Source organism: Gallinula chloropus (assembly GCF_964237585.1).
Source record: "Gallinula chloropus genome assembly, chromosome: 5".
Classification (NCBI taxonomy): Eukaryota; Metazoa; Chordata; class Aves; order Gruiformes; family Rallidae; genus Gallinula; species Gallinula chloropus.
In genome coordinates this window covers 58,604,431-58,848,223 of record NC_140090.1, presented here as the reverse complement: position 1 = coordinate 58,848,223, position 243,793 = coordinate 58,604,431, and the positions used below count along the sequence as shown (strand labels likewise).

The following is a 243,793-nucleotide window of genomic DNA, read 5'->3' as shown; positions in this document are numbered from 1 at the left end:
GTATCACCGCCAATGAATTCTTTCTACCTTTACATAAGGGTGAAGAAATTGGAAGCTTCAGTCAGCAGATACTTCCCTGACTGAAAGACTCCTCAGGATGGATATTTTTGAGATGCATCCAAGCAGTGTGTGGAATCCTTTTATTTGTGTTTGAGGTGTGAACAACATCTGAAAGATCTGCTAAAAGGATAAGGAGGAACCTCTATGGGTAACCCTTGGCTGGAAACAATTACTGGTCAACCATGGTAAAACTTGCCAACCCTCTTTATACCGAGTGGATTCTTGAAGCTATACAAAAAGTTAAAAAGCAAAAGCAAAGGCCTTCTGAAGAGAGAATATGTCATGCTGTTTGTGCTTCCCATGGATTAGATAAGAAGACTGTTTCAGAACAGTTGGAACTTAGTGTTCAAGATGGCTCTATTCTTAAAGTTACCAACAAAGGCCTTGCATCCTACAAGGACCCAGATAATCCTGGGCGGTTTTCATCTGTTAAACCTGGCACTATTTCTAAATCTGTTAAGGGATCTAGGGGAGCCTGTAGTGAACTTCGTAATGTGGATTGGAATAAACTCTTGAGAAGAGCAATTGAAGGGCTTCAAGAACCAAATGGCTCCTCCCTCAAAAACATAGAGAAGTATTTGAGAAGTCAAAATGACCTAGCAAATATTTGCAACAATCCTGCCTTTCAGCAGAGGTTGCGCCTGGGGGCCAAACGTGCTGTGAACAATGGGAGATTATTGAAGGATGGACCTCAGTATAGAGTGAATTATGGCAGTTTGGAAAGCAAAGGAGCACCAAAATACTCCAGCACTTTCCCAGCTTCTCTTCCACCTGTCAGCCTTCTACCCCATGAAAAGGACCAGGTGAGTGGAAAATGAGGGGAAATGTAGTAATGAAAAAAATATTAGTATTGTTCTCTGTTTACCTAATGCAAAAATAAGGATTCTTCTTGTTCTTCATTTATCTGTCTAAATATATGTAAGGGAGGATGCATGTCAAAGGTCCATGCAGAATCAGTTCTGGTAGAGGAAGTTTACTTAGCTCCCTGTCTCCTGCCATTCTGGGTTGGATAGCTTGCTGTTTTCAGTAGATAAACAGAGCAGCAGGGAAGAGTACAGCTGTATATTCCCTTCTAGGCGTGAGACTGTTGTCTTGCCTGGTGTTGCTGAAATCTGCAGTGTGATTTGATTGCGGCCTTTTACCTTAAATTCATGTCTGGACATACTGATTTTCTTGTAGCTTGAACACCACCTGAAATGCTACCCGTGGAACTCTTGATATTTAAGACTGTTAGAATGATTGTTTTTAAAGCTACTTGTATGCAGATATTTAGCTTTAAAACTACAGTTAGTAAGAGCTGGAGTTAATGTAAATGTTCTAGCAATCTAAGTGAATGTGTCAGAGTGACAAATTGACTAAACTGCAGAATCCTCCTCCTGTTTCAGTTTTGTTGGACTTCCTACATGGATTTATTTTTGTTATTACTTGGCCTTGTTTTCAGGTTAATTATTCACAGGGTTTAAGCCTTGAGGGAGAAGGGGGTGTCAGTGTTCCGCTTATGAAAGGATAGCGTCGAAGACATGTCTGTAGGCATTCTTTGATCATTTCCTATTTAGTATGGTGAAGTGTTTTGAATTTTCAGTGTTCTCAGAAAAAAGCTACCTATTCTACTTGAATTGGTATTTTGTTTGTGTGGGTTTTCTTTTTTTTTCTTTCCCTTTCTCAGTGGTAAAATTTCATGGCAGTTCTTTTTAGCATGGAATACCCCAGAACTTTGCCATTGTAGAGGTGCCATTCGTATCTCCTAGAAACTGTGTGGTTTTCACTTTTTTCTTCAACTGATTGTAAGGCACTGGAGGATGCAGAATAGAAAATGCTTGTATTAGAAACACTTAGTGAAGTTTACTAGAATACAGTTTGTGGAACTGTCAAGAGGTGATAGCTGTAGGTTGATTTTTGTGAGCTTTTCTGAATATGTGCAAAATTATTGCTTTTATATGTGAATATTTCTGTCAAGTTGGGCTTCTCGGGTATTTGAAAGATGCATGGAGCTTCATGCTCAATAATCAGAATGGAAATTCAGAAGTGTTGCTTACTGTGCAATTACTGCTGTAGCCATACACTATAAAGATTTAATTAGTTGTAGTGATAGAGCTGTCTGTTTAAGTACTTTCACAGATTCTTCTCTAATTCTGATACTCTAGTGGCATGAAAAATTTGAAAGCTGGAGTACTGAGCAATCAAAATAGTTTAATGCTATGATGTGAATTTTGTGGAAACAAAAATCTCCCTTGTTTGGCTACCTACTGGGTCTGGCATCCATTGCAAGAAATGTTAGTTGGGTCATGATGCTGAAGAAGCCGTTACTGTCATACTAAAATACTGGTATAAGGATAAATCTGTCTTTTTAGAAGGTAGCCAAACAAATGTGTTCTCTAGCAAGTTTTTTGGCAAGAAATAAACTTTCATTTGGGTGCCACAAATTAGCAGTGTGACTTCTATGTTTAAAAACTGTTCAGCATACTTTGTCCTGACAGAAGTAGTTTTAAGGCGAGGTTGGTGAAATCAGGAGTTGCCTATCAGTGTAGTAGTGCTTTGTTGTGCTAGTTGTGTTACTGGTTACTGGGCAAATAATATATTTACTTGGTTTAAATAAGTTTGGGGTTTTTTTTTACTTATCTCCAAGCTGCATGGCTTTAAGTACACTTAAAGGGCATTTCTGAAAGTAACTGTAAATGATTTCTTTATTACTGGGATGTGACTGCATGCTCATTTGAAACTGATCGTAATTCATGAATGAGCAGAATGACACAGTGGGTAAACTGTTAGGCTGGTTTTATTGGAAGTATTTAAATGGCAGTATAGGCATGTCAAGATTATTTACTGAATTGAATACAGTAAAATGTAGTCATCTGGCATCTCAGGAATGACTAGTCTTTGAAGAGGTTAGTGTATTTTGAAGTTTCTTTGGCTGTTTGTATAGCTAGCACAAGAGTTGCATGTTTGTTTGGGATTTTTGTTTTTAAATACTAGAGGTGGAGTTCAAGGATCTCTTTTGTTGATGGTCCTTGAAAAGAAGAATAAACAGGAGGATGCACAGAGATCTGTTTAGATGATAGTGAAAATTTAATTTTTACTTTTATAATTCATAATTAATATCTCATTAGGATGAGATTGTTAGAAGATTTAGTCTGTTAGAAGTGCATCAGAGGTCTCTGGCAATCTGAACTTTCACACTAATAGGACCAACTGCAGACTCTGAACTTTTTTTCCTGAGTAAAAGGTGATCAGAAGAGATACAGTACTACCTATGTGTGTTTGGTTTGTGTTTTTTGTTTTGGTGTAGGGTGTTTGTAATTTATCCTTCTCTACACTCCCCATCTGCCCCACATTCCCAAGAACTGAAACATCTAGTGCACTGAGAAGGTAGATGCTGGTGCAGTGCAGTGCCACTGAAGTTAGTTTTGCAGACCTGGAGCCTTGACTATGGTATGGGGGTGTTAAGTGTTTTGCATTCAGTGAATACTGATGTGGAACAGGGAGCTGGAAGAGCTGAAATGTCGTACTAGTGGTGGTGATATAGAGCCACTTTCCTTGTCTTCGTATTAACTGGGTGTTCTGATGCTGCTAGATACAGTTTTCTTATTAGATGTAGAAATAGCTGCAGCTAGTTAAAGCAATATAGCTTGTATTGCCACATTATGTCCTGTAATCCATAGGCCTATGCTTTTTTGTGTAAAAGTGGTATGTTTCCTTCAAGTGCAACTTCAAGTTGAAGGACATATGTAGCGTAGCTGTTTGAATCTTCTCTTCCTCCATCCCTTTGCATTCCCTACCATGTATCGTGTTTTTCATTTCTGTATGAAGAGGCAAGTGCAGAGCTCATAGAAAGGACAGATCTAGAAGTTTAGGTGTAATGAGTAGTATAAATTACATTTCTAAGGACATCAGTTATCTTAAATATTCTAGTGGTTACATTAAGATAGATACTTACTTGAAATAGGCAGATAACTTGAATCAATGCTCTTCAAAAGGTGCCTGGTTTAAAGTGGTGTGTTAAAGGCCTGACCAACCTCCAGCTAGAGGTCGAACTGCCTTAACAATGAAGGGAAACTAGAAACAGTGGTGTCCTTTTAATGTGTATGAGCTGCTTTATTTCCTTTCCTGAAAATAAAACCTCAAAACCACACACACAAGAAAGCAGAAAAACAAGGAAATTTGTTGCTGGTTAGTTTGATCCTGTGCCTTTCACTAGCAATGCATAGTTAGTTTTAACAATTTAACTGCTCTTACGTGTTCTCCCTTATGTTCAGAGTATCTTGTGTGGATATCTTCCTTCTTGGTGCTTCGCACCTGCTCTCACCCAGCATCTTCTGAGAAGGGTTTTATGAGTATGTTAAACAGAATAGGAAGTGTAAGACGTGGTAATGTAGTAGGAAAGGGTGTGAACAGAGAGAAAAATCAACCTGTACATGTTGAGTGGCACCCTTAACCCTTTAATGCATTAAAACACACTTCTGGAAATGCAGCAGTAAAGTAGTACTTAAAAGTTACAGTTAGTTTTTAAATAGGTGTTTAATTTATCATTAATGCTGTCAGCTGTAGAATGGCAATACTGCTCATGTTTTCTGTGCACGTGCACTGTGTTCCTTGTTTTCCTTGTCACTTGAACAAGTTCTGTCATTTTGGAGCTGCACCCTAGGAGTTAGCTGTCTTCTGACCTCAAATGGTGTGTGACTATAGACCTGTGGAAGTAGGTGTTTATAGGCTGTAGACAGCTCTTTATTTACTTGTTTTAAAACAGCATAATTTAAAAGGATAAGTTCACCTTCTAAAGGTGAAGAGGCAATGGCTTTTGCAACATTTTCAGAAGGTTGTGGGAATGTATTGTGTATCTCAGTAGTTATAACCTTGCTATGTTCAGAATAACCACGACTTTTAAAGTACACTGAAAGATGCAGTGCAAATGGAGATGACTTATTTCATGCTGTATTTTCTTGGTTCTCCTGAAAACTGTCTTGAACAGCTCAGCAACTGTATTAACAGTTGTTTCCATCTGATTCTTGGCATGAAAATTCATTAACACCCCTCCCCTTTCACTTTCAGTTTGTCTTTCTAAGCTGACTTTCATGCAGAACCAAACTTGTTTTATTAATTTTTCATACTCTGAACTCTTAGCTAATTTTGTTTTCACTGGCCTACGTACATTTAGCTTTTCAAAGTGTAACTTGGCATTGGTTGAATTTCAGTTTTCTGGTATGTAGTTTGTGCCAGTGCAGACACTGGGTGTTCCTCCTTCTGTCTTTCAGGCAAAGGGCCAATCTATAGAGAATTGCTTTTTTGGCATCAAGGCTCCTCCCTGCTTAGTTTTTCAGCCTCCTGCCTTCCTGTGGTTAGGCAACAAGAGACTGTTGGCTGAGATTTCTTTGCATGTTCTACCTTGTTCCCTCTGGTCTCTAGACTTTCCACTGAGCAGGAACAGAAAAAATAGAAGTGCTGCGCTATGTATGTTACCAACTTACACGTAAGGATATGTTCCTAATGCCTAACTTTGGAGTTGGGTTTACATGGAGTCTGTGCTGCTGAGGATGTGTGTGAGCACCAAAAATGTAGTGATAGGTTTCTGTAGGACAGTGTTTGCAGTGCTACAATTGAGGAGACTATAGACAAGGGTATTGGAAAAGAAATCTAGGTTTGAACCATTCAATCTGTGAATACTATTGTCTTTAGAGACAACCTGTGTTTCTCCCCTTACAACATCTTCATGATGTCTGAGGAGTGTTAGTGTTACTTGACGCTCACTAGATTCTATCACCGTTCCCAAGATAGTTCAGTTTCTTGGAAGGGTGGGCTGCACCTCAGTGCCTGTAGCTCTTGTTCTTGATGTTCTGGGATGATTGTTGGGGACTGCTGTGTTCCCTCACTTCTCTGCTGCTGTCCCTGGAGCTCCTAAAATACTAAAATTGCAAAATCCATCCATAAGCCAAGTCAACATTTGCAAATGTATCCTCTTTGCACTTGAGATACTGTAGTTTATTGGAATTTGAAGAATGACTTACCTTATCTTTTGAGCACTTAAAACTGAAGTGGAAAAGTCTTGTTATCCAGTATTGTGGAGAAACAGCTCATACTGCTGTAGATACTGAACTTTGGGGGTTTTTTTCTGTTTTATGATGTGGCACATTTGTATTGAGGAAGCAGGCTGGTAAAAGTTTTCTTGAATCATATGGTGGGAGGGGAATTAAAGAAACAGCTAGATTGGTGTCCGCTTCTTCATAAGGCAGGTTGAGTGCAGGTTGGGTTTCAATTCTGGTGTTAGTGATTTCATTTCTGCAAACAGGTAATCTGTTTGGAGTTGGGGAAGACCCCACTCATCCTCTTTTCCCAAAGCTGGATATTTAGTTCTGCATGGTGTGCTCATGGTTCATATTTAGTGGAAGAAGTGATTCTAAGCCTTATACTACAAGCTGTTTAATTCTAAAGCCTGGTAAAATTTTATTCTCTTGGTAGTTTCTCTTCAACATTAATTGTTGTGATGCACTGCAGTGATCCCTGTATTGAAACTGACAGCAGTGAGTTAAAGAAGTCCTGTGTAGTTCCAGGAGTTCTATTTGTGTTTGTTCATTTGTGTTTTTTCCCCTAAATTCTTGTCTGAACTGGGAGTGCACTTGATTCCTAAACTACAGTTAGAGGTTTTATTCTCTGCGTGTTCCCTCTAAAATTAGTTTTTCTTCAAGTACTAGGTACACGGATATCTCCTTTGTATTCTGGAAGAAATCTTAGAAACAGCAGAAGTCTGCCTTAGACATAGAGAGAACTACCTTGCATGTTTTGTCAGTGCTGTATCCTTACTGATCTTAAATGTCTTTCCTCTCCTGTGTTCAATAATAGTGATAATATTGACTCTGTTTTTTCTGTGGCAGTTGAAATATGATAACAAGTTTGTATTGTTTCTTGGTGTTTCAGGAACTTTGTTATAAAACAGGTGATAGCAGACACTGTCAACTGTAAAGTATTTTTTTGACAGATGATTAGTGGTTTGTTTTTTTTTTTTTTTCTTGAGAAAGATTCCTAAGTATTGATCAACTGTTAATCAACCATAGTTTTCCATTTTGGTCATTGAAAATGGCAAACGATTGCCCCCTTAGAAAGAACTTTAAGCTAGCATTGAGAAAAGAATGGCTCAATTGGTGTAAAACATCTTTTTTACAACTTTGAATCCAACTTTTAATAGGGACCTGTTAGCATCTTTACACGGGACATCTCTCTTCTGTGTATTCAGGACTGTATTTGCTTGGGTATAAGGACAGAGCCATAGTTCCTATGATTTTGAGGGACTGTTTCAAGTCAGGACCCTAATAATTTGTGGAACTGAAGGGAGGGAGTTGCTGTTGTGTATGGGAGCAACACTATTAGGGCTTAAAATGTGGGTGTAGAATTTCTGGATGCACATCAAATCAGGTAACACTTAGCTGATAGATCCACTGTCATCCTGTGTGGTTACTGGATAAGAGACTAACGTTTAAGCTAGTATGATTTCCTTTGGCCCCCAAACCACTTGTGCTTATATCCCTCCTTTTTGAGCAAAGTTTTAACTGGTGTCACTTAGATTTTTTTGCATGGCTTATTTGGGTTTTCTGCATTGTGTTTTTTGTGTGTTGGCTCCTTTCCATGTACTTGCAGAAAATCTTTACTGAGGCAGTCTTCTTACAGTATGAATTGTGTGACCTGCTAAAGGCTTCTCTGTGTAGGAAACTTCAGGGCTGCTTCATTTAGTTCTAGGTGAGTCATTTTGTTTCTGTGCATTATTGTCACTTTAGGTTGCACTGTGGAGAAAATTGTACATAAGGAAAAAAGATCCTTGGGAAAGGGGAACTTGATGCTAGTAAATTGTCAACTTTTGTGTGTCTCTGCAGTAATAGTAGCAATTTCTGTGCATGTGTTTCTTCCTCAAGTATTTTGGCTCTATAGGGACAGAGAGTCTCATCTATCTGCCCCTGTGGTTGTGGTGATACAGTCCATCAGTTAGCGTCTAATGCAGTACTAGGTGGAGTAGGCCTGAGACTTCTGTGTCTAATTACAAGCAGTACTCTGGCACAGGAGAAAAGCTGTGTATGATCTCAGCAAAGTTGTCTGGGAGGCATGGCTGATGTTTGTTCATCTAAAAAGAATCCTTAATAGAATCGGGGGCTAGCATAAACTGTGATGTTTGCCGCACGTTTTCCACGTGCCCTTTAGCATTTTATTTCATCGCTAGTGGTGTTTTTCAAGTTGGCTTCAATTTCAGAATTCTTGTTTTGTACAAAATGGGGAACATGACTGAGTGTAGTTTTGGGAATTAATTTTTCTTATGTCCATGTACCCATAACATTAACTAGCAGTTTTTGTAGTTGGGTCAGTAAGAGAAAATGTCAATAGAAACCACGTTTCAGACATTGAGTAGATGTAGTTCTTTAACAAACGAATAAGCAGTTAAAAGTAACAGTTGGAAGGAGTAAATATAATTTTATCATAGTTGTGTAGAATTTTCTTGTCTTTGTGTGGGAGTGTTGTATTATAGCACATCTTTTGGCACTATATACTGGGTGATTATAGAGAAGATTGAGATGGCTATTTGTCAGATGGCAAAAGGATTAAAGGTAACCAAAACAAGCTGGAGCAAGGGAAATTCCAGGTAAATGAAGGAGAAAATCCTTTATAATGAAGATGGAGAGACACAGAACAGGGGCTGAGATTTGGCTGTGGAATCTCCATCCTCAGAGGTGGTCAGAACTTGACTAGGCGAAGTCCTGAGCAACCAGAGGAAACATTTGAGTTTGGTCATGTTTTGAATGGTAGGTTTGGGTACATGCTCAAGAGGTCTCTCTGTCTAGAGTATTCTATTTAAACTTGAATTGAGTATGCTTCTCCGAACTGTGGGCTAATAAGACAAAAAGCATAGCTTCTATATGCAAGACTATGATGATGAAGATTTGCAGACCAGCTGCATTGAATAACCACTGTTTTAAGCTAAAGAAGCTTAAAGGGAGGTGGAAGCTTCACCTGGGAAAACCATCACGGGAGAATTCAGAGTGTTTATTTTTGTGTTCTGTTATAAAATGAATGCTTCTTGTATTGGTTGGTTTAAGAATAGTGAACATCTTGATTTCCGTTTTCTTGGAGCTTTTTCTGAAATCAGGAAAAGTAGAAGTTGAAGTCACTGAACTTTTAGCTTTATATACCGAACCCAGGAGGCTGGGTCTGAAGCCTGCTAGATTTCATTTAAATTCCATGATTGTTATGTGGAGATCTCACCTGCCTCTGCTTAAAGAACTGTTGTTCCTTATGTTGATCTGTAAGAATGTGAGTAATGCCTAAATTGCAAATACTGTGGAATTCTCTAAAGTGCTTAGGATTAGTGGATAATAAGCAGTAGCTAGTAAAAGGGGTTATAGAAAAATACAGTTAAAGGGTTATAAAAAAAGGCAGTGTTTTTTAAGTCTAACAAAATTCTCAAGAACAAAGCGATCTCCATTATAATCACTCAACATGAGTTAGTTAACAAGTTCTATGCTTATGAAGGCTGCTGTATCCCTCTCCTGTTCCAGACTTGAAAAATAGTCAACTTTCATTTCCTACTTTTTTCTTCTTTTGCCCTCTTTACACTAGTATACCTTCCATAGGAGTCAAATGAACAAGAATATGTTAGTGGGAGAGGACAGTGTATTGACTTTTGCAAGCAAGTGTTTGTAGTTTTCAGTCAGTTTATACACATGGAGGTTTATGTAATAAACAATGGGATTATATATAAACATGGTATTTTCTGAAGTGAGCTTTTTTTTTCTGACTTGAACTGTCCAGATCTTTCCTCTTTATCCAGTTATGAAAACTGAATGTCACTGAAAACTTTTTAAAAATGTTTCACTAATACTGGAAAGTAGTAAATAGGAATTCTTTCTGCCATACAGTCAGTGTGTGTTTGACACATGTTCTACTGACACAGCAAAGTCAGGTTTCATTCAGATGCTTCAGGTGTTGCAGATGTTTTGTGAAGGTCTAAAAATTATATAGATAAATCATTCAAGAAATGGCTAAATAAAACCAATCACAGGGTAGAATCTGAAGTTAGCAGCACATGCTATGTGAATACAGAGTGGTCTGTTACTATGCTTATATATACGTATGTATAAATGAAAATGTGTTGGAGCTCAAGCTGTCTTAGAAGCCAGTGACTTCTTCTGTGGCCACTCTAAAGAATTCCTCTTGTTGAGTCACTTGACTACTCTGAGGAAGGAAGTTGTTGGTACTTACGTGTCTTAATGGTTCTAAATGCCATTAAACCAAATTTTAAATGAATACATTTCTGAAAGGGATCTGTAGTTAAGCAATTCCTCCTGTTCATATCTATGGGTTTAACTTTTTCATATCTTGTGATTAAAATTCAAGGAGATTTTATCCTGGATAAAACACAGAATGCAGTAAGTGGTTAAAAATAATAAAATAAAAAAACCTGGTTTTAGCTATTCCTGCTTTACATTTATTGAAAACTATTTAAGAACTAGGGTGAAAACATGAGTTCTGTTCTGGGCTTTGCCACTTGGAATTTCTGTGGTGATGGGTAGTAGTTTTGATTTTATGCATTTGTGCACTGTGTTTAAAAAACGATGAGTAGCTGCTTATCTTGCAGACATGTTTTCAGCTTTGCAGGATGGTAGGAGTCTTTTATTTGGGATACTAAACCACTGGAGGAATCTTCCCCTGTGTTCCCAACTTCCTATAATGCTCTGAATTCAAGATGGTACCTCAATTCTGTGTATGAACATTTTTTTAAATTAATGTTTTTTATTATGTCTCCTAGATGATACTAGTGGTGGGAAAAGGTTGTACTAGGATTTTGTTTGGTGTCTCTTATTGAGATACCTGCTGCCTGAAGCAACACTTTCAACATGTTTTTTAGGCACCTTCAGCCTGCTAATAGAAAAAGTATTGATAAAAACAGATAGACCAGTTTTATTTCTAGTCTATTTCTAAAAGTTATGTTGTTAAAGCCACCGTAGTTGATTCTAGTCAAGGAAAAATGACTTTGACAGCTGGCAGCTCTATTCTGCTTAAGAAAGCAAAAAATCCGAAACACCTGGATGTTCAGGCTTCATTGTGTGAACATGCCGTGTTTAATTTTCAGTATGTAGTTCTGAACAGAACTGCCCATAATCTGTTAATGTAAATCATTAAGATTCAGTTTTATATTGTTTACATTTGATTTGTTTTGAAGAAACCTCTGACAGATTTGATTTTTGGAGAAGAGCTACTAATGTAGTTGAAGACAAGCTTTTTCCCTTCTACTGATCTGTCTGGTGGTAAAATTCTGGATTGCTTGACATTTTGCTATTACATGTGACTTTCCCTAAAACAAGTGATTTTTAATTATTCTTAGAAGTTTAGTATGCAGTTTACATTTAAAGCTTGATGCCTTAAAATTTTGTATTTTAACTTAGAGCGAGTTAAGAGACAATTAGCTTGGTGTTCTTAATTGGAGAAGAGAACAAATGCAACTTTCTCACCCCTTGGTAGCAGGGGAAGGAATCCTAAAATAGTTTTGGTAGCTAAAGCGATTTTAACTTTGAGTCTCTTATTTTACTTTTCATCTGAAAAATATTTATTTTAGTTTTTAGTGGACTTGTCTCATCTTTCAATTTCTGACAGCATAACAATTAATAACAATTTTTGTCTTCCCCCTGCAACACATGCATTTTGTTTACTTCACTGTTACTGATATCATTGCAAGGCCAGCAGCTTTAAATTAGGTTAGCTTTTTGTCTTTTATGTGCATAGCTATAATGACTCCTGTTGTTACTGCGTTTTTTGTAAGCCATGACAACTTGACTCTTTCTTAAGTGTGTATTTAATAGAGTTTACCAATTAGAGTAGACATCTGTTTGGAGATCAGTGGCAATCAAAATAACTTACAAAGAAGTTGTTGGCTCATGATGCATCTAATATATTTCTGGAAGTTCAGCTTCTTTTTAGCTGTTGCTAAGAGATAAATTTTCATTGACATGAGGGATGTGAGGACATGTCAGCATGCTACCAGTTGTTTTATAGGCAGTTAGCTCTGCCGCCTTGCAGATGGTTGGAAAACTCTTGGTAGTGGGTAAGTGTGTGCTGATTATCTCATTGAATTAAGGTAATCTTTTGTTTTCAATGAATTCTGCGGACCAGGCACTGAGCAGCTGCTCTACTGTTGGATTCTGGATTTAGTGAATACAAAGATTATGCTAACGGATATTTAGTTCTGTTCCAGGTACTGAGTATTAGGCCACTATAAGAATTTTTTTTTATTTAATACTACCTTCAATATGTTAGTAATCAGGGCAACACCATAAGACATTTTTGTCAACATTTTGACTAAAATGTATTTTCCACCTCTGTTGTCACCACATGCTCATTGACAGTTTAAAACTTTGAAAGTAGGTCAGAAAAAGAGATTGCAAAGAATCATTGTTTTTTCCTCCCTCCTACTTTTCTCCCCCGTCTTGCTTAAGTGGTGCAAAGGGAAGCAATTCTTGTTTCTGCTTGCATTTTGTACTATTAAAGTTGGCTGAGTTGTTTTTTGCTGGCTTGTGTTGTTGTTTGGGTGGTGTTTTTTTTTTTGTTAGGTGTGGTTTTTTGGGTTTTTTTTCCCCTCTTCCCCAGGAAGTCTGATTTTTTTTTTTTTTTTTTATGCTAGCTAATGTGGCAAATATCACTTAAAACTAGTTTGTGATTTATTAATGACCCTTGCTTCAAAAACAGTTTAAGGAATCCGATTTATAAACTTTATAAATACATCTGTTTATTTTAGATTACAGTTGTGAGTTTACCTTCTGTATAGGGGCATATATTTAAAGGTGATAGTTCACAGTCGTGCTAAAACTTGCTTGTAGACTTGTTTCCTCGCCCTTTTAAAAACAAATTAGTGGGGAGTATTGGGTTTTTAATTAGATTGCTTTTATTATAGACTGCTTTCAAGATTTTAATAAAATAATTAGTTTCTAGAATGAATTTGCAAAGAGTTTGGACAAGTAATCTGAGCATTCCCCAGGTAAAGCTTAAATTATTTGGATTGCAGAAAGTAAAAACAAGTCTGGATTTTTAGACAGTGTTTACAGACTCTCAATAAGCAGTTATTGTCTTTAGATCAGTGTAGTTTTGTCCAGGAAAATTTTATTTTGTAAGGATCTGAAAAGTATTTTTTCTTTTATATTAATTCTATTGCTTCAGAAATACAATGTATAAAATATAACTAGAATAAGATATTATTATAACAATTTATTTATAAAGGGGCATACTTGGTTTACTGTGCTTTATAGAAATGGGTAATACACTCTCTTCTGTAACATCATAATGGATTAAGGACTTAAGTGATGTTAGAGAGAGCTGCTTTCTCTAAGGCATTTTGGTTTCTCAACTGGATTTAGAAATAGATTTGAAATAAGTGTGTTTTGTTATTGCAGTACTTCTTTTCCAGGGCAAGAGGTAACAAAGAGTATGAGTTTAAAGGTCTGTGTTGAAGGGTCACTATATAATGTTTTAACAGGTTCTTCCATCTCCTCCCAACTCTTAATCCAAACTGTATGTTCTGATCAGACTTCTGCCTGTAAATAGTTGCTCATCTTCCAAGCCGTTTCAAGAAGTATTGTTGGCCTGTTTGTGTTGAAACTTCATTGTTCAAAAAATAAAAAGCCTACTTTGATGTCAGAATTCTAGTAAAAGAAGATGATTAAAAATCAGTATTTGAAATATGAAGTTTAGAAATTGATCTGTTCCTAAGTTGAATGAATTTTATTTGATACATAAAACCTATAGTAAGATGGGGATGTGATATTCTGAAGAAATTTTGCAGGAAGCTTGGAAGCTAAAATGTTTTTTCCTGCTGTAAAAATACTGTAGTCAAATGCTACATCTTTCGAATTATGGAAAAAAGGAACCAGCTTCATATTTGATTACCCTCAACATATTTTTGCCCTAATAATCAAATTGGTTTTGATTTCTAAATAAAGCGTTAACACTTAGGTGGAATACATTCAAATGTAAATGATTGCTTGAAATAGCTTCTCAGACTGAAGAAATCCCTCTTCTCTTGTAGCTAGTGGATGTTTTAATAGATTTATTTCCCTCCAACCACTTCTAGTTCACTGAAATGCTGCCATCTAACTCTAAGTACACTTCCAAGAATTACTTCTGTTAGGTACCTAACAGGCTTTTTTTGTGACCTGGTTCATTCTTTGAAAAGTAATAATGTTCATAGGGTACAAAAAGGCTGAGATACTGTCATAGAGAAAAAGCTTTAAAAATGGTCTGCTTAGTATCTGTGTGATTGTCCCAGTGTTAAAACTAACTATAACATAATAGTATGTAAGAAAATCAAGTCTTTTCGTCTGTTAGCAGCCTTTCTTAGAATATATTGGGTAGCTAAGGTAAAGTGATTATTAGTCCTTTCTGCAGGCAAACCACACCACACCAAAACAGAATAGCTCACACAGTGGTATCTTTCAGTAGCGATGGACTGTGGCCTCATTGGAGACCAGGATGAAGATATATGCAGGCTGCATTGCAACTTCAAAAGTATCAGCTTCTACTGTGAGAGGTCAAAATGACCATGGCACAGTCTTGGTCACAGCATTGTTTGCTCTTGGTGGCGCTATAATGTGGCCAAAACGAGCATAGATAAGCATTGGGCATACTTGTTAGGATTTTGGAAGTTTTAGTGGTGTGATCTAGCAAACCCATTCACCTCAGGTCTTTTTAAGTCCTATAGTAAAGGGCGCCTGCTTTTGGGTAGCTTTTCATAAAAATACTGCAAAACGCTATAGTTTGAGGGAAAAAAAAGACCTGACATTTTAAATTAAAGTTAAACAGTTTTCTTGGAAGGGAGTTTAACCAAGAGGTTCTGCAGGGAATATTATATATTAACTTATTATATTACTCCCTTGAAAATGGATGATAAGACTATAAAGCTAGCAAGAGAGGCTAATCAAAATCTTAATTACAGCTCATATTAGCAGAGGTACAAAGACAAATGTTTTGACACAAGCAAAGCAGCAACAGGGAAGCATGACTTTTAACAGCATTTCAAACTAAAGTGGCAGCTATTGCTTGTAAAGCACTACATGAATGTGTTTGGTCTCCTGTAGTCTGTTGATATATTTACTTTCATACAGAAGTAAAAATACCAGTTTTGCTAAGAAGTTTTTTAGTACTGCAAGAAAGTAATGTTTGTATTTTGTTTGTAGTTTTAGCTCATTTATATTCACATTATAGTAAATAGTCTACAAAATATTTTTCTTAATAGTTCTATTAAATTCTGTCACAAGTCTATTTGATACAGTTTATACTTACTGTCAGCAGCTATTCCCTCTGTGGTTATTACATCAAAAGACAGGTTCGGTATTTATACTGTATGCCTGGCTTTCTGTTTGCTAAGTGGGGGGCGGGGGGGGGGAGGGTTCCAATTGCTTTTCTAAGAGCAGCATAATCTAGAAGAGATAACCTGCTTAGTGAGAACAATAGTAAAACAAATTTTTTGGTTGTTTTTTTTTTTTTAAAAAAAAACTTTCTATGCTAGTATGAGTAAATTGAAGACTCTTTTTGAGATTCATGAGATGGTAATCAACAAGCACCAATGTAAAGCTTGAGAGAAAAGCTACAGTAAATACTTGATTAGCAGCTGCCGTGGAGGTACTGAGAAGTGTCCTGTTATTGGAAGTGGAAGGCAGTAACCTGTAATCTGTATAAAACCTGTTCATACTATGTACAATTTAGGTAAATCCTTAGGGCTCTTTTGCTGAAGTTAACAGTTTGCGTTCAGACTGTACTTCTGAAGTGCTTTTTTTTTGTTACTTGTGGAATCACTTTCAGTGGTTCTCCAGAGTCCTAATTAGGAAGTCACTAATAAGAATAGCACAAGTGATAGATGAGGCCCAAATATTGTGCCAAGATGGACAGACTTCCTTCTTTCTTTTTTAAATTTGTGGCTACTACAGAAACTTCAAGCTGAGCAGCGTTCATTTCCCTCTACAGCTATTCCTGAATTTTTCCCATGAGGGGACCTTAGCTGATAAGATCTTAACTTGGTTTTGTGGTTTTACTGCTCATAATTAGGGGAAGGAAAAAGCCAACTATGATGTGAGTTTACCATTGTGGTATGGGACACAATATAGTTCATGTTGCTTCCTGTCATGTCATAATCTTTATTAGGCTATTTTGCAGAGTTAAGTGGTTTAGTATTTAGCTTAAAATAATTTGTTGAAGTGGAAACATACATGGCAAGTGTTGAACTGCTCATCTGGTAGAGGAGGAAAATCTTTTTCTCACCTTTCTTTTTACTAGCAAAAAAAAAAAAGCCAGCTTGAGGCCCTGACTAAATTAGATATATTTCCTGACTAGAGTAGAATTGAGTAGAAAATGCAGGCTTAAGGCAGTGTTTAAGCCTTCAAAGCCTTAGGAAGGGACTGATGAGTTGTCCCCCCAGCTCCTTGTGCTGTAGGGTCTTAGTGGTAGTAGCATGGCTGAAGCTTTGGAATAGAGCTGTCTCCTCTGTTAACTTCAGAGCTCAAGCTTTTATTGCTGGATTAAAATAATCTTTCTTTGACTGTACATTGGAACACTGGTTTAAATCATGACTGAGTCAAATAGATAATCCATTAGAGTAGAATAAAAACCCAAATGAATGCAAGGAAGTTTTTGGATTCTGTCTTGGAGGTGCCATGCAGATGTTTTATTTGAGGATGGAAAGCCTTTTACCTAACTTATAGGAGAGTGCTGTTATGCAAAAAATAAAAAAAAAAAAGATGGAATTTTGTTAATAGAATATTACTCAGAATTGTGTAGCCTAATTTATCCTGCAGAAGCATTTATGTAGTACTTCTGTTTTCCCTTTCCCCAGAGTTTATATAGCTTAATTGGACCGATTCTTCAGATAATGTAACCATACCAGCACCTGATCAAGATGCCTTTTCAACTGTTATTAGTACTGATGGGCATCTTCCTGTGAAAACTTCTGGAAACAGTTGGCTAGTGTGTTAGCCTCAATAAAATACATCTTCTCTGGAGGACAGTGTCCTGAGTGCGTGCTAGCAGGTTTTCCTGTGCTTTCAGGGTTCACAGGTGGCATATAATGCAAGTGTAACAACTAAAAGGCAATATTCTTTTGTGACTTTGTGCTTTGTTTTTATTTGTTGCCCTATTAATACAAAGTTGAAATACTTTAAATTGTCTGTAATTCCAATACCTAATATGAAAACAGTATGAACAAAGCCCTCAAACTCTGCAATGGAAATCTGTATTCTGCAGTTAATAGATGTTGTCCTTTAAATTCCAAGCAAAATGCAAAGAAACCATAAGAGGACTGTTATTTACCTTCAGCTTATAAAGGATAGAAGCGAGGGGGGAGTAATGCTATTTTCTTATGAAAGTTATCTTCTGTTTGTGCATGTGACAGTATACAAACTGATTTTGAAAAAAACATGCTTTCCTTATTGCTTTGTACTATACAGTACAGTTGCAGGGTGTTCAATCCTGTCTACTGCTGCTTTCTCTGATTTGTTGAAGCACTTCCATGGCCTTTATTGGGGCCAGTAAGAAAGGGCTTTTTGGCATTCAGACTTGGAGAACTTTTCATGCTAAACAAGATCCAGCTATTTTCTCATATCAGGTGTGGTTGTTCTTGGAGATAACGTAGTAGGTGAAAACATTTTAGGATCTGTCATGGCTACTTGAAAATAAAAATACTTACAGTTGTTCGTTATCTTCCATGTCTACGCTTCAGGGGTTGTTATTTCAAGCTGTTAGGGTAGAAGAAATTCTAAGAACATGTATTCCCAGAAGGATTTAGAAGGATTTAGCATGTTGGACACTAAGTAAGATTTGAGGCAGCTAGGACACTTCCTGATCTCTGTTAGTCTAGGACAGTGTCTGGCATGGCTGGACCTGCAGAACTTCAATTTGCATGTCTCATTCACTGTTGTAATCAGAAGTAAATGTATTAATTTCTCGTAACAGTGGTAAATGAATCTTGAGCTGCTTTTCAGACTTTAAATAATGAATCTAATCTACTGCAGTAAAAGCTCTACCAGTCAATGAGTGTGGTACTTTAAGTAATTCTGTGGTTTAAATCTAATTACTGTACAGTGCTTTTTAAATCAAACTTTTACTGGCTGCAGGGCAAAGAATCTTAAGCTTTGTCAAACTTAAACTGTACATTATGTGGAATTATCTTAAGAGTGATAACTACGATCCTGTCTTGCGCAATGTGTTCTGTATTTACAAGAGAAGAATTGCAGCTGTTTAAGTTGGTCAATTATATAGGAAATAATGGGATTGACTGTACCAAGATGCCAGGAAATAATTGAGTGTGTAAATGAGAGCCAAACTCATTAGTCTATGACCATCATACAGTGAATGCAAGGTTTTAATGATAAACTAGGTATTAATGATGGAGCTTTTCTATGCTACAAATGAGCTAATTTATAAACTGCCAGCACCTGAAGAAGGAAGTCTCCTAGGGCCAGGGGCTTGTGTATTATAACATATTTATTGGTTTTATAAAATCTGTATTGCATTATCTGTCCAATTTAACCAGGAAGTATTTTTCTTATAATTTAACTGTAAATCTCAAGAGGAGAAAACTGTGGGAGCATGATTTTACATTCTAATGCCACTTAGCAGTAGTGATTCAGGAATTGATGCAAATAACTGTTTTAAACAGCTTCCAGGGAAGAAAATTAGGTTGGGTTTTTTTTCTTCCAAGAAGTGATTTCTGTGTGCCTTGGGGTACTCTATTTTTACACATATTTTACATTCACACACAAGTGTGTGTGTGTGTGTGTATTTATATATATATATAAAGGTTTTATCTGCATCACCCTACTTTATATTTAAGGATTTTTGAGGGTTTACTAACCTTGTCATTCTGTGAAGACTGACGGATTCTGACTTTTAAGAAAATATAAAAATATGGTGCAAGATTCAGTGAAGATGGAAGGGGAAAACAAGACTGTAAGGGAACAGAGGAGGAAATTACTCTGTGTACTGTTAACTTTGCAATGGTGGTACTTGTAATTTAGAGAAGCTTCCTTTCTCCAGGTACTGGCAGCCATTCAGCAGTGTTGATGTTTTCTGTTTGAAAAGACAAGTTAATCAAGTAACTTGGTGATAGCTGCAGCCAGCTGCAGGTGTTGGACCAGAAAGTGCAGGTATTACTATAGGGTTGCTATAACAAATAGCAAGGATCGGGGTGTGCTTTTAAGGGAATTCTGCCCACTGGCATGTTTTCTAGCTCCCCTCTCTTACTTGTGGTGTCTTGTGTCTTGTTCTGTATTTTCTTATGCAGAGTAGTTTCATTGCCTGCATGTAGTATTAACTGGGACTGTTTTATAAGTAGCATGATGAAATAGCTTCCAATGATAATAGTTAGTTGTTTTGCAGAATAGAAAAACCTTTTCTATAAGGGCTCAGTATGAGTGTGGATTTCTAACTGTTCATAGATAAGAATACTGTTGTATTTCATGCTAGGTTATCCCACTCTTCCTTCCAACCCCAGTTGATTGCTATTTGTATCTTGGTTGTGGCATGTAAGTATTGCACTGGATCTTGTAGTAAGGTCTGAAATTACATGGGTGCATGTTTCTGTTTCCAAAACAGATGCGGAGGCGTAAGCTCTGTGTAGTAAAAGCATGGAGGATGGGACAGGATATAGCAAGATAACTTCTGAACTTCTCCCATATTGAAATCACTTCTCCCATGTTGAAATCACATCAGATTTGTTCTATCTGAAGTAAATGTGTGTGCACATTGAGAAAATATAAATCTTCACTGGGCATAGCAGTTTACTCTCATGTAGGGTTTTGCTTGGGTACCTGTCTGAGAGCAAGCAGTCCCATTGCATAAAGTGTACTGCCTCTCTTGTCTCTTAAACTAGAACAAAGTAGAAAGTTAAATGTGTATGGAAGTCATTAATGTTATGCTCTTGAGTCACTGCACGTGTTTTTAACCACAGTTTTAGTATAGCTATCTCTGTTTTGCCAGTGATTTTCATACTGCATTATGCTGGCATCAGGACTTGTGATAATATACAGTGACCATCATGCCTTGTCCTGGAAGAGACTGGGGTAAAGGCATCGAGCTGGATACATGCCCAGACTGCTGAACTGTTCATTGTGTTCTGGCAGCTACATATGGAGCTGTGATTGCTGCCACCTTTTGCAGAGTTGTTGCTGCTTTTGAATTCATGTGGAGAGGAGTGTTGGTATAGTTCTCTTTGCTGGATCTGTTGCTTCTGTGCAGTCGAGTGATTCTGCACAAGATTCCCCAGCCTGTGGATGTCATGTCTCCAAAACTGGCTTTGCACAAACCACCTATTGCTGTCACTGGTTTCCAAGACAACTAAATCTGGGAGCCATAATGTTGAGCCACATGTGTGTTAGAAAGATTAACCAAAGCTCTTACAACTGGGAGGCTGTCATAATAGCCCAGGCTTCCAGGTACTTTATTTTGGTGGTCTTCCTGCTATTTGTCAGTGTGAGTTTCTGTGGTCACCATGAAATTACTATCTCTGTGCCTCAAGAAAATGTATTGAAAGCAAGTAGATCATTAATGTTGACTTCTTTCAGATCAAATGTAAATGCCTTTATTATATTATGAATTAATGGTCTTGGTCTGTTTGGGTTACTTGATAATGTGCAGTTGTTTTAAAGGAAATGAATCTTCTTTGACTTTGTTCAAATACACCAAGCTTAATGAAAGGCAGTTCGAACTGCATCTGGTTTAATGAGGCTCGCTTCCATCAAATTTACTGCTTTAAACCCGACTACAAATAAAGTAAATTAAAGACCAAATTATTTCAATATAGATGTGCATTGAGCCAGTGTTATAATGATTAATTTCCTCAAGTGTTTAATTCCCAGTAGGTTTTTGTGTCAACAGCCAAAAAGGAATTTATTGACTTTACATTAAGCATAGTTTGGTCTACTTGATTATATTATTCAAGTCTGAATTAGTGGGTGGTAGGAGACTGTGTTGTATTGGAATTTTATTTTGTCTTAAGCAAACTGTCTCATGCCTTATTAACTACTAGCACTTAAAGTACGTAGTTCTGACTCTTGGAATAGACGCTAGGGCATTCAGAAGTATTGTTAGTGAGTTTCTCCTATTTGTTATGTAAGAACATCTGTACTCAAGCAGTGTTTTCTCACTCTCCTGCCTGAAGAGAGTGATGTGAAGACTGTGCAGTAAGGTTGTAAGTTTCATGGAAAATTCACTAGTTAGGGTGTTCTGTTTGGTTTTGTTTCACAAGTGATAATATATCAGCTGATCGGCTGAGGGAGCTGGGGCTGTTTAGCTTGGAGAAGAGGAGGCTGAGGGTAGACTTCATCACCACCTACAACTACCTGAAGGGAGGTTGTAGAGCAGTGGGCGATGGTCTCTTCAGCCAGGTGACAGGAGATAGAACAAGGGGAAATGGCATGAAGCTGTGCCAGGGCAGGTTTAGATTGGATATTAGAAAAAAAATTTTTTACTGGAAGAGTTGTTAGGGCTTGGAACAGGCTGCCCAGGGAGATGGTTGAGTCACCTTCCCTGAATGTGTTTAAAAAAAGGGTAGATGAGGTACTTTGGGATATGGTTTAGCATAGGATGGGAATGGTTGGACTTGATGATCTTAAAGGTCTCTTCCAACCTTGTGATTCTGTGATATTTGGGTTCAGTTTTGGTGTACACACATTTACAGACTGTTTTCTCATCTGGGGTAAGCATAGTTTAGATACACAGTGCTTCCCACTGCTTCCCTTCAGAGTCTTAACACATCTGTTGCTCTAAATAGATGACTTTCATTTGTCTCTGCATATTATAGATTGCAGTGAGGAACATAATTTGACTGATGTCTCCTGTCTCATGCAAAGATAATGCTAGAGGAGTGGGTTTTTTTGTTTGTTTTGTTTTAAAGGGCAGCAGATGCCACGTGGAATAGTTAATACAGTGTGTGTGTCATTGTCAAAGGAGTCATATCCTCAAATGCATTCTTTTCTCCCCTACCATAATATGGCATCAAAGTATCATATCAGAAATTATAGGTGTTGAAATAGATGATCCTGATAGACCTTTTTATGTTTCAATTAAAAATTGTGTTGTGCAAATGTAAAAAAAAAAAAAAGGTAGATTTCTAGTTGGACATGACAGCCCTCCAGTTTGAAAAATAATTACCATTGGATCTAACTTTCTGTTCCATGTCTGTTATCAAGTTATCTATCAAAGAAAATGAGATGAGTGATTAAAAGGTTCAGATCAAAGGCAACTGATTTAGCTTCACTGGAGGCTCCCATCTTTTAATTTAAAATGTATCTATGTCTAACTGATTACCTCTCACATTTATAAAGAAATATTGACATCCTGCTAAAGTGTGCAATGACCTCACTTCTAGCTGAGTTGTGTAGATTTCACTGCAGGCACTCTGGAAGCATTGATATTCCTGTAACCTTTTGAGGCAAGATATGTGTTTAGTGTATTAATGAGCTGGTTGAAGTGATGTACAGTAATTTCATCCTTGGGTAAAAACAGATGTGAAAGATTCCGTTTTAATATTTAATCAAGCTCAAAGCCTCTGTTGGCTTGTTTAAGTTGACCTGACAGCATTATACCTGGAAACACTTTGAATTAAACCCTGAGTGCTTGACCTTGTTCAAACAGTTGTAATTTAATAAGGCTGCTGTCTTTGTGGAGATAGTGAGACTAATGGGCAAATCCTTTCTTGTCCAGGATTGCTTTTTATTGCAGTGGAAAAACTTCCTATCTGTTCTTAAAAACATTTTAATCACATGAAGTAATAAAAATGAAATAAATAGCAAAAGGAGTTTTATGTGATAGTTGCTAGTCCTAGATTATAGTTAAAGAAGGCATTCTAGAAAATACAGGCTTTCTTCAAATGTCTTCCAACGTTCTCTTGTGATGCTGTGCTGTAGCTCATCTCTTACCAGAACTTTTCTTAGGAAGTTAGGAAGCTATTTCTTAGAGGGTTAGGAAGTTATTTCTTAAGTGGTATATACTGGTTGCCCTCAGTAAAGTCAGTAGAGCTTGCATCACCCTCACCCACCCCCTGGGCTTGTTACTGCAGAAAAGTTTTTAAACTTTGTTGTGCTTCTCTAAACAAGGGGAGCCAGGAAACAGATGCTCAAATGTTTGTGAACAAGTGTTGCTGTATTAGTCAACTTTGTGTGAAAAGAGGTGGTGATGAGGTAGGGGAAAGTTAACCATTGAGCCTCAAATTAGGTTTTAGCATGATATCTGTGGTCTCTGTGAAGCAGGCTGTGTAATACTGAGAGGTCCTGAGACACAGGATGACTTCTTGCTCATTAAATTTAATCACCAAGCTAGGAATGAGAGATTAAAATTGTCCATCTTTGTTCTTACTTGCATACAGAACAAAAATGGTCGTTTTTTTTCTGGTCTCGTTTTTCCAAAGGAATTGCTCTGTATGTCAGTTCAAACTCTACAGTAATATTTAGGTCCAACACAGAGAAACACTCTGTAGTGTGCATGTATGTGTGTACTCCCACTGTGTTTTATACTTATACTCCCACGGAATTCTACTTGTTTATTTTTACAGTAGACCTAATAATGTTCTTAAATCACTTAAAAAGTGTCTTGGCAGTCTGAGGAAAACTGGAGATAGCTTATAGTTACAGGTTGAGCATTACCTGGGGTAGATTTAAGTGTTGGATAGAGAAGGAAGAACAGGAGATCAATGACAAGGAACTGACAGTTAACAAGAAAAAATGGAAGAAGTACAAAATTTAGATGGTCATGTAATAAGGATCAATGTCTTTATAATTCTCTGTATATGATCAAAGATTCAAAATTGTCAGATGTCTTAAAGACTGACTGGGCAAAACTGTACCATTTGCTATCAGACCTGCTATTTGGCAGTTTGTCTTGTTTCCCTAAGTTTTAGTAATTCTAGAGGCTACATAATTTAAATAACAATGGTAAAATAAGAACTAATTTGAAATAACTTACATTCTGAAATATAGCATCATTTAACTATGCTACAGTGTTGTTATAAAACATCATCTGGTTGTTGCTAAAGACTATTAATATAATTTGAAAGTACGTGCTGGCAAGAACTGCCTATACTTGCAGAAAACTACCACATGTTGTAACAAACGTGCTTCACAATGCCAAACAAAATAATCATTCATTAAAACCCCTTTTTCTCACTGTAGAAAGCATGACATTTATTCCCAAATTCAGGAAGACAATTCCAGTTTTGATGTAATGGAATTTATGTTGATGTGTGATGTCCCAGCAGTTGATAAGCATGGCACATATGGATGCATGCATTCAACACTTGTAGAATCAAGCAATGGATCAGTGTAAGCTTGACTGAGCATTATAAAGAATTATACTGACATGCTCCAGAGTGGATCCAGCACGTTGTGATTTCTTCAATCATGAATTTTTTTAAAGGCTTTAAAAGGAAATAGCTGTTCAGAGTTCTGCTAAACCTCACTGAAACATAGCTAGTTGTGGGTGCCCTTGACTTATGTGGGGGAAGAAAGGAAAACAAATTCTAAAATAAGTGTTCTTTCATCTAATAGTTACTTTATTGACACCTTGTGTTTAAGGATTTTAACTGCTTCTGTAGCTTGATAATGATTTGTCAGTCTTAAATTTGCTTCTATGATCTGTCAATGCTATTTTGTGCAGCAGCCTGCTTCTTCTAAAGCTTGTCTTTCTACTAAAAGTGTCATGGGTGTGAGGATACTAGCAGTAGGAAGCTGCTGTGACAGGAGTGTCAGTCCAGTTCTTTGTGAATAGATGACCATTTTAGGCTTAATCAGGGTAAATTTAGTTTTGCAAGTTACAGCAGAGAGTCTGGGCTTTTGGTTTCCGGTAGCATAGGAAATCTGTGAAAGTATTGCCTCCTTAATGCAGTTATCCTTGTTTTGATTTCTTAGAACGTGTCTGAAGCCATCTGATAAATGCATCTGAGGAAACTTCATGTGCTGTACTTGCTTTATGTGCTAAAAGATAGTCCTCTTCCCACGGCCGTTACATAGTGGTACTGTAGCAAGTGGACAGGTTTCCTCTGTGGTCTCATTTTCTTGGCAGTAACTTGCAGGTGGCTGCCTGTTAATTGCTGTGTGACTCATGGGGACTGGTGTGGCTGCTGCTTAGACCCAGATCTAGAGTGTTGCAGTTTTGTGAGGCTGTGCTTCTGAGACAGTTTTTGTAAGCAGCAGTTAGAGTTTTCTGCCAGCCTAAACTATAAAAAACGAGTAATTCAAGGCCAAAGTTGCGGCCCGAGAGATAGTCGAATGCTTCTGAGAATCACGTGTAGGAGAAAACAACCCAGAAGCAGCTGCACTGGAGAAGGGAGTGAGAAGATGTAACGAGCTGTGCAGACACCAAGGCTGGGAAAGGGCGGGGGAGGAGGCAGCCCAGGTACTGGAGAGAAAGATGCCCCTGCAGCCCCTGGAGAAACCCATGGAAAAGTCCGAGACCTCAGCTGCAGCCCGTGGAGGGGCTCCACGCTAGGTGGAGACATAGAGAAGATGCTGTGATCCTACATTGGGATAAGTCCCTGCCATCACTTGCAGCCATGAGGAGAATCAGACACACGGAGATGAGAGAGAGTTTTGCATCGGAACAGGTTTGCTTGGGGGAGGCTTATAACCCTGTGGAGGACTGGGACTGAGACACATTGTGGTAAAGCGATAAAGCCCTGTGGGAAAGGACTCACGTTGGAGAAGTTTGTGGAGGACTGTCTCCTGTGGGTGAGACCCCACGGTGCGGCAGGGGGAGGGTGTGGAATGAATTTTCCACCCCCACCCTCGGCCGAGAGGGAAACCAACTTGCAAGGGACTGACCGAAGCCCCCATCTCCCAGTCCCTGCCCCCCTGTACTGCGATCGGGGGGAAGAAGGGAGTGAAATCATGACTAGAGTGAAGTCTGCTAAGAAGGGAGTGGGAGGGGAGGTTAGAGGTGTTTTAAGATCTGGAAAACAGCTCATGAAGAAGTAACTGAGAACCCCATTTTTTCCCAGTCCTTGCCCCCCCTGTACTGCAAGCAGGGGGAAGAAGGGAGCAAGATCATGGCTAAAGGAAAGTCTGCTTAGAATGGAGGGGTGGGGGGAAGGTGCTACTGAGAACCCCATTTTCTCCAGTCCCTGCCCCCCATACTGCGAACAAGGGGGAGGAAGGGAGCAAAATCCTGACTGAAGTCTGCTAAGAAGGGAGTGGTGGGGGGAAAGTGTTTTAAGATCTGGTTACATTTGTTTTAAGATCTGTTTGCGCTCCCAACTGTGGTTTTCACTGTTCTTTGTAGTGTAATAAATTAGGTAGTTTCTTCTTCACTTGGTGTTGAGTATGTTTTGCCCATGTCATTGCTGACAGAATGATCTCTCCCTGTCCTTATTTTGTCTCCTGAGCCTCTTAATATATATTTTCTCCCGTGTCGACTAAGGGGAGTAATAGACGGACTTTGGGTGTCTGGCCTCCAGCCAGGGCTAAACCACTACACAGAGGTAGGATGTGCTTTTGCAGTTGCATTCTGAAGCAACTTGTTTTGCTAATTGAAAGAAAGAGCCTTGAATTTAGGCTTGGTTAGTGTGTGATTGAACCACCGCTCTATGCAGCCCCAATCCCAAACCAACCGAAAAGACTAGTCTCATATTTGGTTTTTGTTTTTTTAATGAATGTTCTTTGAGTTTTTAGGCTACTTGTTACTAGCTATATTTTTAAGACAACAAATGGGGAACACGGGCTTCATTGTCAGTAAACAGGCTCAGGGTTTATGAAGATATGACGCTATTCAAGGTACTAAATGTTTCTTTTGAGGGTTAAGTGTGTGGGCAGACTGTGTTCCTGTAAACTTGAAGAAGCTTCCAGGCCACATCTTTATGTGCCTTTGTTTGTATTGTATGAACACTGCTCTTAGCATGAATTTTCACTATGTACTTCCTTAATCTAGCTCTTAATAACCACAGGATAAACTATATTTAAAAATTGTCAGTTTGTTAAAGCTGGGTGTACTTGGGTTTGAGGACAAAGTGTCCAAGTTTGACCTTGTGCAAGGTTGTTTTAAGATGTAGTCCAGTAAAACTAGGCAGGGAAAAAAAAAAAAAACTATTCTAGTATCGTAGCAGATTGTTAGCTTCTGTTTGAATGGGAAATCTCTAGTTTCTCAACATTTTTCCACAGTGCTAGTTAGTTCTGATATACATCCATTTTGGATACACACTGCTGGAATCAGTAGAGATGCTTAAAGTGAGGCTGGCTCAATATAGAGGAGAAGAAAAAGTGTATTGCAGCAAAAATTTTCATGAGTTGCAGTTAGTTTGTGGCTGCCATCAGTGTCAGTCAGATTAAGGGCCTGGAGCATCTCCCCTACGAGGAGAGGCTGAATAAGCTGGGGCTGTTCAGTCTTGAGAAGAGAAGACCAAGGGGGGATCTAATTAATGTCTATAAGTATCTTAAGCATGGAATGCAGGGGGAATTAGCCAGCCCCTTTTCAGTGGTCTGCGGAGACAGGACAAGGGGCAATGGCTGCAAGCTGGGGCACAGGAAGTTCCGCACCAACATATGGAAGAACTTTTTCACAGTGAGGGTGACAGAGCCCTGGGACAGGCTGCCCAGGGAGGGGGTGGAGTCTCCATCTCTGGAGATATTCAAGACCTGTCTGGACGCCTACCTGTGCAATATGTGCTAGGGAGCTGCTTTGGCAGGGGGGTTGGACCCGATGATCTCTCAAGGTCCCTTCCAACCCCTACAATTCTGTGATTCTGTACTTCACCTATCTTCCTTCAATAAAGTGTAACTTAACTGGCCAATTTCTAATAGTTAGCATGTAGTCAACCAAAAATGACAAGTACTTTTTATAGAAATTGAGTGTGCCAAGAAGATGCCTTTGGAAGGATTATCACTGAAGGAAAAGAAAGGACAGCTTGATCTACATCTTTCTTGGTGATATTTAAGATAAGGGTAGAGGTGTTAGTCAGCTGAACAGTTTGTATATGATACTGAATTAGATGTGGCATGTGTTGCCTCTTAGTAAGCTAGAGAACCAAGGTAAGTAGGGGGGCGGAGAAGGAATGTTGGGGATGTGAGCGTAAGCATGATGTAGTGATGAGATGAGGTGGGGAAGAAAAAACAAGATGGGTAATCCAGTGAGAAGCCCCATTTCACTTGATGTGATGCTCTAGGAAACGAACTGATCATAAAGGTCCAAGCCTAGGTTAAGATGACTTTGCTGTTATGAAATTAAATAAGCTCAAAATCTCATGGGTTTGATGGATATTTCATAGCCCAAAATAAAAAGGGAAATCTGTGAGCGTTGCTTTTCTTTATGAAATCTGCATCTGTTGCTGCTAATCGTGTTTAAACAAAGGGTTTGCATGTTCTACCCCTTTAGCATAGGCTGTGGAATCAGCCAGCTAGGATGGCCAGACATAGTAAGAAAAATGCTTTCATCTCTTTGTTGTGATGTCTCTACTCTGTCTGCCCTCTCCCATCCTGTTCTCATCACGCAAATTTTGTTTCAATAAACACACTTTTCCATTTCTGTACCTTAATGGAACAAAACTAGGAATTGCTTAACTTGATTTAATAAGACGATCGGGGAGTGAAATGTAAGTCTTTCTGGTTGTTTTCTTTTGGGGTTTTTTTGTGGGTTGTTCTTATTTGGTTTGTGGGTTTGGTTGGGGGGGGGGGTGTTTGATGTTTTAGGTGCCTATAGACAAACTGAATACAAAACAGGCAGCCCGGTGAGTGGATTTTGCTTTAGTTACACTGTTAGGCATGTATTCTTAAGGGATTACCCCTGGAATCCCTTGTATATACAACTCCACCCATCCTCTTAGAACTTGTGTAATATAAGTACAAAACATGATTCTGGCCTGAGAAGTGTACAGTGATATCTTTTATATGTACAGATCTCTCCAGAAGTTGGTAAGTTGCAAAAAGAGCAGTATACTTTTCTGTGGTTGGGATGAAAAAATGGAAAACTTATTTGAGTAGTACAGACTAGTGAAACACACTTCCTGCTTTTTGTGTGTGTATGTGTGCACTTCCCCATGTGCTTTGCCTTCCTGAAAAATAAATCCATAGGTGTGTAATTAAAGCAGGAATCAGGCTAGGCTAGTTTCCTCAGTAAGAGGTGGAAATAATTTTACAACTTGTTTGTCATGACTGTGGCTTTATTTTCTGAAGGCGCAAGCAATTAGCCGCGTTGATTTAGCTGTATACTTGGTATCAATACTGTGCCTACAGAGTGATCAGTGTCACATCGAATGCTGCATGGTAGGATCTAGCTAACGTGGTTCTGCAACACCAAGCCCAGGGGGGACTAGCAGCATGAGCAGCAGTTTGCTTTTGACAGCAGAATGTCCTTGTTGCTATTGATTGGGTTGTTCAGTGAAGTGAAAAAACATTGATCCAGCTTTAAACTGGTAGTTATATGATAATCCTGGAGATGAATGAGTATCAAGTGAAGTATTGCTGGGGGGAGGTGGCATGGAGGAATCCAATACTGTTCTTTCATGTAGCTAATAATAGGCTAACGATACTTTAAAGAGAGATGTTTTATTGTACAGATCTGCATTAAATTAAATGCAACTAATAAATATGAAACAGATCTTCTCCACAACAGATGTAAATAGTGGTGAAAGGACATATGTCTCCTCTAATTCCCAAAATATCTGTTTTCTGTCTGTGTATCTCTAGTCTGAGGCACTTTTAAGTAATGCTGATAGCTTCACCAGTGATGGAGGGTGGGGTGTTACTCTTCCAGTGTTTTGGTGTCTGGTGGTTATATTTGGCACTGATGTGCTCTGAATAACCATGTATGTGTTTTGCAGCCACTGTGGGTTAATTAACTTTTAAGTACCATCTCTCTGTCCCCATCTCACCCCCCTGTTAGTTCTACTATCCAAAGCATGTAGCTTTTTCTTTGTAAAGCCTTTTCTTGTTTGTATTTTTTGTTGTTTTTGTTTTGTTTTGTTTTTTTGAGAATGAAATATTTGAAATTTTGATTTATTTTTCTTAGATTAAAAATCTTAGGATATTGGGGGTGGAATATTAACTTTGCATTAACTCTTCCAACACTTGATCTCCTGATTCTCAGATATTATCAGGCTAAAATGGATGAATGAAATGGAATTGCTGGTGTTAAGTTTCTGGGATTTCAGTCTGCAATTTACACTAAGAGATTGTATTGGCAGAACAAACTGCAGGTCAGACTTTTAGAAATGTTGAAAAGCATCCTGCTTTTTGTTTACTTTTGCCTTTACCATCCCCCTAAATACTATTCTCTGAAATGCTTGAATTGTCTATGTTTGAGCTTTAGAGCTGGTGAAGTACCTTTGAAGAAAACAGATTTATAATTGATTTGTAAAAAAGAAAACCAACCAAAAAGCCCACATCTCACATGTTCTTTAAACAAATTAGATGGCTAGCGGTAGATTTTTGTTGTTGATTTGGGGGTGGGGGTTGCTTCAAAATATAACAATTCTGAACTCTTTCAGCACAGTAGCTTACTTTGGGTACGTCATGTTAGAGATAAACCTACACAACTGGTGAGGAAGCCTTTGTCCAAATTGTATCTAAGTTCTTAAAAAATTCAAATTGTCTTTAATGCAGGAGATCTGGTAGCTATTACAGTGCAGCTAAAGGGAAGCTGTCACAACACTCAGTGAACAAACTAAAAGTTGGGGAAGAGGTTTTTGATCAGAGCAGTTGAAAGTGGTTTGATTATGGTCTACATTTTGTTTCAATGGCTTATGTGCAGAGCAGATGACTTTAATGTGTGCTCCTGCACATCTTGTCAGAAAGCAGTTACTGTTCTCTGATAAACACAGCAAAACTGGGGAAAAAATGGAGTTGGTAAAACTGAGTGGAAATCAAAACCCTCCTAGAGACAGAAGGGGGATGGAGGGAAGAAGAGGGGGAGAAAAAGGGGGTCCACAAACTGCAGCATGCAAAGTTTTGTAGCCCAGTGTAGTGTAGGCTAGTGAAACAGATGCTTGGTCGTATCTGTTTCTGTTGGCAGCTGGAGAAGGGAATTTGAATTTCATCAGCTGGATCACACCAGGAACTTACGGCATCGACTTAATCACTTGTCAGAATTTAGCAGTACAGATATGAGCGCCCAACTGGTTTAGTTGCATAATGATTGCGCCCTGTATCTCCATTACTCCTCTTACCCTATTGCATGTAGCTACCAGTAGGGATGACCAGATGAAAGAATTTTTTCAACTTTGTACTGCATAATAGGACTTTAATTTTCATGTTTTAATTTAAACTTTTTAAATCTTTCCTTTACAAAAGCCAAAAGGAACTTGGTTTTGACAGTGAAGTAAAACGTGTGGGAAATAGGTCTAGAAAGGAGCTGATTGCAAATAATGTCTAATAGTATCGTGCATTTCTTGGGTACTTGAAACATGTTTTTTCATAAAAAACTTCTTTACATTTACTCTTGCATTCAATTTTATGACACTTGATTATAAATATGAAGGTCATAGGTTTTACTACAGTGCTTGTATCCAGTGTTAGGGTAGATATTAACTAGGTTTCATATTTTCATACTTTCCATCATCAGTTTCTTTGTCATACAAAGACTATCTGTTCACAAAAGTATCATCTCCCCATAATAATGCAACTTTGTATTAGAATTTACCTTTACTTTTGGTCTTGCATTGCTTCTTGACCAATGTGCCTTTTAGATATCATAGGTAATAAAGGGAACAAAAGACAGTGATACCTAATAAGCAGTAACACCCAGTAGACAATTTGAAATATTTTTACTGCTTCCAGGAAGGTGTTGTAATAACGAAGGGTAAGAACTTTTCCAACAAGGGATGCTACTTATAAACATAGGTGTTGAACATGGCTCATACTATCATTTAAGCTTTTTTGGCTACACTTGTGAGGGGATCACATGTTATTTTAAGAGTTTATTCAGTTTTTAAACTGTTCTTTAAATATGCAATTCTAAGAGATGCATCTTGTGATTTCTATTAGTGGCTTGTTTTGGGAGAGAGAGATTTGTGTTAAACTTAATCCTCCTTACTTTTGCAAAATGCTTTAGTAGCTTCATATAAGAAATAATGTTAATAAGCTCTGAAGAGGTGAAAGTGATGTTAGTATTATTCCTGCTCCACAACACTTTCTCTCAGTAGTTTGTCTTGGTGTGTTTCTATACAGTTCTTTTGTTTTAACTGTCAGATCTAACAGTCTTCCAGAAAAGTTGATGGGGAAACTCTTCCGTCTTTTCTTCCTCACCATTAATTATTCTCAAACTTAACTTCTAAAGCATGATCGTTCGTCTTTTATTTACTTTACAGTCTTGATTTATAAGCTTCTTGTGATCAGATGATTATGTACTTAAACTGATTTGCCACTTGGAGCTTCTCAATTAACTGCTTGGCTGTAGTTGTTCTCTTCAGTATCAAAACTGATGGCACTGCAACAGAACCTGGTTGCATCGGTTACCTCTTTGTTTGTTTTGCATGCAGAATTTAAGTGTATGCGCCTGTGTGCACATCTCCCATCTCTCTACCGAATTTGGATGTAAAAAAGTTTTGTTGCCCATTTTGTCTATCTTCCTGCTAAAACACAATTTATTATGTAGTTGGGGGATTTAGAGTAACATTACATTAGACTGATTTGGTATAAGTTAAACCTGCACATGCACAGAGTTTGTTCAGCTGTGTTGTTTCTAGTATTAAGTATTGTAGCTTTTGCTTTGTGATTAGGTTACTGGTGCTTACACAGTAGCGGTAAGAGTTTGCAGCTCTGGCTTGCTTTTGCTTTTGCAAGGCTACAAGTGAGGAACTATTGGGAAAGGTGTAGACTCAAAAGCTAGGAGGCAAAGCAATGTGAGTTTGATAGCAAATGTATGTTCAAAAACATGTATAATGGGCTTAAGTGTGTCGTGCTACACAAAAATGCACTTTCTAGCACTAGTTACTTCACCTGATGAAGTAACTAATGCTAGTTATGCTAGAAGCATAAGCTAAACTCAAGTACTTCTGTCCACACAAAATATGTATTCTGAAATGATGTATCACTGCAGGTAGACAAATACTGGATTCTGGGGACACTGAGAAATTCCCTTTCCCTAGTACAAGTGAAATTTCAGATTTCTGGTGTCCCGTCCCCATCCGTCCCCCCTTGCCCCCCAATCACATGACTAAATATTTTTATTTACTTTTCTTTATGGACTGCACTGTCGATAAAATTGTGATGCTTACCTAATAGACATCTGCTCTTACAAATAAATGCAAAGGTTTAGTTGTCAGACGATTGTTTTTCAAACTGAAATCTCCCCTAATTTCTCCTGATATGTCTGAATGAGTAGAAAGGTCAGTTTAAGAGAGTTGTTACACTTTTTTTTTTTTTTCTTTAAACCAAGGTGGCATAGTCTAAAACTATTGCTATCTTACTAGCTTGTGGGTATGTTAAGAGAATTGCTTTAAAATACTAGACTGATGTGTAGGGCAAACAATGACATTTTTTCAGAGAAATTATGCTTGCTTTGATCTCTGAACAGATTGAGTTCAGATGAATGCACATTCACTAACTCTACTAAATTTGATCATTGAATGAAAACTGACAGTCACTTCCAAACTGCTTTATATTGCTGGTGGCTCAGAAACTCTTCACTTTGACAGTTATCACAGAGTCTCCTCACTTGTCTTCTGTGTACTTGAGTGCTTGGAGTGTGGAGTAGATTTCCTCTGTCTCTGTAAACTTACCTTGAAACAGAAAAGTTCTTGTTATAGCTAGTGCTGAGAATGAATAAACACTCATTTCTTCTGTTACTTTCTCAGAATTAATTGACACCTCTTGACTAGCTGTGCTGTAGGCTTCTCTCTCTTTTTTTTTTTTTTTTTTTTTTTTAGATGTATCACTTAGGTGATGTGTCTCTGCTGACTATGACGTGTTGACCTTATATATGCAGAACTATAGTCCAGCTGTATATTCAGCCCCAGCTCAAGGGGTAGGGTCAGAGCTCCTATATGCTGGATTCTTCCTGTAAGCGTTGCTAGAAAAGGAAAGAACAGTCCTTAAGTTACGTAAACAATGTGCTCTTCTAGTCTATTTTTCTTTTTTTAAACAGTGATACTATTATCAGCAACCCAAAGACAGTGTGAAGGTAGTCAAATCACTGGTCCGAAACAGAATCTCTTAATTGAATTAGCAGCTGTTTCTAGCTTAATTCAGATGTTTCAATTAAATGGGACTCTGCAAAAGCTATAAAAATGCCCTGTTACATGTTTGGTATTGTAGTGGAGATTCAATTAGGTGGAGGAATGGGTAATTAACTAATGCAGTAATATATTTATGCCTCTGTATAAAGAAAAGTTACAACTCTGTCTCTGACATCTTATGTAACTTTATCAGGTGGTAGTGTTGTGGTCTGTTTACTGATAGGTTGTATTTGGTTCTTATTTCTGTTTGAAGTCATGTATTCCAAGCTTTTAGAGAATGTGCTTGTGCTATTAGAAAGATTTTTCCTGAAAAAGTCAGGAGGCTGCTCAGAGAGATTGTTTAACCTCCGTCTTTGGCTGTGTTTAGGACCTGGTATTTGTTTGTCATGTTTCTGGGTTGTCTGACTTGACGTAAATTTATTTTTTTTACTGTGAATTTGCTTCCTCCAGAGACACCACAGAGGTCCTTTGTGCTTCATTACTGTGATGATTGAACATAGTTTTTTCAGGGGAAAAAGACAGTGAACTTAAGAGATAATAGTTTCAGGAGGCTGTATAGATTTGTATGGGGAATACCTTTTGCCTAGTAGGATGGCATCAGCATTACAATCTACTTCTACTACTCCACCTTTCTTCAAGCAGTGTAGATGCTCTAGAGGACACTGTGTCAGCAGATTATGATAAGGAGGGCAGATGTCTTAGTGGAGGTCTTGCTTTTTCCTAGAAAGTACTGCTGGTGTAGTAACCATACTGTGTCGTTAGCTATGATTATGGGAAGGAGAATCACATTTTCTCTCAGGAAAAAGATGTCTCAGAATATAGAGAAAGACTCTTGCAATATCTTTTCTCCTTTACTTGTAATGAAGAAGATGCAAGAAAAGTAACAAATATGAATTTGCCAGATGTCCTAATTATTTCTGGTTCCTTCTGTACCTGTGGGCATTATCTGTAGTTGTTAGAAAGAGGTGGGTGGTGTTTTCTTCATTTATGGTGCATGGTAGTTCTTTGTAGTTGTTTGGCTTAGTATTTTTAAGAGATGCAGATCTTTAAAGTAGAAACACTATAATTTAGATTTTCAAGGCCTTAATTGTTTTTGTCTTTACATTTGAAACTTTAGGAAAACATACCTCGTTGTATCTATTCTTCTTTTTCCCTGTTATCCACAAGAAGACATTTGATATTGTGAATGCATGAAAGATCTCATCATTAATATTGGTATGTTTTAGGATGTTACAGTGCAGTGTCTTTCTCCTGAGCTTCTGGGAGAGAGACAATGTTAGGGAACACTTAAGGGATCATGATTGATATTAAGAGCAAATTTGGCTTACAGCTGATGCTTTCTCTGCTGGTGGCTTCTGGAACGAAAATGTTCTTTGCCTTATTTTTAATGTGGCAAGGGGTACAGAGTGTAATATGTAAACAATTATTGGTTCTCATCAAGTCTTTTCAGCACACTTAGAACAATAAACTTGAGTAAATAACTGTCAAACTTACCATTGTGCTTATATGAACACAGACTCATATATTTGAAATTATATAGTTCAAAAGGTATATAAAGCTGTAGGTTGTACATGCTGTCACTGGCATGGGATTTGGAGAGACCTTTTGAGAGCCACTTTTTTCTAACAGTAGAAAATCCTGACTCTTTCAGGGCGAGGTGAGTTTTTGTACTCTGCCATCACCAGAAGAGGGACTGAGGCCACCCACTATGACAGTGGTAGCTAGAGAGGCTGTAGTCATTGTGTTCTTCCCAAGTGCATCTTAACTGTATTGCTATTGATTCATTGATCCACAGGAGGAGGAGGGAAGAGAGGAGAGTTGTGTTTAACAGGTAGCAGCAGCAGAACTACAACCCTTGAATTTCCCCAGTAGAGGGAAAGGGATCACTGGTACTAAGATTTAGTATGTAGCAGACAAAATTGTGAAGAAACTTCTGTTACCACAAGCTTGTTAATTTTGTCAAAGAGCAGCAGCAAGATAGCTCACAGGTATCTTAAAAGTGAAAGTTTTATTTTCTTGTATATAATGAAACTTTAAAAGCATTTAAGGGGAATACACTGTGTAAATCAGTGTCATAAAGCACTCACAACTTGACTTCTCATTCAAGGAAAATCCTCTTCAGAATGCATTACTTTGTTCTTTACCATGCACTTCATAGTCTTGCTAAACAAACTCAGTCAGAATTAACTGAAATCTGTACTGAGTAGTTCTGTCTGTAAGGAAAATAGTATTTGTTGTGATGCAAATGTACTTGTCCTTTCTGCCGGCTCTCAACTGACTGGGTGAACAAATTGTGGAATTCCTGCTACAGTTCATCAGAATCTGTCAGATGATGTCTGCAGCTTTCGGTTCTCCCAGCCAGCACCAAATGTCACTGTTTTCTCTTTGTAATTGAAGATCCTGAATATAAGAGTAGCAGAAGTATAACACTTCTGTGGATGTCCTAAATGACATGGAAATAAGCCTTCTTCCAGCATCCACCTCTACCCTTTTTAAAGGAAGAAAGCAACCTGGTCACTGTATAAATGTATCTCTTAATAGATGCACATTGTGGACTTGTGTGTGGTAGTGTGTCCTGTGTCTGCATGTATGTGTTGTGGCTTGGGTAAGTAGGTAGCTTTTATAAACCTTTGGAGGAGTTGAAATTAATGCTTCTGGAATATCAGATTAATGACACACTCATACCCTCCCTTTTTTCTTTTTATAAATTTCCTAAATCAGCTCCTCTGCTCCTCTGGTTGTCTTCATAGTCATTATTTTACTGGAGTGCCTTGGCCATTTGGGGTTTGAGTGTGTTTTTAGAGGACCTACAATGGGGATTAGAAATATGGTACCAGGAAAAAAAAGACGGTTTTTAACTTTCTTTTTATCTGGCTTTCATTGGAAAAGTGTTGTACATATAATTGGAATTAATTGCATATTAATCTACTCACAGGTTAGAAATGTAAATGTGTGACTGTTTTGCTGAAATGTAAAAGTGATCTGTGCTTGATCTGAGTACTATTCCAAGTGAGAAATAACTCCATTGTAATTATAAGGAGATGCATAATCTCAGATGTTACAGAATAAGTTGTGTGATTTAAGTTTGTGTTTCTGAAGTTATATCAAACTTCATTTAAAGAAATAGTCTGTTTTTTAAAAAAAATAGAGTGAAAAGATGTTTTCAGTTGCTGGGTTCAGTTTTTCTTTTATTCTTCAAACTTTGATATGCTTTGGTTAATAGAATGATACTGGGGATTTTGTGCAATATTATTACTTTCCCCTTCTTCTCCCCCCTCCCTTTCTTCCTCTCATCATGTTTTGTCACTGTCATCTCTCTTCAAGATTTATTTCTCATACAAACTGATGGTTTTTTTGGCAGGAGCTACAACGGAGTCTGTGTGAAATTATGTAATGTCTGAAAAGTTATGTTCATGATTAATTAGCCTATCAAGAGACTGCTTTGGTGTGTGTGGAATAACTAGATCATGCTTTTTATTTGTTTGGCAGTGGTAGATCTGGTCAGATCAAGTAACTTCAGAGTGCTTTCTATTAACTATTAATATATTACCCAATTGCATTTGCAACATTAAATATATGCTTTTTTTATTGGTCAGTTAATGTGAACCTCGTGTTTCAAAATGGAAACCATTCAAATAAACTTTACAGGAAACTAACTTGGGCTGCAAATGTGTCTTATTTCCCATATAGTAAAATTAATAGTTTTTTGCTTAAAGTTGAGCGCCCTCTAAATGGCCCATTCAGAGAAAATTTTGTAAGAAATTTAAACACTGAGGGAATGATATCTTGTATTTCAAACCGCTTTGACGTCAGCGGCACAACTCCGACAGCAGTGGAGTATGTATCTCAAGCAGAATTTTAAGCCTCCACAGGACTTTCTGTACAATTTATACTGCCCATCCTAAATTTTATTACTCATTTGAAGTACTTTGCTGTTAAAGAACACGTGTATTTTTTTCATTTTTGCAAAAGTGATAGATGTTTAGTTGTAAGCATTTTAAATGCTAGAGAATTAATCCACCACAGGACAAGAGCTCTATACAATACTTGAATTTGGACTGTATAGAAATAGTGTAGCTGATCTCCTTACTTCTGCCTTGATATCCAGTGGAGACTTGCTACTGCTGACTGGGTAAGAGTTATTTTTCTCACACTAGCATATAGGAGAGCCTAAAATATGTAGAATCTGAGGCATCAGAATTGCAGGTTTCCTTGCAAGAGATTAAGGTCAGAACTGCTAGTGCTAGAACAGCTGAACAGTGAATACGTGAAGTGAAAAATTGACCTACTTGTTTGCTTGTCCCTTGGCCTTACGGGTTAATCCGGTCCAAAAGGCAGTTCAGTGAGTTATATACTGAAACCTCTTCTCCATTATTAGGATATCACATTTTCTCCTGCATTGAAGGAAGAGACAAAGGAAAAATCCCTGCACAGTAAACTTTCTCATGAAGTGGATTCCTGCAGTATGTTTTACATGCAGTATGTTTACATCTGTGTGTCTTGTCCCAGATGTGCTCTGCACTCATTTGGAATTAGATCAAAGACAGTGCTTTCATGGTACAAAAAATCTGTAATAATGAAACTACCACCAGTCCTAGCTAAGACTTCTGTTTTAATGGGTAGTGGCCCTTAACAGGGAATGATGCTGTAGGTACAGGTTATTTCATTACTTTGTTCTGTTACTGAATGGAAGTGAACAGGAACAGCTTCCTATTATATTAAATAACTCCTGCCAATGTTGGAGGAAAGCAGATGCTAGAAGACTTCAGTTTCAAACTTGGACATGATCCAATAGCTTTGTTAGATTTATTTGCTAAGTGATGATTTTTTTTAAATATTTTTTTCCTTCAGTTATGCCTTTTTGTTGGAGTGGAGGTTTCTTACCATCTTCTGTAGGCTATCAGCAATATAGTTGCCCCATTTTTTGTGGCACAGCACTGACCATAGTCACCTTGAAGCACTGGTCAACAATCCCTCAAAAAATTGCAGTAACCAACCTGCTGGCTGACTGAACTTTGTGACCTTTCTCATGTCTCTCTCTCTTTTTTTTTTTTATTTTTTTTTATTGCATGAATTCTTGCTTGTACACTTTTCTTGAGTAGCATGGCAATTTAATATTATTGGTGGGACAGACAATGGCTTTTGGACTTCACAGGTCTTTGAAATATGGGTCTCTAATACTATGGACTTTGAAATAATGTAGAAGATAAGCTCTGCAACACTGGTTTTGGTCTGACTAGATTTGTTTCCAGAAGCTATGCCATACAAATTGCTGCAATACTTTTTTTCCCCTCCTGTTGTAATAGTTGAACGTAAATGTCAAGCTTGTTTCCTTTAAGACTCTTTCATTTAACTTTATTTAATAGGCCTACTTGGAAACTTTCCTAAGAGGAGCTGGTCTTCTGTGAAATATTTACTGTTTTTGTTCTGAGCCGTTGGAGCTCTGGTTTACATACCATGACTAGTTATCAATGCATCGTTATATTCTAACGCAGAGATAATTTTACTGTATTTGTAAAATGAACTACAGTGACCTGGGTTTTTAATAAAATCACATTTTGATTTTGAGTGTGTGTTTCAATTTCTTCACAGAATACCACTTTTGAACAATACCTATAGGTATGAAGAAGCAAAGACTAACAGAGGAATCTCTTTCATTTGTTCAAAATGCCGATGTCTTAAGTATCTCCTTGGGGTATAGAGCTGCTTTGCCTATTCACCTTTATTATCCTTCTGCCATGGGTTTCAGCACTTGGTCAAGTGAAAAACTGCTATTCTGGTAGCTCATGTGTAAAGTACACTGTATGTATTTTACTAATCTGGCAGATTTTCAGTGGCATTGTGTCTTGATCGATGGCTTGTGAAAGTAAACTCCTGCAAGTGTTTTTAGTGTCTTGGATGTTAAATAAACTGATTTTCTGCTCTCGAGTAAAGTTCAGTTCCTGTTTGGAGGTGGGAGAAGCTGTTGGCATTTAATCAGCTATTTGTTCAGCTTTTTTCCTGTTCAGAAATGAAACCAGGAGTTACTTTAATTTAAAATAATGAGAAATATATTTTTATTACTTGTATTGCTCTGTAGCTCACCTGGTGGAGCAGCACCTTAGTGCTGGTGTTTTTACCAAATACAAAACAGTGAGTCAGCAACAGAAAGGTTAGTGGCCTAATTACTGGTTATATATTGCCCTTAGGAATATAGATATTTAGACATCGTAATTTTCTATTACTCGGGTCTAAATAAAAGAAGCTATTACATTATTTACAGTGATATTATTTTTATTATGAAATAATTGTTCAAGTAGAGAGGATGTCAACCAACCAACCAACCAAAAAAAACCCCAAACAAAAAACCCACCTCCACAACGAATCCAAATTATAGCTCTCTTTCTTAATTTTTCCATTTCATAATTTCATCAGTGAAAGGCATCTAACTAAATAGTTCTATTATCCCATATCCTGATGTAGAATTAGCAGCCATAATAATTTTGCTTTGTTCCTAATATTTTTCCCTTCAGATATGTGAGGCAGCTGGGCAGGATATTTCTTGAATTTGTGCACAAATTCAGCTGCTTCACCTTGAGGTAAAACGGGACTCTCTTTTATTGAAAACCCCATTTCAAACGTCAACCCAGTCTCATGAAGCTCTACTTCTGTTTATCTTACGGTGTTACTCAAATCTATATAGTGCTGACAGTAAACTTGCCCCAAAGAGTAAACTAAATAAAATATGCATATGATCAATTTAATATGCAATTAAACATTTTCACTGAGCAATTAGCATCAAGACAACTAATAATTATCCTGTGCCACACTGCAAACATTTATACACATTTATGTAGGATGACTTTGGTAATAAGTTATGAATAAAAATATGCATATATACAAACATCTGAGTAAACATAATATTATGGCAATGAAGTCTGTGCTTCTCCTGTTGGAGTTTACTTAATCTGCTTAAAAGCAATACTTTCCCTAAAGAATGTAAAAATAGATATGTCAATGGGATCATTGACGTACCTGTTCCGTTAATTGCACCACTGCTTACCCACTTGTGGTTACTTGTGAAAGTAGAATTTGGGGTTAAGAAATGCAATTCCATTCAAAGAACTGTGTGACAAAATCCAGATATATTCCATGACAAAAAGTTTGGAAGAAACTGAGATACCTGAAGAAAAGGTGGAAATAAACAAGTGATGAGCAGGATCATAGAAAGCTAGATACATATGTAATTACCATCTGAATGAATACCTAGAAGTGTTCCTAAAGGTGAGATTCTTGGAAAGGTTACATACCAGTCGTGTGGATACTGTTTGGTTTTAACTACATATTGTAAACAAAAATAGGTTGTGTTGTGGTTGATGGTATAGTAGATATTGTGATGAGGATGATAATGATGGGCCATTGTTTTGGGGCTGAAGTGCATTGTTTCTGTGACAGTGATGGAGTGTGTGTGGTGAGAGGAATGTGTAATGCTCTTAAGACATCTAGATAGATTTAAAGGATTGAGTTTTGGGGAAGGCATGAAGAGTGAAAAGTCTTAATGCTTTGGAAAAACAAAAATTTGGGCCAGATAAAAAGCAAGGGTATCACTTGGAAGGTGAACTCATACTTAAACTGATGATTGCTATGTAAGGAGAAATGCAACTTTAGGTATAATCTGCTTGGTTGGATCTGCAGTAATGGTTTCATATGGGTGCATGGGAGTCCACAGCCTACTGCAGAGTGGGAATGAAGAAAAGCAAGGCTTTTGTTAGTACACTTGAAGTTGTGTGCTAGGTTGAAGAGGTTGATATAAAAAAATACTACTCGAACTAAATTCTGAACTAGTTGTTGGTCTCATAGTAGGTAAGCAAGGGAACAGAAAAGACACTGTTTGGAGTTGGAAAGATTTTTAGCCCTTCTAATTTCAACTGTTATTGAAATATCCTTTTGGATGTGTCTGAAGACATCAGTTTCTTACATCTCGAATAGGAAACCCTAATCGCCCAGGAATTGTGGAAGTGATCACAGACTGTCCTGAAAGCAAAGATTTTGGGATGTCACCAAAGGATGAGGAGGTAACACGGGCTGAAGAAGCCCCCCCACCTTACAACAAACTGCCAGAGAATGAGAAGCAATATGCCCTTTTCACTGATGGCTCCTGTCGCCTTGTGGGAAAGCATTGAAGATGGAAAGCTGCTGTATGGAGTCCTACAAGACGAGTAGCAGAAGCCACTGAAGGAAAAGGTGAATCAAGCCAGTTCACTGAGGTGAAAGCCATCCAGTTAGCCCTGGACATTGCTGAGAGAGAAAAGTGGCCGATGCTCTACCTTTATACTGATTCATGGATGGTAGTCAATGCTGTGTGGGGTTGGTTGCAAAAGTGGAAAAAGAACAACTGGCATCGTAGAGGCAAACCCATATGGACTGCTGACTTATGGCAAGATATTGCTGCCCGGTTAGAGAAGCTTGTTGTAAAGGTATGTCATGTCGATGCCCATGTACCTAAGAGTCGGGCCATGGAGGAACATCAAAACAACCATCAGGTAGATAAGGCTGCTAGGATTGAAGTGGCTCAGGTAGATCTAGACTGGCAACGTAAAGGTGAATTATTCCTAGCTTGATGGGCTCATGATTCCTCAGGTCATCAAGGGAGAGATGCAACATATAGATGGGCTCGAGATCGAGGGGTGGACTTAACCATGGATGCTATGGCACAAGTTATCCATGAATGTGAGACGTGTGCCACAATCAAGCAAGCGAAGCGGTTGAAGCCCCTTTGGTATGGAGGACGGTGGATGAAATACAGATATGGGGAGGCCTGGCAGATTGATTACATCACCCTCCCACGCACCAGCATGGTAAGCGTTATGTGCTTACAATGGTGGAGGCAACTACCGGCTGGCTAGAAACATATCCTGTACCCCATGCCACTGCCCAGAATACAATCCTGGGCCTTGAAAGGCAAGTTCTATGGCGACACGGCACCCCAGAAAGAATCGAGTCAGACAACAGGACTCATTTCCGAAATGCTCTCATAGACACCTGGGCCAAAGAGCATGGCATTGAGTGGGTGTACCACATTCCTTATCATGCACCAGCCTCTGGGAAAATTGAACGATATAATGGGCTCTTAAAGACTACCCTGAAAGCGATGGGTGGTGGAACATTCAAACATTGGGATACACATTTAGCCAAAGCCACGTGGTTAGTTAACCCTAGGGGATCCACCAATCAAGCTGGTCCTGACCAGTCAAAATTTCCATGTACTGTAGAAGGAGACAGAGTCCCAGTGGTGCATATGAAGATGTCCTGGTTTTGGTATTAGGGAAGACGGTTTGGGTCATCCCTGCTTCGGGCAAAGGTAAACCCATGTCTGGGATTGTTTTTGCTCAAGGACCTAGTTGTACTTGGTGGGTAATGCAGAAGGATGGAGAAGTTCGATGTGTACCTCAAAGGGATTTGATTTTAGGTGAGAATAGCCAATATAATTAATGAGGTAGAGATTGTATTATAATAATTGCTAAATAACCCATTACTGTACATTCATTATTGCTATTATTGCTGTATGTTGTTGTATGTTGTACCAATGGAGTTACAGCCGGAGTCATACAAGTCAATGAAGGAAGAGTGCCATGATGACGGGACCAAGACCTGGTGTTTCAAGAACTTTTTCCTCCTTCCCTTTGAAAGTGAACATCTTTGATTCACAGACTATGAACATGGACCATGTCAGGTGTATTGGTTGAGAGCCCGAGATGCAGCATGCAACGATCCAATGGTGCATACTGACACCATGAGAGACTGTTACGACAAATGAAGCCTGAAAATCGTCATGGACTAAATGTTCATTCACTCAACAAATTCAGAGGAATGGTCCATAGACTAAGGGAATAATACCTGTATGCACATGTGTGCGTATACATGTGTACATACATATATGTGTGTCTGAAACAAAAAATTGGTTATACCCAAAAGAAATGGTTGGATTTGGTGATGACGTAAATGGCATGGAATAAAGGGTGGATAATGTCCTGGTTTTGGTCAGGATGGAGTTAAATTCATTTGTAACAGTGGATGGAATGCTGTGTTTGGGAGTTAAAATGGGAGTAGTGCTGATAACACCCTGATGTTGTTAATTGCTGTCAGACAGTCAAGGACTTTCTCAGCTCTTCATGAGAAAGGAGGGGCGAAGCCAGGACAGGTGACCGAGCTGACCAAAGAGAGTATTCCACACCAATTACGTCCTGCCCAGGATATCAGGGGCTGACGGGAGGAAGGCTGGGGGCGGCTCCGGGACGCGCAGTTCTTGGGGGACGGTCGGGTTCTGGGACTGCTCTGGATGGCACGACCTGAGTTGTGTGGTTTGGTGAGAAACTGCATTGTGTATCAACAGCTTCATATATTCTTGCTCTAAAGTCCTGTTAGCATTGTTATATTGTATCTTTCTGTTATCTTAGTAACCTATCCTTATCCCAACCCACGGGCCTCTTATTTCTTGGTTTTGGGGTTATTTGCCCCTTCCTTTTCCCTTCCCTTACCTCTTCCCCCCCCACCCCTTCCCTCTTCCCCTGCTCTTTTCCTTTAAGGAGCAGGCAGCTGCCTGGATCTTGGCCCTCAGCCAGGGTGAAACCACGACAAAACTCTAACTTAGAAATACATTTTGAATTAATTCCTCATGGATATGTTGCAGAAGGTAAAAGAAAGGAGCAAAATACATAGTAGTTAAATGTGGAATTGGAAAACATTGCCTACATGCAGTACTGATGATAGATACATGGTCTTTTCAGTCTCTTGTTTGATAGATAAAGTTTATAAATGTGTTCTCTTGAAGAGAATATATTACCACGGGTACCATTGTAGCTGAAATTACTAAACTAACTTCCTGAAAACCATGGAAAGAGACAGTTTCAGGAAGTTTGAAGACTGCTTGGCCCATGGTTAGATTTGCACAATGTAGATAATGGTCTTCAGAATTACAGGAAGATGCAGCTAGGAAACCGTAGTGTACATAGGATGCATTTTTTCTTGAGTTAGTTATAGCCTGGCTGGTAGGCATATACCTATGTAAGTACTTGCTCTAGTGGTGGGGTCTGTGGTTGGACTGTAATCTCACAGGGAAGAATGCAGGAGGGCTTATGGATAACCCTCTTTATAGCCCAGTTATATTGACAGTCTTGGTTACAGAACTTCTATTATTATCATTAACCTATTATGATGAGTATAATGGAAAGGTAAATATTTTTTTACTTGTTTAGTCCCAGGTGCCAGGACCAAAGCAGGAAACCTATATGGGAAATAACAAATTCCCTACTATTCAGGGGGAGAAGCCTTTTTTTCTCCTGAAGTGCTGCTACAGGATTTGACAAAAGTCACAGAAGGGGTACAATTTAAATAAGTATCCTAGTTCATTAACTTCTGAAATGATAGCAGGGCCTACACAAACCCAAGCTGGGGTGTTTAGGCTGTATGCAGTAGTCTTGTGTGTCTATTAAACCAGGATTGTTGTTTGAAAGCCTCCCTTCTGTAAGTGTTGAGGCTTTAGATTGATTCTGTTCAGAATTAATGTTGAGCCTCCAGAGGGGTAGAAAATTCTTATGTACTTTGAGCTGCTGCTTCGCACCCTTCTCCAGATGTATCCTGTGCTATTGGGGGTGGTTTTTCAACAGAAAATGGATTTTAAATTTTCAGTGGATCTGAACTGCAAAGAAAACACAAATGCATTTGGGGTTATATGGAGTTTAAGAGGACTGGGGCAAATGAAAAAAAAATCCTTTCTAGAAAAAGTATGTGTGTGTTTTTTTGAGGTTTTTGTGGCTTATTTGATCTGAGTTTCTTCTTCCCTGCATATTGAGTAATATTCACTATGCAGAACACCAATCTTAGCTGATTTCTTGAATACAGATGAAGCAACTTTAATAAATTGAAATTAGGTTTTGGTTTTGGTTCTAATACCTTGTACTATTATATGAAACAACAAAAGTCTTATTTGAGATAAAATTTTACTTTTACTGTTGTTTTTCAAGTTGTAAGGAAAAGAGACTTTTGGAAGCTGAAGTTGCATTCCGTTTTTTAAGTAGTAATTGTTGCAAGCTCCCCTGTTCTGCATTGTGTTGTTTCCCTGTTGGGAATAGGGAGCAGGAATGCTTCTTTCACTAACTTAAAAATAGAAACTATGTTTATAAAACTGTCCAATAGTGTATGCAGTTTTATGGATGCCTTCCTTGTGACGGTGCTTGTTCATGAAGATGCAGGTTAGCTTTTTGTCTGTTCAGTTCCATCAGCTGTAGTGATAATGCTTGGCTGATGAGGTTAATACTAAGGCACGCAAAGTGATGTGGGGAGCTGTGTTCAAGTGGGATACATTGTGGATACACTGTGTTCAGGGAGGTTGATGATATATTTTTGTGTAAGAGAGAGTTAAAACACTCTGGGAGAGAAATTTCTAAACATACAAGTTGGCATTGTAGGCTTAGCCATATTTTTCATTGCCCCCTCATGATCTTCACCAGTGTTCTGGTATTCTTCACCAGATTGCTCAGTGTGTGCGCACAAAGGGGAGGTCAGGGACCTGCAAGAATGTGATTCAAACTCTGAAATCTAGTATTGTTGTTGCAGTTAGATGCCTTTGGGGTATGTGAATCTAGGAGGACATAAAGGGTTTTAATCTTCTCAGTTTTGGATAATTTATGTATCTCTGACAAGTTGTATATCATAATTTCCCTACAGACATACCCTTTAAAAGTACAGCACCAGGGTGTGAGCAGAGGCCACTCTGGAGTAAGGGTCCCAGTTTTACAGAGCAAAAGAGATGATAAACCCGTATTACAGCGAGATGATTTACTTTTTGAAAGAAGAGAAGCTTCTTTCTCAGCACACACTGTTTATACAATTTATATATAAATATATTTTTATATATTTGACTTAAAGTTGTGATGAAATTTGGCACCCTGGACTGCCCTCTTTTCTTGGAACTGCCCTTAAACTGACTTCAGCTTTGTGCTCTCTGAATGTATAGGACCTACATTAAGGTTTGTAGCAAGTCTGATGTTTTCACACTTCTGCAGTAATAGCCTGTCAGCATGTTTTTACCATCATTTGAGTTATTGTGTACCGTGTGATATCTGTGAGGTACTGTAGAGCTAACGTGGGATCTACTGGACAGCTATCATTGAGAAATTGCTTATGAAAAAAAGCCAACTAAACAAACACTTAGCTTACCTTATAATAACTAGTTCCTGAAACATGAAGGACTTTTTTCATATCTGGAAAGTAAGCTTATTTATTTATCATTTTTTAACTCACAGAATGGGTGCAATAAGGGGATTGCAGCAGACAGTATTCAAATACCTTGCTTTACTGGTGATCCAGAACAACTGCTTCAGCAGCTGAGACTAGAAATCAGTACCTGTGGCTCATTCAGGGTTTTTTTTTTTTTCAGTATTAACTTTTTAAAAAATAATATTTTCGGGTGGTAGTGGTGGTATTTCTTAGTCAGAAACTACATTTTTTTTTTTTCCCAAATTATGATGTGATGGGAAAAACATAACCACCAAACAAACCGACCAACCCAGATCGCCCTGAAGGTCCTTTGTTAAAGTACAGGTATTCTGACAAAACAAGTTTGTTGATTCTGGCCTTCCTAAGGCTGTAAATAGTTAAGTAATTGAGGTAAGGTGAAGACTGGGACCAGAACAACCTAGGGAAGGTTGTCAAAGTTTCAGTTTTCAGTAAAACTTGCCTTTTTATTCTCTTAACCATGAAAGTACTTGTCTTCTGTTTCTATTAATAGGGTAAGAGAGGTCTAAGCTTGTGCACTGGGCATAAGATTGTGTCTTCCAGCATATTGTCAGAAGACATTGAGGTGTTTCTGAAAAGCCAGTTCCAAATGCGAACAGAGGTTTTTGGTTTACTGTTCCAATTTAAATTTCTTGGGAATTTGAGTGAAACTTTTCATTTCTTTTAATGTGTATAGAACATTTAATGAGACTAGCACTTAAAACCATAATTGTGTGTGCACAACTAGTGCCTAACAGTTTTTAGACAATCTATTTAAAGCCTCGGAGTGCTATATCAATACTTTAAGTAAGATTTATAGCTGTGAGTAACTTTGCGTGCTCCAAAATTAAACTTTCCAGGATTTAATGTGACTTTTTGGGAGTGGGATATTAGAACATGCTAAGTGCTTTTAAGAAGTTCATGGGAATTACAACTATAGTCAGATGTGTACATAAATTCCGCAAGCACAGAAGTTGCAGTAGGAAAAAATCTGGGGTTTTGGGGTAGAGTTTTGAGACAAATTTTGGCAACAGGTATAGAAGTGCAGTGGAGTTTTTATCAAGGATTCATTTTATCCAGGGCAAAGCCTGTTAGTTTCTCGAAATAGATAGCTGTGATTTTTTTAAATAAATAAAATCATTTCCTGTTTGCATAAATTACTTTTAAGTGTTTGCTTAAATGTGGAAACTATACGAGTATAACTAAATGCTAATACTAAGTGGTTATTTCTAAAATATTATGACATTTATGTAGACCAATCTTGGGGGTTGCAGCATATGTGAAGACTCAGAAAGCAGTAAGGATAGTAGGTCCTTAATGTTGCAGAATCTCTAAACTATGCTAAATTGTTGAAATGCATGTTTCTCTTTTTAAATCAATTACAGAACACTTAAGTTACTAAATCCAGTATTTTTGTTATCTTTAATATTAATTTTTAGCACAACCTTACTAAGCATGGTTTTTCTGTTGTTTTCTGAAGTGACTGAATACATAATAAAATTTAGTATACAAACTTTTGTAAATTTTTTAGTGAAAACAGTCTTAAGCATTAGGATAATCACAAATCTTGTCTAAAATGGGTTTAAACTTATAAATGTTATGAAATTACATTTTGGGAATGTTGACTAATCCAAAATAAAGATTTGGGGTAGTGGGTTGGAGGAACCTGAACTTAGTAAAGGTAGGGTTGCTGTAGTATCCAGTGCTCCACTGATACCTGGGGCACTTTGAGTCCTTCCCAGCCTGTGGACATGGGGCTAGTATCCTCCTTCCACTTGAAGACCTCACAGTATTCCTTGAGTAGCCCACGTTTTTTTCTAATTACTGCAGTAATCTGGAAACAGCAATTTCTGCTTTTTAAGTCACTGTTCCTTCTGCTCTGTCAGATGCTAAAGCTGGATGATATTTTAGATTATTTAATGTGAATGTTGTCAGTTGTGCATTTCCTCTTTGTTATGTGGGTGGTTGCTCTTCCATCCTTTTTTACTATATATTAGATGCATGCAAGAGGATGAACTGTGATGCTGCCTTTCTGCATCTTACTTGCTGTGCCAACTCGCAGTCTCCCCTTGCCCTCTCCAGCATCCTCAGATCCCCATGATTTGTTTTGCTGTGGATGCATTCCTGCTTTGCATGATGGGTGAACAGTTCAGAAATCTTTCTCCCATCACTTGGGTTGACTATATGTGGACGCAGTAAGGTGAAATGATTAATGGGTTTGCATTATCCTCTTGATGCAAGGCAGTGGATTTCAAATGTGGCTATCTGATGGTGTTCAGCATTTCCCTTTTAGTTAATGGCAAGCACTTGGATATAATACTTGTTCTGATAGTTTTGGTTTGTTTGTGGGGTCTTTTATGTAGCACAAAGAAAAGTGTGTATGGTATACCAGGTTTCTGTTGCAAGTAACTGAGATGCAGACCTTACTACTACTTTCATCTTGTTAGTGCCCTCTTTAGGAAGATGGTGCATTTATAGGATCAGAGCAAGGATTTATATAATGCCTAAAGCAGAGACACTGACTAAGGCCACCTAAATAGTCTGTGATACTCTTTTTAATAAGTCGGTCTTTTGAAAACAGAGCCTGCAATAGCTGTTCAGGTTCACACTGCTTTTATGATGGTGTTCTGATCAGCTGCAGTCACTGGTTGTTTATAATTTTGTCTCTGCATTTTTGCCTGAAGGGAATGGGGGTGTGTGTGGCTGTGTGGGTGTGTACATTTGAGACTCCCATTGAGAACGTTTTTAAAAAAAAAAAACCAACCCAAAACCCAAACAAAGCCTGGCTTAACTTTTGTACTATATATGTAGCAGGATTAAATAGGTATCTCCTACCAAACTCTAATTGATTTGTCAGTGTGAAGCAATGGCATCTGTTAAAAACTTGTATACATTCGAGAAATTTAAATACTGCATTTTATAACGTAATCCTTTTTTTCCTGTAGGGAAACTAAGAATATAAATTTGGAGAGGTGATCATAGTGCATGCATCACAAGGGTTTCTAAGCCAAAAGGATTGCTGACAGTAAAAATATAATGATGTGATATTTGGTTTTAATGCTATTTAGAGGATTGATGGACTATGGTGGTTGGATGTATGATGCCTGGGTATCATTCAATTTCTAATTAGAAAGTAAAATAGCCTGTTTACAGGTGCAGAGTTGATGGCATGTTGTTGCTCTATGGGCTGTGTGTATACATACACAAGCTTTTTTTCTTTTTTTTAAATTGTATTGCCTGACCATTTTTATTGAGACTTCAGTTCCTGGATGCAACTGCATGTTGGCATAGTATATGCATTTTCTGCAAATTTACCCATACTGCAATTGGAAACACAGTTATTTGAGCATGGCAGCTTTTTACATTTGGATGTACAATTTCTAGTGACCCAGAAAACAAAACCCTTTTGAAAGTTATAATTTACCTTCTTCCTACAATTAAAGGAATGAAGAATTCTTCTCAGCTTATTAACTTTGCTGAAGAAATAATATGTTTATGGGTTAAGCATTATTCAGACCTATCTTCAGTGACAGAGCAGGCACCATACTGTGAAAGTTTTTTGTAATACAATTAATATTGTGGTTCTTAAATATTACATAAAAAAGTTATTTTCCTTTTAAACTGAGATTGAAAAACCAAGAAAAATATCACTGGTTCACCTAGTATTAGGTATTGCAGCATTGAATAGCTGTCCATGCTAGTTCCTCTAGGACATGAAATGGAATTAAACTTTCTGGTGACTAATTACTGGTTTTCAGAAGATAATGATACTTTAGAAACTAATTATTATGAAAAGAGATACAGGTAAGAGATGCTTCTGTTTTGGATTATGTTCTGACCCAGTCAAAAAACCAAACCAAAAAAAAAAAAATTCAAACAAAAAATGCAACCCGAAGCTCAGTTTGTCCTAATTGAGGTAGCTGTGAGCTAGAAATAATACTACCAGTATGAATGCAGGATTTGCTTTGAATGTCCAGGCTAAAGCAGTTTGAAACTACGTTTTGTTTACTGGGCTTGAATGTGTGTATTCTTAACTTTGAGTAGCTCAGAGCTCAGACCTAGTAATACAGTTATTAATGGAAATGGCTTCAAAATATGTACTGGAGCCCTGTAAGTTTCTTAAACTTGTGTGTGAAGTGATAGGATTTGCAAGCTCTCTATTATTAGGTTTGCTATGGGAACATCAGTCTTTGTAGCCTGAACTGCCAACAACCTTTGTCCTTTATTTTACCTTCAGTTAAAAAAAAAAGGGGGGGGGGGAGTGGGGTGAAATAGGGAAGTAAATGAATGTTGGCTAATGGCCATGTCTTTTCCTAGAGCAAGTAAAAAAATCTAGGAAAGATAAATGAGATTGTGGACCAGGATTTGTTTCATTACATGAATGATATGAGATGTTTTGTAAATTATTTATCAGAGCGAGGCTTTCTGAAATGGCTAAAGCACTGTTATGTCAAAGGGAAAGAGAATGGTGTGGGTGCCAAGAGGAGATTTTTCTTGGATTCTGGTGAAAGAATAATGTTTCTTTTAAAATTGTCTGTATTAAAGTTTAAGTAACAGTTAAGCACTGTGCTGCTGCAAATGAACAGTTGTGTTGGATAGCTCTGGACCGTTTTTCTGGTGATAGTTATTGGTGTAGTTTATGGGGGGGGTGGTTGTTATAATTTTGTTCAAAATACAAGTCTTTTTTATAATGATGAGGTGGATCTATTGAATTATAGAATATCAATAATTAAAAAAAATTAAAGCATGACTAAATAGGAAAACTGACAGTTTTATAATTTGGACAATTATTTTTTTACAGGTAGCAATTTAATTTGTTCCTATTAGTTTTACTGCACTTCTATGTTGTAGCTTATGGAATAGCCATTGCTGTAATTAGAAGTTTTTTGGTTCTGGCTGTCTTCAGTGTATGTTGTTTGGGATATACAAGTATGTCAGTATTCCAGTAATTGGACTGTGAGCAGATGAACAGCAACCAAACCTTCTGACGATTAAGCTTTAAAAAAAAAATTTTCTACAAAAGTGTCTTGGCTAGGGTAAGGATGTGTGGACTCCTCTTGGCTGGGTAGGGCACCTTCACATTGCTGGTGTCAGTGTTCTTTGGAATCTGCTGCTTGATTTAAGTGATCCTAAAGCCTAACCCTACTTGGAGTATTTCTGTATTATGTTGTGTTGCGATTTAAGGTATACCTGCATGGAAATGATGCCTTCTCAAGAATGCCCTTAAAAACAATCGCTCACCACTCCCCAGAACTGTAGTGGAATACAGATTTGTAGGCCAAAAATTGTCACCTTTTGAAGTATTCTGGCATAGAGTGGAAATGTGAAAATTGAAGGTTAAAACAACAAATTAATTTGATATATAAACCTTAAAGTGTTGGTTAGCTAAGTCAGGAAACTATGAATTTGCAAAAGAAATTTTTTATTTTTGAGCAGCTTTGATAGTAGCTGGTAGAAGCCAGTCAGGGAAGGTACTCTATTGTTTGAGTACCCTGCTTGAAGAATGTTGCACATAATTTTATTTATTATGTATCTGTTTATAGATACGTTGATGTAGGCATTAATACATTAATATTTTGAATGGTGCAGGTAAGAAGCTTCATTAAAGCTCTAAAATTTACTGCAGAAACTATTTTGGGATGTTTAATCTCTGATAGTTTGTTGTTTAGCAAATTAGAAAGATTTGATACAAATTTATTTCCTGTTCTTAAGACTTTCTCTGTTTATTGCTTCCAGACATTGGGAGATTTGCATGTTGTTTGGGCTTTTTTGGGGGAGTTGTGTAGTTTTGGGGTTTTGTAATTCTGTATCATGGCTGATGAGATGCATCAGACTAGAATGGATAACTGTTCTGTCTAATCTAGTGTTTTCATCCTGAAGTGGTAGTTTGAGGAAGGTATGAGTTACATTGGGTGGAAGAGGAATAAACTGTCTTAAATTTGAGATTTTTTTTTTTTTTAAAAGTTATCATGTTTCTTGTGGAAAGGTGCTATATTTATCTCCAATATAAAGCCATTTTGCATTTTAATCTTTGAGCATTATTAATCTGAAAAACAAGTAATTGTGTACTGGGGTTGAAATTGTGTATTGAAGAATACACTGGTCTTGTATTGGATAGGTTTACATGGATTACTACACAAGGTTGCTTTTTATAGGCAAAACTAACATTTATGAAATCCATTTATGTTAAAATTCCTTATTCCAAAATTAGTAAAATAGATGTTTGTCTTAATAATTAATGTTTTACAACAAATTACAGGAATTTAATGTGAAAGTGAAAAAGACCAGGGACTGGCTTTTGATGGTGGGTGGTAGATGTTTTTGTTGGGGGTTTTGGGGGAGTGATTTTTGGTGCCAGCTAATTATGTCTCTCTATTTTTAAATCTAGCCACGAGCTGATCCCATCCCAATATGTAGCTTTTGTTTGGGAACGAAAGAATCAAATCGTGAAAAAAAACCAGAAGAGCTGTTGTCTTGTGCGGACTGTGGCAGCAGTGGTAAGTTGGCTGAATTTACAAATAAAGTGTTGATGTTTAACTCTGCTTTGAAGGTATTAAAAATATTTTCTGAATGTCATAATCTTGTTGGAAATAGATTGGGAATTGAAACAAGGAGGGGGGTGGAAGAGACTTTTTTGAAAACAATACTGTTGTAATCTGGATAATTGTGAGTGAAGGTGTGAATTCATCTTTATGCCATAAGTATAGATCAGCTGAATAAATTAATAGTAAAACCGCACTGGTAAAGTACAGGAGTTCTGTTATTGTTTGGGATCTGTTTGGTCTGAAAACTCAGGTTTACATTGTGACATCAGATGATCAAGAATTTGACTTGCAGAGATCAACATTTCAGATGCAGTCTTTTCCCTTATGTATCCATTTATATTTTTTTCCAAAATTTTGTTATTCAAGTTGGAATTCAATAGTTCAAATAACATACTGAAGTTCTTGGGCAGCTGTTGCTTGTCAGACACAAGTGACTCTACTGATCATATGTACCTTGCTTCTGTCTGTTGCAGCAGCTCTTGCAGACACTGTGTGGCTGTTACGAATGCAGGTGCTTCTCTTAAATTGAGCAGCTAGGTTAATTTTGAAAATTAAATACCGTGGCACTTTGTTGTTTTGTGCAGAGCTCGTACATGGATGATACCAAACACGTTGGCCTAGGTTATTCCTGATTCACAGAGGCAGCTGGCTAAAACCTGGGCAGATCTCTTTAGCAACCCTATGCCATAAAGCTTTTCCTGGCATGACTGTACAGTTCTGGATGTGAAAATCCTCTGATCATTTTAGCTATTCTGAAAAAATCCCCCTTAGAAAGTTGTTTTATGCAGGAAAAGGACTTGCTTTGCCAGTAGAGTTTATCAGTTGACTGGACTGCTTTTGTCAGCTGTGCCATTTAAAAAACCTTTCTTTGCTCCCTTAAGTTTACAGCTGCTTACAGTACGAGGAAGCACTTCTGGTAAAGCTTTGTAGACCGTTCCAGCTCAAAGACAAAATAGCAGTGTAACGTCACAGGTTACAACATCCAACTGCCTCGTGCTACACCTGGTTGAATATAAACTGGATTGAGAAAGAAATGTAGTTGCAGAATGTCTGATTGGTTCCCTGGTTAAGTTCACTGCAAAGTCGTGCTAACTTCTATGCCAGAATGAAGAAGAGAGAAGTGCTTGGGAGGGAATTGAGTAGAGAAGTGGTAGGATCTTTGTAAGCCAGTACTGCTTTTGAGAAGGCTGGAAGTGAAAGTATTCTTTTGGAGTCTTTAAATTCAGAGTACATGCATGTCATTGTTTTGCAGGTGTGCTGAATACCTCGTATTTAAGCCAGTTTTGTGTCTGTGTTGTTCTAGTGTATTTAAACAAATGACTAAACAATGAAGTAAGGAAGTGTGGTTTTCACCCCGTATGCAAATGCAAACCCAATAGGTTTTAAACCATCTTCCTTTAATGGTTTACAGGTTTCCTGTCTTTTCTAATCTGTATTCTAATATTTGGAAATTTAATAGGATTTGTACTTGCTTACCCTCTGGTATGCAGAGTTTACATTAATCAGGTGAGTTTAGATATCAACTACTCTTCTGTTGTGTAATAATCCCCTGGTAGGTCTAAGATGTTTTAGAACTGGAAGTCCTGACTTTCATGGATCAGCTTCCATTTGAATTAACACTGATACATTCTCTCTGCCTCATTAAGACTAAATTATGTTTAATTAGTTCCTCAGATGTATTAGATATAAAGAATGAAATGTTGAGACTGCCGATCAGATTGCTGGATGGTTAAACTTTAGCTACTGATGCCTAACTAAAGTAAAAACCAATCTCAGTGCAATTTATAAATAACAAAACTTCACTCAAGTGGAGGTTTATTGTAATTAGATTTGTGATTTTGCACATTGCAGTGTATCTCAAAGCTGGTCTTGCTGCCTAACAAACATAAAAGAAATTGCATAGTATGCAAAGCAAGCGAATTGTTCAGTTGATCGGAGATAAAATTGCAGTGCCCACTACTGGCACATCTGCTTTCCTTTATGCTTTTGTGTCAGTTGCTTGTGTCTCTTCAGGTAATGCTTCTGCATTCTGAAAGCAGAAACTGTGGGATATTTGCACATTTCATTGACATTACTCTTATTTTGTGGTACTGGGGAGAGTAATGTATTTGGGCAGAGGAAGTGAAATGAGCTGCTATGTCACTTCGCATATGGCATTTTCTCAAGGAGTAAGATGAGGGAAGTCATACATGAGAAAACAAATTGTATTCTGAGACCAAACATTCCCCCCATGCACTATTTTTTCCCCTTATCTTTTGATTTTTTGAAAAATCAAGACTTGAGAACTGGAATTGAACTCTATTTCCATTTTCCCCTTTCAGAGGTGCAGAAGCAATTAAAGAGCTGCTGCTGGCAGACTTTAAAAAGGAGTTGAAGCTTTAGACAGACAAGGGAAAGCAAGTTGTGTTACTGAGGGACTATAGTAAAGATGTAAAAAATGTGGGGAAAAAAGTTGTTAAAACTGGAATACTTGTGGTTACTGTCCTTGCAAGCTAATAGTACATTAGTCTGAGAAGGCAAGAGTTAATGATCCCTCAAAGATGGGTAGGGAAGGTTGGAAAGCAGAGCAAGAAAGTCATCAGAGTTGGATCAAGAGGAATAGGGACAGAATTGTTTGGAAACGACTGTGCAAAAAAAGCTTTATAAAGGAGATTTGGGCTGTGCTTGAAAAATAAGGAAATATGGGGATTGTCTTGATTATTGCAATCTGTAGGGAGATGTTGACTGGATGGATAAAATGAACATGCAGGTAGAAAAACCTACCACATGCATGAGATTGGTGCACTTACCCATAGCTGAAGTCACCATAAATAATAATGCTTTCTATCTAAAATGTTATCAAATACAAGGGATTTTTTTGTGAATTATCTTATATAATCGTTACCAACACTTCTATCAGTGCTAAAAGCAACTGGAGATATTAGCAATCTAATTTAGCACTGTACATAATTTTCGTTACTGATAGAAAGCTTGTTCTTTTAAGACCAGCTGATTTTTCAAATCCTTTGAAGAATAAACATGGCCCAAATTTGCAATGAAAGTCATAAAGAGCACATCTGCCACAGCAATGCAGCATTTTTCTAACTATGAGGGATAGTAATGAATTTTAAAGCATTTAAGTTTTAATAGCTTTATTTTTAAAATAAATCTATATGTATTTCTGGTGTAATTGCCAGCTTTCAAAAGTCTAAATTTCTAGTAATCTGTTAAACTTGGGTGCTTCGTTAATGTATTGATGCTGCGGAGATTTAAAAGAAAATCAAGTGGTTGAGCTAGGAGAAATTGCCATCTGAAATGCTTTAAAGTAGTGATTGATCAAGTGTTGAAAACCTTTTGGCTTCTGGATATGGAGAAGATGGTGTTTTCTCTATTTCAGTTTATATCAGTTAGAGCTGAAATACAGCAAACCCTTAATTCAAAACCATTCTTTTCCTCTCCAGCTCTTCAAATCCAAAGAAACTAGCTGTAAAATCATGGCAGGTGTTAGTGACTCATTTTAACTGACTACAGAAATTTGTTAAACTATGACAGTAGTTAAAGATTGTCCCTTCTAAAAGTGAAACTTGTGTTAATAACCAGTTTATGTCTGGTTGGTGTTACCATTTATTGCTAGTTATTATATGTACTATGCTAATTTGTGTCCCAAATAAAGAATGTAGGTATTATCAGCTATTAAAGAACAATAGCATATGGTATTTTGAAGTCTGAAAGTTTCTGCTAGGGCATACCTAGATAAAGACAGTAAAACAACATGGCATTGCATAGTGATTATTCCTAATTGCTGTTTTCCAGTCCCTAGTTTTTTGTGGCTTAAGAACTTGGAGTTAAAAGAAGAATCGTCCTATTTAATACCAATAGGTTTTTTTCTTGAATTTTTGTCTGATGATAAAACCTAATGCTTAAGGATATTAACAAATGTATAAAGCTGTGTAATTTCTTGAATAAGAAACATTATATTAGTAGATAACAGAGCAATAAAGTAACCCTGTTTCACCTAATCTGTGCATAGTTAGTAACAGTTATACTTCTCGGTTATTTACTTATGGCAAAGTTAAAATCAACAATTTAAACCACAACTTAGTTGCTCCTTGAAGTAAATCACTTCTGTGCAGGATAGATAACTGGAATTCAATGTACTTATATGGAAATAATTAGTTTATGATTACACTGTAATGTGTGTTAATATAGTTGTTAAGTCATGGTTGATGAAATAAGTCCTTCTGTAATATTGATTATTAATAAGCCACTCTAGGGAGCTTTTTTCTTATCAGATTCTTAAAATAAAGCCTTTATTAAGTTCTATTGAAGGGAACAGTGTAGCATCAAATTCAACTGTGCAGTTACAAGGTGTATTTGTTTCTTTCAAGGAAAAAAAAGTCACTTTTAAGTGCATATTGGGTTTTAGCCATGAAAATCTATTAATGTGTCTTAACCGATATACTAGGAATAAAAAGGCAATGTTTTTTCCAGTGTCTTGTGGTTTTGAAACTAATCTATGAACTTATTATTGTCTCTTCCTTACCAATATATTATATTCCTGCATTATGTTGTGATAATATGCTTTAAAAACACATGTTAAATTGTCTTTTAAAGTTTAACAAAGAGTGGATGAAGCCTTGGGTACATACAATAAAAGGAAATAAAATCTGAAATTTGCACTTCCTAAAGTGACTTTTGCACTCCATCAGTCATCTTTGCCATTCCTCCCTCAGTCCATAAAAAGACAAAAATAGGAAATGCCCATGGATTATTAGCCTCACTTCTTGTTTGTGGTGGTTTAGCTCAGTCTTGGACTGAGAAACAGTGGATGGAGAAAGTCTGAATCACCATGACTAGACCATTACCTGAAAGAAAGCATGTATCCCGAATTTGACAGTGAGAAGAAAGCATCTTTCATGTGCATCATATCACTGCAGCCATCTATATGTGCAGCATGGCACCAGGGATTTTTTATCTCTGACAATTTGTGGCTTGACAACTTTTGTTCTTGATAATCTCTGAATATAGTACTAGCAAAAAGTCTTTCCTTGGAGGATTTTCCCTTCCTATTTAGCACTGCTTTTATCTTTTCTGGATTAAGGGTATGCTCTGTTGAGGTTGTTGAAGACAGGAAAAATCACTCCCAGTATTGCCTAAGGTGGTGTATGTGTTCAGTTGTCTGGTGTCACGTATTAATTGGAAAAGCCATGTAGGCCTTGTAGGCTACCATGAAAAGATGATAATCCCACCAGGGAATAAAATAGTTTTATGGGACGTAGTAGTTCAGCTACTTTTTGCACCCTCTACCGTTTTAAATCTTCCTTTGCAATAAGCACTTCTGCCAATTGCCTGCTTCATTTTTTTTTCCTTCTTATTGCTGGGAAATAGTTCTTTGTATATGATTAAGTAAAAAGTTAAAATGAAAAATGCATTAGTTTGACTTTTAAGTTTCTCTGGTAAATGATTGCTATACTTAGAAATATAACTGATATGGTTTTATCTACAGATTTCCTCTGTTTATATTGCAGTGCTGTGAATGGGAAGTAAAAAATGCTTTTCAGAACCAGCTGCAGATGAATATGCTGTGGAAATAGCCTAGTGATAAGAAAAAAATTATTTCAGGTGCTTGTGTCAGTTGCAGGAGACGTCAACTTTAAACCTTTCTTCATAAAGTAATCTTCTGGTAGTTACTCTCTGTCTTTATAGAAAATAGATGAGTTAAATAGTATGTTGCAAAGTTCTGAAAACAGATGGTGCTGGCTGGGTTCAGATGTGCTGACTACATCCTGTTGAATTTAAGAATCAATCAGTCTTGCTAATCTTAAATCTCAAGTTCTAATTTTTATTTTTGGGGTTTTTTAGGACATCCATCATGTTTGAAATTCTGTCCTGAGTTAACAACAAATGTGAAGGCCTTAAGATGGCAGTGTATTGAATGCAAGACATGCAGTGCATGTAGGATCCAGGGCAAAAATGCAGTAAGTTACTATTGAACGTTAACTGCCTTTGCTTTGCTTGCCATAGCCCTATACTTAGTGCATGTGCAAATACAAATCACAGATGTACAACTTCAAGTAATGCTGGATTAAGTCTTTTTTTCCTCTTCCTCTCCCTGCCACCCCTCAGGATAACATGCTTTTTTGTGACTCCTGTGACAGAGGGTTCCACATGGAGTGCTGTGACCCACCACTTTCCCGAATGCCAAAAGGTGAGAATATAAATCCTTTCAATGAAAATACATTCATTCACAGTCTTCTTTCATATTAAGTGACCAAAAAATCTTTAACATGCTTATTTTTTGCACTTGTAAATAGTATGATTTCAGTAATGTCAAAGCAAATACTTTGTGTCTTTACTTGGGATTTTTTTTCTCAGGAAAATAGTAAAGATCCATGATCAGATTCACTGTGTATTGAGTTGTTGGCCAGTATATTGAAGGTGAAGTTTTATAAAGGCTGCTAAAGTGTTTTGAGCATATACACTGACAAAGAAATCCTTAGAGCAGTTGAAAAGAGACTGCTGCTTCTTGCCCTTTTGTAAGAGTAATTTAAACAGACAAAGTGTGAATCTGGTATTTTCTTTCACACAGTCTAGCCTAGATTGCTTTGAAACGCAAATGTAAATTTTTCTCTTGTCTTAATTGTTTATAAAGAAAGATGTAGGTAGTATAAGGAGAGGCAAGCTAGAACAGAAACTCTAGCCCATTATATCTCACAATACATTCTGTGATCCTTGTTGTTTCTTCCCCCCACGCCATTCCTAGAGCATTTTGTTTTCATAAATTTCGAAGTGTGGGTAGAAGTGGATCACTTTCTCTGTCCACTTGTGCATCCCTATGTCCTATTCATAAGATAACTTGACCTTGTGTACTTGGCATGTGTCTTAGTAGGCATCTGCAGTACAGATGAAATAAGCTGTGTATGATTGAATTTTTTTCTTTCATGTAGGGATGTGGATTTGCCAGGTCTGTAGACCAAAGAAGAAAGGGAGAAAGCTACTTCATGAGAAAGCTGCCCAAATAAGGCGACGATATGCAAAACCTATTGGACGACCGAAAAATAAACTAAAGCAACGAATGTTGTAGGTTTCTCTTGTAATTTTTTTTAAATGTTTCTCAGAATGTAGTTGCATAAGAGTTGTTGCAGGTTCAATTACAGTTTCTAACTGTATTTCAAGTTAGGGAAAGTAGGTGGTGAGTGTTCTAGTATATGCCTCTCAGCCCACTGGCCAATAATTTCTTAATTGTAGTGGATGCTATTTCTGTCATGTCAGAAGGAGATTAAAAACCTTCCTGTGGCTTTTTGTACCTACAGCAGATGCCTGTAAATGTCTGTGTATAACATATGCCACAGCTGTCTTTTAAGTGTAATTTAAATAATTGAACCTGCTTTGGCTGGGGGGTTGGACTCGATGATCTCTTGAGGTTCCCTCCAACCCCTACAATTCTATGATTCTGTGAAGTACGCACAGAATCTGGTGGTTAATAGAGAGTTACTGATAACTAACTTCTTTTTTTTTTCAGTGCAAATTTTCTGGAAAAAATTATTACTTGAATTCTGCTGTTAAGCTGCTACTGGTTACTAGGGGAAGAGGTTGCAATTTCTCCTGCTCCTCAGGAATGTGTATCTAAAACAAGATAGTATTGTAATTCTTCTGGTATCTATCTGTTCAAGGAACACTGTAGTTGAGTATTTTAAGGCTTGGTTGTAGGATTGGTTTAAGTCACGTTCAAATGCTGAGTTGACATTACACTGAGTGTGAAGCAAGAATAGATTCTGTGTTAACTCCAGTAGATAATGCCCTCTATCACATGTTCCTATACACATATGCTATTCTTTTCCTCCTCTTTAACTATCTGTTTGGTCATGTCAACTCAGCAGCTGAAAAGCCTTCAGGCTTTGTCTAGTACTCATTCTATCGTGTGCCATTTTTTTCTATAACCAAAACACTTGCATTTTGCAAAGTAAAGATTTCTGGAGCCAGTGGAGCCACCATTTAAAAATAGAGGGGGTGGGGTGGAGGTGGGGTGGAAGACTATGGCACGCTAGTCAAGTTGATCCATTTGGTGCTATGTAGCTTGCAGTGTTCTGCATCTCTCTGTTACCAGGATCACCTGTCTTGCTTTTTTGGTCCTTGGCATTAAATTCTCAGCATGTGTTGCTCTCTCTAGGAAAGTAGTACAGGACGAGGATGGAGTGTGACACTATGTGAGAGAGAGAGTTGTAGTGTCTCATGAGAGCATGTTGTTAACAGTGGGTGAAACATTCCTTTTACTTCTCCATTCTCCTCCTAAGTAACCTAGGAATTTGAACATACAACTGAAATTCCTATTTATCATTGTATGCACATAATAAAAATATTCCCTAGATCTCTAGCTAACACCTCTGTTGAGGTGTTAACACCTTTGAAAACCTCTAAGACTTCAGCTGGAGTTCTAATGCAGTACCACCACATTCGTGATTTGGGTTCCCACAGTGGATTTAGCAGGAATGTCTGTCTGATGCAGTAATGCTGCTTCTCCTCCTTCTTTGTACTGTAAATGAAAAGTTGGAAATGTTGTGAGGGTTTTACTGTTACATTTTACTAATGGGATTCTGAGCTACAACTTTCGAAATAAATGTCATGCAGAAGTTCTCTTGGCATTATGGATATTTTAATAAAGATTTTTCTCTATAGCACTTGCTTGCACCACATGAGAATGTGCTCCTAAGGGTAGTACTTGGAGGAGTTCTTTGTATAATATTTGCAATACTGTGGGTGCATTTTTGTTACTTCAGTGGGGGTTTTTTAATCATATATAAAAATAAAAACCAAAGCAATATGGTTTTGGAAAAACAGTGGTTAGGAGATGGAGTATCAGATGAGAGATTTCCCCATGGAATCCTATTTAAAAATGATCATGGGGTACGGAACATGACAGTGTCATACATAAAAGTATATGGTCACGTGAAATACAGGAAGATTAGGTAATGCCACCTTAGTTCCATTTGTGTAGTACAAAGAATATTTGTCCAGTAGTACTAGAATAATTTTTTGCCTGTTGACCATCTGTAGGAAGCTCTTCACAGGCTGATTACTGTGTAGGATTAACTAAAACCAGGTGTGTGTCAGCCTGTGGCACTGATGATGATTACTACATCTGGTAGTTAGAATAGGTCTTCTGATGGACATAAGCTTATGACACCAAAGGATGCAGAAGACTTAGAAGCTTGGGGTTTTGTTGCTTCTGAAGCTAACCAAATTGAAGGATGTGTGAGTCGAAAAGGGGCCAGTTCTTAAACTGGTGGGTACTTCGAATTCAGTAAACCAGATGGTTGCCCCAGGCTGTTCAATCTCTAATTAGAAGAGACCTGTTGGAATTAATTACTTCAGCATCTCAATTAAGAAGGCAAAATCTGCAGAAGAAAACTTTCTGCTGCAAAGTAAATAAGCTAATTTGAAAGAGGAGGCTGGATAAGGGAAAGGAAGCATTTGATGCAACTATAGAGCTTTCTTTGGATTTGCAATTTGATCATGCCTCTCCTGATACTTGTTCTTTTATTGTAAATATTTTTAAAGATTCTGCTTCTATATACATACAATATACTATGTTTCAGAATATCCCTCAGTGTTGTTCCTCTCTTGAGTCATTCGTGACCAGCTAAAACCTGTACTTCTGTCACAAATGTTGACTTTCAGCGTGCCTTTTTTCTTCCTAACATTTAAATAGCATTCACCACTCTTCCTTTTTAAGACCTTCCATGGTAGGCCTGATAGATTTACAGCTTTTCTACAAACACCACTTGGTCTTACAGTTTTGCTTTTTCATTTCCTTTGTTGTTTTTGTTTTGGTATTGTTACTAAAGAAAACAGGGTCTATTTCTTTTGTTTTTGTTGTAATGTTCTTAAACTACCTCATTTTGCTTTTACGTCTTTTTTGTAATTTTGCTACTAGTGGTGATACATATAATCCAATGAGAGTGTGGGGAAAAAAGGTTTCTTGAAAACTGACTCTCCAGTATTTTAAAGAACTAATAGACTTTCTCCACATTTTAAGCAAATGTAGTCTGGAGTTAAGTGTTTTAATATGCAGTAATTTATTAATGCTGAACATATGCATCTCCTTTTTGTGTACGGTAAACTCTATGGGGATGGAGTAGCTACTGTACTTAGGCACAGTGCACTGTTCTTCTCCAAAGAAGCATGCTTTTGCCACCTACTTTCTTAGGCATGGGGAGGGAGGCTGTATACTTGGTAGAGCTTGGTGTCCCAGCTGCTTCTATTTATATATACTGTGGACTATATTTTAGGGAAGGGGATGTGTGCGGAGGGAGGGGGGGGAATACACACCAAAAGAAAAAGTGGAGGGGGAAGTAGATAGTCATAGTGGGAAATGTATTTCTGAAGTGTGTATGTCTTTAAATTTCTGTAAGGATTTTCAAGTACAGTGGCACAAGTAACTTACATAAACTGCAGTACTATTTGGCAGTAGTTACAGATTTTTAATGCTGATTTTTATTTTCCAAATTTTTGCATAGGTCTGTAACCAGTGATGAAGGATCCGTGAATGCATTCACAGGAAGGGGGTCACCTGGTAGGGGTCAAAAGACTAAAGTCTGTACCACACCTTCATCTGGTCATGCTGCATCTGTGAAGGATTCAAGCAGCAGATTGCCTGTTACAGACCCCCCTCGGCCTGGTGCCACCACCAAAATCACCACCACCTCCACCTACATATCTGCCTCTACACTTAAAGTTAACAAGAAAACCAAAGGGCTCATTGATGGCCTTACTAAGTTCTTTACACCATCACCTGATGGTCGCAGATCACGAGGTGAAATAATAGACTTTTCAAAGCACTATCGTCCAAGGAAAAAGGTCTCTCAGAAACAGTCATGCACTTCTCTTGTGTTGGCTACAGGTACCACACAAAAGCTAAAACCTCCACCTTCTTCACTTCTACCCCCAACCCCCATTTCTGGTCAGAGCCCCGGTTGGCAAAAATCCAGCACTTCCACTTCTTCTAACTCTCCCCACAGTTCTTCCAGTCAGTCAAGCATACCCTCCTTTAGTAGCCTTCCTAATAACAGTCAGCTGAAGGGACTCTTTGATGGACTCTCTCATATCTATACCACTCAGGGACAGTCTCGAAAAAAGGGACGCCCAAGCTATGCACCACCCAACCGTTTGCATCGTAAACCAGAATTGTCTTCCACATCAAAATGTAGTAGCCATTTCTATGGAAAGAAAGAGGTTAGGAGTAGGTTTATTTCTCGTGCCTGTACCTCTGGATGGGGTGTGTCTAGAGGACATGCTTTTAAAGCAATTGCTCACCTCAAGAGAACAACTTTACTTAAAAAGTCCAGGATTCTAGGCAGATTAAAGTATAAAGTGACCCCTCAGATGGGGACCCCCTCACCAGGGAAGGGGAGCTTGGCAGACGGAAGGATTAAACCTGATCAGGATGATGGTAAGCAAAGGTCAAAGCGCCAACCAAACCTGCGTCCCGTCCAAAACCAAAATTCTTATATTGTCACATAGGTCTTAGCTACTTCTCTTGTTCTGACTTCACTTTCATACAAAAGCAACAAAACTTTGACCTTTTATCTAATGCTGACTAAATCTCCAAAACGTTTTTTCTGACTAATACCACACCACCTCTTTATTATTTTTTGCATCTGTAGTGACACTAGGAGCCCCAGATACCTTCATGATGTTGCTTATGGCTGTGTAGTACCGCATGAGTAGCCACTTTCCATGCTACTTCCTTGTTCTTCCCCTGCCCTTTCTGTGGCAGTAGTGCTGTCATCATGGTTGTGTGCTGTCAGTGCTTATAATGGTGGGCATTTCAATTCATTTCCCTCTGCTCCATTGCTTTTTCATGAACAATTCCATCCTGCTACAGTCTCCACAACACTTGATCTGTACTGCTGTGAACTATCTTTTTTTATAATTACTTTTATTTAAGAAAGAAAATACAGTGTTTGAATGTAGACTTAGCTTAGCACTGGTCTCCAACTTCTAAGGGCAACTTTTTTCTCTTTTTTTTTATTTTTACCTTATAGAGTATACTGGAATTTATCAAGTGGCGTAGTTCTAGTGATAGAATTTATTCCATTTCACGAGCTTCAAAACTAATGTAGTAGAACTGGACTGCAAAGGCTTATACAGACGGACAAGCAAGTACCAAAAATAGCTCATGCAACAGCAAAATACAATGCCGGGGGTGGGGGGAAGATTTCTTTTCTGCTACTTAGTAATCACGACTTTAACTACAATGGGGAGTCATAACAGCCATAGTTACTACAATCCTATTTAGGAGTATCACTTTGGTGAGGCACATGTCACCTTCATGTCTGTGAATAAACTCTTTGCTGGTTTTAAATAACAGATACTGAAATCAAACTAAGCATCAAACAAGAAAATACGGATGTATTTCTGGTGGGAAGCAAGGACACTGTTACACAGGAGGATTTGGAAGTATTTAAACAGGCTCGAGAACTTTCCCTGGAGGTAAGAATCACGTTATGTAAAATGTAGCTATTTCTGTAAATAAGAACTCTGTTCACTTTCTTATGTGTATTGGCTTTCATTTTTAATATATTGATTTAGATATAATATGTTCTACTTACTGTGAATTTAATTTGGGAGACACTGTATATGCAGTTACATTCTCCTAGATAGGAAACAAGGCATCACGTTGGAATGGGTCAGCTAAGTGTCACTTGGAATAGGTATTGAAATACAAACTTGAGCATTTTGGACACAGGACTACCACTGATTAAGCATAGAGATTAATCATAGCTGACACCCTAGTCAGGATTGAGAGGATGTTGGTTGGTAAGACTATGTCTGATGATTTTCTTCTGTGGATAAATTAGCTATTGTGGAAAGTTAAGTCTGTCCTGGGAAATACTGCCTGGTAGGAAACTGGGTTATTGAGTTCATAACTTCATTTTACCCAATGATTTATCATGCTTTGAGTTTAAATACTACAGACATTTTTTTAGCAGTGAAAATATTTGAGCTGATTTTAACACCAGCTGGTATAAACAGGCTTAGACAGCGCTCTGTAAGGTGTGTAGTGGTCATCTAAAGTTTGTGGACACTGAGCTGGGGGTTTTTTGTGGGTTTTTTATTTGTTTAGTTGGGGTGTTTTGTGCCAAGGAAGGTGGACGTGGCAACTTAATATTCCTGTAGTAAAACAGACTACTTCATTTTTCAGTGTCTATGAAATGAGCAACCAGGGTGTTGGGGAACCCAAGTCTGAAGAGAGGTGCTTCAGCTGCTGATTTCCTTATAATTGTATTCTAAATAAGCATGTCCTGTGCTTTTTTCAGTAACAGAAGTCACTTTTTTGAGTTCTGAGTACAAGAACTGACATTACGTGGTCAATGCAGTGACCTTTTTATAGTTTTCATGGTACATTAACTGAGAAACTCAAGCTGAACTTGAACCTTTAACTTCATTATTAGTTTGTAATTCCATTTGTTTGTGGAAATGGTTCTCACCTCCTCCTTTCTATGTCTTTCATATGCAGTCCAAAAATGTTAGGTGATAAGATTTCTAAAATTTGTGGCATTGAAATGACTTCCCCTGCCCCTAGTTTCTTCCCTTTTTTTTTTTAAATTTCATCAGCCTGTTAGAGTCTAGCAGTGATTTTCTGATCAGCTACCTTCAGTATGATAGCAGCAATTTGTATGCTAGCGTACTAAACTATACTAGTGTCTTAGTATACTGTTTGCTGTTACGAGGTAAATTCAAAAGGTTCTAGAAAAGTTCTGCTGATGCTTTCTCTCCCACAAAAGGAACTGTAGAGAAGTCTTTGTGCTATATACTGTAAGAGAACTGATGAGTTTGTGCCTCTTATTTGGCTGGGCCATGCTCCATCATTTTATGCTCGCTCTTTTAAATGCTGCTCACTTCAGCTGTAGTTGTTTGACACCTTGATACAAATTTTCACTATTTATCTTTGGCTGTTTGCTAACTCTGTTTTCTGTCCAGGTTGGAAGAACTTAAGCAATTGATTTGAATACTTAAGGTTTCTCACACCATCTCTGTGTGAAACTCATTAAAGGTTAACTTTCCTTATATTTTTTTCTGTAACAAATATTCTGTTTTTATTGCATCTGACAGAAAATTGGGTGTAAAAACACTGGTGAAACAAGTGGGCGATACCCTTCAGTGATTGAGTTTGGAAAATACGAGATCCAGACCTGGTACTCTTCACCTTACCCACAGGAATATGCAAGGTAGCAAGTTGACAAGATAGTCAGACATTGTTACAATTTTTATTAGAACGATTGTTGTAACTTATTTGCTTACTCTTTTGTAATTGTTTATCATTTACAACCTTTAAAAGTAAATATCCTTTCATAATTGTGAGAGCAAGGATTTGTCTTGTCATTTTTTCTTTTACTAGTTCTTATCAAAGATGCCTTAAAGACTGATTTACGTAGTCCTGTGTAAACACAGTCTTGCAGTGGGTATGGGTGTGGTTTTGTTTAATTCTTTTTGTGGGGATTTTGTTTGGGGTTTTTTGTGGGGTGTGATTTGTTTGGTTGGTATGGGGGTTTTTTTGTTTGGCTTTGGATTTGGTTTTTTTTTTGTTGTTTTTTTTTTTTTAACCATTGTAACCAGCTATATCCAACTTCTGAGGCATTAATCTTGTTTGTCATTCAGAATTTGTTAACCTCCTTTTCTAGGAACTGGGGAGAAGTCTGAACATGATAGATAAATAAAATCAAAGTGAGCAAGTTGTGGCAACAGCATCTTATTTCTGGCCTTCTTTGCCAGGGCGCACCCTGGAGTCAGGCAGGGAGTGTGAGCTAGTGTGCATACTCAGCAGATCTCTGCTGATTTTTTGCATGTACTGATTCATAAAACATTTATTTTCTATTGGATCTATGTCTCACATGGAGACTTTCAGAACTGTGGAAGTGTGTTTATCAAGCTCTACTGTAAGAGCAAGCAACCAAGTTGTGTGGTCTATTCTAAAATGCCTTTGCATAGCATTGCTGTAAGCTGCCTTTTCTCTACATCCCTCTCATAACTAGATGTCATCTTCTTTGCATGGTGGGAATGAGAGAGATATTGTGAACTGGTAATATAAAAATCAAGGGCTAAAAAATGTGCTGAGAGCACTTTTCTTTCTGCTTGCTAGTCTTTTAGTGCTAATGTTTTATTTCAGTTACTTTTTTTTATTCCTTCAATTTGTATCATATTACGAAAGAGAATGTTGCCTGTTAAATTAATCCCAGATAGAGGCATAATAATGGATAACTATTAGTATGAGGCAACAGTAGGATGGCAGCTGTAGGAGGCAGTGTGGTTCTTGATACTGGAGTAGTATAAACCATGGCTATGATCCTTACGTGATCCCAGGATGTGTCAGTAGCTTCAGAGCAGATAAAAATTGTCCTCTGCTCTAAAACTTTGTAGACTAATTAATTTTTGCAGCAATCTTCCACTGTTTCATAATTTAAAAACAAAGGTAAATAGCCATAAAATTCACTGAAAGGAGCCGTTTTGGGTATGTAGAACACTTGTCAGTGTTGTCTTACACAGGGCATGTGGGTTACTTGCACATAGACTGAACAAAATGCTTCCTGGAGGAGTACAATTGTCTATGTTGCCAGTGTTGTGGAGATGTGTGGAAGGGAGACTTTTTGCCTATTTGCAAACTTTTTGGATGGGCTTCTCTGTTCAAGTGATGATTTTTGGGTATGTGTACTATCCTAGTACTTTGCTGTCCTACCCAAGTATTTCAAAGACATTGCAAAGAAAAACTATGTCCTAGCCTTCCTCATGTACAAGATAAAGAAAATTAAAGGGAAGGAGATTGTCGGTATCCTGGTGTGTGCATCCTTTGTCTTTTTTGGAAGAAGAGGGGTGAAACAAGGTATGACTCCAGTCATGCTCTGATTGAGACCACAGCAAAAGCTTAGGTGGGAAAGGGAAGTACCTGGAAACTACCAGAGGCTGGACCACAAAGCAGCTGACCACAGTCCAACTCTACTGTGATTGAATCTGATCTTATTTTCCATTTCTAATGGTTGATGTGTATCTTTACTTGTTTGCTTTAATATGATTTTTTGGCGGTGTCATGTTTGGTGGTTGTTTTTGTTTTTAGCTTAAACAGTATTTACTTGTGGTACCTGATATTTAAATGGGGAGGGCGTTTCAGTATGTGGTAACTGTTTTGTTTACAGAATTTAACTATCTTTGAAAATAAAATAATAAAATATAAAAAAATAAAATAAAATATTTTATTAAAAATAATAAAATATCTTTTTAACTTTCATACAGGTTACCAAAGCTTTACCTGTGTGAATTCTGTCTTAAATACATGAAAAGCAAAAACATTTTGTTAAGGCACTCAAAGAAATGTGGCTGGTTTCATCCTCCAGCCAATGAAATCTACAGAAGAAATGACCTTTCAGTATTTGAGGTAGGTATATCAAAATCTAAATTTCTGAGGTTTGTAGACATTACAGACCAGCTGTAGAACTATTGAAAACATTAACAAAAAAATATTTCCTGGAAGATTCTCCTTGTACTGCAAAACCAAAGCCATCTTCACTTTCCTGTTTTACCCTACCATGTTCTTTCACAGTTTTTACTTTCTTGACCTGTAGTTCATGCATTACCCAATTGCTTAAGATAATTGTATAGCATGCATCTTAGAGGTGAACTGCAGTGGAAGCTCTTTGACTGGATTGTCTTTCTCTTGCAACCATTCTTTTTTGGCTATTTGAGTATCTTGGGCATAGGGAGAATACTAATCATAATGTAAATGCTTCTAATGTACAAAAGCAAGCGAAGTAGTTTCTTGTGTATTGTTCTAAAAATACAAATGTTGCCACTAAGTGTTTTTGTGTTCCTTTTGGATGTTTGAGAAATTTTCCTTGAAATGTCCTCGTTGGGCAATGAGGTTCAGTCCAACTTTGGTCAGAACACACTGCCTTTAACTTCAAAGTCCAGAGTTGAGTTTGTGGATATGTAGTCTTATCTAAATTAGTTTCTTCAGAGATGACTTCTGTTGAAGTTTGAGGCTTAAGTATATCCTGGGCAATGGAACTGTCTTTCAAATAGCATGCCCACACTTACTAAAGCTATGCATTTGTTTCCATATTGCTGTATCTCAAGAGTTGTTATGGGTTGTATTAACAGAAAAGACTGCTGGGGTTACTAGGACTTCTTTTGAGGCTGTTGCCAAATAATGGTATTTAGATAGAAGTAGTTATCAATATATCTAATTGCAGGGATCATAGATTCTACATTTATTTTGATATCGTATAAATATCTGTTGTGCTTGGTCATTGCCGTTATCTGTTCAAACAATGATAGATGCAGTCTTGAAGTCCTTACTTAAGTTAGAATAAGATTTAGTTCACTTCTTAGCTTTTTATTTTTTAATAGCACAAATCTTTCCTGATTTGGGCAGTTTTTATAAAGATTGCAGAGCAATCTTCTACCAGCAGAAGACTTAAGTTGTAAACAGTCTTAACTCTGTCCCTGTCAAGAAACAAAATTGTCCTAGTCAGTCCAAAGTAACTTAGATTTTCTTCTTGGGCAGGGGTTAAGAGATGGAAAATATACAGCAGGCAAATCCTGTTTCCACCTTTACTGTCAATAAATAAAAAACTTCTCTAAAAAAACCAACCAAAGTAAAATGCAGCTCTGAGAAAAGGGGTGGAAGTGGTTGGGGGATCAACACAAAACACGCATAGAAAACAAGATGCATGTGAAAGCCATGTCCCAACTTCTTCCACTGTTTCTATTTCCTTGCTTTATTTTAGATGCTTTGGTAAGCATTTACACATATAGTTATTAAATCTTTTTTTAATTCAAAAGTTAAGGTCAGTGTCATTTGTTACTCTGATACCTGTAGAAATTTACTCATCAGTTAATGGCCTTCCTCAGAGATACTTTCAGGAATATTGCGTACCCGTTTTCTGTTTGACAGAATGAAGGGTTTGTGGTTTCCTTCATTCTTTAAATTTTTGAGAGAAACAGAAATGAGTTTGGCATTTAAGACTTACGTGCCTCAGCCCAGAGCATGACTTTGACAGATTTGAGGGAAGACTTTGACATAGTTGACTACTACTTGCTATGCTATATGCAAGAAACTTTTGACATTAAAATTTTGACATTAAAATTAAAATTAATTTAGGATTAAAAAGCATCTGGACAAATGGAGTGAGTTTTATAAGAGTGAAATGTATTTGATAGGTTCTCGAGTGCTGTATGCAAGTTTATTCTGATGCTTTTAGGAGCAGTAGCTGGGCATAAATGTTTTTCCTTTTAATCCAGATTATACAACTATACTACTGAAGTCACTTTGAAATCCCTAAATATATCCAAAAGTTGAGTTTTACTCATGTTTGTAGCTAAAATTTTTACTAAAAGCAAATTAGAATAAAATATGGCTTCTTTCTTAGCACAGCATGTGTACTATTTGGCCGTCTCTATGAATGAAAAGCTAGTGATTTTATCAAAGAATATCAGTACAAGCAAACCTTTCCATTAAGAAGATTATTTAAGAAATGCTGTTGCCTTTGACTGAGTCTTTACTTTCAAGGAGAAACTAATTGATCTAGGAAATTTGCATCTGTGTCTGGCTTTTCTGTAGCTGTCTCAGTCACAGCTTGACTCTTTACACTCATAACATACCTAGACTAATTGTAGTACTTAGCCTGAAAATTTACTTCCCTTGCTTAACAGTGTTGAAGTCTAGCATAGAAATTTTGTCTTGTCTAATTTATCAGAAATATTGCTGTGATTGATACGCAATTGGCAACTCATTCATTTGCCTTACACCTTAAGTATTCAACATAATGCACTTCATTGTTTAGGTTGTGTGTTTTTTCTTATTTTTGTACACCACTGCTTTCTAGCAAACTAAATTTAATGCAGTACTGGTACACTTTTGTTGTCTGCCAGTCATTGGTTTTCATTCCAGGAATGAAGTGAAAGAGGTAAGTCTCACTTGAGCAATTAAAAGCTGAATTTACTTTGTTTAATAAATCCAACTCCTCACAGGATAGTTATAAGGTAATTATATTAACTGGAGGATTCTAATTTAACAACCTGGGGCATTTCTCTTCTCAACTTTTATTGTGCTTGGGTTTTTTTTTTGTTTCTTTTCTGTAGCACCATCTTGTTCAAGTTTCCTTCTAGGATATGAGTGATTCAAATAGTTGTTTTGTCCTAACGTCTTGGTGGCATTGAAAATAACTGTGTCTGTCTTGCTTTCTAGGTTGATGGAAATGTGAGCAAAATTTATTGTCAGAATCTTTGTTTGCTAGCTAAGCTCTTTCTGGACCACAAAACCTTGTATTATGATGTTGAACCATTCCTCTTCTATGTCCTTACAAAAAATGATGAGAAAGGATGCCACTTAGTTGGATATTTCTCTAAGGTAAAAAATTGTGGTTTGTTCCTTTTTTTTTTTTTCTTAAATATTTGTGACTTACCTCTCTTTGTGCCAGCAGTGAAGAAAAACAATTCAGAAGTCTGAAATCTCCATACATGCAAAATACAATGTCTGCTGTCTCAAATACTCATACTTTCCTGTTTTGAAGACTGATGCAAATTGTGAAATTATGCGCATTCAGCCACATGCATTGAGGGGTTTTTTGTTGTTTAAGTTGGGGGTTTTTCGGTGTTAATTTTGGTTTTGTTGTTTGTGGGTTATGTTTTGTTCTGTTTTTTCAGAATGTGTTGTGGTTTCAATTGAAAAATTAATCTTTCTCCTCTCCCTATCATTTTTGCAAGTCTAACTTGTAAAAGTGCTAGGTATTTGAAATCCTGATGTGTTTTCATGGTTTTACTGCTAGCACTTCAAGCTGGCTATTTAGCCATAAATGGCCAGCTGCATTCATCTCTTATGCACGGACACATCTAATGCAGTTTCTCATTGCCCTGAGTGTAAGAATACAGTGCCTAACTTTATGGTGGATGCCTTCTTTAGAGTGTATGTCTTTTATTGCTGGTGGTTTTGCTTTGAATTTAAAAGCAATGTTTGGCTGCTATATAGAAAAAAACTTATGTGGACTGTTGTGACAAAGATGGCCAAAAATAATAGTGAGGTATAATTAGATGTGTCTGCAACAGGAAGAGCTTCCATTTGCGAGGAACTGATGCAATTACTTAGAAATTCAGTACTATGTTCCCCTAGTATCACAACCTCTCTCCATATATAAATTCCTTTCTATAGGAAGTGATTTGTGTGAATATATTACTTTGAGGGATTTAAAAAAAAAAAAAGTCGTGTAGAGTACACACACATTATAGTGGTCTCCTGGGGTCTGACCAGTTCCTTGTGAGATGTGGGTACTGCTGGAATTAAAGTAACAGTGAGATGCATAGGCACAATTTGCATTGTGTCTTGTAAGTCAGATGTTCTTGTGACATATAAACATGTCAACTCAGATACAGGCAAGTATTTCTGGTAGATATATTCATGATACTGCAGGTGGTAAGATGAGTCTCTCTTAATATTTCTTCCTTCTTTCAGGATGCATTTTTTTCCCTTTGCTTTACCCCTGTTGCTTTTGGCCAGTCTGTCACATATGATGATCATGAATGTTTTAGCTAACAAAATCTAGAAAAAAACCTTAATCTTAAATTCTACTGGTTCTAAAATTATACACTGAATTGTATGTGTGCTGTCCCCACCCACCCCTGAAAAAAAAAAAACAAAACAACAAACCCACAGCACACATATGTGTGCATGGGTGTGCTTCCTGGCACAGATGCTCTGGCTTTTCTTCTCCAAATACAAATACATTGACAGGAGGTGAAATGTGTACTAGCAGCAGTCTTGAGAGCTGGAGATGCCCATACAGAGAAAATACTGCACCACACCATAGAAAGTAAGAAACGTTACAGAATACAGTGTGCATATCTGATCTCACAGCTGCAGAATTGTTGGGAATCCAGGATTACTGGCATGTGATTGTGTCAGTGTCATTGCTGGTCTCGTGTCATCTTGTTTGGAGGCTGAAATGATAGGTGGTCTCTTAAACTATCCATGTGCTTGCCACAGCTTCTTGCCAGTTATGCTGGCATGGATATATTCAGTTGATTTATTTGATCTTCAAAACTACTTAGTGCTAATTTTTTGTGATTTTTTTTTTTAAATGTATGTATAGTGTGTTAAAGGTGAAAAGGCTTCAAGGCTCTTCCTTTTTATCAATAAATCTGAAACCTATAACCTTACATTGTTAAACCCCTTCCTAGTTTGATTCTTCCTTGTGTTGTCGTAATCAGTGTAATATTTGCCTCCGTTGCCTGTATATGACTTCATTCTCTCAGAAAGAGCTCTGGTTTCTGAGCATTAATTTGGATTCAGGTGAGAAGCATTCAGTTTTGAAACAGTTAGTATGCTTCAAATAAGACTGCTTAGCTCTCAGGGTATGATGTTACTTCCTTCCACCCCAACCCTGTATTTATTCAGAGAAAGAAGACAAAGATGGAAACCAGCAGGTACTTATTGTAGTACTTGCACAAATTACAACTTGACCATGTGTATGGATATTATTTTCCACTTTTATATCCTTGAAAAGACTGGCCAATGAAGCATGAAAATTATTTCCCTCTTCCTCCTGTTCTTCTCCTTTACATCACTTATACTTCATTATGCTGTTTAGACAATGTATTTGATTTTTAAGATGCTGAGTAGTTGAGTAATAAAAGAGTATGTTTGATACATTCATCTTGTAATTAAATATTAACAGGGAATTATTTGACTTTGGTACTGACCCTGTGCATCTGTTCAACTTATTGGGATATTTTACAAGGACAGCAGCAGGTGCAGGCAATTGCCCACTTCAGCAGTGCTTTGACATACTTGATCTGTTTCTCCTTCCCACAGGAAAAGCTTTGCCAGCAGAAATACAATGTCTCCTGCATAATGATCATGCCCCAATACCAAAGGCAAGGATTTGGAAGGTTTCTCATTGATTTCAGTAAGTGAAGTGTTTTACTTACACTTGTGATCCAGGGAGCTGATGGCTGTTACAAGAAATTGTAACATATGAAACTTTATTTAACTTGCTTTGGTTTTTTTATCAATAGATAATAGGATTTCTGTTTATATTTACATAGGATAGAAAAGCTCCCTGAAGTGAAAAACTTACTGCTGCTCTGTTATTGTACTCGAGGAAATTGAGAATGAATCTCTCAGCAGTAATATTAGCTCACAAAGCTATTACCCTGAATTAATTGTCTAAATTACTTTCCATTTTGCCTTGCTCATTAGTATAAGAAGAAGCAATTATTTGTGATTAAAGCTAAGAAGGTGTTAGTCCAAGGCATTCTCTACATTCTAACATTTCTAACATACATCATATTTTAGCTAAAGAACTGGTTTAGCTGAAGAATTGCTGCATAGAAGGAATGTGTTTCTTTAGTGGAAACTGTTACCCAAAAAAGTGTAGGTGCCCATGGTTGTGTATGTACTTGCTGCTTTATTTTGCTGAGTTGTCAGACCTGTTAGAAAGCTTTGGGTACACTTGTTTAAATACAGATATGTTATTCCCCAAATATTTAACCTGCAATGAAACTCCAAATAAAATTGTCTAAACAAACTTCTTGGCTAAGTGTCCTCAGACCTACTGAATCTGAATTTCTATAGTAATTTAGAGAGCGTGTGATAAGGAATCAGTGTGTATTGTATACATTTAGTTTTCACTACTACTTTTTAAAGCACTGTAGAGTTACATGACAGTATAGTTAAGATAATAGGATTCCTGCCCTGAGGGTGTATGGAAGAACATTAAAATGCAAATAAAAATACATGGCAGTATAACAGCAGGACAAAGACAATAATTTGTAACTGTAGAGTTTAAAGTTCTGTGTCTTGTAGTTTTCTACCCAGCATGACTATATTGGCATTCATAAAGATACTTAGTGTGCCTCATCATTGTATGGCTTTATAAACAGTCTTCACTATACCCCTGTGAGTTAGGTAAGGATGGTTCTGGACGAATTAATACACCATTGAAATGTAGCCATCACTGGAGCGGAACACAACATCTGTTCCATTGTGTGCCTTCTGCAACCTTTTAGGAAAGGCAGTGAGAAATGCTGCTTATTTCTGAAACTGTGGAGTGAACTTTAAACTTACCTAGGTAGAAATTACCCCTGGTTTAGGATTAGGATATCTTCTTGCAAAAGGAGATGGGGAACTCTTAATGGGCACAAATGGTAAGTACTTCCAGGCTTTTTCTTTGGTTTATATTCTATTGTGTCTTTCAAAAAAAAAACACTTGACAAACATTACGTTGTTTGAGTTTCTGACAGTTATGTCTGCAAAACTGATGACACAATAATGAAACCTGTGGATTCCACAGAAGGTCTGGATGTGGATATGCTGTGTCTCTCTGGATTAGTGCTCTGTTACTTTGCCGTATGCTGCTTAATCTGGGAAAAAGTCAGTAGGGCTTTCCATCCCTCTTACCCTTCTGGAAAAATCTGGAAACACATGAAATGGCTTGAATCATTAGGATTTCTGTGGTAACGTGCAACATGACGTAATGGTATCCTTAACTTGAAGGCTATCTGGTGTTATTCTTAGGCCTTTCCTCTTTGTAGATGTGCTCGTATCACAGGTGTAGGCTGCAGGTCTGTACATCCTGGGCATAGTTCAGAGACTAGCTTTAGCTTCTGCTGTAGTTAACAGGCTGCCCACTTTGAGAGCATGCAGTCCGTCCTTCAGAACTTTTCCAAGGGGTCTTCCCTTTGTTTTATGGACATAGTTTCCCTTAATTGGGAATGAGACACTCTGTTTCCAGCTGAATGAAGTACCAAGAGATCACTGAGAAAGTCTGGCTCTCTAGCAAGAGTGAGTTCCCAATTAAATTAAAGGTAGGGAGAGTAGCTTGTGACTGGTTTTGCCTACTTGTAGAAAGGAAGGTAAAGCAAGCTTCAAGGTTAGTTTTCCTTGGTTGAGACTCCAAAATCTGTCCTCACATTAAAAAACAGTAAAAATTACTTAATTTTTTTTTCTTGAAATTCTATTTGTGTTTCTACCTCATATACTACTGTAGTTGACTGACTACCATCATCTTTGTACTTTACCCTTTCTGTTCACTTGTGGTTTCCTGAGAATAAGTTGGCTAACTAGCCTGAGAAATGAGATGTAGTAAAACCCAAGTTGTTACTCTAAACTTGAACAGGGCAAGTTTATCACAGTTTAAACCATCTCCCCCCCAACACACACCTCCTCCCCTATCTAGATTGTCATAGTCTCATAAAGCTATTGGAAGATACATTTTATACTCTGAATGTTAGGACTTAATTTTTCATGCAAGTAATGCATCTAAACTGCTCTGTTCTGGGAAGCAGTCACTGGTACTTGTTTTTTATAACAGTAACCAGAACAAGTTTTAGACTAAAATAATAAAAATGTAACAGAGCAAGTAACTTTCAGAAAGTGATAGCTACAAACCACAAAAGTGGAGGTCTCAAGAACCATATGCAGACAGTTGGCTGCTCACATTACTTTGTGTATATGGAGACACTTCACAATTAGAAAGGCTGGAAAGAATGCAGCCTTAATCCACTAAGCAACTTCTGCTTTATCAGCAGTCGTGTGAAAATGTAGTTTGTGGTAAAGATTTTGCTGCTTTTTTGGTAAGTGAAATGCATTTCTTGATTGTGATGCATTCTTTTATCTTGAACTAATTTAATCTGTACAGGATGAGTCTGTGGTTGTCTTATAACCTGTAAGGAAAAATGAAATATTTTATTTTGTGACACAAAAAACAGGTACGTTTTCTGACCATTGATAATTTTTTTTTTTACTTTTTGCTAACTACAGTTAAACTTATATGTATTTCAAATATAATCTGATAATACTGTTATATCTTACTCTGTAGACACCAACACAAAGCTTTGTGTAAGGCATGTTTGTATCTCACGTGGAAAACCAAGCATTTTTAGGAAGAGTACCTTAACTTCCATGAGAAGAAAACATGTTGTAAAATGGCTGGTCATCTTCAGCAAAAATTTTGTGTGTAGATTTCTGCATGTCACTGGTCATTTAAGTAGAACTGTTTTTAAAAACACGATATATGTCTCTGTATCTGTTCTGTATTTTGAAGCCTGTTAAGATGATTTTTTTTCCTTGTTTTGGGGAGAGGGGGAGGTGGGTTTATTAACTTTGGGCTGTTAGAAACAGGGAAAAAAAGTTTAATTTTAAATGTTTATTCAACAGCGAAATAGTTCATTTGTAAATTTGCACCCAGTAATTCACTTTAAGATAAAATCAGTTTAACCTTTTTTATTTTCTAGAAACATGTTATACTGAAGACAGAGTGGTTTAGATGAAGTTTTCATTTTGTTTACACTGAGTATACTTTAAGTATTGTTTTTTAACAGTCTGTTGACTTTTCATATGGGGAACCTATTATTACTCATGAGTGTATCTATATATACAAAAGCAGTTCCTGCAGATGAATAGGGGTCTCTGTTTGCTTGATACATTTATTCCTTCCTGCCTTTTACAGGACTGATAACTCTTGACAGAATTCTTGGGTTTGGACCTTTTGGTTTGCGTTAATTTCTTTGTTCTTGTATTCTGTGAGTCTGACTGGATTGTGATTGAAGGGTTGTACTAGAGGTAGAATAATTAACTTCTGCATGCATCTTTTGTATTGGCTGTAAAGTAAACTTTCAGCAAGTGGACTCCAAGTTAAAACGATCCAGAAATAAACCAGAGAACAGGCTTTTACTGCATAACATCCCATTCTATTTTTTCTCATTTTGTGTCCACGTGTAAGCACATGTGTGGTGATGCACAGCTACAATTCCTCTGACTAGGATTATACAAATCTTTATACATTTGCTGTCGGTTCAGCCTGCGTTGCTGCTGCTGTTTTGACAGTGGGACCCCTGAAGCTACAGTGTTGTATTTGCTCCTCTCCGTGCAGTTCTATTTTATAAACTTGAGCAGCTTCTCTTTACAAGAAGTTGTTCTTGTTCTTGATTTGAGCTCTCAAAACCTAGAATCTTCATGTGCTTTCTGTTTCTATTCATAAGGCTGCTGTGCACAAAAAACCCTAGTGTTTCTTTATTTGGTGTATCTAACACAGGGTTCAATATTACTAGAATGGATTACTGCAGTATTTTCTATTTGGGCTACATATGTTCTTTGTGTGGTTTTTATGTTTCGCTTGCCTGTATGCTTAGGAAAGTCAGTGCTGACTTTTTGACCTGTTGTATCATTTACTGTGTGCAATTTTTAATGGCTTCTCTTTGGTTTTCCATGAGCTTGAACTAAGCCCAGATTGCTTATTGGGATGCATAGCTCAGGTTTTTTGTGAGGAGGTCATGAGTAGAGGCAGACAATTATGGTATGGCAGTGGAAGAAACAATTTTTATCACTTGAATTGTATTCTGGTGTACAAAAAGTGGCTCTGTTAACTGTCCTTGTTTATTCATTTGCCAAAATCTGTTACTTGTTTCTTGGTCAAGTATTTTTATTTTCTTGTTCCAATTGAACAAGTGGCTAAATCTTCAAGTTCGGATTTGCAGAAGCAGAAGAGTACCAGCACCGGTGCAAAAGCTAAAGTGTAACGCTAGGGAAGCAAGGTTCTAAAGGATGAAAGGAACAGAAAAAGGCCCTACAAGTAAAGGGAAAATAAGTTGTTAATGGAAAGTTATGTCTTTTCTCCTAAATACTTTTCATGAGTAAGCATCAGAGCAATTGACAAAGGAGGTCAGTACCCTTACCGATGTTTCTAAATTGCTGAGTGTGCCACTTTTGCTGGAAGTCAATTAGGTTAGTGGCAACATTAGTAGCCTACATTGCTTCTCAGTAGGAAATGGCTCATCGAAGGCCAGGATTTGGTTGGTGTTTACAGCGTGACTAAAGATCTGGAACTACAGCGTCTTTCATTGATCTCCGTTCTAGTCCTGTCTTCTCTACTGCACATTCCTGCAATTGCTTGTTCCCGTGCAACTGTTTAGGGACTTTGTTTGCAAAGCTGAATTATGTTCTGGTCTAAATGGTGGGGAACGAGGACAGATGTCCTCAAGGCGTTTGTAATGATAGTATATACATCTTCACTGAGAAGAAAGGAATCAGGATGGGGCAGTGAATAGGCACAAAAAGGATGGATACCTTTTGTAATGTTCGATCATAAATTCTTTTCAGTTTGCACTTGTTTCAGATCTTCCACACTATGGAAATGTAGATCATTGCTTAGGGCTCAGTCATGCAGAAGTGGTAAGCTTTGTGGATTCCTTTAGGCAGAAATGTTGTCCCACAAGCATTGACAAGTAACTAAGTAATGTAAACTTGTGTTGATGAGAGTGGGGACAATGATTTTATTCCTTATTGTGAGCAGTTCTGAGACCATTTGGAAATTATAAAAAAAACTCCTTGCAATAAAGTAGGATAATCTTCAAACACAGTTTAAGATGACTGTAAAGAGAATGAGATTTTTCTTCTGGTCTTTAGGGCAATTTTGTTCTCCCTACAAGTTTGGTGAAGAGCTGGTCTAGCCTGTAAAATATTTTTTTTTCTGTGAAAAGCAAGAGGTTTGGTTTCTGCTAAGCCTGAAGGATAAACATGAATATAGTTCAAAAATAAAACTGCTTACTTCTGAATGTGCTCAATTCACGCAGCATCTCTTCTAGGCTCAACTAGATATTTCTAACTTCCTCATGGCTCCAATACTTTAAAAGCTGTGTCTTGTGATACAAACGAGTATTTTTGTTTGAAAATAAGAAATTGTATTTTAGATGCTTTTTGGACTAGTTTTCTCAATTGTGTCCATTACCATGTGTTGAGTTTTTGCAGTATCTTCAGACGGAGTCAGAGTTGAGCTTTCCTTGGCTAGTTGCAGTTTGGACAGCAAGCTTTTCTAGCTCACCTTCCTCACTGGCTTTGTGGTGCTTTAGTATATTAAGGAAGTTGGGAAAAGTTGCTGTGCCAAAAGATTGATTTCATAATACTGATCTCTGGTTCCTGCTGTAACGCTTGTAGATTTTCTGCTTTAACAGCAAATTAGGTTACTCCTCCAGAAACCTGAAGAGCAATGGCTGATTGTGAGGCACCATATTGTGCAGTCATCCAAAAAAAAATCAAGTTGAACAGAACTTGAAACTAGTAATGGACTAAAGCATGGCCTGTCATTAGGGCAACATATGGCTGATATATGATGCTGACATTTTCTCAAATGTCATCCCTGTTTTGAAGATGCAGTTTTTTAAAATGCGATAAAAGTATTGGAATTAAATGGTGGGATTGGGTAAAAATGCAGACTGAGAGGTTTTTTAATGCTGGGTCTGAGAAATTATGTCAGTAAAGGAAAAGCTTTGGAAAAAGTGACAAATTTTCTTTACTTGAAGGTTTTTCATTTTTTCGGGATGAAGCTAGAATGAGGCAAATAAGCAAGGCTGTTACAGTATGGAAATGGTGTTCCTTCTTTTAAGAATATTTGGACACAGAAACAATGACTATTAACAGAAGCACTAAAAGGGTAAAGAGGGCAGAAGTAATAAAAGGATGTGCCATTTTCTTTCTTATGATGAATTCACATGATTTCCTTGCTGTGTAGCCATAGCTTGTATTGTGGTAAGTAGCTGTGCCAGACCTGCCTTGTAGTAACAGGTTGGAGGGAAGTAACTGATGTGAGACTGTATTCAGCTGAAAACAAGACACAGATATTGACCTGACTACTTAATTTATTAAGTTCTGGAAAACAAAGCAGACTGTCAAAAGGAAAAGGTAAAGGTGGGTGGTGTAATGGAGGACATCTATTTTGAGAGATCAGAGTAAGTGTGTTCACATGTGTGGCATGTAAATTTTGGCATGCTCGTGGAACTGCTGGAAGCCACTTCTGATACTCTTTCACACCTGGGTCCAAGACAGAGTGGGCTGTGGGTGGTTGGCTCTACTTCTTTAGTATATGTTTATATAGAATTGATAGTCTAAGTTCCTTAATCTGATCATGGATAATAATGTGTTAGCCGGAATTTTTTTTAAAAAAAACACTGCAAGAATTTTTTTTTTTTAATGTGTAAGTACTTTAATCAAATGTGGATATGAAGTACAGATACAATTTGAAAATTTAGGGTGTTTGTGGAATGCTGAACTTTCTGTACGTACCCATTACACTGTTCTTTTCCGAAGTCTGGTGCTAGGATGCTTTACCGTTTGCTGTAACAAATACTGAAATATAGCAGAAATACTATCTAGGAATAGACACACCTTTAAAAAAAAAAAAAAAAAAAAATTGTTTACAGTTAAACTCTGCTGTGCTCTGTAAACAGAATTGAGATGGGGTTGAAGTGGGACCAAGAGCGTGTCAGCATTATCTTTCTCACTTTACAATCCTGGAAGAACTGGTTTTTACTGCTGTGAGTGTTGTGAACAATGGAGGATGAGAATGAACGACTGAGGGTGGAGAGGAACAGGATTTTTTTTTTTTTTCAATGGGATTTATTGGAAAATATATTCTCAAACTATACTCTGAAGTCAACACCGCAGATTTAAGGATCTGTATAAAATAGGCCTGTGTCATTTATTACCTGCGGTGGCCCATACGTAATCATTCTGTTGTTTGGGGGGAGGGTTTATTATTGACTGACTTACTTGTGTACTCCAATACAGAACACTGTGGCAATCTTCAGTTCATTTTTGTTGGTGTGTTTACAGAAGTATTGTGTCCAAATGAAAGGTTGAATTACCTGCCTTTTTTTTGCCTTTTTTCTTTTTTTTCCCCCCTCTTTAAAATGTGGTTGAAGGTGCCTGTGTGACTTGTGAAGGAGCTCCCTAGTGAGGGAGCTCGAATGCTGCTGCTTATTTTATATTCTTTTCTTGATGATTGATTATGTTGGTGACCTGAAGGCATGAGTTTGGCCTCTCCTAAATAACTAATAAGGAACATTCTGTCAAGCTGAGATTTAGATGAGGGGGGAATAAAGATGGATTCTGAATCAAGCTTTGTTGACTTAAGATTATTCCAAGAAAATCAGCCTCTTGGGGTTTCTTGGCATTGCTTTTATATAGCTTCAAGACACTGTGCATTTATCAGAACTGCAAAAGAAGTCGGGCATGTCACTTCAGATACAGAAGCTAAGACTGTTTTAACTGAAGAGCATCTTTATTTCAGATAGCATTGAAAACAGCTAAAAGGCAAGACCAAAGATGGTAACAATGAAAACAAATGTTTGTTGGACAAAGCTGTCTTTATAGGGCATTAGTGAACAGTGGAAGCCATCTGCTGAAGCCTGGTGGCTGAAAACAGAGTTTAATTAAGTAGTGCATCTTTAATGACCAGGAAATTCTACCTTTGATTGCAGAGTATAGTTCTGCTGCAACAAGTCAGAGGACAAAGTGGGTATTTAGTAGCTTGTTGCCCTGTTGTTGAGGTACAGTTTGACACCTCAATGAAATTACTTATTTTCGCTTGTTTAGTGCTGTTTTGAGTAACAGTAGATATTTAGTAGATCGACATGTCTTAGACTTAGCTCTTTGCAGTGTGTTATAATAGGTGGAATTTTGTATTCAGTGCTTGGTAGATAATGTGCATTTTTAATCACACCGTTTCTGTATCTTCTGGCTAATCAGATATCATCATGAGATTCCCTTATAGCCTCCTTAATTTGTGGTTATTTCTTAAATATTACTTGGTTAATTCCTTGTTCTACAGCATGCCTTAGTAGAGCAAATGAAGGGCAATGGCATTTTGCTGCTCACATAAGACAAACGTGGTTTGCATCTTGTATCTTGTCTTATGGAGAATGTATGTTGTAACCACTTACCTGAGCAAATAGAGCATTTGCAGTGATTTCCTAGATGTGCCTTTTGACTTCTCGGAACTCCCCATTTTGCTTGTGTTCATATTCTTTTGTAGTATTTTGTACACACTATCTTGTGGCTCTCTTCTGTAGGTATGAATAAAACAATTATAGGAAAAGCTCTTGGGCTCTGGAACTTGGGGATCTACTCTAAAACTGCTAAAACCATCCCCGATACAGTTCTGATCCAGGGCATCTGTCACTTTCCCAGTGTGATAATTTTCCTGAGCTATGAATCTGGTAGAATTATGTTAATGGTATGGATGCCATCTGGTTGGCCTCAGTGCCATGTAAATGTTCTGGTCACATTCAGTTTACTTGTTATATTAGGCACAGCCTCCTAACTCCATCTCCCTGTCTTGTCAGTTGAGTCTTGTAGGATTATGTTGAGCCCGTAAAAAGGCAAGAAAAACATTTTCTAATAAGCACGTTTGATATATTTTTAAAAAAACAGTTTTCAAGTGCTGTCAGGCTTTAACACCAGAAAGTAATGGCAGTTCCTACATGAAATTAATTCAACAGTTAACAGCTGAATGGACAATTTACTGTTCGGTGTCATTTAATAATTAAAAATGTAAATATAAATAACTTACAACATTGCTTATAAAATCAAGAATAATCCAACCCTGTTAACAGGTTAAGTAGTTTACAGTATCATTATGTTTATTCAACCAATTGGTAGTCAGGACTGCCTTCTGTACATGCAAGTCTTGCTTTGAAGGGTACTTCAATACCTTTTCTATTGCTTATGCTTTCACTCCACTTATAAGTAGTCCACTTAGTACACAGAACCTCCACTCAAGAGGTTTACTGGCAACTGGCACAGGTAAAATAAGTGTTAGCCAATTAATTCACTCAAAGGGTGCCTTTTGTAGGTCTGACTGTAATGCAGTCATCTTTACCTTTCCTTCCCTTCTTGAAGGGCATTTGTTTAGCCCTAACCTCTTCTGTGAAGCTTTCTATAAAGGAACTAAAGGTTTTGGGCCCCCTGTGTTGAGTTTACTTGAGGATGTGGAGAGGAATAAGAGCTGGCATTATTTCTTGTAACAATAATGAGAGAATCTTTGGCTTACACTGTTCATCAGGAAGAAAGCTTTTCTTTAACCAGACAAAGAAGAAAAGAGAATGTAGCAGGTTGTTCACTGATCTAAGCATCTCAAGTTACAGCTAGTCTGTCTCTCTTTTTTTTTTTTTTTTTTCTTCTTACTGTTTGTGTGGATCTTGGCATTGGGGTCCTTTTGAAGCTGCCTCAAAAGTGCTTTCAAAGAGGGTACTAACACCTATTTAAGGTCCTCTATCTTTGACCTTCCTCCCATGTACATAGATAAGAACAGTTCAGAGGCACACAGAACAGTTTTATGGAAAAAACTGTGACATGAATTGCAGTTTTAGGAATCCTAAGTCTTAATAAGCTCATGCTTTCACCTTACCTATTTCTGCCTTCCACTCATGGTCATACCTCTGAACTTGGAATGCTGAGCTGACCTGACTGCATTGACCTATCCTGTCTGTTCGGCCGTTTTGATTTTTTGCAACTACTCTTCTGAACCCATGTCTTAACTATTTGTTCATATAATTTCAAAATAAAGTATTTGGTATTTTCAAAGACAAAAGAGGTGACTTTTGAGGGAAATCTTCACTTTATATACAGGTTCATTATAAAAACACTTATTAATACTGCCCTTTCAGATATCTGGTTTGATACAGAACGTTGTATGAAAAGTTATATGTTCTTCTTTTTTATATTAAGGGACTTATTTTATTTGTTTATGTTTTAAACAAAATGAAGTTTAATGGAGATGTTCTTGATTCCATCTGTCCGAGTCTGGTAATTCATTTGTGGGGATGAGTCTTTAAAGAAACTGAGAACTCAGAACATCCAAGGACAAGTAGTACACTAGTTTCTTCTTTTGTTCTAGATGGGTTTTAATGAGTATCTTTTCTTCTGACTTAAATATTAACAAAATAAAACCAGGAGTTGAACAGTGCTGATAATATAATGGCAATCTTGTCTGCTACAGGATGAGTGATAGACCTGTCAAGTCTGAATGCCTTAGAGTCAAGAGAATAGGACAGCAACTATGAACACTGTGGTCATTTGTTATAGACAGGCTGATCAGAAAGAGAAGAGGATGGACCTTCCAAGCAACTGGATGGCAACTAGATGCTAGTGATGGCCTTTATTCTTAAAGGACTACTTCAAATACTGCTGGAAGAACAGCACAGTGGGATACAAGCAATCTAGCAGAGGGTGTTTGGGACAATATTTTGACACAGATTTTTGGAAGGACCAAGGCTTAGCTGAACCTGCTATTTGCAAATAAAGAGGAACTGATCAGGGAGGTAATAGTCAGAGGCAGCCCAAGCTGTAGTGGCTGTGAGGTGGCAGGGTTTCAGATCCTGATGGAAGAGAGGACAACTAGCAGACTGAGGGCCAGAATTTTACCTTGTACAGAGAACTGGTAAGTGGTTTCCTGTAAGAGGCTGCTGTGAAGGGCAAAGGAGCACAGCACGTGTTAATCTCCAGAGGCAGTTTCCTCAAACTGCAAAAATACTCATTCTAATGTTCATGAAAATAGCAGACATGACATTAAGCCTGCTAAGCTCCAGGGAGACCTCCTGACCTGAGCAAAAACTAAGTCTACCAAAGGTGCCGGTATTGCTTGCGTGTTCAGGAACGGGCTTAAGCCAAAGCTTGGTCAGGTTCAAATTGACAGATGTAGAGAGAAACAGGAGAGCTCTTAGAAGTGTGTGGACAGCGAAAGGAAGAGTAAGCAGAACGTGGCCCTGCTGCTGAATGGAGTAGACATTGTGTGACAACATGGGGGTGCGGTGGGGATCTGGGAAAGGGATCTGAGGTACTCAGTACTTTCTTTGCCTTGGCTTTCACTGACAGGGCCTGTTCTCAGGTGTGGCAGAATTTAAGAAGCAGAGAGATGTCATCCATGGTAGAGGAAGACCAAGTTACAGAGTACTTAAGTAAAATGGACATATACAGACTCATAGGACCAGGTGAGAAGATTCACCCAGGGCAACTGACTGATGTGATTGTGAGACCTCTCCCTATCATCTTTGAGAAGTCATGACGATTGGGGAACATCCTCAGTAACCGAAAGCTGGCAAATGTTACATGCATCTTCAAAAAAGACAAGGAAGAGTGAACAACTACAGCAATGAGTGAAATAAATGGATTTGTATCATGATATTACAAAGATGCTAGAACATTTGTCTTGGTATAAGTCATGTAACAAATACTAAAATGCTTCTGAATCTGTATAAATTCTCTCTGTAGGGATTTCTACGTTTGCTGCATTCTGAAACTTATGCTTTTACCATTAGATTAACTCATGGTAGGAGAACTTTGAAAGTGAACTTCGGGAAGTTTGGAAGCAAAGTGCTGTCAGTAGGTGCCTTTTGAACTGGATTTGATGTGGTACTCAACACTGGCAACTTTCTTCAAGCCTATCTACAGAATCAGTAATGTATTACTATTGTTAGTATAGCTGAACAGGTCTGGAAAGATAAAATGCTGTGCATTGACAGCAGTTCTGTGTAGCTGTTGAAATTAATTTGATTATGGTGGCCTTAGCACACAGCTGGAGAGCAATCATGTCTGTTAGACTGGCAACAGTGCTTCTGTCCTTGCTGCCTGTCTTGTCCTTCATTCACAGGCAGTTAAGCCGTTTACAATTTAGCTGCTGAATACCAGTACATACAGATGATGTCTCATAGGCAAACTGCAGCTGGTGACAGTTTACCTTACTGTGACATGCTATATGTTGTATCAGCTCAGTAGCTGTTTCATGATACTGTGAGGGCTGTGACAACCTGACAGTTGTTCTAAGCTATGTCATTCCTGTTTGTGAGTTGAAACTTGTTTTCAAAATGGGCTTTCTTTGCAGGCAGGGCTTGAGCAAGTTTGCTTTTGTATTTTGTGAGGCTAATTTACAGTGGCAAATAGATTTATTTTTGGAAGCCAAGGTTAATAGATTTTAATTTGGTTTTTCATATGGTTTATTCCCTACACTGATTCCAAGTCATTGTCTATTATCAGAATACCATCTGACTTGTGGGTTTAAAAGCCATTAAAAAACTATTCAGATTTTATACTATAGTGTCATCTGTTTTGTGTGGATTTTAAGACATAAGCAATAAATCAATGCTTTTGCAATTATACTTCTTAAATTTTGATCCTTTGTACTTTAAAAGGTGGAGATGTTCAGTAGAAATTTCTTCTTTGTAGCAAGTTACCATTATGATAATCAAGAAATTTTACTAGGAAGCATGGAATGTAGTAACCTAAAAAGCATGAGAGGAAGCCATCTTGACGAAACTCTGCTGAATAGAATAAAGACTTCCTGTTTGCCAAATCCACCACCGTTCCATGTCTAAAAGGTTATAGTGGCAGAATTACAGCTGAAAGACTCTTGGGAGTTATTCTAATCTAGGAACTTTGGTTGCATTGCGTTTTCTATATTGATCTTGTACTCTGTAAGAGTTACTCCTACTGGAGAGCTTTGAGTGTTATGTTTATTAATAATCCTGTGAATGTGGAGGGATGAAACAGGATGTAAACATTTGTCTGTAATGAGTGTTTACAATGAAGAAAAGCTCTGCTGCTTTTCTTGCATTAAACTCCTATCAGTACAATTCTGTCTTAGAAAGAAGTGCTGCACTTTGCCGTCAAGAAAAGCTACAGTCAAAGCTGCTCTAATTTGCAGATGATTCCCCCCCAAAAAGTGATCTAATTTTGAATTAGAAAATGTTAAGTGTTCTCTGTTTCATTTTTTTGGGTTGGTTTTTTTTTTTGTAAACTGAGTTCTGTGTCTGTTACAAGAACATAATAGACTTTCTTTACTAATATTTGTAATGTTTTTATTCAAACAATGCTATTACTAATTTCATAGAAAGCAATACTGAACATGACTTCTTAACTGACCAGGACTGTGGTTTGTCTCCAGTGTGTTATGTGATTGATACATAAGATTGTTTCCTAGATAACAGACTCAAAGATAAATTGGTGTAAAATATTATTAAGCCACAAAAGGCTGGAATAATAGTTTCTATCCTTGCTGAAGTATAGGACCCATGAATAATTGTCCGTGGTGTCTACTTTCAAGACCCTCTTTAATTTTTAACCAGCATAAGTGGAAAAAATGAAACATGAGTTTTGTAGCTAGTAGCATAGAGGAAAGCAACTGCAACTTGTAAGTATTTGTCCATGTGTAGAGAATGAGATTCAGTACTCTGCCATTCAAGCATGGTTTTGTTCATTCTGTTTCTGCTGAAGACCACGCAGCGCATTGCAATGTGACACAATGAGGTGAAAGGTATTTTCAGAGCAGTAGTTACACATCATCCATGATGTCCTCACAAGACCGAAATGCTGCTTTGTGGCACTGTTCTCAACGAACCTGCATGCCTCTAAGCAGTGAAGTTTCAGGAGTGGAGGAGTTGTGTTATATCAGCACAGTGTCTATTGCATGTGGTGAAATTGCTCTGTCAGATGCTCTGTTAAGGGAGCACAGGGATAGTAGAACACAGGAAATGATACGAGAGATCCAGCTGGAGGAATCTTCTGGACTAGATAGAGACTGCATCAGGATGCTCTGGGTGGATTTTATTCTGGCTATGTTGAATAGCCAATAAAATCTATAATTGTATTGCCCATTGCAGATTGCAAGAGATGTTGTGAAACTTTAATTAAAAAGAGGACTAATATACTTTACAAGCCAAATACAGTCCTCTATTTCACCTTCCTAGAATCTACTGAGCTACAGTTCTTTATTTTCCAAAGCGGGGATGCTAACCAAATGACTATTGCTTACTCTTAAGCTAGTAAGCTAAACAAAGTAATTTTCATATTTAATATAAAATACAGCATTGCTAGGAATCTTCTAGCATATAGTTGTTTGGGTTTTTTTAAATACAAATAGTAAATATAGTTACATGAAAAATACTTGTTCAAAACAAATTCATTTTAGCTAAGTTCTCTTATTTCTCGGATGAATAAGAAGCCAATAATGCAGTGTACATTCAGTCCTGTGCAATAATGCATTGTAGAGTTTAACTACACGGCCATGCTCTCTGGCATGCACACAAAGACATGTATTTCAAACACCTACATCCAGGTACAAGTGGCCTGGAAGGGAGACCGATTTTTGGGTTTGTTATTTACTTCAAACAAGTTAAATTATTTGGTTTACTTGAAAACCTAATAGGTCTATAGTGACAGTGGTCAATCTTAAATGCTCTCAAAGAAACTAACCTTTTTTTAGCTAGATCTCTTTGAACATTCATCAGAAATTAAATAAGTTGATTTGTTCATATGAGTATGTATGAATATAAAGCATGTATAGAGAGCACATAGATTGCAGGAGAGTCCTTGAAAAACATCTTCAAACTTATTTGACTTCCTTCTGTCAATAATAGCTTGTTGACTTGGTCTTTTTCAGTATATGGGTTCAGTTGCTTAGTGTTTCTGCTGCTTCTACCCATGCCACTGGCTTTTATGTAACCTGCATGCCGCCTTACACCTTTGAAGGCTAGCCCGCCTTTGCCACCATGCGAAAAGCAAAGGGACGTCTGTATTTCTGCAATAGATAGTAAAGTTCAATTCAGCTGTCTCAAGCTAAATTGTCTCCACATTATTTAAAACCATAAAGTCTTTTATGCTTAATATTAGAAAGCTAAAGTAGTGAAGTTTGGAATTGTATGTGGCAGGAAAAGAAGGATGTGTCTTGGGTACTTGGAGATAAAACAGACTTAGAAATTAAATAGGTGTTTATGATAGTTTGTAACAGGCGGGAGCTAGGGAGATACAAGTCAGTTCACCTCGTGTTAGTAGCAGGCATACTAGTGGACAGGACAATGAAAACTAGTACTAGTGAAAACTTAAGTACATGTGGTGAATGGAGGACAAAGATGGATTCTGTGCTGCTTGCAAAAGATAGGGATACCTAACAAATTTTACCAAACTTTTAGAAAATGCTAGTAAGTGTGGGGACAATACAAATGGAACCCACCAGATGTCAGACAGAGTCAGACTAATTCTGCTTGCATGTTTGACAAGATGGTAGCCTGCTTTAGGTCTCAGATTTTTTCTGTTGGGCACTGTCAGAACAGGATGCTATCAATCTTTCTGATCTCACACTGGTTAGTTTGTTTTAAGAGACAGAACTGACCATAACAAGATCAGTAGTTCACTAATTGAAGGTTTCTGGAGACCGACAGAGATGTATTAAAGTTACTGTTCATGTAAGCATGTTGTAGACTGTTGTAGCTATTTCCAGGGAATTCTATTGAAGAGATTGAAATTATAATGTAGTGTCCAAGTTAATTTTTTCAAAATGTATATTTTAATGTCTGATTAGCTCCTAAATCTGCGCTGAAGGCATAAATTATGTCTTGGACTAACTTTCCCTTTCTCAGATTAAATTTCTTATGTAAGATTTAAAACAGAAAATCTTAGTGATTCTGGGGAGGTTTGCATGAAGTCAAAGGCTCTCAATTGCATGTGGCAAGTTGCTTCACTATGGACGCTGGAGATAAGGACAAAAATAAAAATCAGTGGTAGTTTTGCTGTTTGATTTTTGTGATACATTTGTTCATATGTTTAGAAGATAGGACAGTCAACACTTTCTTCTAGATTGGGTCTTTTTTTTTTTAACTTTTTTTCCACGTAACACACAGTCTGACTTGTTTATACTTGGAGGTGGCTGGGAAGGTGCTGTATTTTGTCCTCTGAATGTTGCTGCTGTTCATAGTCTTGTATTGGATTATATTTTAAGAAAGTTCTTTCAGGTTTCCAATTTGAGGCTATCTGTTATTAAGATTAGGTAGACACAGTGACACCTGGGGTATCTGTTTAACAGGGGCATATTGTACTCATTTCAGATGCTTCAGGATAGATACACGAGCTACCAAGATCAGTGTTTTTTATTTACCTGCATCTTAGATCAATTATTTGTCGTCTCTTTGGTAAGTTTAATTTAAAAGATGTCATTCAAATCACAGAATTTAAGAGAAACTTTCCATTCAGTGCTCACTACATGTAACTGAGTCTTACCTCTGATTTATATTTTTGATCCTTTATAATGTGAGTATCTTGCATAGGCGTAGATTATCTTGTAGAATGGTAGGAGAATAGAACTGACAGATGCAGGTGAAGTTTCCCTGCTTTAATGTAGAGTAAAAATACCTGAAAATGACCACTAAGAACTAGTCTCAAAGTCTCCAGGATCTGATGAGCAAGGATATACTAGTAAAACTCTAAAACTGCTTGTGGTTGCTTAACTAATGATTCCAAACTCTTGACCGTGGTTTCCTATTAAGCCCCATAAGGTGGTTAACAAGAAAGTAGAGTTACACCCCTGTTATGTGTGAGCAAAATGGAAGTAGAGGAAGAAAGTTCTTGTCAAAATAATCTTAAATTACAGTGAAATACAAGAATGAAGTTCTGGGGCTTAGAAACAGCTAACAAACACTTTCCATTAGTGCACAAGTTTTATTGTGGAATGGGTAGATTAAACCATAAAGCTACTTGAAACAACTAATTCACTAAAAATCTAGGTTTTCTCCTCTTCTCCTCTATGGAGACTTGTATCATTACTTGTACTGCTGCAGTTTTGCATGTTTTTCTACATGCAATGATGTCTTAGTTTAAAACTTGTCTTTATATGTTGTAAAAAAGCTGATCCGAAATTCTTTGTCGGTGCGAGTGAAGTTTTGTCTAAAATTATGCAGAATAGGCTATGCGGTATGTGTCGCCTCTTGTGCAGTTGAAGGTAGAACAATTCTTTACCTTCAAACTTCAGTATGCAATGTGGTTTTGAGTGTTAATGTTGGCTTTTCCTGTCAACAGTAGTTACAGGTAGTATTAAGATGTATCATCTAGTTATAGAAAACATAATACGCTGCAAGTTCAAATGTTGAAATGCCTGAATTTCCCATAGTTTTAAGGTAATGTTTCTTCTGTAAAACAGGAGAAATTCACTTGCTGAGCTTTCAGTGGTACCATGCAGATCTAGATAGGCTTTATGTAGGTGTCTGTGGTATACAGAAGTGGGCAGATGCGGGATGGTATTCCACCTGAATCTCTGGCATTCTCATAAATCATGCTAATAGGTATGAAGGGTCCACTACTTATTTAAGTATCTGTGTTGTTACTGATCACTTGGAATGTGGTAGGATGTCTGCTTTTCTGTGTAAACATTTTTATGCAAACTGGATGCTAGAATATGATGACCAATGCCTTTGTCTTTTCTAAATTCTGTTGTGGATTTATTGTATCACCCCTGAAAAAATGAAGACTGTTGTTTTGGGCTGAGTAAATATATATGTATGTCTGTGTACATTTCATATTTATATATATATTTATATATTAAAAAGTAGATGTGTGTGTATACAGTTTGTGTGTGGTAGAGCATACAATAAAATGAAACAAACACTGCTTCACTCAAAACTGGATGCTAATTTGGAGCAACTATGAAAAAACAGAATTTTTTTGCCAAATGTGACATGACTGCACTAAACATGTTTTAAAGCAATCTTTGAAAAATAAAAATAATGATTCCAACTTCTTTTAAAAAAGGGTATTTTTAGGAAAACAAAAGAACTATAGTTATTGGTGGATTACAAATGATTTTGAGTGATGTAATTCCATAAGCATGATATCAATACTTATGGTTGAACAAACATTTTGTAAGTTTAGCATTTATGGCCCATGTTCTGCTAGTTTGTAAAGATACAGGGCAGCATATGTATCATGGAGGGATGAATTACTGTGAAAGGATACATTTCATTAATTGTGTTGTTTTTTCTTTCTCCTGAATTAGTTTTAATTGTGGCAAATACCAGACTACTTCTGTTATCTCGAAGCAGGTGTGTTCTACTTCAAATTGTAAAAGATTCTTAAAGCTGAAAAGAGCTAAAAAGGACTTACAGCATACATAGAATATAAAATGAAGGTGGTGTATTGTATGATAGCTGATCAATTACTGTCTTGAAGACTGCAAACTGCAGTTATGTGAATTAAGGGAGATTATTTTTTAATTATTTCTCCTAAGTAATTCTCCTAGCAATTCAAATTGTGAATTATGTCACCTCTGAAATACAACTAACTGCTTAATCAAAAACTTACATCACCTGGGGCATCTGAAGAAAACTGACTTAAGTGATATTACCCATGACACTTCTTGAGATCCTTCTGAAAATTCTTGGTTTCAGTGATGTAACCTGGATGTAAAAGTTTGTCGGAAGGCCAGACAGTTGTAGTTCTAAATCTGATCGTGTATTGATGAGACCTGTTCTGAAACATGTTGGCTTTTTCTTTCCTCCTTGCCTTATGATTGGTGGGCGGGAGGGTGTTGACTAATGTTTGATTTTCATAACATAAGATCTGAGTCTCTTACAAGGATTTAATCTTTTCCTATGTCACTATGATGATGAAAACCAATCTCTTTTGTGGGTAGGACTTCTTTAATTGCAGGAGTTCCCAATAATGTAATCCGTCATGCTGATTTTTCTATTAATACTAACTTAACAAAACTAAATATAACCTACCCCATATCTCAATAAGGTATTCTGTTTCTTTCCCTTCTAGGCTATTTACTTTCTAGAAAAGAGGGTCAAGCAGGATCCCCTGAAAAGCCATTGTCTGATCTGGGCCGCCTCTCATACTTGGCTTATTGGAAAAGTGTCATATTAGAATACCTTAACTGCCACCATGAAAAACAAATCAGCATCAAAGGAATGAGTCGAGCTACTGGAATGTGTCCACATGATATTGCCACAACCCTTCAGCAACATAGCATGATAGACAAAAGAGAAGACAGGTCAGTGAATCGAGGAGGGGGTTGGGATGGGGGATGGGGGGGACAGGAACACAAAACATTTACTTGATTTACTTAGGAAATAGTAGATGTGAAAAATGTTTGTGTAAAGTTCTGAGTTTAAAATGGATGATAACCATCTTAGCAAAGTCAGTCCAGCTGGGGTCTTGGTAATGGGGTCTTACATAAAGAGGTTTTGTCCCTAAACAAATGGTGGTGTTTGGATCCTCTCTTATGTTAATAGTTATTAAAAGGGTGTGGCCAGCTTGAAATATTTTCAGGGAAGATTTTTGTTTCATTCAGTATCATCTTCTTCTGTAAGTACAATTCCTGATTCTTGCTTTGCAAATATCTTGCTTTGATTATCAGTGAGGGGAAGAATACAGGTTTGTGGGTGACAATCTCTCTCTCTGCACCCTGTTTTTAATTCATTACTGAATTCACAACAGCCATGGGATTGGACCAGCTCTATGTGAAGTCTTTTTAAAGTTTCTATTTAATGTTTTGATTGATCTTGAAAAATAGAGCATTGGGAAGGTGTGTTCCTGTTTTGTAAATGAATTCCTCCTTAATGGTCATGATTGATACTTTTGGTTTTAATGGGTTGGTTTTGTTGTTTGGGCTCTCTTTTTCATTACATGACTTTCAATGGTATTTGTGTTCCTGAAGCTGAAGAGCTTCTTAATTTTCTGGATATTTCAATCATAGAAACTTTATAGTCAGGCCAAACTGCTCTACAAGCAGTAGGTTGCCAAAAAACTAAAACTAAGATCAGGAATAGCTCAGCCTCAGGAACTTTTGAACCAGTAAGAATGCAAGCCTTCAAAAAGGAAATGGGCTTACAGGATGATGTTATGACAGTAAGCAGAGTGCTGTCATTGCATTAAAACCTTAACTATCTGGGGTACTTATTTATGGACAACCTGATGGGACAAAGGTATTTTAATGGAGAATCAGATATGTATCCATTACTTGCATGCAGCTTCTGCTCTGTCACAAATTATTATAGGCCCTCAATACTGACACCCAGTTAGAAAATAATTTTCATTTATAGAATTCAAAATACTTTATGCACAAGGTCAGATAGTCTTTTTTCTCAGGCGGTAAAGCTAAGACAGGAATGAACTGACCTGCTTAAAGGTATCCAGAAAGTCAGTGGCTGAGCAAGGAAAAGAAATCACATCTTGGAAATTCCTGCCAGTCACCTTGAGTGTGGCTTCTTATGATTTCCTCCATTTGGTTAATTTTTCTTTCATGAAGTGAAATAGAAGTTTGTCACAATTCTGTGAAAAAGGTTTGCCTGGATCTGATTTTTAATTTTTTTAAAGCATTCTTTCAGTGAAAAGTAGTGTTATCACTTAACCTACCTGAGCTTTACAGCATGTGCAATCTTCACAAAAAACAACGTTTTCTTGTTGTTTGAAATTTGTATAGTTATTTGTAATGGGGCTTAGGGATGTATGCTGGTATATTATCATACTGTGCTATTATCACATAATTATTGATATGATACTTCATAGTAATTAGAAAGTTGTGTTCTACTGCATCAATGTAGGACTAAGGTACACTTTTATGCTTTGGTAGAAAAACTATGTTTCTAACTGCCTTCTTGTCCAGTTAGCTGCCACTTCCAGTTGTGATATTAACAGCTTTCTCACTTCTGTGACATGACAGTGTATCACATGATCCACAGTGTTTTCTATGTATGCTTGTATGTCATACTATAATTGCAAATTCTCTGGCAACACTTGTGCCAACACTAAATCTCTTGCATGGATTTAGAGTAGTCAAATATAAAACCTTAACTTTGTTCTCTGTTGCTTTATTGATGTTCGGTTTTGAGCTTTTTTTCACTTCATAAACTGTTGCTTCCTCGCTGCCTTTAGGTAAAGAGTTGGCAGCGTGTTATCTGTATGTCAGATGATATTTCTAGTTTGGTATATCCATTTATTTACCCTTTTCTTTTCACAAGTTATTGTGCAAAGGGATTTAAACTGTAGGAAGGTTGCTTTAGGTGATCACTTTCTTAAATTGCTGTTTATTGGATTGTAGATTTGTAATTATTAGAAGGGAGAAGCTGATTTCAAGTCACATGGAAAAACTGAAAGCAAATCCACGTATCAATGAAGTAGATCCAGAAAGTTTGAGATGGACTCCTTTGTTAGTTTCTAATGCTGCAGTTTCTGAAGAGGAGAGAGAAGCAGAAAAGGAGGTAATAGCAGAAACTTCTTTTTCTGAAATTCCCTTCCTTTGGATTTCATCACTCGGAATATTCGATATTAGGTTGTCGTAAATAGACCAGTTTTAACTTTGACTGCTACTTAATGATTGTGGATACTGGTATTATTGTAGTAGACAAGTTGTGGAAGCTGTGCTGTAAGACATGTTAACTTTGGGGGGATAAATATGAAAACTTAAAACATGGATCACTTGTCATGGAACTGTATTTATCACTCTTGAGGTAGTCGAAGAGCATGTAATCAGATCAAATTCGGTGCAGAGCTCAGGGGCTGCAGTGTCAATCGATTCTTTGTGTTATGAACTTGCTCAAAGTGATCCATGTCAGTGGGCATGTAATGTAGTGCTAAAGGACTTAAATCAATTCGCTGCATCATTAATAGTGCTAAATATCCCATGAAATGCAATCTTCTTTGGTTTGTTATCCTAACTGTTGTAAAGGAGCTACTAGGTGATTCAGCTGAAATGTTATTGCTAGGTTTGCCAGCAGTGCTAATCAACGTTGACTTCTTGTAACTCTTTAGATGAACATAAAGGATATGGCTAAGTAACTGCTGTTTCAGTGACCCATTATTTTAACCTCAACCCTTCAGGCTGAGCGTCTGATGGAACAAGCTAGCTGCTGGGAAAAGGAAGAGCAAGAAATATTCTCCACAAGAACTAATAGTAGGCAATCACCTGCAAAAGTACAATCTAAAAATAAATATTTGCGATCTCCAGAAAGTGTGGCAGTGGTGGGGGAGCGAGGGCAATCCACAGAGCAATCTAAGGAAAGCAGCGAGGAGGATGGCGGGGATGAGAATCAACAGAGTTCGCCACCCCGGCTGACAAAGCCACAGTCGCTGGCCATAAAAAGAAAGGTGTGTTATTTCAATGGTTTGGTAAAAGTCATTCATCTTTCAATCGAAAATAGTTATCATCACAATAACAATCTAGCTTTTTACAAACATTTGTTAGACCGTACTAAACCTTTCTGTATTATTTAGACGCTGAACAACACCAGTCATCTCTTTTTTTCCCCTCTATCCAATTTTTTTATCCTCTGGCTTTTTCAGAGAACTATGAAATACTAGTGTCATAAAATCAGAATTTCCTGTTAATTTTTAAACTAGTGATTGCCCTCTGCTGTTTGGCATTGGTATCAGTTCAATATATTAATGGTTCTTCATTTTTTCATTTTAACATGGAGTCCAGTTTGTGGGGCTTGTCTTGTTATTGATTTTAAAATAAGAACTCTTTAAAGGGAAGAATACTGTTTTTCATAAGGACTTGCTGTTAAAACAAAAGGCGCATTTACCCATATTCTTGTCACTTCCAAGAGATTTAAATGTTAAATTCTGTTTACTGCAGTGTTTGCGTAATTCTTAATTTAAAAATTAACCATTTGAATGGTTTAAAATAGTAAACTAAACATCGCAAAATTTTGAAGCACTCACTTTACCATATGTATTTAGGTATGTCTGGGAATTAGTAACTGTAAATCTGTGAAAAATAAAAACTGTTGAACAGGGTTTTTTCTTTATAGCAGCCAGTTGTAGGGTTCTTGTAATGTATGGTTGAGACCTTTCCAAAGCTTGAGGTGCACTTCCTTTGCTATTTTTCTATATATGTATTTATTTCTTAAACAACAGAAACCACAAAGGTAGAAGATTAAGCTTTAATACTTGTTAAGGTTATTGGGAAACTATAAATTTACAGAGGAAAAGTGCGTAAGGACCATTTATGTAATATTGCTATGCACATTATTTGACAGAAGAAGGTAAAAGTCACCACAACGCAAAGAAAATTCTAGCCTTAATTTTCACCTGCAGAAAGGTTTGTATGCATCTATAGGATACATGCCTATTTTAACTGTTTAGACATTTTACTTGTAGATTCTGTCTGCTTTTGGATTTGATGCATTGTAAGGTACTATTTTGAATGGGTAAATAGATCATTTTTAACTCACTTGACAATTTTTTTTTATTATTTTATGTCCAAAGTAAGCTAGGAATGTAGGAAGAGTTATATTTCTGGAATTATTTTTCAGAGACCTTTCATACTGAAAAAGAAAAGAGGCCGTAAACGCAGAAGGATTAATAGTAGCGTTACAACAGAGACGATTTCTGAAACAACAGAAGTGTTGAATGAGCCATTTGATAACTCTGATGAAGAGCGTCCCATGCCGCAGCTGGAACCTACTTGTGAGGTGGATGGGGAGGATGACGACTTGAAGCCTGTGATTAGAAAAGCCTTTGAATATCAACCTGGGCAGCAGAAACAGGAGAAGGAAGAGGAGGAAGAACATAACAAGGAGGAGAAAGATACTCATTCTTACAGGAGCGATGATAATTGTACAAGTAAGTTGAAATAGTTCTTTCATATTCATGAAAGATGGCCTTTAAAGGAAGTGTTTATTTTGTCATAAATCTGGAAATTTTTAACATGATATTTTTAACAAGCAATTTTGATCTTAAAAATCTTACGATCTTAATATGCTTTCTGCTTAGAGGTGCTACTAGAACAATTAAGAATTCAGTGGTGGCTTCAGACTTTTGTTGGTTTGTTTCTGTTGGGCTAAGTACTTTTGTTACTCCTGACCCATTAATATTATAATCTGGTTTCTGTGTTCAGAAAACCAGTCTGAAGCACTGCAGTCCTTGTTATGTTGCCAAAAATAACTTTCATGTTTCTACAGCAGGGCATTTTGTCCTCAACAGGTATCACTGGAATACTATCTAGTATTGGATTTGTATCCTTAGTAAAGGATACAAGCAAAACAACAGCTTTGACTTACACAAATACCTTTCTATTCAGCATTTTTAGTAATTCAGTGAAATGCTTGTTACTTCTAGGGCACAATATGTCCTAAACACTGGGATCCCTATTTTTTTTCCCCATGAAAGAGAATATAGTTTTAACTGTGTTCTTTAAAAACTGCTTATCTAGTTTGATTTCAAGGATGTTTCCTGGCAAAAAAGCAGCCAGGATGAAATAGTGAAATGGTTACTGAGCTATTCAGAACATGTACTGATGCCTTGACCTCCTGGCTGTCAAATTACAGTTTAAAGTTTTAATTCCAAAGTGAATGACTGGATTCTCAGGTTTATATATTTTATCTAAGAAGCCAGTGGGTGCTACTTCAGTATTTCCATAATTGTAGAAGTTTAGTCTTTGTGATCCTTAGTTGAGGGACCATGTGCTGCAAATTTCCTTTTTTTAAACAGCTTTTGTGTGGCTAGAGTAGCCATGCATATGGATGCTGGTGCTGTTGCAAACCAGTGCACAGATACGTTAGAGTATTACTACTTTTTCATGCTTTTCAGCAGAAATTAATTAAACTATAGTAGTAGCAAATTTGGAGTGTTCCAGATATGTCCTGGTAGTCAGGTTTGCACTGCAAAATTAACTAAAGGTGATACTGTGTATTTGTGTGTGGACTATGTCATCACATTAATGGACTGGAGGAGACTTAGAACACTTAAAGTGAGAGGCAGAACTTGGCAAAGGGGTATCCCTGAAGCCATTACACTCCCAAGTGTAGCATGTTATATCCTGAGAATTTCCCCTTTTTCTAGTAAATAGGTAAGTGGTATCTGAGAAGAGGAGTGAATGTGTGTTTGCAGTTTTTTATAGTCATTGGATTGTTGTGGTGCTCTGATGCACTCTGTTTAATTTCAAGTATCTTTTTTACTTTTGTCATGTACTGTGAGCTGTGCCATGACGGTGCTGCCAGTGAGAAGATACTAGAATGAAACAAGAATGAACAGCTTTTTCTTTTTTTCTCTTCCCCAGTGTTGGTAGTAAAGCATTGATTATATGCTTACTGTGGCTTGTCCTCCAGAATGGTCACACAGGAAATTCCGGACTCTCATGTTATTACTTTCAAAAAAGATGAATATGCATTCGATTAATATCTACATAAAGTAATGGCATATCTCTTCCAAAAAAACAGAGATTGATAATAAAATATTTGGATAAAATTTTTGCTTTAGTTTACATGTATTGTGATTTAAATGTCTGGGATTCTTTTAGTGTCTAAATGGTGCTTCTGATGTTCACTGTTAAAATGCCATCAACCAAGGTCTACTTTACATGTCTGTGTGTTTGAGCTGTAGATATTACGTCATTCTGTTATGGTATGAGATCTGTTTATAACTCTTGTTAGAGATTCATAATATCTTTCGAGTTTATTCATTACATTTGGGTTTATGTTTGAAAATATTGATTAGTTTGTGCAATCTAAGACTTTTCTTTTGTCTCTCTTTATTGCCTCCCAAAGATAATACAGAAGATGTAGCTGTGTTGGAAGAAAGCACTAAAGACAATCTTGAACCTTTGAAGAGCAAGCAGGGTTGGCCCAAAGGAGTTAAGCGAGGTACATCTAAATGGAGGCAAAGCAAAGAAAGAAAACCTGGTTTTAAGCTTAATTTATATACTCCACCCGAGACTCCTATGGAGCCTGACTATCAGGTGCTGGTGGAGGAGCAAAAGGAAGTAGCTGAAGACAAGCCCTGCTCAGTTCCTGCTGTTACAGAGGAAGCAATTAAAGAGCCTGTTGAAGTATTACCACCGCCAGATGATGAGGTAAAAGAGATAGAACCTGAACCTCTGCATCCACCCAATGAACCCTTTGAAAAACAAGAAAACGATGCCATGAAAGCTGGGGAAGAAGAAAGGAGTGGGGAAGAAGGTGGAATCAGTTCAAAAGATCAAGAAAAAGACAAAGAAGAAGTTGTCTTTCTGCAAAAAGAAGAGTCCATGCATTTGGATGATCAAGAGGAGGAGGAGGAGGAGGAGGAGGATGAAGAGCCTTCTCACAATGAGGATCACGATGCAGATGATGAAGATGATAGCCACATGGGTTCAACAGAAGTGGAGAAAGAGGAATTGCCTGGCGAAGCTTTTAAAGAAATGCTGGAAACACAACAGTCTTTTTTAGACGCAAATGTTCAAACTGGTAATTCAAATCAAGAGGATTTAATGGATTGTGGTGTGGACCTCGCAGCTGATGAGTGTGAAAGTGACCAGAAAGAACTTGCCACGGATTCAGACCCAGTGCCTGAATCCGATGATGATCATACAGATAACAGCCAGGACCAAAAAGCTGGTGAAGAATTACATTCCGATTTTAAAGGGGAGAGTACTGAGACCATGGAGATTGATTCAGAGACTGTTCAAGCAGTACAGTCTCTAACCCAAGAGGCAAGTGAACATGAAGATACGTTTCAGGACTGTGCAGAGACTCAAGAGGCCTGTAGAAGTTTGCAAAACTATGCTCATAATGACCAAAGTCCCCAAATGACCACACTGGATGACTGTCAGCAGTCTGATCACAGTAGCCCTGTTTCATCTGTGCACTCTCACCCCAGCCAGTCAGTTCGTTCTGTTAATAGTCCAAATGTTGCTCCTTTAGAGAACAGTTATGCTCAGATCAGCCCAGATCAAAGTGCCATTTCTGTCCCGTCTCTACAGAATATGGAGACCAGCCCAATGATGGATGTTCCCTCAGTTTCTGATCATTCGCAACAAGTTGTGGATAGTGGGTTTAGTGACTTAGGGAGCATTGAGAGCACAACAGAAAACTATGAGAACCCAAGCAGTTACGATTCTACGATGGGTAGTAGTATCTGTGGAAACAATTCTTCTCAAAACAGTTGCTCATACAGTAGCCTTACGTCCAGTAACCTAACACAGAGTAGCTGTGCAGTGACACAGCAGATGTCTAACATTAATGGAAGCTGCAGTATGATGCAACAAACAAACATCAGCTCTCCTCCCACTTGTAATGTAAAATCTCCCCAAGGTTGTGTTGTTGAAAGGCCTCCAAGCAGCAACCAACAGTTATCCCAGTGCAGCATGGCTGCTAATTTTACACCACCTATGCAGTTAACTGAAATCCCTGAGACTGGCAATGCCAACATTGGGTTGTATGAAAGAATGGGGCAGAGTGAATTTGGAGCGGGGCATTACTCACAGCCATCTGCCACCTTCAGCCTTGCCAAACTTCAACAGTTAACTAACACGCTTATGGATCATTCTTTGCCTTACAGCCATTCAGCTGCTGTAACTTCCTATGCAAACAGTGCCTCTTTGTCCACCCCCTTAAGTAATACAGGGCTTGTTCAGCTTTCTCAGTCTCCACATGCTGTTCCTGGAGGACCCCAAGCACAGGCTACCATGACCCCTCCCCCCAACCTTACTCCTCCTCCCATGAACTTGCCACCTCCCCTTTTGCAGCGTAATATGACTTCATCAAATATTGGAATATCCCACACCCAAAGACTGCAGACTCAGATGACCAGCAAAGGTCACGTTTCTGTAAGAACCAAATCCACGCCTCTGCCACCTGCTGCTGCGGCACATCAGCCACAAATTTATGGGCGTGCTTCACAGACTGTGGCCATGCAGGGGCCTGCGCGGACCTTAACAATGCAGCGTGGTATGAACATGAGTGTAAATTTGATGCCAGCCCCGGCTTATAATGTCAATTCGGTCAACATGAATATGAATACCCTTAATGCTATGAATGGTTATAGTATGTCCCAGCCGATGATGAATAGTGGATATCACAGTAATCATGGCTATATGAATCAAACACCCCAGTACCCTATGCAGATGCAGATGGGGATGATGGGAACTCAGCCATATGCACAGCAACCAATGCAGACAGCACCCCACAGCAACATGATGTACACGCCCCCAGGGCATCATGGCTACATGAATACAGGCATGTCTAAACAGTCTCTTAATGGATCCTACATGAGAAGGTAGGCCCTTTGGAGAGACAGACTACCAAACTGGCATATTGGATTGATCTGCACAAATATCTTTTGGAGAGTACGATTTCAAAACCAGCAATTGGTGTGAATGCAAAAACATTTGTTGGCACCATTTTAAAGCTGTATGCAGCAGAAAGCCTTATACAAGTTTTTCTTTTCTTTTTTCTTGTTTTTTGTTTCACTTCATTTTGTTTTGTTTCTTTTAACTTCGTGGGATTTACCTTTTCTTTGGGGGGAATTAGGTGGTTTTCCATTTTTTTGTTTATTTCGTTGAGCTTGAAGTTCTCTGGAAAGGAAGAACTCTTTCTATGAACTGCAATTACACAGCAGCTGATGGTTCAGAGCCATTTTATGTGCCTGCTCCCATTAAAAATGTGGATAAATAGACTCCAAAACTATCAGACAGTACTGGATCGTGAGCTTTTATCTCTCCTTTCCCCACATGTAAATGCCTTTTAGCAGTTCTTTTATTGTATTATTTTGTTTCTGAAGGTGACACTTCCGCATGCCGCTAATGTCTTTGTTAGTGACAGTGCATTTTGTAGTACTGTACAAGTGTTGTGCTTAACAGTAAGCCATTTCTTAATTTTTTTGCCTTGATTAGGTTACCCTAGTTTGAGGGGTAAAAAAAACAGAACTATATTTTTGTTAATTATAAAACTTGTAAAAAAATAATAAAAAAAGCTGCAAAAGCTATTCACATTTTGGTTAGTTCAAAGGGTTTTATTGCTGTATGTTTAGTGTAAAGTTGAGACTCTTTTCCATTTTTGTGACCAGTTTCTTTGGGGCTGGGGTAGGAAAAAAGGCAGCTTTCTGTTTTATAAATACTGTTATGTTTTTTTGTTGATTGAAACATCTCAGTGTTTATTTGTCAAGTTTTGAAACATTTTCATATATGTCCAAATACTTGGCAGGATTTAAAAAAAAAAAAAGTAGTGAATTTGGTGTAAAGTTGCTATTTTATGGAAATGCCTCTAACTTTACATTTTCATTCCATCTGTAGATTTTTCTATCTTTATAAAATATTGGAGTTATTTTTTAAGGGAAAAAAATAGAGCAGTAGCGTGTGAATAGCTCAAATTAAGCTTACAGATCGCATGTAAAAAGGCAGAAGTTATTTGTGTCTGTTTATATTGCTTCCTTTTTTGTAGCCTTTGTACCTGTACAGAGTGACTGTAAGGGCCGAACAGAAGAGGCTTGATACATGTAAAAATAGGACCCAGTGACACTCTTGTATTTATCTGTTATCTTTTTAGTCAGTCACTTAAAAAAAACACAAAAAGCCACCCAAGAAACAAAAATAAAAACTGCAAAAAACACCCCCCCCCCCCCAAGCTGTACATTTTAACATAAATAAATTATGATGAGCCATTTTTAGCCTCTTGTGTCTTGTCATAGTTTGATGTTGCATGGGAATTACCTCCTGAAAACAGTGTTTGTTACAGTGCTCTCACATGCTTGATCTAAAGCCCATTCAAGTTGTTGGGGTTTGGATTTGGCTGTTAGAGCCTAAGTGTAGGTTACTCATCATAATTGCATACACCGTGTGAAAATAAAGAGTATCTAAGATTATTTTTTTAATAATCTTAATAACATATTGAATAAATATGTATTTAGTACATTACAAGGTTGTCAATATTTAATGTATAAAACTTCTTTCCTATAGAAAGTGTTGATATATATGGTAAAGGGTACATGATAGTAACAGACATGATATTTGAACTGTAGCTTAATAATAGAATTGTGATCTCTTCCATTGTCATTTATTGCTGGGTTACAAGATGATGCAAATCTTGTGTTGAACCTCTGAGTTCTGTTTATATACATGTATATGTGTGCACACAAACACACGTGTATGAACACTTCTAATCTAGCAATAGATCTGTAAAAATCAAGAAGGCTGACTATACATGGAGCTTGTGAGTGGACCAAGTTAGAATTGGGTGCATGTGAATCTGCACCTAGAAAAATCCTTGTAAGAATATTTCAAAATGCTTCTAATGTGAATGTTGCCACTGAATCTCCTTCTGGCCTACTGACACTGCAGGAGGGTTGCTACTAAAAGTGCAATGATTGGTCGTCTTGATTGAAAACTCTGTCCCTCTTTCAGTATATAAAGAAACTTTATAGGTTATATTTTATATGCTCAAAAGTCAATGAAATGCATATTTCTTTAAATAAAACCCTTAAAGTGTGTGGTGTTGCCAAATCAAGAATTTGATAATACAGATGCACGTAACCTGTTCAATTTTAATGTGATGGGGCAGCAGTCTAAAATATTGAATCTTGATGGCAGCTCAAGTTGCTGGTCAAGTGGTAGTATGGAGAAACCTATGTTTTAGGAGTTCAGAAGGCTTTATAGGAGAGCACAATGCAACAAAGATCTTTGTTCATGCGCTTACACTTTCAAATTTGGTTTTTGAAGGCAGAAAATATTGATAATACTTAAACCATACTTTGTCTTCACAAAGACACTGTCACCTTTTTATCCTTAAGAAAAAGGAATGTGGACTTGACATGGTTAATGTGCAGCCTTTGAGTGTGTATGACTAGAACCGTATATCTTTGTTGAATAATTACATCTCAGAGTAGCACTATGTTTTGTGATTTATTAATTTGTACTTTTTTTACAGTGAATGAAAAAGGCACCTGGGTCTTTATCCACTCTTGTTTAGTTTCAGGTTTCCCTGCCTGAAACAGAGGTGAATCAGACCTTCCTATCTACCTAGTTTCAGTATGTGCTAACCTGAAGCAGAGAAACTTCATTCCAACATATTGCTAAAATTCTATATTTACAGTATGCAGATTAACATTGGGTAGAAAGTTATGTAATGTGTGTGCACAAGATGCTCTTTCTAATATTATTTTTTAATATCAGATCTGACCTCCTTTCAGGAGGAAAAATTATTCTCCAGCATCTTTTCCCATAGCGCCTATTCAGCTGTGAATTGCACTACTGCATGAACACTTCTATTTTATAAGAATGCTCTTTTCCTTGACAGATGTACGTGTTCTATATCACATGTACCCATTGCAGTGTCAGTTTTGGCTGTGCTCCTGCACTATCCCAGCTGAGAATTGTCTCTTTCTTCTAGTGTCTCAGAAGAATTCCTCAGTTGCACTAGGTTATTCGTGTGAAATGCAGTTTCCTTGCCCATGCAATCCAAGTCTTCAGCTTGACAAATCAGATACTTCATACCACTAGTGACTTGCAAGAGTGAAATCAACTTGCCTCATTCTGCACATACATTGCTTGTAGGTGAAGTCAATGCTGCTAACACTGGTCAGTAGCTAGTTAGCAACTTGCAAGGGTTACCTAGTTGGTGGAAACTATGTATTACAGAATTTTTGCTTTTTCTGTTTTAGTCTAATTGATACCGGGAGAACGGTAGGGGGGAAAAGCTGAGAAGTAAATAGGTATGTTTACTTCAGAATTGCTCAGTTGGTGTTACAGTACTAACAGAGTGCTTCAGGCACGACCTGGTTCTAGGGAAGATACCTGTCTTTTGCAACCAGAACTTGCTTCATCTGAAAGGTGCTGAATGACAGTATTCCCAAAAGCTGTGCTCTAGCCCTGAAGTAAAGACGGGAATGGTAAATGTTGTCACACTGGCTCCCTGATCTCTTAGCAGTGTACAAAATGCAACCAATTTTTACTGACTTTCTAAGAAGCTGTGTTGTATGAGTAGGAACAAAGGACTTTTAAACATACAGGACTTGTTCATGTTAGATCATCATTTGTGTTTTACTTCTGTAAGGTGTTTGATTTGTCCGTCAGGCAGGCTACTTGATGGAAACAAACTCACGTTATATACAGCATGGTAAAGAGAAAGAATGTGCCTGGCAATTGTCTGTAGAGCTGAGGGTGATCCTAATGCAGCCTGCTCAGGACAGACTGACACCTTTAGCAGCAAGTAAACTGACCGATGTAGTAAAGACCTATGACTATTTCAATTCCTCTTTCTTTTACTTGTAAACTTACCTGTATTAAAACTGTGTATTTCCAGCATTGTTTATGACCTGTATGGCCATATAGGTCAACTCTTCCACAGTGAAGCTCTGGGATGTGCGTTGATTGAAAGTTATAGGGAAGGAGTTTGTAACAAGATAGAAGGTAGGCTTACGGCACTGGCTTTATCCTAACTTTGATTAACTTAAATTCTTGGTAGGCTTTCAACACAGACACACATCTTCTAAATAAGAATAAAGAGACTTAGTTAAGTCATGTTTAAGGCCTTCCTGTGTAGAAACAATGGAATATGGTGTTCTATTGAGTAACCTTTTGAGAAATCGATTTTGTGCTATTTTTCATCTATGCAAGAACAGCAGCTCCTTGTTACTGAGCATCTTGGAATCCTGTTTTTTTGAAACTGATGATATGTTCTTCTATTGCTATGTCATTGTTGCCACATGCCAATTTCCTAATCTGCTCTGCAGAGCAAAATGAGTGGGAACTACTTAACTACTAGAACTTAACAGTTCTGGTATTTTGCTTTCTATCATTAGATAGAAGTTGCTGTTTGAAAGCTCTGTCAGTCTCCACCAAAAGCAACTGGGCCACAGGAAATTTAAATTAAGTCTCAGACAACAAAATACACATCTCCTGGTCCTAGAAAACCATGTTAGAATAGAATTAGGTATGTGAATCATCTACAAATCCTCCTCCAGCTACAGCAGTCATCAAGTTATCATGCAGGATGCGAGAAAGAAAATAACCTATAACCTGACAGAGGGAAATCCTGGTAGATACTTATTTTAGTATATCATTCAGTACAGAATTCCCGTCTGAAGGCTAACAGTGAGAAACACTTCTGCCTTAGAAGTGAGAAAGTTCAGCTTTCTCCAGGGTACATGAAAGAGCAGGGCCATGTGTCTGAAAGGCAGGTTTGGCTGACACAAGGCTGGGAGAGCTCTTGCATGTCTAGATTGTGAATTAAATTGCAGGAAATGGTAAGGTGCTTTCAAAAAGTGCATTTGAAGGTCTATGGAAGTAGATAGGTCCATGCAGTAGATCGTTGAGGGACCCTGTCTAAGAATTTTTTTACTCTCTAAAGCCACGTTGTGGCTGTTCACTTACTTTTGTGGTGTCCAGTGCCTTCCTTTGAGTTCCTTTCCTGTTTTTTCTGGTTTTGGGGTTTGGTTTTGGTTTGTGTTCTGTTTTGGTTTTTTAAGGGATACTTAATTTGCTGCAAGTCCCAGAGTTTGTGTATTTCTCTCATGAATATTGTTCACAGTGATCTCTGTTTTAGTAGTAGTCTAGTTGTGTTTATTGTATTCTGCTGTGGCTGAGAATTTGAAGCTACATATATAGTACAGATAAATAGAGATTATAAGTCAAAAGCATTGCATTATGGGTGTCTGCAGCCTTGGCTACAGTTACTGTTTGGAGATGAATGATTTAGTGGGTTTGGGGCCCCAAAAGGAAGTGAAGGAATAGGAAACCTTTCACACTAGAGATGTTAAGCCTGTAAAGAGCTGTTAACATCTTCAAAAACTGGTTTAAAGCTGTGCTCAACTCTATTTGGTTTGTAGCTTATACTCACAGTTCTCAGGGGCACATTTCTGCCCTGTGTTCTTATTTTCCTTTGAAGTGCTCAAGACTTCCGCAGCCCATACTATGCCAAAGTGACAAACTCTGTCAGCTGGTAAAGACCAAGAAAGCTCTCCTGTGCTCTCAGAAGCTAGGTCCTTCATTTCAAGCACTGAGGCAGCAAATGGCTCTTACCTGATGTGCTGCTCCAGTGGGGAGGTTGATGACCATTTTGCAGGTGCAAAAATGGGAAATAGAGTTTAATTGTGATCCCCTGTACAATACAAATAGAGTTTAATTGTCATCCCCTCTACAGAATATTAAATACTGCTGAGGTGGCAAAACTCTCAATTGTGTTACAATAGAAGAGTTATAAACATGGTGTCTGTGTTTTTGTGTTTGGTCAAGTTCTGTCAGCAAACTGTATTGGAGCACAAAAATGTATTGGGGTGACTAACACTGAGATAGGAAGAAACATTTCATAGTTGTAAACAGTGGTGTCTCGGAGCACAGCAGGAACTTTCTCCTGGTTAGGAGGTTTTTTTTTAAAGGCTTAACCTGTGTCTCTTTCCTTTTTAATCAGAACTAAAATCTCATTAGAACTAGTTATGATCCATGATTATTTAGGGGTTATTAGGGCTGCACAAGTTCAATGTTGAACTTCTTCATAGCAATATAAAGGACATGTTTTTCTTGTTTATTGTTCTAGCTGTTCGGTTTTCCAAGTATAGGAAAACAAATTGTAACACACAGTTTTCTCAGGTGGGGTTATTTTTTTTTCTGTATGTGTGTAGCAAATATACTTGAATACTTTCTGTGTAAGGCCTTTTAAAATTCAGGCAGCTGAAGCATTTAGGAGAAACAAGTTAAAACTGAAACCACTGAAATGTCATGTGTATGTACCTCCATGAATTGTTGTCTGTAGTATTTCTTTATGCATCTGACCTCAAGGGTCTTGCTTTGCTTTGTTTCTAGTTTGCATGGTCTGCTGCAAAGTCCACTGTGAAGACTGGGTAGTTGATCCTCCTCTGAAGGCTCTTTAAAGGCTGTGCTGGCCTAGATTATTAAAGGGAAAGAAGAAATGGAGATGCCAGAAAACATCACAAAAAGGGAAACTGCTGCAAAATCCTTCAGGATGCTGGGACTAAACTTAGTCATCTGTACGGCTGCCATCTAGGTGTTTTTCCTGCAGAATTTCTTCAGGAATGCCTGGCTTCACTTAAATGCCATATGCTTGGGTTAGGATCAGGATTTTGGGCGTACTTGACTAGAAGGGGGTTTTCTGTCTTTGTGCTGTAAAAGGTATTTTACAGAGGGTAAAATTTATTTGTTGATGTAACAATTCTGCTATGTCTGGAACATTCTAAGATGGTGGGTTTTAAATTTGGCTTCCCTTTTTTCTTGACAGCATTTCAAATTACTTTGTTTTTCCTTCCAAATAACAAATGATCCTTGTGACTCTAATTAACTACACCTTCCCCTCCCCTCCTTTTATGGAGTTTCTTTTCCAGCAGCACAACCCTGCCAGGAACAATACTAGATTGTGGTGCTGCTCTTGTCGTCATCACATGGTAGACTGTTTTTGGTGTTCCTCCTCTGCAGTGCCAACGCTATGTCCAGTTCTCTCAGCTGCTTCAAGAAGCCCCGATTTGGCAGGATGCATCGGTGTCTTGATACTTGCTCAATGGCATCCACAACTGTCATGTTCTTGTAAATCATCAGGTAAGCCAAGACCAGTGTGGCTGACCGGCTGCGACCCATAGCACAGTGAACCAGAACCTTGTCTGTGGAAAGAAAGAGAAATGATGTAGAGACAACACCGGCTAACTTCCTTTTTTTTTTTTGTGACAGTTTCTGTAGTGCTCATGTATTTTGTAAGGCCCCTCCATTTACAGCTGGGGAAACTGAGGCTGTAAATCTTACTGCAGTAACTGAACACTATCTACATTGAAGATTACACATTTAATGCTAAACCTGGTGTCTTTGAATTTCCTCGTGAACAAAGCTTGCAGAAAAGGCCTGGGGGCTGCAGCAAGACCTGCAGCCTAATCTTGCATGCCTCACAGTCTGAGAGGTGTATGTAATTCTGTGTTTGGACATCATGACCAAAGCTCGGGGGTGTGGTGAGAGAGATTGGTAGGCTGTCAAACCATCCTTCCACGAGGATAAATGGCATGCACAGAGGTGCCTTGCTCAGTTCTACCTGCCAGACACAAAAGCCAACTGGATTGATTATTTTTTGTTGTTCTGGTAATAAAGTCCTTCAGGATCTAGATTGCATCATGTTATGCCAAAATACTTCATTGTTAAATACAGCTAACAAGGCTTTTTTTAAGGCTTGATGATATTTTTTAGGGCTGAGGGTAAGAAGAGCCATAGAAGTTAATAAGCATATAGCCAGGGGGATAGAAAGAAACCGCCTCTTAGACTGTAGATAAGCTTCTTTAGAAATCTCTGGCTACTCACCCCTGCCCTGCTATGTTGAGTGAAAGTAGTCTTTCCCCACCAACACCACCTCTCAGTTTAGTGTGATTATCTCCTCACGGTGGTGACCTGTCTCATAGACTGTAAGTGAAGAGTCTCTGCTAATAGTTCTCATTTCTGAATAACTTGCCTCAAGATACAGTGTTGTGACATTTCTTGGTTTAACTTTGGGCTTCCAGAGGCAGAAAGTCCTTGGCTTCAGGTACTAGCAAGGATGTAAGCCAAAGCTAAACCTTCAGTTTGCTGTGTCTGGGGGAGGTGGAGGAAGAGAACAGTAAGTGGGTTCAGGTCTGATTGACAGGTTTTGAAACACTTCAAAAGATTTCAAAAAATGATTCAAAGCCCTTGAGGGGGTCTCACAAAGGGTTGAACTGCTGAAGGAAGTAGATTTGGAGCACTCTCTTTAACACCCTGCTAAGCTAAATTGCCACAGGGAAAAAAAAATCCTATCAGGGCCAATAATAGTTTATCTCTGTCAGCTATGCCTAGTGAGAAGTGTTGGGTGCAAAGCCATGACTCCTGCCGATTAACTCCTTTGCTTCCAGACACAAAAGGGTGTCTTGGCACAAGTAGCATTGCTGTGTAATGGATGCATCAAGAACTGCCAACACTAGAGGATTAAAGGTTACAGTCTGCATCCTAATCCCAGCAGATAATTTTAGAGGCATCTTGGCAAAATTCCAGTCTCTCTGATAACTAAAAGTGCCTCTTCCTCTCTTGGAAAATGATAATCTCTTCTATTATTGCTGCAAATATTTGAAACGGATGAAAACTCTCATTTGTTCAGCCCTTCATGCTTCTCTTCAGAGCTTCCCACCTTCTAAATGGGTTGCTGTTGAGGCGATGAAATATGTGATAGGACAAGGAAGGCTTTGCTTTGTGTGGGTGGCAAGTGCAGGGGATCTAGGAGAAAATGTGCAGTTCTCTATTGTGTTAACTAAGGCAAAAAAAACCCGGCTGTACAATTTTCAAAATGCCTCCTGGTTGTAGGAGAATGAAGTTTTCCTTCCTGTGTGTGAATATTCGAGGTCTGACTCCTTTTACAGCAGAACACAGGACCACGTCCCTCCCATACTGCCTCGTAGTCTTCTCAGTTCTGGTGTAAGGAGCAATCTGAGCTCTCCCCAAGAGGGAGTCAGCTCTTGCATTCTTTGATTCTGACCACTTATACCCTCCAAGGTGTGGCTTGTGCACAGAGCCAGAGGTCTGCTGAGTGGTGACAGGTCCCTCAATTATTTTAGTCACTTGACTTAAGCTAGTGTTTCATGAAAATCTATCTAGATGCAGCACTCCCTGTCTGGAGTCAGATGGGGTGATGAATGTTGAGGTGTCTTTGGCCAAACACCTTGGGTCTTCGTCTAATGTGTTTCCTCTCGCATTGCTTTGATCATCTCAGTCTTTAATGCATTTTTTTCCCATGACATCTTCATATGAAAATAAAATGCTTTCCCTCTACATTCTGAGGAACGAAGACACAAAGGGAATTAAGTACTAAATCTGTAGCACAGAAGGGAATTAAAAAACTTCATGAAAGAATGTCTTCCTTTAAGGTTAATCAGGCCTCGCTGGTATGAGCTGTTCTATGGTCTGAATTGCATTTTTTGGGAAATTTACATGAATGATAGGATACATAATGTGAACAGGTTGAGTTTGCCTCTAAAACCTACTCTTATAACTGAGCCACTTTGACTGTTCTTAAGTCCATCTGCCCATGCTTAAAAATGTGCAAATACTGCTCTGATCAGGGACTTTTTTCACCATCACAAACATTTTGAAGGTTAAATAGAATTACTGTGGTAGGACTGTGTTTTGACAGCATCCAAATTGCCAAGTTTCCTGGCCGGTTGGGAAGAGGGGCAGGCTTCTTTATTTGCATGACAAGTCGTTTCAACAACATTGACTATTGAGCAGCTTCCCAGCAAAAAGTATTATATGAAGACATCTAGTCAATGATTTTGATCACTTGGCTGGCTGATGGTCACACCCCAAACAATGTGATACAGCCAAAGCAAATTCATCAATACATACGTTCTGGTCACAAAAGTCAAAACTTTTTTTCTTTTTTCCCTTTTCCCTCTTTTTGCATTTGCTCAGTTTTAATGCCAAGTAGAAAATGAATGTAGGGCTGTTACTGATCTGTAATTTAGCAACACATACTGAAGTCCTGTGTAGTTACCACTGGAGACAAGCACTTGGTTACTTACTGTAAAATCCTGTTAAGGAATCTGGATGTTTCAGTCAGGAAGATGCAGGCAAATAGTCCTTTTATCAGCTACTTGAAATACATAGTACCTTTCTACATTACATGTGCATTCACAAATAATGCCTCTGATCTTTTTTCCTGTAAGTGTAAGAGACAGCAGTCTACTCTCTAATCCAGCTTCTGGAGTCATCTTGTTGTTTTGTAAATGTGTATTGGAAAGCTATTGTCGTGAATTCAACCCCAGTTTCATGGTGGGCTGTGCATATGTGCCTTTATGCATATCTTTGGCTGGGACAAGATGTACATTTAGCCTACTTGTCCCTGATGAGAAAGTTAAGAGCTTGCTCTTTTTTTCCCATGAGCATTACAGTAATGATTTTATGGGTCTCCATCAGAAAAGAGCCCAGCTATCTTGTGTAAAAAAAAAAAAAAAAAAAAAGTGAATGTGTCAGGCAGTGCACAGCTACAGAAATTACTGCACTTGGTAGTATCTAGTTAAATGCAGATATTTTTGTTCTATAGTTCATCCAGTCGCTCTTTGATTTGGTTTTCTTTCAGTGCTGGCCTGCTGCCCGATACTGTCTTGGAACTTCCTGGGCTTTGATGTGGTTTTGAAACAAAAAGGTTAATACTCCCTTCTGTCCCATCCTTCCCTGCCCAAATATTTATTGGGATGCAATTTTTTTTTTTCTCTAGCCTTTGCTGCTTCCCTTGTGCTTGTTCTTTACCTCAGTGCTGGAGCATGAGGTGATGGAAGTGAGGAAGTCTTCATTTCTTATGTCAGCAACTCCAGTCTGATATTGACCTCTGGCCTCCAGCCATGGCTAGATGCGGGTGCGTTAGTTATCTGCTCCTTCCCAAAGGCAGTGCATCAGACATAACTTTTTTGAAATGCCAGGTACCTTTCTTCACAAGCAAGTAAGCTTCTGAAGCAGTTTCTCCTGCTATTAGGACTTTGATTTGAAAAACTGAACTGCTTTTGAGACTTTCTCCTGAACAAGGGAAGGGACTGTTGCTGCAGACTGTACTTGCTGAAAGGGTAAAATCGTAAAGACTTGGCTGGCTATTGGGGGCAAGCCAGGTAGTAGCTGGCTACAGCTGAACTGAACAGCCAAGAACAGAAGCTGACACAAGGCTAGAAACTTGACATGTGATCCTCTGATATTAAGATCTTTGTAGGTCAGCAGGAGAGTCTTAAGTTTCTCAGCTGATTTCTGGGAAAATATCATGTAGGGGTTTAAAAAAAAAAGTGGGGGGAAGGAGTAGGACTAATATTGGAAGCCAGTGTCAGGGCCAGACTGTAGCACTTCACACGTCAGTGTAAAGCTTTCTGATAGAACACTGCTGGAGGTCAGCAAATAATGAATTGTAGTAATAAAGCTAAGCAAGTACAAAAGCTATAACAAAATGTTTCTGGATCTCTGCTGTCAGAGTTGTTGCTTGGAAGATGGCAGAGAGATACATTGGTTACAGCTTGGTGTGGATCTTGTGGCCAGATAGGAAGGTGGTTTTTAATATTTGTGGAGTGAATGTAATGCTGCAGAGCATGAAGGTTTGGAGTGGCAGCCTGGAACCTGAGAGGGCTCCTGTTCCACACCCACCGCTATGCAACCAGTATTCAGTAGAGCTGTCTCAGGAGGGGCTAATGTAAGGAAGAGAGTTCATTCGTGGAACCTATGCAATGTCCAATTGTCTCTGTGTTTATGAAGAAATCAAGACAATAACAAAACCCCTCTCTCAGACAGGAGACCTCAGTGCAAGCTGTGATGTGATGTGAACTTTGATAAAAATGCTTGGTAAGGGGTTCTTGGGCAGGTAGTAGCTCTGCAGTGAGAAAGGTCCAAGTTAGATCCCTACCTTCTCTCAAGTGACTTCCCTTCTACTAGTTTTATACTCTCAGTTAAACTGTTGGAGTTGTATCAGTCCCACAATATTCAGTGCTGTGGAACTATGCCTATAATCAGATGGAGTAAATAGCATTTTTAAACATTTTCAGCACCCTGCTTACTTCTTTCATCCTGAAGTGCATTATCAATGAATTTAGAAGCTGAATAAAAGAACTGGCTGAGCTTGAAAGTGGGGAGATCATCTGCTTCCACTCCATGGTACTCCACAGTCATATCGTGATAATATTCTGGTCCTGTGTCCACGTTCCGCTGACCATGTGCTGCATTGAGGATGTGGGTGAAGCCTGCCTTCTCAAGGCTGTAGCGATCTAATGCAGTTTTCCTGTTAAAAGAAGAGCTGTCATGTAAGTGAAGAAGCTTCTTTCTTAGCCAGCAAGCTAGAAAAAATAATAAAAATTCTGATTTGGTAAGTTCTAAGTGTTAATGAAACTGATAATGCTTCAAAAATGCATTGTTTACCATTGTAAAGATCTTAAGATACTGTCATTCAGAGTGAATCATCCTTCTGGAGTTCACAGCTATCTTTCCCAGGTCCTTAGAGTACCTTAAAAATGAATTTATTTTCCTAGCACCTTTGTAGTGTAGGCAATACTGGCTTCTATCCATCTTGTACAAGAAGAAACATGAGATACAGAAAGAAATAGAACGAATTATTGAAAGTCATAAAAGTAAATCAGTGGCAGAACTTGGAATAGGACCCATGAATGCTGCTTTCCCCTTCTGTCCCATCAATTGATATTGCAGAAGTAATGAAAGAGTCACTGATATGTGAGTAATAAGATCATCTGGGATTCAAAAACGCAGCTCTTCATCCCTAGAAAAAGCTTCAAAGGTTTTTTTCCCTCCATTTCTATTTAAAAAAAAAAAAAAAGAAATAAAAAATCACTGTTCTGTGGTCACAGCTCTCTATCAGGTTTCCTTTTACTGCCATATTTGGTTAAACCAGAAGTCTAAAGCAAAAAAGAACTAGATACAGACATTGGATATTAGCCTTCAGTGAAAGCTTAAAGTTGTATATTTAGCCCAATATTCTAATTGGTTCTTGCCCTCTCTTCCCTTGGACAAGGGAAGCCAAATAGGAGAAGTGCTAAATGCTAATTTTTTGTGTGTGCCCAGTACCTACTTTAACATGCTTTCCTGCAGCCTGAAATTCCTTCAAAAGTACAGTTTGTGGACAGGCATGTAAGAATTTTTTTGTTCCATTATGGAAAGCTTTTAATTTTGCAAAGTTGTAGTTCTAGAAAAGCTGTCAGTTTTGGTGGAGTTTTTTGTTTTGTTTAAATTGCTTAGGCTTTATATTCTGTTAATATATTTTCACATAACTACTGTCACCATAAATGAATTAGTGCATGACATGAAACTACTTTTTTTTAACTGCAAGTATCACTCTCCATGAAAGTTTCCTGAGTGTTTCAGTGTGTAAATGCAGCTGCTGTCTGTGGTGGGGTACCTGTTCTGTTTCTTGAGCCTGGTGGTGACAGCTCACAATAGCTTGAAGGTGATTACAAGTTTGCAGCCTCTGTCAAAGTCAAAATCCCCCTTTGAGCAGTGGAGAACCTGGTGATCACAGCATTTAAGCAGGGTGTGGATACTGACGGTCTTACCCGTGCTGGCTCTTAACTTAAGCTCATAAATGGCTGTTGTGAGATCTTTCTCCCTGTACAAACTCCTTTCTAGACAGCAATGATAATGTCTTGACTCTAGTGGCATTTTTGCCATGTGGTAATGTCCTAAGTCCCCTACACAACAATTTACAATGGAAATAAAGGCTCCAGGCAGTGTGGTGATGCCTGCCTAAGCTCAATAGACTGGCAGAAAGAGCAGCGGCAGTACTTGCTGCTGGTGCTGTGACTTTCCACCTTCACTTCAGGTAATCCTTCCCTTTGCGTTGGGCTTGCAGTGGTTGACCTAGAGAGATACTTCTTTCTCCCTCCTTTTAGGAGGTTCATGCCTTAGGGTTCTTTTCAGGTAGATATATATGCTCTATACACTTTGCCAGCAAAGGCACCTCGGTTCTGACTGTAAGGATGGATAGTACCTTAAAAAGAAAAAAAGAAATGTCCTAGCCAAAGAGTAAAGGGGCAGTGACTAACTACTTCTCTTGTTTGTTTTGATGTGCTTGAGGTGAACTACAAGATTCTACTTTCAAATGAAGTCTTATTTTCTTTTACTTCCCTGATAGTGGAATAGAGAAAATATGTTTTCCATTCAGCGGACTTGGCCCAAAGAATGTATCCAGCAAACAATGAAAGACTCATGGCTTCAGGTCAGAGATCTGTGCTCAGCTAGAACTCTTGCAAGGGAAGTCCTACGTGCTGAATAGCAAGTAGGACTGCAGTCTAGTTAAGGCTGAAGGACTGTAGATCCTACCAAACTTTGGTTTCTGAAAGCACTGCTTTGGATAATAAATAGCATTTGAATTAAATAATGTTGTTCTGAGCAAGGACACTATCAAAACAATGGGTTGCATGACAGTCACTAACATTTGACACTGTTACATTCATCTGAAACACAATTTTCCCATTTCCTTGATTAGGTTCTCAGGAGATTGTCTTTTGACACAGCGAGTGCATCTTGTGCGTTTGTTTGATGGTTGCACTTACAATCTTGTTACACGTCTTAGGATCTCATTTTTAAGTGTTCAGTAGCCCCAGTGTTTTCCTAGGCATTCAGAGAGAAGGAATGCTTGCTTTCACTGCACAAGCAGTCAGCTGAGTCTGGCTGGGCTCCTGAGAACTTCCCCCTCTGCCTCCCAGTCTTGCCTGTAGCTACATACTGGGAAAGTGTGGAACAGGGTGGAGTTAATCCTCCTCCTTTTTAACTGATCAGTTAAAGGCAAGGGATTCACAGAATTCCAGGGATAGAGTCCAACCCCTCTGCCAGAGCAGGTTCCCTAGGACATATCACTCAGATAGGTGTCCAGACAGGTCTTGAATATCTCCAGTGAAGGAGACTCCACCCCCTCCCTGGGCAGCCTGTCCCAGGGCTCTGTCACCCTCACTGTGAAAAAGTTCTTCCGCATGTTGGTGCGGAACTTCCTGTGCTCCAACTTGCAGCCATTGCCCCTTGTCCTGTCTCCACAGGCAACTGAAAAGAGACTGGCTATTTCTCTCTGTCTGCCACACTTAAGATATTTGTAAACATTTATCACATCCCCTCTCAGTCTTCTTTTCTCTAGGCTGAACAGCCTCAGTTCTTTGAGCCTTTCCTCACAGGGGAGATGATCCAGGCCCTTAATCACCTTTGTAGCCCTCCACTGGAGTCTTTCAAGTAGATCCCTGGTTTTTTATGCTGGGGAGACCAGAACTGGATACTAGGTGTCCATTTTGCATCACAGTTTGCATTGGTATCTGGTCCTGGGCCTGCTGGTGTTTGGGAATTTGGGAATGTGCACATTGCGCATATTCATAGCAGGTGATCCTGCTTTAGCCGGGTGGGGGTGGACTTAGATGGTCTCCAGAGGTCCCTTCCAACCCTGACCATTCTGTGAGTCTGTTACTCTGTTAGCTCCCTGTTTCCTGTGGCTTAGGCTGGAAATGGAATGTGTAGCAGCAGTGGATCAACATTGAATGCTGTTGCAAAAAGCATATTGTAAATGCTCAGAAGTAACTTAATCATCTTCTATGAAATCTCTAATTTTTAAATTAAATTGTAAGTGTACCAAGGAAATACTTACAGGGTTATCTACTCCACTGGCTTTAGCATTGAAGAATTTATGCTGTTTTTCTCAATGTTTGAGATAGGCTTATTTTAATTGATAATTATATTTTCATAAAAGATATCTCTAGTGTTCTTTCAAAAGTTTTCCTCTTTATTTTTTTCTTTTTCTTTGTAAAACCTTTCCCGAGAATCTTGGCAGACAGCCCAGCTGGCCCACCACTAGTCATACTGACCCAGGTTTGTCTGCTTTTCCACTCCCACCAGCTGCCCCTTTACTTTGCCCATTGATCATAAATACTGTTGGGCAGGGATGGCCTGTGCTGAGACTGACACTGCCATCGTTTATCCTGTTAGACTTGAGGTCACGCTATGGCCACACCATGTTGCTTGCCAGGTAACGGAGAGCAAGAAACAAGCTGTTAAGCCCTGATATAGGCAGATCCACGTGCCTGTAAGTGGAAAGGTTGCTATGCACCTTGACCTGCTTGCCTGGACTGGCATTACCCCTCCGTGAACTCCAGCTTTGTGTGAAGGACTGCCTTGCTTTCCAATCTCAGCTAGCTGAGTCTGTAGTGTAGATGCTGTTGTGGAAGCATCGCTCGTTATCTGTTTAATCAGAGCCTAATTTTTGTTCGTGTGTGTTTCACCATGCAAGGGTTACACCCCAAGGAGAGGGGAATGCTTTTGGTCTTCCTTGTGGTTTTCATCATGCCTTGAGGTATTAGTATGTTAGATGAAGGAATAAATCCAGCATAAATATCTGCAAATATCTGATTGATTGAGGTGGCTAATAGCATAGGATTATTCAGGGGTATATGAATCATGTATCTTATTGCAGGATTTATAACTCTATTTCTAATTCACTTTCAACTAGAAATGGCACGGATTTCTTTGCAATTGGCTCACTACCAGAGTTTAACAGTCAAGCTAACAATATTCCTATTTTTCCCCCTCTTTGGGTGCTGCTGTTTTCTGATAAATTGCAATTAAAGTTTCTATTTTTGTGATTATGGCTGAATTTTAAATGGCCGTTGTGAAGAAGAGTTACTACAAAGGCCAGCGTAGGTGAAACCAGAAGCATTTGACTGCTCTTGCAATTGTTTTCATTTCGTACATCTCTACCATCTGTGCTATTAGCACTTGATTTCCTTCTACATGGTGCAACTGTGGCCTCCAGTGTCTGCCTTGAATGTATTCCTATGCAGAGAAGGTGAACTGTGGCACTGGGAGATAACAGTGAAGATTTCAGTGTAATTCAGTTGAACTGGGCAGATTGGTCCCATGTAAAAACTCGTCAACTCTTCAATTCAGAGCACATAAACATATGCTGAAAGTTAAGCGTACCCAGAAGTCCTTCTCTCTGCAGCAAAGCACGTCAAGCAACAACTCCGTGCTGTGCTGAATCAGACCCTACATTTACTGTAGGGCACTTGGACTCATAAACGTGTTTTTAAAGTTTGGAGGCAAGGGGGAGTACTTGGGTATGGAAATGCTATGTAAATGGTGAAAAATGGAGGTGACATCGCTTTCCTGTAGGAATATACTGCTAATAACAAGAAGGAAAACTGACACAAACAAAAATGTCATCTGTTTTCAGATGGTTCCCAAAAGGCTGTTTGCATCCCCTGAGTTGTACAAGGGCAAGTAAAGGGCTTGTCCAAAACTTTAACTGTGCCTGCTGTCAGGTTTAAAGCTAAGATTCATTGGTTTAAAAGCAAGTGCTGCAGCAAACTGTGCCGCCTTCTGGAAGCAACAGCGTTAAGTGGTTATAACGTGAAAGAAAATCCTTCAAGTTGCTGTCTCCAGCATACCAAATCCCTTCTCTCTTCTTTTCAAAAATACTGTCATTACAAGTGTTAGTCCTGCTGCTTTCATCAGGAAAATGCCCAAACCAATGGAGTTGCAAGAAACAGAAAGACAACTTGCAGCCTGAACCTCTGCATAAAGTATTAACTATGCTAAAAGCATCTAGCAAAGGGATGAGTCGGCAGCTCATGATGAAAACCGAGGTGTGCATCAAAAGGAAGTGAAGTAATCCTCCAAAACAACTCATAAGGAGGTGGTCAGAGCAGCTCCTGCCACAGGTAAATCTGCACCTTGAAGCTGGTACTGGTCAATGAGGTGACTGGTATGCTTGTGAGCTCTGAGTAGAGCCAAGTCTCCTAAGCTCCATGTGAAGGTTGAGCAGTGCAAAGACATGTTTCAGTGTAGACTGTTAACCCACAGATTGACGTGACCCAGATTGACAAAACACAAGGAAATCTGAGGCAACATGTTACTAGAAGAATCATCTCTTTCAAACTTTCAATTTTCTTAGACGCTGAAGGAAAGCTCGATGCAGGATGATAATTTACCAGATGGTCAGTGTCAGAAAGAAGATTCCTGAATATAGGCAATACTGACACTTTCTTAAGAAAATCTGGCAGCTCTCCCTCCTGAGGAGAGATGTTGAGAATTTCCAATAATACTGACCCAATTTCCTTTGGTAACTCCAGCACTGAGGCAATTTAGAGATACTGTAGCATTGTATCTCCTCTTCCTTCAGAGGTGTTGCTCCGTTTCTGTGAATACCTCCTGTTCAGTGTGAATTAGAAGAATTTTTAGTTACCACTGTAAATACTGAACAGGATCTTCATAATATGTGGTAGAAAAAGATTCAGTAGTCCGTTTTTCTCTAGCTCCAAAAGGCTGGATGTTGTTTTTCTAAGTGATACAACATTGGTACAGGAAATACTCATCTGCTTTCTGTGCAGCAAAGGCACCAAGCACATGTGCTGTAGTCAGTCAGCTCCTGGTCACCACTTCAGTCGCTTACCGAGTGCCAGAAATAGACAGACCTGTATAGGTCTGACCTGTAGATGGACATGATATTGTGTGGGGAATTGTTACTTTTCTTAGAAACTCTTGCCGCTTTTAAGAGGTTTGTGGTCCAGTGTTATAGATCAGATGTTTCTGGATTGTGAAACTGCTGTTACAGTCAGCCTCACACAAAGAGAGTTGAAAGGATGTCCTCGTGACTGTTGTTAGAGTCTAAACCTGCACACACTCCCATTTTTGAATGATTAATACTGGTATAGATCCTAGGAGTTCATAATGCTAAACATTTGGAGGTAACTATTTGCTGCCCTGAGTCCCACCTGTTTTCTTCTAGATCAGTAAAAATTGTTATTCTACTGAATCACGTGGAAAAAGCCACACTGCATTGGCTTTTTTCTGGAGAAAGGGAATAGGAGAGAATGTATATTTATATATATATTTAAATGTATATTTAAAGTTTCATCATATATTATTGTGTGTCTTGTTGAGCCTTACCTGTGTTGGTTCTCAAGACCATGAGCCCTGGAGCTCAGCTGGAACAAGCACATAGCTTTCTTGAAGTGCAAGCTCAGTTCAGCTGCATAAGCAGAAAACTATTTTTTATACTTATCTGGAGTCTTAATTCCTTACAGGTTAACTTCTTTGCTTCTGGGAGTTGTTTGATATAACTCAGGAAGACCTGAAATGGTGATCTGGCTTTAAATCCTAATGAGAGCTAGAGGATGGTTAAGAGGAAAACAAAATCTTGGGAGGCCTCTGCCTTCAGCTAAAATGTTACTTGAAATTCAGAAATGTGGAACCATGAACACAGTCTCAGGTAATAAGGTGATCACTGAAGACCTGCACAAAGGAACTAAAGCCACAAAGCTGGCAGGGATTTTCCACGACTGCAGTGAGCCAAGCAGGCCAAGATTAGCCAGTAACACTGCCCATGCAAGTAACCGTGCAACTGCCCAGTGAAAGAAAGGAGCAATCAAAGCTGCTTCCTGTCCCTTTAGAAGGCTTCTGGATGTGAGGATGATACATGCAAGCACTAATCCTGGTAGCAGATGAATCAAAATCTTGGCAGAGTATGTTTTATTCCTATCACCGGTCTGTCTCCTACAAGTTCCAGTGTCTGGTCTTTAAAAGTCCTTGGAACTTGCTGGAGGAAAATTTCAATTGGAGCTGAACACAGCATGTTATATTTTGAGGCTTTGATTATTCTGGGCCTGACAGGCTCATGGAGATTTCATTGCCTCTGGGCAACATCTGCAGCGAAGCCTTGTAACAAAAGGATTGAGTGGCCTCACAGGGCTCCTTGATAGCCTGTATTGCATTAGAAGGAAGATGTGGTTACGTAGTCAGGGTAATTAATTAGCATTTCCATAAGCAGTCACAAGTCCTGTTAACCTTGTAAATGCAGGAGGCAGGAATGAAGCACAGATGTGAAGCTCTGAAGATAAACTCTGCATGTGTGTGTTCACTTGATTTTGTTGATGAGCTCCACTAAATTCTTTCAAGATCAACCTTAATTTAGCATGGCTGAGGATGCAAATATGCCCAACATCTGTTCATGTCTCCATGGCAGCTCTTTGGCGACCAGTGCTACAGTAAGATCTTAAAATAAAACAATACAAAAACCCCTGCCACGCTGAGGGGGGAAGTTAATGGTCAGAACTAAGATGTGGAGCTGGCTGAGGAAAGGTAGATGTCCCTGGACTTTGCCTGCTTCAAATTCCGATTCTGGTAATGAAAGTGGCATCTGAGCTGTGGAGTGGTTCTCATCTCAGATTTTCCATGACTGGATGTCAGGTTTGCCTTGATCTGGTTGACAATAACCATTCTCATGCAGGGAGCTCCATTTTCTGGTGAAATTTTGCTTCTGTTCACCCCCAATCTGCTCCTCACTTATATATCCTTCTCCACTGGCTTTCTTGTTTCTGTCCTCATCAATGGGGGAATTTGTTTCCCCTGGAAGCACCGTTGTTTTTCCTCTTATTTCCCCTGCAGAAATAAAAAACTGCCCAGGGTAAGTGGGTACAGCTCAAGAAGCTTGATTTTCTGTGCCACTGCTTAGCTTGTAGAGACTGCAGGTACGTAGTGTATGCAGTCACACTTCCAAGCATTTATTAAATCCACAGTGTAACAAGCCACTGCTGCAGGAACAATGACATAAAGGTGTCAGTGGCTCATGTCCTGGGCTTAGAGGCTGATGGTTGTCTGATTAGATCCCTTTACTCAGATGGCAGAGCTGTAGCTTCATCACAGTGATACGAAGGAAATTATTCTACTGGTGTCATTCAGAATAATTCTGCTGGTGATTTGGAACAAGGAGTTGGGAAATAAATGCCAGAAGAGGCTGTTCTTTACTCTGAATCTTGAGTTGGAAACATCCAGCAAGACAGGCAGGGTAGGATTTCGAGAGGACAACTCAACCCCGTTGTCCTTTGCTCCATTGTTTGATCAGGCTCTTTCCATGGCTTAGATTTTGACTTTTTTCCTTTGTCTTTAAAGCGGGAGCCCCGACTTGGTTCAAGCCCAGAGCTCTTGTGTGTCTTTGTTGCCTCTGGCGCCACGTAAGTAATTGGTGGATGATATTAGGAGTACTGTAACTTTCAAAGCTGTATATCTTTCCTCTTTTATAAGCTGGCAACAGATGAGTTTTCGGACCTTTTAAAAAAATTATTGAGAACTTTGGAGCCAGTGGAGCTCCTGCTTGTGCCTTACAATGATGATGTAAAATAAATGTCATGTTAGTGTGGCGTGTGGAGGAAAATGGGAAGGGGACCAATAATGCCTAAGGGGTAAGGAAAGCTTTCTTGCTCTGCTCAGGTTTTGGGTTGGGGGATTTTCTGATGGCATGTCTCCCTGTTGCAGCAGTCATCTCTGCCTGTTAGAGTAGGTTGTTTCTAACTTAGTCCTGTGCTCAGTAGAGCAAAGTCTGTTTTGTGGGTTTGATTTTTTTCCAAATCACACTTGGTCTGATCAGTGAGACACATCTCTACAGCTTTGCCTTCCACAGGGTTCTGTTTGTTTTAATCTCTTGAGCAATTTGGAAATGTACGTAAGCACAGGCTCAGAAATGCTGCCGTGGGTTGAGCTGTCTCTTTAGTCACTGTTCAAGAATTACATTTTAGGCTTAAACCAACCTAATCTGTGGTCCAGCCCTCTAAGCCGTGCCCTTCTGTCAGTGTAACTGTGGCAGGACTTTGACTCAGAAAGAAATGACAAATTACTCCTTGAAATGGGAGTAAAAAATAGGCCGTGACTAGCTTCAGCCTCTGCATCCTTCACTGGTGCCACAACTGCCCCTGTTACGCTGCCTTTGATGGCAGACCCTGCTGCACAGCAACCAATACTGTGTGCCTGTGTCTGTATGACCCATGCCAGGCTCCCATTGCTCTCTTGAGCGCTGGCATCTCTCAGCAGCTCATCAAATCACATCATCAGCACTAAATGCTAACAAATGGGTAGGAGGAGGAAAGAAGCACCTTGCTCTGTGAGCGAGCTGTACTTGGTACAGCTCAGTCATCCCCTCTGTAGAACATGTGTACCACGTACACTTCCTCAACTGCTATGTGGAGAGATATGATGTACACTTACTCATCTCCTATATAGAGGTTGGGCCAAACTTCATTGACGTGTGTGTACTTCGGGCACCCTTTCCAGAAGAGCCGCTCCAATTCGAATGCACCTGGGGTACAGTAATCCTCATCAGGATCCACCTTGATTGCTGTGTATGCATTTTTCTTTGCAGCATTCAGATTTGCTGATGACATCTTGTCCGTGGAGTGGAGCGCTCAGGATGTGCCAGCGACTGGAACACAACCAAAAGAGAACATCACCCCTTGCACAAAGCAAGGTCTGCCCTGGCTGTGGGAAGCTGGGAGCAGCACTGGCCAGGTGTGACTGGGCTGGGCCTGCTATGACATGGAGGTACCTGCTCTGTGGTGGATGCAGACTCGCATCTGGGTTTCTACCTCCACTGATCTAGGTGAGGACTACTTTGTTGGATGAGCTCATTGGCAATGGAAACAAGCCAAAGGTTTCTGATCACTGAAGTTTGGACTCCACTAGGAATTTGTTTCCTGGAAAATCTGCTGGTAAGAATTTGGCAGGGCTAGCAGCCTGATCCAAGGGATCTAGAGCACCTAGGTTAACTGAGTAGGGGAAATTTGGGATGTTTCTTTAACATCAATGGTGAATCTCCTAAAAGTTTATGTGATTTTCAGCAGATCATGAAGATTGAATGTGTCCATTCAGGTGAGGGCTGGCTGTATCTGTTCTACTCTTTCAAGATCTTAAAGCAGACCTGCACGCTGAACGATGTAGGTTTTTTGTAAGGAGGAGTTTGCCTTTTCTGCAAGTCAGGGGTGCTGCAAATATTTTTTTAATCAGGATGGGCTCAAGGACTTCCCGTTTTTTGAACATAGATGCATACATGCCAGGTGAGTAGGAAGAAGCACTTATGAACATACAGAAGGGAGTGATTGTTGCAAGGGACAAAGGTGTGTAATGTGTCCTTTGGTTTTCTTTTATGGATTTGCACATTTCTGAAGGCAAAGCATGTTTTTTCTGCACGTGCAGGAAGATAAACAGCTTGTGCAGCTGATCTCTGTGCTACAGCAAACCTCTAGGAACCAGAATCTGGGGCTGGCCACATGCCTGACCTCCTGCTTGCCCTGTTCCCAGTAGTCACGTAACCATTTTCCCCTCTTGTCGGCTGAAATGAGCTTCCCTTTTCTCCATGTTACCAGCTTTCTGCTACAGACTTGTCTGCTCCACCTGCCTTTTGGGTCTGTCTTGTTTCTGCTGCTGGACTCCCTGATATCTCAGGGTGGTTGTTGCTCCTGTCTCTCAACCCCTTGAAGGGAGAAGTTGGACCTTGAAGTCCTGTAGGAGACTTGTTACAAGAAGAGGTGGAGTTGAGCTTGTTGATCTTATGAAGGGTATGAGTACAGCCTGCCAAAAATCCCCCCTTCCTGTGGGCAACAATTCCTGTAGTGGCTCCCACATTATTTTTTTGTGTTGGCCACTGGTGCCATTTGTGTCCTTGTAATTATAAAAATCTGGCTAGTGCCTTCCTGCAGCCATTGTAGAGCTCTCCTGGAAGCAGGATGACCATTTTTCACTGATGTCCCCTGTACCCATGGGGTTTGTTTCCTCAGTTTGGGCTCTTTTGTGCCTGTCATGTTCTGTTTCTCCACAGAACTTGAAAAAGCCAAATGATTCCTGTTTTCCTACTCCAGAGCAAGATTGTGGAGCCAGTTTTTGTTTGGCATGTGTACACCTTTGTTCAAAAATTGGCTTACTTTCACTGGCAAGGGGATCTGTCTTCTAGCCAAGCTTCCTAAAACATGATTATGATGTTTAGCTAAGTGGTCCTCTGTTGAGATTTGTAAAGGCCTCTGAGAATTCCAGCTTCTAGCGAATTTACCTTGGGCTCTGTCTTACGTGCCTCTGAGTAGCACCAAGTCCCATCTCTGTGCCCCCAGTTGCCATTCCCCAGGAGAGCCTTTTCCCTTCCCCTACCAGAATTATGCTAATTGTACACACAGGCTCAACAGTGTAGATAATGTTATCCTGCCGGAGATACGGATCTAATACAGCCTGACTTTGGGAGCAAATAGGCTGTTATCTGGCGCTTGATAAGAACTCTTATTTGTCTAGTAAGGAATTATCTTTACTGAGAGCCTGTTGCCTTGATGCTGAAAGACTGGCTGTGCTTTTATTCATGGCTCCATAAAATGGGAGGGGAGGAAATAAAGGAAAGAAGAGAAAGCAACGTAATCGGTAATCGCGCTCGGTGGCCACAGCGCATTGATTTGTTACACCAATGTCCTGCTCCCAGACTGCAGACCTCAAAACAGGGCAATTACATCTGCAAATGATCCTTTGTGGTACTGTAACGCCGTCTCAGTTGGAAGCTTGGTTAGCACTCTGAAAGTTAGACCTCTGCTGAGAAGTACTCGTTTCTGTCTGTCCTGGGAAGCCATATGCTCCCTGAACTTTCTAGTAAGCTATGTTCTTTTATGTCTTGCCAATGTTATCTGCTGTGGGGATTTTAAAAATTGAATTAGAGCACAGGAAAGCATCAGTTGAAATTCCTCTAATAAATTATGCATTTCAGATTTGACTCTGGACTCAGTAAGAAGTAACAGAGTTTAACTAGGAGGAGGGGAAGGGAGGGGGGGAGCCAGTTTACTACTTGAGCTCTGGAATTAGCTGCAATGAAGCATTTGCTGGGGATTAGAAGGACAGAAAGGTTTGTGTCCTTCCAGGAGTCGAAGATGTCTAACCTCATCTCTTATTGACTGTTCTGTGTACACCAAATGGAGCTGAGGGAAGACTGCTCCCTAGGCCTGCCCTCCTAGATTAAAAAGTGAAAAGTGGATTTCTTCCTTCTCTTTTGGTGGTGTTCTTAATCCTGTCATAGATATAACAATGATGTTTCTCTATATAGAGATGACTGTCTCACAGAAGCCCAGGCAGGGCCAGCTCAGGTTCCTTTTGCAGACCTTTGGGGAGGCAAGACCATCCCTTAAGGGTGTTCTCACAGTGCAGTTGGATGGCAGGCAGACTGCAGGGTTATCCTCGCACAGGCTCTCTGCCTTACAGACTGGTTAGTGCAGGCTGCACGTGAAGTACCAGTGCAGCTTTCCTGTACCAGCCTCACTTCATGACACTGTGCTGTGCTGGCGGCACACAACCCTGGATGTGGAAGCTGTCTGGCATAGGGACAGTCCTCGTGCCCTTTACGTAAGGGACTCTGCACCCTGCTTGCTCCTGGAAGTGCTGCTCCAGCACAGGACAGTCCTATTTTATGGGGGAGGGATGAAGAGGAGAGTCAGCTAGTGGGAACTGTCATTGTCCCAGAGAAGTTCTCCTTGGCAAGAAGGTTTGCGCCCAGCTTCGGGGCCAGGTGAGGAATGGAGCCCTGTGTTTTGGCCCAGGAGTTCCCTTCCAGTGAGGCAGGGCAATCTGGGGCCCATCCCACTCTTCTCCCACGCCCAAGGCACAGCTCCTCTCCTGCTCTCTACCATGCTATGCCAAGGCCAGGCCATGTGAGCTGTTAGGACCTTCCCATTCGCTCGCTGTGCCCACCCTGCGCAGGCTGGTCAGCATCTGAGTGCTTGGTCCACCTCAGCAGCACCGTGACACAGGATACAATGCTGGAGGCTGTGAGGTTTTGTCTGCCAAGCCTGGCATCCTGCAGTTCTGCTTCTCCATCGCTGAACTGCCGGTGCTCACCAATTATGCTGTCATGGACTTAAGTGTATTATCAGAACGAGGATGATAAAAATTCAGTCATCTGCATTTTTATACCCTAATCTTTCTCTTCATAAATAAGACCAAAGTGCATGTTATCTAATGAATTTTATTTGTTAATCACTTGGATGGCTGGAATATTTCTCCCCCTTGGGTTATATGTATATAAATGAAAATATTGTTAGTGATTTCACAAAATGGTAATTCAGAATAATGGAGAGTTAATCCTCTTTTCATTAGCGAGCCACTTCAGGACATACACTGTGGCAAATTACACTGCATTTTAAGTCGTTCTCGAGTGCTGTGCACTAGAAAAAAAACATTAAACTATTTTTGCATTGATAGAAGTAATTGTGTGGCTAATTTGGATAAGCAGCATGCATTAGGCACAGCAAAGGAATCTCTTCTTTATGTTCACTATCCACTCTACAGCTGCCAAATGGAATTTCTTAGACCTCTTTAACTTTATTTGATTTTATTTTTAACAAAATAGGGAGGGAGGGAAGAAAGTGCAAGGGGAAAAAAAGAAAATCTGCCAGTCTGTCTGCTGTTCAATTCAGACAGTAAACAGTCTAGTGGTTGTAGCAGTGATAGGGCAGTGGAAGATTTCCTTTCTGCACCTTGTTCAGAGCCTGTTGATTTGTTCCAGTTAACCCAAATTCTCCAGGGAAGCCCTGGGAAGTCACAGAACATAGTGGCCCATTTCAAATTTGTTGTGCTGGAGGGATGTGCCTCCCCCACCCCAGAGTGGTGCTGGGTGGTTAGTTAATGCTTTCAGAAGTGTCAGCCATAAGGTCTACAGCTTGCTAATTCCATAGGTGGGGGGGACAAGACTGAGGCTCATATCTAGAGGTGAATGTCAGACCATTGGTGGTGGTGTGTACATGTCTAATGCTGGTTTTCCAGATGTGGTGGAAGTTTTTAGTACTCTGAGACTGAAAGCTATAAGTCATTATCTACATAACAAAATACTATGTTTCTTAATATTTTTGGCTCAACATGCTGTGCAAGCCTTAGTGCTGTGTATAAAGATGCCAAACAATTTGGCAAGATTTATGCCTGGGAGTTAAGATCCAAGTCAGCTGTAGACATTTAAAAAAAAAAACCCAACCCCAACCCAGACATGCACAGAAAAGGATTGCATTTGCCTCTGTCCTTTCCAAGGACCTTTGGTCCCTCTCCCCTTTTTTGCACCCCTCCCTGACCCGGGGGGTTCCTCCATCAACGCTGTTGTCCCAAGCATATGTACCAGAGCACAGTGTCATACGTGCACTGCCGATCTGTAGCTGTGCTTGTGTGCCTGCCTGAAGCCACACATCCCCAATAAGGTCAGAGCCCGATGGTTTTGATACAAACATGCAACAAGAGAGGCTAAACAAATCAAAGGTGGGAAGAAGAATGGAGACAGAAGCCGCTTTACCTCGTTCTTTCCTTCAGAAGGAACAACTGTAATCCTGTTAGCTGTTCTGTCCTGGCTGACACAGGGCACAGGGCTTGTTGCTTTAATGCCTGCTTCAGCCCATATTTATGTAGCAGAATACTTTAAATTCTTTACCACCCATGTTTCCTGCTCTTGGGAGTTCTCCCAGCTCATATGACATCAATCACCTGTGCAAGTGAGGCTTTTGATGCTAGGGTTTTTTTAATTTAATTTGGTGTGCACAAGTGTACCAGCTTTGGTTTTATACACAGAGATTTGTCTAAAAGCTACTTCTCCCTGAAAATACCAACCAATCATCAATTCTTCTGGTTTAGCTGGGAACTGAAGGTATTCAGCACCCAACAAACACCTAAATGTATAACCTATTTTTAAGTGTGGAGGCAGATTTTAATCTTATTCCTGTTTTGATGCTTTCAGGTTTTGCTTCCTACCTCTTTCCTCATGACAGCTCTGAAAAAGGAGCAGAGCTGTGATTTCTTAAGGTTTGGGTTTTTTTCATGGTGCCAAGGGAGGGAAAGAAAATAGCCAAAGCAGATTGACTATCTGTCAGCTCTGGGTCTTCCATAAGAAGTCTACAGAAGTAATGACACTTCCAGTAGACCTTATGTCCACACCAGTGCAGTAGGAGATAAACATGGTGCCCTTGAAATTAGTCAGTGGTTTGACTCTCAAGTCCAGGGACTGAATTTATCTCCTGCCATGAACACTGAATTTGAAAGAAGAACAATAAAGTGAGGGGAAAAAAATCTTCTAATTATGATTAAGAAATAGTTTTTGTGCATGAAGTGCTTGTTGCTGAGAAACTTCTTTTTTGTGTGCTGTTTGCAGACCTGATTTATTTGAATGTTTTATTTATCAACACCACTGAAATCGAAGGACATCTATCTTCCAGAGGGTCTAAATCTCAGACCTGCTTGACTTCTTAACTGCAAAAATAATGTTTCTGGGGTTTGGTCTTTTGGGATTTTTTTTTACTTCTTTCAGTTTGATAACTAGTTTAGATAAGACCTTTGAAGAGTAACAGCATCTGTAACAAGTGTGTACAAGAGAGGGAAGTACCTGAGAGAAAGTAAGGATGGAAAATACCAGTTCTTCTACACTTCTCCCCCCCAAAAAAAAACAAAGCTTGAATGCAGTATACTAACTTGTCTCTAGATAAGCATTCTCTCAGTGCTGCAGGCAGACAAAATTCAGCTCTAATGAACGAGGGTCCAAGGGTCTTCGGAAATGAGAGGGGATCTATTAAGCAAGTCCCTAAATTCCTAAGAAATGTTTTGTTCTTCCATTTCCAGCCAGCGTGCCAGGTACATACCTCCCTTCAGGGTGAAAAAGTACTTGCTCTTTTTGAGTATGACTAAGCAGAGGGTTGTTTTATAAACTGGAAAGTTCTTCTCACAGAAGCCAATGCACATGCTGTCTGGAGTGCAGTGTTTGCACTTGGGAGGAGGGTAAACAGTGCTTTGGTTTCTAAGCTTTTCATGGCTCGAAGTACACGAGCTGAAAGCTGGTCAGCTGCAGTAAAAGCTTACTTTGTTGGGTGATTTAACTAATCGAATGTAAAAGTGCTGCTCTGGGATACGCCATCCCCATGGCGCGTTGCTCAGACTGCTAGTGCTGGCCATAGCCAGGAGGAGCTGTGCGCTTCCCTGTGGAACACGGTGCTCACTGCGCCCCGGGGCTCTGCAGTGAAGTACCAGAGCAAAGGTTCCTCATGTGGCTTTTTGCCCCCCAGACACTAGACCAAAAAAATGTGTTTTCTACAAATACTTTTTGGGAGAGAGGAGTAGTAAGTCCCTCAAAAAACCCCAAGAACAGCTCTCTAAAAGAGCCTAAAAATAATTAAGTGTGGTACATCCAAAACTGGAAATCCCCAGGGTACCTGCAGTATACTCCAAGCAAAGAATAACACAACCTGGTGTTCCTGTCCTAGTCTTCACCAAAAACTGCCATTACTTAGGTTCCTTCATTTTACCCCTTGCATTCTTATGCTTGACTGTAAAATAGTTCATCAAACGCATTCATCTTTGTACAGTTTAAAACGAGAAGAATCACAGCCTCTGTGCAATTATTTCCCAGACCCTCCTACTGTGAATATTCAAAACTATCCGGCAATTTCAATGAATTACTAAGCCACTGATGACTTTTTAAAAACTTATTTTTGCCCTCATTCTTTATTGTTGACTGAACTGGTTGATTTAAAACAGATTAAGATGAAATTTCATTAAATATTATGAGAGTGCCTAAAGAAACTTAAACCACAGCATCATCTGAGAGAATTGTAATTCAATTGGAAAAGTTAGATTTGACTGGAGGGTGGAGCAATTATTGAAGAATAAGCAAAATATCATGGGACAGATGTCACAAAACCCTGAAAAAACTGCATTTTTAGTCTTTTAAAATTTAAATTGAAATTATCTGTAAGATAGATACAGTTTTGGCACCTCCTTTTCTATTTTATAAAGTAATTTCTGTAATACGACCAATCTAAAAAAACCCAACAAACTTTCAGAATGTCTCTGACACTGCAATGGTTTTGAGCTTTTTTTGTTTTTCCTTTGCAGCAAGTTTATCAAGTTATCAATTACCTAAGAAAGTTTGCCAGCTCTCAGTCCTCTCTTTGATTTGTTAAACTGGCTTATAAAAGGAAGCAAAGTAGCACAAGAAATACAGGAGAAAATGTATATTGCTTATCCTTACCTGTAAGCTTAGGTGGGTGCTCTGGGTAGCTGGGTCCTGTGAAGTGTGGCAGAACGACAAAAGAAATCTTACCAACTTTGCAACTAGAGTCTATTTTTAGAGGAGGATTTGCTGACTCTGACCTTGAGTGCTACCCACTCCAAAGGCCGATCTTTACATCTGCTGGTAAAACTATTCCCTGATGTGACCCGAAACATTAAACCTGGCACTTTCGTTACCTAGCCTTGGTGTGACCAAGATAAAGTGATGCCTACATGTCAACTATAATGACAAAAAACTCATCTTTCATCTCCTTATCCCTCTGTCAAACCCCGTTAGGAGGATTGAACTGCTGTTTTCTGTTATGCTGTGAACAAGTGATTTAATACTGGCACAGCAGGCAATGGGAGAATTGGTATCCTGACAATATCCTCATCTCTTCATGTGCACCACCAGAAAGCCATCTTCCTTTATCTACTCTCGGTTTTCTCCAGCACTGCCACTGTCTGACTTCTGAAATGCCTGAAAGTGATGTGGTGCTCAGCCCTGTTCAGCTCTGGTGATGTGGGCACCTCACCAAAAAGAGGTGGAGGCACGTTCTTCAACCTTTGGAAAAACTCCTTACTTTCCTAAAAAGGTTTCCTGAAAAGCTCCTTGCCTTCCTATTGCAGAAAGTCTACAACTTTCTGTAATAAGTCCTGGCCAGATTCGTCAAAAAACAAATTTTCCTTATGCCATAACGTAAGAAGCTCCAGCTGTCATGTGAGTATTGGTATTTTTCAGGGAAAATCCTTCAGATCCGTTGCCTTCTGCCTGGGAGTGGGAGGAGGAGACAGAGAAGCCAGTGAGGACAAGTTCATGATACTGGCCAGTAGCCCATTGGTCTTTGCACCTGCTTTTGGGGGCCTCCTGTTGAGATGACCCCCTTGGAAATGTTCTCTCTGAGCAGACCTCTATGCACTGCTTGCCTTATCTTCTTGGCTCATGGTGGTCCCTACTCTCATCCCAGTACATGTGAAAAACAGCCAGCTGTTGATGTATATCCATCGTGGAGCTTTCTTCATCTCCTGCAAGAATGGAAACAATCTTTTGTGAGTGCAAATGCCTGACAAACTTTCATGTTACCTAAGAGGTTTTTTCCAAAGTATCCAAATCTTGTGGTAGGTACCACCAATTTTCAGTGAGATGTGAGTTCCTGTGTCAGGTACTTCCAGTGTTACTTCAGATCCTTCCAACTGTATTTGTCTTCCCACGTCTGCTTGGAAGATTGAAGTTCATCACAGAAGGACCGTGACTAGACTTGGTCGTGACCTGTGGCTGATACTGCAGTACAGATGTGAAGTAACAACAAACAGTTTCAGTTCAGGTTCTGGGCATTGGATCTGCTGCTGTTTCATGCTAACAGCATCACTCTAGCCAAGTTTCTATATTACAGAGCAGGCAAGCGCCTCCCTGCCAATTATTCAGATAGTCGCTCTTAAAATGAGAAGGAGCTTAGATGTGAGAGACCTGCTGTGCTTTCTAAGTTACCTTGGAAGGTTGTTGTGCAAATTAATTCTATACTGATAACAGAGAAACTTTGTGGAGGAGGAGATACAGACCCCATATAACAGCAACTAGCAGCGGTGGTTTTATTTTTATCCCTGCAGGCTGACCCAGTATGGGGGAATATGGGTAAGATGATACAGCAGACGGGCAGTGCTGGTGAGAGGAGGCTATGTAAGGTGTGCGATGGATGGTCTCTGCACCCCGGGTGGCATAGCGTGGGGATGAGCAGTGGTCTGTTGCTTCTCTTGGGCTGTCATTCCCCAAGGTTGTCTTTCTGATGTCAGATTGATGGCATGACAATATTTTGTGGTATTGTTTTTTCAGGCTGGCATTTTGAGTTCCGGGAATATTAAGCTGAAACAGAAGTATTTGTTTGTCTGCCTGGCTGTCAAAACAATACGAGCCCTCGTGTTCCTTTCTCCATAGGGTCCCAAGAACGTGAAGTGAGGGATTATTCACCTCCTGGAAAATGTTCTATTTTTGGGACCGGTTTGTGTGGTTCCATTAGTTTTTCTTTTGTTAAGTAAAAAAATACTATCTGCCGAGATATTTTGAGGGTGGATGATGACTTAGAGTGCTTTGGAGCCTGGACACATCAGAAACACACCAGAAGGCTCTTATTTTGGAAAAGGTAAGCTGACCTGCCCCCTGGAAAGTTGAATAGTTGCCTTGGGCTACTAAAGCAAATGCTCGCTGTGTTGCTGGTCGTTTCTGAAAATCTTGGCTAAGCTGCTGCTTGGAACACAGATCACTCCTCTTTCCTGGAGCCTTGAATGCATTCAGCCTGCTCTTCAGCCTGCAGGTCCCTGTGGTCAGTGGTGGGCTCTTGCATGCGGTCAGCTGCTGGCCTCGTGGCCACTCGCTGGCCCCATGTGTCCATCTCCGCAAAGCAGCTGTGCCAGTTCCCAGCCCCAGAACATGACCCCGGGCAAAATTAATTTTCCCTTTATTTTTCATGTAGCTTTTGAAAGCATAGAAAGGCCAACCAAGAACACCACTGGGCACTGTTTGGGTAGATGACATAAGGTAACTTCTACCCTTGAGAACTGAGGCTCTGTGTAGAAGAGACAAAGGCTTAGGTAGCAAAAAGGAGGACGCCCAAGCAGAATGAGCATGACTGCGGCCAAAGAAATGCCACAGACCAGCTTCCTAGGAGGCAGTGTCTGTGACACAGAGTATGGAGCTGTGGGATGGGTGAGAGCTAAAGTCCCATTCAGGGGGAAGGAGTAGGAAGGGGAAAATAACCCAAAAAGCATTTTTTTTAAACTCTTTTTTTCCCCAACTTTTAGAAGGACTGAATTTCTTCCACAAATACTGGGTAAAGAAAAGGAGAAGGGAGAGAAATGATAGATTTCTGGCCAGACCACACTAGCAGTACAGTTGGAAAAATCTTGACATTCTGTTTTCTAAGGCTTGAAATTCTTATGTTAGTTTAAAATAAAAGCTTGGAGTAAAGTTCTGCTTTAGAAAACTTCCCTCCCCCCATTCCAACCTGGTGGACTGGAAGATTTCCTCTTTGCTACAAAATATGCTATTATTTGGCAAAGCTGGGTTTTAAACAATTGCATGGGAAGAATAAGTATATAATTATGTAAGATTGTCCTAATGGACACTTGCAGCTGTACTGAGATGCTAACAGCATGCAGAAACCATTATGTTTCCAGTTGTTTGGCAAAAGTTAAGAAACCTTATATATATATATATATTTTAAAGTTAACCGTAAAGTAAATCCAGATGGTTCTCTCTTGCACAGACAAGCAGTCTTCAAACTAGACATATAGCTGTAGCCTGGCTATAACTTGTTTTGATTACTGCAGATAGAAATGTTTTAAATGACTGCACACCCTCCTCACAGAGTGCTGCCTGCCCTCGATTCTTGCTGAAGTCAACTGGCGTTTACGCAGCACTACATAAAACTTGTGTGACAATACCTGGTGTGTATGAGTATCTAGCTGGGCACTACCTGTTTAATTTCTCTTTATACTGAATTATTGCTTAATGGCCCCCATCAGGTGCTGGGGCTCTGCTGAGGCAGGTTGTTGCGGACCCATAAAACAAAAAGGACAGTTTCTGCCCGATGTAACCTACCATTTGAGCTTGAGGTTGTTCTTCTCTCTCCACCTCCTAGTTAAAGAGAAAATACTGGTCGTGCGCTTATTTATAATGGATATACTCAGAGTTTCATTTGATTCTTTAATAAGCATTGCCTGTTGTGTTTGTTACTGTATTTCAGCCAGACGTCGGCTGTGCTAGCTTCTATCAGCATGGGAATCAGAATTAAGTTGGCTCATGAGACCGTTCTGCAAATCAAATCAAAGGGACGACTCTGCCTTATGGGGCCAGGATTTCAGTGTCTGAATGTTTCAAGTGAACACATTAGGAGCATTTCTGAAATTCTGAAAGTAGGGGAGGCTATCAGAAATGGTCTATCAGAAATGCCAGAGTCGTGTTACGTTACCTTTATATTGCATCAATATACAAGTGTTCTTGTAGCTAACAGCTGATGTTGTTTGTCCAAGTAATGTAAGGGGTAGAAATACTGGTTTATGTCTTGTTAGGCAGTATTGTCAGGAGGGGGACTTGGATTTGACCTGGTAGGAGTCAAGCTTACTGGCTGTGCGTCTCTCGCCATGTCTCTGACAGGGCCAATGGCCCGGCAGCAGTAGCTGTGTTTATAAGGCAGTATTTGAGGCTCAGGATGAAGCAAGGTCCTGGGGGGTTAGGAAGGACCCCAGTACTGAACAAGGTTTCCTGGCCTTCCCGGGGCTGGTGTGGGAGGCTGGGGCTCTGAAAGCAGCAGTTTTTTCAGTGTTCTGCTTTTTCTCTCTCTGTCAGCAGAAAAAACATTCTGGGAGATTTGTGTTCAAGCAGACTACAGATACCAAGGCACAGTAATGTGGAAAATAGAGGATGAGGGCTTTCTTGTAACCTCCCTGTACTGAAGAATGCTGGGAACAGGAGGGCCTGGGGCCCCAAATTGCTTACTTCCCTGTTTCTCCATCAGAGGAAGCCCAGTGAGAAGAGCACCGACCAGAGAAATCCTACAGAGAGAAAGTATGCTGACTGTGCTGGGCATCCTGATGTGCTCCTGAGGATGGAAAATCAGGCACCTTTAATCATTCATAGCATTTATACTGCCCTGCAAGGAAAGTGGCATTGCCAATATTCAGGGTGGTTTTGTCCTTGGTGGTGGTTTTGTGGTATGTTTACCACAGGGTCATGACAATTTAGGAAAGTGCCACAATCTATTTCTACTCTTATTGTTCATTGGCATGAGAAGGTTTCTTTCCTTCTTTTCTATATCCTTAATACCATGTTGCTGTAGAGATTCCAGAAATGTGTAGTCCAACCTATTCCCTAAGCATAGCATGTTTTAAATAAATAAATAAAAATAAGGGATATACGTAACTATGATCAGTTTCTTCCAGACCTGGTGAGAGCAGGTTTCAGGTCAGAGTAATCTCATGGTATACTGAGTGCCAAATCTGGACTTAAATAGACCTGAAAGCCAGAAATTGGGTTGATGCTTGCTGTCCTCTTGGTGCAGGCTGCTGGCTGGCTGGCAGTACAGGTGGTAAAACACCAGAATTGCTGTGCTGGTGCCATTACTTTGGTGTCTGTACCACTGACTGTGGTCAATAACAAGAGCCTTACAGGAAACTACATGAAGTCTGTGCTTATGGGAAAATTTTCTGCCCCACAAAAAATCTGTTTAATCTCCCCACTCCAGCTCCTTAGATAAAGCTTGGCTGGAATCCTGAACCATGAAATTTTACAGCTTTTCCAAAAGTATGTTTTTTCTTCCAATGTAAATTGTCTCTGGTGGTGGCTTTTCTTATTTATGTGACTTCTCTTCATTCTCTTTAACTCTTCTATGCTCTTTGCCTCCAGTATCCTGATAATGAGTTCAACAGACTAAATAATGATAATAACTTTAACTAGTTCGAAATATGTCCTCTTTTCATTTTTTCTGAGTCAGCCTGGGGGAAGTTTGCCCAACCACTGCTCAGGTGCAGCTGTTCTGCCATACTCAGAACATCTGGTCCTGTGGTTCCATATGGCTACAACTGACCTACCGTCCTCCTAGAAGTAATCAAGTACACTTCATGTCATAAAACCCCACAACAGCAAAACAATGCCTCGTAATCCACCAGGAATGCTCCACACCACCCCAGGGCAAGTGCCTTTTAGTGGCTTTTTTGCTCTGGGTTTGATCAGGTTCCAGACTCTTTTAAGCTGAGAACACCATAAATGTAGGAAATGAGGTACTCCATTTCAGAAAAAGTACAAAAGCCAGACCAAGTAGTTCTGTGAAGCAGAAATAGAGTTGTTACACTATGAGAGATAGCAAGACTGCCTTAATAGATGGCATTCAAGTGCAGCTGTTTATGGGTCTTAACTGGTGTTGGCCCACAAAACGCATACTTAGAAAGGAAATCAGGGAAAGCTAACACATGCCTGGGGGCTTTGAAGTTGTTATTATCATCCACATGCATAAGAACGGGAGATCCTCTCTAGTCCAGCAAGTACTGAGAAATGAATGAGTTTGGCTGGCACGTACATCAAAGGTCTTCACTTGTAATTTGCTTAAGAGATTAAAAATGAAATATGAGGGAATTATTGAGGAAGAGCAAGCTGCTGGGTTTTTTTTCCCTTGCAGCAGGGAAGAAGAACAATTGAGTATCTATTCTGGCTGAAAGTGATTACTGAAAAGCTTTCTGACAACCTTGAGCAAAACAGCAGTTGCATCTTAGTTTCACTGACATCAAATAAGCACTTGATTTGCTGAGACCCAATTGGACCTGTCCAGTGCCAAGGAGTGTCTTTGAGAAGCAAACAGATTTGATAAAACTCACTCTTTACAGAACCACAATCTCTAAAGCAATGCATTGCCAGACCATGAAATGTGCTCTGCATTTTAGCTACCAGAAATGTTTTGCTTCAGAAATAAACTAACAAAAGCCAGTGACAAACACTTGGAGCTTGCTACTGTTCCCTTTCCTGTCAAACACGATTTCTACTTCAAGAAACTGAGTAACCTCTAGGAAGGAGACAGCGTTGTCAAATCATTAAGCAATGGTTGGACTGGGAGATATGAAAGCTTGATAAGAACTGTGATCATCTGGGACAAAACTGACTATGAACACTTTTGAGAAGGAAAGAGAAGTGGTTTCCAGGAGCAGCTTCCAGTAGGAATGCAATGTAGGAAACATTTATGTTAGGGTTTTGAGGAAAAATTGTGATTAATTTTTTTAAAAGGATTGAGAGATGTTGGCAGAGGTCTCCATCATGTCAGTCTTCCCATCCTATGTCCCTTGCTGTTGGCAAGTCAGAGATTTTGTGAAATGACTGGGACCTGAATCAAGATCGGACACCTCAGAAAAGAGCCTGGTCTTTTTGGAGCTCACACAGGAATGATGGAAATAGTCCACAAACCTGGAAGATGCTGACCACAGACAATTTCTGTGTTCACCTTGATAGCTTCTTTAGTAGAGTAAAATTTGTAATATTTGCTAACTGTATGTTCAGCACATGCTTTATACCCTTTCTCCCCTTCACCACACAAACTCTTATTCAGTGTTCTTGGTCCCCATCATCTCATTTAGGTTGGGACTTTACCTGCCCTTTTATGTTCCAAAATGGGTTGTCTTACAAAGAATTCTGGCTGTAACTTCCTTGTCCACAGAGAAGATCATCAGTCCAGCCCATGTATTGTTTTACTTCAGCGAGGCACAAGGCAGGAGAGTAACAAATGGGTGCATGTTTCCCAGTCAGAATTCATCAATCAACTGCATTTATGAGCATTGCTACTCTTAACTTTTATGCAGTGTTAAAATAGTCTCTTTGTGACACCAGCCAGTCTCCAACACCTTTCAGCCCATCCATATAAACGTGCTAGCACTGAGGATTTTAAAGAAAGCTTTTAGCTGGACCCCTTGCTTTTCCATTAAGACTTCAAAGCACCCACATTTCTCCATGAATCCATTCAACCCACTTTGTCAGCTGTTACAGATACTGATTTCAGCATGAATTATGGATTCAGTCCCCTGCATTTTCCTAATTTACAGACAGTGAAGTGACAGCCAATTGTTTTAAAAGAACATTCATGTAGAGGATTTTAATGTGAATGAAAATGAACTCAGAGCCACAACAGACCTGAGAGACACTGCCCTGTCCCAGAGATGAGCATGCAAAGAGGTGTCAGGAGATGTTCTGCCATGGGAAAAGGAGTGCCAAGGGACAGGGCAGGCTCTCAGAAGCCCCAGCTTGAGGACTAAAATCATGGAAAAGCTGGATGGATGGTCAGTGAGAGGATTTATAAAAACAAAAATGTTTCCAGGAAAGGAGGACTTGGGACTGAGATGCAGAACTGAAGTTTTTGAAAAAATTGAGCTATCAGTAGGAGTTGCTGCCTATTGCAATTATGCCTCATTTACTATCAGAAAAGTAATATATATAAACAGTGCATAAAATTATTGCTAAGCATATTTTTGACATGTCTTGAATTTTTCAGTGCTATGAATAAGCCTGGCTTTAGAGAGAGAACTATGCTGCATGCCAGAGATAAGCAAGTACAGGTTTTACCTATGGACTTATCTTTTTAAAAATGAGGGGGGTGGGGAGTGGGGACACAGAACCTAAAGGAAGGAAGGAAAACTTGAAAGTAGAATACATCAAATATTGTTTCCTTGGAAACAAAATGGAAGATTACATCACCGGGTTCAAGCCTATAAATAGAAACCTAGCAGTGCAGATGCAGAAGAAACTCTCATTCCTAGAGGGAAAATTTAGAAATGAAGCTGACCTCCCTTTAGACACTGCTGTCACAATGCAGTCAGCACAATCTGATCTTGAGGACCAGCAGTAAATTTAGCTGATGGTACATGACAGTCTTCTCTCAATTAGCTGTAGCATTCAGCTCAGGGAACTGGTTCAGTTGGTGAGAAGAGGTGCAATTTTCAGGCTGCTATAAATACCGCCGGTGTCTCCAGAGCCCTGCTATGTTGCTGTGGCAGAAATTACTGGAAGTCTTCAGCCTGAACTCTAAATCCTTCGGGCAGCCATGACAGGACAGTGAAATCCTCCAGCCTGTATTAATGTTTGTGAGAAACAACCTGTGTGAAGCATCACTGCGCTCTGCTGGGAGTTCAGACCTTTGGGCAAGATGAACTTGAGCTCGCAGGAGCAACTCAGGGTATGTGTGTCCTGCCCCCCTTCTCTGCTTCCTCTTTAGCCACCCCACAGTCAAATGCCATAGGTGTGCTCAGGGCTAAGGTACCCCTCTGCCCCCTGTGAAGGAGAGCAAATAGCATCAGTGAAAGGTCTACAGACAAGCACAGAGGGATAGTGTCTTGGCACATACCAGACTGCCCACCACCCCAGTATGCTGCAAGCTCATGGTCCCAGCTGTCTCACAGGGCCCGTCACTTGCATCCTGCTAATGTTAATGTGGATTCCAACTGTTTGCTGTTTCCCAGCTATATTTCTTCATGTTATAAAATACTGGTACCATTAATTACAAAACCAAATGATGATGCCATTATTACAGATGGGTTCCTTAGCACTATGCAACCTTTACCTTTTAGTGACATGCAACTTTCTCCCTGCTTGTGCCACTGACCTCCCATCTGAGCATGTGTATACACACAGCATATGTGTATACACATGCCTAAAACACAGCTTCAACATTGGGCAATTCACGCATCTTATGGGCTAATGTAGCTAAATCTTCCTTCTAAAGACTAAAGCCTTGCATAAATGGTATGGTCTTTCCAGATGTTTTAAAATAATACATTTCTAAAAAATAATTGATTGGTTATGGCTCTGTCAGTAAATGATTCCTTTCAAATTGAGACACAGATTTTTTCCATCAGTTTGTATGTGATAACACTGGACCTGGTCAAATTTCCACTTTCTGGTGGGAATCATCTCAGTTTAAGTAGTGATCTTAGTGTGATTGACAGCTCACAAAGGGCTGTTCCTTCCCAAAACTGACAGAGCAGGGCTTGGAGTGGCTGGTAAGTGATTTGTTAGAAGTCCCAGTGTCACGGATGTTGATGAAGCTGTAATATATATGTATGTATACATCCTTCCCTGGCACTGCTCATTTTAAAGCATAGCCAAATAAATGAAACAGCATGCGCCTCCAGCTGCTTTAGCCCTAGGACACATCTGTGGTGTACCAGGTGGCAGTACTCTAGCTCTTGTAGCTTTTTCCCTGTCTCATAACATGGTACGCACTCCTAAATCTACCAGAGAATCTCAGCTTTCCCTGGCAAGGGAGAAGAGGAGGAATGTAAGTTTATTGCCCTTGTCAAGAAAACAATGAAAACAATGAGCCTTTAGGCAAAAAAAAAGAAATTTAAAAAATCCCATGCTTTATAAAGTCATTTGCACAATGGTTGGGTGGGTGATACAGGAGTTCTGAACATCTGGAGCTGGCAGAAACACAGTTCTTCCTTAGGTAGATACAGGGGTGATTTGTCTGTGTGTCTGAGTCTAGCTGTGATTCTGGATCCATGGTTGCTATTACCATAACAAACTGTAAGATCCCAGGTCTGTAACTGTCAAGCGCTAAGGGAAATCTGGATGAGATTTGAACCTTGTAGTTCGTGTCAATCTTCAGTTTAACCTTATGTTTTAATTTGAAGGAATTGTAAGGGATTTGACTTACTACTTTTCATGGGAAAAGTGGTTGGGTTGGGGAGGTGATCTTGATATGATGGTGCTTTCTTTGACTTGCTTCGGTTTGCTGCTGTAACCTCTCATCTCTGTGAGTCGTTGTGCCTGCACAGTTTGCTTTTTTTCAAAATGCCTGCTCCTCATTCTGAGATTCCATGGCACACTTATCCTGCCAGTGCACTCACAGCGCTCCAGAACTGCTCTTGCAGTACATTATATGGGATAACTACTGGAATTTGCAGAATTTTTAGCCTCCCATAATTTTTTTTTGTTTCAAGTAGTCTAAAACTTATTTCTTTATTTTTTAGCAGGCTGGCATGTCATTGGCAGGCAGGCATTTCTGAGCATTGGGATGACTGTTGTCAACATGACTAACCTGAAAAAGATATGTTAGTATTCACATCTTGAAATACTTTTGGATGACTGACCAGATGGACTGCTATGGCACTGGTACGTGACATCTGACCAAAAGGATCTGGGGTAGCAGGTAAAATGACAGATATCTGTAGTACAAAGCAGAACAGGTTAAAAACTAGAAGACTTGTTGAAGGTTATAGTGATGATACAATCAGGGTGTAACCACAGGGAGGCATAACTGGTTAGTTTTGTAGTTTGTTTTTTTCCCTTCCATGAAAGATGACAGTAGGTAAAGGTATCTGGTGAATTGAAGATTTGTGTGAGTTAATGGAAAGCAACTTTGGTTGTAAAATTCTAAATGCTGCTTTCTGTTACTGCCTTCTCCCAAGCATTCCCTGCCCCCCTAAAAAGTAACAGACAGCTATTCTGCCTGACCAGATGAGCTGTTTAAATTAAAGCCACTCTGTAGGACTAATGTGCATGCCAGGACTGTTTTCTTGGTACAGTTTTCATTTCTTGTTATATGATGTTTCCTTTGATTAATTCAAATATGTAGGAAATGAAAAAGATGGTCAGTCTTGATTTTTAATGAGTTCTCAGTTCCAGTCAGGTACCAGCTAACTACATAAAGACAATTAACAGTTGCATCTAAGAAACATGTTGCTTAACCTTCAAATGTGCAGAGGGTGCAAGGCTGGGATTTCTTCAGGAGAACTGAGGACGAGAGCAATGTCCCCTGGCCCGTAACAGTGTTTGGTCCCACCAGCCAGGAGATGCTGCACAGCCTCTCCTGGCAACCAAGTGCTGCCCTGGCTGAGGGGTGTTTCTTCACAAACGGAGATGTTTTTCTTCTGCAAAACTCTTGGCCAGGCAACACCTTCTGGTTATTATCTCTTGAAATCATCTTCTCATCTACCATTATGGACCAAACCCTCGAGAAATGTTTCCTGCATGGGTGACCTAGCCAAAGCACGTGTACTGGTACCTCCAGGCATGGTCATAGCTACAGTAATTGTGCAGCTGACTGATAGTTACACATGTGGGCACAGAGGATTAGAAATGCAAGTCAACGAATAGAATAGAGAGTGAAAAGATTTTTTTATTTTCCAAATGTCCTTAGTTTGACTAGTGTCTGATTAAAATGCTGTTTTCCTCTTGTGAGAATGGCAAAGAAAAGTGTCTTTGAGTCCAGCCCTGGGATCCTGCTGTGTCTCTCTTGTGAATGAGTAATGAAAAGTGGCCATTCATTGCTGAATGATTATTTTTCCCCTTCAATGGAGGATGGGGGGAGGGAAGAACCCTCCAAAATCCAAGGCTTCTATGAGTCCAGCAGACTAAAAGCATCAGGAAACCTCTGGAGGGAAGTAAAAAGTTATGAATGGAGAATAAAATATTGGTGTGGAGCAAAAGGGCTGTTGTGTATAAAGAGCAGATGGGAAAATGTTGAGTTTGAAGTTTAAAAGACAAGGATCTGAATCTCATTCAGCTGAGCAGGGGGAAGTGGTTTGGGTTTCCTTTCCTTGGAGGTTGGCTCCATTTGATGAATTGTCGAGATGTGCTATAAATGTTTAAGATTTATAGGAGAGGCTCCAAGTAATACTAATGAGCAGCTAAAAATAGATATGATAGGAAAATATAAACTGACGAACAGATCATCCAGCATAACAATAACTTCATAATCACACAACTGCTGCCAACTGAAGATGGGAGACATGGCATGAAAATGAGCTTTTGTTTTTCACATCTGAAAGTTAAAGGAGTCAGAGTGGAAACAGATGTTCTCCAAAACAATGTGTCAGAATAACTCCAGTAACAGCCAATTGTCACCAGAGCTGAACAAATAATTCCTTGCTCACTCTTCACTGGCTGATGGTTTTCTAATGATGGGTGGGGTATTTGTGAAGAACTTATTTATTTATTTATGTATTTATTTATTGTAAGCGACCTAAATGTTTTTGGTGCAAAAATTATCAGTGTCTCACTTCTTTCAGTTCTGTACTTCTTGGGTTTTGGCAATTTCTGTCTAAGAATAGTTGGTCCTCCAAAAGCAATATTAAGGGCTCTGACAAATCATTTTGGTCGTAATTTTTGTGACTATTTCATTGTTGATACTATTGAATTAGAAGGAATTAGATGAATTAGATGTTTTATTTTAATAGGAAGGGGTTTGTAGAGCAGCAACTGGCTTTCAAAAGAGTTTTACACTGGGAATAACCACAAGGCTAGATCTTGTCTACTCCAACAGGAGAATTGTTGAGCTTTCATTTTTAGGGTCTGCCTGCTGAAAACACCTACAGAAGAGGAACTTTCAGGTCAATTGGTGATGTGTGGACAGACTGAAGGATCCAAAATCTTTTGTGCTGCTATGAATCTCAGTCTGTGCTGAGTGCTTTCTGAATGTGTTGGAAGATGTTTGTGGTTGTGAGGATGACTGACAACAAGCAGGATCAGACTGCAGGAGCTGGAAGACCTTATCCCTTGATGAGTGGTGTTTTCTGTGAGGGGAGTCTGCCCACACATATTGGGCAACTGACAGATCAAATGCGTGAGCTGAACCCCAGACCTGCTTTTGAATTTTACATGGGTTCATGACTGATGCTTTTGTTAGCTGACTGGATTTTTTGCTGTGCAGATTTTCTATTTGTACTACTGTGAAAATACGGGTTTTTGCAATGGTATTTCCACTGGGACATGCTTTGTCTCCTGGGTAACTTCCTTGAGAGTGGTTTCAAAAGTTAGTTTGCGGAGAGTACTGCACCGTGTTTTGCATCTTCAAATGCCTCTTTACAAAGGAAAGTAAAAGATGTTACTCTTTTTCCAGTACTATTTTTGCCCCAACTTGGCACCTTCTTATTTTCTGAAAATTGGAGCCAAGGTGGATACTCAAGGATTTGGTAAAGAATATATATATTTTACTGTAATTTTGTGATCGGGTAAAAAAGCACTAGGTGGGACATGTCATGGCAACACTGTGGAGGTAGCTTTGTGACAGGGTGGGGAATGGCTACTGGCAGAGGACGAAGGGAAAAAATAAGTTTTTAGAGGGTGAGACAGGAATAAGGTTGCTTGAACAGCCGGGGTTGTTGAGAATGAAAATGATGGAAGGATGTTACGGAGGCAGAAGCAGGAGGAGGAGAGACAGAACCAGAACCTCAGCTAACATCTCTGGGTATTTTTAGGAGTGCTTCCTGAGAGTGCTTTCTGTATATAAACAGTCGAGGTTCCAGGAGGCAGTGGTGAGGGGGAGCGGTATAACTCAATGATATGTGTACCACAAATAGCACGCTGCAAAGAGCAAATTGTTTGACTTTTATTAAACTGCAGCCTCCCTCCTGCAACAGATCAAGGGTCTAGTTTCTAAGCAAAATAATTATATCCTAAAGAAAACTTAACTGTTGAAAGCCATGTGGGCCCTAGATTCCTGTTTAACTTGGCTTCAGAAGCTGCATATAGTCTTTGAACCTTAGACTATGAAGTAAATTTGCAAAGCATAAGTTATTTTGAAGCCCCTCTCCACAGTAACACATAGCTCAGCCTTGTTATCAGGAAAATACAAGACAAGGAATCATTGGAGAAGAATAGCATCTGGTAAGTGGACTGGACAGTGCTTTGCAATTCTGGAAGGGCTGGCAGGAGCTGGGCAGGTCTGATCTAGACATAAGGTTATGCAGAAGAAAGTCTCCTGGTCTTGGTGAGCAGTGCTAAAGTTAAAGCAAAAGTGGAAGTCACTGGCTGAAGTGGAACAGGCCAATGAGGAATGAATTAATGCACCTGTGAGAAAAAGATTGACTCTCAGCAGTTGCCACTACACTTGCCATGTGTACCTGAGCAATATCTTGGCTGGCATTTCTTTCCACTGGAAACCTGTCACTGGCATCATGTCCTTCCATGAAACTTGTTGAAAATTTTTGTCCTCTCTTCCCTTGGCTCCTTGCAGAGCAGATTTATGGTCCCACTTTCCTTTTACAAATAAAACCCTAAGTGCAAATCCAAAGGATAAATAACGCAGTGCAGACATGCCCGCAGCAATATTCTCTGTATTTATCATTGCTGAAAGACTGGAAGGAAAAGCTAGTGAAGGCAAGATACCTCATGTGAGAAAACTATTCTCCTGCTTTCATGCCAATTCTGGAGGCTGGAGAGCAATCCCATTGTGCTTTTGCCCAAACATCCTTCTGCAGCTAAGGGAAAGTCCGGGTGCCCTGCCTGTGAAAAGGGGCTAAGATGCTCACCCTCCCTTACAAGCTTACTGTGTGGGAAGTACACCAGCTCCACCATAGTGCTGGAGGCTGCTCTTTCATGAGCACACAGAATGGACAGGTGCTTGTAAATAAGCCTCAGCATTTGCTTTATGCTGGGTAAGTAGCCATGGGAAAGATGGTAGCATCACCAATGCTGCCATTATGATCACTTCCACCCTGCCGGTGGTCTCAGCTGACATTGCTTTTGGCAGGTGATGTTTAGCTAGGGCATGGGGCAAGTGTGATCACAGCTGGCACTGCCAAACTGACAGCTGTACTCCAGGATCTGACACCTTGTTGTTAGCAAGGGTGGCTGTGGTGGAAAGAAGGTATTCCTTGTTCCTGGGAGCAAGATGATGGCTTGCAAAGAGTCAGCACCCTTGGATCTTGAAATTGTAGCAGAAGGCATACCTGGAAATACCCCCTATATTGTTTTAATTTTCTTTGTCTTCATTCCATCTGTAACATTAGGAGACTTTTGCTTAGCTAAGCAAAGGGGCAATAAGCCCACCTCAGTGTGCAACACACATGAGTCAGGGATTAGGACTGCTTTGTAGTCATCAACTACTGAGCCTGCACTTGTGCTCCTGCCAGGCCACCTCCATGATGCTGCAGCCCTTGCATAGAGAGAGGGTAATGGTGGGCTCAGGCAATGTCATCTGCTGGAGGGTGGAGAAACTGCAAGGAGACGGGGACTTGCCTCCCACCATCTGAACTTTGGAGCAATGCCAAGTGCTGGAAGCAGCCCAGGTTCTTCTGGAAAAAGAATTTTATGTCCTGGGATTAAATAACCACTTCTTGTCTTTGGGTCAGCGTTTTGACCTCTTGTTCTTCACTGTTTGATTTTGTGATTTATTTTCTTTATTTTCCTCAGGTTAAAGAGGAAGCCTCCATTATACACCCATATGGTGTTGTCCAGCTATCAGTCCTGCTTTACCAGTGCCCCAGATTTCCTGGTGGGCTGCAGCTCTAGCAGGACCTACTGCTCCCAGCTGCAAGTCATGCGTGGCATGGGAATCTGTCTGTCCCTGGCCAGCTGGCATGGCCTCACAATAGCCAACAAGCCTTAGCTGGGGTAAACTTAGGCTCAGTCATGCTGAGAAAAGTTCACTTTGAGTTTTATCCTTCAACCAGATGTTTCCAGATGTGCAACTTGCTAGGAATTATGACCTGTCCTGATGGGCTCAATTCATGGAGACTTTTGACTATTCTGTTTCATATGTAACCCTGTGCTTTAATATGGTGCCATTTGGCTTGGCATGGGCTGAGTTGCAGAGCATTGAAGGGAGTGGTTAGTAAGGCAACAGAAAAGGCTACTCACAAAACGGCTTCGCCATGGTCTGCAATAAAAAATGATCCCCAGGCAGACCGAGGTGGAGGAGACCCAAGTGCCAGGAGTGGTTCAAACACCACGCTCACTGAAATCTAATCTCCTTGCTGTGGCAGCCAGTAAGAGGCCTGTGAAAGCTATAACTTCCCTGATTTTTCCATCATTAGCAATAAGCTCCCTTCTGGATCCTTACGGCAGTCTCAAAGGATGGAACCCTTTCTGGAGGGAAGACCCATCTCGCTGTTCCCTGAGAGGAAATTAGTCTGTAGCATTGCTTTGTCTTTTACTTACTATATTTATAAAAGCGGAAGCACCACCTGGATTTCTCTATAGGCTCTTCAGGGAAATCATGTTTCCATATTGCATTATGAGAAATGCAGTGGAAGTGTGCTATGCTCAGTTAATTTTTTTTAATATGTGGAGGCAAAAGAAACCTCAGTTCAGAATGAGTATATCCTTGTCTCTCTCTATTCAACATCCATAGTGCTGTAAATACAAACTGCAGGGTACTTTCAGAACTGCAAGCCTTTAAGACCTCTCAAGGGAAAACATCACACCAAATTAATCTGCCGTCAAGTGGAAATTCTATATTGTTTGCATTTGCCAATGTTCTGTATGTGGCTGTAATTGCACTGAAGCAAATATCTGCTTCGAGTTCTTCACAAGATTAAATGTGGCCAATTGGGCGTAAAAGAGTAATCGAAATGCAGAGCTGCTGCTTTGGATTTGTTAGAGGCATTGCTCATTTTTGCTCTGACACTATGACACTAGGTTCTGGCTTTCCAATAAAACGGGAAAATTTGGGGAATGTGATTTTGAGCACGGGGTTACAAGCCAAGAGGAGGATGTTTCTGTCTGTCTGTAGCTGCTGCCGCCCTGCTGTGCACCAGCGGGCAGTGTGCCCCGGGCATGCCCCTTGCTTTAGGCGTGCAAAGGGATGCTTTCCTTCCCTCCAACCACCAGTGAGGCTGTCAATAGCTATGCAGCATCTGGCTGGGACCTCCAGTGTTGGCTCCTGAGTATTTCATAGTCTTTTCAAGTTCTGAGCATTTGCCATAGATTTGAAGATAAAAGGAGTTGTGAAGACCCCAACAAGAGTCTTCATGTCTTCTAATAACAGACAGCCCAAGGTTCGAGTTGGATCCTAACTAGTATCACCATGCCAGACTAAAGGAGCATGTCAGCTTGCAAAACCTGAAGTCTTGCCCTGTGCCAGCTGGACGAGAAATGTTAAAGATTTGCTTAAAAACCTCATGCTTTCTTTTTCTTTTTACTAGCTTAGCCATTTTCCCTCTTGCCATATAAATGCAGTGTGTTGGTTTTGGCTGCAAGAGTTAATTTTCTTCATAGGAGCTAGTACAGGGCTATGTTTTGGGTTCATGCTGAAAACAGCATTGATAATGTAGAGATGGTTTTGTTATTTTCAGATCAGTGCTTACACAGAGCCAAGGTCTTTTCTGCTTCTCATCCCAACAGTGAGTGGGCTGGGGGTGCACAAAGAGTTGGGAGGGGACACAACCAGGACAGCTGATCCCCAACTGACCAGAGTCATATTCCATACCTTACAATGTCATGCTCAGCATATAAATGTGGGAGAAGGAGGAGGAAGGGGTGACATTTGGAGTGATGGAGCTTGTCTTCCCAAGTAGCTGTTATGTGTGATGGAGCCCTGCTTTCCTGGAGATGGCTGAATGCCTGTCCACCGATGGCAAGTGGGGAATGCTAGCTTTTGCTTGGCCTGCATGTACATGTTTAAAAAAAAACCCAACAAACCCAAATTCTTGAACTAGTAGGTCACACCAGAAATTGATGAGAAAGAGCAGGGGACTTTTTTCTCTTACCAGTCCTGCACTGCTGTTGTACCAGTACACAAAGTAGCATAAGTGGGCATAGACCTTCAACAAAACACCTCATGTACTGTAAATTCAACAGTGTTTTAAAGGTGCAACTAAAGACACAGTCAGATTCAATCCTTTAATTACAATTTGTAATTTAAGTAACAACGAATTAAGATCAGAGCAGCTGGAATACATAGCAGAAATTAGAGGGGTTTGTGGAAGGAAAAAAGTGAAATTCTAATTGTTCATCACTATTCTGGGAGGAGCTCTTTCTTACTATGCTGGTGTGAACAGCACATGGTTATTTTCAAATGAACTTGGGGAGCCTGCTTTGGCAGGGGGGTTGGACCCGATGATCTCTTGAGGTCCCTTCCAACCCCTATGATTCTGTGATTCTGCTTCACCTATTAAACCATCTTTATCTCAACCCATGGGATTTTTCACTTTTACTCTTCGGATTCTCCCCCCCATCCCAATGGAGAAGAGGAACAAGCAAGCGGCTGTGTGGTCCTTAGGTGCCAGCTAAGGTTAAACCATGACATATAATTATAAGCAAGTAAAAAGTCTTCTTTCAAGTTTACTGTGCTGCTTTTTAATTCTGCGTGAAACCCCAACTGTTCTCAATGTCCTGCCTAACAAGTAGATGAATAAACAGGCCCAGGTGGGCAAAACTGCCAGTTTGAATCTTTTTTTATTTCATTTTCTTTCCAGTTATTTGGCTTATCCAAAAATACATACCATACTCCTGCAGCCCACTCAAGCTCAGCACTGTCCCAAGGGGTTTTTCAGTGCATCTATAGAGCAGTCCTGACAGCATCCTTGCACTGCCTTCAATTGAGGGCACCATCTCTCGGTCCAATGCCTGGTGACATGCCCCCCTTGGCACTAACAGGCCTCTGCTCCTCTGTCTGTACCCCTTCCTAACTGAAGATCCAACTCCCAAAGCTGCTTGAGGAAGCCAGAGTTGGGGCAGATCCCTCTGTGTGCACGCACAGTCTGAATTGCATCAGCAAGGGACATATCTTCACAGATCATTAAGAAAGCGAGGACAAGAGTTGCAGATCGACTGATTCCCATTGCACAGTGAACTAGTACTTTGCCTGGAAAAAGGAGAGAGAGAGAGAGAGATGTAGTTATGCCAGGAAGCCAAACTTTGGGCTTTATCATGCTGGATCAGAGAGAGGAAAGTGGAGCATATACTGGGGCAGAGAAAGTAGATGCAGGGTTTTAATGGCTGGGGACAGAAGATTTGTAATTGAATTCCAGGATGCTTGTTTGGGTTTAGCTGTTAGGCTGATGGCACACCCTTAGCCCTCCCACTCATCTGTGTTGTCCCTGCTTGCTCACGTGTTGTTTTGGGAATGATGTACTTGTTGGCAAAGCTTCAAGTCTTCATACTTGAAGGCCATACTATGGGAAACAGTCTTGGCAGGTTACTTGCTATCAGAGGGCCTGGAAAATTGGGGTTTCAAATACACAATGCTCAGGAGTGCTTGCTGCCACAAGCTCTTTTTTTCTTCTTTGCTTAAGAAAGTAATGCTTTCTGAGAGTGCTGACTGCCGTCCAGACCTTTTTGGAAGCTTGTGAGAAAATGTGTGTTACCATTAAGAACAGCTCCTGTTTGAATATGACATTTGCATCAGCTTCCTTATGGCTTTTTTATTTCTATAGCCTACCCTGTATGTCTGTAGTCCCTATCCTTCCCTTTATCTTCTCTTCTGTAGTAGGTCATCAGTAGAAAAACAATTTATGAAATGTCTTGGGTTCCCCCGATATTTCACTATGAGGCGTGCACCTTTGTTAAGAGTAATACCATGAGTGCTTCCATGTTGCTGCAAGGTCAGGGAAGACCTTCCAGGGATCCAGGAGCATAGCTCCCTCCTTCCCTCTGCTCTGATTTTGGTTTTTCTGTTGTGATGACTAATGGAAGCAGCATGAGAAGCACAATTCTGTAACATGACCGCTTCCCAGGCTTCTACCGTGTGTCTTTGACCTGTGCTGGAAGAAGATTTTTAATTTTTTTTTTAATGGTCTTATGTAAAATTAAAGGAAATTTTGTCAAAAGCATCATTTTCAGATGGAAAAATTCAGGCTTGTAGTCATCTTCCCTATGGATGTGATCAAAGAAGATGTCCTGCAACCTGAAAACCTGCATTTTTGTGAATGTTGTAAAATGCTTCAACTTTCACAGAAATTGTATGATTCAATGGGAAATTTGTAATTGGAAGGAGGGAAAAAAGGTTCTGTTGTTCTCAATTATAGCCACACCTGAAAATTTCCAAACTCTCTTGTCCTTTGCTGCTGTCAGATCTAGTCTTTTCACGGAGACAATGGCTCAGCAATTGGACATCATTAAAGTAACCAGTGATTAGAATCAGGTTTGAACTCCTGACCACCTACTGGATGGCTCTGTCTGCTATGAAGGCAGCTGAAAAAAAAACATGAAAATTTCAAAACACTTCTTCACTGGCAATCTTTAAAAGTTTGAAATGAAATATTTTCTCCATTTTTTAAAAATTTTAGTTTTTCAGACAATTATTTTTGTGTTTGTAGTCTCTTGTTTACTAATTGTATAGCTGTAGAAAATAACGTGAATTATATTCAGAAAAAGATGAAAATCAGTAAAACCAATCCCATGGGTTTTTGGGGTTTTTTTTTTCCTTTTGAGGTGAAACAAAATATCTCAGATGCCACTTCTTTGTAAAATATAAGGAGGGATAGAGAGAACAGACAGCTTCAAAGGGCTAGTTTCTTGTTTTGTTTGTGCTTACAGCATCTAATTTCTCTATGACTAGGGAGCGAGACAAAAATATCCTTGTTGGATGATGAGCCTGGATCCAGCCAAAAAACCTCAGACTGATTGCCCCCATCTCCTCGGGTGTTAATTCTAGGTACTTTGTGCACAGCTTTTAATCTTAAATCTTATTTTGTTTGTGACAGAGTATTTATTTAGCAACCGTTCCCGTTCTGACTAATGATGATGGCATAGCCACATGCTCGGGGAGCGCGAGCATGTGTTGTAAAAACCTGCTCTGGCCAGCAGGTTGAGAGAAGTGTTGAATTCCACAATGTATGTGACACAGCCACCTTTCATTATCCTGGCATGAGAAATTTGAGCTCAGCCCTAAAGATAGACATGTCTTCAGTAGAAATAAAGGGACAAATATAGTCTCCAAGGAAGTGGTGAAAACAGCTCTGGTGACAGCAGACTGGTCAGACTGAACGTTGAAGCCTTTGTGGGAAGGAAGAGGTTTTTTCCAAAGTAGTGTCAGTTTTGTAGAATTAAAATATCAAGTGATTTTTACTTGTGTTTTCCCATTCAGATATAGCTTCACAGAATGTACCAAGATGCTGATGTCATTATTCAAGCTAAATTACATCTGTCTGTCAAATCCATTAATTCCATGGAGGTTTCTGGAAGTGAAGTCCTACTTTTTATGGTAATAGGGAGAAATGCTTTGCACCCCTGATAAAAGATAATGCTAATTTGAATTTTCATTAGACTTTTTCTTTTTTAATGTACTGCACTATCATTTCCCTTTGCACCAGCCTTGTGGGATATGTATGCTGTATGCTGAGATTTCTCAGAAGAACATAAAGGAGTCAGGAGCACAATTTCTCAGTGAGAAATAATGTGAACAAGGCTAAGTCCAAAAGGTCTTTGGAAAATCCATGCTTCAGTAGGTTGCAGTGGGTCTAACTACAACGTAGTGGTAGGGACTGGGGAAATCTAGGGCTTCACCTTAGTGCCCACCCCAGATAACAGAAGCCAAGGAACAATACGTCCTAAAGAAAGGTCTTGGAACCAGGACTGCTTGCTTTTTTCTTTGACTGAAAACTAAGCTACCAACACTCTACAACTAAGAGAAAAAGGAATTATAGTTACGGTTTGAAATATATCAGGAGGGAGAAAAACAAAACCAACAAAAACTAGATGGTCTTAGTGTTGGATTTGATTTTGAATCACTTAATATTTTGAAATTCAATATAAATTTGGCCAGAAATTGGACAGGGGACAGGAGATTGCTATTCTGAACCTGATTTCTGTAAAATTGTACTTGGGTCCTTTCCCTCCCACCCCCCCCCCCCCAGATGAAGCCTTCTGCCTTGGAAAATGCTCAGCCCCACCTGCGGTCTGGAACTGATGATGGAGCTGAGCACAGGTATTGAGGCTGTTATTAATTACTGCCTGATGTAGTTTTGTTGAGGGCACAGAAAGCAGAACAAATTCTGGGCTCCTGCTCTACTGTTTTGTATCTAACTGTATCTGAGAGAAGGAGAAGGTGAGTAAGAACACATGGCGTTTTCTTCCCTGCTTCTCTGGCTTATCTGCACTTCAAAAGAGTCCTTCTAAATCAGCAGCTTGCATTAGAAGGTGTCTTGGCAAAAACCTGGGCAAGCCCCAACTACTGACCTTGGACCTAATCTTCATGGCTCTCTAATATACTTGTTCCCATGAGGACGCAGGTGTATTATCTCTTTTACACGTGCAGTATCTATTCCACATTGTTAGCCTTTGTTTCACCGTGCATAGAGGTTATGATAAATGCTGGTGCACTGACAATAAAATGACTGTTTGTTGCAGATAAATCAGTCATGTGAAATGATTTAATTAACGTAAAATTGCTTTAATGAAAGCAGATTTGAATTTACTATGTGATTATTTGTAGCAAACAAATTGAATGTTAAACTTCAGTCAGGAAACAAAAGCTGTGTTGCTATTTGGCTCTGTTTACAGGCTCAGACCCTCGTCTCTTAGCAGTAGCTGTAAATGGGTTAAGTGACACTGAACCCACCATGATATATGCTGCATTTGAGTAGTGCCTGAAGCGCATCACTACCATGTGGGCTGACTGCAGTGGTCTTGATGTAAGTGTGTTGCATCAGCCTCTTGTGGGGGGCGGCCGAGATGCACCATCCTAGCACCAAGGCTCCGATTCCCTGGTGGCTGCTGGACTGCAGCCCAGGAAAGCAGCTTTCATAGAGGCAGTCGTGGTGCATGCCCCTGTGCACAGGCAGTCGTGGTGCATACTCCTGTCATGCAGTGGGCAAGCAAGTTATAGCCAGATCTTCTGTACCACTGAATCTGTGTTACAAGCCGACACCCTTCCACTCTGCCCCCAACTGTTTTAACATACAAGAGAAGTTGGACTGATCCCATGTTAGAGGGCCATGTTGCAACCTTCTCTCTGAGCGTGTAAAAGGATCCCTTAGGAATAATGGGATTAACTGAGGAGAAGTGGGGGCACTTAGCTTCTGGCCTTATTAAATCTTGCAATCCTTATTTGAAATGTTCCACCGCACAACTCAGGCTACTTTTTTCAGAGGCAGACAATAACTGTCATCTGGCTGGGATTTGTGCAGAACAATAACACTTGGTTTTTAACAACGGATTATGGATATTATATCCAGCTCATGCCTGCTGTAACTCTACTGACATCAAAGGATTTGCACTAGGCATAACGTTTGCACATTCAACTTTGTTGGCCAAATTCAAGTTGGGAAATTCAATGTTGTTGAACAAATCAGTCATTAAAACACATAATATCTTATTGTCCTTTTGCTACTCATCATTAGCTGAGCTAAATGTCCTGAACTAGCCCTTGCTTTCTTGCAGGATGGATTCGGTTTGGCTTAAGACCAGGCTCCAGATCCATCACCCAGACTGAACGCCCCAGCTGCCCTTGCTCCACTGAATCCAGCAGAATTATGCTGCTCAGCGGGAGGAGACCTCAGCTGAGCTGGTGGGGTCTGGGGGTTCTTCCCACTCCATCACGGTTTTCTTGTCTTCCATTACATTTTAGCCACTGCCCAGTAGCCAGGTGCAGAATCAGTTGTCTATTTCCTGATAAATCAAGTGTCTTATTATGTCACAGCCAAAACCAAGAAGCTTTATATGGTGGAATTCTTCTCACACCTCCTGGAACAGGTAAGGGCTGTCATCCGCTGGAGAGTGGGAAGTTAAACTGATGTATGTAATGCAGCTATAGCAGAGTCAAGAGAGGAGGACTCCTCTCCTAAGTTAAGCTTCTTTCATGACCTCCACCACCAAGAAGGCGGCAGGAGAGGGAGCTTAGCTTTTCCTTTGCTCCAGTGAAGTGGAAGAAGGGAAATGCCTTTGAGAGGGTTTGCTGTCTCAGGAAGTTAATGGATGATTTTAACCTGCCTGTTTTAAACCTGTTCAGAGGCCAATAAAAGGAGAAGCTCTCTACTTGGGAATCTTTCTCTACATGGCATTAGTTTAATAGTTTTTGTGGCATGCTTTTATCCATGCTCTCAAGTTCTTTCTCTCCCTCTTCTCTGGACTTTACCAAACCCTGCTGATTTATGTTTAGCTTTAGCTGCACTTCAGAAAATAAAAATTGTGCAGAAGGCCATGCAAAGGTACAAAGCCACCCTTTGAGCATGAGGGAGAAGACCAGTACTTTCCTGACACCGTGTTTTTCCTTGCAGAGAAGGGGCCATATTGAGCATGTACTTGCTCTTGGCTGAGCCTTCCCAAACTCTGTTAGGTGGGCAAAGAAGCAGCAGGGCTGTGCTGAAGTAAAGCAGGGTTTATAAAAAAATGCCTATATGACAGCATGGCTGCAATGGTGGTGTGTGTGTCTCTTAATCTATACAACAGAGATGATGAAGCCAGTCATTCAGGGGGTGATGCAGCCATTGACCACTGTGACAGGAAGAGCATCCAATTAGGAGCATTTGAGTGCATACTTCCCTACTTCCTTTTGCTCATGCTCTGGCATTCAGGTTTGAAGAAATTACCTTGAAAATAAACCTCTTACTTCACCAAAGACATGGTCTGTTCAGCTAGGGTAGAAGTCTGTAATAAACCTTGCTGTGCTGTTTTCTGGAGTTCTAGTGTAGAGCATCAGAATTTTTCTTCAAGCATGACTGGAGTAACAGCTCTTAATTAATTCTAATAAGTATTTGATTCATAGTTTTAAATGTTTGTGCCCCATACAGTCTTAACTTTGACTTATCCTCCCAGGTGAAAAAATAATTTAATTCCACTAAAAAAGATGTTGAATTTGCTTGTAATAGTTAAGGAGCAGTCTTAAATGACTTATCAATCAAACAGAAGTACCTTGTTACATCCTGAATTTAATACTAACAGGCCTCTTGTCACTTGGTATAATTTTTTTGTTCAGCATCACTGCTTATAATAAATACTGGGGCTTTTTCTCTTCTTCTAAATGATGTGAGTAACAATTCCCTCTCTGTCTCATCCCTGCACAGGTCATGGGTATTTAGCTGCTAAATTTCTGTACCTCAGGAAATTATGCTTCCAGAACATCTTGTTTATATATTTTCTAAACTGTTGCACTTTCCTTAAAATGATGAATGTCAGCAACAGCTGGACTGTGTATGATTGAATTTCACCTTGTTTCCATTCCCAGAACCCTGCTTCCATATGGGGTTGTGGAGCTGTATCTCTAAAAGCATGGGAGTGAGGATAAATATATACCCTAGACACGATGAGTTCATTATGTTTGCCTTGAGCCCTAGCTTGTTCTGCATTTATAACTTTCAGTATTTGGGCATGCATCTTGCAAAGCACTGGTTTTGTTTGCTTTTGTGGCCACCATGACTCATCTGTAGTTTTCTGCCTTTTGTCAATTGATTTGGAACCTTTTTTCCCACACATGCATGAAAAAATTTTGGATATTACCTTTCTCTGGAGCACCACCAATAACTACTTCAATTGCAAGTAGTGTATGCTGTAATAGACATGGGTGCAGATCCAAATTCCCCAAATACGTTAGTGGTTTTGAAATCCAAACGCAGCCCTCAGCTGCACAAAGGTAAACACTTTTGAACTGGATGGATCAAGCCCTCCTAACAGCAGTAAACACTGAGGTATCTAGCACAGAGGTGCACTGGTTTTGGTTACTGTGTTTCCCTTTCCTAGCTTGTGTGTTGTGGACCAGATCTACTATCTGCATATGATTAATCAGGGTAGTTAGTATTTTAGGACCTTTATTGCTATTAAAACCTCACCATGATGCAAGAAAAACAGTTTGCTGAGTGCAGAACTGTTCTCTTAATGAATTACTTCCTTTTGAGTGGGTATCTATACAGTTTTGTGACACAGTGGAGACATGTTTTTGTGAAGGTTTGTCCTTGATATCAATGATACCCAACTGACCCCAGGCCTCTGGCATTGTACACGGTCTGTGTTTAGTGAGTCCAAGGATTCTGCAAGTTATCTTCCTATTTCAAGGTTATACTTCTAGCAACAGCATGGCATTATCTCCTGGTTGGTGGTGTTGCTTAGGTTCTCTTCTACAGAATTACTTCCTAGAGAGGAGTTTTCTATCCTGTGTTTGTAGGACTTGTACAAGTTGTAGCATTATAGTTGATTCTTCTTACTCAAATATGATTCTAGCCCTTGTCATCTTTTTATCCCATTACAGCTTTTATTTAAACTCCATCCCTAATTTGAAAAGGTTGAGTGTATGTTCCTCCTCTCATGTCAGTGTATCCTTATAGGTAATAAAGGACACTTGCTATTTTGTATTTTGCTAATGAATATCAAAGCCCCCTTTTAAAGTCTGTTCAGTGCATCTGCATCTGCTGGTGGTTGGTTTATGCCAAATACTATTTGATAACTTGCCCTACTTGGCTCCTATGCAGAAGGTATGCAACACACGCAGATGGTCTCGTTACCTCTTGGGGAATTCAGTGCTGCTCTTATGTATCGTGCAACTGGGTAGAAGTAAATGCTCAGATCAAAGTTCGGGTTGTCCTCTGCTTCTATTCCATAGTAATCCACAGGCAGGTCTCTGTAGAACTTGGGTCCAGTATTGATGCGAAACTTCCCTGCAGCAGCATTCACAACATGGGAGATGCCCATTCGGCTCAGCTGTGCTTTGTCACGAGCAACGTACCTGGAGGAAGGACGGTGGGTTATATTCACCAGCTGCATGGCAATGTGGGGTAGAACATGCAGCTGATGGTGCAGTTTGTTAGAACCGCACCAAGTTCTAGTGGCTATTTTCTGACAAGGTGATCAGGTCCAATGTGTCTGCCAAAATCCTTCAAGAAAAAAGTCATTCATTAAGAAACTGATTTTTCATTTCCTGCATTTCTTCTCCCCAAACATCAGTTTAGGAGGTGAGGTTGCTCTTCTCAACTGACAGAAAAGTAAAAAGTCATGGTGGTAGTATTTCTGCACAAGTCAAGACTTTTCTGGTTTGCTTTCTCACTAATTCACCTCTGCTGAGACTCCATCAGTTCAGGGGATTGATGCTGACTGTCAATGTGAGGACAAAACAAGGTTGTTCCTGGTTTACCTCGCTCTGGCATGACTGTCTGCAGCACCAATGCCATAGCCCCAGCAGCCTGTTGCAGTGTGAGACTCAGGGAGGGAATACTCTTTTTGGATGCCTTTTTTCTATGCTATAGAATCCTATGTACAGTTCAGTCTTGCTTCACACTTAGACATTGTGAGGGAATTCCCAAATTAATGCCTAGCTCTATTTTTAAAAGTGCAGAAGATTTGAGGGGGGGGGGGAGGGGGAGGGGATAGGGTGGGGATCTAAGAATTCCATTACAACCTTCATCCTTTCCCTCTCTCTTACAGGTCTCCCACGTAAAGGTTTGGCCAGACTTCATCCACATGCCCAGTGGGGTGGGTGCGTGTCCAGAGCAGGCGCCGCAGCTCCTCCAAGGATGGTGTTCTGGCCCTGCTCCGGCTGCCAGGCGTCCCGCTCGAGGCACTTCTTATCTTGGGGCGCAGTAAGTCCCTGCTGCACAGGGAGTCCCATGCCATCCTGAAAGGTGGAGGAGGGCAGACATTCACCACGAGCCAGAGACATTTCTGAGGTCACCCTCTCTTCCTTTCACATTCCCTTGTCCCCTCCAAAGCTTATCTACAGTTACAGTAATAAGACTTTTGGGGAAGGTGCTGTCTTTCTCTTGTGTGCTTTATCACAGCTGAGGCCATGGCTGCACTTGGGAATACTGTGGCAATCTAAAAAGCAACAGCCCAGCAGCTCACCTAGTCCCATATTTTGGCTCACACAATGATTTTGAAGCCTGTGCTTTTTCAATAACATAAGTGAAAGCTTTTGTAAAGTACTCTGCTCAGGGCTTCAGTAGGCTTATTTTGACCTGACTACTCAACCTCTCTTTCTAGGGATGTCAAACAGTCAATTAAAACTTCATTATTTTATTTTTAATGATTTCTTTCATAGGAAGTGTGAAAGTTCATACTACTATCTGGAATTCTAGATGCTATTATTACCGCAGTGAAACCCTGGTCTTCAACATGCCAGCACAAGATTTCGACTTCTGAATGGAAAGAGGTAATGCTATGGAAATGTAGCTGCTCAGTGGATATAGAAACAAGTTATGGATTTGGTATGCTGACCTTTTCCTTTAACAATGTAGCTAGGACTTGTCCTTTATAATTTGCTCAACAAACTGATCTGAGCTGAATAGAATTGGTCATGCAAAATCTTATTCACTGGTTAGCTCTTGATTTTTTACTTCAACAGGCAAAACTCTGTAAGGAGTATTTTGGTTCTTTCCAATGGTAGTTACCAGTCATACTTGTTGTCCTGATGACAAATGTTCATGGTAGAAAAAAGTCCACCTGAGTAAGTTATAGTGATTCCAGCTGCTATTCATGTGAGCATTAATATATTTTTTTAATAGCTTATTTCATTTGCATTCTTCTCCTCTGTCCCCTCCAAGAACGATTTCGTTTCTAATCCTGAAGTACTTTAATTGCAAGGAGAAACACTTTTTTTAGGCATCAGTTTATCTCTGGAATTACACAGTTCCCATATGGTACATTTCTTTTGGAATAGTGGTTCCTTATGTTAGCTATTGATTTGAACTGTTAGGATGATTTTTTAAGAGAGAAATAGAAATTATATTTTTCTATTTATTTACATTTTAAGAAAGTATTAAATATATATAATTTTTGAATATTCTGAAAATTAGTCAGACATCTGCATTATGAAGATATTAGGAAGTCTGTCAAGACATGCAGCTTTAGAACAGAAGCATCTGTCTAGAATATGGATGAAGATGTAATCAGTGAGACAAAGTCTTGCTCTTACACTGACTGCTGAATGTCTTCTGCTTAAATGACTAGAAGGGTGGTTTGGGGTAGAACAGTCCAGGACAGCAAAACCCGACATCTTCCATCTTTTTGCTGACCATCTATATAGTCTACAAATAGGTTTCATTCATATTCAAGTATCTCCATTGACAATTTCTTTGCAAACACTAATTGTGGTGAGAGGTTTTCCCAGTTTCCAGTCAAGATACTTTCACTAGCCCTAAATTCACATTTTGGAGTAATTTTATTTAAAAAATATTTGTCTTTGAATTCAAAAAGACAGACAGAGTCTGAAGACTAGCCTAGTTTGGGAACTCATTGCACCTTTACATTAATCCATTGTTTTGCTGATGGAGAAATGGGGAAACTGTGCCCCTGAAACATCCAGAGGAATGGAGGAGGGAAGCATAGACTGTTGTGTCAGTGTTAGGCCACTGAACATTGGCCAGAAGCGACCCTTCTGTCATGCACTTGGGTGAATGGCCTTGCCACCCAGCTGCCAAGAGGGGCCCTCTGTTATTGCTGTACACCTTTTTCTGCCACCTTCACTGGCAGCCTTGTCCTCTTGAATACAGTAAGTTTTTACCAAACTACAGTGTTCCCAGGAGAGTCTTGTATTGTCTGCATTACAAAGGGCTCCAGTGTGGAATGTGCTCCCCTCCCAAATGTGCATATCTCCTCCAGTGTCAGCTTTTACTGTGAAAACAAAAGCAGATGTTCATGCCCATTTTGGATGGCTTTATGGAAGAGGAGGCACAGAGGAATTCTCAGACTGGAACGGACATCTATTGATTTTGAAAGTTTCTTTGCCACCGGCCACCCCAGTACCCACTGTACCAGGTCTGCGCAGCTCCCGCTGGGGATCTTGGACACCAGCACGAATTCTCAGATCCCACGCAGTAGGTCTGCAGCAGAAATGGGACTTGCATTTCCTGTGTCCTGACCACAGGGCCATCTGCCAGTTCATTAAATACTTTCAAGAGTAACAGCCTCCTCCAATCCTTCCCACCTCATAATATCTGCAGCAAATGTTCCCTTTTTTGATGTATCTCATTCCTTTCAGTGTGGCTAATGACCACTCTAGGGCACTTCTCACTCCCTGTAAAGTTGCTTTCAACTGTTTTGGGTTTTTTTTTTCTTATTTACTACTGCCTGTTATCCCTTCCTCTCACCCTTTCCACTACTTAAATATTTTGATTTTCATATTACCTGTCCTCAGAGGACTGAAGGCTGCTGTCAGCCTTGCTTTGCTAAGTCTCATGGGAGTGGAGAACTACAGGCCACTGCCCAAAAGTCCTGGTAGTGTGGTGGTGTTTAGGATGTCATTAAGACTTGGCGGGGGGGGGGGGGGGGGGGGGGGGGGGGCGACCGGGCGGATGACAGGCGGCAACTCACTCATATGGCTCTTTTGGGAGCTATGCTTTCCAGGTCCATAACTCCAACCCTTTAACAGCTGGATGGACAACTCTGAAGCATGGCACGTCTTGGGAAAAATGTTTCTTCAGAGAATTTTTCTCTTAAGTTGTATTTCTAGAAAGGAACATAACTGCATAGGCTTGGCAAAAGAAGGTAGCATGTGCTGTGTGGATGTTGAAAGTTGTGGAATAATGGTCTTTGTAAGATGGGTGTGCTTCTTCAGAATTATCCTAAGATGACTTTCAGCTTGTGCTCACATTGATCTTGTGTGCAGCTAAGGAATATACTCCTGTTGAAACACAGACATGGACTGCTGATGCTGTATACAAAACTCACTCCATATGCAAACTGGTCACATTTGTTCAACTGGACAACAGCATCAGTTCATGTAAACTCTGTGTCCAATAAAAACAAAGGACTGGGGTTCAAATTTCAAGTGTGAAATAATCGGAACTAACAGACTGTGAATGATTCAAAAGCAGAGAAGTCTCTGTAGGACTATTCAACTAATACGTTAAATAATGAATACACTGAAAAAATCTTTCTGTAGAACATTTACAGGCAGGAAAACAAGGCAATTTTTTTCTGAACAAATGACTGCTCAGTTCTAGCATCAGTCGAGCGTTTTTAACTCACTAAATTTATACATGCAAGTGTCATTTACTGAAATGCACATATTTAAAGAAAACAATGCTATGATTAAAATTTTGTGTAATGTTTTATAAGGAGCATGAATAGATTAAAACAAATTAGTGTGAAAGGAAAATGATTATATGTAATAATGTGGTCGTTCTTAATTTCGAAAATACGTTGTTAATGATTCTCAGCTCAATTCCTCTATATTCGCTTTTTGTAGTGGATCTGTTTCTGTGATGTGTGTCATATGAATGAGCAATGCAACTTTAAAATGCCGGTTTCTGAATAATATTCACATGAAATGTTCCTGATCTTTGCCCTGCTGGGGTTGTATTGCAGTAATTATTCAATCACATAGGAGAAATTTTACCATTATATATAGATTAATTTTGAATTGGTTTATACTACAACTATAATTGTATCTGAACTGTGTAATAGAATTTCCTTAATTATGACTAGCAGGAGAATTGCAATCAAAGAGACCTATTGCAGAGCAGAAGGTCATTCTGATCATCTAGAGTAACCTAGAGTATGACACAGGCCATACATGTCAGCACACCATGCTTGCCTCTGTAGACTCCTTTCTAGAGACCCACTAGTGGCTTTGCTGCAGTAGGGCTATGAGAGTGGCCAGGTCAATGGTACCTTATATATGGAATACACCAGGAAGAAAGGGAAGTGAGAGATCACAGAGAATATCTCCTTCCTGAATGTTTAGGCTTCCTCTTTTCCCAGCAGAGAATGCTCCTGAGAACCGCATATACTGTGGATTCTTTGGTTGTTTTTCAGTTATTTTAGTGATTATAATTTTGTATGTGAAATAATTACTGCTGTTTAGTGGCATGCTGAGGAGAAGGGACCTTAAAGACAGGTACCCCTTGGCAGGTGTCTCGGTCCTTGGAAACATGTGCCACCTTTTACCCAATTTCTCCAACACCATATCAATTAAATAAGAGCAAGTGCAAAAGTCAGTGTGATTTGACAATTTGGCATTACATTGGTAAGACATCAAGCTGAGACGATGGTGTGAAGGCTGTGATAGGGTGACACCAAACACTGCAGTGTGATGCCATGGGAAGTCAAGAGGATAAAACAGCTCTTGTTTATAGGATACTTAGTAGAAAGCCTTTATATCCTGTGTGTTTCCTTACATTTTCCAATGCCATGATAAAGGAGGTATTTGACTATAAGGATGTCAGTGCTCTCATGTGAGTGACATATGGAACGTTTTAATCATCCAGACATTGTGTTTGCTGTTGTGTATGGGTAGAATGTAGCCATTTTCCTCTCGCTTTAGTAAAAATACTTTTGATTTTTTAAATCCTGAGAGCAAAGTGCTCTAAGTCCTGTTCTTGCTCAAGCTGGTATGTGCTGTAACCCTGTCCTCTCAGTGAAGATATCAGCCTGACTGCACTTCAGACAGAATGTTTGATTTGTGGTGGTAAAAGACCAGGGCCAAAGCCCAGGTCTTGGCCAAAGTGGGTCATGTCAAGTTCATGCCTATCGTGTATTCAAAAGTCATAAACGTTTCTCAGAAAGCCTGTCCCTTGGAAAGATTCCTCCAAGATGACATATGTTTGAAAGAGGGTTTTGTGTTGCTACATCTCCCCACAAATGACAAATATTACTGTCATCATTTTTTCTTCCTTGGTGTTTAACCCGATAGTCTCACTGGAGCCATATTTTACCAATTGCTAGGAGCACTACAGGATATAGGTGGTATGAATCAAATTCAGTGATGACTGAGGTAGGGCTGGCTGGACTTGAAAGCTGAGGCAGTTTCCAGGGAGGCATGAGGCATTTGAGTAGCCAACTGTTTGTAAGAAGATCTCTTCAGCAGCTGGAGAATGTAATCTGAACAGCAATTCCAAATTTAGTAGAGGCTTCCAGACAAGCAACTTTAACCCAGCTATATGTTGAGGATAAGGCACCCACTTGGTGTGACTTGGCAAAATCCATTTAGGTAGCCTTGCTCTCAGCACACCATGCAGAGCCTGTGTTGAGGACCGGACTGGCTAAATTAATCTCAGTATTGAACATCTTTGAGTGATACCAAAATGAGGAAAGTGTCTGATCATTTCCCTCACCCCACCCCTCTCAGTATTGCATTGGTACCAAATTTTCTGTCCTAACTGGAGAGGGATTGTGATGCCTCTCCTCTGTCCAAGTAGAATGTTACTCCTTGTGACATCCAGCAGCAGCAACATTCCTGATGCAAAGCACTACTCAAATGTAAGGAAGAAATTCATCAGTCCATCCTGGTTCTCTAACATTCTGAACTTACCACAGCTTCCACTAATATAATGGGAGCCAGGCCTCAGAAGCCTCAAAAATGTCTAACTTTTCGTAGCAAGTCTGTGGGCAGGGCTCAGACCTGTTTCAGAATGTACATCAGCATGCAGGCCTTGAGTCAGGGTGGCCTCATCTTTGTCTGTAACTGTAGTATAAATTATTCTCTTGTCATCAGCTGGTTAGTGCACTTGTATTTACCAACCACGTGTGTGGTTCCTGATGGTGACTAGACAGAAGAACCCATCCTTTCATGTGCAGCCATCTTGTATCAAATGTGCAAAACCTGGCCACCTGCTGATTTTGCTGATTTTTCTAGGTCTTGCATGTATATTTACTTTATTGAATGTATATTTATTTTATTCTTTACAGGAAATCATCTCTGTAAAGATACTGCTCACACTGCAGCTTTGACTGGATAAAAGAGAAGTGAAAAATATGGGCAGTTAGATGAATTTTTCCTGACCCACCCCTTCCTCATGGAATGCGAAACCCAAGGGTTTTCTGGACAGAGCTGCATTTTTGTAGTTCAAATGGGATCCCAGCTATGTTTCTGAGTCGGAGGACAGAGGCTGGAACTCTGCACCAGGCCAGGGTGAGGACACAAGAGTATGCTTTACAGAAACCATGGCTGGTAGGTAGCACCACCTGAAGGTTTGCGCAGGTAAGAGGAGATGGTCCATCCACCTCAAGCTTTTCTGTGGCTTCTTCACTACTGAAGCTTGGGTAGATTTTGTTGCTGAATTGGACCTTTTATTTAGCAGTTACAAATTTTTACATGCCATTTTAATAACGTGCATTGTAACTGTTTAAAGCTGTGCATTAAACAGGCCCAGACACTGTTAACAATCTGCATGTTAAGATATATTTTTTTGTAACTGCTTGTTATAGCATCACCTATTAAGAATTTATTACCAGTACATTTTAGGTGGTGCTTTACAGTCATTTAATTACAGCCATCTAGCAATCATTACATAAATATGCATCGAGAGCAAGAAGCCCAATGTAAGGTGACCCAAAAAGCTTTTACCTGCCAAGACCAGAGTTCAGGCCCTCAGGTGGCAATGATGTCATCGGCATATGCAGGGAAACACAAACATTTAAAGCTGTGCAGGGAGCTGTGTTCCTCCTGATGCTAGGTGTTCATGAAGTCACCAGCTGGAGCAAGAGCAGTGTAGAGCTCTAAGGACCTGAACTTGGCTCTTGGCAAGCAAGCAAAGGAAAGTCAGTTCCCCTCCAGCCCTAGTGCCAGAAAAGATGCAGGGTTTCTGGCTGTGAGCACACATGTTCAGCTGCAAAAGTGGGCCCTCAGGAGCCCCTTGGTGCTTCTGTGTTCTCAACTGCCAAGTCCATCCTTATACCCATTAACCCAACCTGATCTAGTAGAGAATCAGACACACTGCATGTGACCCAAAGACAGCAGCTGGTGTAAAAGGCATCTTCCACATATCCATGCTAGTTGTCTCTAGCATTGAAACACACACCCATGTTTGAATCTAGCTCTCTGTCAGGCTACCGCTACTGGATCAAACATCATAGCTAGTTTCTTCAGCAGTGGACTTCGGCCATCGGACTTGACCAGTGATCAATTCTGACAGTTTGTAACTCCTTCCTCCATTCAGTATTGAAATCTTTCACTCCCTCTTGAGAAAACAAAAAAATCCCAATCTCCAAGAGATTTGGGTTTTTACATTGTTTTATCTCTGCTGCCTCCAGTAATGACTTGTCCAAGGTGAAAACTGGTATACTATGAATGGGTAACTCTGTTTTTTCTTCTGGAAGTACCCTCAGAAGATTATTAAAAACCTCAAAGGAAGAAACAATTCTGAGACAGGCTGGCAAGTTGATGCAGGTTGCTGTAAATCGGGAGTAATGTATGTCAGTGATTTCCTCTTGGAGGTGCCAGTAACCAGCTGGGTTGCCTGGCTGATGTTGTTGTTTTGGTACACCCACTTCAAAGGCTTCACCCTCCCTCAACAACACAAATCCTACTTGCATTTTTGTGACTTTCAGTAATGCTCTACCAATATTTGCAGCCTGCAGTTGCAGAAAGCATGTGATACTCTTATTATTGGGTAGCATTAATACAGCATGACCCTGTGGAGAGGTACAAGCTTGGGTTTATTCACAGATTACCTGAAATGTGCTGAGTCTATTTCTCTGAAGCAGATCCAGTGGACTTGGAGGATCACATTTGTGGTGATGCATTTCAGCCTCAGCACTGTTCCTTCGTGGGAGGCAGAGCCCGTTAGTGCTCTACCACAGGGTATAATCTCTGCTCCCTCTTTGTAGCTGTTTGGGGTGAAACTGACTTCCAAGCAGCCTGACTGCTATGCTCTTTTCCTTACTGTCTACTTTGTAAAGGGGAGTTGATCCAGACATCTCACTTCCAATGGAACACAACACAAGAAAGCCACGGACAGGTTGCTGGGTACCCCAAATCTAGCATAATGAAAGAAAAAGCATGACTTGGGTGTTGTTTCCAGTCTCTCAGCCATGGTTTTTTACTCTTCAGGCTTATTCTGCCTTGAACACTTCTAATCTAGCCTGACCTAATTTTCCCAGGTTACCTCCAAAATTATCTGAGGCAGAAATCATATTTATTTCTTGCTTCAGCAAGAACTGTTCAGAGGCCAGGGATGTCCTGTGCCATGCTCTGCACAGAGCCCCAATTATAATGCAGTCCCTTAAGTCAGTGTCCTATGTCCCCACCAGAGTTTAGCAGGCCACATCTGAAGGTGAATGAGGCTGCTTTAACAATAAGCAATACAGCTGTGTCCTCCAGCCCAGTGCTGGAAACATCAGACTTCAGAATTCAAAGAATCCCATTACAAATGAATGGCTTCTGCCCCAAGGATTTAACCAAAAGGATGGCACAATGCAAAGCCCTTCTCCCCTGTGACTAGCTCTGGTATGTTCTTCTATCTTAAAAACAATATATTCCTCTTTTTTTTGGGTCTGTTCTGTTTGGTGGGGACATTGACAGCTTCACTGCTCTTTGTTCTTGCCCTGTGGTCTCTACCAGCACCTCAAAGATAGCTCTGTGCTACCCAGCTTACAGGAGACAGCAGATGTATCCCCACACCGGCATAGCAGGAGGGCTGAGCAACCTGCTAGGGAGGAAGATGGGAAACAGCAGGAGGTAGGCAGCCAGTTCCCTGGTGTTTCTTGAGCACTGGAATGCATTTTATAGTTGTTATCACAGTAAGCCTGTGAGAAAGACACTGCTGTTCCTACCACACAAGTGGAGATGGTAAAGTTAAGCTGGATGATTTTTCTGCATCTCTCTAAAAGTCTGAGCTGGGAGGCAACCCAGGGGCAGTGTGTTGTAGTGATAGCTGAACCGGGGTAAAAAGTCACCCTTCAGTTTAATTTAGGTCAAAATCTGTTCCCACCTCTAGTGAGTCAAAGACAGCTTATGTTATGAGGTGAAAGTCATGGTCAAATTTGGACTTCATGCTGGGGGATGAGGTTTCCTAGGGATACTTTGGCAGATTTTTGCTTTGGTGCTCCAAATAGAATTCAGACCATGTAAAATCAAATCAAATAAATCCTATATCACCATTCCATGCTCCTGATACCCTTCTTTCTGTACTTACAAAGTCCTTCTCTAGATATACACTATAAAAAATAGCACAATCCCATGTCAAACACAGCAACATTATGACTTAAGAATAACTGCATTGTGTTTCTAAGCATTTTTTCATCTTTCTTTCTCTCACCCCAGCCTTTCTGATCTGAGACTTTCTAGCAATGTGATAGCCATGGCAGAACATAGATGTTCATAAGGCATGTTCCAGTACCCTGTATTTCTCACCAGTATCTTCTGGCAGAAAGATAAACCACAGAGCTGTTAGCAAGCTTCTTTTGCCCAGGTTTCTGGCTACAGAACTGGGAAGGATAAACACCTCCTTATGCACTGTAAGATAGAAATAGAACAAGGGAAAGGAATGGAAATCCTCTCATAACGCAATGGCTAGAAGCAAACCAGCTGTTTGTTGTTTTTTTTACTCCCACCATGAGAACTATGCTCAGTCCCAGTGCAAGCTTGGCCACCTGTCAAATCAGGTTTGTGAACTAAAGCTTATTGGAATCTGACACGCTCTTGTCTTGGAGCACACTGGTATGATCAATACAGACTCCTCCTATAGCAGCGACATAGCACGTATGCTACCCATGCCATGGCAGATGCCCTTCATAAATCATTAAAATACTGTCCAGTTCTAATCAGACCCTTTGGGGTATAACGTAATACACTATTTGAGAACTAAAAACAATAAATCAAGTTAGTACATAGGTCAGACTGAGACTGAACAGAGCTGATACTTGTTTGCTGATGTGTGTATAGTCTAAGAGATTCAACGGAAGGAGATGAAATCCCAAGTCAGCTAAGCAAATTGCTTTCTTCTCATTGTAAAATCTCACTACTAAGTCTGCTGAGGGGAAAAAAAATAGGAACTCATCATATTCTGTAGCACAGCTGATTTGACCTCTAGAATTTCCCAGCAGTTGTGTTCGCTCTTGGGATTACAGGTATTTCTAATAATTTGTCCTTTAAGTTAACTCTTACCATACTTCTAAAAGAAACTAGCAGTTAAAAATGTGTCCCCCAAATGTCATAGATCACCTGGTATGAAAAGAACAGAATTAATTTTCTTCTAGAGCACAGAAACCAATTAACCACTAGCAAAAAATTCAGGTGCCATCAGATGGCAGCTGCTGTGGCTGCAGTCTTCAGGCCTGCCAGGAACACACCAAGCAGCTTTGTGAAGGGGAGGTTGCCTTGCAGTGCCCAAGTGCTGGGAACCAGTAACAGCCTGCATTCTGAGGAGCTGCTGCAGAAACTCAAATAATCTATGCTTTCTCTGTGATACAGAAAAGGTTGAGTCCCATCTGAGCTTTCTCAAACATTGTCTGACTCAAGAGGACAGAGTTAGCACAGGGTATAACCAACACGTAGTTTGACCATCACAAATGTTAACTGGCAAAGAATGACACTAAAAGCTGACTCCCTCATCCATACTGTATCTGCATGTACCTTTTATTTCTTACCTTGCATTCAGAAGAGAAATAGCTAATAATTGCCTCTTGTCTTACCTTAAGGCAAGGACAGTCTGTATCAGATTTCCTGCTCTGCGTGCACACTGCAGATGTTAAAGCCATGGAACTCTTGCTACTGCTGTTGAATTCCTCTTGCTTTCCTTGTACTTCTTCCTCAAACCTTTCTCTGTTTGGTCTAAATTGGGCAGAGTGCTTTTAAAGCCCACACAGCAGAGCAGCTTGGCACCTGTATTTTACCTGTGGAGCGCTGTATTTTCTAGTAGTGGCCTGTGAAAAAGCCTGTCAGAGGCTCCTCTGGTGGCAGTAGCCTCCCTTCAGCCGTTAATATTGAAGAAGAGCTTTGCTCTAATCCCATGCAAGCTGCTGTTATGCCGAGCACAGGTTTTGCTGTGGGGAGGTGCAGATTGTAGGAACTCTTGTAGTTTGTGCTGGTGGCTCTTGAGTTGAAAGGTCTGGAGAGCAGTGCCAGGAACTGATCTCAGACCTCCTATTTGGTAATGCAAACGACTAATCCAGAAAGTCACCATAAACCAGTGAACAACATCTCTGTGAGACGCTGACAGTAAATAAAAGAGCTAGCAGAAACCACAGCAGTAAATAACTGGTGGTGAACAGAGTGGAACCTGGCCTATTTGAATGATGCACCAGCACCTCAAAACTAGGTATGTGCATGGGGCGAGGTGGATTAATATTGTGTTTTATTTCTAATTAGACCTAAAGCAAGTTTGAATTTGTTTTAAGCCTGGTGGAGAAATAGTTGAAACACAGATGGAGACACAATAATCAGTTTCACTGGAGGTGCAGCACAGCTTGGTGTAGGAACTTAATGAAGATTTGTTGGTCAACAACAATCTCCCAACCCACTTAACGTGCTCTCCATTTAATTTGCTCTGCTATTGTAAATTTGAAGCCCCCAGGTCAGACCCAGCTTTCATGGCTTCTGTAGTCTCTGCAGTGTCAGCGGGAAGCACAACTCAAGACTCAGAGCCTGGGTTAGAGCAATGTGTGTTTCTCCTAATGAAACACAAAGCCAGGTGAAGATTTTGGGGAAGAGGAAACAGGATATGGAGTCCCTTTGGGGGATGGAGGGTGTTCATAACACTCTGAAACTTGGCCCACATTCCTGGTCTCCTCCCTTTCTACTCCACAAAGGACTTACAGCATTTTTAGAGAAACTTGGATCCATCCTATGTTGTGAGAGAACCTGCTGGGAAATTCGGTGATTTCTGCACTCCAGGGCAGAGGAAACGTGTGTTTCTGCTTTGTGTTTTTAGGAAAATAGGAAGATGAAATTCAAAATAAAACACAGCAGATGGGAATCTCACAGAGACAGACACTGGGAAATGTTTAGACAAGCTTTGTCCCCAGTCCTTGAGCTCAGGATTTAGCAACTAAACCATAGAGAGACTTCAGAGAGACAATGAAATGCATTTTGGCTTCAAATACAGCTCTTCCAGAATCCAATGAGAGTTGTGCACGTGAATCTGAACGCAGAATATAGCCAGCAGTATGGGGAATAGATGTAATGTGAGAAACTCTCATACTATATTATTAGAGTCTGAATTGTTTCCATCATTTTGGGTTAAGTAATTCCCCACTATCCATCTCTAAAGTGCAAACAGTACAGCCTTGATGTGCCCCAGGGAAAGGAAGCAAACCAGCCTTTGAATCTTTACCCAACCTCACTGCTCATATTTTGCTTTCAGTGAATAACTGTTCAAATCCTTTAATATTTCATTCCCATAAAAATATATTTACCAGGGGTTTTTGTGGCAGCAGTGAGGCTATGTTTATTATTTTAGGAACACCACATGACTGGCTTTAGAGAAAAGACAAGGCAGGAGCAGAGTGCTGCAAATCTATCAGAGAACAGCATGTTTTCCACCTGTTGAGGCAGCAACCACAATAGCAGATGCACATAATAATTACCTCTACCTCAAAGGCAGCACCAAGTCCTGCACCTTCTGCTCCCCACCTAGCAGACAGCTTGATAATGGAATTATAAAAGAGGAGCACTGAGAAAGTAGAGTAGGTAGTGCTTTCTGAAGAATGAAAGAGCAGCTCTTATTAAAGAGAAACTGGAAGATGGAAGATGAGAAGGAAACTTCTGAGACACCGTGATGCTAAGAGAAGTGTGGAGCTGAGGAACTCCAGGAGTCTGCCTTATTTTTAGACTGGTGGTCAGGTTTTTGCTAATGCCTTTTCCAAGGCCGCTCTCATTTGTACTCCAAACATCAGAGATAATTTCTGCTGATAAATAGGTGTCTCACACACCTACTGGAGTGCACTCCACAGAGATGGATGACCCTGCAGTGGCAAGAATGGCACATGTCCCTGTAGGGTAAGTGCCTCATCTCAGTAAGTGACGCCATGAGTGACCGTGACTGTGTGCCAGGAACCTGTTCCTCCTACGCTCCCTGCTGCCTGGCACTGGCAGCAGGCTGGGATCTATGCTACCCTTTTGTTTGCAAGTACCCCAGAGCATCTGGTGTAAGCAGAAGGACTGGGGATAGTATGGGGAGCAGGGATATAGGGCAGGTGAAACACCTCTGGTCTTTCCTGCTAAAGTGCTGAGGCTTGTGAGGTTGTTCTTCTCCCATTCCTCTGAGAGGAAAAGGTGGCGGTTGGCTGCGTGAGGACTCTCAGAGCCCATTCTATGTGAGCTCTGGGGTGGTTTGTACCACTGTAGTCCCTCGCTCGCAGGAAGAAACAGATCCTTCCTAGCAAGAGTTTGCAGGGGAAAGGAATGATCTCAGCCCCAGTTTAATCTTGACAGAAGCAGATGATGAGAAGACTGTGTGCTGAGTTGGAGTTTTCCTTTGAATTCCTACGGTGTTGAAGGCAGTGCTATAAATAGACACAGTATCCTTTTTACCCTGATACAATTCTGTCTCCAGCTCCCCATATAGACAGCAAGTCTGCTGGTAGGTATTTAGCAGGTATTAATTTAACCCAGCCTTCTCTTTCTGTATTCTTTTACTCCAAGCATCCTGATGGTCTCCACAGCCATACAACTGTGCTTCCTAAATAAAAATGTTCTGACTAAGGCTGTTGATATTAAAAACAAAATTAATGTCTGAAAATTCTGTCCTAGTTATAATCAATAGATACCCCAAAATATAGGGAATTAGTATGAAAAAAACCCTGCAAAATGAAACAAGCCACTCCCCAAACCCACCTCCATCTCAAAATTCTTAATCTTCCCCCCCCCTCCACCCCTGTTTTTGAACTGCACAGCGCTTTATTTGTAGTCTCTTTCACATTTTCTCCAGTGTAACTGGCTGTCCAGTTTCTCCCCACCCCCAACTCTTGTGAACATCAGCTGAGCAGGAAACCCAGATACAGTGTTTCATACATATTATCTCAAAGATAGATCTGTAAGAAATTTAAATACAAACCAGACTGGTATTTGCCAAAACAACCCCCTTGAATTTAAGCATCATTTTCAGTGAGAGATCCTCACCCTGGGAATCCAGCTGGAAAGCAAACTGGATTTTCACAAATATTAAGAGTTTCTGAGTGCAGCAGCAGAGACGATAATCTGGCCTAGTCCTGCTGTTGTCTCACTGCTTGTGGAACTGGCTGTGGTTAAGTTCATGCTGCTCAGTGCATGTATGGAGTTCACTGGGGGTTGGTTTGTAAACAAGCTTAAAAGTACTTGCCTGGTCGTCGAGGCTCCTGCGCTGCGGTGTCTTGGATTACCTTTGTTTGAATAACACCACTTAGTTTCTTCCTAATGTGCCAGTTGCACAACAGATTTCTAACCTGTGTCCAGCTTATTCAAAGTCTATTTTTAATTGTGTTAATTATAAACCATAATCCCCTACCCTCTTCGGACCTGCAACCATCAGCCAGAGAGAGGCAACTGGAGGGCAGCGGGAGGGTGAGTTTGGAAGGGGGCCGACTGGGTGGTGGTGTAAGCAGATGTGAGCCGGCCAGCTTCGCGGGCAGGCCAGTGCTGGCGGCGGTTCTGGGACTTGCTGGAGAGATGTGCGTGTGGCGGGGTGGTGGGGATTCGGCCCAGATACCTGAGGCTTTGCCGTGTGCGCTTGTTGGAGGAGCAGTTGTCATTCAGTCCAGCTGTGTGCAGCTGGGGGCGGCCGCACCTACCCCGGGGGGCAGATGGGGTTCATCCTTGCAGCAGGTGTCAGTGGGGCGGTCGGGTCTTACCCCAGCCCTGTGCGTCACTGCGGGGCGGGGGAAGGGTATCCCTGGCACGCGTGGGGGTGCCGAGTTTTGCCCGGGACGCGTGGCAGCGGGGCCGCTGGGCTCTGCCTTGGCGGGGAGGGCGTGGGTGGGCTGTGCCCGAGCCTCCCGGGAGGCACCGGCCGCCTGGGGCGTGCCAGGGTGGGCGCGCTCGCGGCCACAGCCCCTCCGCACCGACGGCTCCTCCGAGCAGGATTCGGAACAGACGGGCCGACCCGGCGTTGAGGTCCGGGGGCGGCTGGGCATCGGTCCCCCCGGGCTCCCCTCCCCTCCCCTCCGCCGCGTCCCCCTCCCCGCCGCGTGTCCTGCGGCCGAGGCACCGCCCGTGCCGGGCCGACGGCGCCACCTGGCGGCGCCACCCGCTGGCGGCGGAGGGGCCCGTGCGAGGGGGGCAGCGCCCGCCTCGGGCCGCGCGGGGGTGCGGGGTGCGCCGCGCCCGCTGGTGGGACGCAGCGCGTGTTATCCTGCCGCGTAATGTTCGGCGGCGGCTGCGGGCGTTTTACCGCCAGAGCACCGTGCCGGGGTTCCCAGTCGCGCTAATCAGCGGTGTAAAGGTGCGATTAAGTTTTTACTGCGTGACGAGCGCGTGATCTGCGGATCGTCTCGTGCCCCCAGCGAGCACATCTTGGGCTGTTGGCCTCTCTCCGCAGCCAGCACCGGCTGGCGGGCCTCTGTCCGGCGGCTACAGGCCGGGAGAGGTTTCTTACACGTGGGGAGCGTCAGGGAATGTGGTTCTTCTGCTTGGGGCACCTTCTATAGCCAGATCCACGAAGGGGTGGTGGTGGGTGGTGGTGATGCTACTTGTTCTGTAAGCCGAAATAAGTTTGTTAGAGTTAAGTGGCAACGAAGAGATGCGTATTAAATTTTGAGCATACTACTTAAAAAGCATAGTTTTATGCTGACAGTTCCTTCTTGCTGTGTTTCTGTGGACATTGGAGGGCTGCCCTGCAGCTCACAAACAGGTTTCCTTACACAGGGAACTAAAGCAAGGAAACGTTCCAGCACCGCTTCCCTGCTGCTCAGGGATGTCCCATGCACAGGATAAGTCCAAATCAACCCTCCAGAGGTGCCCTCTGTGTGAGGGTCAGGTCCTTGGAGCCAAATGCTCTGTGCTCTCATTTCTATAGCCTGGCCCACCAGCAGTTACACACATCGCCCAACAGAGTTATAAATGGTGCTGAGTTGTCTATCCTGAAGGCAGAAATCTGCCTTGCAGACAGCAGTGGGAATGGCAAGGCATGTTTTCCCTTGTTGCTCTGCTGTTCTTGAGCAGTCAGCTCACATGGTAGAGAATATTCATGCCTCTGCATTCCTGAGTTTGGTACTAGGAATGCAAACAACTGCCATCCCTGAGCTGGCTTTGTGCTGCGAATGTTTGTCCGCTGGGAACCGAGAGCCAGATGTGCTTCACATAGTTTCCAGGCAGCAATGATCCGTCAGATGACAGTAGCTATTGAGCACTCTTATGGTGGCCCAGAAACACAAAGATGAAAGCCTGATGCCTGTCAGCACCTCCCTTGCCATTCCTGTGTCACTTCGGTTTTGACTTGAGTCCTCTCACAAAAGCAAATGCCACAGAGCGCATTGTTGCAACGTTAACAGTCTTTATTTCTGAGAAAGAAAATCCCAAGTTTTATAATGTTGAGCTGTCAGATGAATTTGGAGGAACCCTTTGAACTTCACTGTCAAATGCTGCCCTGCACCCACTCCTACTGCCCATGCAGCCTCAGCTGGGAGCCCACCTTCCTCTTAAGAAGCGTTTTCCAATAGCATCTCCTGGATGGATTTTATCAGGGAAGATGAAGAGTATTTGAAAGTCCTCTCAAACAAAGGTTTTTTCATGGACTAATATATATATGCATGATGAATACTTAAAGGAAAAACACTACAGATATGGAATAATTTCTTAGAGTGGTTTGTGTTGTTTCCCCTCTGCTCTGTCTTTAAATAGCCTCTTACCCCCAGCTCAGGGGCTCCACCAGTTGTAAAAGCAGGAACTAACCAGGGCCAGATTCAAGTCTCAAAATACAAACTGTTTTAGATATGGGGAGCAAAGGAGCAGGGGGGGCTGATTCATAAGAAAACTTCTGAGCATTATTGTAGCATAAATAATATGGCATCTTTCACCTCAAATAGCCTAACACTTCATAAAGTGATATGAGCTTCACTAGTTGCTGAAACACAGCTATTTCTGAAGTGGAACCTGATATCTTCTCTTTTTTTTTTTTCCCCAGCAGAGAGAAATGTTTTAAGGTGGAGTGTGAAGGATACAGTATACAACCAATTGTAAGTATAATTCAGGAGGACTTTGCAAAATGGAAAGATCAAGTAATAATACACACACATATTCTGATATATCATAAACTTGCACCCTTGGTTTACAAATTTAAAAGAGGTACTGAAAACTCTTTTTTTTTTTTTTTTTTGTCCTCTCTCAGCAGTATTCTCTTACAACTCTTTAGTAGCAGATTCTCTGGTTCCTTTCCTCTCTTCATTTAATTTAATGTCCAAGTCCCGGAGCTGGCTGAGGAACCCTGAATTTGGGCAGATGTTTCTGTGAGCACTCACTGTTTTCAGAGCATCCACAAGTGTCATGTTTTCATGGATCATTAGAAAGGCAAGCACTAAAGACGCAGAGCGGCTTACCCCCATGGCACAATGAACAAACACCTTACCTGCAAAAGAAGAGGTACAGCGAGGTGAGTGGGCATTTCTAAAAGAAGAGGGACACAGGGAGGACACAAACTCCTAGAAACAAGTTGAGAAAACAGTACTGATGATTAGCAGATACTCATGTCTTCATAGACAGTGTGCATAGGATCATGTTGTACATCTCAGGCAAGGTGGTATTTCATACTGACCTCATGCATCTAGCCTATGTCTTGGGTTAAAATAGCCAATAGTTCAAGTTTTCTATGGAAGGAGAAGCTTTCTCTGACTAAACTTGTTAGTGTAGTTTTCTGTGGAAAAAAAAAAAGTGGTTTTGGCAGAAAATTTTGGCCCAACCCTGACTGTGATCACTGACGAGTCCCATAAACTCTGTAGGATAAGTCTGCCTGTAAAAATGGACTTGTAATTTACTGTATCTCAGCAGCCCAGTGTGAGCTATAACTGGGGATTTAATAAAGCACTCGAGTGAAAGCAGCAGATCTCGTAGCCAGAGTCAGAGCAAACTCTGGAACAAATGGAAATTATGATAACTAGGCCATAATCCAAACTCCGCTGACAAAAATACAGCAGGCTGTGGGTCAGGCTCGTAGTTTTGGACTTAGTTCATTAACTTCTGGTGCTTCTCTAGCTTAATAGATAGTCTGAATAAAGCTCCAATTCTGCGAAGCACTTAAGCATGTGAAGCGTTTAAGCCAGCGCTGAAGTGGGGCTGCTCCCAGTTGAGTGTGTCAGGAGTGGGAGCAGGTCTGTGGTACCCAGGGTAGGATGGTAGGGCTGGAGCCTGTGCCAGTGTGCAAGGCTCTGCTCTTAGTGTTTGTTAGCCCTTCCTCCCACCACACTGGGTTTGGGGTGGCCAGCCCTCCCCAGCTCCCAGGGACCTGGGCATGGCCACCTTCCCTGTAGCACATGGCACAGGCACCCTTCTCCCATCCTCCGAGCAGCAGTTCTGCGTGTGCCTTCTTGAATCATATGCTGGATCTGAGCTTTGCTGGCTGCCTGTTACCACAAGGAGAAGCCATTTGGCTTATGTTGAAACTTCCTCCCAAAGCTTCTTTTTGCCTCCCTCTTACCTCCTGAAGTGTTTAAGGCTTTGCCTATAAAATTGGCAGCATCGCAGAAGAAGATACTTAAATCAAAGGAAGGATCATCAAATGCTTCTACTCCATAGTACTCTATTTGCAGATCTTCGTAATATTTGGCTCCTGTGTTGATGCTATATGGCCCATCTGCTGCATTAAGGATATGAGTAATGTTGAGGCTTTGAAGAGTAGTTTTGCTCCTAGCAGCCCACCTGTTGAAAGACACGAAGGGCTCATTGGCAACACTCCTAATATTCCCTTAAAATAGCATGGTTTAAAGTTAATGCCGGCTCCCACTAGTGAAGGATGCAAGAACTGCAGCTCTCTTACAGAGCAGCAGATTTCAGGAAGCCCATAGCGCTTTGCATGTGAAAAATGCGACACGGTGTTGCAGAAAGCAGCACAGAGACTTGCTGGTGGGATACTGTTAGTTAAGCAAACGCCTTCCAGCAGTTAATCCCTGGGAACATGGATTACTGTATAAAGTGGACAACACTTTTCTTTAAATAGCTGTTTGGCAAGTTCCAGGGCTGATCTGTCATTTGTAGTGTCTGTGGGTGGCCAGAGTGAGAACCCACACAGATGCAGCAGCACCTTGTCCCTGGCTTGGACATGAAGCGGCTGCATCCTGCTCACCAGCCAGGTCCTTCCCCCTTCACACCAGGAACTGGGACTGAATTTCTAAAAAAGAAAATTTAAAAAATTCTCCTCAGGTATTCATGAAGAGTTGTGGAAAAGCAGCTGATGACCTATGCAATCCACAGCAATCCAAATGAAAGGAAATGGCAATAAATTAATAATTTAATCCCTATTGTGTAATTCATTTGGGCTCTCTCTCCTCCATCTTGCTCGTGCTATTCCTATTTGAGAGTAAGGGCTACTGTGTTCTTGTCCACTGTCTTAGAGCACAGTTCCCAGGGCAGGTAACACTCCTCAGAGTTGACGTCAGTTTGGGATGGGTTCTTGAAGCATTTTTGTCTAGAATACAAATAATTCTTATCCTGCCAAGTCTGAGGTGGTTCACAGAATATAGAAAAAGCAACTCAGAGACGTGCAGAGTTAAGTCACCATTCTCTATGTCACGTTTGTATGTCGTGTTTCTCACGACATCCAAACTCCTTGTGTTACCAGTTTTGGAAGCCTGCATTGTTAAAACATTCCCGGAGACGCAAAAGCTGCTCCCCGGTGCACCACACCCCTTCCTCCTCCTCCCAGGGACCGATAACAGCTTAATGATAGGAACATATGTTCTTACGCATCTCCCAGGTAAATATTTGGCCAGACTTGGTCCACATGATTATCAGACCCTCCTCTGAACCAAAATAGCCGCTGGAGGTCTGACAGCGCTGGTGTTTCATAGGAAGCTCTGCTCTCTGCACTGCTAGTCAGACATGAAGAGTCTCTGGTGTGAGGCATCATCCTCCTCTCTTGCACACAGTCGGGCTGTATCAGAGACAGCTTTTCTGAAATGAATTGAGATGAAATTTTCATACAGAAATAATATTCCCTAGAAAGTAGTCCTGTTCATTACCCTCCAAATAGCATTGCATTATAATAACTGGTGTGTGCAGTAGGGCCTGCAGGTATTGCTAAGAGCATCCGGAGAGCAGGACTGACTGTGGTGGGACTCTATAGGCATGTAATTCATCCCCTGAGAAAGCAACAGCATAAGGCGACATGATTTAATTTCTTGTCAAGTAATGCTGTTGAAAAAGAACATCCTGTGCCACCCAGTTGCAGCACTGGCTGAAACTCGTAGGTGCAGGTATTATTTCTGTTACTATAGTGTTGATGAGTGCATGCAGGAAAGCTCCAGTACTTTATGTTGGAGAGTTACCAAAGTGTTTGTACACACTTGATTCCGCTTAGTTAAAGCTGGGAGTTTTTGAAAGCATGAATTATTGGACTGACTTACACTTGCAAAGCTTCTAGGGCTTAGGTGGAAATCTTATGTGTGTAAGATATATTCATATAGTGTATGTGTATACGTATATAAAATGTTTGTATGTACAATCTTCTTTCATTTATAGGGATACTTTTAAACACATGTATATGCATGCATAGGCATACATATATATGTATGAATGGATTTTCACATGCATATATATATGTACGTATATAAATAGAAATGGAGATAATTTTAAGCAGTTTTTTTCTATCTCTCAGGTGAATACCCCTGTACAGTCAGTGGTACTGGTATACTTCCATCTGTCTGTTTCAGTGTCTCCTCTGGGAGCTGTTCCACTTTGTATAAATAATGCGATAGCTGTTTGCCTCCAGAGAGAGGCTGTTCTCTCAGCTGAGGGGCAAGGTGCTTACCTGGGATGTGAGAAAAAAAGAGCAGCTGAGTTTTTGGAAATTATAGAACCAAAAGTTATGGCTTTGTTGCCCTGCTCTTACCCCATCTTGGACTGGTTTGCTCCCTTCTCAGATCATACAATGAAATATGGGCATCCCATTTGCAATGTTGCTTGCTGGTTTAGACCCTGGAAGCTCAGGCCAGCCAGTCCAACCTAAAGCGAAGTCAAGAGCGTGTTCAAAGACACCCAAGCAGTCCCTTCTCTGAGACATTAGAAGTACTTCTCCTGCCAGGATCTCATTATCCTGAATTTATGTTCTTTCTCACAGAGAATACTGATGAGGTTTGGTTACTTGTTGGTTATTAATGCCATAATCAATGTGGGAGCCACACTAGAACTTTTGAAGTGGGGTAGCCAGTGTTTATTCTGATGTGGCATCAGGTTTCACTCTAATGCCTGAATACCTAAATCTAGAGTTTGGGTTTATTTCCTCAGCAGTTCTAAAAAACGTGTGCAGATGGGACCTCTGGAAGTCACCAAGCCTGTCCCCTGCCCTGCAGCAGCCAGATGGATGTTGCTCCTAATGCAACAACAACTTTGGCCAAACATCCAGGTATGTTATTTTTAACAGTGTAGGGCAATGTGGGGAATAAGCAGAAAGCAGGGAAGAATATCCTATTCCTTACAGAAAAAGAAGTAGAGATGATGCAAGGCATATTATTGAACACCACATATTTCTGGGACCTCAGCCTAAATTTCCTTCTCCTGCCCCCTACTCCCTCCTCCTCTTCCCTGCAAATGTTAAGAGCAGTAACAGCTTTATATATGTTTCAATAAAAAAGAAGTCTCCCTAGGGTAACTACTTAATAAGCAAAATATGAAAAGCACAATAGAAAATATGGGAGAAGTGGAAAAGAAGCTGACTGGTTTTACTTTTAATGGTGAAGGAAAAGGACTGCAGGGAAGTAGAGAGGAATAATGGAATAAAAGCTTACAAATTTTTCAGGCCAGACAATGTTAACACTGAGAGGTTTGGTGAAGGAGTATGTTGTGCAATCCCAGCACAGATTAGCATGAAGAATAGCACAGAAAAAGATATTGTGCATTGCCCTACAAGTTTTACTGCCTTGCAAAAGTCATGCACTGTGCTCAAGAGCAACTGCCAGCATCGTCATGATGACCTGTTTGTACTTTCACCGACACAGAACGTTAAGCTGAAGCAGTAAAAGGAAATAAAGAGAAAGATAATACAGGTTCTACATCAGGGAATTTGTAAGACCACAGGCTCATTTTCAAGGAGTGTGGCTGGCTCTCGATTGTTGCAGTTGTTTAAAAGCAAAGTTGTGGAGGAAAGCAGATACTAAACTTTCAGTTCTCCTAGCCCCCGCAGCTTTAAACTTCTGCTGTAGCCTGTCAGCTAGCTACAGTAGTGGAGATGATTTAGCAGACAGAAGGAAGGGGATGATTAGCACACAGAATTACATTGTGAGGTCTCTTGTTCAAGACCTGACTTTGAGAGGTTCTCCAAGAACTGAGTCATTTTGGTGCCGGTGAAACTTTGCAGGCGACTCCAGCCTTTGCAGCCAAGGAGGTGCTTTGCAACAGAGCTCCCTTTCATACAGCAGTCCTCTTTCCAAAAAGTGTGTCAACATCATTTGCTTCACATGACTAATGCCAGACAAGTGAGCTCCTCGTGTCAACACGAAGCATAGCTCCCAATCACACCGCTCCATCCTGCGCTGTGCTGGCCTTGAAACTGAATTGCTCTGCAGAGCCTTTGGGGTCAGCGGAAATAGCTACACCAGATGATTGGACTAATGAGGAAACTAGTATGAAATTTTTAATTGAAGGCTAGGGACTGTGCTGAGGGTTCCCCCACCCCACCTCTTCTAGTTTAAGATCTTGCAAAGCTGGCAGAAGTGCTGCCACTGATTACATTTCTCTAAGCTTCTCCCAGAAGCTGCTCTAGCTGGTAACGGGGACTGCAGGAGGGCAGGAGCCCCAGTAACTACGGAAAAAGATATTGTCTCTCCTACAAGGTCACTAACATTTTCTGCAGAGACCTGGACCATGCAAGTTGTAGCCTGAAAGTACCTAAAGACTGACTCCTTAGGTTCTTTCTGTCTTTCTTTCCCCTTGTTTTGTTTTTATCCAGAAAAAAGCATCCGAAACAGCAACAAGAAAAAGCCTTATCCATATAGGAGACATTTGAGACTGGGTAGAGATTTTAAGGGCAATCCAAATGTATTAACCTCCTTGCTTCCCTGGAAGAATACAAGGTGGCACAAGCTGTAAAATCCTTTAGTGGTTGCACATCCCTTCCCTAACACCCAGAGCGCTGGGGCTTGCTGGAATCCTCAGGGGCTTCGATCTCCCTGGCAGCAGGCGAGCCACCCCAAGGCAGAGGCTGCAGGGGTCTGCAGGGCTTTGTGAGCTGCAGGGAGCACCCGGGGATGCTGCAAGTGACTCCATGCTCTGCGGGTGGCTGGGGGTGCATCCTGAGGGACTCTGTCATGCCAGGACTTATCTGAAACAACCTAGCTGAGCTTTGTATCGCCCTGGTAGCATCCAGCCACTGGAGTACTACAGTCTGCAAGGCTTTTTTTTCTTTTTTTTTTTTTTTTTCTTTCTCTGCACTAGAAACAATTGCTGGTTTCTACTGAAGATTTTTCTGGCAAACGAAAGAAAAAAACAGACAACCCCCACTGACTTGAATTGACTAAAGCATTTAACAGATTTGTGTTGCATTGGCAGATTCCAGTCAAAGAAAACTCAGTGAAGTTCTGGAGGAAAAAAAGGAAATATTCTAATCTTATACATTTGAAATAATTAATTTTGTTATTTAAATAAATAAATGCATTAGTTCCAGTTTTTCTATTCCATTTCTTTTACGTCGGAATTTGACTTTGGATTGCAGAAAGTCTTTTAAAATATTAAAACAAGGTGAGGTGGATTGTTCCTGGAGGAGAAACACATGTTTTGTTTAACTAAAAATGAACACAAACTGAGCAGCCCTCATTTTCACCATTTCGCCATCTTTGTTACCTCATCTCCTAAAGACTGAGCTGTAAAGAGATTAAATGACTGTTGTAAGTCTCAAGAGGAGTCTGTGGCAGGGCATTTGTTGTGCCCCAGGTCATCTTTTCTCTATTGCTTTTGCTAGCACCTTCCTCACTGGCACAGCTCTGCTTGAGGATGTGATCAAAAGAAGCACGACCAGCAGATCAAGGGAGGTGATTCTGCCCTTCTACTCTTCTCTGGTGAGACCCTACCTGGAGTACTCCCTACAGCTCTGGGGTCCCCAGTACAAGACAGACATGGAGCTGTTAGAGTGAGTCCGGAGTAGGCCACTGAAACAATCAGAGGGCTGGAGCACCTCTCCTCTGAAGACAGGCTGAGAGAGCTGGGCTTGTTCAGCCTGGAGAAGTGAAGGCTCAGGGGAGACCCTATAGCAGCTGTGGCTGACCCCTCCCTGGCAGTGTTCAAGACCAGGTTGAATGGGGCTTTGGGCAGCCTGGGCAATGAGATTATGGATAGCGTCAGATACAGCAGGGCACTGATTTTGGCTGGACTTGTGATTGCCACAATAATGCAAACGTTAAATAGCAATAATACAAAAAAGCTCCCGCAGTCAAGTATCCTAAATTCCCAGAATCAAAACCTAAATGGTTCAAAATACCAAAGCATGAGATCAGAATATAATTCACTTGGGGGGAAAAAAAAAAAAAAGCAGCCTTACAATGCATTTGAAATTGCTCTCTACTCTGTTTTTGCTTCTCTTTTCTCTCAGCAAGCATCTCTGCACTCGTCTTTTACACTCCTTGCTCTTTTCTCTCAGGTAGTGCTTAACACTATGGCTCTTTGTCCTCCTGATGGAAAAATCCAGATGGAAAGAAGTGTGGTTCACAGGGAAATGATCATGTAAGTGGAATTAATCTTTCAGATACTGTAATGTGAAATCTGATCTTCATTTTTGTTAAGAAGACCCAATCTGTGTCTCTACATTTTGGCCAGAATCTGATGCTAAGAGAACCCAGGAGTCTCTTGAGGTAGAGCTGAAAGACTCATGTGCAGAAACAGGCACATTTAAAAGCAATAGCAAAGTTAAAACAGCCAGATGGGAACTTAGCAGGCAACCAAGAGGGGAACTCTCTGTTTTCCTTGCAAGCCTACAGGGGCTTGTTTGCAGGAATTAGAATCTCTCACCAGCAGTTCACTGCAGCTCTAATACCAAGTGGTATTGAAAATGAGAAGCAGGTTATGGCTGATGGTTTAAATGAGGCACCTATGGGAATTTAGAAATGAGATCCTGGACTCGTCTTGGTGTAGACTGTGCACATGGCAGAGCAATATTGCTTTCTTGGCTGACTGCATCATATATTATGGTCTTTTATTTTGCCCACACTCAAACAGCGGGGAACAGTAGAAGTTCATTGCTCCTGCTCGCTGTTTAAACCCTGATCTGCCTCACTGGAGGCAGCGCCCCTGAATAATGGAAAGCAGAATCGGTCCCTTGGCCTCAGTGTGGGTATGTGTTCAATGCAGCACTGTATTAATGCCACTGCCATTATTCGGGAGTGAAGAGAAAAGCAGAGTGTACAATTAAAGCTCTGTTTGGTTCTTTTTTTAAGAGAATTTACTACCCGGGAAAGATGCCAGATCGAGGGCTCTGGAAAACACAGCCCTCTCTTTAACCACGGCATCGGGAAGGAGTGGGAGCAGCCCTGCAAGCCTGCTCCACAGCTACCCCCTCGGTTCAGCTCAACTCGCAGATGCCCCTCGCCATACACCGGCGGCCGTGTTTTACTGTGCCGGAGAAAATCTGAGTCTTCACACCTCTTCACTGCTCGGTCCCCCTCCTGACACCTCCATTCACATCCGGCCTGGCACATTTATGATGGGGCCCTCTGACTCCTCCAAACTGAGCTGGAAGGTACCAACTTCTGATGGTGAGGAGCCTGAGCTGGGCTGCAGAGCAAAAGGCTTTTCCTCCATGAGCCCTTCCATCCCTGTGCAGGGCTGCCTGCGGAACTGGAGGGGCTGCTGTAGGGCAGGGATAGCCTGCCACTGCCCCACCAGAGCTGTGAGCACCTGGGGATGGCAGGGGCATGAGAGGCTGTTTCAGGAGTGGGAGCAGGCAACTGAGGGTAACCAGCAGTTCAGGTAGCAGCAGGAGAGCATGCAGTGGTGAGGCAGATCCCAGGTGAAGCGGGAAGTCAAAGCATGCCAGAGCTGTGAGGCAGTGCAGGTGGAAGTGAAGCCACAGTGTCTCAGCTCCCACAGGCTCCTGAGTGAGGTGGGGGCCCCCAGTGAGGTGTCCCACCACTCTCTCACACAGCTTCTTCCAGCAGCCCTATCCCATGTCACACAGCTACCACAGTCCTTGGGCAAGGCAAAGCCAGGCCCCAGGAGAGGCAGAGCTTACTGGCCTAGGCTTATGGCCCTGCCAGCAGGATTCAGGCTAGCAGGGGGACCTTCACCAGTGCCCTGCTGGTTGTTGGGGAGAGGATGTTGCTACCAGCTCATGGAAGTGCTTCTGGAGAGCATTTCCTTTCCTTTGCAATGTAACTGATCTGCACGTATTTTCCCAAGAATGTGTCGATCCAAGGAGAGAACTGAGAACCTCCATTCTGGCTCTGGCACCCCAGCCCCAACCTGCCTCCCCCAAGCCACCCAACCGAGGAAGAGGCACTTGCCTGTACATGGTGCTAAGCCTACAGGAGAGAATGCCTGGAGAATGGGGATGGCGGGCAGAAAAACAGGGAGGCGGGGGGGCCTTGCAGTGACAGCCTATAGCTGTGGCAAGACGACAGCTTTTACATCTGCAGCTTTCAGATTCAAAGGAGATAAAAAAAGAAGTGTTACCTTAGCAGCTGGCATCTCTGAGCTATTCAGTGCGCCGTCCCCAGCAAGACAGCGCTGCCCTCCACAGGCTCACACCGTAATTTCCGACTTGTCTGTACATATCCGTCAAAGCTAAGGGTGATGCTTTCACCTTTAATTCTCTTCTGGGGCGTTCCTGTCCAGGGTACTACTGCTAAGAATTAACCACCACCCCCCACACCCCCACCCCCACCCCAGCACCACCACCACCCCGAAAAAAAAACCCAAACTACTGTTTTTCTTGATGCATCTCAACTACACCCGTTCTTCTCCCCGAATTTAAATAGCTGTCGTTTTATGTCCTGCTGCCAGCAGCCGTAACTGTGCTATATGCTAGAATCAGGAGAGCACGCAGCCGCCATGCAGCTAACTGCTTCTAATAGTAGAAACTTCACTCTAATCTTGTATAACACCAGTAATGGAGCTGAGAGGCTGTGGCTTTTGAGGAGCTCAGACAGAAAGCTTCCACAGGCAGCCCATGCCCTGAGGGCAGAGAAGCTCCAGCGAGAGCAAGAAAAGCAAAGTGACCTTGATGTTGGTAACAGTCCAGTGAGCGCTGTACAGCCAGCGCCGCACTGAGATTTCCTCTGTGTCACAGGCTGGCGATAGGTGTAAGTTATGGGTGGTTCTGACACAAATGATGTCAAAGAGATCAGACTTTGAAAAGGGTGAAATGCCTTGCAAGCTTCAGGAAAGACAAACAAGGATGTTAATATATTGCTATTAAAGGGGGCTCCAAAGCACTTGCCCTTGTGCAGGCAGTATAGATTTGTGTGACTGTGGATTAAAGGGTGGGTTTTTTTCTTCTCCTTGATTTACTCTTCAAATGATTTCTCTCTGACTGCTGCTGTCAATACAAAATTGACAATGCTGTCAAGCTTGCAAGATTTCAGAATATTTGAAGGCACGAGTAAAGGGGGTTTGATATTCCTCAGTCATTTGGCAGGGCTATCTTTGAGCTGCCTGTCTCTCCCTGCACTTCTAACATAAGCAGTGAACTGCTCGCCTTGCCTCGCCTTACTTGAAAGGGCACATATGGGAAAGGCACCTTTTTCTAAGGTTGACAAAGCTGTACAAACTCTTTCCAGTGGAATCAAGAGGAAAAAAAAACCACCCAAAAAACTTCAAAACTCTACAGTGGCAGATGTATTTTGGCACTTAATTTGTTCCGGTAAGTCACAGAATTTTCAAGGGACATACTCAGCTTTGTTGGGGCAGAGCAGGATATTTTCTTTACGTTTTTAATTATTTATAATGATTTTTTAAAAGTTAAGTTATCATTAAGTATGGTGATAGTTGGTATCAAAGGAATTGACCACTCATTAGGTGTAGGAGAAGAGCTAAGAGGAAATACCAAGACCAAGAACTGGAGTTTACTTGCTCTTGAGAACTTTTGGTTGTGTGTCTGGTGAATATTCACTCCTGATTTCTTATATAAAAGTTGAAGAAATGAAACAGGTTGGTTTTCCTGCTGCTCCTCCCTGGCATTGGGATAAAGCGGAGTGCAAGAAATCAGGGAGCTGCCTGGTCAGGGATGTGGGTAAGGCAGTGTGTGCAGCCACTTCTCCGGGCTGTGATGGATGAGAGGCCGAGGGTGCAGGGGACATGCTAGCTGCCCTGTAAGATGTCCAGTCTCTGGGAGAGCTTGTCCTACAATTTTCTGGCTTATGGGAAGGTGTTTGCCACTGCCCAACTCCCCAAATACCATGTTGATACCTCCTGAGTTGTGTAGTTGGTCAGGCAGGGCAGGAGCAGGGGTTGTTATGTGACAAGAAGTTTCGGAAGGATTTTTTTCATGTTAATCTTGTCAGGTTTTATGCCATTGTTTTTCTGATGCTGTTTCTTGCTGAGGCTTGTTGCGGATTGTAGATCAATTCTAAAGCCAGTAGGGTGATAGAGGGAGGAAGAGCCTCCAGCAAAGCAGCAACCTTGTGGCTCCCAAGAGGGTGAGTCAAATACGGGTAGCAGGGAGGGGTGCAGCCTTGCTGGAGGTTCTGCATACTGGAGGCAGCTTATAATAGACAGTTTGGGAACAGGCTGCAAATAAAACAGTCCGTTTTCCTAAAGCAAACCCCAGTGCCTCCAGCACAGCCCTGGGAAGGCTGTCCTCTGCTTGGGAGAGTTGCTGTGAGCTGGAATATATTAAGGACTGTGAGCTTCTCAGGTACAATAGTAGGGGGAGCCACCCACGAGCTATAAATAGCATTAACATCCTCCCTCTCCAATGCCTGCCATCCCAAGCACTCCTTTTTGCCGGTTCTCATGAAAATGAACAAAGCTTTGAACAGCTTTTGTTTATGTTCTCTTTGCAGGCTGGAATTTTGTGAGTAGTTTTCCTCACTGGCATTGAATAAGGAAAAATATTGTCGTTTTCTCCTTTTGCATTTTTTTTCCTTTTAAATTATTGTATATTGCTTTCATATTCTTAGCAAAACTAGGTAAGAAAAACTATTGTGACAGGACAGTAGGGATCACAAATAGTCATATACAAAGACCCTCTGTGTGACTGGAGGGAAAGGGGGGGGGGGGTGGAACCCAGAAACCAGAATTTAATCTTATCTAAATCTTACATACATTTTTAACGAAAAACTGAAAATGTTTTGAATTAAGTAAATAATGCAAAGTGCTTTGGTGTGATTTGTGATGTTTACATTGACATATCAGAAAGAAATAGTTGTTGCAGTAGAAGGAAAATCTTTTCTTGCCCATCAGACAAGTTTCGCAGGAAAAAAAAGATGTGTCTTGTCAAGGACCTATGAAGAGCCAAGAGCAACACTGTCAAGAAGGACTATCTTAAAAATACGTAAGAGTACACTTGACGAAATCCTGTTATAAACCAGTAATGCCTCACATGATACACAAGTCTCCTTTGCTGTTACAGACACTCAAGAAACACAAGGTCTACAAAACAGACACCTTGCCCTGGGATAACCACCAAGATGCTGCTACTCGATCAACTGGTAGAGCTGGAAGAATTACACAAGCTTTCAAATCAGCAAGAAGGACTATATTTTTTCCAATTATGCCAACTGATCTAATTACACGCTGTGTCTTTATTGACAACCCTTGCCTTAGACCTGTGTAACAACATTGTTACTGAAACGCTGTGATTTTTTAATATCGCCAGAAGATGGCAGAAGAAAGCAATCTTGAATGATTTAAAAATACAGCGTGTGCTCACGGCTGGCTCTCAAAGGGAGCTGCTACTAGTAAGACAAGAAACGGCATTGGCTGGATGAAAGAAAAACGTGGTTTGTACTGGGTGAATCAAATTGGTATTGACCTAGGTGTATACAAAAATTATCTACACTGTATCCTTTCCCGTGCAGGTTTTCTGTGTGAGAAAAGCCTGTAACAGTGCTTGTTTTTCCTAGGCACCCTGCAGCACGGCCTGGTTTTGCTCCACTGGCAAAAATCTGTTGTACAAACCAGCCCAGCACAAAGTGAAGTCACCCAAAGTAAAAAGCAGGGTGATTCTTTTTTTACTGTTATTTTTTAATTTTCTCTCTTTCCAAATATGTTTCTCTTCCCTGTGCCAGTTTCTCTGGTTGTGGTGGGGAAAAAGGCAGCACAGCACAAACAAGCCCTCCCCTGGCTTTCAGGATGAGGTGCGCAAGGGGCTGATGCCAGATAAGAGAGCATGGCTGAGCACTGACACCCTGTTGCACTGAGTTGCTGGACTGGGCGGTGGGCTGGTGGTGGTCACCTCAGAGGACGCCTCTCCTGCACGTTCTCCAGGGGAAACCTTGACCCTTCAGTCACAGGGGTCTCACAGAGGGGACTCCCCACAGCCAGGAGCCAGCCTCTGGCAGGGGCTGGGGGAGGTTTGAAAGAGGGCTGGAATGCTGTTGCCTATGCAATCCTCCCAGCTACTTCACGTATTTCTCTTAAAGAAAATAAACCCTCTGCATGGATGGAAATTGATCTGGAAAGCGCAATCAGAGTGGCTGGGGGCTGAGCTAACCAAAGGCGTCACTCCTCCTCCCCAGCTAGAGCCGAGCTTCCCGCGTATCCCGCCGCAAGCCCAAGGGAAGGAAAGTCGCCGAGGGTACTGGCACCAGTGCGGCCTGCCCGGCTGCGAACGCCAGCTCCGCGCAGCTCCCGGCGCCGGTGCGGCCCGGCCGCGCCGCCGCTCCCCGCCAGGGGGCCCCGCCGAGCGCGTCGGCTGCCGCAGCCCGCGGGAAACGGCAGGGGGAGCCCGCGGCCGGCCGGCGCTCGGTTCGCGTCGGAGTGACGCACCCGGGATACTCTGCAGTGGCCCTTTGGCTCCTCGGACGAGGGGACGGAGCCTCACGGCCCCGGCGGCAACGGGCCCACCCCGGAGCCCTCCTCCAGCGCAGCTTTCCCTCACCTTCCTTTTCTTCCCCGCGGCCTCAGCCGGCCTCCCTGGAGCCGATGGAGGCAGGGTGCTTGTTGGGGGGCGGTGGAGGGGAGGTAGGGTAGTGGGGCAGGCAAACTAGGGCCCGACCTTGTGTCTGGTCTGCAGCAATGAAAAGCACCGTGAGGTTTTAGCAAGCAGCCCATCTGTTGAAGGCCAGAAGCTGCAAGCTATGCAGGGGAAGAATCACCCTAAAATTGCCCTGTTTCTTATGCTACCTTCCCCTAGACTCTGCTCTGGGCTAATGGAGAATGACTGAGTAGCCAGACCTTCAGGTCTAACCTGCCTTGGCATCTTTTTCACATCTCTTGTGAATGAGGTGCCCACAGTACCCATTGCTAAATACTGAATTTTACAACGTGGGCACCAAACACTCAGCACCTGCTTCCCAGGCTGGGAATACACGTATCACTAGGAACCACGATCAGCTTCACAGGGACAGCAAGGAGGAAGATGGCAAGGGATCAGGATTGAAGAAGAAAAAGGAAAATGTTTCAAGCAACTTTGAACTGTTGTGATGATGAGGAAAAGCAAGTGGTGGTATGTGTGCCCTTCACTTGGGTAGAAACACCCTTGCCCCAGGAGAAGATGCTAACACAGACCCCAGTGCCTTCATACCTTCCTGCTCAGGATTCTGATGCTACTTGGCTGTTAAGGTATTGTTTCTTACATCATTCCTTGTGGTAAAATGACTTTGTTCACAGCTTGGTTCCATGGTTAGAAACAGGAATCAGCATCATCTTTTGCCCTTTGGGCATCACTGAGTTACGGGGTCCCACCTGCTATTTGGAAGTAGCCTTCCTGAGAATGAACAGGTTTAACAGAGCACAAAATGACTTCAAATCTGCCTCCTCCAGAACATCCTACAGCCTCTGTCCTTTTGCCAGGCTTTCAGCTATCGATCATCTAGGTCAAAGCAGCTCCACAGTATGCTTAATCCTTCTCTGGACATGAGGTGAGCAAGCACATACCCTTTACATATTGAGGTTTTAGTAGATAAGGGCGGGGGGGGGGGGAGCGGGGAACAACACTCTATAGACATTCTTCTGTGCTTGAAAGGAAAATCCCACCCTTTCAGCATTGAAGGTTTAGCCTCAAATGTTAATTTACCATGATTTTAGTAAAGACAGTAGTTAGAAGCAGGTCAGCACAGGTAGTTTATCCTCAAAACAAAGGCAAAGCTCTCCATCCTGTCTGGGTGGAAATGATTTTGCAGTTTTCTGTTCTGTTGAAAGAAGTGTATGTACCTGACAGGGGAAAGCAGGTGTGTAGGTGAGTTCAGAAGGGAGGAAGCTCCTGCACAGCTAAGACAATCACAGTTGTGGTACTGGACCAGGTCTTGAGAGGTCTACACTGAATTCTGCTCTTCTCCTGCCTCTTATTCTTGATTGCTGCCACAAGTAAGGGCTGAGACTGGGTGAATCAGTCCTAACTCAAACGAGTGAAATGCAGGAGCCCAGAGCTAGGTCAGCTCAGTCGGGCCCTTTATTTCTAGGACCATCAGACACAAGAAGGTTGTTGCTGGCTTGTTGACTACAGAAAAACATGCCACAGAGCTTGGGTGTTTTCTTTTCCTGACTTAATAAAAGCCTGTCCAACTTTCTTCATCCATGGTGACAGCAGACTGCAGTAGAGACTGCTGGTCATGCCTGTGTTCTGACTTTCTAGGGTCATAAACAACTGTCACTGCCAAATTACTCGATCTCATCCCCGTTAGCTTAAACATTCTGTTGATGAATTGCAAACTGGGTAACGACAGGCAAGACCTCTATAGTTAAAAATTCAAACTCCCTCTGCTAGCAGAGGTGCTGGCACGCTGGGAGGCTCTCCACACACATGCAGCACCCGCCTCTGGGACGGTCACATCTCCTCCATGCAGGAGGCTGCATCTTGACTTCCCAGCTCCTCTCTGTGGCTGCACAGCAACACCTGTTAGTACCAACTGGCCCCCCTTGCAGAGACCTGAAAGCTTGCCACCTTTTAGCACAGCAGTGCAGCCTCCTGCCCCCAGAGGAAATAAAGACAAAATCCTGGCCAAGGACGGCATCAAGAGAACATGGTCAAGGTTGTGACTTTCTAAATGTTCAGATCCAGGTTAAACAACATAGAAGAAAACAGTTGTTTTCCTGAGATGCAGGACAGGGGATGTGCAGGAACTCACCACTCCCCACTTGAAACCTGTTTGTCCAGGAGTTTCATGCTGTGTGTCTTCCTAAGCCCTTCAGATCAGAGCTTTAGGTATGGTGGAGACAGCTGCGCCCCTTTTTTTATTTATAAAAGAATAGCTTTCCCTTTGTACTGTTTGCATTTTGTCATGCTGCGTTGGTTCACTCACCGTCTTCCTGAGTTTGGTGAAAAAGTTGTCTGTGAAAACAAGAATGGGAAATCCCTAAATTATCAAAGACTTGTCTTCTTTTTTTTTTCTTTTTTTAACATGGGGGAAAGATTTTTCAAAGGCAGAAAGGGAAGTCTATCAGGTTACACGCCTAAGTACTATTTATACCCTTGAAAATCTTTCACTTACAGTGCTTAATTGGACTGTGCAAATTCACTGCCAGAAGAGGTAATTGACCATTTTTATAGAAGGATCAGTAAGAAAAACACTCTAGGCTATTGTTCTAGAAATTAAAAAAAAATTAGGAATTATGGAAAGAATATGTTTCAGGGCATCAGCCAGCCTCTCCTGAAACTATGCAAATTTGTTTGGTGAAAATAACAGCAGACACAATGAAATGAGTTGTATATGAAGAACTGAGATCTCAAATGTGATATTATGCAGAAGGTAAAGAGTCTGTACTAGATAAGTAACAGCTCAATGTGTTATCAAGGGTGCACTTTGATTTTGATGAATGTTAAAAGAACCTTTAGCCTTGAAAATAAAGAGGATAATTTCTCTCTAGGCAATGGCTGCTCATGAAAGTCATAAAATAAGAGCACTGGAGCCCTAATTTTATAGTGCTTTTTAAATGATTTTCAAATGGTCCAGCTGCTTTGTGCCACAATAACACAAGGCAGAGATATTTACGCCAGCGATAACAAGCATGCATCAGCCTGCCCGAGCTGCTCTCCGCAGGCAGCCTGCATTAGGCAAAGCAGACATGGAAAGCTGATACTTGCCAATGCAGATTGATCACAATTACACTGTGGTCAGAGCGATCCTGGGAAGCCGCTTTTTCCACCAGACAACTTGATTGTTTTCCTTGTCTGTGTCTTGTCTGCAAAGCACGGGATGTATGTGGCCAGCTATTCTGGTTCTATTTTGACACTTGGGAACCTGCCAGCTCTGTGTGCCTCTTAGGCCATACCGTCCCGTCCGTGGCAGACTTCTCTTTTCAGAAATAGGAGGGCGAATTCAGCCCTGGTTTGCACAACCAGTTTTGGGTGAGAGTTTCCCCAAGGATTAATTTGGCCCCAGTGATGTTGCACCGCACTATCTTGTATGGAAATGCACGCATGCAGCAAATGAGCACTGAGCAAATGCTGCATGGTTCTGCTGAGATACTGGAACTGCCACCAGCAGCTTTCCCCAGGTATTTTACCTCTGTGTGTCTAGGACTTCTGTCTAAAACTATTTATTTTCCAGGACCTGCTCTAACATGAGAACTACCTCAGGGTGGTCCAGCTTAGCTTGCCAATTTGAGTAATCATTTAAAAAGTCTGATTAATATTTTATCTTTGCAGTCACTTTTCCTTTGTGAGATACTGACAGTGGATATAGTACTGGGGGAAACCTGTCTTTTGAGCAAGCAGAGTAGGGTTGAAAGACCAGTTCCTTTATGAAACATTCCTGTATAATTAAATTAGTTGGCACTCTCTGTGTTCACTGGTGGTGCTGGAGCCATAGAAGTGTTTCTGCAAAATGAATTTTGGTGGGACTGGGGAATTCTGAGCATGAAAATAAGGCTAATTTACGTCTGAAAACTTATTAAGTTTTCTGTAAAGCCTCCGGTCCATAAAGGTAAGGTAGAGGTGGGCAGAGGGCGTGGTGGAAAGAAGGCACCACTGCAAAGTCCCCAGCCAGTGAGCGTTCATGGTCACCAGGGTGGGAAAACTCTGACCCCCACCTAAGTGACTCCTTGTATGTGTTGGGCTACAGCATTTTTTCCCCTTTTCATTTGCCAGTCCTACTGTGGCAAATCAGGTTAGCATCTTTCCATAGCCAGGGATATCCTCGAGATCTCTAACTTTAAATGGGGGTCTATTTTATCTTGGAGTTGAGTTTTATGAGTTTTAATGAGCAGAATGGACAACAAATCAGGGGTGTATCTTAGAGAGAGTATCAAACACATTTGCTGACTCCATTTAACCAAATGCCTGAGGAGCGACTGGAACATGTAAAATTCATAACCTTCTACCCCCTACACAGAAAGAGAGGTTTGATGCCAAAACTTTAGGTCATGTTCCTTTTGTCCTTATCTCATATTCAGACTGGCTGTCTGATGTTATTCTGTGTCATTTGGATTATTTTTTTTTATTATTAAGAGTTTAGAGTTTCCATAGGTGTATACTGTATCTCAGTTGAATAAGTAAATCCTGCAGCTTGATGAAATTGCTCACTACTGGATAACTCTCTGGATAGCACTGCCTAGAGGAAAGTGACAGAAGATCATAAGGTAAGCCAGCACAAGGGAAGCATTTTTTAAGAATAGAGTGAATGAAGATTTCTTTTCCCTTCAAAGCAGAAATTAATGCATGTAGCACTGTTCAAGGCTGAACAGAGTAGCACCATGGTCAAAGATTGCCTAAATTCATACTTCTGCCTCGCGCGCATCTCATCTCATCTCTGAGAGATCCAATTTACAGCAGCTGAGATGAAGGAGCCTCCAGGGTATTACATTAATTCCTTTCATAAATCAAGAACTGCTTTTTGTTAGTAGAGATCTGAGTCCAGAAAGATGGGAAAACACATGGCATTAGGCTCTGTAAACGGCCAATTGGCATGTCTCTACGACAGCTCTTTGCAGCTTTTGGCTGTTTCTCAAACCAGAAAGTAACAATTTTTGTGTTATGTATTCTGATGAATCAATACAGGAAAACTTTTAAAATCCATGGTTTCTGACTAAGAACTCAGGACTTTCTCCCCACTCACTAAAATTCAGCATCATTCCCTTCCATAATTGCCTTTTTTTTTTTTTTTTTTCTATAGAAGATACACTCTGATGATTACCAGTAGACCACATGTGATTCTAGCCACTGATTTGGACTTAGTTTTGTTGGTTGCTCCTAATCTTTCAGCATCCTGCTGACTTCCCACCTGCCAATGGAGACAATGTCTGTAAGTGGATAATTAGGCTTACCCAAGTGGTTGAATGAGGTTTAGTCAATGCTGCTAAAGCAATTTGTGATCACTTAATGAACGTGCTGCAGAAGAGCAGCGGCTTACCACCAGGAGAGGGACCTGCCGTTTGGCCTTGTGAATGTACTCAGAGGCAGTACAGAAACGTGCACCAGATGAAAGTCAACCAAGTCCTCTGCATTACGGTATTCCATAATAATGCATTTCCTGGCCATGGAGAGTTTGGTCTCCTTTGCTTCTCCATGCAAAATGTGCAGCATTCAGTGCATGGGAGACACCAAGCCTCTGAAGGTCTTGCTTGTTATGGGCTATGGAGTTGCAGAGAATTATGTACAGAAGCTAACAACAGAAAGCAGTTCAAGGTATCTTGTTGCCTTGTAATGTTTTCCTGTCAGCAGAGCACAGTGCCCACCACACTTTGAGACTTGCCATGTAAAAAAAAAAAGTAGTAAAAGAAGGTAAAAGGTCATGATTCGTAAATGTATTCAAATAGATGAGGAAAATGCAGAATTCCAAGTAATTTCACTTCTGCAAGACAGTTTCCTGCCTACAACTTCCTATAAATTTAACAACTGTTACAGGCTCTGGCTACAAAGGCATGGGGAGTTACTGCCTCAAACACCTTAGAAAAATTCACTCAGGTCCTCCTATAACTAGACTTGAAATACCGATGTTGAAAGAACACAGGTTTTAGTATAGCCTGCAACCATCTTGCAGTTCTTTGTTTCTTTGCAGGAGCAGTCTTAGCGTTGCTAATCTGGCTAAGCTCCAGTTGATAAACCTGCCTGCTCAAAATCAGCATGAAGTTTAATTTCTGCAGGATATTTTACATCTTGTGCCCTCAACTGCTTATTATGTAGCACTTTGAAAAATATTTAACCTTTCAACCTGAAGGGTCTTGGCCTTGGCCTTGCATATCAGCAATGGCTGATAGCCAGACAAATGTTTAATAATCTGTTTGTTGACCACTTCAAAGTCCTCCGGTATGAAAGACATCACGTAAAGTGAGCCATCCCTACTTTATTTTACTAGAGCTTTTTAACTCATTTAAAGAGGTGACCGTCAAATGTCTGGTAAAGTCATATGGAGAAATATTTATTGCAAAACACAGCTTTGATTGTAGATTGACCTGTAATTTCAAAGTAGCTCCTCAGAAACTGCACATACCTGGTTCCACAGAAACAAGCAGTGACAATATATGGTACTGCTTCAGGTTATTTTAGCTCTGGCACAAGCCCTGATGCTGGCACACGTTTACTCAGTAACAGAAACATCCTCTGTTTACTGACTTAACTGAGTATTGGGTTAGCCCCTAAATGCCAATCCTCTCTCTACTCCCTATTTCTACCTCAGGGAGACACCACAAAATCTTATTCTCTGGTGGTGATCATAATTGTCTTATTGATGTTGGCAGAATAAAGAAAATTCCATCTATGGCATGTGATAAAATTCCAGTTTCACTGAGTGCAGTCTGTAACTCTTTGTATTTAACCTCAATATTAGTGATTAGCTGTTGCATTAGCAAACAAACCTGTTTACATTTTTATTCCTGTTAGCTGAATGTTCTCAAAGTTCATCTTTTCCTTCCTAGACATATACTCTGTTGTTATCCATACAATTTTTTCCTCTTGTTGATTTTTCTTTCCCCAAGAGACCGAATATGATTGAAAATAAATATGCAAGAATAATTTGGAGCCTGTATACATACAGGCATTAAAAGGAGGTCTTAAAACCTGCACTAAAATCAAATTACAGTCCTAAGACAACACAATTTCAGTGATTTTATAGTTTTGAATCTTTTGAAACCTCTGCAAATCCTTGTTTCTCCACATGGTTCTAATAAAGTAAAAAAAGTTAATTTCCAAGTATAGTTACGAGGTTTAACTGCAGAAGGAAAGGTTGGTTTCCCACTGTCATCACCAAGGTAGAAGTTCAGTGAAGTACTGCACGTTAGGCCAGCTTCTGCCTTTCCCCAACCAGGGCCTGGGTGCCCACCAGTGCCTACCTGTGGGCAGTCCCATCCCCGTCCTCCCCTCTGCCCCCCACCCCCTAACCGCCCCGCCCCAGCTCATCTGCAAGGGGGGTCACGCTTCTGATGGGAAATGTGATGAGATTAGGAAGCAGGCTCCAATTTCTAATCTGTGTTTCCAAAACCTGGCTTTATTTCCCCAAAGTCATCTAGCTTGTTTTTAGGCCTTGCTTATTCATTGCTAAAAGAATGCCTGTAATCAGTGGGCGATTAGTCAAAGGTTCATTAGTTCCTCCTGCTTCCCTCATTTAGGAGTTACTGTAATTGTACTTTCCAGATATTTCAAGTTTGCAACCTGCTGGCAGTGGGAACAGTTTGTTTTAGCATAACATTGGGCACTAGGCATGGTGAGCGCACATGACCCTCTGCTTTCTCTGTGCTCCAGGGTGAAACAGTTGTTTGCACAGGAAATAATAACCAGTGAAGTCTGCTGTCACTCAGAATATCCATATTTTTTTGCCAAAAATTTCAACTACAAATCAGAATGTCATACAAACAATAAATACTAGAATACACTTTTTTTTTTAAATGTGAAAATTTCCCTTGTAGTTAAACTGAAAAAGGTAAATACCAATCAGTTAAATTTTAAAGCTACTCAGAATGATGGGTCTGTCCTATGCTTTATATGGTAAATGTTTGGAGTATTTATTTAATCCATTTGTTGAATAATTATAAAAAATGCAAAGCAATAAAGAGTTTTATTCTCTTTTTAATAAATTTGATTTGTTCTGTAGGTTCTTTCTTTAATGGACAGGTCCCTTTGCTTTCTTCAATGCTAATCTTAAGTCTATTTTAAGGCAATGAAGTTTAACAACACTAACTAAATAAAGCAGTGGGACAGCATATGTTAACAAGTTCTGTATTCCCCAGCCCTTCAGCACAGCTCAGCCTCAAATAACACTTACATATCGCCTATGTGGAGATTAGGCCACTCTTCACCCACGTGGTTTAATTCCACCTTGCAGCTGTCCAAAATCTCTGTCGGTTCCTGGGCAGAGGGAGTGCCAGGCTCAGAGCATTCCTGGACTGATGGGGTCTGACCATCTTCAGGCTCTGACCCCTTTGGTGGCCAGAGGCAGGATGGGGCAGGGGACGGCCAGCTGGATACACTGCAGTAGAATCTGCAGGGGAGGTGTTTTGCTGAAGTGTGCTCTTTGCTGCCGCTTGATGTTCCTGAGCAGGTGGCTGTCTCTAAATATGGCACACGCCTTCAACGCCTCCCCCGATTAGCTCAGTGCTACGTCCCTGATGGAACGGGGAAGAGCCACAAAAGTGAAAAGTCTGCATTAGCGAATCTTAGCCAAAAAACCCACTACTCCCCACCCCACATAAGCTGCTATATTGCTGTGCCTTCCAGTATAGAGCTTTCCCTGTGAAAGCAATGTCGGTCAATGCAACCGAGACACAGTCCCAAATGTCTCATGTGACCCAGTTCTAATAATAAGCTACCAGGATAGAGAGGACAGCTCCTCTTATGGGGGCAGTTCAAAATAAAGACCCAAGAGCAGCTGTCCTGTCCTGGGTGTCACCAAAGGTCCATTGAGCCCACTAGCCTGCACCTGACTGTGGCTGTAAGTGGATACCTAGAGAAAATAAGAACACCCAAGCATGAATTATACTGCTTTCTAACTCTCCCCCAGCTTCCAGCTGGTTGCAGCGCATGAGCTTCCAGGTCTGGATGGAGTTTCTAGGTATTTGTAACCTTTGCATCCTTCTCTTGTTTCAGATCTTGATTGCCTTACACAGATTTAAGTCTGCCATAGCTGTAGCTGGGACAGTCCCTTTCACTGTGCACTCTGCTCACACACACTTGCAGCCTCTGCTGAGCTGGCACAAGCCATAATGACCCACTTGGTGAGGTGGCTCAAAAGAAGAGAAAATTGGTTTTCAGATCCTCTTCAGAAGAGGTCTAACTCTTCTTTTTGGCACAGTCCTTTCCCATGGGAGGAGCTCATTCCTGAACTGCATGCATGCTGCTGGTAGCTCTATCATTCATTCTAGCATTCTTCAGCTAGATACTAAAAAAACCTGTAGGGCAAGAAAGCCCTAGGACAAGAAGGGTCTGTAACACAAGTCTTATGAGGAGTGGCTGAGAGAACTGAGACTGTTTAGCCTGGAGAGGAGGAGTGGGAGAGACCTTATCGCTCTCTACAACTACCTGAAAGGAGGTTCTGGTGAGCTGGGGATCAGCCTCTTCTTGCAGATAAGTAGCGATAGAACAAGAAGGAATGGCTGAAATTTGTGCTAGGGGAAGTTCAGGTTAGAATTTAGGAGAAATTTCTTCCTACCCAGGGAGGTAGTGGAGTCACTGTCCCTCAGGGTGTTCAAGGAAAGACTGGATGAGGTACTTAAGGACATGGTTTATTTAGTAATATAGGTCCTAGGGGGACGGTTGGACTAGATGATCTTGGAGGTCTTTTTCAACCTTAATGATTGTGTGATTCTGTGAAAAGAGATAAAGAAATTAAGAACAGATTGAGGAGAGACCCCATGATAAGGCAACCCTGGGCAGGAAGGTAATTGGCTCCTCATCAGGCTGACAGATCCTCCTGGGGAGGGTACACAGGCACCACTGTGTGAGCCTAGGTGCTCTGACCAGCTCAGCAGGTACACAGCTTACCTTCAGGTACTTAAATATCTTTCAAACTGGGACCATCCCTCAGTTAGGAGTTAACATATAGTGCCTTTAGTCTCCTCCAGTGTGTAGGCCCTGTTGTGTTTTCTGAACCGAGTTGTGGTGAGGCAGAATTTTTCTTTTGTGTTGGTTCCTTAGTCTAACTTTCCAAACCAATGTTTGAAGTACAAGTTTTCCTGCTGGTAGTGGAAAACAATGAAGCACTAATGTCCTGTCACATCATGACCTGGTAGTGTGACAGGTGAGAAGGTCTCTTCCTCCTAGCACATCACAGTGTTTTCTGTTATGAAGTTACAGGACTAGTTCTACTTCTTTTGCTTATGTTGACTGGAATCTTTTTCCCTGAGCAGATCTGGAGCCAAAGTTAAACTGTATGTAAGGAAGGGAGCAAGGCAGGCAGGCAGACAACACACTCCACAGATTAAAAACACTTCTGTGATTTGCCTGTGCCCTTGAAAAGTGTTTCTTACTAATTCATCCCCTCCACTGGGGTAAGTCTTGCAGTCATTGGTGGCATGGATGCTATACTGACTCAGCTCTGCTCTGTACTCTTCCCTCCTCTACCTTGGTGAAACAATACTCTCCTAGGATGAGCGGTTCTCCGAGAGCAGGTACTAATTTACAACAGGAGCAGCTTTCACAGCTGTGGCTTTGTGGGACAGATGTTCAGGGGCATGCAGAGCATTATCCTGATGGGAGGTTCCATTAATCTTGCTCACATGTGTCTAATTTTGCCCAGCCTAAAGCCATTAAGATGCATTATTTCACTCACATGAATTTCAGATTTTTCAATGCCATGTCTTCAAAAGGTTTCCAGACTAAAATCTATTGTAACATGAATGAACCATAATTGAGAATGAAATATTAACTCATATAAATCCCTATTAACACCAATGGAGAAGTTCAAAGCAAACCCAGCTCCTCCTTTACCACTCTGCTGATTGCTCTAGCACTGTTGGGTTTTAGATGTGATTTCTATTTGATCTTTTTTCCACTACAGTGTCTTCTCTTTCTCGTCAGTGGAGCTCTTTGGCAAGATTTAGGAAAATGTGAAGAGTCAAATAGACCTCTGAAAGGTTCTTAAATATGCTTATTTTGCAAAGCATTTGTGTACACTGAAATAGGGAGGGATTTCTACATTCCTGTAAGAGCTAAGTAAAATCAGCATTCATGTCGTAATCTCTCTAAGAATTAAGGAGGATGGGGGTCTGGGAAGGAAAAGGTTCAACTTGCATGTCACTATTTAAGTTTTCTAATAACCTTACAAGTCTTTTCCAGCAGAGAGGGAAAATATTGGAACTGATACTTAAAATGCAAACAAACAAGAAGAAATGTATTTACTTAATCTGTCAGGGAAAGTTTACAAGTTCAGCTAATCAATAAATCAAACCAGTAGCAAAGGGCAAAAATAGATTCAATTATCACTTCATGGTTCATCACAAGGTAACAAGATAATTTTCAGGCAGAGTGGTAGCATGAATTTCACATGCTGTCGCTGTATTAAAAAGCACATCAGTTTAAGTACCAATTAACTGGCGACAGGGAAAGTGACATTCTCCAAACACCTTAGAACTAAACTGTATCAATTAAGCCTAGCCGTGGATGTAAGCTAAGTTCCTATCTGATGTTAAACCAGGGATGATTCAAGGCCACTTACACAGAACTGATTTGGGGTAATTTGGAGGGAGAGTGAACTGATGAGTTCAAACGTACAAAATGATTTGAAGAGTCAACGTAATTTTTTAATATTCTCAATATACTACATAATTATCTTGCTACATCTGTTATCTTGCTGGAAACATATTTACACAGGAAAACTTTTGTGGGTTTGCTCACCCAGAGACTACAGAGAGCTGCACAGAAGTTTATTCTGCTGGTGTGTGTCTTCAGGCTGTCACAGCTTTCTGTAGCGCTGCAATATTTAGCAGACCAGTGAAAGAGGAATGTTTCTGTAGCAGTGCCTGTGCTCTTAAGAAATTGCCCTTTGCCACACCACCAAGCCTGAAAAATACATGATGCTTTTCATATGAGAACATGCAACTGTAACCAAGGAAGCTGGTTAAGTCACACTCCCAAGTAAAGGGGACTCAAACATACTGTACAGCTAGATGCAATTATTGAATTTGCCTCTGGCATCAGCACAAACCAGGAACAAACTTGGTCTGTCTTAACCCCTCCAGTGATCTGGTGGCTCCATGCTAGCACAGCAGTTCTGCAGCACACTGGTTACAGTGCTGATGTTGGCTGTGCTGGTACTGAGCTATCAGAATTAATCTGTTTACAGTTCTCTTGACTTTTTTCATTGATGCATAATTTTCTTCATTTGTTTGAATGTGCATTGCTCATAGGAAGCATATGTGCAATGGCTGTGAAGGCTGAAACTCAGAGAAGTGAATGTAAATGGGTTTGCCCTTTCAGCAGGCCTTCTTTTGCCGTAGCTGAACATCCAAATTTCGCAGGTGTTTCAGAAAGCCTCGATTGGGTGAAATCCATCGATGTTCCTTCACTGTTTTGATGGCTTCAACCAATGGGAGGTGGTGATTTATCATGAGGTATGCGAGGACCAGGGAAGCTGACCTGCTTACTCCAACCGCACAATGCACCAAAATTTTAGCTGGTTAAAGAAACAAAAAACATTATAACCATAGAAGAGAAGCAGTATGGTGGATGAAGTTTAATTTAAAGGGTAGACAAACCCCAGATGCCTTCTTCAGCTTGGTCAGATAGAGAGAAATACAACAAATATGATGTGTCTCTTACCCTTCTGAGAGACCACATGAACTGCTAACAATTAAGGCTAATTTGCAATTTTTACACACATGTGAGAAGTGCCAGGAGAGCCCAACCTTACCTCAGAAACACTGATAAATCAAAGAAAACCCTGCTGAAGAAATGAAGTTGTTCTGGTGTGAGCAAGAAGTACATCAGACCCATTGGTTTCAGAGGGGCTTACAGTGGTGAAGAAGAATGCTAAAATCTGGCCTGAAAGGATGGACTTAACACATTAGCCACCAAGAAGAATGACTGGCCTAGTACCATTGCATCATAAGGCAACTTGCTGTGACTATAATTCTCTTTCAGAGGCCGAACTTGTGACACAGACTGAGACAGCTCCATTAATGCCAGTTTACTCATGCTGAGAAATGGTCTTTTATGTAATCTAGGTTAATTAGTATTTTATTGCACCAGTGCCAAGAAACTCAGTCTCTTGTGCAACAGACTATAAATCTTCTTAGGTAAAGGTAAATTTTCTCCTTGAGGGCACAGCCCTGCAGGTCCTGTTCACACTAGATGCTCATCTGCAATCTATGAGCCTCTTCGTATGGCTGGTGGCTGTAGAAATCAGGACTTCTGTCTCTTTATGGATTTGTTCTTACAAATACAGTTGCCCTAAAAGGGTCCATTTTAAATGTATCTTTTTGCCTCTCCCTTTTTGAACCAGCCTTTACTTCCAGCTATTTTTCTCTCTAATCTCTGCCTTGGTCTCTCCTGTGCTGTTCACCCCTTTCTTCACATCGATTTTTTGGGACCTAGTTAGGGCTTACCCACCTGTACCCAGCACTCCCTCCTCCTGCCACCCACTATGACCAGTAGCTGGTAGGAGACCATGTAGTGGCTTGTCCACCACTGAGCTCTTGGAGCTGTCTGTTGCGAGAGGCTGCCGACTCACATAATAACGTGACCAACAATAATTTCATACCTCCTGGCGTGTTCAAGGCGTTGTGGATAAACTGTGCTGCAGAGAAAAAGAACTGGCTTATATCAAAGCTTGGGAGGTCATGGGCTGGTACACCATAATAATCAATGGTCGCTCCATAGAAGTCCTGGCCTCCATGGCTGTATGCTGTGCCGTGGGCAGCATTTAAAACATGGGTCACACCCATCTTCCACAAAACAAATCTGTTGTGAGCTGTTACTCTAAGAAAAGACAAACACAAACAAATCAAGATGGGTGCAGAGATATTCATGAAGCAGAAGCTCTGCAATTGCACCTCCCAAGTCACTTGCTAGAGGTCAGCCCGTGCATTGCTTCTAAGGAACAACCGAGAAGGAAGTACCAGCCTAGTCATGATTTTATCTCAGAAACTTGCTGTCTGCTGTGTAAATGGCAGCAATTAGCAAAACCACGAGTTGTGTAAAGCCGCACCTATGAGGCATGCTAACAGATAGTGTGTATGGCAGAGGTGTACAGGTACTTACAGGTCTCCTAAGAAGAGATTAGGCCATACTTCATCAACGTGATTGCAAGAAGGCCGCCCAGTGTTCAGGAGCTGCTCAATTTCTTTAAGGGAGGGGACATCACCCGTGCACACACCAGTGCCTTCAGGTCCCTGGGAGCCCAGCGCCTCTGCCTCAGACATGCTGAGAGCCAGGAACAGACCCTGCACCCAGCAGCCACAGCACTGCATGTTGGGCTGCTGCCAGCTCCCAGAGCAGTCACGGGGGAGGCCGGGAGATGGGCTGGGGCAGGTGCTGGGCAGCAGCTCCCATCACTGAACCATGCCAGCCCTGCACCACAGAGTCCCCTGAGCTCCTCCTTGGGGCTGGCCAATCGCCTGTGCCTTTCTGTGACAGGGACAGCCAGCTGAAACAGATGCATGCACTCTATCTTGCCTTACAGCATCCCCTGTGGTTCCAGTCTGCTTCCTGGCGCTCGCACCCAGAGCCCCACTGCTCTTTCCCACTGCAGCCTTGTCATGGGGAGCATCAGCCACGTGTGGCAGCAGCCCACTTCCCATAGGACGCCCACCAAGAGCTGGCTGCCCTCACCTCAACGCAGCAGCGGCATCCATGGAGATCCAGCCATTCATCACAAGCAATTAAAGGCCCAATAAAGGAAAACAGAAACTTGTCCAGTGCAAGAAGAGTGGCATCTCTCTCCCAATAACAACTGTCTCCCAGTTACTTTGAGGTGCTTAAGAATGTAGCTGTGAAAGCATCAGAAAAGCACCAGTGGGTCCTACCAACATAGACACCAGGAGATTAAACACCAAGAGGATGATGATGTTGCCTCACCTATCACCAGTAACCTAGAGAAATGTATTTCTTGAGGGTAGTGCTTTTTCACCAAGTAAAATTATCTGAGTCTAACTGTATATCACACATTTAATCTTTTCTATTACAGTCACTGCTTTCACCAGTGTGTTAATGCAATACACCTGCCACATACTGTATGACACTTCCAAGAGAGAACAAAGAACCTGAGTATAATGGCTGGCAGGTGAAGCTTGTAAGCCAGAGTTCATATAGGAAGGCCTGGAGGGCCACAAGCTGGCCATGTCAGGTTGCAGTGTTAGTGGGCTCTTTCAGATGTGATGGTGGCCTGCTGCTGGTTTGTGGGTTGGGGCAGAGTGCTGCAGAGCTGCCTATGATGGAGCTACAGACAAAACACGTGAAATGCTGATTCTCTTTGTAAGGCTGGCAGCTGATGTGCAGAGCATGGTTCCTCTACCAAAGGAGTCGAGAAGAGACAGTGACCCAAGAGGAGAAGATTGCTGCTGATAATATCCCCTGATATGAGTGTAAAGAACCTTTGATTAGGTCTGAACTGCCTTTGTTCCATGTGCATCACTCTTCTATGATGGAGAGATGGTTTGCTTTATTTTATCAGGAGATACCATGGAGATCTGTTTGAAACCATCTATTAAAGTCTGGACTAATTAATTATGCCTAGGAGTACTAAGGGTGAGGGATTACTTTAATACAAGGCAACAGTTTCCAGCATCAGAGGTCAAAAACTATGTGCAAGGAGAAAAAAATTACTTTGCTTAAAGTTTCTCACGAAGGAGGAATTGTTGAAATGCTGTGGATTTAGAGAACAAACTGTTTAAGAGCCTTCTGCATACAAAGGAATTGTTAGGTTCCATTGCCATGTATGTTTTGGCCTGAAAGGTGAAATATGAGGAAATGCAATTAGCAGTGTTGCAGTGCTGCTTTCCAGGGGCTGTGGGGAATGGACAGAGCAGAGAAGTGCAAAAATGGCTGTAGTTCAAGCAGAATGTGTATGGCCCAAAAATGTTACCATATTTTTCTGTTGTTTTGTTCTTTTAGTTTTGTTTTTTGTTCTCCCCTTTGGTAAACTAGTACTTTTTAAGCTACTTGGTTTGTGTTCATAAATGAGGAAACCTGAGTGAGCCGGTGAAGTTGCTGAATTTGGGTTAATTTTCTGAGGTTTACAGGGGGAGGCCCATTCCAGCTGTAAAACTTTTATCAGCCTCTAACTCAAGTGCACTGGTTTATAATTCGGAGTTCATCTGTGGCATAAAAGCTTTTGAATAGAAAGACGTGAGCTCTAGAAGAATGATCTCCAATCCATGTGTGCCTCCAACATTTGTAGGACATACATCCCTTTACTTCAAAACTCTGTCTTTCTTTATCTTCTAAACACTTAATAGTCTGTAAATGTGACTTTGGTCAGGTTTCATTGCTGACTTTTGGGGTTTTTTGCCAGGAGTTGTCTCTGAAAGCTACATTAACACATCTCATTTTCCTTTGGTAATATTGTAACTGGAGCTAGTTGGGAAATTTCAATATAATTTCCCTTTTTTTTTTTTTTTTTAAATGCCAGCCTGAACATTGAATCAGTGTGAATTGAATAAATTGTTTTGGATGTAAAGATGCACCCACTGTAATTTACACATTTTAAAGACTTTTTTTTTTTCTTGGCAATCTGCAGTAGATTTAAAAATATCTGTAGCATATAATTTGTCATAAATTCCCAGACTGACATGTCATCATTGGCACTGCCTGTCAAACTTACATCGATGCCTTCAAGTCACATGGCATGAAGTGATATAACTCAAAGTGACAGAATGAGGTTTATTGGAAATTTCTATTAAATAAAGCACAAACTATTTGGATAATTCACCCTTTTAAAGAACATCAAATGTTAGCAGAGAATTTTCAGCTTTGAAGTGCAGTAGCTAAGCAGCTATGTCTGCTTCCATTTAAGAGCTGCAAGTTTTAAATCATGCTCTTTATCATCACATTTGGTAATTTTCAAAATATTTGTTAGGTGATGAAACCAGGCAGAGCAGAAAAATGCCATTAACAGTGATATCTTCAGATAGAGACTGACCATTGAGGCTTTCTCTGGTGCTAAGGGTGCTGAATAGCTGCTGCAAACCAGGCCAGCAGACCCTGGAGCATCTCCAGTGACGTGTTGCCAGGCTACGTCTGCCTGTCGTCGCTTTTACTGCACATGTGACTCTTGGCCAGGGGTTCATTGCATGGAAAGCGGTTGTTGATATAACGTACCTTGGGGTCTGTCAACTCCAGGCAGACCTGGAATGATGAAAGAATATGTAACTATGGCTGATTTTCCAACGTGGACTTCCAAAGTCTGGAGACTGAATTTGGGAAGTCGTTTGTAGGTGGATTGCTGGTCTTGCTATAAACAGTGTAGGATAGCAGGGGTAAGGAAACTTGTGCTTTTGTTTTTGCTTCCTTCCTGCATTCTGGTGGGTTCTAGTGCGTGCTTATTTAAAAAAAAACATCCAAAAAACCAAACACAAAGCAAAGACACGCCATTCTAAACAAAGCAGCACTTTCCTGGCACCTCTCATGAAAATTGAGATAATAAAGTGAGTTAGTTCCAGGGCTGTGCCTAAGACACTGACACCTTGACTTGTTCTGTGATGAGACAGTTCTGTAGCCTGCTAGTTATTTTTGCAGCATTTTTTTATTTCAGTTTTTATTTTTTCAATTTTAGCTTAAACCAATTTTTCAGATAGAAGCAAATGTGGCAGTGTATTGTAAACTGTACCAACTTGACATCTGAAGCGTGCAAAAAGTTGTGATGGGGAGCTGGCGAAGAAAAATTAAAGGCAGAAAAGAGAAAGAATGCACATAGCAGGGAAACACAAACTCTTATTGAACTTTATTGCCTATAATTTCATTTTCCATGTCAGGTAACCGCCAGTTATTTTGAATATGAAAATGTAGACCTGGCATAAGCAAAATTCTCTGAACTTTCAACCAGTTTTTCTAACAAACAGGTCCATTATTAACAGGATGACAAGGTCCGTTTGATTTTTTTTTTTAAATCGGATTTGTATGTGTATGTTCTACAGCTTTTCACTGACAAATTCAAATATTTTGGTTTTTCATCTAGTGCATATAAAGGAAAGAAGGGGCACATTGTGAGGACTGATATTGCACTTAATTCCTACAGAGTTTGCAGATGCTACTGAACTGGCAAAAAATGTGGAATGTTCCCTCCAACTTCAGCAACTCATCTGGGAAGCTACATATCATCTGGTGTAAAAAATAAAAGTGGTGTGGAATAGACTGTTCTGAATACCCAGTATCTGATGTGTTTCAAATGTATATAGCCAGTCACAACTAAAATTGTACAATCACAGACTTTTACATTGGGCTGTTTGATGACGGGACAACTTATACAGCTGCAAAGCTTTTAGAAATGTGAATTTCCCTGTTTCACTGCAGCCACACATGGGTAAGGATTGCAAAAGATCCTTCTTTCTCTATGAGGAAAGAATACAAGACCGAATTCTCTGAAAAGGCTAATATCATTAACTTAATAGAGCTACATTGGCACCTTCTTTTTACTTTAACTGAAGTGACAAGGTCATTTGTCTTGGACATCGCAGTAATTTCATCATCAACAAAGCGAATTCTGACTCTTCTTCAGACTGTATTATGCTGCTGCAAAGGGCTGGGTGCTACCAGTTTGTTAATGGACATATTTATTTCTGGAGTCATGCATTTCTAATTCATCCGCCTACTCCTCTCACGTCCGGGTGTAGTATTTATAGGTTAGGGCGGTCCTGCAGTTATGCCTTGCTGAAGCTCTCACAAGTCATCTGTGCTGTTCATGCCTGTGCTGTGCACCTTGGATACGTAACTGAGTGCTGTCTGCCAGCTGCCAGTTTTCAGATTTATTTTTTCTACAGACAAGAGTAACTGTGCAATAAATGGTGCAGCTGAAATGTTTTCTAATGCTTGCTTGATGTGAAAATTGACAGTGTGAGGCTCCTCCAAGTTTTATTCGCTATTTTTTTCCTGACATATGCCTTTAAATGTATTCATGACAACACTAGTGGGCTTTTAAATGATGGCAGAATCACTCTGTGTATTTATTTCTCAGAAAAAAAAAATCAGTCTAAATCCTGTTTGATGTGATTAGAAATGTTCACTTTTTCATGTCTGGACTGTATTATGGTGCTTCACAATGAGGGATACAAAGATCATACTGGAAAAAAAAACCACTAGTGTGTCTTCCAAAAGTGCAAGTAAGCAGGCTCTGCCAGTAGGAAATCAAGGCACCCTCGTGCCTCTGTTCTGATCTCTGTTGGGATTATGGAAGATCGAGTGATTTGTATTATGATCTCTGAAAAACAGGCCACCAGCCACCTATGGACTTTGGGTTGTGCTCATACATCTGTGCATTTAAGACATTCGTCTCTACAGCCCTTTGCTGTAAGGCCTGCACCCGCTGAGGAGCTTAACCAAGGGGCGCAGCAGTGAAGAAGCTGCTCGCAGGCGCACGAAGCCCAAGCCGGCAGGCACCAGACCCTCCGGGCCTTGGGCCTGAGGTCAGCAAGGCCCGCGGTGACAGGCCGGCGGGGACCCGCAGCTTGGCGGTGCGCCGCGCCGCCGCAAGGCCCAGGCGCCGCCCCGGGCCCGGCCGCCGGGCCGCCGCAGGGCCCCTGAAGGCGGCCGGCATGCTGCCGCAGCTACCACCCGCCACCGCGCGCCCGGCCGGAAGTGGCCCCCACGCCGTCCCCACCCCTTCCGCCGCCCGCGAGACGCTGGCGGTGCCGGCCGCCACTTCCGGCCGGGTGATGGGATGGTGGCGGTGGCCGCAGCCGCCGCCGGAGAGAGGGAGGGCGCGCAGGAGCCGCTGCCGCCGCCCCGGGGTCGGGCGCTGCGGCACCGCCACTTAGCGCTGCGGCGGCAGGTGAGGCGCGCTCCTCTCCTTCCATCCTTTCCCGCCCGCGGGGGTCGTGCGTCGCCCGCAGCGGAGCGCGGTGCCCGGTGCCCGGCCCGCGGGTGCCGCCCCGCTGCCAGCCGAGGGCTCGGAGAGCCGCCCCGGCGTTGGGAGCCCACCCCTGGGCGGCCGGGTTCCCGGGCGCTGCTCCCGCCGTGGCGGGGCCGGGGGCTGCGTGTGCGCGCCCCAGGGGCGGGCGAGTCTCGGAGGGAAAGGGCTGCTTCGCTCCGGGGGCTGCCTTGAGGGAGAGCAGCTCCGTCCGCCCCGGGAGGGGATAAAGGCGCTTGCATTGTCTGTCTGCGCTGAAATCCTCTCCGCCGTGACTAGCGCGCGTATTTGTCACGGGCACGGCTCTCGTGAGGTCTGACCGGCATCCCGTGGAGGCGGGCGGGCTCCCGGCGGCGTTTCGGTGCCGGCTTTCGGGGAAACCGCTCTGCGAAGAAGCCAAAAATCACGCGTGTTCCTCGCTTAAGCCGTTCCGTCTGTCACGGAGACGATGAAGCGTTTCGGGCGTTGTGCCTGGTCGCGTCCGTTTCGTTCCGAACTTGGTGAATTTTCTGCTTCCCAACGATCAAGGAGAGGAAAAAAGCCTCCTTGGGCGAGAGGGTGTGAACGTGTTTACCGGGGAGCGGGCCGGATCCGCGCCGCGTTGCGCCAGGAGGTCTCCGTGCGCGTCCCGCGCGTGTTGGGTGCGGCGGGGCAGGGAGGAGAGGGGAGCGCGGGGGTCTCGCTCCTGTGCCAGCCCACCCACGGAACAGATCGGCTCTGGAAACGATGCCGAGTGCTTGGGCTTTGTGTCAGCCCTACAGTTAGCCGAGTATCTGTTCTGATACCGATCTCGCTGATTGCCAGGGCGGTAGAACTGGCGGGTTTTCCGAGGGCAGCGTGTTTCGTTTTGAGTGAAAAGGGGTTTTATAATCAATAGGGCAGCATGGCAGAGTGCTGTCGCTGGTCTGCATGGGTGCTCTTCGAGTCTCAGGGTTAAATGGAGGAGTCTGCCGGCGTGGGATGGATTTTGTGTGTGTGTAAGGCCTGCGCGTGTTAGAAAGTTGAAAGTCTGCAGGAGCTGCTGCCTAGTCAGTCTCCCACAAATCTGCCTTGCTAATGCAATGGGTGGCCTCCCAGCCTATTCGCTTAACGATTGCTGGGTTTTAAAACCAATGTTTTAGAAGGGTGGGTTTTTTCAGCTCTGGAAGGTAATAGAAGAAGAGGCAAATGAGAGGCAGTTGTAATGTTCGCGTATTTACTTGGCTCTAACTGGAGTTGAAGGGGTCCCATAGGTTTGTATTTGATGCTTCAGGTTGCAAAACTTGTAAAAACCCAGCATGCAGTCTGCGTGGTAAGATGACTTGATGGAAGATTCCACTTGCACTAAGTATGCTCCATCTCCACAGAGCTCCCTGGTGTAGTTGGAAATGGTGTCTGTGCCACTTCCACAGAGCCAGCAGACCATGCTGTGCTCTGGAGTGGCAGGAACTCAAAGAGACATTTCCTGGCATTTAATTGCCTGTCACGTTTGGTGGGGGGTGCTTCTTGCTGGATATTAGAGGTAAGGAAATGCCTGTGGTCTTTTTCTTCCTTTTGCTTTCTGAGATACAGAAAATAGGTGGAATTAGCTTCCAGGATTGGGGTGAAGTGATTTTTCTATCCAGTGGAAGGAAAAAAATCTTTTGGAAGTTTTATAATTTTTTGTTTTGAAAGTTCTACTTAGATGTGAAGGGAACGTTCTGTAGACTTCTAAGGAGCAAAAATTTTAAGTTACCTTGTTTGCTATTCTAGGTTATCTTTTTGCTGGCTGGTTGGGGTTTTTTTGGTAGTATACAATTGAAAGCACAGGCTGTCTCAGGACTTGCAGCCTTTCAAGCTCTGTACTATGACTTTTGCTCATACAGAAATCAGTTCTGAAGCCCAGTAAGCTGGCTGAGATCCATGAACCATACATTTCTGCATTATAAACATTTATTTGATAATCACATAACTTTAAAAGGTTTTTTATTTCATATTTGGTTTAATGCATCTAAAACGAGGAAGCCTCCTAGATTTTCACAAAGACCAGGAGTATCAGCTTGTAAGTGATTATGGAGAGTAAGAACTAACAGTTTCACTTCAGATACTGTCCTGGTATTAATTTGGATGGAGAGTCAGTTTGTGTCTTTCCCTGTTGACCTCCTAAAATGAGGTTGTGTAAAGAAAAGAAAGAAAAGGGGAAAAACAAGCACGATTTGTTTTTCTACTAAACAGTGAAAAGATAAAGAGCAGCAACTGTTCTGTTATGAGATGGATATACTATTTCTTGAAGTTGGAGGAAAAAATACTTCTCACACGGCAAGTGTCAAGTGTGTCATGTTCAAGGCCTTGTACAAATATTAATGGAATACTGTGAATTACATTGTAATGGTGGAGTACTTGATCAGTTGTTTAAAATCCACTTGTGTGTGCTTTGAATTACCGAGGTAGGATTAAAAAAAGTATTGTTGGCTGGTTAGTAGACCAGGGTTGGAGCCCTCTTAGTGTTCACTTCAGTGTAGTACCAGCCATTTAGTTTAATGAGGTGTAAAAGTCAGGGAGCAGTATGTTTTCTGTTCAGCTTCCTGCAATGGGTAACTGCACTTGGTGGTTCTTAAGACAAGCGTGTTTAGCTTTCCGGACTTTCTGTAGTTGCTGCTGTTAGTTTTACAGGGAGGGGTTCCAACAGAAAGACTCTTCTAAGCATGTGGAACTAATAGCTGATTCTACAATATTGATTCTATTTTCCTCAGTGAATGATTCTTGAAAAGCACATTTTAAACCTCAATGGTTTAAAACCAAAGACATATAATGAACTAAACAAATGTTACTTTGAGATTCCTTATCTTACATTCACAAATAGCACTAAGACCTTTGAGTATAGTGAAGATACTGTTGATAATCTCACTTACTGGAAATGTTTATGAAACAACTCTGACAGCAAAGTCCTGAAGTAAAAACAAATGTAAATTTCACAGGCGTATATCTGCATTTGAAATCATTGTATGCTTCCTTCAGGAAAACACTTACTGAGTTATTTGGTCTCATGGTGGGCATTGTGCCATGTTTGATCAGTTCTATGTATAGCAGGGTAGCAACTGTATTAACAGAAGTCTTGAAAAAACATGTATTTGTGCAAGTGCAATTCTTCTCCATTTGTTTACAAAGTACTGTACTGTATATGGTGACAGTTAGAAGGCAAGGATTAAATCACTGTATATGACATGGCAGTGAAACCTTTGGTGCTTTTTGCTTTAAGCAAGCACTGAATTTAGAGTTTTCCGGAAGAGCAAGTGAGGAAGCTTCTGATCCAAGTTAGGAGAGTATCTGAGGCTTGGTGCTTAACAAGGCAGCGCTGTATGTTCTTTTTCCAGCACAGCATTACTAAGTGGGTATGTGACAGTAGCTTTATTCTTGCAGGCTGGCTTGGCACACGCTTTTTGCATATGGCTGTGTTGTGCCAGGGAGCCAAGGCCTCAAACCTGCATCTCGTCCACATAGCGAGCCAGCAGCCGTGGTACGCCTGAGGTGTGGCACTCGGTGCTCTAGGCCGGCCGACCCAACAAAGGAGAGGCTGAGGTGGAATTGCTTGTGTTCAAACTTCAGCTTGAAACCTCCTACAATGAAATGTAGGTTAAATCCCTTGAGATCTGATAATTCTTCAGTGTTCTACCTAAAATCTCTCTCAAGGATGTTAAGGATTGAGCTTGGCTGGAAAAAAAAGAAGTAATGAAGAGGCATGTCAGCAAGGAGAGCCACGGGCTGTCCCAGGCACACCTGGGCCATGGGGAAGTGGTAGCGATGCTAGTAGAGCTCTGTGTGTGTGTCTGGAATGAATTAATCCAGTCAGTGTTCTGCTAACTGCTACAGATACAACTAGGATTTAATTTAGCCCTTCAGCTATGATGTTGGCATAATCAAGTTTTGTTTCTGTAACTGGACTGTAACCTAATGCTAGGGTGATATTAATGCTACTTTTCCTGGGCTAGAGTAGTGAAAATCGTATTCAACTCTCCACATTTTTACCTCAGTGTAGTGACTCAAAGTCTGTATGCTGAGAAAGTTAGGGACTTCATGGTAGGCTAGCAGTAATTCAACAGAGGAAAACGTGATAGGATTGTTCATAAACAGTTTGAGAGAGATTAATTTTCCATATTTGTTCATCTTGGAAAAATATTTTGCTAAGGGTATACTCAGGCGCCCAAAAGAATCACATTTTTTACAATGCCCACACTAATGTGAACTAGAAATGTTCACGCCTCATAAAGTAGCCTTTTTCTTTTTGAAAAAATAGATACTTATATACATGTGCATGAAGCTCATATTTGGTTGCGTTCATGCTCTGAATTGAAGGGCTGGGAAAAAGGGAAGCAGGACATGTGATACGTACTGCTGAGAGCTGACTAAATATAAAATCCCAGTAGCAGGAAAGTAATCAGCTAGCTAGCTACAGACATTGCTGATGTCAGGCGAAAAGTATATTTTGCCCTCTGACGCTTAAGTCTGTGCTTGCTCTTTGTTACTCATGCATGTTATTCATCTTTAAATAACATTCTGTGTTATTGGGTTTCAGCAATAAACCCAGAAATGTAGATGGTAAGGAAGGTAGTTATTTGTGCTGTTGTCTCTCAGAAGACCGGTACAGTTCTCTAGGTGTCTTGGTCTCTTCTGCTACACTAGTCAGTCTTGCATTGCAGACTGGTAGCATTGGAAATGTCATGGGCCATTCTTAAGCTTCAAAAATGAACAGGAGCAGTTGAGCACAGAGATCTGTATTGCATTGCAGGTGCTCAGATTATTAGGGAAGGTGATTTTTACCCTTTAAACTATGATGGTGGCACTAAATGAGTAGTTTGAAGGAGATGGTGGTTTTTGAGCGTAAGGAATTCGCCTTGCCATCAAAACCGAGTTTAACTGTTGCTGTTGAGATGAAATTACCTACCAGTAGCAGCACTTTGGAATGGTTTGTGTGTGTTTGTTCCTATGTTGAGTTCTTTGTCTTTTCCAGTTGGTTAAATGTCTTGTCTTTTATGGTATTTAGAAGCAGGAGCAGGTCCTATCAGGTGCATCTTAAGGTTAATGTAGACTTTCTTCTAGGTCCGGCCCACTCAGTAATGACCTTTGATGGGTATGCTTACTCAGTGTCGTAAGGTCCATTTTATTGCACATAATGTGAAGGTTGATTTGTATTCCTGCAGTGCCAGATGAAACACTAAGCTGGTGTTAGGCTACTTGACTTGTGACAAATGCACAGAATTCTCATAGTTTAGGGAGAGTTTCTTGCCTTTGCCCTCAGAAGCTGCTTTGATTAGAAGACAAATCAGTAAGTTGTGTGTATTTGAGCGTAAATTTGTTGCTTTTAGAAACAATTGTGGTGATTAGTGTTACAAAACTCACTGATTAACAGATTTTGTCTTTTTTTCATCTGTAACTCCAAGTAAAGAAATCTTGATAAGCAGCTCAAATTTGGTTTTCTTACTGGATTGAGGTAAAAAAGATGTAGTGTAAAAGTAGTCAATTAATTGATAATTAATTACAAATGTAATAATTTATTTTGTTAATAGCTGTGTAAGCAACATAGTTGTTATAGTTGTTTTGATCAAGACTTAAAAAATAGTAAGATACAGAAATGAGCAGATACCCTTTTCATATGGAGAAGGAAGGGTATGGAACTCAGAGGTTCTAGTAGTGGTTTGTGGATGTTTAGGAACTATTTAAATCAAGGTATTAAAGTCTATATATGTATTGACTGTATATGGAGTTTAAAGAAATGAAAACTATGCATTAAGTAGATGTTGTGAATATATAATAAACTCCAGAGCTGGTATCTTCAGAAGTACCACTCCCTTAATTCTTTCAGAAAGGCAACTGTGTGTGTACCCACTTTTCTTCTACAGTATTTCTTTTGCACTGCTGAGAACTTTCACTAGGCAAATTGAATCTTCTCTGATACATCTAATAGGACCCCACATTATTTAATTCTGTAAGTTGGAAGAAAATGTTGCAGCCCATAATTATAATTATACCTTCTAACAATAGGTATAGTACCTTTCTTAAAAGAGAAGTGAAAAGGAAAGATCTTTTGTTTGTGAAAGAGGTGTGCCTCTAAAAGCAATATAAAACTGAGTTGAATATTCATGATGGATTTGAGTACCTGATTACTGTATACGGAAGGTAAATAATAGATTAAATAGACTTTTCAGTGAAAGCAAGTAAACACCTTGAATGATGTATATGGCACTGGAGTGTTGTACTGTCTTGTATTTTCTGAGATTTGTTTGGCATGATTGAAGCATTCTAGTTAATCAGACTGGGTTTTTTGAGTACAAAAGAGCTGTGAAACCCTAGCTGGTTCTTAGGTGGTAGCTGTACATAAGCCACCAAATATAAATTATGCACAAATCCATTCTGTGCTGCTGTGGATCTTAAATATTAGATAAGCTTTTTATTACTTATCCTGGTAGCATTTCAACTTTTTTTTCATGCATTCCACATAAAATTCTGTGGTTCATTTTTGTCTGGTGGGTGTTCTAAGTTGTTCTGGTGACTTTTTACCTCTGTGTGACTTAAATGTTGCTAAGATGTCTTGTTTTCCTTCAAATAATATCTAGAATCAAGAAAACAATAATTGAGAAATCTGTATGAATAGAATACATATTTTTCTGGGTTTGGTATGTTCTATTGATATCTGTTACCACATCATTTTTAAAGATACTTTGGAATTAAATCCAATGCTTAATTTGTAGTAGTGCTGTTTTTGAAAGCTGGATATTTTAAAGGATTTGCAATATAATAAGCATCTCTCTTAATTACTGTGATCAAAGATAGAAGTATGATGGTTGCATCATCAACATACAGCTAAGATGCGTCAGGTTGATGTTATTGTTGATACCTTAGGTTTGCTTGGAAGGGATGGGAGGGAAATGCCATGCCACCGAAGTTTGACTACATATATATTAAAACAGTGGAATGTGTTCGACCTGTCATGGTTTTTTTTTTTTTTAGTTTTAATTCTGTTTTACAGGTTTGCTGGATATACTTCCTTGCTCAGTTTATGAACTGCAAGCAGTGGAAAAGACTAATGATTAAGCTGTTATTTATAGAGACTAATCTTTGTTTTTCATTGCCTAGTATAATTAACAATTTGGATTTCTTTATTTAACAAAAGAATAAAAATAGACTGAGTAAATCTAGGAAATGCTTCTTGGCAGCTTTAAGTTTATATTTAGGAACAAGTGAGATAATATTAATTTAGTTTTGCTTGAATAAAATGGTTTAAAAGCTTTTTGTTTTTAATTACCTGATGAATTATATGTCTTTTTTTGGCTGGCTCTTGTATAAAAAGGTTTTGGATAACTAGGCATCTAAAATGACACAAAATACGCTGTCATTTCAGTAATCTTCATTAAACATTCAGGTCTTGTCTCTTTCTCCAATATCTAACAGGTCAGCTTCACTGGCGGATAGGGAAGGATGATGGCAGGCAATAACCAGCTTTGCATTCGACGTTGGACTACCAAGAACGTGGCCAAGTGGCTGAAGGAAGAAGGCTTCTGTGAATATGTGGATGTTTTGTGCAATAGACACAGGCTAGATGGAATTACACTGCTGACACTTACTGAGTATGATTTGCGATCCCCTCCTTTGGAAATCAAAGTCCTGGGGGATATCAAAAGGCTCATGTTGTCCATACGCAAACTACAGAAGCAACATGTAGATGTCCTAGAAGAGCTGGGTGTCAGCAGTGACAGTCACATCGGCACAGTGTGCCCAAGTGTTGGTTCACTACAGGGTACAGATTGGTTTTGTAATGGTGAAGTACCTCGGGACTATGACGGACCAATTACGGACTTGAATGGTGATCAGTATCAATATGCAAATGGAAAGAACAAACACTCTACTCGAAGACTGGACCCAGAGTATTGGAAGACGGTTTTAAGTTGTGTGTATGTCTTCATAGTGTTTGGCTTTACGTCATTCGTTATGGTTATAGTACACGAGCGAGTACCTGACATGCAAACATATCCACCTCTACCAGACATATTTCTAGATAGGTAAGAACTTTTCTTTTGAAACAAACAACTTGATGGTTAAACTGTAGGCTGTCTTTTCTTCATTCCCAAAGTTTCACAGGCTGTTGAAGATGCCTCTGCAAAATAGTAATTACAGTGTAGTAAACCCTTCTGCCAAGACTGCAGTCTGCATCAATGAGATGCAGAGATTTAGTCTTCTCAGGGGAGAATAAACTGAGCTGTTGTTCTACCCAGTTCATATTTAATTCTGTATCTTTACCTAATCACAACACAGCAGTTAATTTGCCCATCCTCTCATTCTAGTGAAAAAGCAATGGTCAGTTGACATAGATAAGCAGCAATTACACTTTTTCTGAAATCCAGCTACAGCTGTGAAGCTTAACATGTCTTGATGTAGAAAAAAAAATCATGAGGGGATATTTTGGTCTGCCAGCGAACAAAGAAATTGAAAGGCAATAGCACTGATACTGTATTTTTGCTGTCTTCCCACTGTCAACTTGTTGAAGATGGTTTGAGGAAACTCTGAAGTAGACTGAATAGACCATCATCTGTTTTAACTGCAGAGTATCTGTGTGCTAAAACACTGTTGTGACTTATGCAGCCCCTGCTCATTTTTAAAAGAAAATACTCCACTTCAGAGAGAGAAAGTAGCAAAGATTAAATTCTAGCCGTTGACTACAGATTAAGCATGGGATAAATACTCCCTCTGAGGAAGTGCACTTGTATTTATTGCCTGAAGAGTTTTAAAAGACAAGATATACTGTTTTAAGAGTTAAGTCTTTGTGGAGTCTGTATTCCTGCCAGAAATTTCCATTTTCATTAACAGCTTTCATGAAATTGGTAGGACTCTAATCTTTTGAGTAAGCATACAGAATCCCTCATAAATTTAGGTATAACTGAGCAAGAATGAACTACATCCAGCAAAGTGGAAGAGGGGGGATAGAGAGAGAACAGGAGCTATAGCATTAGTAGATTTTGTTCCCAGGATGCTGCCAGGGTATTCAGTGGGCAGGAGGATCAGGGAAGTCAAAAAGCAGCAGCTCATAAAACAATGCAGGGGGATTACTGCAAAGCTAGTGTTTGAGCAGCCCTTTGCTACCCCTTTGTATCAGAGGGAACACAAAACTCCCTCTCTTGAAATCTGTCCAGCTGTATTTTGGTGAAATAGTAGAGTAAAAATTGTTACTGGTGCCATATGTGTGCAAGAAAGTCTTAAATCTTTTGAAAGGCAAGGCTGAAAGGTTTGCATGTAGTGATCAGCACTGAAATCTAGCTTTGAAAACAGGTGGGTTTTTTTTCCCAGCACTTTTCTGTGCAGTTCTGATTCATTACAGGTATTTTGGATTTTAGGCTTTGCAGCATTTCATTCATTGTGTTCGCAGGTCATTCTTAAAAGAGTAAGTAGTGTGATGCAGGTTTGTGTTGGAATGAAAAAGGTTGTTAGGAAACAATGGCAGAGGAGCACATCCTGTTAGTAAATCACATGTGTAAATTAAGAGATTTTCTTGGACTTAGTGAATTCTGTGTGTCTGCTGCAAACACATTATTAGAAAGGAGGTAATGTAATTAAAAATTAATTCAAATTCTGTTTAATTTTGTTTAAACTCCAACCAAAAATTATTTTGCTAAACCATTGTCAAGATCAATACAAGTTTGTTTTGTAGTTAGAACTTTTAGATGCCAATATCAAGACTAGAAAGAAAAAGTATGCCTTTGTGTTGTACATTAATGTTACTGCTTCATCCTGTTTTTTAGCGTCCCTAGGATACCATGGGCTTTTGCTATGACTGAAGTATGTGGTGTAATTCTTTGCTACATATGGCTGTTGGTCCTTCTGCTTCACAAACACAGGTACAGTATGTAAAAATCAAATCAACTGGTACTTTAATTCAGAGAAAGAACTTTTAACAAGAATTTACGATGATTGTTTAAGAGTCTCCGTTCAATAAGAGTCTTGTAAGCTTCTAATGTGTCCCTGTTAAAATGCATTAGGGAGAATTTAATCAAGACTTGTGGATCTTAAAGGGGTGGGCTGAATTTATTTTTCTATCAGACTTATATGCCATTTCCTTCAGAGTATGTGTGTTTCAGAGTTGTCAGTACATGCTCTCGTACGGTAACAATTTTGTATATAAGAAAATTCTAAGAGACTGAAATTCCATAGGATGACTGAGACATCCTAACTACTTGCAGTCACTGAAGGGTAGAAAACCCTTTTGCATGTGTGCATATTTTAAGTTAAATTTTTACCATTTTGTTGATTTTTTTTTTAATCCATTTGCCCACAGAAGGTATGAGTGTCAAAGCTAGCTCAAGTGGGGCTGTACTGTTTGGTGACACTAGGCATAGTCCAGTGTCTTGCCCTGTCATGTGGAGCCATATCTTTCCATTACTATTTAAAAAAAACCTCAACAAAAACCAAAGAACCAACAATTTTTTTACTGTAAAACTTGGAGCGATGATGACGGGACATCATGGGATTAAGTTGGGGCACAGGGAAATATTTTTATCCTAACTTTCCTGATGTAAAAATACAATATATTAGGATTCTTGCGATCAGTTCCTGTATGCTTTTCCCAGATCCATACTTCTGCGAAGGCTGTGCAGTCTCATGGGGACAGTATTCTTACTACGTTGTGTTACAATGTTTGTTACCTCACTCTCTGTGCCAGGCCAGCACTTGCAGTGTACTGGAAAGGTAAAAACTTAAAATGCTTTAAATTATTTTTCCTGCTTACTTAAAAAAATTATTTATGTAACATAGGATTAAGTTAATGTTAGATGTGTATTTGTTTCCTGTTTCCCTCCACACCTCTTTATTAATTGCTGTTACGGAGACAAGCATCCTTAAGGGTCTTAGAGCACTTGCTGCTTGGGAGAGGAGATGGTTACTTGGGGAAGGGTATTCAGAATATTTCACAATGTAAGCTGGTGAGAATACATCAGAGAAGCATGCTCTTAGGATACTGACTTCATGAAGAAAGTCTGGAAGTGGAGTAATCACTTCTTTGTCTTACTGGATCCAAAGTTTTGAAAAAAAATGTAAAACCTGAAAACCAACTATTAATATTTCATTGCTTCTAATAAGGGATATTCCTCAGAACATGGGACTCGGTGTTTTTATCCTAACTTCTAGTTAGAAGAGGTTTGAGCTAAATATATTGGAAGCTTGATAATGGCATATTGGGAGGTTGAATACATTCAAAGAAAGGTGTAGACTTTAAGTAAACCACTTGTGACAAAACACTTGCTCTGAATTCTAGTATTTGTCAGAGGTATGATGAATACAATTAGTAGTTGTAGTTACTAAGACTCACTGCCACAGTAAAATCTGAAGATGTGCCAACTTGTATTTTAATAAGACCCTGTCATGGTTTTACCCCAGCTGAGAGCCGAGATCCACGCAGCTGCCTGCTCTTTAAAGGAAAAGAGGAGGGGGAGAAGTGGGGTTGGGAAGGGGTGGGGGGTGAGGGAAGGGAAAAGGAAGGGGCAAATAACAACCCAAACCAAGAAACCAAAATCCCGTGGGCTGGGATAAGGATAGTTTACTGGAATAGCAGAAAGATAAAATATAACAATGCTAACAGGACTTTAGAGAAAAAATATATGAAACTGTTGATACACAATGCAGTTTCTCACCGAACCCACAGCTCAGGCCGTGCCACCCGGAGCCGTCCCGGAACCCCCAAAAACTGGGCATCCCAGAGCTGCCCCGCTCCTCCTCCCATCAGCCCCCCTTTATATTGAGCAGGATGTAATTATCATGGAATGCCGTCTTTGGCCAGTTTGGGTCACCTGTCCTGGCTTCGTCCCCTCCTTTCTCATGAATAGAGAAATATGAAGAACTGAAAAAGTCCTTGACTGCTTGACCACAACTAAAAACATCAGGATGTTATCAGCACTGCTTCCATTTTAACACCCAAACACAGCATTCCATCTGCTGCTACAAAAGAAGCTAACTCCATCCTGACCAAAACCAGGACAGACCCAACACAATAAGTGGCATTAAACATACTTAGTGCTAGCAGCTAACTTTCAGGACATACTGTTTGGGTGGGGGAAGTTAGAACTTACTAAAGGTTAATGTCACTGTCTTTTAGTTGTATGGCAATGTTTGGGCAAAACTCCAGCGGGCATTTGCAATATGGAGTGGCTTTGGAATGACCCTGACTGGAGTACATACATGTGGAGATTATATGTTCAGTGGCCACACTGTCGTCCTGACCATGCTCAACTTCTTTGTCACAGAATGTAAGTAGAGAGTGTCAACACTTCACTGTCCTTAAGTGTTAAGAATATGTACTGCTTGCAGTCAACCCAAGGGTGTGAGACTATAAATACTTAAATGTCCTTAAGCATTGAGTATCTGCTGCTTGACCTCATCAAAAAGTCCAGCGTCTAACATTAAAGCAAACAAACGCAAATTCAGATTGCAGTGGTCTTACTCAGGTTTGTGACAGTTCACTTGCAGACAGAAAAAGATAAGCAGCACCTAGGTTAATGGAAGGAAGAATAGGGCACACTTAAAAGAAAATGTGAGACAAGAAAGTTAGAAAGGCTTCTGGCTTGCTGCTGGAAGGAATAATACTGGGGAAGATATTGTCGATTGTTCCTGTATGTTTCTCTGGGTATCTGCCACTGACCCCTATCAGGCAAAATGCCAGCCTAGGTGGGTATATCTTTAATATAATCCACAAAGCCAAAAGCTCAAACCTTACAGTGAGTGAGAATGTATGAAATGATAGTACTCTTCTGTGTGACTGATACGATATGTAGCAAGTTATGCTAGTTGTTCTGAGTTCACCTATGACAGAATGGCTGCAATAACAAAACAATGCATGCTTTATGACATTTCCCCCTTATTACATGGAAGAGGCATGAGTTTCATTAAAAGAAGTTGGTTGAACAAAGAATTCTGATTTGCATGGTCTAAACCATGTTAGAGTGCTCTAGTAATCCAGTGGCTGTGTTTGTAAATGAAGTCACAAAGTACTGGACACTTATAAGTCGTGTAGTTGTTTCCGTTAGATTTATTGGACCTGTAGATGCAAATAAAAATTCAAAGTGAAGACAGCAACTCTGTCACGTGTTTGGATTAAAAGACCCACAACTGTATAAAAACTTGAAATGTCTAGGCCTGGATTTTGTAATGACCCAGATGTTTGAGACATTCAAGGTTCGTCACTTTTTGTTTTCTCCTAGATACGCCAAGGAGCTGGAACTTCTTGCATACCTTATCCTGGGTCCTGAATCTCTTTGGAATCTTCTTCATTTTGGCTGCACATGAACATTATTCTATAGATGTCTTCATTGCCTTTTACATCACTACAAGACTCTTTTTGTATTACCACACGTTGGCTAATACTAGAGCGTATCAACAGAGTAGGAGAGCCAGGATCTGGTTTCCGATGTTCTCCTTTTTTGAATGCAATGTTAACGGCACTGTTCCCAACGAGTACTGCTGGCCCTTCTCAAAACCTGCTATACTGAAGAGATTGATTGGCTGAAGAGAGCGTGGTGTAATTCAGATTTTTATGAAGCACTGTGACTAAGATCCTACAAGGCTAGCTGGGGGGGATGTAAAGTAATGCTTTCTCACTCCGTGATCATCTCCTTCTTGTCTTGTTTCTTAGCTTCTTAGCCATGAAATGAGGTTCCCATACTTCACAGGGATGTGTTTTGGTTTCTTGTGCTTTAATAGGAAACAGTGCAGGGACTGGTAAAGCCGATCGGGAAACCACGACCACGAACCAGAATGCTGTTCCCCTCAGTAAGGTTCTGTCTGAACGTTTAAGTAACTTTGACCTCAAATACGCACTTGTACTGGATGTGATACACCCTTTGCAGGTGCAAAACATCTCCGTTACCTGACATGCCAGCCTTTACATACACTGACTAAAAAAAGTTAGAACTTCATGAAGATTTTCTTTTTAAAGTCATAAATGTAACTTTCAAACTAACTCTGTATATACTTAAAGATTGAGGAGTACTGTGTCATAATGAGGAAAGCAGTATAGTTCCTTGCTAATGGGGTCTATTAAGTGTTAAATAACAAGTCTTAAAAGTATAATTGACAGTATAAATGGTCTGCATACAGGTTGCCAAAAATGAAAGTCTGCCTTGTGGTTATGCAGTGATGATGTTTTTTTTAATGAGAGCTTATTTAGTCTAGTCTATCAGTTGTCTATATGGTTGTTCTAGCACTTGGAAGTTTTCCCTTTGTGTTTAAATAAATGAGTTAAAGTAAATGCTCCATCCACTGACAGTAAAGTTAATTTAGCTTCAGTGAGTTCAAAGCCACAAAATAACTTTTCTGTGTGGTTTTAATTGCTTTATGCCCAAACCTGTGCATGTTTTTTAGGAGCAGCTCTTTAACATTGGAAAAACAGAATAGTTATCTTCATATATCATACTGTCCCATAAATGGATGGGAAAATGCATGTAGTAATTCTTTTGGAAAAGTAATAATAGTGAGTATTGGAAGTAGTGCTCATATTGATGTATGTTTTAGCACTCTGGTGTCAACAATATGGTGAATATCTCTGGAGATATATATATACACACACACACTATATTTGTTTATATATATAAACACACACAGTGTATGTTCTAACAAGTATGAAAGGAGACTAGTTCTTTAAGTTGCTCATTTACTACACTAAAAAAGTACCATAAGCAGTTGAGTTTTGGTTATTTAAAAAAGAAAGAAAAAAGGAACTACAACAAAACCCCAAACCAGCACTCTGAGTCCATAATGCATAAGGCTCACACAGTTGGTGTTGTTTTCTATGGTGGTCTGTAAGGGGGCAATACTAACATTGGCTGTAGAGACTTGAAGTTAGATTTATGCTATATGAAAGCTGATAGGTAAAAGGCACAAATTGTAAAAATGATACAGACCTTTTAATTTGGTTACTGCAATTTCAGAATGCGTGGTCAGTGCAAAAGGTCGTGTAAGTAAGCCTTGGGAAGTTGCACAGAGCATTTCTAGCTTGGTACAAGCTGACTTAATGGCCACAACATACTTAGCTTTGCGTGGAAGAGAATTCCTTCGGAATTTTGCAAGGCAGATTTATATTTGGAGGCTTGTAACCTACTGTGAGCTGCTTCTTGCTGTGCTGTGTTCCTCTGATGAGCCTGGACTGTACTAACTTGACTGTCTTCTGCTCTTTGAGGTATATTACTTCTGCAACTTAATTTAGCTTCTAGTCCACAGAGGAACTGTGCTTCTATAGAATACCTCTGCCAGCTGTATTGAGCACACATGCATTGTACTATTCTGTAGACTTTTATATTTGCAACATTCCATCTTTTTTTTTTATTTTTAGCAAAATTGCAAGTGTAATACTACATTGTACAGTCTGCCATAGCCTAATGGCTCTTGCCATCCAAACGAGGGGAGTATACATACACTTAAGAAAAAAAAAGATAAAGCTTTCTGAAAGATCTAAAGACTCTTCATTTGCGGTGTTTACCTTTCTGTTTTCAGAAAGGCAATTTGAACATTCCTTTTGAAACTTTATAATCAGAGAGCTCTATTTGTTAATTTATATTTTCCTTTGCACTGTGCATACAGCTTGAGTGCTATTTTTTAAACTAGGAAAGCATCTGTTCTTAGGATGTGCAGGATTGTGTTCTGAATTATAACATGTGGAGCGGTATGCAATTAAACTTGTGAAGCTGTTGATTCTGAAAAGTCCTGTGTCAGTGCTAACTGGCATAGCTGTATCTAACCTGAAAAACTATTTTGTGACAGAAGTATGCAGAATTTAAGTATAGCCCAGTGTAACAATGTTTACATAAAGTAAATCTATCATTTCAATGCTTTTTTTTAAATGAAGTTCATATACTTTGAAACATATGGCTTCTCTCTTTGTTTGAATTTAATTTTTCAAAATTTAAGTAAATGTATGTTTTAAATGAGCATTGCCTATCAGTGTTTTTTAAAGGAAACTTGGTTCTTTTCAGTTGTTCCTCTTGATACTAAATATCCAATTCCAAGATAATACACAGAGGCTGGTTTTGTGAGCACTGAAGTGGGTTAAGACACTGTCAGGATAATTGTTCTCTTTGTAAGCTTTATTGTTAATTGGAAGCAAATTGCAAGTAACTGACAGGCTTAAAATCCTGTACCTCTTTTTAAAAAAGTCAGTGTTGTAAAAGCATTTTGCTGCTTCTCTGCTGCTAACAAGTGTTTAAAAATAAAGGCAGCAGAGCACTGTTGGGCCTTGGATGTAATGCTAAGTATATTTGGAGCTGTCTCTTCTCCCTTATGTTCATGCACCAGTCTTTTTGCTGTCCTTGAACTTGCTGCATCTGTTTTGTGCAAAGTCACCTTTTGTGGTCTGTGGGAGCACACATGTAACGTGGATTCAGAGCAATGAATTATTGTGTTGTGTCAGTGACTACAAGTGTCTTAATTGTGTTAGTCTGGTACTACAAAGTGCACCAACTAATCAAGTGGAAAAGTCTTAAGTAAATAACTGGATTTACAAAAGAAGGGGAAGCTCACACTTTTTTGTAGCTTAGCAAATCAGGTAATGTTGTTTGAGACTTGACAATAGTCTTGCCTCTTCATTATCAGTTTGTGGAGATATATATCTCTATATATAGATATATGCACACATCCTTGAAAGTGACAGATGCATAGGTAATCCCCCTCACATTTTTTTCCCTTGTACCTTATGACACAGCTTCTTAGAATAGCTTTCCTGGGCGTTTTGCTGTTATTTTTACGCTTCTGGAAAACTCCTAAACTAGGTGGTTTATGACAGTACAACATACAGAAATTAGACTTTCATATATGTGGGTTTTGAGCAAGTTCTGATTACACTGACAAAAGCTTATGGAAGGATCTTTAAGCAGGGGTCCTCCATGTGCTCCACAATATTGACATAGAAAACTTTCATATATGTTAAGTATCTTCACATCGTGTAGCAAACATGGTAACACTTAAACATGTGTGGTGCAGAAAGGTGCCTAGGCCTGAAGTATTTACATGTCCAAGACTAGCAGGAATTGGGTCCTGTAAGTGTACTGCTTGTGATGAAACAAATGATAAGCTTAACTTCAAGCAGTTTGCTAAATACTCTGACTTCAGTGAGGGTTTTAGCATTTTCTTGGATAAGGCCAAGTGTGTGCTGTGCATGATATGCTGCTACAGTAATGGGAATAGGTAGTGTCACTTTCTTTTTAGCTTTGCCTGATTTCCTCCCCCCCCCCCCATCTAGTAATGAAGAAAACATTCCAGTAGAATTTTCAAGAAATTACTACTTGACTGGATTCTGAGAGAACAAATGTGGAAAGTAACCAACAAAAGCATAAAAGTAAAACCTTGATAGTTAGCTACTATTAGAAGTGAGAGTCAGATAAATTATTTGGGGGGAGGGAAGGTTTGTTTTTTTTTTTAATGCAAGCATGTTAAATAAGGTTATTTAGAAGTATTTAAACTCTTCAACAAGGATTGAAGCACAGGTTCCTATTATCTTCCTTTGTGTATGGCTGTGTCTTCTGTAGTGCCAAAAAGAGTATCAGAAGTAAAGAGGGAATTGTTGAACTCAGAGGTCAGTACAAGTCTTTTGCAATCTCTTTGGGGTTACTTTTAAGCAGAGCTTGCATACTTCAGAGCTATGCTTGTTCATTACTATTTAGCTAATTTTTAGATGTCTTATAGGAAGCAAAGAAAAAAGTAGGTTTTGTGGACCTGGAGTGCAACAAAAGTAATCTATAGCAACTATGATAGTTTGTCATCCTGTCCATGTAGTTTCTACCAAAGAATTGGGGAGAATTTGTAGTGGTCTACAGATGATACTGTGTTTTCTGGGTTTATTTAATAATCTGGTATACTTTTATAAAAACTTGACCTGTAACTACAAAAACAATCATAGTCTTGTCAAGATGGAAGTATATTTGGCGGAAGCCCTAGCAGCGAGCCACCTTACCCTCTGAATTATTTTGTGCTTGTGGATTTTATTAGTCAAGGGTTAATTTGTAAGCCACTAATGGTTCATACAGATTATGATTTCTGATGCATCTTGGACATTGTCACTACTCTAATGGAGACAGGAATTCTTTGGAGTGAACCTACAGATGTCTTGTTGATTATATGAAGAAAAACACCTCAAACCCCCTCACAACCCTTGAGACACTATAGTATTGTGAATGCTGAACTTTCCACATAGAAGTTTCCTGCATACTTACCACTTGTATCTTAAGAAATTTGTGGTGAGTATTATGTACATCATTTGGTGACGTGCGCATTTTTAAATCCAGTTTGTAATAGGTGTGTAAGAACTTACGATAAATGTGGAACATTTATCAGTGACAGTGTAGTTAGAAAGACTGTTACTTAGTTTTGCTTTCAATTCAGTTTTGTCAAATAAGAGAAATTTGTCAAATGTGAGAAAGCACGAACTGCATTGTACATGGTACTTAACATAATAGGCATGTAGAAACATGAGATTTCACACTAAACTGTTACTTCAGTTTTCTTCCAACACAGAAAATAGTATTACCTGATGGCTAGAAGCTATGCCAGTGAAGTTTAAAGTGAGTACTGTAAATAAGTAAATATTGTTTTGATTCTAAGCTCAGATTGAATTAATATATTGTTTTATATCTTTGTTGTATTAAAGCATATTTAAAAGTACTAAAATAAAATATTTGAAAGATGACAAATGTTTTCTCTACTTTTTATGTAAAATGACAGCTCATTATCTCTGTTCACATTTTGACCATAAAAGTATACCTGAGTAATCTAGGTTTTAGAGTTGATTTTCCACGAAGCTCTGTTTTACTGGTGTGAAAATGCATGCTGCAGAATGCATCTATCAGTGTGCCTGATGTTTTTGCCAGTTTTAAATTGTTTTGGAAAATAATTTAATTAAAAAGTTTAAAACCTTATTTTATCTTGTAACATCTCTGTTAAGGATGATGAGAGCTTTCAAAGACACCCTTCAGCTGAAGTAATTAGTGTCCACAGGTTTGGCCGTGAGTAGTATTACAGCAAATCAGCAGTTTATAAAAACTGTTGGGAAAACTGCGAAGGAAAACAGTTGACTTCTGAAAACTTACTCTTCTAATGGGTTTGTATGTTAGATTTGTTACTACTTTCATTCACTTGTTTCAGTCATCTGGTACATGAAAGCATGTACACTCATTCCTGTAGAGAAACTCAGGCAGTCTACCAGGTATGCTATGTACCCTGGGCTTGCATGTTCATATTGGTAAATGGCAGTTTTGAAATGTATTTTGTGACCTGAATTCAGCTAAAACATCCTGTGATTAGTGTGAGCCACGTAAACTTAATGTACTGAACCATTAGAGAGTTTTTCATTTACCTTCCTCTGAAATATAAAATCTTGATCAATGTAATTTAGAGAATGAGCCCTGAGGATGAAGCCTTTCCTCTCGGTACAGTTTGGGGGTTTTTAAATTGTTGAAGCCAAGATTCAAAAAGGAAAAACAGATGTGGCAATACATCTAAAAAAAAAATACGAGGAAGAAGGGCAAGCAAAAGCAGTAAGACTCTGTGTACCAGTTGCCGAGTACTTGCTGTGGCCTTTGGTCTGATATATTCTGAGAAGCAGTAGGTTCTGTTCTAAGCAGCTTTACACAAGCATGTGCTTTTGTGCGTTGTAAACACGGATTGGGAAAACTTCCAGGGAAAATAACTGCCTGCTTCCCAGAACATGTTACAATACTGCTTAGAGATGTGAACTTTGAATTAAAAGAAAATCTTTCTCCTCCACAATAACCTGTTCTCCATGTTACTCCTACAACCAGAGCTAGAAAGCAGTAGTTGCTGTTTTCTGTAATGAGAAGAAATAAAACAGGCTCTGTGCAGACGGGCTTAAGTTTGGTGTTAAAATGCAGGAAACATCCCTCACTAAGCTACATTCTTACTTGATAGAATTTGAGGAGAATTGACGTCAGATTGTCCTTCTAAGACCATTTTAAAGAAAGTTAATTTTTAAAACTCTAATGGTATTAGTACAAAACAGAAACTACTCTTCTGATTAAAATACCTTTAGTATCTGCGAACTGTTTAATTATACTATTGCATCCTATCTTTTTTCAGTGAACTTGTTGACTATTAAAAATACAGGTGCCCGTCTTACTGTTCATTCAAAACAGGTATCAGATTGCTAATCATGTCCTTTCATAGAGCTGTCAAAGTTCTTCACAAAGTGTGGGCGTATTTGGACAACTTACTTCAGACAAATTGAAAACGGCGTCTTGAATCAGGTGTGAGAGTAGGATTTGTGTTATGAGCTCTTCCTACAGTATGGAAATCAGTAATTCTGACAAAATGTAGTTGGCACACACTGTATGAATCTGTTATAACTGTGCATATATTTCAAACTCTTTCTGGAGAAGTAACTGTTCTAGGTGATATAGGCCTATATTTAAAGGTTTCAGCTACGGTCTTAAGTTGGCTACTATCTCTAGTTTGTTTTTTTATCAGCTGGCACTGATAAATGACAAATTACTGGTTCTCTCTGGATTGCTGTGCAGCTGCCAAATACTAAAGTAATCACTGCTGCTTTTCAAAACTGCTGAAGTTTGATACTAGGATAGATACTCACTGGGCGGTTCATAGTAGTCATTTAACTTGTGCAAGATGTGACAATTTGGTAACAGGTTGTTTCTGACAATGTTGTTAGTTTCTCAAAAGGCTCTTTTCAAGCTCTAATCTCTAGCATGCCGCAGCAAGCAACATCAGTTTGAAAGGAATGTGTATTTCCAACGAAATACAATTCAATTTAAATATAAAAAGCAATTAACTTTTTCCCCCATATCTGCTAGATTCAGGTTTGAGAACTTCACCTGTGTTTCTTGATCACTGATAGCAGTAGCCCAAAAAATAGTGGGGCAGAGAGGTAGAAGACACAGCAGAAGGCAACAAGTTTTGCTATTCTTACTGTAGCACTGAAGAAGGGTCTTAAGTAAATGTAGGGAAAAACAATTCATTTCACAAATAGTGTGAAGCAGAGTGGAGAAGGAAGCTCAGAGGGGATTAGCAAAAACATGTGCTTGAGGTGACTCTGCTAAGGAATCTGTCTGGTGCATGAGTGGAAGCACTCAGAGGGGACAATAAAACTATAACTTGCAGTTTTGCTGGCTCTTGTGATTTTGTTGCAAGTATCATCACAAAGGGCCCCTCAGACCTGAAGTTTTCTGATTTAAATTATTTAATGAAGTTAGGGTTTTGTGGGTTGGGTTTTTTTTCAAAGCCAGGTTGAGTCTTCTGTAGCCCAGTGGCACACTTGAGAAGATCCCTTAGTGGTTGTTGGAAACTTACTCTTTTATTTAAATACTGACAAAGGGCTTGTAATGCTGAATATGTGCAGAACAATAACCCAGCTATTATTTACCCTTGTATAAAAACTGTTACACGTTACAAAAAACTCAGTGCATGCTTCTGCCAGAAATAAGATGAGTGGTCTTCTCCCTGTCTTCCTGTGCCCCCAGGGAAGCACGAACTGCTTCATGTTACGGCAGGAAGCAGAGATGCATGGGTCCTGCCTGAGGAGCAAGGTCATGGCAATGCTGTGCTTCAAGAGGCCTTCGGGGGCACACTTGAATTGTTTGCATGAAGTGGCAGCTTGACCTCAAAACAGGAGCCAAAGTTATGAGGGGAGAAGGCAATAAAAACATAAAGTACTAGCTCCAGCTTCTGTAAAACCACAAAAATCAGAGCCAGATCTGTCTCAGGCCAAACTAAATGATGCCCAAATGAGACCTAGATTCTTGCTGCCCTTATTCTCAGTAGCTTTCAGTGTATCTTGGCAGGCTCTGCCTTCTCTTGAAGGATCCTGACACGGCTCTGGGGATGTCACCTCAGTTAACAGTGCCCTGATGGCTGACTGCAAGGTATGCTCTGTTCCCTGCCCCAAGGTAAGGCAGTGTGCCACTGTCTCACAGGGGGAATTGCTTGCTGATAGCGGTGTTTCTGAAGAGGTAAGCAAACAGTTTGTTAGCCAAATGCTTTGATGAGGGTGCCAAAAAGCAACTAGATCTGTCAGTAGCAGAGGGTTGAGGGCTCTACCTCCATTTCTGCCCTGCCTGCTAAAAATAGTCTCCTTGGCTAATGCCAAGGGGTGTAATAGCCACTCATGTGACAATCACAAGCCGTCAATCATGAGACTGGAAATACTCAGTCTTTGCTCTGTGGCAGGCTGCATTAAATCAGCAGGGAGAGACAGTGGAGGAAGAGGGAGAGTGGTTTGCAATGGGCTCTGTTGAAGGCCTTTGGCTGTTCCTGAGATGACACCTTCACAAAGGTGGTTATCTCTTTAATTGTTCTGAATTGGACTGTTTCTCCAAGCTGTGGGTTGTAGTAATTGAACACCAGAGCTTTTGCAGAAAGCTGGTGCCTGCTGCTGGCCATGTGAAAGAGCAGTGGGTGCCATCTCCGTCCTGAGCTGCTTCAGGCCGGGACTGTCAAAGCAGGGCCACAGCAGGGTGGTGGTGGAACTGAGTTACAGCAGTGCTGCTTCCTCTCATGTGGTGTGCACACCAACCAGGAGAAAAATGGGGGTTTTATGCTGGAATTAACTTGTTTCATTCCAGGAATACTTGCACACAAGACGGAGTTATACCAGTAGCTAAATACAATGTCAGGCTGCTACCTGGACATTCTCTCTACTATGTCCAGATGCATCAGAGCTAAATTCAGACCTGCACTCGCTGGCATGGTTGATGATAGTTTACAACTTCTGTCATTTTCACTTTGGCTTTTTAGTGTGACCAGCATGTGGAGGGAGGTGTTTCTGTCCCTCTACTCTGCTCTTGTGAGACTCTACCTGAAATACTCAGTCCAGCTCTGAGGTCCCCAGATGACAGACGTGGGGCTGTTGGAGTGAGTTCAGAGGAGGCCACAGAGGTGACAAGAAGGCTGGAGCACCTCTCCTTTGATGACTGGCTGAGACAGTTGGGATTGTTCAGCCTGGAGAAAAGAAAGCTCCAGGGACACCATATCACAACCTTCCAGTACCTAAAGGGGTTCAATGGGAAAGCTGGAGAGGGACTGTTTGCAACACCCTGGAGTGATACGACAAGGAGTAATGGGTTTAAACTGAAGGAGTGTAGAGTTAAGATTAGACATTAAGAAATTCTTCACTCTGAGGGCAGTGAGGCCCTGGCACAGGTTTCCCAGAGAAGCTGTGGCTGCCCCCTCCCTGGCAGTGTTCAAGGCACGGTTGGATGGGGCTTTGGGAAGCCTGGACTAGTGGGGTGTGTCACTGCCCAAGGCAGGGGGGGGTGGACCTACATGGTGTTTAAGGTCCTTTCCAACCTAAACCAGTCTGATTCTATGTAATCTCTATCACCTGATGGCTTTTGATCTGCCCTTGATTTTACACATATTATTTATATGCAGAAATCCCTTCCTTGCTTTTCTTATGGCATGGGGGAACTGGCAAGGAATGGCAGAATAACCCAGGTCACTGCAGCAAAGAAGGAGGTTACAGGCTCTCCCCTACCAGTGTGTGGTGTGGTGAGCACATTATCTATGAGAAGACAGTTGCCTGAGTTTACCTTTGGCTACCTGGTGTACGTGTTCACATCCTGTCTGGGCGTTCAAAGTCCAATACCAACTAATAAATGCTACTATATCAGAGACGGGAAGAGTTTACACCTAGAGTTGCAGAAAGACCAAGGAACCCAAAAGAAACTGGCTCAGCTCTTCAACTTGATCTTAAGCAATCTCCCACATAAGACTAAATGCATATATATATTTTAATATCTTTTATTGTTTCAGCTCTTAATAGGGAGCACTTGTCTCTGGTTCACAGATACGTAAGATGCAGGAATTCAAACCCAGTTGGATCCTGAGGCAGTAGACATTTGGGATGCAGATCCCTGGTATCCCAACCTCAAATCTAACAGTGGAAGAGCTATGAGAAATCATCCTAATAAGTAAGAAAGATGCTGACTTAGGAAGGAAACTTTCTTCCCTTGGTAAGAAATGAGAGCGCACTGACAGACAAATTCTTCAGTGTTCCTGAGGGCATTTTGGGTTCCTCAATGAACTATGTTGACTTTCTTAAACATTTAAACTCAATGTTAGTGAAATGATGTGTGCTTGAAAAGTGTTCTCCTTTTTAGGTCACTAAAGGGAATTTAGTGTTGTATAAGGCTTCCTGTATATTAACGTTCCCAGACATGGGGAAGAAAGGGCTGAAGGAATCACATCCATATTTCCTGGGTTCCTTTTCCTCCTTTCCCCCCCCCCCCCCCCCCTCAGTCACAGAACTCTTAAAAATCTTGTGCTGCATTATCAATCTTGTAATCATCATCCCTGTGATACTGTCTTGCCCGATCTCTGCTATGCGTGAGCTGACTTGTCAGCTAGCTGCAAACACAGGTAGGGTAACTGAGGAATAGCACCCTGTTTACATACAGAAACCTAAGATGTGGTGTGGTTGACAAGATTGCTGAGTCTTCCAGGATGGACCTGGGGGGAATCTCATGGCAAAACAACTCGTGATCGTGCTGTCTGTTAGGCTGAAGGTCCCTTCTGGCACAAGCCTTATATGCTGTTACATCCTTTTTGCTGCTTCAGTATAGGCCAAAGGTGAAAGATTTTTGGAAGGCCTTTTCTTTTGCCAGAAGTGATTAATGGAAAGCAGCTGTCCAACAGATCAGAGTAACAGCTGGAGTACCAGGATCCTGCCAAAAGAAGTATGCCTGTGTATTAAGATTACTGAGCACTGGCTTTTGTCACTTAAACATCTGTATCTTGCTCAGAGGATTTCAAAGCACATTTGAAACTTATCCTTCTGGAAAATGAAAGCACAGAAGTAGTCCCAGCCATGCCAAAGACTGCAATCAGACAGACCCATTATGTTGCATGTGGCTTCTCAGAGAGTTTATTTAAAACAGTTAGTGTATCTTCAAATCATAGTCTCCTACATATAAATTCTCTGAGCAGTAAGAAATCAGGACTGCAGTCAAAGGAAAAATAAACACACTGCTAGCAAAACTGCTTGCTTGTGCTGGAAATGAACAGCTGATCAAAACTACACCAAAAAACTCAAACCAACCCAACCCCCTGCAGTGTGCACATAATTGGTTTCGGTCCCGTGTATCTCACACTCTACATAAGCCAGCCCACAAAATGCTTAAGAGCTGCTAGCAGTACCAGTTGTAAGAGCATGGAGAAGGCAAGGGTGTGTTGTATATTGCAGAGAAAAGGCAGGGAGGCAGACACATCATAGAGCATCCACAGCACCACTTCACACTAACAGTAGCCTGTGTCAGAAGAAAGCTGCCAAGTATGTTGAAAGCAGTGCTGGAAGCACAAAGGTCTGGAGACAGAATGTATTGCTCACAGGAATGACCAAAGCTCAGATGAGATGCCCCTGGACAGCATGAAGTTGCACATAATATGACTCATGCTGGATTTGGCACGTGGTGCAGCTAATTTGATGCTGTGGTACTGAACAAATGAATGGCACAAAGTTCAGAAGTCCATCGTGTCACAGAATCAGTTGTCCTGGACGCTGTTGGTGGCTATACAGCCAGAAGTCACAGCACTATTAATGCAAGAGTTGCCTTTATTTTAGGATGTTTGTTTCAGGTTTTGTTACTGCTTTTTCCCAACCTGAGATACTTCAAGAAATTTTGGACTTTACAGGGATTGATTTTCAAAGGGTAGATTATTCTGCCCTTCCTGGTTTAAAAGAGTTTGAAAAAAACATTAACTTCTTGTTGAACAGAGATCACATTTCCAAAGTGCAGATGTTTCTGTTGACTGCTGCTGGGTGAGCGTGGCATAACTCTGGATGGTAATGTCATTAGGCTGAGGCACGTTAGGCTGCTGCTTGATAGACTGATTTCCTGTGTCCAAACAGAAGAGAGGTCTCAATGTACAATCTCTGTCATTTTATAACTTCTTTTTTAGTCTAGTGTATAATACATTTTATATTACTATCTCCTGTTTCTCATTACAGCTTCATCATCTGGTGGATGAACCTAACATACCAAAGGATGACTTTCAAGTTTCCTGCTGATTTAATACTACTGAAAATGGAGAACTGCAAACATCAAACATGAGATTTCCAGCACAACTGAATCTCTATAACTGCTACTATTTGCAGCCTTAATACAGCATATTTTTTTTTTCTTTTTAAACCTTTGAAGGAGAGGATATATCCCATTTGTAGGCGCATATCTAGGTTATTTTAATTAGTAGCTTTCTATTTCATTCATAAAAAGCTCTATATTTTATCCCTATTATCAGGGGAAATAGAGAGTGACTGTACTGATAAATAAAGCACCGCAGTTCAAGTCTAACTTAGAACTACAATTACTCTAGCTTTGTTGAATCTCCAAGGCTGCCTTCAAGAAGAATCAAAGTGTTGAAGTAAGAGACAAAGATTTTTTTGAACCTTTTCTACAGGGAGACCTGGGTTGGGGTAACTTAAAGCAGTTTGGCACACGGGGCTGCAAATAAGACACATGAGAAGCCAGATTTAGTGCAAATACACAGCAGAAAGGAAAGCTCCTGGTTTTGTAAACTTCTGAACTACACAAAGTTGGATATCTAGTAACTGAAGCTTCAAAAACATTCTACTCAATTTCATGGGTATTGTCAGACAAAATGTGTGGATTCTTTTTAGTCCTCAGCAATGAACAACCCTGGCCACAGTGGAGAACTGTGATACTCTAAGCTCAGTGTCACCTAGGAAGCATTACAAAGCTGTTGATATTCACCTTTATAATACGCTTGCAACAAACAGTATAAACAGTATGGTTTAAAAAATGTCCAGAAATGTTCTAAATTGTGGGAAGTTATGTCAGTCATAAATATTCTACCTGTTTAAAGGCTTTTTTTTTATGTAGTACGTGCATAAATCTAAAATACATAGTGTGTACCTAAGCTGTAATCAAAATGCACCTGGAAATGTGGAGTTGAAAGGTGTGTTACAATGCATTTAATTGAGTTGTAGTTCTTTATTCCTTAAGGTGGTATTTTCTGCTCGAATCACATGAGTTATGTGGAAGATGGGAGACTTCCCTCCTGGGTCTGAAAATGTCATTCTAGAAAACTTCTCTACCTCTCACGTCTTTTTCTGAAAGGACTCCTTCCTTGCCATGACTCTTATGCTCAAGGAACCACCTGCTGTTTCTTTGTATATGTCCTCCCCAGCCTCTTAATGTTTATGATTACCTTAATCTGTTGGTGTGTTAACCAAACTGTTGGCCTATATCCTGCTGTGAGTACCCACTGAGTGACAGAACTCTGATTTCCAGTCCTCAGTGATAATATTTTTTAAAAATATCTACTTTGTGGGTCATTACTTGCAGGTTTTTGTTTTAAGATTCTTGTTTTGTTTTGTTCTGGTCCTAACTGACACTGATAAGGTGAGTGACACTGAATTTTTCCACAACCTGCACCAGTGAGCCTGGCTGCAAACACATACTGCCTGTTTTCCCCAACACAAGCTTTTCAAGTCTCCCCATCACAATGTGTCTGAAAGCCAGTTGTTTTCAGTACTTAGTTTTGTGTCACGTGATCTGGCTAATGCAAAATAACTTTCTGAAATGAAGTTAATGTTCATTTCGCCTTCCAAGCCACACAGACAATAACATTGTCATCATTAGAATAGTTTTTGGTGTTTTCCCTAGGTCAATGCATACTGTCTAGGCTAGTTTGGAAAACACATTTATATACAGACATCCATATAAAATTATTTCTGTTCCTCCATGAACATACAAATTTGCAAAATTTGTCCTTTTTTAATCTTACTTTGTACTAAGGTTTATGTTCTCTGATCATAGTCACTTCTACCATAAAATTTCTTTTTCTGGGAGCTTGGGCAAAGCCTATGTGAAGCACATGCCAAGTAAATATCAGTTTTCACTTTATGCTTGTAAATATTTAACCTAATGTGCCTATGTAAACCAGAGCATCGGATGTAAAAGATGAGGTCATCTGTTTTGGAAAAAACTTTTAAGACCTCAGTCTTGATTTAGATACTGTTTTACTATAATCGCATCTGCAGTGAAAATGAAGAGGGACAGTGAGAGGATCCAAGGATCAGCCTTCATGTGGCATTTGCTTCTGAACACCCAGATAACCCATTTGAGTTTACCACCACAGAAGCACCACAGTTTCTTCTATTCCCAGCATAGAGAGATGGGGCTCTTTGTGGCAGTAATAAAGCAGCATATCTGTATGTCCAACCTTTGCTATGCTTGAATTCCTGGATGATCTAAAATTTATCCTAAAGCTTCACTGTTCTCGAAATTGCTCAGCATTTGGTATGAACCCTGGAGATACATCTTAAGACAAATAGGCAGCAGTGCTAGGTGAATGTCTCTCCAAATGATAGGGTAGGAGAAATTTTTTGAACGCTGGAATTCTAAGAGTGTGGTAAATGTGTTGCCCGGGTATGAAATAAGTATGCCTAGACATACCTTCCTTCCAAACAGAAAGAAAAGGGGACAGGTAGGAAGTTGTTTAGTTTTATTTGGAATAGGGCATGATTTCTCCTGGTGGTTTGGTTGTATACAAATAGGATCTGCTAGGCCATGTTTATTGTACCTATCTTGTCACCTTTGAATGTGGTGGATTTTTGCCTGTGGAGATTTCTAAGCAGTATCTTTATCCATCTTTCTATTATAAGCTCTGTTAGTTTTACACCTGGGTGTGCAAGTTTTTCAATGTGACATTAAAAAAAAATAATTGTAGTTATGTAATGGTTGGAAAGCAGGACAATTCTTTTTCAGCATTTGCTTTGTGCCGGGCTCTATGAAAGAGGTCAATATCATTAATCCTTTTTGCAGAAGGACAAAGAGTCTTAGAGAAAGTGAATTTAATTGGTGCAGGTAAATCTGCAGTAAAGTCCTGATTTCTTCATTCTTACCAAGAGACATCTTTCCCCTGTTCCTGCAGAGTTCATTATCCCGTTAGTACTTAAGTTGTACTTCTGTCTGTCTTGCCTTTTGTTTCTACACCCTTTTCTGTTCTTTGCTTCTCAGCACAGGAGGCATTTGGGGTTCTTACACTCCTGAATGGAGTGGTTGCCTGTAGGGACTTTCCGTTCTCCTCTGAATCTGTCAGGTTTACAATACAGAATGAAAATCCTGTAAGAAATCTCATACCACTTTTTCAGCTGTGGGATGAAGTATGCACAGTTGTTCCTGGGAGATGGTTTAGCCCAATTACATTAAGTGCAGCGATTAAGCTCCATCAATACACCCTCAGGAGAAAGCAATTGCCAAGTCATACCACGGGAGATCCTGCTGAAGTTTATAGATGGAATGGGTGAGATTTACTAGACAGTAAAAGGGCAGTCCTTCCATGTGATGTCTGAAATACCTGTTTCAACATGATAAGCACAGAGCCTTCCCAACTAAACCATTGTAAGAACTATTTCAGTTCAGTAAACAGCATATTTCCCTTATAAAGCACCGAACTGTTCAATCAAGCAAAAACATTCAGGCTGACACAAATTTCTGGACTAGAACTTCCAGTAAGTAAAAAAGAGTCCAATATTGTATTACTAAAATTTGACATTTTCTGGGGAGTTGTTAAGCAAACCTAATTATCAGAATCACTATCATCAGCTCTGCTGCACTGAGACATGCGCTGAGCACCTGGCAACTAACTAGAAGATGAGATGACTGTACACGTACATAGTCAAACTTCTGTGAAAGCAATCTGCCATAGAGAGAGTAGATTAGTCTGCAGGTCTATTGCATATGTCTGTTCTAATATCTTATGTTGAGATGAAAATGCAAACCCTTGAAGGACTGCAGAATTCACAAGGGTTGGCAAAGGTTGCTCACTTCACACATGTCCATGACATGTGAGGGTGTTGGTTCACACAGTTTTCCAAGGAAATCATGCAGGTGGAAAAGGCAATTAGTTCACTACTTCTGTATTTGAGTGTTATCAAAATGGATCCGTAGGTAAACCACTTCTTGTAGGTTTGTCCTATCAAGGTAAGCCTCTCCTCCCAGATAACCAGCTGTGTCAGATTGCTCTGGTGAAACTCTAGCTGTTCACAGATTAATTGGTTTTAGGTCAACTCTGCCTGCGTTGTTTGTTTCCCCATGGGATGTGCCACCAGGTGGTGTGGGAGCTGTTATGACCTCTGAGCTCTGTGTGTAATACAGGACGTCAGTTTGTTTTTGCAAAGGGTGGCAGAAACTCACACACACCCTTTTTTCCCCCCCTCTTTTTGTGAGACTCTGGGCTCTATCTGAACATCTGTAGCTCAGTTTTCCCCCTACAGCCTGACCTGGCT

General features: G+C 40.4%; 5 protein-coding genes across 6 annotated transcripts; 2 read left to right on the top strand and 3 right to left on the bottom strand.

Moving 5' to 3' along the window:
* Positions 1–242: 242 nt before the first annotated feature.
* Positions 243–105,122, top strand: KAT6B (lysine acetyltransferase 6B; the record flags this gene model as incomplete). Its single annotated transcript, XM_084264759.1, is given in 16 exon segments — positions 243–863; positions 53,859–53,967; positions 59,857–59,972; positions 60,121–60,202; positions 60,942–61,074; positions 64,512–65,443; positions 66,365–66,486; positions 68,110–68,225; positions 70,282–70,423; positions 73,235–73,396; positions 75,854–75,947; positions 95,396–95,627; positions 97,677–97,836; positions 98,456–98,722; positions 99,892–100,194; positions 102,135–105,122. Coding segments are annotated over 16 exon segments (6,072 nt in total). The 3' UTR covers positions 104,616–105,122.
* A 4,008-nt stretch (positions 105,123–109,130) lies between these two features.
* DUSP29 (dual specificity phosphatase 29) lies at positions 109,131–134,663 on the bottom strand. 2 transcript variants are annotated; one of them, XM_084265436.1, is made up of 4 exons: positions 134,614–134,663; positions 126,810–127,023; positions 116,849–117,084; positions 109,131–111,937 (listed from the first exon to the last, which is right to left on the bottom strand). In XM_084265436.1, exons 2-4 carry the CDS (start codon positions 126,983–126,985, stop codon positions 111,690–111,692), a joined length of 660 nt encoding a protein of 219 aa, XP_084121562.1. In that variant the 5' UTR covers positions 126,986–127,023; positions 134,614–134,663; the 3' UTR covers positions 109,131–111,689. The 2 variants fall into 2 exon arrangements, with proteins under 2 accessions (XP_084121562.1, XP_084121563.1); XM_084265437.1 differs by having other exon boundaries at positions 116,849–117,069.
* An 18,310-nt stretch (positions 134,664–152,973) lies between these two features.
* Positions 152,974–176,910, bottom strand: LOC311192943 (dual specificity protein phosphatase 13B-like). Its single transcript, XM_084265630.1, has 4 exons — positions 176,727–176,910; positions 162,173–162,364; positions 161,259–161,479; positions 152,974–153,688 (listed from the first exon to the last, which is right to left on the bottom strand). Exons 2-4 carry the CDS (start codon positions 162,361–162,363, stop codon positions 153,474–153,476), a joined length of 627 nt encoding a protein of 208 aa, XP_084121756.1. The 5' UTR covers position 162,364; positions 176,727–176,910; the 3' UTR covers positions 152,974–153,473.
* A 1,952-nt stretch (positions 176,911–178,862) lies between these two features.
* Positions 178,863–207,925, bottom strand: LOC311192181 (uncharacterized protein). The gene is made up of 8 exons (XM_084264604.1): positions 207,741–207,925; positions 207,241–207,458; positions 205,964–206,154; positions 196,606–196,658; positions 195,916–195,944; positions 182,275–182,482; positions 181,011–181,231; positions 178,863–179,945 (listed from the first exon to the last, which is right to left on the bottom strand). Exons 1-8 carry the CDS (start codon positions 207,899–207,901, stop codon positions 179,719–179,721), a joined length of 1,308 nt encoding a protein of 435 aa, XP_084120730.1. The 5' UTR covers positions 207,902–207,925; the 3' UTR covers positions 178,863–179,718.
* A 5,424-nt stretch (positions 207,926–213,349) lies between these two features.
* SAMD8 (sterile alpha motif domain containing 8) lies at positions 213,350–227,038 on the top strand (the record flags this gene model as incomplete). The annotated part of the gene is made up of 6 exons (XM_084264896.1): positions 213,350–213,462; positions 220,945–221,552; positions 223,287–223,382; positions 224,112–224,229; positions 225,632–225,782; positions 226,734–227,038. The coding sequence occupies exons 2-6, from the start codon at positions 220,972–220,974 to the stop codon at positions 227,036–227,038; spliced, it is 1,251 nt and encodes a 416-aa protein (XP_084121022.1). The 5' UTR covers positions 213,350–213,462; positions 220,945–220,971.
* Positions 227,039–243,793: the final 16,755 nt, after the last annotated feature.

Bases quoted from the DNA above. Each gene is read 5' to 3' on its own strand.
- DUSP29 (XM_084265436.1), bottom strand. From the start codon at position 126,985: ATGTCATCAGCAAATCTGAATGCTGCAAAGAAAAATGCATACACAGCA. The intron at 117,085-126,809 runs GTAAGTGTACAT...CTTACATGACAG, and splicing joins AACCTCTATATAGGAGATGA to CTCTTCTTTTAACAGGAAAA. The intron at 111,938-116,848 runs GTAAGCAGGGTG...TTCTTTCCACAG, and splicing joins TGCACTTCAGGATGAAAGAA to ACAAGGTTCTGGTTCACTGT.
- LOC311192943 (XM_084265630.1), bottom strand. From the start codon at position 162,363: ATGGCATGGGACTCCCTGTGCAGCAGGGACTTACTGCGCCCCAAGATA. The intron at 161,480-162,172 runs GTAAGAGAGAGG...TCCTTCCTCCAG, and splicing joins AACCTTTACGTGGGAGACCT to GTACGTTGCTCGTGACAAAG. The intron at 153,689-161,258 runs GTAACGAGACCA...TCCTTTTTCCAG, and splicing joins AGCACTGAATTCCCCAAGAG to GCAAAGTACTAGTTCACTGT.
- LOC311192181 (XM_084264604.1), bottom strand. From the start codon at position 207,901: ATGTCTGAGGCAGAGGCGCTGGGCTCCCAGGGACCTGAAGGCACTGGT. The intron at 207,459-207,740 runs GTAAGTACCTGT...GTCTTTTCTTAG, and splicing joins AATCTCTTCTTAGGAGACCT to AGTAACAGCTCACAACAGAT. The intron at 182,483-195,915 runs GTGAGTGAACCA...AATTCATTTCAG, and splicing joins TCACCAAACTCAGGAAGACG to AAAAGCTGTCTCTGATACAG.